Source organism: Phascolarctos cinereus, unplaced genomic scaffold (genome assembly GCF_003287225.1).
Source record: "Phascolarctos cinereus isolate Bilbo 61053 unplaced genomic scaffold, phaCin_HiC Scaffold_4;HRSCAF=312, whole genome shotgun sequence".
NCBI lineage: Eukaryota > Metazoa > Chordata > Mammalia > Diprotodontia > Phascolarctidae > Phascolarctos > Phascolarctos cinereus.
The window spans coordinates 57094039-57382396 of record NW_027555847.1 but is presented as its reverse complement, the minus strand read 5'-3'; the positions used below and the strand labels follow the sequence as shown (position 1 = coordinate 57382396).

The 288358-nt window shown below is 43.2% G+C and overlaps 2 protein-coding genes across 3 annotated transcripts; one reads left to right on the top strand and one right to left on the bottom strand.

Annotated features, from left to right (window-relative positions):
- The first annotated feature begins 92308 nt into the window (after positions 1-92308).
- Positions 92309-281177, top strand: FGD5 (FYVE, RhoGEF and PH domain containing 5). 2 transcript variants are annotated; one of them, XM_020981127.2, is made up of 21 exons: positions 92309-92760; positions 117711-120609; positions 192007-192136; positions 213310-213368; positions 213483-213513; positions 237420-237580; positions 239214-239370; positions 240577-240664; positions 243876-243926; positions 245325-245383; positions 254492-254563; positions 257152-257220; positions 265350-265433; positions 267439-267518; positions 269666-269765; positions 271025-271162; positions 271988-272117; positions 272308-272438; positions 274295-274423; positions 278782-278930; positions 279458-281177. In XM_020981127.2, the coding sequence occupies exons 1-21, from the start codon at positions 92748-92750 to the stop codon at positions 279492-279494; spliced, it is 4767 nt and encodes a 1588-aa protein (XP_020836786.1). In that variant the 5' UTR covers positions 92309-92747; the 3' UTR covers positions 279495-281177. The 2 variants fall into 2 exon arrangements, with proteins under 2 accessions (XP_020836786.1, XP_020836787.1); XM_020981128.2 differs by having other exon boundaries at positions 92310-92760; positions 240580-240664.
- Positions 137719-142369, bottom strand: LOC144456752 (tripartite motif-containing protein 64B-like). The gene is given in 3 exon segments (XM_078152220.1): positions 137719-139501; positions 139504-139802; positions 139805-142369. Coding segments are annotated over 3 exon segments (1335 nt in total). The 5' UTR covers positions 140012-142369; the 3' UTR covers positions 137719-138672.
- Positions 281178-288358: the final 7181 nt, after the last annotated feature.

The following is a 288358-nucleotide window of genomic DNA, read 5'->3' as shown; positions in this document are numbered from 1 at the left end:
GTCAACAAGCATTTATTAAGCCCCTACTATGTGCCAGGAACTGTGCTGGAGATACACAGAAAAACAAAAAACAAAACAAAAAACAGTCCCTGAAAGAATTTGAAGTCTAGTGGGAGAGACAACATGAAGATAATTATATACAAACATGCCATATAGAGGAGAACTTGGAGTTAATCAACAGAAGGAAGGCATCAGCATTAAAGGGGGATTGGGAAAGGCTTCCTGTAGAAGGTGGGATTTTTAACTGGGATTCAGGGAAGCCCTGGAGGGCAGGAGATGAAGAAGAAGATGGATCAGACTTAAACCCTCCTAGCTGCCAGCCACTCAAAGAGATGAGAGCATACTTCCCTCAGTCCCACCACAGAACTTATCCTTGCCATTCATACAGTATGCCTTTATTGAGCACCAATAGCACAAGAAGCAGGTGCAGTGGACAGAGCACCAGTCTGGGAACCAGAAAGATTCATCTTCCTGAGTTCGAATATGTCCTTAGACACATACTACCTGTGTGACCCTGGGTAAGTCACTTACCCCTGCTTGCCTTAATTTCCTCATCTGTAAAATGAGCTGGAGAAGGAAATGGCAAATCACTCTTATATCTTTGTCAAGAAAACCCTAAATAAGGTCATGAAGAGTCAGACACAACTGAATCAACTGAACAACAGCAAATAACACAATGAATTGAAAAAATAGTTCCTGCCCTTGAGGAACTTACATTCTTTTTTTTAAATTTGTTTATTTATTTTTGCTTTTTGGTGAGGCAATGAATGTTAAGTGACTTGCCCAAGGTCACACAGCTAGTAGGGGTCAAGTATCTGAGGTCAGATTTGAACTCAGGTCCTCCTAACTCCAAGGCTAGAGCTCTATCTACTGCACCACCTTGTTGCCCCAGAACTTACATTCTTAAGAGAAGGGAAAGACAGAGAGATAAAGAGAGAGACAAAGAGAAGGTCCAGTCTTTAAGGTGATAAGTAAATGTAAGATAATTTTGATCAGGAAAAGAAACTAACACCTCCAGGCAGCAGAATCAGGAAGGTTTTCTATGTAGGAGATGGTATCAAGGGAGATTGTTGAAGAAACCTAAGGATTTTAAGAGGCAGGGGTGAGGAGAAAGGTCATGCAAAGCATGTGGAATCACCTATGCAAAGGTACAGAGGTGGGAGATGGGGATGCCAAGTTTGGAGAATAGCATGGCAGCCAATTTAGCTGGAACACAGAATGCATGAAAGGAGCCTCATGTGAAATGAGCAGAAAAGTGGGCTGGAGCCATTCCATGAGGAACTTTAAATGCCAAGCTGAGGAGTCCGTATTTCATCCTATATAAAGACTCACTAATGCCCCCTCCAGCATTATTAGTTTATTAATTATTATTAGCACCAATAGCTGTCATTTCTCTAGTGTTCTAATGTTTACAAAGCACTTTAGATACATTACCCCCCTTAATTTGCTATGATCTATGATTCTATCCTGATAGTCTCCTTGCTGGGAACACAACTGGTTCATGATTTCTTTGGCCAATAAAACTAAAAAGTAAATGCCACTTTATCCACTTTTGAATTACCCTAACAGGTGTTGACTAGTCTTCCAGGATTTCCCTTATTAACTTTTAATAGCAGACCATGAAAACAACACGGCAACTAATATATGAATAACATAAACCAAGCCAAGATGGAGGAAAGTCTTGAAAAAAATGGAGGGATGAGAAGGAGGTGGATATGAAAATAAAAAATATCTGAAGAAAAAATTTAGCTTTCTTTAAAGATGATCCATTCCTCAAAATTGTTATTTCTTCCATGAGAGAAATGTCTTTCATGAGAAACAATATTAAAATTAATTGGAATGCTAAATTTCTTTTTAGGAAGGTATTCCCTAAGCAAGAATTCTTAACCTTTTGGGTATCATGAGCCCCTTGGGTGCTCTGGTGATACCCATGAAATACCTTTCAGGATAATGTGTTTAAATGGTTACATAAAAAAAAAAAACAGCATGAAATTATGAAGGAAACCGATTCTGTTGAAATGCATTTATTAAAATACTGAAAGAAAAAAAAAAGTTCACAGTCCCCGTGCCTGAAAAGCAGAGTTATGTGAGACAGGTGGTTCATTGACTCATTCTGAGCACAGAACTGGCCCCAGCCTCACAATGCACCTTTAAATACCTGGTGATTTTCTCCTGAAAATAAAGACCCTGATCACTTTCTCTTTCTGACTCACACAACGAATCACTTAGTGGTACAAAGAGAGGCACACCGTCTCTGGAGAATCAGAGAACCTGTGGTCAAATCTCTTTTCTGATGCTTACTTACCTCAGGCAAGCCACAGCCTCAGTTTCCTCACCTGCAAAAGGGGGGGATTGGATCACATAACATCTGAGGTTTCTTCCAGCTCTAGGTCTATGATTCCCATAATCACTCTGTCCATTTGTACCGTCACATCACTGACTTGTCACCTTCAGATTCCACACAGTCACTCACACCAAATGCTAACTCTATACTCTTGCACACTCAAACTTGGCTCCATGTTCCATCACCAGCCCACAAGGGCTACTTCCTAATGCACACACTTCACTGATTCATAGTATGAGAAGACCATCCTTCTAATCCAGGGAGGGCAACTAAGAATTCCAACAGCCTGGAGTCTTCTTCGCCTCCATGCCCAGATGTCGTCTCTTCAAGATCTATCCAAGTGTAGTCTGTACATCTGTCCAAACCACTCATTTTACAGGTGAATAAAAAGAGAATCTAGAAGCATTTATTAAGTACCTACTATGTGTCAGACACCACACTAAGTGATACTTGCCCCAGATGACTGACCTGCCCCAAGTAATAACAGAGACAAGATTTGAACCAGTCTTTGAACTCTAGATCCAAGGCTTTTTTCCATGATACCAGATTCCGGAGGGTCTAAATTAGGCAGTGTAGACAGCAGCCACACACACACACACACACACACACACACACATGTATTCAGACAAATTGTTTATGCACGTGCTTTCAGCTCTCTTTTCATATGAAGAGACTGGTCTCAGAATTATGCTAATCAGATATAGTCAAGACTTTTCATCACAGGCCCACATGCTTGAATTATCTGGGATTAGCCACAGGACCCATAGGGACATTATCTCTCTCATTGGGTGCAGATTGGGAGCTCTGTCCTCTTCATTTTCTCTGATGGGGAATTTCCCTAGGACCCTGAATCCCCTGTGAGTGGGATCTTGGTTGTAATCAAGAAAGCACAGTCCCTGGTGGATGGAGGCTGATCAATCACCCTGATGGGTACCAACATTACCTCTTCCCAGAGCTGTGAGCACTGGAGGTCCATCTGGGCCTGGGCAGTGCAAAGTGAGGTGACATCTGTGTTGCAAGTGGCTTGAGGCTTTTTCTTCCAGAGTTTCCCCAGCCCCTGGTAACCTCATCACTACTGGCCCCCTCCTCTTTGAGAAGCCCTTGAATGGCCTAAATCAGAACAGCATCTATTAATGGTGCAGGAGCTCATAAGTCCATTCAGAACACCCTTCTCTATCTTTTGGAGCAGATTTGCATGGAGATAGCATACACAGACAAAAATTACATAATCTCATTCAACTTATATATTGTCCTTGAACCAATGTTTCCATGGCTGGAGCAAGCCCCAGCTTCTCATGTCTTCTCCCCAGAGCAGTGGGTTACTCTGTTAGTTGCCTTCCATCTTAAAAGTTTCTCCCTTAGGTGAGCCTATGATTTTTTTCAGAAGGCTTTTTTGTTAAGGGAGTCCTTTGTTTAGGGATCTGTTTGGAAGGTTACACCCTTTAACCATAGTATCACTCAAATGACTTTCTCTTCATCTCTGTAACTGTGTATTGAGAGGCTAGGGCAGGGAATACCTTCCCCAAATCTTTTAGACAAGCCTGACCAGGTCACAACCCTGCCCAAGGTGCTTCTGGGGCTCCCTATCTCTTCTAAGATAAAATGCAATCTCCTGTTTGTCATTTACAGACCTTTGTAATCTGGTCCTAACATCTTCCTAGACTGATCCGCTAATTCTGCCCCCTTCCGCAGTCTACATTCTAGCCAAAATGACATCCTTCCTATTCCTCATACATGACATTCCATCTCCCACCTCTGCATAGGCTGTTGTGCCCCCTAACTGGAATGGGTCTCCCTCTTCATTTAAGCCTTTTGAATTGCTAGCTGCCTGTAAGGCTCAGTTCAAATGCCAGACTTCTCCTAGGGGAGGCTTCTCTGACCTACACCCCCTCCCTCCACTACTTTGGTGTTCTTCCCTTTCCATCCCCAGATCACTCCATATTTGCCTAGTATATATTTGGTATTTTAAATCATATATATTTTGCACTTACTTACCTATGCACATGTTGCTTCCCTTTGTAGATTGTAATCTCCTTCATGGCAGAGACTGTTTCTTTTTTTGGGGGGGGCATCCTGGCATAGTGCTTGACGTATAGTGGGTGCCTAAATAAGTGTTAATTAAATAAATGGAACCTCTAGGGATTTGCATTCACAGGCTGGAAAAACACCTTCACATCATCAGTCCAGAAATCCATACCTGAACACACCCTCTTGCTCAAGTATACACAACCTTTTCCCCTCAGTTTACCCAGTTTTGTCACTAACTAATCACTTACCATGTATCAATCCAATTCTTCCAGCCTTTCATCACAGCCAGTCATAAATACTAGGGGCTAACTTCCAGTCACACCTACTCCACTGATTTCCAGCCTGGGGAAAAAAGATCCGCAGCTCCCTTACAAGCTAGGGGGAGGTACTATTGATAACTCAAGATCCTTTTTCCTTGACTACACCTAAGTTTTAAGAGCCTTATCACAGGAAGTAGCAAGGAAACCAGGAGCTCGGTTAGGACTGAGTTACAGCTGGGACAAAGCTGCAGATTGGAAGCCAGGAAGGGAGTCAGAAATCAGGGCAAGTGCAGATACCAGAGACAGGATCAAGCAATAGGTCAGAAACCAAACAGGCTGACCGGAACCAGGAGGGTCTAGGTGTTAAAGGTCAAGGCAAGGCAGATGGTCTGGCAGTCGGTCAGGAACAAGAAGATTCACAGGAAGCAAAGGAGCAGGAAAACAAACTCAAGGCATCCTTCCAGGGATATCTGATTCTAAGGTAATGTCCTATGTCAATCAGAGGGTAAACCCAGTACTTACATGGGTCGGCAGGTGGAAGCAAGTCAAGACAAAAGGAAGGACAGCTTCTGATAATAACAAGCCCCATGTCACCTGCACTGAGTGCTATGTGGCAACACTGATGACCAGTTTCCTCTGTTGGGAAATCTTGCAGAATTACATGATTTTAAAGCTGGATAATGGAGGCAGCTAGGTGGCTTCGTGGATAGAGAGCTACACCCGGAATCAGGAAGACCTGAGTTCAAATATGGACTCAGACACTTATTAGCTGTGTGACCCTGGGCAAGTCACTTAACCTCTGTGTGCCTTAAAACTGGAGAAGGAAATGGCAAACCACTCCAGTATCTTTGCCAAGAAAACTCCATAGATAGTATGGTTTATGGGGCCATCAAGAGTCGAACATGACTGAATAACAACAATGGTGATAAACTAGAGTCCTTTTCCACAGTGTTAGATCTTGAAGTAATATGAGACCTCTTTGTTTTTCAGATGGGAAAACTAAGGCTTAGAGTGGCTGTGACTTACCCAAGGTCACACAGCTAGTTAGTGGCAGAGGTGAGTCTAGAAATGAGGCCCCCTAATTCCAGGACACTTTGCTTTCCCTCTCACCACATTGTACCCTCAACTTCATTTTCCAGATAGAGAAACTGAGATCCAGAAAGGTGTTGCAAATTGCCCGAAGCTATTTCCTGACAAAAAAAAAAAAAAAGACTAGAAACCCCATCTCCTTACTAAGAATCTACTGATTTCTCTGCTTCACAGCTGTTTGACTTCACTGGGAAATTCAGAAATCATTTAAAAAAAAAAAGTTTCCATTGAATATAGAAACTAATTACCGCAAGTGGGTAGTGTAGGGAAAAAAGGCAAAGAAAAAAAAAAGGGAGCCCAAGCAGATGCTCAATCTTTTGCTGTCTTTGTCTTAGTTCCCGTCTGGGAGGAAAATGAATCACCCCGATAAAGGGTTTAATTTCATGTTTACTGCGTGCAGCACTTTGCTGAGTTTACAGCCAATGGTCCAGCTCAGGGAAAGTGCTGCAGTATGTCAGGGCGGTGAGTGAAGAAGTGCTGAGTGCAGCGGGTTTGCCAGAGGTGATAATAGTCTCGTAAATTATGGACAAGGTAAAGACAAACTCAGTGCAGAAGACTTATGGCTCTTATTTATGCAGGAACAGTGGGCAGTAATAAGGTATCTGCTGCAGGAGGCTTCCCCAGCAATTAGCTGAGCTCTCCTAGGCCATATATCTGGGCGGAGAGATGGAGTGGCTGCGGAGGCGGCTTACTGGCCAGGCCAGGCTTGAGAGCCTAGACTTGAGCGCCCAGTGAGCCAACTATGGCGATGGGCTGGGGCCCTAGCGAGTTTATTCTTTGGACAAGGGAGTGAGGGAGGTGGGGCAGGCTGAGACAGCCCCTCGGGACAGCCATACGGAATAAAAACAGCAGCTGACAGAATTTACTTAGCACTTGAATATAAAGTGCTACCTAAATATTAACGATTTCATTAGAGTTCCACAACAGCTCTGTGGAAGAAGTGCTGAAGGTATGCTTGTGCCCATTTTATAGATGACGAAATGGAAGCTTGCCAAGAGTCAAAGAGTCTGTATCAGAGGCAGCTTTTGAACCCGGGTCCCTCCTGACTCCAAGTCCAGCACTGAACCAATTATGCCGCAGAGCTCTCAGCAGAGTCATTCACCAACAGAGCATTTGTTAGGGGCCTATTCTGTGCCAAGCACTGTGCTGGTCTCTGGGGTTATAATGACAGAAAAGAAAATAGCCGCTTCCTCAAGGAGATTACATTTGGGGGTAGAGAGGAACGTGTGTACACACATACACACACACACACACACAGAGTCATCACATGGCCCACATATTTATTTTGTCTCTCTGATGCACTTATTATTCAATATTGTGTCTCCAGTTAATATCCAATAATACTGTGTCTCCCTTCTAGACTCTAAGCTAAGGTTTTCTAGACTCTAAGACACTTTTGGTGTCTTCTCTAGACTTGGATCTCCTCTAGTGCTTTGCAAACAGTAAAGGCTTAATAAATATTTGTTGAACAGTGTGAAAGCCCTTTGAATAATGTAAAGGTCTGTACAAATGAAAGGAATTGTTTTTATGAACCCACACAGGGCCACTGTCTGTAGCCTCCAACTTGGCTTTGTAACTGTCACACCATGAGCTGACAATATGGAGCTCACCAGACCTTTAGTCTCCCAGATCTTATCAGTATTCACTTGTGGCCATTTTCTCGAGAGTGCTTCCCAGCAGCTAGGGCTAAGTAAAGCACAATGGAATAATTATCAGGATTCTTTCACCAAAGTGGCAGGAGTTGGTCATCTTCAAAGCAGGGTAGGAAGTCTGAGTTCCAGCCCTTCACCAGGTTCTCTCCTCTCAGGTTGGGGTACACGCAGCACTGTCATGAGATCATGAAACATTAATTACAGTCAGGATTGGCCCTATGCTATCAGTTAGCTATGATGCAAAGGGTTATGGGATGTCTGACTCAAATCTCAAATTCCTCCCCCACTGACCTGCCAGAGTGACTGAAATTCCACTGTTAATTTATCTCACTGTTCTTTGGTTTCCTAGACCCTCAATAAAATGAAATTTTGTATAGGGCAGTAAAATGTTAAGTCAACATCGGTCATTAACACCATGGCAGAGAACAAATGATCAGTTTCAGATAGATCTTCTGACAAGATAAAGGACAGATGGCAACTTTTTATGAAGACAATAATAAGAATAACTCATATTTTTGCTAAACTCTTTTCAAAGCATTTTAAATGTATTATCTCTTCTGATTGTCAAAATAACCATGTAAGATAGGTACTATTATCTCACTCATTTTACAGATGAGAATGATGAGACTTAGAGAGTTATGTCAATCAATCAATACGCATTTATTAAGTTACTACCATGTACCAGGAATATGAAATAATCTTTATGCAGAAGGAGTTTGCGTTATAATGGGAGGAAACAACAAAGATGTATAAAGAAAATAAAGATGATAAACACAAAGTATGTTAATTAACACAGCATGTTTTGAGAGGGGGCCCAGCTAGGTGATGCAATGGATACAGTGCAGGGCCTGGAATCAGGAAGACCTGAGTTCAGATCTGGCCACAGACACTTACTAGCTGTGTGACCCTGGGCAAGTCACTTAACCCTGTTTGCCTCAGGTTCCTCATCTGTAAAATGAACTGGAGAAGGAAATGGCAAACCATTCCAGTATCTTTGCCAAGAAAACCCCAAATGGGGTCACAAAGAGTTGGACAGGACTGAAATACCTGAATAACAACAATTTTGAGAGGGAGGGTACTGAGAGTACAGGGAACCAGGAAAGACTTTCCAAGGAAGGTGATGTTGGAATTTTGTCTTGAAGGAAGAAGGATTCTGTGAGGCAAAGATGAGAAGGGAGCGCCTTCCAGGCCTAGGGGATGGCCAATTTAAATGTGTAGAGACAGGAGACGGAGTGTTGTGGATGAGAAACAGAAAGCCAGTTGGAAAGGTAGGCTGGAACAAAGTATGAAGGGCTTTAGAAGCTGCACAGGAGAGTTTATATTTGATTCTAGAGACAACAGGAAGCCATTGGAATTGAGTGGGTGAGGAGAACAGAAGGGAAATCCCTTTGGCAGCAATGCGGAATGAGGAGAGATTGGAGGCAAGACAATTAGGTGGCAGTTGCAATAATTTGGGTGAGAGATGATGAGGGACTGAACCAAGGTGAATGGAAATGATGAGTTGGAAGTGAGAAATGTTATAGAAGTATAAACAGCAAGATTTGGAAATTTTTGGAAATATGAGAGCATAAGGAGTCAAGGACAAAACCAAAGTTACAAACCTCAGAGACTGGATTAATGGTGGTGCCTTCAATAGAAATAGGGAAGTTGGGAAGAAGAGTCAGTTTGGGGAGAAAAATGATGAGTTAAGTTTTGGACATAATTTGAGATATCTCTGGGACATCTGGTATGAAATGACTAAAAGGCAATTGGTGATGGAAGAAATGAAGTTCAGGGGAGAGAGTGAGGCTAGAGATGTACGTTTGGATTGAGTAAACATTTAAAGCAAGATTTGAACCAGGTCATCCTGAGTCCATGTCCAGTGCTTTATGCATTATGCAACACTGCCTCCTGTGTGATAAAATGGAAGAGAAATAGAGGAGGAGAAGGCCATGGGTGCTTCCTAGATTAGAGGAGAATATTTGGTGGGAAGCATGAGGATTCTGAACACCTGGAGGATGCAGAAAGTATTTAATCAAGGAAATCCCTTTGTAGTAAAAGAACACTGGACTTGTAGTCAAAAAATCTGAGTTCAAGGTCCAGTTCGTCCTTAGCAGCTGCATGAACTTGGGTAAGTTGCTCATATCCCTCTAGACCATTTTCTGCTCATCTACAGAATGAGGTAGTTGGATTATATGATCTCTTAAAGTCCCTTCTAATTTTGAAATTGTTTATTCTAATATCCCTCCAGGTTCTGATGGTCTATATTCTAGGTTCCCATGATCCAACCATTCTGGAGAGCAATTTGGAACTATACCCAAAGGGCAAACAAACTGTGTATACTTTTTGATCAAGCGATACCACCACAAAGTCTATATCCCAAAGAGATCATAAAAAGGGGGAAAAGACCTGCGCGTACAAGAATATTTTATAGCAGCTCTTTTGATGGTGGCAAAATATCAGAAATTGAGGGGATGCGCATCAGTTGAGGAATGAGGAACGAGTGATACATGAAAGTAATGGAATACTATTGTGCTATAAGAAATAATCAACAGGCAGATTTCAGAAAAACCTGGAAAGACTTGTATTAACTGATGCAAGGTGAAATGAGCAGAACCAGGGCAACATTGCACATAGTATCAACAACATTATATGATTATGAATTATGAATGACTCAGCTCTTCTCAGCAACACAATGATCAAAGACAGGTACAAAGGACCCATGATGGAAAAATATCTCCACATCCAGATGGATTGTAAATACAGATCAAAGCATACTTTTTCCACTTTATTTTTTTGTGTTTTTTTCCTTTTGATCTATTTTTTTCACAAGTATACGTAATATGGAAATATGTTTTACACAATTGTACATATATATAACCTATAAACATATGTGTGTATGTATGCATATATGTATGTGTACATATATATTTCTGAGTTCCCTTCCATTTTCTGATTTCACCTTTTTCATATTTCCCAATCCTACGTTCCTGCCAAACTAGCCTGTTTGCTATTTCTCCTACCTCCTACCTCCATGTTTTTGCATAGGTTCTCCTTCATGTTTCGAATGATGTCACTGGTCATTTCTGCCTTTTTGAACCCTGACCTCCCCTCAAGACTTAGTTCAAGGGCCCTATAGGCCCACTTGCTCCTAGATGGCCCCACATGCCAGTGTAGAGAAGTCAGTAATCTGTACCTGAGGCCAAGGGCAGTACTTTCCCCAGTGGACCATAATCACTAATATGGGCTAAGGCTTTGTTTTCTACCAGTTAAACACAAAGCCTTCTCTGGGAATTATTTTCTTCTAAATTAAGGTAGCCTTCAATTAACACTTCCACCTGACTGCTGTGACCCTGAATAGGTGAGGAGAAAGTGAGCATCCATGGCTAATGGAAATGACTTGAGAGAAACCACTTCTAGGTTTCTAGAGATAGGGCCCAGAGCAAAAAAGGAGGTGCTCTGTTGTCCCACATTGCAAGCTTTAGTTATTGCTAACAAAAAGACAGTATTGTAACATAGGGAGACTAGGGCTTTGTCTCAGGGCACAGACATTCAGGTGCATGCTTTCTTGTAGGGGCAAGCACTGTCCCTGAGCCTTGCCACCCCCAGGTTCCTGCTGATGGGGCATCCCTCTTCTCAAGGCCTGAATTCGCCCCAATCCCTGTGAAGATGAGAGCTAGGACTCTCTGGGGGTTCAGTTGCCTCCTCCAGGAGGAAATACAACCCTTGCTTTCCTAGAGCACGTCATAGTTTACCCAATGTCAGGCACTCGTCTTGTCCTTCAGTGGTTCTCTTGGCCAGAATGCCACAGCCATCATGCATAGTCACACCCATGCTCTAGAAATGACTTTCTACCCAACACCAACCAGGCATTCTCTTCCCCAAATAGACTACACAGCCCTAAGAAAACACTGGATTTGGCTAAGTTGGAGTCAAAGATCAAACCATACCCAATGAATGGTCTCTCCCCACTGCTTTCCATGCTGTGTATATGCTGTGTAGAGAAGGCACTTCCAGACAGAGACTCTCTCTAAGATCAGGGCTCAATGCCCAGTCAGGGCTTTCCAGTTCCACCCTTGCTCTGACACTCATGACTTACTCACCCAGTAACTCTTTCTTCCATTCACTGAAACTTTTCACTTATATATACTTTCCAAGCTCTGAGATCAAACCCTCTCTCCATGCAGTCTCTTTTAAACCAAACACTTCATCAGTCAAGATGCTGACTCAAGAGTAACAGTCTTTCCCACACTGTCTCCAAGTTCATCTACTCTGTGCTCCATGGTCAAATAGCCCCAAGATAACATCCTCATGCCCTTAGATAGGCCAGGGAAGCACAGGTAACTTTGACCCTGCAGCCTCCAACATATAACTGTTCTGTCCTTTCCCGAAGAACTCCACAGCATCTTCCCCGCAGGATGTAGTACTTTAGGTTTGAGTGGAGCCAATTTGGAGGCCTAAAGGCCTAAAACTCCAGGTCTCGAGGTGGAGAAAGATCAAGAATGGTTGGCCCCTCTCATCTAATTCCCACTCTGAGACCAGCTTTGGTGAGGCTACAGACAGGAAAAGTCAGCACATTGAGTCACGTCAAGAAGCATCTATTAAGTGTCTATATGCCCCAGGTACCCAGGTACTGTACTAAGTACTGGGGATACAAAGAAAGGCAAACATAGGCGCATGTGTGTATGCGCGCACACATATATTACTAAATGTTATATCATATATTCTATATAATGATAGCATTATATAATAGCCCCTACTCTCAGAGAACTCACAGTCTAATAGGCAAACAACTATGTACATACATGATACCTATAGGATACCTCAGGGGTAACCAGCAGACAGGAGGATCAGGCAAGGCTTCTTATAGAAGGCGAGATTTGAATTGAATGTTAAAGGAAGCTAAGAAAACCAAGAGGTAGAGATAGGGTTCTTCAGTCAAAAGGCTCCTCAGATATGATGTGGCCATCCCTGTACCCCACCTACATATGAGGAGAAGGCAGAAAGGGAATGTGGGGGTGGTTCTGTCAGTACCATAGGGGGCAGATGCATAAAGGCCATCCCTACAGAGCCAAGGCTGCAGGGAATAGTTGAGTCAAGTGGTGGCTGATTGCAGTGGCTCTTCCACCAAGGTACTATATCTAGAAGAGCCAGGTCATGGGGATCTGTATCTGTTGGGTGAAAATGACCTAACCCTTGTTTGTCGTCTGTCTTTCATTCTCAGAGAGGATTAATAACATAACATGTCTTGACTTTCGAGTAAATTGGATTTAAGTGAGGCAGAGCTGTGCAAAGTCATCAACCTCACTCTGTCCTCCTGAGTCACAGAGGATGTCTGGTGGAGACTGGGGAAAGCAGCGGGGATGCTGAGTCTCCTGCACCTGTGCTATTGTACCTGGGTGAAATGAAGTACTCACATGTATCTTCAGTGGTCCAGGATCATGGCTTGTTTTACTCCTGAGGCCATGCACTACCTGCTGCGGGTTTTGAGGTATAGGCAATGATATAAACTATGTTCAGATATAGTCTGGAGCTGCCATCTGAATAGTACCAACTCCAAATTTCCCTTTCCTAGGGAAGGAGGTACTTATTGGTTGACACGATAAATTCTCTCTCAAAGTCAGGAAAGCAAATTAATATCACCCAAAGGTGGCCTCTCTTTTCCCCCTTTTCCCCAATCCCCTCTCTTTTTCCCTCTTATTTTCATTGTAGGCAAGGAATGGAAAATTTATTGGACTACAGAATGTTGGGGCTGGAAAGGATCTCAGAATGTCTAGCATAACTCCTTCAGTTTATAGAGGAAAAAAACTGAGACCCATGGATTCAAAGTAACCTGTCAAAGATGATATGACATAGCGTTTTCACTGCAGAGTCTATAATTAAACTCCAAGTTATATCTGACTCTTAATCTGGTAACCTGTGTTATGATTTCTCAGCTGTTTATCATCAGTTATTTGCCATGGGTAAAGTTATTTTCCAAAGTCCCTGTTGGGGAGCAGGGAGAAAAAAGAGAGAGGGAAGAGTGAGGAGAACGAGGAATAGAGAGGGGAGAAAGAGAGTGGGGGAAAGACAGAGAAGAGAAAGAGAAAGGGGAGAGGGGAAAGAGAGAGGAGGGAGGAGACAGTAAAGGAGGATAATGAAAGAGGGGAGAGAGAAAGGAAGGAGGAGAGAAAGGAGAGGAGAGAGAGAAAGAGAGAGAAAGGGGGAAAGGAGAGAAGAGAGAAAGGAGAGGAGAGAAAAGGGAGAGAGTAAAGGAGAGAGATAAAGATAGAGACAGAGACAGATGGAGAAGGGGGAGGGAGAGGGAGAGAGAGAATTCTAAGGCTCCTTTCAGCAGGCATCATGGGAACAGACCAATTAGAATAATAAAATAATAGAAGAGATGGCCCTAGGGCAGAATTGGTATATAAAGTCCCTTCCCCGTAGCCCAGCTCTGAAAGGCGACAGGGAGAGCTAAGTGAATTATATACTCTTAACCAGATTCAGACGATTGATGAAACCACTCAAGACCTTACTCCTAAGATGGGGGGGTGGGGAGGTGGGAAGGGAGGAAAGGAGGAAAGGAGGGAGGCTAGGAAGGGGTGTTCTACCCTTCCAGCTACAGCCTAGGATCTGGCCCCTTTCTGATTCTATCCCCATATTTAGGGCACTGTTTGCCTTGCTGTTATTAATATTAGCATTACCATTGCAAATGCTGGTGGTTTATAGCCATTGTGGCTGGGCTCCAGCAGCATCTGCTGGTTCCTGCCTGCCTGCCTGCCTGCCTAAGGGGACGTTCTAGAGGGGAAGAAGGAGAGCCCACTGCCTGCCAACTTGTAGGGCATGCTTCAGGGTGTGCTAGGTGCCTTGTTATCTGATAGTATTACTATTTACACAGCTGGAAATGCCTCACAAAGCAGTTAGAGGCAAGCCCCAGTGCCTAGGGATTCAGAGCTAGACAATGGATCAGAAATCAGGAAGCACGGAGACGGTAACAGGTAGGAGCCTGGGGAATTGTTTCATTTCATTTTCTTTTCTCTTTGGCACCTTCTCTGTCTTTTATAATCAAAGCATGCCTGAGAAGAAAGGGTATAGGAATCACCTTATCAAATCTCTTCATTTTACAGAAGAGGAAACTGAGGCTCAGAGTAGTCCAAGGCTCCACAGTTGATTAATGACAAAACCAGAATCAATCTTTCATGTCTCTCTTGCCTGTTCCACCTACCCCATACTATTTCTCTTAGTTCTCTCTTCTCACTCTCTCTTTATCGATCCTTGAATAAGCATATTAGAGCTTCTCAGGACATTAAACGTCATCTAAAAGAAGTGGTATGGGTGGTGCTTACAGTGCTGGACCTGACTTTCATCTCACCTCTGGCATTTGCTAGCTATGTGAATATGAACAATATTACTATTGCTTCACCTCTCTTAGGCCAGCTTCCTCACCTGTAAAATAGAGATAATAATACTTGTAGCACCTATTTCACCAGGCTGTCATGAAGCTTGATATATAAAGTGTTTTGGAAATTTTCAAGAGCCGTGGCAATGTCAGTTCTTATGTAGTTCAAACCCATCGTTTTGTGGTGGCGAGAACCGAAGCTCAGAGAAATGTGGCTACTACCTATAGTAACAGAGCGAGTCAGTAGCAGAGGCAAAGCTAAAACTCGGGTCATAGGATGATGAAATGATAGGACAACTAAAGTAAATGCTGGAAGGAACCCTAGAGATCCTCTAGTCCCACCCCCTCCTATTATATGTGAGGAAGCAGATTCCTGGAGAATGAAAGTGATTTGTTCAAGGTCACACCACTTGTAAATAGCAGGATTGACATTCAAACCCAGGTCTCTTGATCCCAAATCAAGCCTTCTTTCAGTTTGGCTATGAGTTAAGAAAAAAAAATTAACTAAGTTTTAGAAAACATCTCAGGCCAGGACTCTTCCCCTCATATCCTGCTTTCCTTCTACGGTTTTCTTTCATTTCCTTTGCTTCTAGGATATTGCCCAAAGCAGCCATTCCTAATAACCTGAGCTGTCCAGCTAAGAAGCAGCTTGCTACAGCAGGAAGAACACTGAATTTAGGATTAAGGGGATTTTGGCTTGATTCTGGGCTCTCCCACCTAATAGACATGTGATCATGAGGCAGTCTCTTCATCTCTCTGAGCCTCAGTTTCCCCATCTGAAAGACGAGGGCTTTAGCCTGACCCAGAAGATCTAAGCAGCTTACTATGAAAGCCATCCATTCTCACCCCCACCATGTGCTGTCACCAACTCCCCCTTACAAGCATATAGGTTGTTGTTTGTCCTTCGTTCTCCAAGAGGACCAATGACATCAGGAGGGTGATGTCTTGACTTGCAAGTGAATTGGATTTAAGTGAGGCAGAGCTGTGCAAAGTCATCAGCCTCACTCTCTCCTCCAGGGCTCAAAGGAGGAAGTTCTGTTGACAATTTGAAGAATTCATAATAGCTTTCAAGGAAAATAAAGACTCTTCCCAAAGAGTTGCTCTCTCCCCATAGTCACTCAGTCAATCAATATTTATTAAGTTCTTACTATGTGCTAGGCCCTGTGCTAAGCACTGGGGATACAAACACAAAAAAAAGAAAAATAGTCCTTGCCTTCAAGGAGCTCACTATATAATGGGGAAAGATATACAAAAGGAAGTGGAAAAATGGGTGGAGTTAAACCTGTGCATGGCTTCTGATCCAGGTGGTCACACACCAGAAAGAGACTAAATGCTCTTGTGGTTCCTCAGAAAACACAAATTCTAGAAGCTGGTATCAGCATCAGTCTCCATCACGTTTCCTCCAGCCATTCTGCAGCATAGCTGTTCAGCTATCACAAATCCTATGCCAGAGACTGCCTGTCATGGGCTCCATTCTGTCACTATAGAAAGGAATACTCCAGAGCTTCCCTATCTTGGTAAGATGGTCATCAGGGCTGCTCATCCACCTTTGGTGTCCATGGGTCACCCAGCTCTCACTTGTGGCTCTAAAAAGCTGCAGCATGCCTAGCAGCCACCCCGCAGTAAAACTGTCTTGGGTAACTGACAGACCTTAAACCCATAGGTGAGTTGGGGTGAAGCATGTGAAGCCTTTCCCTATCAGAATGGGCAGAACAACTTGTTCCAAAGGCCATGAAGGCAGCTGAAGCAGGTGCTGGGGAGTACTTAGAGTTTGGTCAGACATTGAAGATGTCAAGGTCCTCCACTGCATCCCTGGCCATCACCAGTCATCCTGACTCTTGTCTTGCCACTGGACTTCAGTGACTCTGGAAGAGAGAATAAGGTTGATGACTTTTGTAACTCTGCCTCACTTAAAACCAATTAACATGCAAGTCAAGACAATGCCGGTGATGTCACTGGTCGTCTTCAAAAACAAAAGATGAAGAGCAACATCTTGACAAGAAAAGCAGTCTCTCTGCATCTTGGCTCCAACATTTTGCCAGTCAGCAATCTCTGTTCTAGAATTTCTCCTTTGTGTTATAGTTCCTGTCAATCTCTGATCTCACAGAACTATTGTTTGGATAGGAGGGCTATTCTACCTATCTCATCTCCACAAGTTTATTATCCAACACCAGGTTCAGTCATAGTGACAACAAAGATTAACGTACTTTCCCATTCAGCCACCCAGATAGCCTACCTCTCTCTCACATGAGTAAACACTCCTCACAAATTTAAGAGTTTGAAAAGGTAGTGAAACTTCTCCCCAGTTGTCTCAAATCCCCATAAATCTTTCTGGGGCACCTGGCATAATTATTCATATAAGAGAAGGGGTTTCCATTCCCACCCCAATTAATGTAATTACTAAAAGCCCAGGCAGCTCAATTAAGACAATCAATCAAAGTGTAAACGAGATGTGATCAAGTCCTTAATTTGAGAGAAATAAAGTGCTTTGATCAATGGATAAAGACAGATGCTGCTACACAGGAAATATCTTGCTACTGGCTAAAAGAATCAGCCCCAATCTGAGACTATGTACAAAAAAGAAAGCAGTTCTGAATTGAAAATTCCAAGTAGTGGGCCAGTCTGGAGATGTAAGAGTTCCAGCCAAGCCCCTGAGCAGGAATCACTTAGGGAGAGGAGAGAATTTTCTTCTCATTCTCTGCCACTAGTCAGCCCTATGAGTTTGGCACAGCCATTAAAATCTTCATAAGTCCCACTGGTAACTGAGTCCCACTAGAAGCAGTGGCGGTAATTATCATAGTAGTAGTGGCTGACTATTGAGGAAGCATGCCTATAGACAGTGGAAAAATAGTCACCTGAGAATGGCAACAGCTTTGGGAAGAGAAAATACTAGCTATGACCTCTAGAAAAACACTGATCCTCAGAGCCCAGAAGACTAACCGTCCCTAGGAGGAACTTTATGAAGACCCCATAAACAGAGAAAAAGACTTCCTGGATTTTCAAGGTATTCCTATGACCACATGTGTTCTCTCCACATGCACCTCACCGTGATTGTACTTTAAGATTGAGCCTACTCTAACCTTGGACCTTGAATGTGCAAGGGAGAGTGTACCCTCAGTTTGGTAACTCAGTTGGTAAATATCCTTTCTAAAAGCTAATTTCTGAGCAGCTAGATAGGGTGCCAGGTTTGCAGTCAGAAAGGCTCATCTTCTTGAGTTCAAATCTGGCCTCAGTCACTTCCTAGCTGTGTGCCTCAGTTCCTCATCTATAAAATGAGCTGGAGAGGGAAATGGCAAACTTCTCCAGTATCTTTGCCAAGAAAACCCCAAATGGGGTCACAGAGAGTCGGGCATGACTCAACAACAACAACGAAAGTTAATTAAGTCTGGCTGATGATCAATGAAAAGCAAACAAATGAGGTCTCATGAACAATAATACTAGAAAAACACAGTCCCTGGTGGAGGGGAGGGGGGGAATCCTGTGTCATAAAAGAATCACAAATCCTGTATCATAAAAGCTATGCCATCGAGGGACCCTCAACCTTTGAGTGTGACTATAGGTTAGGGGAGTGGCTAGAAAGGGGTGCTATCCTCAAATTACCGTCAACTTACTCATGATACCTAAGAGAGCAACATGTGGAAATTGATTATGTCTCTAGTAACATCAAACAATGAAATAACTAAAGAGCAGGGAACAAAAATCTGTCCAGTTGCATATGTGCTTGTCATGCAAACCAGGTATAACAAAAGTGGGAAGCAGACTGTATTTCTAGAGTGCCTGGGTGCAGAGAGCAATGGATTACTTATTAAGAAAAGTTACCAGGACTCTATTTCCCTAGGTGGCATTATAAGGGGAAAATGACAGGAAGACTCTGAAAAGAAGAGGAAAAACTGGCATGTGGGGCCTGAGTGGGTGAGCATCCAGAACTAAAGGATTAATTTCTGGGAACCCAGGAGTCTCAGTACATTCCTGAAAGCCACAAAGCAAGAGATTGAGCCTGAGAATGAAGAGATGAGGCAGAGCACCATGTTACTGGCAGATCCCTTCTTCAAGCTGAGATGTCAAGGATGTCCATATGGAAGTCTCCTGGCTGCTTCCATTTCAGAGGCCTGAATCTTGGAGAATCTCTTTTTGCTGCCTTGCTGGTGGTAGTGAGGACTGAGATTGCATTCTTCCCATGAGTATTCATATATATTTTTCTATTTCTTCACTTTGCAATTCTCTTCCAATTTGCTATCTCAATGTATGGCTCTTGCCTGGTCTATTAATAGGCTACAAGTTGATAGCCTTTAAGAAGTTTCCAGGAGAATGTGGCTGGAGATGGCCAGATAAGGTAAAGTAAGTACTTGGCTAATGCAGGTTGGGAATTCCATAACTTATTGTCTTAGATGGGGTACTGAGACATCAAGTGACTTGGCCAGGGTCACACAGTATTTCAGAGCCAAGACATCAATCCAGGTCTTCGTGACTCCAAGACCAGACTCTATCTACTACACCACACTTGCTCTTGAGGTAAATTATAATTGTCTGAAAATATTGTCATACTCTGGGGAGAAGCCAATATAAGAGAAGTTGGCAGTCTCCATCACGTCCCTATCCCCCGGCTTGCTGTATTAGAGAGTCTAGGGGACTTCCCTTCAGGAGAGCTAGCTCGCTCTTGCTCTCTCTCTCTCTCTCTCTCTCTCTCTCTCTCTCTCTCTCTCTCTCTTTCTCCCTCTCCTCCCCCCTCCCCTACTCCCAATGGGACAATGGGAGAATTCCTTCATTCTGTATTGTCTGGTATAATAGTTTTCTATGTACACTTTATCTGTTTTGCTATCAACTTGAATAAATTGGTTTCATTGCTAAAAAAAAATTTAAAAAATAAAAATATCATCAGATTGAACTCTAATCTATGTGACTCCAGAGCTAAATAGGAAGCAGATTACACATAAGAAATTAGCGAAGAAGCTTCTCTTAGTTGGTGATTGTTTTGGTTAAGTCTTACCTAAAGGTTTTGGAAGAAAGCAGACTAATGTAGTGTTGGGAGGGCTGAGCATTGATGCAGGCATTCTAGAAAACAATTGGAAACTATGCTCAAAAAGTCATTAAACTATGCCTACCCTTTCACCCAGACATACCACTACCACCCCCAAAGAAGTCAAACAAAGAGGAAAAGGACCTCTATGTAGCAAAATGTTTATAGCAGCTCTTTTTTGCATGAGGCAAAATTTGGGAACTAAGGTGGGGCACTCTTATTAGGGGAATGGCCAAATAAATCATGATATTTGGATACAAGAGAATATTATTATGCCCTAAGGAATGTTGAAATGGACAGTTTCAAAGGCAGCCTAGGAAGACCTTCATAAACTGATGCATAGTGAAGTGGGTAGAATTAGGGGGATAACTTATAAAATTGTAGTAGCAATATAGAGAACACCTTTGAAAGACTTTAGAACTCTGATCAATGCAATGATAAGCCATGAGTCCAGAAGACTGATGACGAAACATCAGTCATCTCCTTCCAGAGAGATGATGATCTTAAAATGTAGAAAGAGACATACCATTTTGGATATAGCCAAGGAAGGAATTTTTTTTGCTAGCCTATGCATCTATGTTTTGAGATCTTTTTTTCTTTAGTTTTCTCACTAGGAGAGACAGATAATAGAGAATAGAGAAAAGAAAATAATTTGATTAAAATTGTAAAATTTAATTAAGAATTTTCCCCAGCCCAGTCAACTAATTTACAGACTATAATGAGCATGTGCAGAGACAATGAGATGCTAAAGTCTTAAAGTGTAAGTGAGTTTGCACTTTTTTGCCCTTCTTATGATGTGTGAAGAACTTCTCCATATCAGACTTGATTGAATTAGAAGGCAGCTAGCCAATAGCCGACCAAAGAATCAACCACTTCCCTTGGCCCTTTAAAAGGTGAGATTCTCATTCTCATTCATTCTCTCCCTCTCCCTCTCCCTCTCCTCCTCCCCCCCTCAACCCCGTTCCTCTTCCTTTCCTCCCCACCCTCTCTTTCATCAAGGAAGAAGATGGCTCTGAGGAGTATTACCCCTGGCAGCAAAGAAGAGAGCCATCTATAGACAAAGAACACAGCTCTTTTTTTATTAATTTATTTTGATTTATCAACATTCACTTCCATAAGCTTTTGAGTTTTAAATTTTTCTCCCCCTCCCTCCCCACCTCCCTTCCTAAGATGGTGCACAATCTGATATAGGCTCTACATATAGATTCCTATTAAATATATTTTCACATTAGTCATGTTGTAAGGAAGAATTAGAACCAATCGGAAGAACCACCAGAAAGAGAAAAACAGAAGAAAAAACAAAACAGAAGAAAAAAATAGCAAATAGTATGCTTCAATCTGCATTCAAATTACATAGTTCTTTCTTTGGATGTGGATAGCATTTTCCATCATGAGACCTTTGGAGATGTCTTAGATCCTTGCATTGATGAGAACAACAAAGTCTATCAAAGGTAGTCATCACACAACATGGCTGTTACTGGTTTTGCTCACTTCACTCAAGCATCAGTCCATACAAGTCTTTCCAGGTTTTTCTAAAGTCTGCCTGTTCATCATTTCTTCTAGCACAATAGTATTCCATTACATTCATATACCACAACTTGCTCAGCCATTCCCCATTTGATGGCCATCCTCTCAATTTCCAATTCTTTGCCACCACAGAAAGAGCTGCTATAAATTTTTTGTCCATATGGGTCCTTTTCCCATGTTTATGATCTCTTTGGGATACAGCCCTAGAAGTGCTATTGCTGGGTCAAAGGGTATGCACATTTTTATAGCACTTTGGGCATAATTCCAAATTGCTCTCCAAAATGGTTGGGTCATTTCACAACTCCACCAACAACATATTAGTGTTCCAATTTTCCCACATCTTCTCCAACACTTATCATTTTCCTGTTTTGTCATGTTGGCCAATCCGATAGGTGTGATGTGGTACCTCAGAGTTGTTTTGATTTGCATTTCTCTAATCCATAGTGATTTAGAGCATTTTTTCATATGACTATAGATGGCTTTAATTTCTTCATCTGAGAACTGCCTGTTCATATCTTTTAACCATTTATCAACTGGGGAATGACTTGTATTCTTATAAATTTTGACTTAGTTCTCTATATATTTTAGAAATGAGGCCCTTATCAGAGACACTAGTTTTAAAAATTCTTTCCCAGTTTTCTACTTCCCTCCTAATCTTAGTTGCATTGACATTGTTTGTGCAAAATCATTTCAATTTAACATAATCAAAGTTATCCATTTTGCATTTCGTAATGAAGAACCCAGCTCTTGAGAGGGGATTGCTCATTGGCTTTTCCTTTGTGTTACCAGAGGGCAGTAGAGAAGAGGGTCAAAATTTCTTTATCCTCTCTCCCACATCAGCCATGGCATCTTCTAGTAAAATTATCCGTGCAATAGGGGACTCCACACCTACCAGGGAGCGGGCCCAGATATCAAAGAGATAGCTTTGATGAGTAGGACCTCTGTGAGTCAAGAGTGCGGCCAGCACTCGCTGCCAGAATTTGAACTTCGGATATGGAAAGGAGTAGGGAGAAGAGCCAAGTGCAATGCCCTACAAAGATACTGTACCCGGGGGGTGTAACATAAGAATGTCACAAGAAGGACAGGACGTGGGAACCTTGCGCTACCTCCCAGAGGTGGGAGTTGTCTTGGCTTCATATATCCTTACATATGCTCCTTTCTGTTATGTGTTCTACACATGTGCTCACTCTTCCCATTGACTCTGTGCATAGTTATGGGAAAGCTTACCCCAGGCTTCTAGGGGAGATGTTTTGTTACAATTGTACTCACAATGCTCTCTCAGCAGATGCTTTGGTTTTGAGTTAATTGTGTCTACTGGATGACTATTAAAGGCAAGTGTATCAGTGGGGGCCTATGAGTCATGGTTTTAGGATCACAGACCCATAGACTACCTTGAACCTGGAGGTGATTCCCCCAAGAACCCAATCCACAAGCATGAATTGTGAGATAATTCATAGGATTGGGAGCGAGAGGTCATCGAGCCTAACACTAGTGTTTTAAAAATAAAAAAAAGCTCCAAAGAAGTCGTGACTTGCCCAAGGCATAAGTGGTAGTTAGTAGTAGACTGAACTTTCAAACCTAGATGCTTTGATTCTAGGTTCAGTATACCATACCCCTTTCCACCATGCTGTACTATGCTACCCACCACATATTTGCACTCTCCCTGTTGGGCAGAAAACAGTTAAGAGGCCAAGAGAAGTGAAACAGATGCCATGTTTTTCCCCAAAAGATCCTGGAAGTGGAAATGCCCCCAAAAGAAGAATTTGTGGGGAGGACAATCATAGCCTAGCTAATAGATATAAGAAATGTCATTATAGAGAGCAGCTTTTACCTGCAGTGATGGTTCTGGGAACGAGGAAGCCTGACGCGCTGATAGAGCTTCAAAGGGTAAAGCTAAGAAGCTAAGAAGAACACCAGTATTTAAGTATAAAGTATAAGTTAAGGGACTAAGAAGTAGAGGTGGCATACATTAAGTACCAGATACACAAAGATTTTTGTTCTTTTGTTATCCAAAGGATTATTTTCCTCCTAAATTTAAACATAATTTTGAATTGAATTAGCATCTGTTGATAATAGGATATTTTTTAAAAACTCTTGAAAGGTTTTCTGAATACTGTGCTGATGTCTTTGGAGTGCCTCAAAAAAAACCACATAAGTGAATAGATAGACTAGAAGTCTGCAGAGCAAACAGCCTTTGCCTCCTGTTCTTATACAGTACAGGACTGACAGTGAGGATCCCTGGGATCTACTCCAGCTCTGCCACAAACTTGCTACAAAATCTTAAGCATGCACTTCACCTTTCTAGGTCTTGGCTCTCCCAGCTGTCAAATTGGGATGAGAGAACTGACCTTTCTATGTCACAGAGAAACTGTGAGCATCACATGGTGATAGACAGCCATCAGATTGTAGTGATAGAAGGGACCTTCAAATCAGCCATCTGTTCTTCAGATAGAATACAAGTTCCTTCAGGAAAGCATCTGTCTCACAGAGCCTTGGATGTAAAAGAACAAGTACTGAATAAACGCTTATTCAGGTGTCAGAGAAGAGATAGAAGGGAACTTCTAACTAATGTATTTGAGGTCATAGAATATAACTCCTTTATAAGGAAACAAGCAAAAAGAGATCCAATGTCCAGCCCAGAGTCTGAGACAGGATTTGAACCAAGGTCTTCCTGACTCCAAATTCAGTATCCTATTCACTACACCCTACTGCCTGTCAGGTTGAATTATTAAGTGATATAGCCTAACCCACACCCTCAGTTTAAATATAAGGAAACTGAGGCTCAGAAAAGGAAAACAATATGCCCCAATGTGCATATTCTCCTTCCTGAGTTCCAGTTTCCTTTTATGTAAGAGAAGGGAGTTATATTAGATGACCTCAAAAATCTTAGTTCTGGGGCAGCTAGGTGGCACAGTGGATAGAGCACCAGCCCTGGATTCAGGAGGACCTGAGTTCAAATCCAGTCTCAAACAAGACACTTGACACTTACTAGCTGTGTGACCCTGGGCAAGTCACTTAACCCCAACTGCCTCACCAAAAAAAAAAAGTCTTAGCTCTTAGGTCCCTTCCATTGCTAACATTCTATGTTCATAAGAGAATAGATCTGAAGTTGGAAATAACCTTGGAGGTTATCTAATGAATACCCTCAGTTTATAGATGTGGGAAATGAGATCTAGAACTGTTAAGTGGCATAATACAAGTACGGGGTAGACCTCAGTCCCATTAAAGACCAGCCCAGTGCTTTTCTATCAAGATCCCTTCCAAATTTGAATATTCTGGGTTCTACGGCCCCTTCCACTTCTAATATTCTATGTTCTCAGGGTCGTTCCAATTCTAAGATTGTCTTTTCTATGGTTCCTTTGGCTCTTACATTCCATGTATGTTTCAAGGTCCTTTCCAGGTCTATTCTTTTATGTTCTAAGGGCCTTTAAGCTCTAACAGTCTACCCTGATGCCACTAATTCAAGACATTCTCTGTATTATTTTGACCAGTTATAATTGCCTTGCCGTTTGATAGCAATTTCAGCTTGCAAATTAATTGGTTCTTCCTGCCAAGGCTGCAGGAATTCTCCCATAATAGGTTTCCCAGTGTAGGGCTTGCTGGCTGCTATGGTTCTGGCTGTCACCAAACTCAAGAGGAAGAGGTTCCATTATCTGCAGTCCTACATGAGTAGCTCTGTCACTCTTCCCAGGGCTTCATGAGAAGCTCAGAGAGCAGCTGGATTCCTTCCCTCATCTAGCTTCCCTCTCAGAGAGTTGATAATCTTCTAATTGACTCCCCATCCTGGGAAGTCAGGATACTATGCAGGTGTCCTGGAATAAGTGAAGATCGATGACTTAGTCCTGAAGTCTTTTTCTTTTTAAATTAGTTCTATGTGATTTATGCTCATTTCTATTGCAGCACATCCCGAAAATGCAAAGCAGATTCAAAAAGAGAGAGATGGAGAGATGGAAAAGCAGAAAGGAGAGAGGCAGGAGAGGACAATGGAAAAAAGGAGGGAGGAAGGAGGGTGCAGAGGAAGGGAAAAGAGAGAAGTGAGGAGAGTGACAGAGAGATGGGAAGGAGGTAAGAGAAGCAGAGAAGAGAGATGGAGAGAGGAGAGTAGGGGAGATAGAGGCAGAGAGATGGAGTGGGATGGGAAAAAAACAAAAAAGGAGACAAAGGGAGAGAAGAGAGGGGAGAATAAAAGGGGAAGAAGGCATGAGAAAAAAGAAAATAGAGAGGTGAGGCAGGGAAATGGTGGCACATGGAGGGGAGCAGAGGCAAAATAGAGGGGAGAGAATTAGATAGGAGAAAATGGAGGTGACAAGGATGGAAAAAGAGTGGGGTGGGAGAGAGAGACAGAGAGAGAGAGAGAAAAAGAGAGACAGAGAGAAAAGAAGAAAGAGAGAGGAGGAGGAGGAGAAGAAGGAGAAGAAGAAGAAGAAGAAGAAGAAGAAGAAGAAGAAGAAGAAGAAGAAGAAGAAGAAGAAGAAGAAGAAGAAGAAGAAGAAGAAGAAAGGGAGGGAGGGAGAGAGAGAAGAAAGAAGTGAGGAGACGGAAGAGAGCAGGGAAAGGAAAAAGAAGACACAGAGCTCCAAAAGGCCATTTTATACTTAGACTGGACATTGCATTGGGTTTAAAATGAGCAAAACTTTGATTTGGGAGACAGCAGTGCTATTTCCTCTTCTGTGATAATGGTGCCTTGAGAGTTGGTCCCTTGAACTTTGGGTAGGTCTCCTGAGCATCTGGAGGCCACTTTGGGAAGCAGATATTCCTGGGCTCTAAATTCAAAGAAGATGTATATAGAAACCAGCTCTATATAGGAAAAAAGGAGCAGTATTCCCATCCAATCCTCACCCCAATCCCCATTCCGTCATGGCATAATGTGTAAAAGGCTTCCTTCGGGAGGTTTGCCAATCCTGACCTCCAGCCTGAGGTCAGAGAATCCACTGCCATAGTAATATTTTATAACTCATAGATTTTAAAGTACATTCCCATGATCCCAATGGATCCTTCACAGCAGGTCCCTGAGGCATGGAGGGAAGTATTCCTACCCTAATTTTATAAATGAAGATACTGAAACAAAGAGAAAGTACATCCCAGATCACCCCACAGGTAAGAGGTAGCCCTGGGGTTAGAAGCCAGTTCTCAGTAACAGTCTCACTAAGCTCAGTCCTCGGGATTCCTCATCAGCTGACAGTGTGATGTTTCATGTTCCAATTAGAATCATTTCTTAATAATAATTAGGTCTTAAGACTAGGACACATCCTTTATGAAAGGAGAAACAAAACCATACTGCTAAATCCCAAACCCATGCAGAAAAAGACCTGGATTTAAAGTCAAAGAACTTAAGTCTAATTCCCAGCTTCCTATGTGTGACTTTAAGTAAATAGGATTCCTTGTCTGGGACTTGCTTTCCTTATCTAGGAAATAATAATAATGACAATAACAATAATAGTTATATATAATAACAATAATATAGTGCTTTAAGGTTCATGAAGTACTTTACAAATATATCATTTCATCCTAACAGCAGCCCTGAGACATAGAAGCAATTATTATCTCATTTTTACAGATGAGGAAACTGAGGCACAGAGAGGTTTCTCATAAGATCATATATCTGGAGCTGAAAATACTTCAACAGCCATTTAGTCAAATTCTCCCATTTTATACTTAAGGAAAATGAGACCCACTGAGATGAAATGTTCTATCCAAGATCACACAGGGAGTATGTGAAAGTGGGAGAATTCCTAGTCCTTCTGATCCCAATGCCAGGGCTCTTTTCACTACTTTGAGGATTTTCCCTAAGCCCAGTGACTGATGTCATCACCAGCATTCTTTTCACCACAGCTTCCATGATATGTGGAGATTGGGGCAAAATGAGTAAGGGGAGCATGAACAGAGAAAGATGGCATTCTAGGGCTCTGGCAAGGTTTTGAACAGCTATGTAGAAGTGAGAAAATTTGGGCATGCTCAGGGAAAGTAAATAGTTCATTATTCCTAGAATGCAAAAGAAGTGAAGGGGGAAGAAAATAGAAGGTAAAGCTGGAAAGGTAGATTGAAAGACAGCCTGGAATGCCAAACTTAGGAGTCTGAACTTTATCTGATAATCAGTGGGGAACCACTGATGAAAAGGAAGTAGGAAAGTGGGGGATGAAGGCAGTTGCAAACCAGTAATAATTTCCAGGAATCACATTTTTGTCCTGGGGTAAAGGGTTTCAGGACGCTAGGTTTTAAAACAGCTTCCTTGATTTTTACATAGCGAGGCTTTCTGCATGGGCTGCTAAAATCATACGCAATGAGTCTACCAAATGAGAGCATTATTTTCAATGAGAATTCCTCATTTCGCATTAACACTGGGTTACGATGTTTATAATGGGTTTGGAGTCTTCCCCAGTTTAACCACAGGTGATGAAGACGGCAGCAGTGCTGGGACGTGGCCCATAATGAACAGCAACCTGTATCCTCAGCCCCAGGTCAGGGCCCCGCTCTTGAGTCTTTCCATTTCCTTGGTCATTTCCTTTCCATTCCTTCATCCCCAAAAGGAGAAGGGAAGAGGAGAGGGGGGCAAGTTAGTCATCTTGACCAACTTGACTAATACTAATTAATTTCTTCATCTATAAAATATGGGGGGGGGGGTTAAGCCAGAGGACCTTTAAGGTTGCCTCTTTGCCCCGCCAGTTCCCCACTTGAAATCTGAAATCAGACTGGTTAGTGCTAAGAGAAAGAGAGAGAGTAAAGCCAAGGTGACGGGTAGAGCAGCTGGTTTCATCCAGGGTTGGAAGGCTCTGTCTCAGGGTTGGAAGGGTCTTCAAAGGTCATCTAGTCCAACACATACTTGAGTAAGAATCCCCTCTGGGGTGTGTGTGTGTGTGTGTGTATGTGTGTGTGTGTGTGAGACTATTAGACATCAAACCTTTCCTCAAAGATCTCCAAATGAAAAGCTCTCAAAGCGGCATATTTTATTTTTGGATATTTCTCAATATAAATAAAATTCTCAAAATAAAGTGTGCCTTTTTGCAGCTTTCACCCCTTATTGCTGGTTCTGTTTTCTGGAGCCATGAAGAATGAATATCCTCCCCCTTTCCACTTGACAGCCTGCAAATGTTTGAAGATAGCTATCATGCCCCTCCCCTCCTCCCTGAATCTTCTTTCTCCAGGTTAAAACACCCTTACTTTCTTTACCAATCTTCCAGTGGCATCCTCCAGAATCCCTTTGGCATCCTCTTCTCTCTCCTCTGGTATTCTTCAGATTAAAGACATTTTTCCTAAAACCTTTATGAACAGATGCATATTGACATGGGCAGAAACCGGGAGAGCAATTCATACAATGACAACATCATAAGGACAGACAGCTTTAAAAGACTTTAAAACTCTGGCCAATAACTTGAGTTCAAAGGACTGAAGATACAACATGGATCACCTCTTGCCAGCCAGGTGATGGACTTAAAATGCAGAATGAGACATGCATTTTTAGACATGGCTAATGTAGGAATTTGTTTTGCTTGACTATGCATTTTTTTTTATGAGGAGTTTCTTTTTCTTTCTTTTTTTTATAATGTGGAGACAGAGCATTAGGAGAAAGAGATTATACTCTTAAAGAACTACATAAATGCTATTTATTATTACTATAATTATTATTAAATGCTTATAAAAATCAAATCAACTTCTTAAACTGTAGCACCAAGAACTACACACAGTACTCCAGAATTGGTCTGAGCAGGGCAAAGAACAGTGAAACTGTCACCTCCCTAGTCCTGTAAATTATGTCCTCTCTCAATGCAGTCTAATTGCTGATAGCTAACATTTATATAGTTCTTCAAGGACTGAAAATGCTAGGAATGTTATCTCATCTGCATTGGCTTTTGGGACCACTTCATCACGCTATTGTCTCACACTGAGCTTAGAATTGACTCAAACCGCCAATGGTAGTACCAAGTTAAGAATCCAGGCCTCCTGACTCCTAGCCCAGTAATCTCTATCCCATCTTCCACAAGAAGCCTTTCCCATATGCTTAGATAGAACACTGGGCCTGGAGTCAGGAAGACTTGAGTTCAAATCCAGACTGTGACACTTACTAGCTGTGTGGCCTTGGGCAAGTCCCTTAACTCTGTTTGCCTCAGTTTCCTCATCTATAAAATGAGCTGGAAGAGGAAATAACAAACCACTTTACTATCTTTGCCAAGAAAACTCCAGTTGGGGTCACAAGGAGTTGGACACAACTGAAACAAATGAACAAGTAATTTTGATTTTTCCTAAAGTGATTTTTAAATTAATTTATTTATTTATTTTTAGTTTTTAACAATCATTTCCATAAGTTTTTGAGTTTTAAGTTTTCTCCCCCTCCCTCCCCAACAGGGCATGCAATCTGATATAGGCTCCACATATACATTCCTATTAAACATATTTTCACATTAGTAATGTTGTAAAGAAGAATTAGAACCAATAGGAGAAACCACAAGAAAGAAGAAACAAAACAAAACAGAAGAAAAAAAATAACTAATAGTATGCTTCAATCTGCATTCAGACTCCAAAGTTCTTTCTCTGGATGTGGATAGCATTTTCCATCATGAGACTTTTGGAGGTATCTTAGATCCTTGCATTGCTGAGAAGAGCAAAGTCTATCAACATTAGTCATCACACAACATGGCTATTACTGTGTACAAGATTCTCCTGATTCTGCTCATTTCACTCAGCATCAGACCATGTAAGTCTTTCCAGGTTTTTCTAAAGTCTGCCTGCTCATCATTTCTTATAGCACAATGGTATTCCATTACATTCATATACCACAACTTGTTCAGCCATTCCCCAATTGATAGGCATCGCCTCAGTTTCCAATTCTGTGCCACCACAGAAAGAGCTGCTATAAATATTGTACATGTGGGTCCTTTTCCCATGGTTATGATCTCTTTGGGATATAGCCCTAGAAGGGCTATTGCTGGGTCAAAGGGTATACACATTTTATAGCCCTTTGGGCATAGTTCCAAATTGCTCTCCAGTATGGTTGGATCAGTTCACAACCAACAATGCATTAGAGTTCCAATTTTCCCACATCTTCTCCAACATTTATCATTTTCCTGTTTTGTCATCTTGGACAATCTGATAGGTGTGATATGGTACCTTAGAGTTGTTTTGATTTGCATTTCTCTAATCAATAGTGATTTAGAGCACTTTTTCATATGACTATAGATAGTTTTAGTTTCTTCATCTGAAAACTGCCCGTTCATATCCTTTGACCATTTATCAATTGGGGAATGACTTGTAGTCTTATAAATTGCACTCAGTTCTCTATATGTTTTAGAAATGAGACCCTTATCAGAGACACTGGTTGTGAAAATTCTTTCCCAGTTTTCTGCTTCCCTCCTGATCTTGGTTGCATTGGCTTTGTTTTTGCAAAAACTTTTCAATTTAATGTAATCAAAGTTATCCATTTTGCATTTCATAATGTTCGCTTTCTCTTGTTTGGTCATAAATTCTTCTCCTAAAGTAATTTAATTGTCTCTTAATTATCCTGTATACATCTTGTTTGTATACATTTATTTGTTCCCTCCCCTCCCCCCCATTAGATTGTGAACTCATTGAGAGATGAGACCGTCTTTTGCTTCTTTTTGTATCCCTATCACTTAGCAAAATGCCTAACACATAGTAGGTGCTTAAAATGTTTATTGACTATTGACTTTCTACCATGCCACACTAAATATGTTCATATAGAGTACGTCACCATTTGGAGAGTTTTAGAAAGTTGAAAGTTATAAACTGTTTGGCACTTAAAGTTCTTCATAACCTGACCTTTTTCTACCTGTCCGGCCTTCTCAGATTTCACTCCCTTCCAAGCACTCTATAGTCCTTAGCATCAACTTACACGCTGCTTCATCCCACTCCAGCTCCCAGCTCGGTAGCTTTGCACTGCTTGTGCGCCATGCCTGGAATGCTCTTCCTCTTCCTCTCCTCTTCTTGACAAGCCTGGCTTCCTTCAAGACTCAGCTCTCAATCAACTTATTTTTCAGAAACTATTTCCCACTGCTACTAACACCTTCCCACTAAGGCTACCTTCTTTCTACTATGCATATGTCTTGTATATGCGTATTTTTTTCATGTTTTCTCTCCCATTAGTATGTGAGCTCTTTGAGGTCAGACACTGCGTTTTTGCCTATCTTCACATCCTTAGCTCTGGCATATAATAAGTACTGAATAAATAAATGCTTGTTGAATCACTGACTGATTGATTGGTGGGTTAACCTTTGATGGGTGATGCAAAGTGCGAATGAAGAGACAAAGAATGAGCTAGTATATGGATTTCAGGGATAAGCCTCTGGGGCACCAGTCTTAAGAAATAACTCAAATATGAGGTCGGTTGCTATCCCAGCTTGCTACCTTTATTCTCCTCTCACTGTGATGAAAAACAATTCTCACCAATCAAGTGAGCCTGGATGGTCCAAGCATGGCCTGAAATCTGTTAAGGACTTGATCATGTGCTCCTATGTTGGGGGTAGAGGAGTGCGTTGAGAGTGGGATGTCATTGAACCTGTAGGTTAGAGTAAGAGTTATGACTACTTCTTACTACCTGGTGACCATTCGCAAGGGACTTCATCTCTCCAAAGTTCTGTTTCCTCATCTGGAAAATAATACCTACCATTACTGTTTCTTAAGGATGGGGCCATCTACAGGCCAGCTTTGGGCTAGATCTGACTCATCATGCCAGTGCGCAAGAGCCTTTTAGTTTCCTCACTTGTGAAAAGATAGAGATGGGCACTGGACCTGCGATATAATCAATATAGAGAACTCCCAAATGAGGAAATTCTTTCTGCCAATGCATGTTGCTACCTTCTCTGCAATTCATAGTCTTACAGAATTGTCTTGTAATGGATAGAGCTCTGGTTCTAGAGTAAGGAAGACTTGGGTTTGAATTCTGTCTCAGACATTTACTAGCTGTGTGACTCTGGACAAGTCACACACTCTGTCTGCCTCAGTTTTCTTAGCTATAAAAATGGAGATAATAATAGTATTGTTATAAGGATACAATGAAATAATATTTGTAAAGGGCTTTACAAGACTTAAAGTATTACGTAAATACCAGGGATTATTATTAGCTATTATTGTCTTGAATGCCAAGAAGTTAAATGGCTCACCCAGGGTGACATAATCAGTTTGTGTCAGAGGCAGGATTTGAATCCAGGTCTTCCTGGCTCTGAGACCAGTTCTCCACCCACTATGCCACACTGCTTCTCATCACGAATGGATAATAATAATAATAGATGCAAATGCTGTTGATGATGATGAGAAGTGCTATAGTACAATAGACAGAGACGTAGCCTTGGAGTCAGAAAAATCTGGGTACAATTCTTTCCTCTAATGCATTCTGGCTATGAGTCAGTCACTTAACCTCTCAGAGACCCAGACAACTTTCTAAGACAATAAGCTGTGGGACAGTTTCCAATCTGCAATGGTAAAGGGCCTTTCTTCGCAGGGAGTTCCCCTACAACAATGAGATCACAGGTCCTGATATAACAATAGTATCACAACCAAAGATGCCTTCAGTGAAGCTGCAGAGGCTAAGCTCACATCCCAACACTTTTATTGAATTAGAAAAAGCAATGATTTTGTCTCCCTATAACCGTCCACAGATCATTAAACATCAAAGACCAATAACAGGTAAACGCTTTGTGCCAGGACCATTTCTACCTTGACGGACTAAAAGATGAGAATGAGAGTCACAGAAACAACAAATATTCTTTACATGTATACAGTGTTTTACAGTTACAAAACACAGCCCTCACATCTTTCCTGGGAGGGCCTCAGAACAGGGTATAATCTCCATTTTACAGATGAGGAAACTGAGGCTTAGATAGGAAAAGTGACTTAATCTTATGTCACAAGGCTAGAGAGTAGAGGGTACTCTTCTACCCAGGACCCTGGGGCTGCCTCAATAGCTACCCCCCCACCTCGGCCCCCCACTAAGCCTGCCATTCACAGGGGCCCACTGTGGGGTCAGGTCCTGACAGCTTCCAACCCTCTAGGGCACAGTGAGCCATGATCCCTGTGCACACAGGAAGCCTCACTAAATCCTTCATGATTGACTGAGTGATTGGAGCATCCCAAGAGCAGGTCAAACCTGCTCCGGGTCCAGAGGGAAGAAGAGGGTTATAAAAAGTCATCTTTCACCCAACTCAGGACTGAGGGAGCTTTGAGGAAACACACAGAGAACAAGGTGGGCATTTGCCTGTCACAAAGATACACCCCATTCATTCATGCAAACAGTTCCTGCCTGCCTATTATGAGTAATTCTCACACTGGGGGGGGGGGATAAAAAGGTGACACCCTCATAGTGTTATAGTGCAAAGAATACTGACATGGGAGTCAAGAGACTTGAATTCAAATCCTGGCTCTGTTCCTTGCAAAGTCTCTCAGTTTCTTCCTGTGAAAAATGAAGGGTGGGCATCAATTGCCAACAATGATTGAATTGATTGTGCTACATGGATGTACTAGAATATGACTGCACTGTTAGAAATGCTAACTATGCAGAATGCAGAGAAGCATGGGAAGACTTATATGAGCCAGTTCAAAAGGAAGCAAGAAGAATCAGGGACATCATATACAAAGACAGAAACAACATAAACAGAAAGAAAAATGAAATAAAATTGAATACTGCGAATTTGTAATGACCAAGTCTGGCCCCTCGCAAAAAGGTGAGAAAAAGTCTCCTTTGCAGAGACTGGAGAACATGGGCATGAAATGTTGCGTTCACTATCAAATATAATTGATGTATTAGTTGATTTCACTGATCTGCCTTTTTGTTCTACAACCTGTTTATAAGAGTTGTTCTACAAGGCAGGAGAGGACATATTTGGAAAACATAGTAAAAAAATCAAAGGCGTACATAAAACCGAAGGCCGCTAGGTGGAGTAGCCAATGGAGCACTGGGCCTAGAGTATGGAAGACCAGAATTCAAATCCAGCCTCAAAAACTTACTAGCTATATGACCTTGGGCAAGTCATTTAACCCTGTTTGCCTCACTTTCCTCATCTGTAAAAGGAGCTAGAGAAGGAAATGGCAAATCACTTCAGGATCTTTTCCAAGAAAACCCTAAATGGGGTCACAAAGAGTCGGACATAACTGAAAAACAACACATAAAACTAAGATAAAAATTGTATTTTATATGAGGGGGTTGGACTAGGTGGTCTCTATGGTCCCATCCTGCTCTAAATCTTATAGAGTCCTTTCCTCTCCTTTCATTTGTAGAGCATTTGGTGGGTTACAAAAGGTATCCATACACATCTTTTCACTTGATTCTTACAATAGCCTGTGACTGGAAGCTTCATAAAGGCAGGTACAATAACTTTCTCTCTCTCTCTCTCTCTCTCTCTCTCTCTCTCTCTCTCTCTCTCTCTGTCTGTCTCTCTCTCTGTCCCTCTCTGTCTCTGTCTCTGTCTGTCTCTCTCTCTGTGTCTCTCTCTGTGTGTCTGTCTGTCTCTCTGTCTCTCTCTCTGTCTCTCTGTCTCTCTCTGTCTTGCTCTCACTCTTGCTCTCTCTCGCTCTCTCTGTGTCTGTCTCTCTCTCTGTCTCTGTGTCTCTGCCTCTCTATCTCTGTGTCTCTGTCTCTGTGTCTCTGTCTGTCCTTTCTGTCTCTGTCTTCTGTCTCTGTCTGTCTCTCTGTCTCTCTCTTTCTCTGTCTCTCTCTTGCTCTCTCTCACTCTCCACTCAGCACAGTCTTCAGGCTGCAGCAAGCACTAAGTAAATGTTTGTTGAACAGATTCCTTGACTAGGGATTTTTTCACTCTATTATACAAATGACTGTCAGAACCTTGAGAACAAGGCCTGTAGGTATCCCTCTTCGTTTTCCTTGTGCTTAGCACAATGTGTTGTACATAATAGTTGTTTGATGAAAGTTATTTGAATTTAGTTGCTGAAGCCAGCTCTCTGGTCACAGATTACTAAAACAGAGAGCACAAAATAATTGTCTTAAAGTATTTGAAGGGCTGGGAATACAAATAGAATACAAATTGAAGGGGAGGAAAATGGGCAGAGATAGGAGATGAAAAAAAAAATAGAGACAAATGTGGCCTGCTTCACTATTTTGCTAAAATATAGGCCCTGTGTCTCCATCCCATTGACTGCTTGGCCTGGGAACTCCTGAAGCCAAGGAGATGTTAGTGGCTGGCATGAATTTAATGAGCTTCCAGGAGCCAGCCCTCAATGACAAGGAGCCTGAGCTGCTTTCCAGACCAGGTATAACCTTCCTCTGTAAAAATGGCTCTGGCCCTGGTAGGGGGGAAAGAGCCAAAGCATTCCCAGAAGCATGGTCTTTACTACTGTTGGCAAACAAGGTCTGGCCGCCCACTCCTGTTCCCCCACCCTCTGAGCTGCCACCCCCACCCATACCAGACAGTGGTTGGCCAAACCCTGTGTTCCTCTGGCTAGAACTCTCAGGAGCACTCAGCCTTGGCTTTGGTGGAGCAAAAGGCCAAGCTCCAGACAGATTTACCGGCCCATTCTGAAGGTCTATGGGGCCTAAGTGGGCTCCCATCCCAAGCTGACAGCCAGGAGCCAGCAGCTGGCTCCCTGTCCACTCCAAAGGGCTTGCACAATGTCTTATTGGCAGCAATCAGGCTGGAAAGTAATTTCCGGTTAATGGGAACTAATTGCTTATGAGGCAAACCAATTCCAATGATGGTTGGGGTTTTATGTGGAGTTTTTTCCCCTTCAATGGTGAAGGGTTTCCAGCTCTTGCATGCAAATGTTGCTAATGCTGGTTGGATTCAGTTCAATCCCACAAACATTTTAGTTCCTACTGTGTGCTAGATGCTATCCTAGGTGCTAAGAATACAAAGACAAAAAAAAGCATCTGTCCTCAAGAACTTATACTCTTTTGGAAGAATATGTGTTCACACATATGTATGAACTGAATATATAAAGTAATTCTAAGAGACCCAGAACACTGACACCTGGGAGGGACTGGTCTTGGTAAGTGTGACTCCTAAACTGGACTTTCAAGGAAGCTAGAAATCCAGTGCCTGGGAAGTGAGGAAACAGTGCACTCGACTTGGAAAACCACCTGGTCAGGGGTATGGAGGTGGAAACCCTTCTCAGGGGCTCTGGCTTTGTCCCATGCTGCCAGCACCCCTGAGTCACCAAAGCAGAGCTGAGAACTAGAGTGGAGATGCTATGGTCTGCATGGGTGAAAGCATGCTTCCCCAAAGTAGACTCACCATTCCAACTCTCTCAAGAGTCCCACGAGCCCACATTGGGGCCGTGCCCCTGAAGCCTTGTTTTGCTGCAGGGATCCTGAGATGACCTATAGCAGATATTCACAGATCTTTTGCTGTATCAAATTCCAGAACCCCAATGTGTGTGGTAGGGGTGAGGGAGGAGAGAGAGAGAGAGAGAGAGAGAGAGAGAGAGAGAGAGAGAGAGAGAGAGCGCACAAAAAAAGATAGAGAAGGGGTGAGAAAGTAAGAAACGGGAGAGGAGAGAAAAAAGAGAGTGAGAGGGAGGGAGGGAGAGAAAGAAAAGAGAAGAGAGGAGAGGAGAAAGAGGAGAGGAAGAAGGGAGAGAAAGAAGGAAGAAAGAGAACAGAGAGGGAGGAGACAGACAGATGGACAGACAGATGGAGGAGGAAGAGAGAGAACAAAGGAGGGGGAGAGAGATGAACAGACAGACAGAGAAAGAGGAGAGAGAGAGAGAGAGAGAGAGAGAGAGAGAGAGAGAGAGAGAGAGAGAGAGAGAGAGGGAGAGGGAGATGTAGTTCCTGTTAGCCCTCAGGCATACCCATAGGTTCTCAAGAGTTTGGATTAGAAGGACCTTAAAATTTACTTAATCTGAGGGTTCTTAATCCATGTTCTTAGTCCATGCTGTAGATAGACAGACAGACAGATAGATAGATAGATAGATAGATAGATAGATAGATAGACAGACAGACAGACAGACAGACAGACAGATAGATAGATAGATAGATAGATAGATGGATGGATAGATTTCAATGTACTTGGCTTCCTTTGCAAGTCTATATATTTTATTTTATGCATTTAAAACCATTATTCTGAGAAAAGATCCATAGGTTTGAACAGACTTCTAAAGGGGTCCATGACTCACAAAAAGCTAAGAGCCACTGATCTAGTCCAACCCCCTTCATTTAACAGAAGAGGAAACTGAGCTCCAGAGAAGAGAACTGGACCAAGGTCACAAAGGTAGCAAGTAGCAGGTCCCCTGACTTCAAATATGGGGCGCTTTCCACTACACTGTACTGGGGGCCTCCAACCCTAAGCCCCAGACTAATGTTGAGGTGCAGGAAGGAGCTTCACCTGTGCCTACAAGGGGTAAGCTGAGAATCTCTTCTCTAAGGCACTCACCACTGTACCTGATCTAATCTAATTACAGATCCACTTGGTCATTTCTCCACTGGGCAAGCATATATGCACTGGTTTATATGCAACTGAGTGAATATACTACAGCTTTTTATTCTGTGCTACTAATAGTTCCAGGTTTCCTTCAGAGTAGAGATTGGGGGGGGGAAGCATCTCTTTCAGGCACTTCTATGAGGGCTTAAAACAATTCTTGCCATTTGTAGACACTTTCTCTCAAAGTAGTGATTCAGGCTGTCAGGAAATAAAAAGTCTCCATCTTCTTTACAGATAGCTACAAAGCTCTAGGGCCATTCTGTCCTCTCAATTCAGCTCAGTTTAATAGCCATTTATTGGGTGCCTACTTACATGCCAGGCACTAGAGATGCAAGATCCAGAAAGAATCTATTTCTTGCTTTCAGGGTGCTTGCTTGACAGAGCGGAGTAGTGGGGCGAGGGAGAATATGTGCACAGTACATACAGAGTAAATAGAAAGTAATCTGGTAGAGGAGAAGCCTGGTAGCTTGGGGAATCAAGAGAGGCATACTATAGGAAAAGGGATCTGAGCTATAATTGGAGGGGAGCTAGGGATTTTGGTAGGTAAAGGTAAGGACAGAGGGCAATCCAGGCATGGGAATTCTGTGAGTATGGGAACTGGTCTCAAGTTCATGTTGTATTCTCTGTGCTAGGCATATGATAAGCACTTAGCAAATGTTTTTCCATTCCATTCTATTCCATGGGGTTGGGTTGGGGGTGGGGGGAGGACAGCCTGTGCAAAGAGAGGAGGCAGATGATGGAATGTCTTGTATAGGAATGTTATGTTCTGGGTCCAGCTCTCTCCTTAAATCTCAGAAAGTCTAAAGAGGGGCACCAGGATGGGCATGGTGGTATATGCCTGTAATCGCTGCTACCCAGGAGGCTGAGGCTAGTGGTTTGCTCAAACTCTGGGGTTCTGTGCTGTGATTAAAATTGGGTGGGACAAGTAACTCACTGGATTTTCAAAGACTTCAACAGATTATACTACTTGGCTTCATCAAACCAAATGAAATATAGTAGTCACAAGTGAAAAGTCTTGCAACTGGGCTCAAAAAGTCAATTTTGCAAATGTAAGATGGGCAAGAAATTGCTAGCTAGCAGTTTGCCTAAAAAGGATTAAGGGTTTTTTAGTTGACTAAAAGCTCAAAATTAGTCTAGAGTACAATCAGACATGATAGCTGAGGTAAATTTAGGCTGCACTGAAAGAGGCATAGGCTCCAAGAATAAGAAGTGATAGCTCCACTTAATAAAGATTATCTCATTCAATCTTCACAACAACTCTGAGAAATGGGTGCTATTATTATCATCCACATTTTACAGTTGAGGAAACTGAGGCAGATAGAGATTAAGTGACTTGACTACAGTCACAGTAACTAAGTGTTTGAGGAGGGATTTGAACTCAGGTCTTCCTGACTCTTACAACCAGCACTCTATCCACTGCACCACATAGCCGGTAAAGATTTAGAAAAGAAGATTTAGAAGGGATATAATTATCTCCTGGTATTTGGAAGGATGTCCTATTGAAGAGGAGTTACACTTGGTCTTCGTCCCAAGGGGCAAGACCAGGAACAGTGGAGAAAAATTACAAAGAGGTAAATTAAGACTTGATACAAGGGAAAACTCCCAACAAATAGAGCTATTCAAAAGTGGAATGAGCTGCCTCAGGAGGCAGAGGATTTCCCTTCCTTGGAGGTCTTCAAACAAAGGTGAAATAAGGAACCACTTGGAGGGAATGTTGGATTTCAGGTGCATGTTGGATATGATAACCTTTGTAACTATGCAATTCTATGATGCTATAATTCCACAGTTTATCAGGGGTGGAGGCCCATTGTCTGTCCCCACCCTGGAAAAAAAGTACTGGTTTATGCATTAGCTGCTAGGAAAATGTCTGGCTGCCCTTAAGGATAATCTGAGCTGGGTCTTGTCTCCTACCAGATGGAGAGCCATCCAAGACATTGACATCAGCTGGCTGATACTCACTTACTCGTTCAACAAAGACTTTATTTTGCCTCTTCTATGTGCAGAGAACTGTAGCAGGCACTAGAGGGATACATAAAGACACATTAACATGGAATCCTGGTCCTCTAAGAGCTCACAGTCTTGTAGAGGAGGTAAGACACACAAAAATGACACCATAAAGGAAAATGGGATAAGTGTCATAGGCAAAATACAAGTTTAAAGGAGTTCAGGGTGGCAGGGGGAGGGGGAGGAAGATAGAGACAGAAACAGAGACAGACAGAAAGATAGAGACAGAAGCAGAAAGACAGAGACAGAGAGATTGAGCCAGGAGTTATGCCTAGTTCTCCTGAGAGATCAAAAAACATAGCTCAGGAGCCCGAAGATCTACCTGTGGACTGTAGAATCAGGGTTAGAAAGAGACAGAGCAGTCCTGTGGGTCCTGAAGGAATTGGACTAAGATTTGAGAATTAGATGAGAAAGGTGGAGGAGGAGGAGGAGAGAAGGGATGGAGGGAGATAGGGAGATATAAATATGGAGTGAGGAGAAGAAAAAGAAAAGAAACAAGATAGATCTAATCAAATGCAGACCCCAAAAAAGTCCTCATTACAACATGGCCAACAAATGGCCAGTCTTTGCTTGAAGGCCTCTCACCAGAAGGAGGCTCCTGAGGCAGTTGGTCCATTCTGCTTTAAGGGAGCTCTAATTGTTAGGAAGTATTTCCTGACGTTACTTCTCAATCTGCCTCTTTGAATCCTCCACTCGTTGCTCCTAGCTCCACCCAACTTGACCAAACAGAACCAGTCTGTTACTTGTTTGACATGCCAGTCCTTCAAACACTTGATGACAATTTTCTTGTTATGTCTCTCTGGTACTCAGTTTCCCATCTAGAAAGTAAGAAATTGGCTTAGATCAGAAGTTCTTAACATGGAGCCTATGAACTTGCTTTGAAATATTTTAATAACTTTTAATGCAATTAAGGTTTTTTAATCTTACATATTTAATTTTATGCATCCAAAAACGTTATTATGAGAATAGGCTTCCCCAGACTGCCCAAGGGGGTCAGGACACACAAAAAACTTGAAAACCCCTAGTTCAAGGATCCCAAAGGTCTCTCCCAACTGTGAAGTTTTGGAGGGCACTTTGGTGTAGTGGAAAGAAAACTTGTCTGGGATTCAGTTGCCCTGGGTTCACATTCTGGTTTAAAGCAATATGATTGGGTAAATCCCTTAATCTCCCTGAGGCCTCGCTTCCTCATCTATTAAAATGGAAGGAGAGGGAAGAGGTTGGATTAAATGGATAAATGACTATAAATTTCTGTGTATGAGTCAGTCAGGGTCAGCAAGAGAGCCCTCAATCCAGCTGCTGGGGGAAAAAAAAACAACAGATAAACTGTTCGTTAAAAGGCCTTCACAGCTGGATTATACTGCTGACCAGGTCAGCTCATGTGCAGCCAGGGATAGAAAGGAGGAAGAGAAAAGGAGGGGATCGTAAGAGAGCCCAAGCTCTTACTCTGCCCCCAGAACGTCTCTACACCATATTCCCCTAGTATTAAGCCTGTTTTGTCACCTTCCCTGGTGGTGGGTAGAGGAAGTTGTTAGGGACAGTTGCCAGCTGTGATCATTTGGGACAGCAGGTCAGCCCATTGGAGGCTGCCCTGTTTTCTGGCCCACAAGAAACAGATCAGCTGCATTCTTACATGACACACGGCCCAAACATCCAAACGTGCAGCAACTTCTCTGCCAGTAAGAAATTATTTTTTTTCCTTTCCCTCTCCCAAAACTGCTTTCAAATTAAGTTTAAGAACCCAGAAGGAATTTCAAGACCACATAGTTACTTCTTTTGGCAAAAACAAGTCTTGCCTCTCTGTTGGGCCTGATCCCCGCAGGCCCTGCCTTTATACTACTTGGGTCAAGGTGGTTCACAGAACATGAGAACAGGAAGGAGCCTTGGAGCTCACCCAATCCAAGACCTTCCTTTTACAGAGAAGGAAACTGAGGCCCAGAGAGAGGAAGTAACATTACACAGTCAATTTATGGCAGGACCAGGACTAGAGACAGAGCTTTTCCCAAGGATGTGTCTGTCCTACACTAGAGAGACAATTTGGTAAAAGGGGGAACAATATTGGATTCAGATTCAGAAGATCTAGGTTTGAATCCTGGCTTTGCTATTTATTAGCTATGTAACTATAGGCATGTCAATTAATCCTACTGTGCCTCAGTTTCCCCCTTTATAAAATGAAGGAGTTGGACAAAACCATCTTTAGGGTCCATTCCAGCTCTAAATCATCTCTACGTCTATCTATCTATCTATCTATCTATCTATCTATCTATCTATCTATCTATCTATTTCTATCTATCTATCTATCTACCCATCTACCTTTCTATGTATCTATATTGATCTATTTATTTACCTTTCCATCTACCTTTCCATTTATCCATCCATCTGTCCAGCCATTCATCTATCTGTCTGTCTATCTGTCTCTCTGTCTATAAACTTCCACATTGTCCTTTAGTTGGGAAGGATCTCTAATCTTGAAGTACAGAAAGGACATTCATACTTCTTAAAGTAATGTAGTACGTTAGGAAAAAGCCTGGACCTGGATTCTAATCCTGACTGCCATTAACTCTATTCATGATGTGTCATGGATTCATAGAATGTCAGTTAGGAGGGGCCTTGGAACATAGATGGGAAAGGTGGAAAGGACTTTAGAATATTGAATGTCACAAAATAGAATGTTAGAGCTAGGAGGGACGTAAGAGCTCACACAACCCTCTGATTTTTATAGATGAGAAAAGAAAGCCTAGACATTTCCAATACTGCAGCCCTGAAGAAAACTCTAGTGTGGTTTTTCTATGGCATTGTTTCTACAAGTCAGATAACCCAGAGAATGCTAAATTGGCTCCATTTCCAATGGTCTTTTTTCAGTCCTCATTCTCCTTGATCGTTGTACCTTTTCACATCCAACCACGTGCTCCTTCTGAATGTTCTCTTTTCCTTTGACTTCTATATTAATGTTCTCTCATTTCACCTTTATCTGTCTTCCTCAATTTTCTTTGCTGAATCATCATTTATCTCTAGTCCCTTGAGTGTGGGAGTCCTTCAAGCTCTGTCCTGAGCCCTCCTTTCTCTAGGCACTATCTCTTGTTGGTTTCATCCACTCCTACCATCTATCCTCTCTTTGTAGATTATGAACCAATCTAGCTAGCCAGTCTATTTTCTCTCCTGAGAACGTCCCCTACAAAACATTTCCTGATCCCTGACATTGTTATTGCTCTTTCATGCTTCAATTTCCCCTTTATTATAGCTATGTATGTATATGTTATGTCCCTCCCTCTTCGGGTATATAATACAGTATATGCAATCTATAATAATATGATATAAGCTCCTTAAGAGCAGCAGTGTTTCAATCTTATGTTTGTATACCCAGCACCTAGTGCATGTGTGATGTGTGATGTGTGATGAATTGAATTGAATTGAATTGAATTGGCTTCACAGTAGAGCTCATTAAGAATCTCTCTAGACACCTTTCAAATCAAGAAAGGTTTCCTTCTCTCTGGGCACTGCCTGGAGACTGTGAAATGACCTTTCAATGTCTGTTTTAGCTCTAAATGTCTGTAATTAATTGGCATATGGCAAATATCAAAGCACCATCTCCCAATAATCCTTGTACCCTGTTGCCCAATTATTCTTCCTAAAATGCCATTTTCATCCTGTCCTGCTCAACTCTCACCTTCTAATAATGATAATAATAATAACAATAACATAACTATAATAGAATTAGTATTATCTTCCCAGCCATTTCTAAACCATGCTGCCTATACTCTAGCTATCCTCTTCATTCTCCCCATCCCTCACTTTCCAGAATTTGGGACTTTCACTCTAGGATCATGGGTTCTGATAGGTGACTTTATCTTGCCAGAACCAGGCCTCCACCTCACAGCCCAGCAATTACCAAACCATGCCACTGTTTGAATACCTGACCTCTCTTCTAGCTCCCCTTTATACATATAGTCTTTCTCCATTAGAATGTAAGCTCATTGCAGGTAAGAGCTCTCTTGCTTGTATTGATATCCCCAGTGGGTAGCACAGTGCCTGGCACATAGTTAAATGTTTAATAAATTGCTTTATCATCTATTCATAATAATAATTATGGATATTTATATAGCCTTTCAAAGTACTTTGCTTACGTTATTCAACAACTAAGAAAATGTATTAACAGTAGAAAGAACAGACTTAAAGAATATCATGAAGGACCATGCTGTGTCAATTAACACAGTGCATTTTTTTAATCCATAAGGCAAAGAAAATAAAAATGGGATGAAATTGTTAGTTTATAAAATTAAAGTAAAATTATGTTAAAAATGTTTATCATTGATAAAAATAGGGAAAGTTAGAAGGGGAGTTGGTTTGAGGAGAAAGGGAAGATAAGTAGTTTAATTGAGTTTGGACTGCTGGAATATTCCAGGCCTCTACACAAGGTAGCAGTTCAGGAAATATCATTGACTGAACAACAGCATATTACAGCTCAGAAAGGTAATGACCACATTACTTTGGCACAGTGAGAAAGGCAGATAAGCTGTTTCCAGGGTAAAAAGGCAACAATTGCAGGCAATGTATGTTGAAGTATTATCTCATTTTGAGCCTCACAACTACTCTGCAGTAAGTTCTACAGGTATTATTATCCCCATTTTATGATGAGAAACCTGAGGCTCAGAGGGTAAAGTGACTTGTCCAGGGTTACACAACTATTATTGGGGCCCAAACTCTATCTACTATGCCCCAGTGCCTCACAAAGCCTTCCTTGATTTTTCCAACCCAGATATGTCTCTCTCTTCTCTGAACTTTTTACATATTGCCTCATGCTATTACTTGTCATTTCTCAAATACTGTGAACTCCTTGGATCCAAGGATGGCTTTTTCACCTTCCTTTATACCTCATATATGTGTCCCAGGGCTGGGCACATGATAGATGCTCAATAAATGGTATGAATGAGTATCCAACAGATCCCAAACCCATTTTCAAATCCCTTGGAGGTCAGTGTTGTCATCCTCAAATGAGAATTCTCTTCCTCTTTGCAACCTCTCCTAATGATGGGTAGAGCTGGATGAGACTGCTGGCAGAATTCCCAAACCCCTAAATTTTGCAATGAATTGTTCACTGCCAAAACACTTGGGAATTCTGGATTCCCCGACAGTTTTCAATTCCTTGTCCTGTTTTCCCTCTGACATTAAAAAAAAAGAAAATGGAGGACTGCCAAAAAAAGGTGACAAGGATGTGGAGGGGTCTGGAAATTGTGTCATATGATGATTGGTTAAAAGAACCAGGAACATCAAGCCAGGAGAAGAGCAGATTTGGGGATGGAGTTTATGGTTGACTTCCAATATCTGAAGTACTGCCATGTGGAAGAGGTAGACAACTTGTTTTGTGCAACTGAAGAGTGCAGGCCTAGGATTAATGGTCGAGGGGGGGAGAGGGTGGCTGGATTACAGTAAGGCAGATTCTTTTTCAATATAATTTAGGGCTTTCTAACAATCAGAGTTATTATGAGCACTAGATCTGAAGTCAGAGAAGACTTGGTTCAGATCCCAACTCTGCCGCTAACTTACTTGTGTGAGCTTGGGCTAATGATTTTAATCTTCCTAAGCCTCTGCACAATGAGGAAATTAGACAAGACAATTTCTAAGGCCCCTTCAACTCTATATCCTGTGATCCCATGACTGAGCTGTCCCAGAACATTGTGATCTCTCCTTTTATGAAGGTGTCTGAGCAGAGAAGCTGGACAGCGACATGTCAGGGAGGCTAACAGGGAGTTTCAAGCATTGGCTTTTGGAGACTTTGCTATATGTCTTGCAACCCTTGGCTTATATAATTCTTTGAACCACCCCTCCCCCTCCCAGCCACCCCCATCTTCCTAATGGAATCTGTTTCTATTCCCTTTGAGCACAGAATTAGTGCTTTCAGAGCACTAATTTTGGAATTGTTGTTTGAAGGGGAGGGGGAGGAATATTTTCAATACACACAATTCATCACAAGGCAGTTTTAGGAATGTAGGATTTTAGAACTGAAAGGGGCCTTAGAGACAAGCTATTTCAAACCTCCCATTTTACAGACAAGGAAAATGGAGGCTCAAAGAATCTAAATGTCTTGCCCAAGGTCACATAGGTGTTAAGAAGCAAGAGCTGGGATCCAAATCCCAGATCCCCTGGCTCCAAAATCAAAGCCTTTGCATGTCACCAGCTGCATCAGTCTGGTGCATAGTGGAGGGGGGCGGGGTAGGGAGACCAGAGAATGCCAAAGCTGCGACTTCAAGCTGCAGCCCAGCCAGAGATAGTTTCCCTTCTCAGGAGAGGCTGAATTAAACCAGATGGCTTCTACCACGTCAAAATGGAAACTGAGCTAAACCTGATTTGTTCTTGGGGGGGGGGGTGGCAACTGAAATTCAGATAGTGCTTTCTGGGCTCTGTTTACACTTGGCATTTCCATTGAGCCCAGCCTGTAGGGGAGATTAGTGCCCTGTTTTCAGGCCCTGGGCCATTTAAATATAGCAGCAGGAAAAAGAAGGTTTGTCCAGAGGTGGAACCCACCCCTACAAGCCCGAAACAATCAGCAACAGGAAAAGGTCATCAAAAGGGAGTTTTCAATGAATTATAGAGCCATTGTTTACTAAAGGGGGCCCAGGCAGCCCAAGCCCACATTTCCAGACCTCCCTGACCCTGCTGCTCCCTTTTGGTGGCAAAATATTTGCCTGAAGCTACGTCAAGACAACACAATATGTGTGTCCCAAGGCCAAAAAAAAAAAAAGCAGAGGAAGAAAAATACTGGAAACTCCCTGGGTCTGAAGGGTGGAAAAGGCTTTTCTTGAAAAACAAGAAGGTGAAATAGCAGTGAGATGTTTTGAACCTCCCCCTCTCCCAAATATTTAGCATGTCACTGTAAGCTGAGCCAAGGTGGTGGGGCCAATGGGACTGGGGGAAGAGGACTAGAGAGGAAACCACCAACATATTTTTAATCTTTTGTTTGACTCTTCCATTTTCCAAAACACAAACCCGCCTCCTCATCGTGGAAAGGTTGTAGTTAATCTGGGCCTAAGTGTGGGCTGGCTTGGGGTGGGGGGATGGAGGAGGGGCACCATCCACTCTGCACTGACCCAGTTGGAGTCACTCAACCAACTATGCTTGGTTGGAGAGCTGCCAGATGCTTCCAGGACTATAAAAGTCCCAGGTGTTCTTTGCTGGAAGATCTGGAAGGATCTTCCGAGCCCAGCTTTGGGTGGGAGAAGAGTCCAGTGTCCAAACACAGTGAGCATAGGCAAAGTGAAAGCTTTTCTATGAACAACTGAAAGCCCCCTTCTATTCTGGCCTAGACTGAGCATCTTCTGGGGGTCCAGTCTTGAGCTAAGCACCCTTGGGGAAGATGGAGAAAACAAGGAAATGAACAAAGAGCAAGCTCCCAAATTGGACATGGAGGACCTGAATTCAAAACCCAGCTCTGCCACCTACAACCTGTATCACCTTGGGCAAATCATCTTACCTCTATGGGTATCAGTCTTCTCACCTATAAAAGCAGAGGACTTGAATTGGATGGCACCTAAGGCGCCTGTCAAGTCCATGCAGATGGAACATGGACTTAAATTCACATCTTCTGACTCCTTATCAAGATCTCTTTCTATGAGAGAGAGAGAAAGAGAGAGAGAGAGAGAGAGAGAGAGAGAGAGAGAGAGAGAGAGAGAGAGAGAGAGAGAGAGAGAGAGAGAGAGAGAGAGAGAGAGAGAGAGAGAGAGAGAGAGAGAGAGAGAGACAGAGAGAGAGAGAGAGAGAGACAGAGAGAGACAGAGGGAGACAGAGAGAGACAGGCAGAAACAGAGACATATATACACACATAAATACATACATAGATATATGGTTGGTTGGATGGATGGATAGATAGATAATGGATAAAGACCAGTGGGTATAGATAGATAATAGATAAATAAAGATAAATGAATAGAGATAGATAATGGATAGATAGATGATAGAGAAATGGATAATGGATAAGGAGAGATGGAGATAGATAGATAGATAGATAGATAGATAGATAGATAGATAGATAGATATGTACATACACACATACATGAATAGATATAGATAGTTGGATGGATAGATAGATGCATAATGGAGAGATAGACAAACATTCTTTCTAGAACATTTATTAAGTATGGCAGGCATTTTATCCGGAGATGGGAGTAGAAATATAAGCAAGTAAGGCAGTTCCTACCATTAATGAACTTACATTTTAAATGAGGACAACACCTAAAGGGGAGCTGAAAAGATGGGAAACGTATACCTCAAGGGGGAAAGAGGACTGACCCGGAGAACATGGAAAAATATAGACATGGGTAAACTGGAACATGGCTGAAGCCTCCCCTGAAATAGTCATCCTGGCAAGCAACAGTTAATCAGCAGAGTGGAGTTTTAGGGTGGAGGTTTTTCCAGGGGCACAGAGAATGAATTCGTCTTCCAAGTCCTACTGAGTCAGCTAGCAGTTGATGGTAAGCAACGGGAAATGAGTTCTTAAATGAATTTTTAAGAACAAGTTCAATTTGGGGATTGGGAGTGGAGAAAGAAATGCTGGGACACTAGCCCACGAAGGGAGACAGAGGCACTGAGATGCCCAACACTGCTGCTAAAGAAGCCATCCACGATAGCTTCCTATTTTAACTCATTATTCTTGCTAATGAGATAATAAGCTAAGTGGTTTCTACAGTGCTGAAGGGCTATGCATTCTATCACCAGCCAAAATGTTGACATCCTAGAGCAAAGCTTGGTAGCCCTTGTCCTCAGTACAGCTCAGATGGACTCCCACCTACAATGTTTGGGCCCCTCCATAGCCCTTTCCACTATCCCCAGGGGCAGGGTTAAAGGGGCTGCAAGGTCAGGCCCAACATTTTGAAAGTGCCCTCCTTCCTACTTTAGCACCCTTCAGCATCCTCCCCCTGAAGTACTTCAGACTTCAAAACCTGTTCAAAAAAGAACAAAGTCTCATCAATGATGATTTCCATGTTAAAAGAGGAATTTGCTGACCCAAATAAATCTCTAATTTCTAACATGGGGGCGGGTTTCCAGTAGAATCTTTCTTAGGACTCTTATGCCACCCTACTGGGCCCCCAAAGAATAGGGGTCAGCAACTTACTTAGCTCCCAGATCTTCAGAATGGCCAACCGCTAGGTTAGATTTATTTAGCATTCACAGACAAATCAACAAAAGTTGCATTTCTGGAGAGTGTCAGGCCAACAGACACTTGTCTGCCATTGCCAGGAAGATCAGACAGTGCTCCTGGGCCCAAGTGTGAAAGATTTTTTCACCCCACCAGCTTAGACCAGCATCCACACCATCAAAATCCAAAGTGATGAAAGCTACCCCTTTGGGTGTAGATGTCTCCTGCAGAGCTGAACGTTCTCTGGCAAAAAAGCAGACTCTTCTCTAAAATGACTTAATCCTTCTGGAGTCCTCTTGTCCCTGCTTGAGTGGCTGTAAGTCTCTGAGCAGTTTTAGTAAAATTTGGTGAGAGTAGAAAAGAAAAAATGTAAGCATTTGTGTATGTGTAGGGTAGGACATAGGGTGGCCAAGAGTTGCAATCTTCACAGAAGAGGATCTGGGAGGCTCCTAAAGACAGACAGACAGAAACATTTTGTTGTTATTTGATCATTTCAGTTGTGTCTGCCTCTTCATGACCCCATTTGGGGTTTTCTTGACAAAGATACTGGAATGGTTTTGCCATTTCCTTCTCCAACTTATTTTTACAGATGAGGAAACTGAGGCAAATGGGGTTAAGTGACTTTCCCAAGGTCACACAGATAGTAAGTGTCTAAAGCTGGATTTGAACTCAGGAAGATGAGCCATCCTGATTCCAGGCCTACCACTCTGTCCATTGAGCCACTTAGCTGCCCTCACAGAAACATGATAATTTTCTCTATTTTGACTTCCTAACTCATGGAAACCCATGAGGCCCAGGAAATTTTCAGAATTGATGAATTTGGGGATGTCTGAGTTTCTCAAATCAAAACCCTTTCTGATCTTTCATGTTAATCAATGAGGAAGACACAGAGACGAAGGGTATCCAAGGACTTGAGGACCTTGTCTTTTCTACCTGCCTGCTCACATTCCTGGCCTTTGCTGTATTGATATAGACAGCCAGGACTTAACAGGGATTTGAGTTCACGTATACATGCACAAGCTTAGAGTGCACAATGCTCAGAATGCACCTTCTCCTGAAATGTTCCTCAAAATTTCCCAGAATCCTTTGATTCTTTGAGGCTCAGCTCAGATGCTGTACTTTCATGAAGCCTTTGATTCAATTGTTAATGCTTGTCCTCATTTTTTCAAGTACTATGCTTATTTGAATACATTTGTATATGAGTCCAAAATAATGAAAGCCCCCATGGTAAGAACTTTATAAATGTTTGTTGAGTTGAACAATAATAGCTAAAAGTTATATGCATTTTAAGGTTTGCAAAGCACTTTACAAATATCTTATTGCATTCTCACCACACCCCTCGGAGTGAAGTGCTGTTATGGATCATCATTTTACGGATGGGGGGGGCGGTGGGGAGGATAAGAGACTTGCCCAGATTCACACAGTATTTGAGTTGGATTTGAATTCAGGTCTTCCTTGCTCCAAATCCAGCCTTCAATCCATTAAGCCATATAGTTCCTGTCTGTAAGGAGCTGACTTGATCCACCTCCACCCCACCCCCATGAGCTTTCTACCCAGATACTTCATTATTTGGAATCTTTGTTCAAGATCTCACCTGTAAAAGTGCTAAGTGGTTTTTATAAATATCTCATTTTATCCTCACAACAAGCCTGTGAGGTAGGTGCTATTATTATTCCTACTTTACAGTTGAGGAAACTGAGGCAGACAGCGGTTAAGTGACATGCCCAGGGTTACATAGCTAGTAAGTGTCTGAGGCCAAATTTGAACTCATGAAGATTGGTCTTCCTTACTCCAGGCCCAGTACTCTATCCACTATGCCCCCTGGTTACCTCATAGAATTTGTAGACTTTACAATCATAGTCTAGAACTGGAAAGGGTCTGAAATATTATCTAGTTCAGTCTTCTCATTTTAGAAATAAGGAAACAGAGGGCCAGAGATTCGTTCACAGAGCAAGTGAGAAAGATTGAGAGAGAGGGAGCAGGGAAGGGACAGAGTCGCTTGCTCCCCTTCATCCCCAGCCCTTGTGACTATCACATAGGCAACTGCCCATTCAGCCTCTGGTTTGACTGCCTTGGTTCAAACACGCCTGTTTAGAAAGATGGGGTTGCCCACTGCCTCCTCTCCAGCCCATGTGCTGACCCAGGAGCTGGCTTCATGGCTAGCTGGACTGTAACACTCTCTCAGCATTATTTCTGAGTCTCAGCTTGTAAAACACAAACGTCATCTTTGCAATTTTTATGATTTGGATCTTGACTATTTATCACCACCCCAGCTCACCTCTCCCCTCTCATCAGCACCAGTCCTTCTGGTTATCCATCAAATACAAGGACCCACCAGGGGAAAAGGATAAAGGCTGGGCATGCATGGCCCTGAAGGGTGCCTACTCTGGGTCTTGTTTCTAAAGAGAAGCAAAGGGCCACTGGCTATCAATCAAGCTACTATGGGAAGGGCTGAAGAGAGGCCCCTTGCTGAAAACCTTCCATCCAGGATTCTTTGTGCTCCCTCTGCTCTGTGCCATCCTTTGAATTCCCGCAGTTTTCAAGTATTCCACTTGCTGTCCTAATAACAAAGCTGGCAGGGGAGCTATATAAAATCCAACATTGATGCCTCTCCCCCTCCTCCCCACTCTACTCCCAGTCACTGCCTTAATCAGTCTCCCTTGAAATTCAAAAAGAAAAAAATAGAGAAAGAAAAAGAAAGAGAAAGATGGAAGGAAGGAAGGAAGGAAGGAAGGAAGGAAGGAAGGAAGGAAGGAAGGAAGGAAGGAAGGAAGGAAGGAAGGAAGGAAGGAAGGAAGGAAGGAAGGAAGGAAGGAAGGAAGGAAGGAAGGAAGGAAGGGAGGGAGGAAGGGAGGAAGGAGGGAAGGAAGGAAGGGGGAGGAAGGGAGGGAGGGAGGGAGGGAGAGGAAGGAAGGGACACAGTGTGAGAGGGGAAAGGAGAGGAAAAGAGGAGAAGGGAGGAGGGAAGGGGAGGGGAGGGAAGGAGAGGGGAAGGTAGGAAAAAAGAAAGAAAGAATGATTTTTCCGAATGCAAAGTTATAAAGAAATGAGAGCCTGTGCTCTCAGTACTAAGGAAATAAAATCATATATTTTTCTTTCTTTATAAAACATATTGTCCCATGTATCAATAAATCAGCAATCATTCATTAAGTACCAGGTGCCAGGCAATGTGCCAAGCCCTGGGGATTTTGTCGTTGTCGCTGTTCAGTCACTTCAGTCGTGTACGACAGTTTGTGGCCCCATTTGGGGTTTTCTTGGCAAAAACACTGGAGTAGTTGGCCCTGGAGACGCAAATCCAGTCAATGCAACAATCTCTAGTCACATGGAGCTTACATCCTATGGGAGAGACAGCAAGGACTTATCCAAGTAGTACAGAATAAGGATAAACAAATACAAAGTAGTTCCATGCGAGGCAATTGTGGGGGGAAGGGAGGCATGAACAGGAAAGGCTTCAAGTAGAAGGTAGTGCTTAAGTTCTGTCTTGAAAGAAGAGGGATTCCGTGAGGCAGAGGTGAGAAAGGAATGGTTTCCTGGCCTGGAGGTGGGGAATTGCCAGTGCAAGAGTATGGATATTAGTAATGAAGCACCATGTGTGAGGAACAGAGGGGACAGATGAGTTGAATCAAAGAGTACAGGAAGAATGGTGCCTGATGAGGCTGAAAAGAAAGGGTGGCATCAGGTGGTGAAGGGCTTTAAAAGCTAACTAGAGGAGTTTATTTTTGACCGCAGAGGCAAATAGGAAGCCACTGCAGTTAATTGAATCAAAGAATCCCCTTCAGATTTGCACTGAAGGAGAATCACTTTGGCAACAGTTTGGAGACTTGAGGCAGGGAGGCTGATTAGGAGGCTATTATCATCTAGATGAGAGGTTAAAAGCATTTGAACTAAGGTGGGAAATGTCCACGCAGAGAGAAGGGGTCAGAGAAGAAAGATTCAGAGGTAGAAAGGGCAAGATTTAGTAACGTTAAGTATATGGGGTGTAGGATAAAATATAAACTCCTGTTTGGACATTGAAAGCCCCTCTCTACCTGGCCCAAGACCCCTGTTTCCAAGTTTATTGCATAGTACTCCCCTTCAGGCACTCTCTTTTCCAATTCCCCCAAGTCAGTAGTGATGCCCCCCTACTATACACACACAAACATACACATGTACAAATATACACACATGCACAAAATACACACATATATAGCACATACACCTAACATACATACACATATACACAAAGATGTGTATGCACACAAATATACATGCGTATACATACACAGATACACATGCGGTCATAGAAATACATATATACACACAAAATACATGCATGCACATATACATATACATACACATATACACGCGCAATTCCTTTGTACTTATGCTGTATTTATTTTGAATTTACTTAACCCTGTACCATTGTCAATTCCCTCTAATAAGAACGTAAGTTCCTTAAGGAAAGAAATAGTTGCATTTTGTCTTTGTGTCTTAGTGCTTAGCACAGTGCCTAGAACATAGTAGGTGTTCAATAAATACTGGTTGGATTGAATTCCAGTCAAGCTGGTCGAGCTGCTCTTCCCCTGGACATCCCTCATCTCTGTGCCTCTGCACAAGCTTCTCCCCACCCCTGAAACATGCCTTCTCCTCTTAGATTCTTGGGCTTCCTTCCAGGCTGAGGTCAGGTGCCTTCTCTTCCATGCGGCCCAGCCTGATTCACCCTACACTCCCATCCCCAGGTGGCAGTGCCCTCCCCTGATAAAATTATTTTGTTATCTCCTTCATGTGTATTTTGTACTCATCCATGAACGTGTTGCTTCCCTCAAATAGAATATAAACACCTGGAGGTCAGGGACTATTTTTACCTTTGTAATCCTAATGCTTAGCAGAATGTCTGATACATAGGAAACAATAAATGCTTTTTAAATGAATATTGGTTTTTAATAATGATAGCTGACATTCACAGAATGCTTTGCAAACATGATCTCATTTGATCCTCATAACAACTCTGGGAGGTAGGTACAATTATTATCCTGATTTTACAGATGAAGAAACCGAGGCAGACAGGTTAAATGGTTCACTTGGGGTCACACAGCTAGTAACTGTCTGAGGCCAGGTTTAAACCCAGGTCTATTCCAACTCCAGGTCCAGCACTCTATCCACGGCACCACCTAGCTTCCTCTGCTAACATACAGGCTTTTCTTTTGGGAAGCACCCTTAGCGTGTTTGCAAATGCTTCAGTTTCCCAAATACAGCCCACCCTTTTCCTCTTACTTAACTGAGCATTCAGTTTGCCATCTATCTGATGGACCAGATCTATGGACTATACAATTCACTTCACATCAGAATAGTCTGGCCAATAACAGCTAGTGTTTTCATATCAAAAGTTGCCTTAGTCAGACTCTTACTATCTGGCCCTCTCGCACAAGAGATACAAATGCTTAAATTGCTTAAGCATCTGGCCAATATGGTGGACTCTTTAAATCTCACCCACCCCCAATCAATGTTCTAATAAACCTTGTCTTTGGGGGGGGAAAGTTGCCTTAGTTATCTCGTATGTACCTAATTGTTGCTGTTCAGTCGTGTCTGACTCTTCTTGACCCTGTGGACCTTTGCATTGCCAGGCTGTTCCATTGACCTGAAGGCTTACCTTCTGGTGTCATCTCCTTAAGCAGTTGAATTCTGGCCATGGGGTTTTCTTGGCAAAGAGGCTGGAGTGGTTTACCATTTCCTTCTCCAGCAGATCATCTTTTGTCTGAACTCTCCACTATAACCCATCCCCTTGGATAACTCTGCACAGCAGAGCTCATAGTTTCCCTGAGCCATGCAGCCCCCTCTGCCAGGACAAGGCAGTGATCCAGGGTGGGTTGTATAACCTACATATGTATATATTATTTCCCCAATAAAACATAAACTCCTTGAGAGAAGATTCCATTTCTCTTTTACCTTCGCCTCAAATATCATAAGTCCTTAATAAATGCTTGTTGATTTAGTTTTTTTTCATCCACTTCATTTTTTCTGGTAGTCCTTCCACAATTTGGTTCCAATACTAATGTTCTGAATCTACATTACTCCCTTACACAGACTTTATGCATCAGTAAAGTTAGACTACTCACCATTTTCCAAATATCCCTTAAGCTTTCCAACCCCATGCCTTTGCTCACACCATTTCCTTTTCCTGGAATGCTTTTTTCCTGCCCCCCCCATTCCCTCCCTACCAACTTCTACCTATTGAAATCCTATCATCCTTCCTTCTAGATCCAGCTCAAATCTCACCTCCTCTATGATAAATTCCATGATTCCCTCCAGACAGAAGTGAATTATTTCTCTGGGCTCCCTTAGCTTTTTGTTTACTTTTTTTCCTGGAACTCATCCCATTCTACCTTGTAGTAGTTATCTCTGCAGGCCTTTTTAATCTCCTACTATGCCCTAGCTCAGAAGTAGGTGACCAATAAGTGTTTAATGAAATTCCAAGTCCATCATGGCAGCCCAGAGTTGAGTCTATCTCCCAGCCAACAGAAAGGGTGGCATAGGGTTGGCATCATTTCCCAGCAAAGTGGGCAGCTGCCTGTATTGTGGCAGGTGTTGTGGCAGGAATTGTAAGAGGACTTTGTTGCATTATTTGAATTTAGCTCCTTGTGGATGGGAAGCTGGACCACCTCTCCCTACTGCTCAGAGACCCTTAACTAAGGACCTAGGTTATGCTGACCAGAAGCCCAGACAGATCTGAAGACTGATGCAAAGAGTTTTCTCACAATCATACATTTCAAGCAATCCATATATCTTATCTGAAAACTGGCTCTGTGCTGATCAGTCATTGTTCCCATGTCCTTTTGATTGTTTACAAATACTTGCGGGGAGTAGGACACCTTTTTTTTCTAATTTCAAGGAATTGTACCCATTCACTCTCCCCCCTCCCAATTTGGAGAGTCCTTAATCTTTCCTCCAATTAGAAATCAAATTGCCCAATGTTGTACTCTGGTTAATTGTTTCCTTTTAATTAGTCTGTCTTATTTGATTAATTATTTTTAATGCATAAAAGTCCATCTCCCCCTGTATTTAGGGTCCAGTGCCAAAGCAGAGGAAGGAGACCGGTCCCAATTTGTTATGCAACTGGCATGCATTGCTTAATAAATCAATATGCTCAGGAGCTCGAATCATTGTTTCCTCAGTCATTTCATATTTCATCTGCCACAGTGTGATGGCACTTGAGGAGTGCCACAGACTCTGACCCTAAAATCTCTTCCTTCCTCCTTACAGCAGTACTCAAAACACAACCATTCACTCGGTTCTTTATGCCATTTCTGGTTTTCCAGAGATGCCCAGAAAAATGCAAATCCCTTCCCAGAAGAAAATCTCTGATCTCAAAAAAAGAATTATCCACTTAATAGTCAACACACCTTGGGCCCATAACTGAGATTGAGTGATTAGTGGAGAGACTGGGCCATAAGAAGGGGAGGCAGGGAGACAACAGGTCTGACAGGGAAGGCGGGAAATGAAAGACAAAGTTCACTGTTTTGACAATTTTGTAAGGGAAAGGTCTAAACCCAGGGAAGAGAATAGAATGTCTAAGTCTTTAGACACCTTAAACCCCTTCACACCAGAAAGGAGGAAGCTGCAGTACAGAGACAATTAATAACTAATCCAACGTCACATAAGAAAGTTAGTGACTAACCCAATAGCACATAAGAAAGCCAGGACTAGAATCCAGGTCCCCTGATTCTGCCCTGTATTACTTCCATTGTACCACCCTGGCTTTTGAAAGGTCAACTTTCACTATTTAGGCCCCTTCCTTTCCTACCAAAGAAGTAGAATGGCATTGATTAGGGATAGAGTTCTGGACCTGGAACCAGAAAGATGAGTTCAAATCTCACCACCACCACTCACGGTTTATGTAACTTGGGGAAAGTCACTTAAATTCTCTGGGCTTCTGTTTCCTCATCAGCAAAATTAGGGGGTTGGATTACATGACTGTCTGAATGCTCTTCCAGCTCTAATTCCATGAACATAAATGAAAATAAAGCACTTTCCAAACATTAAAATATACTATACATGTCTGTTTGTTGCCACCTCCCAGCATGTATATGTATAGACCAAAAAGACATTATTTCCCAAAGGAAATCCCAGCTTATCTCCTTGGGCTAACAAGTTCTTAGTAGTCTATTTGCTGCCCCCAGCTATGATCCAGGCGTTATCCTAACCATCTCAAATAAGGGCAGCAAAGTTGAAAGGTATGGTCTCCCATAGGCAGCTTGAGAAAGAGAGCAGGGTGGATCTCTGTGGCCTATGTGGATTATGGTGATAGAGAAAGAATCTCATTTGTCACTTAGATGGGGAAAGTTAACTCCAGCTTATTAATTCAGAATGTTTATTATTCACATTGATCATTGCTGTCTGACTGGCCTCCTGACCACCATGTGCATTTCTGCTGTGCTGGGTGGCTATCACACACCTGACAGACTCATTCATTTCAGACCAGCCACCTCAAAGTGTGTGACTCAGTGAATCAGCCCTGCAAATGCTCAGCCCTGGCTCCTTCAGGGTGGATGCTTCCTAGGCCTACACGTAAATGCTATAACCTTATTATAGAAGGATGCCGTCACTCAACAGATACATCACTGTCGAGAAGATACTTCTCATTAGCATTAGAGCTAATGAGACCAGAAAGAGCTTATGAAAGGGGAGGGAAGGTGGCATATTAGTAAAAGCAATGAATTTGGAGTCAAGGGATCTAGGTTTGAATCCTGGCTCTGTTATTTGTAAGCTATAGACATTGAAGAAGTCATTTTCCTGAAGGAGTATATCACAAACTACACTCATAATTAAGAAGATCTGAGCTTGAATCCTGCCTCAGACATTTACTAGCTGTGCAACCCTGGGCAATTAATGATTAAATGCTGATTGTTTGATTCTTCATCCTCTTCACTTTTCCTGTGTGAACTCTCCACATTCTGGATACCACCATAACAGATGAGGAAACTAAGACACAGATTATTAAATGACTTGGTCAAACAGCCAGTAAGTGCCTTATGCAAAATTTGAATCTGACTCCAATTCCACTGCCATCTCAACCATACCCTGGTGATGGCTGTATTTTAGTCACTCTTATCCCTGACCTAGCCTAAACTCTACATTAAAAAGAGCCCTGAAATGGAGATCATGGAACATGGGTCAAAATCCCAGCTTTGCTACTTACCTCTGTGACTTCAGCTCTGTTTCTCCATCTGTAAAATGAGAGGTATGGTCTCCCATAGACTAGACACATTCCCTTCTAGCACTAAATCCTACCATCCTACCATCCCTTCCATCTTGATTTAGACCCCATTATTCCTTCCCTCAGGAGAGGGGCTTTCTCTTAGCCTTAGTGGGCATTTGTGCCTTATCACTGACACATGCCAGCACCAATTTCTTGAAAGGAAGGTAGTCTTTAACATCCCTCAAATTCCTCCAAAGAGAGAGCTGCTGATTTTGTGTATACATAGAACTAGCCCTGGAATCTATCTATATGCCTCAGCAAAATAGAGGCAAAAGTGTCTTGGAAAGAGCTCTGGGTGGAATTCAGAGAGCCTAGATTTGAGTCCACACACACACACACACACACACACACACACACACATACATTCATATATGTATGTATACATATATGTATATATATACAATCTATACACATGCATATATACATATACATACTATATATACACATACACATACACATATACATACACATACACATACACATACACATACACATACACATACACATACACATACATACACATACACATACACATACATATACATATACATATACATATACATATACATATACATATACATATACATATACATTCCTTTGTAAAATGATGAGGTTGGACTGGATGACCTTCCCATCATTAAATCCTATAATCTGGCCTGGTCTGCACAGCATTTTCAGTTCCTACTTGGAGAAGCATGGCAGACCAACATTCTCACCTAGAAGCACTAGAAGCAGATATGACGCATTCATCCCACCAATATTCCGGGATTCATCCAGAACTTGGGTAATCTAGGGGGAGGGGCAGGAGGGTGATTTTTCAGGCAACCAAACAGTAAATAAGAAGGTTCCAGTTTCCTTTCAAGATGAAGGAAAACATGTTTTGCCATGTCCCAACAGCACAGTCTAAGGGAGTGGGGAAAAAAAAGAGAATGGAGGGAAAAGTCACCCCACGCTTTCCTCACTGCGCTGGGCCATCAACCATTGTGATGCCCAGTAAGGAAGTCAAAGGCTGAGAGAGCAAAACATGTTTTCCTTTTGCAGGACATCTGTAGGAACTGTTGGAATCAATTATTAGAAAATATAAAAATAAAATAAACTTTAGTCCATGGTAAACACATCTGAAAAAAAAAACAGGACCAGGTCAAAGGCAACATGTTATGATGGAAAGAACACTGGCTTTGGAGTCAAGGGGCCTTGGGTTTGAATCATGATTGCAACTCTTACTTAGCTGTGAGATCCTTAACCCCTTCTGAGCCTAATCTGTGAAATGAAGACAAGGATCGAGGTAGACTCGCACTACATAGTTCAAAGGGTTATTGAGAGAACGGTGTTTTAAACTGTAAAGGTTTCTATCATGGAAGCTGGTATTAGTATTTTTATTACTTTCTAGGGTCCCTTCCAGCTCTAACATTCTTGGTTCTAAAGTCCTTTCCTGCTCCGACATTCTATGTTTTCTATTCTAACATTCTATCTTGTAAGGTCACTGCCAACTCTGACATGTCATGCTCTAATGTCCCTTCTGATTCTGCCATTCTATGATTTTTATTTTAACATTCTGCATTTTGAGGTTGCACCCAACTCTGACATTCTATATTCTAAGGTTGCTCTCAGCTCTAACATTCTATGGTCTAAAGGTCCCTTCCATCTCTAATATTCCACAATCTGTATTCTAACACTTTTTCCTCTAAGGTCCCTTCTCCAGTTCTAACATTCTAGGTTCTATATTCTATGTTCTAAGGTCATTGCCAGTTCTGACATTTCATGTCTTAAAGTCACTTCTACCTCTGACATTCTGTCTTGTGAGATCCTTCCAGCTTTGACATTCCATGCTCCAAATTTTTCCTCTATGTTCCTGTGAAATGTTCTGATAGATCTCTTTGTTTCCAGTTCTTAATCTGTCACGTGGAGGCATTACCCTTCTTCCATAAACTCTAAGCACTTAACAGGCCTTTTCCCGCTAATTCTCCCAGCATCCCTGCCAGCCAGGTAAGAGGCAAGTTGTATTCTTTTTAATTTATTTCCACTTAAGCTTAAAGAGATTGGGTTGCTTAAGGCAACTCAACTAGTCAGTGGCACAGAATACTAATTGGTTCTTCTCAGGTAACTCCAGATTCATCCTTTGCTTCTGCCTAGAGAATGAAGGTTCCAACCAAAACAAGAGTCTGGTTCACAAGAAATTACTAAGCTCAATATGAAGTGGAAGCTAGGGAGGTGATTAACTTTATCCATAGACAGAGAGGAAGGGTATGATTTGAGGAGTACTACAAAGATCCCCTTCCCATGAAGCACCTCTGACTCTGAAGCATCCAGACCCTGAAATTCCTACTCTTTGCTGTTTGAGATCTGTCTCTGTTGATATGCAAGTGCTATTGGTTATTAAATGGGTGAAAATTATTAACCTATTTTCAGCCATTAATATCTTAATTAGGATTAAGATTATAAAAACCAATCCCTCTTCTATTGAAGAATCCATTCCTCCTCCATTCTTTGTCTTGGCAGAGGTCTTCAAGAGCAAAAACCTGAATCTTTTCCATCTTCTGTTTCCCAAATGTGGCCCCAGTTGCCAGTGGTAGCCTCAGCCCCTAGGATAGGTGTCATATAACGGGAGAATCGTATCACATCAGAAACTTTTAGTTGGCAGCAGCCTTTGTGATCATCTAGCCCAAGCCCCTCATTTTGAGGAAACTGAGGCACAGAAAGGGGAAATTCTACTTACTCCCTGATTCCTTCCTAAAGGCTATGCTGTGTTGTGTCCTCCATTAGAATGTGAGCTATTGAGAGCAGGGACTATCTTGCTTTTCTATTCATATCCCCAGCACTTTGCATGTATTAAGTATTTAATAAACGCTTCAACCAATCATTCATTCACGTCATGGTAAGGCAACCTATTTCATCATTGCATTACTTTTTGCCTCCTGGTAGAATGGAGAGAGTCTGAAAGCAAAAAGACCTGGGTTTGAGTCCTGGCTCTGATACTCAATTAGCATTTGACCTCAGACAAATTACTTCTCCTGGGGCCTCATTTTTTTTTTATCTATTAAAGAAAAGAGCTCGGATTAGATCTCTAAGACCCTTTCCAGTTCTTATACTCTGTGGTTCTGATCAATCCTACTCTTGACCATGGGGGCAGAGAAACATTAGGATTCATCAATGACTGGCTTCTACAATATCTGCAATTGCTCCCAGGAATTACTACTTTGAGCCTCACTTTGATGGCTGAGCTGAGACACAACACTGGCCAACTTCTCATCTGAGTAACTCTTCCTTGGGACCTCTTCTGCTGGAAAATGGGATCTTGCTTATCATTTGGTGTGCCCTTGATTGACCTTCCTAATACCTCCCCCTGCCCTACATATGCAATAAAGGGAGTCAATGTGATGGGTTAGAGAAATTACAGATTTACAGGAATGAAAGGGACCTCAGATAACCACTTAGTCCAATCCCTTCATTTTGCATGAGAATTTAAATGATACTGGACTATAAGCCAGTAAATGAACATGTATTAAGCACCTACTATGTGCCAGGCACTCTGCTAAACATTAGGGGTACAAAGAAAGGGAAAAGGCAACCCCTGTTCTCAGGAGCTCACAGTCTAATGGAGGAGACAACATGCAAATAACTATGTACACACTAGCCATATACACAACAAATCAGAGACAATCAATGAAGGGGAAGCAGTAGACTTAAGAGGGATCGGGAAAGGCTACCTGTGGAAGGTGGGATTTTAATTGGGACTTCATGCCAGCTAAAACTGGATTAGAGTACTTCTAATTCTTTGTATAAGCTTAGGCAAATCACTTCACTTTCCCTCTATGGTCCTCAGTTTCTTCATCTATAAAATGGGGACAATAATCCCTGATCTGGGTACTCCACTGAGGGGTTATGAAGATCAAGTGAGATGATGGATACAAGAGATTTGGGGGGAAGTCTAAAAGTGTTACATCTAGAATCACAGGACTTCAGAGGTGAAAGGGGCCTCAGAAGCCATCAAGGCCAACCCTTACCTAAACAGGAATCCCTTTTAAAATATCCTCAATGTGTGCTCATCTAGCCTTCACTTGAAGATATCCAGGGAAAGGGAATAATCAATGATCTAAGGAAGCCCATTCCTAATGGTTTGAGTAGCTATAGTTGTTGAGAAGCTACTTCCATTTGCTGCACACCCCCCCCACAATCTTCATGCCATCCATTCCCACCAAACTTCTTTCCTCCAAGCTGCACATCCCTAGTTCCCTCAAAAGATCCTCAGATGACCTAGTCCCTGGTCCTTTCAACGTCCTGGTCACCCTCCTCAACATGTCCAGCTGTCCTTCCTCAAATTTGCTGTTCAGAAATGAACACAGCCTTCCAGATGTGGTCCAACCAGGGCAGAGTACCACTGTGACATCACTATCACTTCCTTCTTTCTAAATTTGGTGTCTCCGTTAATACAACCAGTGACTGTGTTAGCTATTTTGGCTTCTATGTCTAATATTGAGTTTGCTATCCATTAAAACACCAAGATTTTTTTCATACCAAGTCTTGTCTAGTCACACCTCCTCTAGTGTTTCTGTAGTTGACTTTTTAACCCATTGTAGTACTTTGTATTTGTCCCAATTGAATGTCATCTTAATAAATGTGGCCGTTATAGCCTGCCAAGACCTTTTAAATCCTGACTGTCTCATCCACTATTTTAGCTTTCACTTTTATCTCGGTAATGACTGAATTTGACAAGTATGCCTTCATTGAAGTCTGAAAAAATCACAGGGCTAAGGACAAATCCCTGAAGCACCCCCATTAGGGACATCCCTCAACTGATCTATTAATAATCAATCTTTGATTCTGGTCATTCATCCAGTCCTGAATTTATCTAACTGTATATTCATGCAGCTCATCCATTTCCATCTTTCCACCTTGTCCACAAAGGCAGCCCCAGAGATTTCATCAAAAGCTTTACTGAAATACAGGTTTATTATTTTTAACTGAATTCCCTTGATCCATCAGTGTAGTAAGAGATAAATATTGGTCCTGTGATTTAATTATTATAGGGAACTCCCATGTGAAAACATTCCCTCTATCAATGCACGTTGGTACCTTCCCTGAAACTTATACTCTAAAAGTGTGGATTCTTTATCTTTTTTGTGCCATGGACCCTTTCTCAGAATAATGTTTTTAACACATGATTGCAAAGAAAACCAATTATATTGAATTGCAATTACTGATTTTTTAAAAATAAGCTCACAGACATCAGGTTAAGAGCCCCATTTGGAAGCTGCCCAAATAACTGAAGTTTAAGCGACTTGCCCAGTGTCAAACAGTTAGTGTGTTTCAGAAGCAGGATTTGAACACAGGTCTTGCTGGCTTCCAGCCTGGCTCTACATCCATTTTGCCACCCTGTCTCTCATAACCCCACAAAAAAAGGAAATTTAGATTAGAATGGCAAGACAATAAAGGTCTTGAAACTTTACTGGATCTCAGTAATCAGCCCTTTCCTGTGTAAACCTCTCAAGCCAGCTCTCTAAAAAAGCAGCTCCAAATCTAAGATTCTAGGATCCTATGAGTTGTCAATATACCTTCCAGAATTTCACCAGGAAGCAAAGTCAAGGTCACTGCCCTATAGTTTAAAGAGTCCACCCTTTTCCTTTAAAAAAAAGAAAGAAAAATGTGAGAACATTTGTTTATCTCCCTATTGTTCTCAATGCCTAAGTGTCTGGTTAGGATCATAGAGATATAAGGAACCTTGGAAATCAATGAGGTCACTCCTCATCTTTGCAGTGGAAGAAACTGACTCAAAGAGGGACTCATTCAAATGCATCAGTAGAAGAGGTCCAACTGGAAGCCAAGCTTCCTAACTGGTACTCTTAGCTCCTGCAAGGGCTCTCTGCTCTGGAATGCCAGGCAGAGGACGCCGAGTTTACATCCTAAAAGGGCTCTGTGCCCTGAATGCCAGTCACTTCTGCTCAAGATGGGTGAAATGGTAAGTGCTTGCCACTGGGCATCAGAATCACACAGGCAGAATGAGAGGTTGTTGTCTAAGCAGAGTCGTGAGCAGCAATTCAACCTCTGACTCTCATTGGTAATGCAGAGGGAAGTGCCACCATCCAGACTGCTTGGGAATTATGCTATCGCTGCTCCAATGGGGCTGACTGACTGATTCTCTGACTTCCACGTCTCCTGCACCTCTGCTCTTCCATCGTTATCTTGGGATCTTGAGTAGGAAATGACCTTAAAGGTCATCTAGCCCAGCTGCCTCATTTTATAGAGGAGAAAATAGAGACTTAGGTAAGGGAAAGGTCTCGCCAGAGGTCACACAGGGAGTTAAATTGCAAACCAACTCCAGGTTATCTGACTCCAAATTCAGAGAACACTGCCTGGAAAAAACTCTTGGGTTCCCACCTTTCCATGGGGCCAGTCCTTTCACCTACCAGAGCTTCTCTTTCCTTATCTGTCAAATGGGGACAGTAGCCCTTACTCAATTTATCTCATGGGTTTGTAGTGAGAATTAAATCAGATAATGGGTATGAAATTGCTTTGGGGAAAAAAAAATTAAGGACTCTCTAAGTACATAGGACTGTTATCATCATCATCATCCTTATTATTAGAATGAATAAACCCAGGCAGTTAGTTCTCTCCTGCAGGTTTCACAGCAGAGGACAAAAGGTACAAATTTCTCATGCACCCCCCAATTAATTAGCTTAATAAGTCACATGTGCTTGGATCTAGCTGAAGAGGGAAGAAAAAGAGGGGAATAGTGCAACCCTTGTTTCTTGGTTATATCAATAATTTGGGGTTAAGCCTGTCAGCCTCACGCCTGTAAATGCAAACACTTAAATAAATGAAATGGGCCCTAATAAGGGAATTTAATTAAACAGCTTGGCCTCACACAGCCTGCACCAGTGATTGGTAAGGGCATCAGACCTTCTGCCCTCATACAGCACTCACCATAAATATGAAACCACAGTACCAGGCATAATGACCCCCTTTCGGGGCACTTGCAGAAACTGACTTCTTTCTGATTTCTGGGCAGCCAGGATACTGACTCCTCCTTTGGTCTAGGGAAGCAGGTTACATAGGAAGAAGATGGTCCTTCAGTGGCTTCAAACTAGCCTTCTTGGGACCTAGAGTTGGGATCAGAAACTATCATCTAATGCAGACCCTGACTTCTCTACCATCCTGTTCCACTTTTTTAAAATTTTCTTTTATTGACTGCTCCATTTTCTACCCCCAAGTCAAACTCCCATTCCAAGTGACCACCTTCTAAGTGTCATAGTAGACCAAGTGCAGGACATGAAGGCAGGAGGATAGCAGTTCAAACCCTCCCTCATATACCAGTCAGCTGTGTTAGCAAGTTATTTAACCTCTCTCTGCCTCAGTTTCCTCATCTATAAATAAAATCAGGATAATAATAACACCTCCCTCCCAGGGTTGTTGTGAAGATCCAATGAGATAATGTATATGAACTGCTTTGAAGACTTAAAGTGTTATAGAAATGTTAGCTATTTGATAATGATAATGATAATCATGTGTTGTCTTTTCCTATTAGAATCTAAGCTCTCTGAGGGCAGGACCTATATATTTTTTTAAATTTGTATCCTCAGTACTCAGCACAATGATTGGCACATAGTAAGCATCTAATGAATACTTTTTCATTCATTCATTGATTTTACAAGGTGAGAAACTGAGGGTCAGAGAGATAAAGTCACAGACAAAGGTCGCACAGGTAGGAAGTAACAGAACCAGGGTTCAAACTTAGCCCCACCATTTCCAAATTCAGCATTCTTTCCAGTCCACTACACCGCTTCCCCTCTCTGCCTGCTCTCCTGTGGTTAGGTGAAACATGGCTCAGGATCCCCCTTCATTTGCCTGCTTGCCAAGATTCAATTGTGTTGACCTTTAAAAATATTCACTGTGTGATGCATTGTGCTTGTGTGATAAGATTTGGGAGACCTTAAGGGACAAAAGAAAAAAAATTAGTCATGTCCTCTGTAAGAGGTGACTATTAAAATGTGTTTTGGTTTTATGAGTGGCAGGAGGGAGCAGGTATTCTGCTGATTCTGAGTCTGTCTGTAGGACAAAGGGATGAGGGGAGCCAGAGAGCCCCTACTGCTATCTCTTCTTGTGCATCTCATACTACCTGCTGATTTACATATTGTCCCCCCTATTAGAAAGTAAGCTCCCTGAGGGCAGGGACTGGTTTTGTCCTTCTTTGTATTCCCAGAATCGCAGAGTAAGCATTTAATATATGCCTGTTGACTGACTAGCTCTGAACTAGTCAGAGGAGCCTTTATATGAAGGTACAGAGTGCCCACAAGGAGAGCCAACAGAATATTGACAGGCAGCCAATGTGTATCATTTGTAGCCATAGATGTGACAGCAGATAAAGAAGACTTGGAGCTTCCAGGTCAGGTCACTGAGCCAAAAAGATTAGCCTAAAGAGACAAATGTTTTATTTAGCAACCAGTCAACAAGCATTTATTAAGCACCTGCTGTGTGCAGTGGCAAAAATGAAATAATCCCTGCGGAAATAGCACTAGCTATGGAGCACTGCGTTCAAATTCTGACTCTGCTGTGTGTTACCTGAGTGACCTTGGGCAAGTCACTTAACTACCTGGGCCTCAGTTTCCTCATCAGTAAAAAAAAAAAAAAGGAGGGGTTGTATGAGATAGTGTCTAAGGTCCCTTCCAGCTGTAGATCTGTGATCCCAAGTTCCGTGGGAGCAACAAGAAGCCTTCAGGTCATTTTGTAAATAGAATTTGCCCAGAATTTCACATCGATTTCATAATGTGGTTTATTTCTTTGTGTGTAATTCTTCACAAAGAAATCTTCCTACCTGCAGCTGGTAAATAATGATCATAGCTGACATTTACATAGAGCACTTTGGGGTTTGGAAAGCACATTATCTCATTTAATAAAGTCGTGACCTAATTATCAGAATTTCTTCCTCATCTTTCTTTCTCCCCTCCCTCCCTTCCCTGTCCATCCCCAACTAACTTAACCTTGCTAATATCTATCGATGTTTCTCACCTGGTGTCAGAGACTGGGACTGAGGAAGAACTAAAAAGTGGAGTTTCTTTACATACCTCAGAGAGGCAGTGTGGTACAGTGGGAAGGCTGCTGGATTCAGAGTCAGAGGAAACGGGTTCAAATCCCGACCCAGGTTTATGTTAGGGCAAGCTATTCAATACCTCACTCGTAAAATGAGAGGTTAGGATTAAATGGCCCATCGGGTCCCTTTCATCTTTAAATCTATGATCCTATGACCCGGAACCTCAGAAGCACCAAAAATAACCACTTATTAAGTTGCTATGTGCAGATCATATGCTGAGGGAAATGCTAAGTTTGACTAAGGCATTGTCCCTGTCCTCAAGAAGCTTACAGACGAAGATGGCAGTTAAACTCCAAATCACTAACAGCTGATTAGCTATGGCTAGTGCCGGAACTGCCCCCACGAAGGGGATGTTCCAAGAGAAACCTTTGTTCAGCTTGGTTAGCTGTTTGCAGTCACCTCATACATAGCAAGTGTCTTAACACTGGACCCCCCACACACACACACCAAAACAGAGTGTCTTTCTTTAAGGAATTATGATAATTCTCTCCTAAAAGGGAGAACAATAGAGCAGCTAGGATGTTTTCATCAGCTCCAGGATGTTAATTCTCCAGCACAGATCGAAGCTAATCTGATTTCATTATTGATAGCCTGCAGCAATTTGAAAATGACTAAGCACAGGGTGGCTTACCATTCAGGTTTCCTTCCACAAACACTTAAAGGCACCATCTCCACCCCCACCATCTCTTGAGTGCTTGCCTGTCAATTATACCAGACACGGAAAGCCAAATAAAACTACTCTGCATTCTCCAGAGCCACCAAGGCCTCTACTCTGGAACTGCTGGGACCTCTGTGCTTCCCCATCTCAAGGGTTATTTACTCCTGACCATGGGAGACCCCCTTCCAAGACGACATAAAACCATTCTCAACTGCTTTCTAAATCTAGTTACTCAACTGTGTGTAGCTGGCACTATCATCAGACTCACCTCTTCCTATCATTTCCATATGAAAAGCAGGAGAGATTTTGGTACCAAAAAATCTAGGTAAATTTCATCTTGGTCTTTGCCCTGATCTACCAGTCCAATAACCCTGTCAAGAGAAGAAAATGAAGCTAGTCTGGCTTGACTTGATCTTGATTTAAGGCCAACACTGTCCAAGTAACTTAGAAGGAAGAAGCAGAATTTATGTTCAGACTCCTGGAGAACTAAAGTGAGGTTCAGAAGACCTGGGTTCTGGCTATATAACCTTGAGAAAATAATTTACCCTTGCTGAGTCTCAATTTCCTCCTCTGTAAAATGAAAGAGGTTCAACTCTCTGGTTTGTTTTTCCTAAAACTAGTCTGACCACAGGACACTTTGGGCATTTCAGCAATATCTTGATAGAACCTACATAATGCACATGGGGCTTAGAGGCATGGAATACCACTAATAATAAAGGAATATTGATAAAAGGAAGAGAAAATCTTGTAGCAAAGATAGAGGAAATTAAGCCTATTCTTATAACCAAAAAAAGCCACCCATAACAGGTATTTTGGCAGATAATATTTAGAGGTAATATTTTCTATTTTACAACGATAATGTAAAATTTTTCTCATGCATCTCCCAAATTTCATTGCACAAAACACGGCTTGGGAAACGTCAGGCAAGATGACCTTGTCTACTTGTTGGGTATGCCATAGAGAAGGTGTTCATTGAAGTTGGAAATGAACTCAATGTCCTGTGAGGTCCCATCCACCTCTGGGATGTTATGATTCTTTGCCCTCTAAGATCCCCCTCACACCTAACATCCTTCAATTCTATTATTCTTTTTCTAACCTGCAGTTCAACTCTTTCTCTTTTGTTGTTGTTCTTCAGGCACTTCAGTCATGTCTGACTCTTCTTGACCCCCTTTGGAGTTTTCTTGACAAAGGTACTGGAGTGGTTTGCCATTTCCTTCTCTAGCTCATTTTTTCAGAAGAGAAAACGGAGGCAAACAAGGTTAGGTGACTTGCCCAGGGTCACACAGCTAGCCAGTATATGAGGCCAAATTTATACTCAGGTCCTCCTGACTCCAGGCCTGGCACTCTATCCACTGCACCACCTAGCTGCCCTCAACATTTTTGCTACTTAATTGCCAATCTTCCTTTCTTAAAAAAGATGAAAAGCCAAATGGGTAAAAGATCAAAGCTTTTCAGTGGGTATTTGGGGGTAGAGAGATGTCACAGTGGATAGAGGGCTGGGCTTGGATTGAGAAAAACCTATTCAAATTTGGCCTCAAACATTTCTAGTTGGGTGACCATGGGCAAGTCATTTAAATTCTCTCGGCGTCAATCACTGAATGGGTGCTGCCTAAGTCAAACTTAGACCTGTTAAAGACCTTATCTTGAAAAGGCCGAGATCCCCCACCATATCCTGGGTCATCTCCAGTAGTCCTGATCTATATCTTGCCATTGGACTCAGATAGCTCCAGAGGAGAAAGTGAGGCTGGTGACTTTGCACAACGCTCCCTCATTTAAATCCAATTCACTTGCATGTCATGGCATCATCTTCTGATGTTATGGTCCTCTCCAAGAATGAAGGACAAACTGCAGTAGAGAGAAGAGAGGGAAGAGAGAAGGATATTATTTTTATTATGAAGATACATACTTATTACATTTGGTCACTTCATTCCTTATACCCAGGGACATGTGGATTGTGGGATGGCACAAAAAAAGTTGGTTGTTTTTGTTTGTTTGTTTTGTGAGAGAGGAGAAGGAGGATAAAGAGTCTTGAAGAATTGTTCAGGGCCATCAAGCAGGAGCTCAAAAGAAATAGGGCGAGTTTTCATTCAGGACTTCTTGCTGGTCTATGAAAAGGGGGAAGGGCAGGGTGGGATGGCACCGGACCCAACTCTAAGCACCCGGTATATTTTCAGTGTGAACATTTACCTCTCAGAAATGGCTACCAACCAGGGCTTGACTTATTGCTTTGTTGATTGTCTAGACTCACGAAAGTGATGGGGAAAATGTTAAATCATGCTGATTAAACTTGGAAATGTGATGTGCCTACGCTTTCTTTGTCAGAGAACTAGTTGTTAGACATTTACGGTATACCCCTGCAGGTGTGTATTAAAAAAAAGAAGTGCTATCCCGACAAAGTGTGGCATGTTTGTTGAATTGAATTAAAGTTGATGGAACGAGGCCGAGCAGAAGAACAAAAGTAGGGGGTGGGGGAGAATGAGTAATAATAATAACTCACTTCTAAACTTTGCAGAGCATTTTCCACATATTATCTCATTTGATGCTGACAATAAGCCTGTGAGGTAAGCCCTATTATTATCCTCATTTTACAGATGAGGAAACTGAGGCAAATAGGGTTAAATGACTTGCCCTGGATCACACAGAGAAGATGAGTCTTCCTGACTCCAGGACCAGAACGTTATCCACTGCAACACCCAACTTCTTTACTGATATTACATCATTTTAATTGACAGAAGTTTTAGACCTGGAGTCAAGAAGACCTGGGTTTGAATCCTGCCTCATATACTTACTAGCTGTACTTACTAGTGTTGTCAAACATAAATAAAAATGGGGACCACTAAACCACACACTGACTTAGCCACATGCTAACATTATCTATGTTCTATTATATTTTTATTTGTTTTGTTAAATATTTCCTAGTTACATTTTTATCTGAGTACCGTGAGCTGCAATGATATCAGATTATGTGTTTGATACTTCTGAGCTAGATGACCTTGGGAAAGTCTTTTAACTTCAGAACCTCAGTTTCCACATCTGAAAAATGAAGATGACCACCTTTTGCCACTCTGCCTCAAGAAGTGTGCCCAGTCTCCATTGAATAGAAGCTCCTTCATGAAGGAAAATATTTTTTGCTTTTCTTTGCATTCCCAGGGCTTAGCACAGTGCCTGGCAGGCAATGAGTGCTTAGTAGATGTTTGTTGATTGATTGATACTTCAAGGAGTTACCCATCTTGAACAATTATTAAGTACCTACTGTGTGCCAGTCACTGTACTAGACATGGAGGAAGTATTTGTAAACCTTCAGGTGCTTTATAGATGTGAGTTGTTCATCAAAATTTTCAGGATAAATTTTCCTAATGGAACTGAGCCTACAAATTATGTCCCCCAGAAAAACCATGTGATCACCATCCATCATATTCAAATTAATCAGAGGCAAAAAAAACCAATTAGTGACAAGGTGAATTATTTGAATCCATCTGGTAACTCCTCGGCTTGGAATTGAAAGCTTTCTGTAGTATGGTTTCAGCCAATGGTTCCAGTCTTATTTGACATGACTCCCATTACTGTCATGTCTTCATTTGGCCATTCCATATCCCACCTTTGCATAGGCTAGGTCCCCCTACCTGGAATGCACTGCCTCATCACCTCAGCCTCTTAGAATTCTCAGCTTCTCTCCAGACTCAGCTCAGATGGCTGGTCATCCACCCCTTGGGGTCATCTATGGATGCCTTGACATCATGCCATGTATGGCCTCCAGGGTTTGCAGCTTCCATTTTGGAGATCACTGGTCTATTCAAAGAGTGTATAGGCCCTGGCTTCAAGAGACACTGGGTAGGAGTCACTAAGTGTACCTGCCACTGACCTGCTGTATGGTCTTAAGCAAGTCACTGGCTCACAAGCAACAGTTGGGTTCAACCTGATTTTTATGTGTTAACTCTAAAATTAGGGCTGGCCCTATGTCTGGGCAGTCATCATAATGTAATTTTAAAAGTGATTTATTTCAAGTCAGAGGACTTGGGTTCAAATATTATCTAATTTCTTTACCCTCTGGTTGACCTTGGGGAAGTGACCTAACCTCTGTGGCCTCTTCACTTTCTTCTCCTGAAAAATGAAGAGACTGGAAGAAAGGTCCTTTCCAGATCTAACATTCTATGTTTTTAAAGAGAATAATAGAGCAAGGAATGTTAGCCTTAGTTTTTGTATGCGTAAAATAGGGCAAGTAATCCACTTCTATTTATTTCATGGGGAGGTTGTGAGGATCAGATGATGTAACTGGGCATGACAGCAGAAGGTGGTCTATAGCAGGCGTCAAAAAAATCCCTCCCAGTTGGAGCCTGAGTCAGATTAAAATGTAATTGGGAAATATTTAATAAAATAAATAAAATACAACAAAACAAATAACATTGTAAACAATATTTTTTCCTTTAATTACATGTAAAAAAAAACCTTAATGTTCTTTTTTTTAATTTTGAGTTCCAAATTTTCTCCCTTCTTTCTCCCCTCCATGAGACAATAAGCAATCTGATATAGGGATAACATTACTTTTTAAGTTGAGTGACTATATGGCCAGCAAGGATTCTTATATACAGATGATTAGCCCAGTTTCTATTTGTTTGACATCCACTGGTCTATAGTATTGCCAGTATAAGAAATTCAAATCCCTGCCTCTTAGAATCCCTGGTTTGCCTCATAGCTCACTTCAAATACTTGTATCTACTTGAGACCCTCAAAGGTATGCTGATAAATATTTAACAACTGGATCTCCAGGGGAAAAAAAGTTATTAACATATCTCCATCACTTTCTTAAGTCTAAACAATAAAAAAAAACCACTAAATCAAGCCCTGATGTTTACTGAATTCAGAGGAGTAAATGATCACACTGAATATTTAACACTCTGCTCCTCAGAGCCATTTGGAACCAGTCTGAGCTGACCCCAGCACACCCTTGCCTTTCACCTAGCTATTAGTACCTCCTCTTGATACCGTGGATATGTTTTGTCTTTATTTTCCTTTATATATGATATTTCTCTTCAAATAGAGTGTAAGCTCTTTGAGGGCAGGAACTGGTTTGATTTTTGTCTCCATATCCCTAGTATCTGGCATAGTGCCTGGTACGTCACATATATTCATTGAATGCTTGTTTATTGATTGAGTGATTAATGCTGCAGTTTCAAGCTAGGTCCCAAGACTGGGCTTACAATGCTTCATATCTAAGGGTTAATGGAGGCCTCTTTGTTCCATGGTTGCCTGGGGGACAACAGTTCCTGTACTTCAGGAAGCAGGGAGAGCAGTTTCCTGTTTTGAAGAAGGCTTAAGGACTGTTTTCTTCCAATCAGCCCAAAGATGTAGGATCAGGAAATGTTGGGCCTGGCTGCTCAGCCTCTGTCCCTTGTTACTATTGTCATGGGGAGGAGGGGGAGCAGATCCCCTCATCAATGTCCCCAAACCAGCTGACTGTGGAAAAGGGGCCAGGAGAAAGAGTTAGATTGTACTACAGGGAAAATAAAGGGAATGGGGCTTGGGAGAGGGGCGGGAGACAGAAGGAAGTGGGTGGTCAGCTTCCTTCACTTATAAACCTAGGGGAGATAAAAAAAAAACTCCTCCAGCACTTTCAGAATCCCCTCCCAAGCCCCTCCCCCACCCCACAACAAAACCTCAACTCCACAGCAGCCACCAAAGGCTCCCCACTATCTATAGGATAAATTCCAGACCCCTTGGTCTGCCCGCAACAGTCTTGGGCCAGCCTGTTCCTCTGACCTGCTTGTCCACTCCTCCCCTCCACATACGACCACCTCCCTCCCTCCCATGCCTTCATAGACACGTGGACTTTTTCATTGTTCCCAAAATACACCTTATGCTTTCCAGACTACATGCCTTTGCTTCAATCTATACATGGAATATAGATACTCCATAAAGATTTGATTAATTAGTTACATCTGGTTACTTCTCCTATGGGTACAGGGAAGGGGAAATGGATAATTAAATCAAAGATCCTGAGTCGGTGTCAGAAGGGACCTCAGTAACTACCTAATTCAACTTGTACCTGGCAAATAATCCCCTTTACAGTATTTCTAACAAGTGGTCACCTAGTCTCTGCTTGAGGGACCGTCCGTCCCCCACCTCCACCCTCCTCCGTGAATGGGAGCCCACTACCCCCCTGCCCTCACTCATTCCACTTTTGGATGACCCTGCATGAGGGTTCCTTAACCTTTTCTATGTCATGGACCCTGTGGTAGTCTGGGGAAGCCCCATGGACTCCCTTCTCAGAATAATGTTGTCAAATGCAAAAAATAAAGCATTGCAAAGGAAAACCACTAAATTGAAATAATGATCAAAATATTAAAAGCTCCAAGTTCAAGAAACCTCTAGAATTTAACCACAGGTCGCGGATGCCAGATCAGGAACTCCTGCTCTAAATGATAGGAAGCTGGAAATTTTCTTTCCATGAAGCTTAAATCTACTTGCCTATAATTTTCATCTACTGTTCCTACTTCGGCCCTCTAGGACCTAGCAGAGTAAGTCTGACACTCTTTCCACATGACAACCTTTCAAAAACTTGACAATTACTACGTCACTGCCAAGTCTTTCTATTAGGTTAAATACCCCTACTTCAACTCTTCCTTGAATGGTCTGTTCAGTGTTCTCACCACCAGTCAGTCACCCTCTTCTGGACAAGCTCCAGCCTGTCTATGAAATCTACGCAACCCCAAAAAAAGTCTATTTCAGGCAGCAATGCCATTCAGTCAATAGATCTGGTTATTGTGAGCATTTCCATGAACGAAATAATGGAAGGAGTCACATCTCCCTGATGTGCACTTTCCTCTACACGTCCACAGCTTCATCATCCCCTCGCTATGGTTAGCTTTGGATCTTGGAGGGACCTCAGACGTCATTTAATTCAATCTCTCATTTTATAGAAGGGGAAATTGAGGCAAGAGCCAAAGTGACTTGCCCAAGGTCACCCAGGTAGCTGGTGGCAGAGCACAGATTTGAACTTGAATCTTCTCACCCCAAAACCAACATCACTCTTTCCATTGCACCAGATGGCTTATTGCAATAGATTTCTACCTGGTCTCCCTGCTTATAGATTCTGGCCCTCCAAGAGCAATCACAATAAAAACAGACGACACTAACATAGTGCTTGCAAAGTTTGCAATGTTCTTCACCTGCATGATCTCATTTAAGACTCATAACGGCCCTGGGAGGTAGATACTACCTTATTTTCCTGCTAAGGAAGATAAGCTAAGGCTCAGAAAGTCAAATGATTTGCTCAAAGTCTGGCAGCTCATGTCAATCAGTAACCGTCAAACCTACCTCTCTGCTGTTTCCGAGTTCAGCCTTATTACTCTGTCCTACTCTGGACGTGTTCTCAGATTAGTCATCCAAAAATATACGTAAGATATCACCCTCATCGCTAGTCTAGGCCTGCAATGTTTTCCCTCCCCCTTTTAATCTGTTGCAGTCATAAGCATTGTTTATGACCCAATTCCAAGACCACCTGCTCCATGAAATCTGTCCTGATGCCATCCAATCGGCAATGCTGTCACTCAGGCCTTGTACATCTTTATTCTTTGCACCAACCTAATACATTAATCATATGATGTCATGGTCCTGTGTTGGCTGGCCTAGTCCCTCCCCAAAATGGAAGCCCTGGGAGGGACACACCAATGAGAAAAAGGGTCTGGCACAGCGGAGGGATGCTCCCTGATGAGAAGACCAGGGGTGCAGAGGGAAAGGATATGTCAGTCTACTCCCCTATGGCTCTAGTGGCCATCCTTGTAATTCTCCAAACCAAAATATCCTTTCCAGGATCTGATCCCCAAGTGTGATGTCTCTTCCTACTAAAATGTAAGCTCCTGGAGGGTAAGGACTGTGTTCTCTTTTGTATTTGTATCCCCAGTGACTTTCAATGATATTTGGAAAGATTTAATAAGTGCTTTTTCATTCATTCATTCATTCATTCATTTGTCATTTATGCGTTCCTTTGACATTGCCCATAGGAGTCCAAAGTCATCAAGCTGGGATTTCCATAACCTCGCCCCACTCTACTTTTCCAGCCTTAGTTCTTCTCTTTTACAAAAAACCCATCGTTCCCCAAACACACCCTCCATTCCTTCAATCACATGATTGCTCCTGCCTGGACTATCCCCCTTCACTTCTACACACTATTAATTCCCAGTCTTTTTTTTTTTCTCCACCAAAATCCAACTCTAGTCTCACCTCTCTGAAGTCTTCCCCAATCATCCCAGTACAAAGGGATGTCTCTTCTGAGACTTTACTCCTATACCATTCATCGGGCTTGAATTGTACATAGCTGTAAATCGTTACAGGAACAGAGACGCGAACTGAGAAGATCCTCAGAAATGATCCAGTCCCATCCCCCTCCTTTTTTAGTGGAGGAAACTAGGAAGTTAAGTGACTTAGAGATGGGGTTTACCTTTTCCGTTTATTTGTCCTTTCACTCTAGCTAGATTATAAGCTCCCTGAGGGGACGATTCAAGCCTTATATCTTTCTAACCCTCATAAAGCCTGGAACCATTGGCCTGCACCACAGTCATTGTTCGATAATTGCTTGCAAATTATACTGATTATAAACAGGGAAAGGAAGGGGAAAGTGAATAAGTATCTATTAAGTACTTATTTTGTTCTGGACAATGTGCTAAGTGCTTTACAGATCCTCACAACAACCTTGTGAGATAGGGGTTATTATGATCCCCATTTTACAGTTGAAAAACTGAGACAGAGACTGATTAAGTATACCAGGCTGCTTCCCCGTGGTCTCAAAGAAAAGTCAATTATTAACTCCCTAGATCTGTCATTAATACACTATTTGACATTGGGCAAATCAGTTTCATCTCTCAGAGCCTGTGTGTCTTCCCCTCATGTTAGATTCAACATGGGCCAGGTTTAAGGTCTCTTCACGTTCAGCATTCCATGACACGGAGAGTTTACATGGTCAGAGGACCTTGGTTCAAATCCTGGTTCTAGGGGCAGCTAGGTGGCACAATGAATAGTGCACCAGCCCTGGATTCAGGAGGACCTGAGTTCAAATCCGGCCTCAGACACATAACACTTACTAGCTGTGTGACCCTGGGCAAGTCACTTAACCCCATTGCTTAGCCAAAATTAAATAAATAAATAAAGTAAAATCCTGGTTCTGCTCATTCCTCCTTGTATAACCGTCCTCCCCTCCAATCTGGGCCTCAGTTTCTTCATCTATGAAATTAGGTATGAGACTCCATCATCTCCGAGGTCCCTTCTAGCTCTAGACCATATGACCTTACCTTATGACCTTCACTTCCTTAGCTCTTTAGCATGTAAGGCAGCTCTCCATTCCTATCTGAATAGAGCTTCTTTTGTACTTATGCATTCCCAGACATGGTAAAGGACCCATTGAGGACTCAAGGATGTTGAAAAGGTTGACTTTGCTGGATGATGCAATTCGTAGCCCAGAGGACACTGGGCTGATTCTACTTAGGGGGTGGCACTGAGCCAAGAGGCAAACTCTATTATTTTCCTGGGAAAGATAAGCCCCCGATCACGGATAAGACCGATGCAATAACTCAGGCGACGTCCCGTGTTAAATAAGCCCAAGTTTGATGGACCAAAGATCAGACCCTGAGCTGGGGAGCTGATGGACTGAGTTATCTTAGGAGGAAGAAATTTCCAGTTTGGGGTAAAAACACTGAATCCTCAATGGTAGATAGGACAGGCTGCAGTTTGTGCCTTCTAGCTTCTTCTAGAACAGCCCAGAACTTGAGGAAAGAGAAATGAGATTAATACTTCAGATCCTGGAGGGGAAATGAAGAAATAAATGTGCTTTCCTTCATCACTGGAAAGTTGAGGTATTAAGGGTTTTAAATTTTGCATATGCTTTTAGATATGGTGGATGTGTTCCTTGATTTTACACAATTGTTCTTTTAATGTGTTCAAAGGGAAGGCTCGCTGAAAGGTAGGGCTCACTTAGAGAGAAGTATATCTAGAAATGACCGAATTTTAGAAAACTTTTTTAAGACTTCAGAATTCAATTTCAAATGGAAACTAGAGGAATCCAAGATATCATCCAAGAGGACCTGGGTTCAAATCCTTTCCCCCCCCCCCACTAATTTTCTTCTTCTTGATGCTTTTTATTTGTTATTGGTGTTTACATGTTATTTATGCTCACAACAATCCTGTACGGTAGGTGCTATTATTATCCCCATTTTATAGATAAGGAAAATGAGGCTGAGCTGAGAGCAGTTACCATGACTTGTTTACACTGCTAGAATGTATCTGAAGTAGGATTTGACTACAGGTCTCCCTGACTCCAGGTCTAGTGCTCTATCAATTATACCACCTAGCCGCCATCTTTTTGAGGGAGGCAGTCTGGCATAATGGATAGCGATCCATCCTTGAAGCCTGAAAGTCTTTGCTTCAAGTCCTGCCTCTGACGTATATCGGTTATGGAACCATAGATAGTCATATCACTTTTCTGGATCTGTTTCCTCATCTTTAAAATGGGGAGAAGGGGGTAGATCCAACCATCTCCAAGATCCCTTTTATCTCCAAATCTATGATCCTAAATTGCAGGGAAAGCGTCAACCTGCATTGATAGTAAGAGTTCCCACACCCAGGAATTCTCTACACCTATGAAATTATAGATGCATTCCCTATTCCTTTTGGTTTTTACATCCCATTTCCTGACACACTCCAACTCCCACTGAACTGTCATTTGTTACAGTATAAAAATAGTTAAACCAAAGTGACCAACAACATGGCCATTTCGGACAGCATACACAACATGTTGTAGCCCTAGTCTCTCACCTTTCTGCCAAGAGGAGATCACAGTGTATTTCATCATTTGCTGTCCAGCACCGAGATTGGTCATTGCAACTAATCTGAACTGGTTGCCTTTTAAAGCTCTTTCATTTGCATGATTGTCAGTATTGCTTACATTGTTCTCCTGCTTATTCACTCTACATCAGTCAGTATAAACTAGTCTTCTCATGTTTCTCTGAACTCCCCCATTTACCATTTCTTACGGTGAAATAATCTTCAATTACATTCATAAACCACAATTTGTTCAACCATTCCTTGGTTAATGAGCACATGCTTTGTTTCCAGCTTTTTGCTATGATAAAAAGAGCTGTTGTTAGTATTTTGGTATAGATGAGGTCCTTTTTTTCTGTTTTTGACTTCTTTAAAGTATATCCCTAGTATTGCAATCACTGGGTCACTATATAATTCCAAATTGCTTTCCAGAATGATTGGACCAATTCATAGAGTGCCTTTCTTCCCATGGAATGAGTGTTCATGCCTTATTATGCTATACATCCACTCCAACACCAACTATTTCTGTAACTTATCATCTTTGCCAATTTGACGGATAGGATGGGAGACTTCAAAGTAATTCAAATTAACACCTAGCTCGTAATCTGGAGCATTTTTCGTATGATTATTGAGAAGCTACCTTTCTTCTTTTTCAAAGCGTTTGTTCATATTCTATGACCACTAACTCATTGAAGTAGTCATATTTTGGTGTATGTATATATACATACATACATACATATTATAATCCTATGTGTATGTATATGCATATATGTATATCTATATGTATCTATATTAACCATCCGACTTTTATCAGAGATATTTTGGTATAAAGATTTTTTCCCACTTAACAGTTTCTCTTTTTATTTAAGCTGCATTAATTTTGTTAGGGGCAAAGCTTTTTAATTTTATGCAATTAAAATCATCTATTTTAACTTTTGTGATCAATTCTATCCCTTGTTCGGTTCAGAATTCTCTCCTGACAGTAGTTCTGAAAGGCACCTCCTCTTCCCCTCTGATTCTTAAAATGATGTTGACCTTTTACATTTAAGCCAAATGTCCCTGTCTTTATGGCTTACTGTGGTACAGTAGGTGATATAAAATGCTGATTTTTCTGCCACATGCTTTCTAGTTTTCACAGAACCACTAGTCTGTGTTCTTGGTTTTGCGAAACACCAGGCACCTGGGTCATGTTTTTTTCCTGTTGTTGTTCAGTCATTTTCAGTTCCATCTGACTCTTCATGACCTCATTTGGGGTTTTCTTGGCAAAAATACTGGAGAGGTTTGCCATTTCCTTCTCCAGCTCATTTTACTGATGAGAAAACTGAGGCAAACAGGGTTAAGTGACTTGCCCAAGATCAGCTGGTAAGTACCTGAGCAAGATTTGAATTCAGGTCTTCCTGATTCCAGGCCCCCGCCCTCTTATCCACTATGCCACCTAACTGAGTCATGCATACAACTTTCTACCTGATCCAGGTCAAATTATTTCATGTTTCTAAGCCTCAGTTTCTTCACATGTTAAAAAAAAAAAAAGGATGTTGGACTAGATACTCTCAAAGGTACCTTCCGGCTCTAATGTGCTGTGATTAAAAAGCAAAGGAAGAAAGCAGTCAGAGTGAACATTACGGAGACTCCTGGCCCGGGAGTACTTTAGAGTTCCTAAGGCATCAGACTTTTTGAAATGCTCACATAGACAGGATTTTTTTTTAAAGGACATGGCCAAATACATTCCTTTTCTACTCTGGCACTTGCTCAACAATTCATTTGTGCCTAGAGGGCAAGCGGGAAGAAAAATAGACAAATTTCAGCAGTTTTTATAGGCTACTTATTTGCATTTTGCTGCAAAGCTCTTGAAGCTGCTCATTGTTTTGTGTAGAGGTAATTATACCCCAGATTGTCTTTCAGAATGACAATAAAAAAAATTGTAAGTCATTTGCTTACTGTGAGCATTCAGAGCTCTGAAGACAGAGGAGGGGAAAGGAAGGGGAATTCCAGGGGGGATTCTGAGAATGGTACCTAATAGCCCAATTAAGGGGAACCTCCAATTTCAGAACTCAACCAGCAAAGAATAGAGTCAAGGATAAACTTTGCATATCATCAGGATCTCTATGTGTCGAGTTGGGAGGCAGTGTGGTGGGAAATTTCCTGAAGAAATTTAAGGCATTAAGGAGACCTGAATCTTAGCCCCAAGCTCGGCCATTCACTCACTTTGTAACCTTCAACAAGGGCTCTGGGCCTCAGTTTCCTCATCTGTAAAATGGGGGGGCATAGGACTAAATACCTTCTAAATCACCTCCATCTCTAATATTCTATGTTCCAAAGTGCCTTTCAGTTTTAGCAGTCTGTGTTCTAAGGTCCCTTCCAACTCTGACATTCTGGGAATCTATGAAAAAAAATTGATTTGTTGATTTCCAACAGACCTGAGTCCCTCCGGTAAGGGCTTTCCAATCATTCATAGAAATGGTAATGTACACCATGGTTTCTTCCAAAGTTCATGACTTTGAACAGTTTTAAAGATGTATTCTTGAAACGAGGCCAAGAACCAAGGAAGGGCTTAGGGAAGAAGCAGAGCATTGTCAGTGGCAAAGTCTAGGGTTCCCCCAAAATCAAAACTTTGAAGATGTTATAGAGAAATTGAGTCCACCCGCCTGGATCATCATGGCTTCCGACAGCCTCTATTACATCTCCATATGGGTTGAAAACAGAGCAGAAAGTATTATTTGCAGCTTTAGCAGCCCTCCAGTCGATATCCAAGTGCGCTATCACTCTAAAGTGGAGCTTATGGGTACTTGGCCTGAGCTTTTTGTTGGAAACTTAACTATACAGGTAGTAGTGCCCCTTCCCTATTCCCATTCCCTTGCACTTACTTACCCATGGCCATCCAGTAACTACTCCTGACCTCTAACTCCATCTATAAACTGAACTTTGATCCAAGCCATCCGCCGATGACTATCTCCAGCTACAAAACTAGCCCATTTCCCTGCTATGGACCAGCCACTAATCCTAACCACTGATGGTTTGGTACAATGGAAAGCAGATCGGATTTGAAGTCAGAGTTTCTTGATTTGAATCCTAGTTCTGCCACTTGCCAGCAGAACTTAACCTTGGGTAAATCACTTTAGGTTTCTGAGCCTCAGTTTCCCCATCTGTCCAATTAAAGGATTGGACTAGAAAACTTCCAAGGTTCCTTCCAGTTCTAAATCTATATTCCTTAACCCCAGCAATGGATTGACCCTTACCCAACAACCAGTATTCTCATGGCTTTGCTTTTTACCGCTATGCCTACAACGAAGACTCTTTAAATGATAGTTCTGAGATTTAATGTTAACTTCTGTTGCTCATGATTGTCACATCTACATTTCTAGTACCAGCATTTTACCTGCACCCCAGTCGGAAGCCTCGTGGTCACTTCAAGCCCGACAGATCTAAAACCAAACTCTCCCTCTTTCTTCCCTTTGAAATTAGCTGCCTTTCCCATTTTTCCATTTCTGCTGGTGCCATCACCAGTCTCCCATGCCTTCAGGTCCCAAATCTCCAGTGTGGACCCTGTGACCAAGCCCTGCCCATTCTGGTTGCTCTCCCTACCTCATATGGAGCCCTGCTCAAGTCCATCCTCCATATTGCTGTCAAATTGGTCTTTCTAACATGCAAGTCTGACCATGTCACTTCCTCACTCAACTCCAACAGCTCCTTATTTCCTCAGCGTTCAAATATAAGATCCTGTTTTCTTCTAAAGTCCTTCATAACCTGGCCCTTTCCTACCTTTCCAGCTTTCTTATGCCTAACTCACCTGTATTCCATCTTCTGCAATGCAGTGACACTTCAGACCTCTTCGTATTTCTCAAACACAACACTCCATTCCCCAATTCCAGATATTTTTCATGGCTCCCTCCTCAACACCTCCTGACTTCTCTGGCTTCCTTCAAGTCTCACCTTATTCAAGAAGCCTTCCCCTATCTCCCTTAATGCTAATGCCTTCCTTCTGAAATGATCTCTCATTTACTCTTTACATATCTTGTTGTACCTAGTTGCTTGCATGTTGATTCCCCGATGTGAGGGACAATTTTTTTTTGCCATTTTCTGTATCCCAGTGTTTAGCACATAGTAGATACTTAGTAAGTGCTTCTTGACCTGACCTGACTTGAACTATCTCCAGTCTATAACTCTATACCTCAGTTCTCTCCTTGACCATTAGAATGAGTCACCTTTCACCCTCCTGAACTACAGTAACCAGCTCCCAACTGGCTTTCCTCCTTCTTTTCCTTCTTTCCTTTCTCTTTTTTTTCCTTCTTCTTCTCTTCCTCCTCTAATTCATCCTGAGCTCAGACTTCAGATAATTTATCCCTACATCAGCAGTTCATCTTTTTTTCTTTTTTCACTTTCTTGCTCAAAATTTTACAGGTCTTTTCCCTTTAGTACCATGTCTAAAATCTTCTACCTTGCCTGTAAGTAATCCAAGCTCATTCATTCTGGGTTTTAGTGAGGCCCAGATAAGATAAAACATTTAGAGGTACTTTGTTACTATTACAGTCACCATCATCCCCATCCACATTTACAGCTACTCCACAATAGGTAACTTTCATCCTCCATGGGCTGCTACATTCCCAGTCTCATGGACCGGCCGTGCTTATTCTGCTAGATAGGCATAAATACAATCACTGGACCTTAAATGAGGAACTCCTAGGCTTTGATCCCACTTCTGATATATGTTAGCTGTGTGATCATGGCCAAGTCATGTCACCTAGATGGTGACCTATTTATACCTATCTATAGATGGTTGTAAAGTGTTGTCTGAGACCCAAAGAGGTTAATGACTTGGCCATCGTCATTGAGCCAGTAATGATGCCAAGGGCATCATGTGAACTTGGGTCTTTGTGATTCCAAGTCTGTCACTATATTCATTATACTATGATGTCACTGGAACCTTGAGGGAAACAGGAAGAGTCATAGACACCATTCCTAATCTTGAGAAGCTTATAGTCTCATTAAGGAGATAAGACTACCACACATGAAACCCCTACAGGACCACACAGGATTGCCCGGGATTGAGTGGGAGATTGCTTCACAAAGAAAATGTAAGTGCTCCCCCAAGAAGAGAGAGGCTAGAGGCTATTAAGAGTAAAAGATGTCATTTTAAGGTGACCCTAGGCAGAACTGTAACTAGGATAGGGTGACTAAAGCTTTGCCACAATATGGAGAAATTTAGAAGGTGCTGACAGCCCCAACCTAGGGCGTGATCCTTGTCATAATTGGCCCTGCCCCTATGGCAGGGGTGACAGCTTCATCCTGCAGATATTCTTTCCCCTTCATCAGCTTAGAAACCTAATGGTGTCCCAGAGTGTGCTCAATCCCCATAGAGGCCACATGCCTTGTAAGCCTAGCCTCCTTCCACCATGCTTACTATCACTTCCAGCTACTTATGGCTCTGGTTGAAGGCATACTAAGGCAATGTGTTTTCTGTGGTTCAGTCATTCAATTGTGTCTTGGCCTAATTTGAGGTTTTCTTGGCAAAGATACTGGAGTGGTTTGCCATTTCCTTCTCCAGCTCATTTTACAGATGAGGAAACTGAGGCAAATAGGGTTAAGTGACTTGCCCAGAGCCACACAGCTAGTAAGAGTTTGAGACTAGATTTGAACTCAGGTGCTCGTGACTCCAGCTGGGCACTCTTCCACTGTGCCACCTAGCTAGCCTTAAGGTAATATACTTCTGGGCAAACAGATGAAGGCTGGCCACTGCACCAGTACCATAGACCCTAAGGATGTATACTCACAGCTGGATGATCAGTGAGGCATATATATTTTACAATTAATTACACATGGGTCCTGAGCTTCAGGAAAGACTTCAACAGCCTGATGGCAAGCTCTGTGACATCCCTCTCTCTTGACAATTATTTTCATCCCCAGTTTTGAAGGCATTGCAGACTCTTTTGGAAGAAGGGAAGGGAAAGGAAGGGAAGGGAAGGGAAGGGAAGGGAAGGGAAGGGAAGGGAAGGGAAGGGAAGGGAAGGGAAGGAAGGGAAGGAAGGGAAGGGAAGGGAAGGGAAGGGAAGGGAATGGAAGGGGAGGGGAGGGGAGGGGAGGGGAGAGGAGGGGAAGATGCCGAATAGAAAGAATATGGGGCTGGTAATTCTAGGCTTGGGTTCTTTCTTCGGTCCTGCCACTTTTTCACTGTAGGATCTCAGACAAGTGGATTAACTTCTCTGGGCCTCACTTTTCTCATTTTTAAAAAAGAGGTATTGGCCTAGGTAGTGTCCAGGTCCCTTCCTGCTTCGTGGTTTTGTAGTATATCAGGAGATGACAGTAGACTAGTGCTGGCTGGTGGAGAACTTTAAAGGGAAAGGTCAAAAGCTTATATTTTGTAACATTCTAATGCATTAATAGGTAATATTGAGTATGAGAATTATCTTTGTTAGTGTTACTCAACCTTCATTGGACTATAGGCTCCATGAAGGCAGGAACTATATACAAACGTTATATCTCTACAAGTGTCAGTGCTCTGCATATAGTAGGTACGCATTAAATTTTTGTTGACTCCTAAATGAAAGTACCCACAAAATCCAATAATTTGATACCATTTTAATAATAGTGATGATGATGAGGATGAAGGTAGCCATAATAATGATAGCTCACATTTCTATAGTGCTTTAAAGTATATAAAACACTTGATAGAGCCCTGCTAAATGCAAAGCACTGTGCTTTGAAGACACGAAAGAGCTGCATAGATTTCCATAGCGGTACAATGAAGAGGCCTCTGGATTTGGATATAAAGATTGTTCAGTCATTTTCAGTTGTGTCTGACTCTTCTTGACCCCATTTGAGGTTTTCTTGGCAGAGATACTAGAGTGACTTGCCATTTCCTTCCCCAGCTCATTTTATAGACGAGGAAACTAAGGCAAACAGGGTTAAGTGACTTGCCCAGGGTCACATAGCTAAGAAGTGTCTGAGATCAGATCTGAACTCAGGAATATGAGTCTTCCCAACTCCAGGCCCAGCACTCTATCCACTGTGCCAAATCCTAACCCTGCAACTAACCACCTATGTAATTTTGGGCAAATCACTTCACTTCATGGACAATATGACTTCTAAAGTTCCTTCCAGATCTAAATCTATGTTCCTTTGATCCTAAAAAAAGACTTAGAGGAAAGCTTACAGCATGTTGGATAGATTATCTGGGTGGGGGGGAGGTTCTGGGAGGACATGGGCAAGAATAGCAGAAAATGAGAGGCATGGCAGGCTTTCAACCTGAGTTTCAATGGAGAGGGTGTACCGATATTGAGGCTATTATCTGAAGGGATCAATCTTCTCAAATACAAGAAATTGAATTAATTAAATCATGGTCATGATAGAAAATCACCAGAGGACATTCTGGGGCAGTGACATAGTTAAATCAGAGGGACCATGTGTTACATATTTAATGGAAATCAATATGGGAAAAGCCTTTGAAAATAGAGGAGGTGCACTGGTGGATGAAGTAATAGGTTAGATCGTAGGAGAACAGCTTCCTAGATTTGACTCAGTTGCTAATTCAATGGGTTTTAACTAATAATCCAGTTTCTCCATTAAAGATCAAGAAATGAACCAGAAATTGGAACTTTCAAATCCAGTGGCTCGACCCTCAAGGTTGTAGCCAGAATAAACTCCACTGATTTGCTGAACACTAATCAAATCAATTTTTTTTCTCCAAAAAAACCCTCAAAACTGCTTGACTCAAAATTGAACCTGTATAGTTGTGAGTCGTCGCTGTTGTTCAATATTCAACCTGAAAAGAGCTCAAACATCACATGTCTCCAAAATGAGTCTGTTTGGAACCAGCAGGTTTAAATCCCCAAGTAGAATGTTTTCTATGCACCCCAGAAGTGTTACTTGCTCCTACCCACCCCCAACAAACCAGACTTCCATGGATGCCTAATGTATCCTGAGGTCCTCTTTACAGAAGTTTGGGTCCAGCCCTGAATTTGCTATAAAACTAACAAGTATATTCTTAACTACAGCTCATCTTGATCTCTCTTTTTTTTTTAAAGGAGAAAATTAAACTCTTTTCTTGTAAAGCCAAAAGAGCTACTGCATCAAATTTTAGGAAAGACTTTCAGATTTTACAAGACACAACATGGTATGGTGGAAAGAACAGGAGAATGGAAGCCAGGAAACATGGGTACCAGGCCTAGGTGAGCCATTGACAAGTTTTATGACTCTGGAAAACTCATTTCCCCTCTCTTGGCCTCAGTTTCTTTAATTGTCAAATGGGAACAATAGGCCCTATCCTGTCTGCCTTACAGAATGGCTGTAAGAGTCAATCAACCCATCAACAAACATTTATCAAGCACCTACTATGTGCCAGTCACTGTTCTAGGCATTGAATGAGTCTTTCCCTAAAAACTCTCAACATGTTCACATTCTAAAGGGAGAAACAATAAACACATGTAAAATAAATATAGCACAGTTATAAAGCAAATCAATATATAAACACAAAGCAGTTCTATACCAGGTAGTTTGGGAAGGAGGATGCTGGCATTAGAGGGGATCAAGAAAGATTTCATGCAGAAGGTGGGATCTGACCTGCATCTTAAAGAAAAAGAGGTAGGGGCAGCTAGGTGGTGCAGTGGATAGAGCACCGGCCCTGAAGTCAGGAGGACCTGAGTTCAAATGTGGCCTCAGACCAAACACTCGACACTTACTAGCTGTGTGACCCTGGGCAAGTCACTTAACCCCAATTGCCTTAAAAAAAAAAGAGGTGACCCAATGAGGTGGCAGTAGGAAGGAGTGTGTTACAGGTATGTGGGACAGCTAGTGTGAGAACAGAGAGACCGGAGATGGAGTCTTGTGTGAGAAGTAGGGAGAAGGCCAGTTTGGCTGGATCACTGAGTGTGGGAGGGGAAGGATGTCCAACAAAACTGGAAACATAGACTGGAGCCAGGTTGTAAAGAGCTTGAAAAATTAAATGGTGGAATTTCTATTTTAGTCAAATGACATCTATACAGATGTAATTGATGACAAATCAACTCAACATTTAAGCAACTATGAAGTACAGGATGCCATGCTAAGTGCTGGATAATAACTGACTCTTTGCCAGTGCTTTGAGGCTTAAATACTTCCAACACACCAACCCTGTGAGGTAGGTAATACAAGTATCTCATTTTGCAGAGGAGGACACTGAGGCTTCACAACTGGTTCATCGTCATATAGCTAGTAGAGAATGGAGCCAGTATTCAAGCATCTTCCAGGTTATTGTGACACCTGATATTATTAGGCAAATATTGTCACATCAGCTTCAGATGTTAACAGTTTGCCCTCTCCCCTTCTCCTCCTCCCTCTCAATTCACCAAAGGGTGGTTTCCCAGTAGAGTGAGCCAAGGAACTGGAATTTTGCCTTCACAACTAATCACTTTGCTCATTAATTTGGCTGCTCTTCAATGATTTGGATTTTACTTTTTGTCCCACCCTCCCCCACCACCCTCACCATCATTGGTTTATGGGCTGATTTCAAATAGAATCTATCTAGCATCAAAGACTCCACCTTATATCAGCTAGGATGACTCTGGAATACATTTCCAGAGGAGTGAGTTTTTCCCTCCCCCTGCATCTCTCCTGGACCATCTCACAGGGAGTGGTGATGACATTGGTTATTAATGAAATAAAACTGACCCCAGCCTCTGTCATGACCTCTCCATGCTGAGTTAGCTTTTATTTTTTGGGTCCTCAGAAATCACCTGAAGAAAATAGAGCCTTGGTAAGAATCTTAGAATAGTAAACTTGTGGTTACATTGTAAGGAGGATGCACAACATATCGGATAGCATGCTGGACTTGTTAGGTGCCATGATATAAGAGCAAGAGGACTCTATCTGGGATCAGAGGATTTAAAACCAAATCCTGACTGTGCTATTTAGCACCTATGCAACCTTATTTGCATCACCTTGCCTGCTTTTGACTCAGTTTCCCTATCTATAAAAGGAGGGGGCTGGATGAAGTCCTTTCTAATTCTAAATAACAACAACGACAACAATTTGAAAATAAAATGCAGTGCGGCTATCAGCAATTCCCCTAAGACATGGAGGAAAAAGAAGAAACATTTAACATTTATGTTATTTAATCCATACAAACAGGTCCAGCAATTATTCCGCAATATCTTCGGCTATGAATAAAATCCTGACTGCACAAGCTAAAGGCTGGACACTGGATGGTTCCCACCTTTGAATCTGCCTGAGGATGCCCTTCCTTAGATTAACAGAAGGCCATATAAATAATGTGCTTTGAGGCACTCTGAGGCCCTGCCAAAAAATATCTCCCCACCCAGGTTCCCTCAGGCTACCAAATTCTAATAGGATTCATTTTAAGGTGGGACAAGCAAAATCTTTTCCTCGTCTCCTTTTTTCAAGGACACATTAGTTCCTCTACACTTTAACACAGATATCTTTATCAGATCACGTTCTCCCCTGCCAGAAGAGAACTGGAGATGTGCTTAATAAATGCTTGTTTGTTAACTTGAAGAAAATGATCTGAAAAGGAAGACAGACCAGCTGATTTCATGATTTGATGACTAGCTAGCCCTGGGACTACAGGCCTATTCCTTGGAAAGACTAATATTTTCCACCCTTTTATCCCTTCACATCCTAGCTATGAGATGTTCCTATAAAAAGAACATTTGAGTATGGGGAATGTTTCTTTTCCTGATTCCGTTTTCATTACTTCTTCTCTTGGGTGGCACATTCAATTATGCTTCCCAATAGTCAAAATCAGAAGCAAGCAAGGGAGCCATGGCAGAGAGATGACTTTGCCTCTGATTTACTCAGTGATCTTGGCCTTGTCATTTTTACTGGATGAATTGAGAAAATCTTAGACCTGGAAGGAACCTTAGAGATTATCATATCTGCTACCACTACCACTATTCCTTCACTTAACATTTGGGGAAACTGAGACCAGCAAAGGTAAACTCTGTTGTGATTCATGTAATTCTGCTCAGAAAGGAGTCATCGATGTGTAGTGGAGAGAATTCTGGACTTGGAACCTCAAGATTTGGTTTGAATATCAGCTATGCCATTTATTGCCTGTATGACCTTGACAAATCATTTATTCTCTCTAGGGCTCATTTTCCTCATCTGTAAAATAAGAGAGTTGGACTACATGGTCTCTGAGGCCCCTTCCAGCTCTAAATCTATGGTCCTATGAAATTGGAGAAACACTGTCTCCTTTCTCTGACTTGACGGGAGGAAGAGGGAGAAGGGAGGAGCAAGATTAAAGCCAGGTCTCCCACACGGCAGCACATCTGGTAGGAAGTGGAGAAACTCAGCTAAGTCATCTGGATTCTTCATCTGAGAGATGCTGAACACCTGAACATATGGGAACAGCTGGGAAGTGGGCTACATTTTTCAGTTTTGATCCAGACGTCTGGCATGGAGTAGACACAGTTAAAAGTCTGGGAAATGCTTTAGGCTGCTTGAAATATACCCATTTGGGATGTAGCCTTCATTTCACCATCCAGGTAAGGGGAGGGGGACCACCATGCATAAATGGATTCACAGATAAGGCCAAATCCAAAAATTTCCATAATTGTCCCTCTCTCTCTCTCTCTCTCTCTCTCTCTCTCACACACACACACACACACACACACACACACACACACACACTCCAAATGAGTGATTTAGGAATCACCTCCTCCCTGGTACCCCTGCCTTTGCCCTCCCTCTGCTGGTAGTGCTAAAACTCTTTCCTGAAAGCAGAACAAAGAAACAAAAACTGGCTGATCTACAAACTAAATAGAGTCATACCTGTATTAATGAAGAGAGTGAGTTCTAGGCACATTTGCTATCAAGTACTTCTTTATCAGAGGTAATAATAAGCTTAATAATAAAATAACAATAATTCCAAAGTAGAATAATAATTCATTGAGTACATTAAACAAATATTTATTATTCCCATTTTAAAACCAAACTGATGAGCAGAGGAATAAAGTGACTTATCCAAGGTCACATAGCTAATAAATAATGAGTCCATACATAAGTCCAATCTACCAGAACCAAATCCAAAACCCTTTCCACTAAGCTATGTTGCCTCTTTTAATAGGAGAGACAGCAATGTATGGAAGATATGAATTTCCTCCCCCTACACTACCCCAGTTAGAGTCCTGATTATGTCCCCTGCGGGTGAGATCGGATGTTTTCAGTGTCCCAAGTGGCCAAAATGGCAGCCACTTACACAATTTGGGCAAGTCATTTTCTTTTTCTGAGCCTCAGTTTCCTCCTCTGTAAAATGAGAAGTAAGGTCCCTTACTTCTCTGACATTTTATGACTAGGTTTATGAACTCTGCCAGAGAGTGCAAGTCTTAGGGGACAGCAGGGACAGCCTGTCAAGAAACAAGAGGCCGGAACTTGAAGTACCACTTCTGTCTCCTCCTCCTTCGCCATCGACCAGACCCAGTACCAAGGAGAGAGACAGGTTGGTACGGTGGATGAGATTTGGGTACTGGACCTGAAGTCTTAGCTCGAATCCCATTTCATCTGCTTATTAACTATGTGACCTTGGGCAAGTTACTGACCTCGCTGCCTCAGTTTCCTGATTTGTACAATGGGGGGTGGGGTGGATTCGATAGCCTTTAAGGTTCTTGACAGCTCTAAATCTACGATCCTATGAGATGAGATAGGACCTTCCCCAAACCCCTCTGGCCTGAACAACTCTGTTAAAAGGAGTTCTATTCCCAGAGGATTTATTGAGGGACTTGATTCTGTCTCGCCTCCCTACTACAGCTTCCCTTTTTTTTTCTACACGGAAACAACCCCTCCCCCCCACACTTTCATTTCACTTCCATTCTTCACAGGTGGAGTTCCCCCTAATTAAGTCTAATACACAAAAATCCACACTCATAAAGTGGATACATTAGAGAGTGGTGATTTGCATTACAAAAGGAGCCTCTGACTGGTTCCTTTAAGTACTTGGCTCCTCTGGTGTGTTAAGGGGGGCAGAGGGGGAGGGATTTGATTTATTTTTTTTAATCGATTTATTCCAAACTTTTCCACAACCCTATCTGTTAAGTAAAACAAGGTGCACCTATACATGGCAGGGGTCCCAAAGAAACGACGCTCCCTGTGCCAGACGAGATGAGCTCCAATCTCATTCCACGTCCGAAGGCTTGCGCCCAGACGGACCAGGTACACTTTGTACCCACCTAGCAAATAAGCTTCTGTGTGGCTTCACATTGTCCCTGCCTGAGCTTTCACCGCCTCCTGCTGCTAGACCCTGAGTTTCTTGGAAAGCAGAGGCTGCTGTCAGCCGGTACACTAACTTAGCCTTTCATCTCCCTCCCCAACCCAGCCCAAACTGCCCCCACACCCTTCGGCCAGGAGGTAAATGACATAAATCCAGGACTATCTCTTTAAATCTCCCATAGCCTGGAGGGCCCCAGGCTGTTCTGAGGGGAGCTTCCCAGGGATGAAGGATGGGGCCAGAGGGTCGGGGGTGGCTTAGAGAGAGGCCACTGTCCCTTTAAATCTCCGCTTGTTTGGCTGCTGTTCGCCCCCCTCGGTTTTCTTCACTGCCTTCAATCCCTGACTGAGCAAAAAAGGGCTTCCTCTTCAGGAAAGGAAAGGAAATGTCTAGGAGGGGGAGGAGAAGGAGGAGGTATTGGTGGAGGAGGAGGAGGGAAGCTCGGGCCACCAGAGCGCAGCGAGCACAGGGGAACCAGGAGACCTGACCGCGAGTCTGCGCTCGCCCTGCTCTGGGCTCTGGGAGGGTGGGAGGGAGGGAGGGGGGCAGAGCTAGGGGCCGGGCAGCAGCAGCAGCGGCGGCAGCAGCGGCAGTAGTAGCAGTAGCAGCAGCAGCCGGGTCCGAGCCGCGCCCCCCGCAGCCACTCAGCCCCAGCTGCAGCTGAGCCCCAGCCGACCTCCTCCAGGCCGAACTGTTCCCTTGCCCAGCTTGGCCGCCGCAGGCGCTCCTTCGGCCCCGCCCCCGAAGCCCCTACTCAACTTCTCCGAACCCTCTTCCCCAGCCAGCGGCTTCGGGGGCTTCCTCCTTTGCCTTGCCCAGGCGGGGTTCGGAGAGGGTGGGGGTGAGTGCACGCGCGAGAAAGACCGAGAGGGGAGGAAGAGCGCTTTTGAGAGGAGCCGAACCTTGGACTGCCAGGGCAGTGGGACCATGATCTGAGGCGGGGGACTGCAGCGAGCGCGGCGGAGAGTTGGCTCCGCTCTTTGGAAGATGAACAACGCAGGTAGGTGTGTCCGCGGGGCCCGGGAGAGGCGGCAGCGGGGGCGGGCGGGCGGAGGAGCGCAGCTGCCTAGCCTCAGACTCCGGGGGCTGCAACACCCTCAGACCCCGACCTTCCTGGAAATGGTTCAGGGTACGGGAGTGCCCAGCCTCGAGATGTCTGTCCTTGCCAGCTGCGGCCTCTGGGGGCTAGGGGTTGGGGGGCTGGGAGCTTGACCGGCAGGGCCCTGCCCCTCCTGCGAGTGGGACCAGCGGGGCAGGGCCCCTGCTGAGAGCAGGCTCTCTCCATCGCACCCAACCGCGAGGCAGGGCAGAGAGAGAAGGGGACGCGCTGGACCTGGGGAACTTTTGTTTTCCCTGAGCCCCAGGGGCGAGACGGGAAGGTTGCAACTGACAGGCAGAGTGAGACATTTCTAGCCGTCGCGTCCCCCGTAATAGTAATAAAGAAAGAAACCAATGCTTCCCCACCCATCCTGGGCAGGGGCTCTCCGCGCTGAGCAACTGGTGTGCGCCCGGGGAACCAGCAGGGAAGTTAAAGAGCTTGGGCCGTGCACGCCGATGGAAGCGATGGGGTTAGGGCTGGCAGAGTTGCAAATCTCGTGGGAAGGGTCCTCTAGAAGCGGGTGTCTCGGGGCCCCTTCCCTCAGTTAGGAGTCCCCTTCAGGCACTGAAGAGCTGCGACTACTCAGTCGGGCTGGTCCACAATTCATTCTGAGATTTGAGCTGGTGGTTTCCCTATCTTTTCTCTTGGAGGGACTAAATTAGAGAGGAAATGGGAGACGGCTTATAAAAGAGCCTATGAACAGGGAGGTAGGGAACGCAACTCCCCTCCCCAATATTAATCAATCCAAGCCTTTATGGCTTCGTTTGTTGATTTCCCCTAGCTATATCTAGAAACGAGGCGCGCGCACCCTAGATGCCATTTCGACCCGTGGTGGGAGAGGGGAGCTGCTCCTACCTCTTCGCAACCCACTGTCTCTCGGTTTCCGGAACCTGAGAGCCCGGACCCCCAGAGCCTCTCCCCTTCCGACCCTTTGAGAAGCGGATGACCAGAGAGCAAGCTGGCAGGCAGGCTCCGCCAGAAGTGCGGCGGCCGGACCTGCTCCACTCACTGGCTCTCTCCGACTCTGGTGCCAGGGTCTCGCCCAGGGAGGCTAATTTGCATGTGCTTCTGCTGTTCACCGGGCTCCCTCCCCGAGGTCGGGGTGGGAAACGAGGTCTCTTTCTCCCCAAGTTGGTGCCAGTTTTTGGGAGCCCTTCCCTCAGCAATACTGTACTTCCTTGTGAGTTTACCCCAGAGTTCTGAGTTTACAACCACGAAGAATGCGATTAAAAAACAAACAGAAACAAAACAGTTTTCCACATCTCTCTGAACGGTCTATACACACCTCCCATATCTGGGGGCACCTCTGGCTTGGGGCGCTTTGTCTACTCCTCTCTTTCCTGTCTTCATGCTGGAAAGAAACATCCCTTTTAGGTTCCAGACAGCACCTTATGGGCTCTCCTCCCTCACATCCTCTATGCCTGCCCAGGGCTTCAGAACCAAAGGAGAACCCACTGAAACCTACTTCAAGGGTTTTGGTGGGTCTGAGAGATGTTCCCTTCTCGTGCATCTTTTCGCCTCATTTCTTTCAACAAATAGATTAGGAAATAAATCCTCGAAGATATTAGGAATAAAATCCCCAAAGGGCCAGGCCCCAATGTGGTGGCAAACAGCCTCCATCAACTTCATTGTGCTTAAATGTGCTTAATGTGCTTAAAACACCTCTTCCCCCATTTAAAAATTTTGCAAGATGCATTTTGCATGTACAAAAAAAAAAAGTGACCCCACTTGCACATTACTAAAGAAACAGGAAGCCACCATTTTGCCTGTCTTGGAACCCATATCCTGCTGCTTACCTTTTTTTTTTTTACCCTTTTAATGCAAAAAAAAATCACATTGTCTGCTTTAGGAGCTAAGTGCAGGCTGGTGGCAAGGAGCGGGATTGAGTATGACAAAGGGAAAAAAAACTCCCTTGATTTAGGATTGAGAGTCAAAGGAAATGGGGGTCTCTTCAGCAAAGACACATATAGGCATAGGCATTTGGGGGTTTCAGAGGGACATTTTTTGGGTATGTTGTATTTATAATGAGTGTGTGGATCCAGCCAACATTTCCTGGAAGGGAGGGAGGAGGGTGGGAGGGAGGTGTAACTGTAATAGCATGCACTGTATATAGGTAGTGAAGGCAGAAAGGATTTTGAACCCCAAGTCTGCCAACTTGGACTAAGGTCCCCACTACCACCTCACCTCCTCCTTCTGAGCAACCCTACTGCAGCTTTAGTCATTTTTTTTCCTATGCCCTAACTCTCTTTAAAACAATAGTGAGAAAAAAAATAAAACAATAGTGAGAGTTTTCGGCTTTCCAGAACTGCAGGGATAATGGGCCAGATGACATCTGCCTCTGTGAGGCCTTTCCTCCCTGTTCTGTGGCCAACAGCAGCTTGTGCCTAAGCTACTGCCACGTTTAGGTTAGAGTCTAGCAGATATCACTTTATTGACTGGGCAGGGGCTGGAAGAAGGCAGCTGTCATGGAGGAGTGTTTTTATATGCCAAGTGATTAGCCATTGATTGGATAGCAGAAATATACACTCTTTAGAGCTCAGTCAAGAACAATGGACTGGGTGCATGGCAGCTTAATTATAGACCATTAGGTCATGGCCTAGGCATTTTAGGGGTGCTCAGTACTAAAAGTTAAATTAAAATTCAATTGAATGCTGATATCTGACCATCTGGGTGTGGTGGTTCAATGGGAACTGGGATACATCACAATTAATATGAACTCCGAGCCATAAAACTGGAACTTCACTGGAACTATTCGGGAGCTCACACTTGGGACTTCAGTTTCTGAGAATCATAGTCCTCAAATTGACAGACACCTTCCAAATGATCTAGTCCACATTTTTCATTTTACATGTGGGCAAAGGGAGGCCCAGAGAAAAGAAGTGATTTGCTGAAGGACACCTCCTAATTGGAGGCAATGGGGAGATTAGAGCCCAGTTTGAATCTCAGCTCAGTGCTCTTCTTGTACTGTTGATGGTTACTTGTACCTTCAAAAAGTTTGTCCTCCATCCGTACTTATATAACCATAAGCATAATAGAAGAAGAAGAGCCATAGATTGTCTCTGTTTTCTCAAGAACCAGACAAGCAAGGTACAGGCTAATTCATCACCAGTAGATTGGCCACTAGGTGATAAATTCCTTGACCATGGGAATCCATGAAACAGACAAATACAAAATGGACTTTAGTGCCGTGTGGCTGGCCACCTGCTGCTTCTGCAGTAATGGTGACAAAGTGGTTGAGGAGAAGGCAGAGGGTCCTAAGGATCATGTGGTTTTTAGACCATCTATAAACATTAACTATGGATACCTGAGTTAGAACTAGCCATTCTTTTACTTGGAATTCTGCCAAGATAAGAGAGTTGGAGTAGGGCTAGTGGGACAGAAAGCTGTGTCAGGGGAAAAAATGTTGACCAACTGTAGTTATGACTCTGATTGACAGTCTTTGTGTGATCGTCTCGTCCATTGGCCAATAAGTGAACATAATCCTGGAGACATAATGCCTGGCACATAGTAAGCACTTAATAAATGCTCGTTTCCTTCTTTCCTGCCACAGAGTTAAGTGAAATCTGAAGAGATAATTGGGGAAAGTAGTTAAGAAAATTTCTCTCATCAGAAGCCAATCAACAGAATTGATTGCCATTTCCATCATTTTCATATAGGGAAGCATCACTTGGCATCTCTCTAAGTACTGATCTCTCCCCTGCCCACACTTAAATTGGCAAATTGGATAGAGATAAACTTCAGAGCAAGAGCCAAGGTCATCTGCCTACTCCAACTGCCTCATTTTACAAAGGTAGAAACTGAGAGCCTAGGAAAGCTCAAAGGCTCACAGATATAGACCTGTAAAGGACCTTAGAGACTATTCAGCCCAGCCCCTTCTTTTTGAAAGATTAATAAAGGAGATCCAGAGAGGTTTATCAGCATTCTCTGGGGGCATATCCCAATTGGTAGTTGATCTGGGATTAGAAACCAGATCATTTGATTCCCAGACCAAGGAATCCACCCTACTTTCCACCCTACTGCACAATACTGACTTTTCCAGTGCGCTAATAGTGGCAGCTCAAGGGAGCACAGTAGGTCAAAGGAATGATTTCTCTGGCTGTCAGAGAATGGATATAAACAATATAGTGAGAAGCAAGGGGTGACCCAGGATTTTTATAGCAAGGTCATGTTTTATGATGAGAGATTTAGCCTTCTACCCATTTCTCCTCAGTTCAGTGGCCAAGGGCAAGAGGAGAAAGGATCAACTCATGCCTAGAAAAAGGAAAACCCAGGCTGGCTGTTGGATTAGATCCATTTTGTCTGGAGCTTGCAAGTGTGGAGATGATATTGCTATCAGAATCAAATTCAGTCAGGTGGTTAGAGATCATGGATGTGATACTCAATGAATATTTTTTGATTCTATCCATACCTAAGATATCAGCTTAAATAAAGAAAAGGAGAAGGTACCCAAGAGAAAGATGCTAAATGATGCTTATCTGAATGAAAGGCATGGGAATGGCAATTCTATCGATGCTTTCTGATGAAGGCAGTCTTCCTAACAAGGTCTCCTCAGTACCTCTTCAAATTTGTTTACCTCTGTGTCTCCAGTACTATGCCGAAGAATCTCACCTATAGAATGTCAACCAGAGCCATAACTAGGATGAGGCAATCAGGGCTTTGTCCCAGAGGGCCAACATCCAAAGGTTACACTTTGTTAGATTTCCTTCCATTTTGTGGTCCACAGACTGAACGTTGCCATAGACTTAGTCAAGCTTTGGTTGCAGATTAAACTCAGATTCCAACCAGAGACTGAGCCCTAAACCCATCCACAGAATAATGCCAAATTTTGGCTACAGACTGACCTTTCATTCTACTTGTAGCCATTGCCATAAATCTTGACTAGAGCTCTACCTTTTAACTGCAGCTACAGCCTTGACCCCTAACCCCAACCACAAAAGACCCCCTAATCCTAGCCATATGATAACATGTACTAGAAAAAACGAGCAAGAAACCAGACCAAGCTTGTTGTCATTGCTCTTTGCCTCCTCAGATGTTATTTGTTATCGTTCAGTTCATGTCCAACTCTTTGTGACCCCATTCGAGGTTTTCTTGGTAAAGATACTGGAATATGTGGCCATTTCCTTCTCCAGCTCATTTTACAGCTGAGGAAACTGAGGCAAGCAGGATTAAGTGCCTTGCCCATGATCATACAGCTAGTAAGTGTCTGAGGCCATATTTGAACTCATGAAGAGGAGTCTTCCTGACTCCAGGTCAATCCACTGCTCTACCTAGCTGCCCCCCTCAAATGATAACACGATCAATTAATATGACCCTCTATCTCCCACCTCTCTGCCTTTACACTGTCAGTTCCCCTGATTAAAATGTTCTCCCTCCCCATCTCTACCTTTTAGAACCTCTGGCTTCCCTCTAGACTCAGCTAAAACATTGACTTCTGTAGAAGAAAAGCCCTTCCTCTGAGCTTCCCTTCCCTTACTCTGTATGTATCAGGTAAAATGCTATCTATATTTATGTCATCTCTCCCATTTGAATGTAAGCTTCTTCAGGCAGGGTCTGGTTTTGCTTTTTTTCTTTGTATCTTCAGTGCTTAGCACGGTATTGGGTCCATAGTAAGAGCTTACTACATTCTTGTTATGTATTGATGGATCTGGGCAGGTGCTTTATCCCCCTGAGGGCAGAGACTGGTTCTTGTTTTGGCTTTGTGGCCCCACAATGGGACACCATCCCTGTCTTCATCATGGTTTCTTATTCTAACACTCTACTGGATTTTTAAAAATCTAATCAGTATGGTCATTCCCCCCACCCCCAGCTGATGCAACTCACAAGGCTAGCCAACCTTTGTGACTCCACCCCTGCCCCTCCATAGAGGGCCCACAAGACATGTCCTCACCTTCATCTTATTATCTTTGACGCAGTGTGTCTGTTGCTCCTTGAAGGTGAGGTGCTATCTGGCTTTTGTCAGTGTATCTCCAGTGCCTAGCACATAATAGGCACTTAATAATTGATTGGTTGATTAATGCCAACGAGGACATAAGAGCCATTGTTTCTTCTTCTGGCAGCTTCAGGTACAGTGTATAGATAGGCTGCCAGGCCTGGAATCAGGAAGACTTGAGTTCAAATATGGCCTCAGACATTTACTAGCTTTGTGACCCTGGGCAAGTCACTTAACCCTGCCTGCCTCAGTTTCCTCATCTGTAAAATAGAGATAATAAAAGGACACATGAAATAATTTTTTTTGAAGATCAAATGAGATAATATTTGTAAGTCACTTAGCACAATGCCTAGCACATAGTAAGTCCTACATAAATGTTAGCTAGTTATTATTATTAATTCTCACTATGTGTGTGACTGGCCCATCTTTTTTTTTTCCTGGAAAATATTCATTTCCTGGTACTATCATTTACATCACATCTCCTGTGTAATTCACTCCATGTCTTTCCGTTGTTTGGCGGGGGCAATTCTGAACTTCAGTTGTTCTGAGAGTATGGTGACTGCAGCCATACATACACCATCACTGAAGGAATATATATTAGCGTTAAACTACGGCCCTTTGTCTCAGGGAGATTCTTGGGGTCGTCCAGAGAATTGGGCTCATTGTGAACATTTAATAAATGTTAAATCAAGCAGAATTTAACCAGTTTCAGGGAATATAGAAGGTAGGTTCCAGGAAGAACTTCCTGAAATGGATCGCCCAGGGACATTATGGGAAATGTTTGGGGGAAGGGAGGTAGGATATGTTTGGGCCAGGCTGGCTGTTGTCCAGTCCAAGATATAGGATCCTGCCATTGCCAATATCCTCACCCCACATTCCCAGAGTCACAAGAGCATCAACTTTGTATGTTTACTTGCTTATCCAGGAGGGAGGGCAGGCTTGAGAAAGAACCATGAACTAGACAGAGCAGCTGGTACTTTTCTGCACGTCTGGAGTACTGTGGGCGACACCTGCGTCCTCTAGCACGTCCTTCCTGAGTCTGACAGATGCCACAGTTCCCCTCAGGATGTTGAATAGAACATAGAATCCTGGAGCTGGAAGGGACTTTTGCGGTCAATAAGTTCATCCTCCACCTTTTAGGAAGGCTGTGGGAAGAGGTGAGGGAAAAAGTATGGGACTTGGAGTCAGGATTGACTCAGGTTTAAACCTGTCCTCCAAATCTTCCAGCTGGGTGAGCTCAAGCCTCAGTTTCCTCATCAATAAAAGGGGCATAATGATGCCTTGGGGTTCTGTAAGGGTCCAATAGATAGAAAGTGCTTTGCAAACCTTGAGGCGCCATAGAAATCTCAATTATTATTTCACTGGCACAGACTCCAAGGCCCACACAGGCTAAATGATTTGCTCAGCATCTCAGAGTGTGGCTGAGCCAAGGCTAGATCCCATGCCCTGCTGGCTCAGTGGATATTTTTCATGGTAGTAGAGCTGAGCATTCTGGGTTTCCACTGACACAGGATGATCTTGGGCAAGTCACTAGACCATTCCCAGGCCTAATTCAATCCAATAAGCATTTATTAAGCATCTGCTGCGTGCAAGGCGTTGTGCTTGCCTCGGCAGGGATATGAAGACAAAATTTATAACAGCCCCTGCCTTTAAAGGCCTTTCTGGCTTAAAAGGAGGATACAACTTGTAGAATATGCGTGATAATTTGAGAAGCAGGGAGTGAGCACCCCACAAATAAAGAGATCAGAGGATGCTGCCTGTGATACGGTGGATAGAGTGTTGAACTTAGCATCAGAAAGACCTCAATTCAAATCCAAGCCTGAGATATTCTTACTAGCTATGTGGCCCTGGGAAAGTCACTTAACCTGCTTGCCTCAGTTTCCACCTCTGTAAAATGGAGATCATTATGGTACCTTCTCCCAGGGTCACTGCATCAATAAAATAAGCCAACATTTGTAAAGCACTGTGCAAGCCTTAGAGCATTATGTAAATGCTAGCTATTACTATTACTGCAGGAGATGGCACATGAGCTAATCCATTAGGGATGTAGGGATTCAGACAGTTGAAGGTGATAAAGAAGGGCATTTCTGGCAAGAGAGACAGCCTGTGCAGTGACCCAGAGAGGGCAGATGGAATACTAAGTCTGGGGAAGCAACAGGTGGTCCACATGAGGCAGAAAGGAGAAGAAAATGAAGAAATGTGCATTCTTTAAAACAGCCAATTGAGAGAAAACCTCTGATGGAATTTGACCCAGAACATGCTATCATGGTGTATTGTCCCCATAAAATACATGGCAGAGATGTCAGGGGCATGGCAAGTGTAGATGAAAGGCTCCGTGTTTGAGGAAAAAAGCCTGCTAGCCAGGGATGGGGTCAGCCTGGGCCCAGGTTACAGGTCAGGTGAGGGAGGCAGCCTGGTGGTCTGAAAAGAGTAGTGGTCTGGAAATCAGGACCTAATCCTGGCTTTGAGCAAGTTACTTCTGCCCCTGGGGCCGGCAATAGATGTGATTTCAACCTATTCTAACCCAGAACTAGGCCACCATGCTATCTCCCAGCCATTACCAAACCATGCTAAATCTTGTCTCCCCTTTCCCCCCCTTTCCGTGTCTCTCCTTTATGAGTTGTAACCTCGAGGGCAGGGATTGCCTTGCTTAGCACAGAACCTGGCATATAGTAAGCACTTAATACTTATTTGTATTCATTCATTCATTCATTCATTCATTCTGAATCTCCATTTCCTCTTCTGTAAAGGGGGACAAGGGACATGGGGGGAGGCTGTGTTTGATGCCCAGTTACAAGATCCCTCCCAAATTTAACAGTTTGCAATCTCTGAGATCAAACAAATGAAAAGCAGCCTTCTAGGACACAGATGCAAACCTCATTATTCAAACTTATTAGCAGTTTGGTTTGGGAGGCCTTATCTGGAAAGATCACAGCTCTCTCACCTCCTGTAACCTTTCCTCAGGAGCGCCTCACCCACCGATCAATAGGATGCCTTTAATGAAGAATAGGTTGAAAGGGTTGGAGAGAGACGCTCTTGGGAGGACACCCATTTTTCATGGCCTGCATGCTCTTTCCCCCTTCCTTTGACATCCCTGCAAAATGCCACCTGTTAAGGCTGAAAAATGAGCTCTCCGCCCCTTGGGAGAATAATGTTACACAAACGGTTAATGTCTGACATGAGATACCTGAAACCAATATAAAGTAGTACATAATGTGTAGAGCTGGGTTGGCCCTAAGGGGAAAATGGAAAGCTGGCAAAATTTGTCTTTCAGGGCAGAGCCTTTGGTGCCTTGCCTCAGCCCCTCCAGCCTTGCCTAGCCCATGTCCCCTTCCCTAAAAAAAATTAGACTCATAGGATTTTAGTTGTAATAGATAGGAAGGAAGGCAAGAAGGCAGGAGGGATGCAGGGAGGAAGGGGGGAAAAATAAGGAAGGCAGCAAGGAAAGAAGGAAGGAAGGAAGGAAGGAAGGAAGGAAGGAAGGAAGGAAGGAAGGAAGGAAGGAGGAGAGGAAGGAAGGGGGGAGGAAGGGAGGGAGAGAGGGAGGAAGGGAAGGAAAGGAGAGAGGGAGGAAGAAAAGAAAGAAGGAAGGAAGGAAAGAAAGAAGGAAGGAAGGAAGGAAGGAAGGAAGGAAGGAAGGAAGGAAGGAAGGAAGGAAGAAGGAAGGAAGTGAGGGAGGGAGGGAAGGAGGAAGTGAAGGAAAGGAGAGAGGGAAGGAAAAAGGAAGCAAAAGAAGAATGAAAGGAAGGAAGGAAGAAGAAGAGAGCAAAGGAAGAAGAAAAGATTTATTAAATGCCTATCATGTGTCAGGCATTGTCCTAACTGCTTTACAATTATTATCTCATTTGATCTCACAACAAAACCTGAGAAATAGGTGCTATTATTATCCCCATTTTACAGTTGTGGAAAACTGAGGCAGACAGAAGTTAAGTGACTTGCCCAGGGTCACACAGCTAGGAAGTATCTGAAGCTGGATTTGAACTCAGGTCTTTCTGACTCCAGGCCTGGTGCTCTATCCACTTCACCACCTAACCGTTGTTAGGGGTCATCTCATCCAGTGGCATCAAACTTAAATAAAAATGAGGGATACAAATCTATACATGAGGATCCCAGAAGGCTGCATATTGACTTAGTTTTAAACTGTAATGTTAGCTGTGTTTTATTGTATTTTTATTTGTTTTGTTAACTGTTTCCCAGTTACATTTTAATCTGGTTCTGGCTGTATTTGACAGCTCTGCTCTAGTCTACCCAACCTTTTTATTTTATGGATAAGAATAGCAAGGTCCAGAGCAAAGAACTGACTTGCTCGAGATCACATAGGTAATGATACATCCAGGATTTGAACCCAGCTTCTGTGATGCTTTTTCTCCTTCATTGCCACAGCCTTGCTCTCAGGCCTTATCAGAATTCCCACTCAGGCAGTATCTGAAAAACCCAAAATATTTCCTCTTTCTCAGGGGGATTCACAAATTCATAGTGAGTTCAACTATGGAATGAATCAATTGGTCAATTAATCAACAAGAATTTATTAAGCACCCTCTATATACCAGGCATTTTGATAGACCCTGGAGATACAACACTGTTTTGTTCTTAAGGAATTTACATTCTATCCAGAGAGTCACAATGTACATGATTAAGTATATGCCAAATAAACAAAATAAATTGGGTGGTTGAGGAAGGCCTAGTAATTGAGAAGATCAGGCAAGGTTTAATGTAGGCAGTGGAGGGGGAGCTGAGTTAGACAAGAAGTGTGGGATTCTTTGAGGCAGAGGAAGGAAAGATGGGGTTCTAGGCATGGGAGATAGGCAGGGCAAAAGCATGGACACTGAAGATGAAGTTTCTTCTGAGATACAGCAGGAAGGTTACTTTGGTTAGACATGTAGAGTGTGGGAAAGAGGGCTTAATATAGAATGGAGGCTGGAAAGGTCACTTGGAACCAGATTCTGTTCCCCCCCCCAAAACCCCCAAACTGCTAGTGCCTCCCCCTTATATTTGATATTGTAGACCGGCAATAGGGATCCAACGTAGTCTAACTACGAGAGAAATGACATAGCCAGACCTGTGCTTTGTGACCCTATTTGGGGTTTTCTTGGCAGAGATATTGGAGCAGTTTGCCATTTCTTTCTCCAATTCATTTTACACATGAAGAAACTAAGGCAAACAGGGTGAAGCGACTTGCCCAGGGTCACACAGTTAGTAGGTATCTGAGGCTAGATTTGAGCTCATAAAGATGAGTCTGAATCATCAAAGGGCAAAGGAGTGATAGGACCAGGTTTGTGCATAAATAAGATTTTGGGGTGATGATGGGAACTATGGATTGCATGGAAGAGAGAGTAGAGGTGAGAAGATGTATCAATTAATCAACAAGTCAAGTTATCAAGCATTTATAAAGCACAGTGCTATATACCTGGCACCATAGTGAGTCTGGGAAACAAACACAAGGAGAAAGAAAAGCAGTTGCTGCCCTCAAGGGCCTTATGTTCTAATGACAATACATACAAACATATGGGGATGTAAGTCAAAAGGGAAGAGGCTGAATAGAGAATGAATAGGCTGTAAGAAAGTGGAAGCATTGAGTGTGGACTGCTTTTCCAAGAAGTTTGGCAGCAAGAGGGATAAGACAATACATAAAATGAGGCTGAAATGGGTTGGGTTGGGGAATGGTGGGGAGAGTCTAGAGGGTCAGGAGTGGAGCCTGGAGAGGAATGAAGACATGGCTGTCCCGCATGCTTTCCTTAAAATGGAGGTTCTGGGAAAGACCCATTAGAGGAAGTGGCCCCAGGGGAAGAGTATGTTTCCACTGAGAGAGGGCCAGGGGCAGAGTGAATTTCCAGTGTAGGAAGACTGCTGTGGCATGGTGGGAAAAGTCTGGAGAGAGACAAGAGTGGAGTCCAGAGAAAAATAAAGCCATGGTGGTCTGGGCAATTTCCTTAAAATGCAGGTTGTGAAAAAAAAAAAAGGCTGCAGGGGTAGAGCGTACTTACAATGGGAAAAAGCCAGAAACAGAGAAAACTTCCAGGGTGACAAAGGGGCCGTGACATTTATTAAGTGCCTAGTCTTAGATACTGTGCTGGGTATGGAGAATATAAGTACAAAGAATGAAACAAATACATACCAGGAGGCTACTGCAATGGCATAGATGAGTAATGAGGATCGGTACCAGGGTGGTGGTAGTGGGCAAAATTGCAAACATGGAGGACTAGATGGTACCACTGGCAAAAAAAAAATAGTGAATTCAGAAATAAGAGCAGGTTTTGAGGTGAAAGAGAGTAAATTCATTTTGGGATGTATTGTACTTGTAGTATAGGCCACCCAGGTAGACATCTTAAAGGCAATTACCTATGTGGAAAAAGAGATCCAGAACAGGTAAAGATTGGAGATACAGATTTGGAAGTTTTCTTCATAGAAAGAAGGTAGTTAAAGCTATTGTAAGGGATGAAGCAACAAGTAATCAAAAAGCATTTATGAAGTCCCCACTATGTGCCAGGTATTGTGCTAAGCATTGAAGGAAACACCAGAGAAAAGAATGCTGAGGACAGACTCCTGGGGAACATTGTCCTTAAAGGATTGGGAAGAGGCAGAGTAAAGGTAAAAAAAAAAAATGACCAGAGAAACAAGGAAATGAAATGATGGAAACCAAAGAAGGAAATGGTATTTAGAAAGAATACAGTGTTAAGTGATTCAGAGAAATGAAGGAGGATGAGAATCGAAAAGGGACCATTGAATTTGGAAATTCAGGGGTCACTAATGAAATCTCAGAGTGCAGTTTCAAGAGCGCTGGGAATGGAAGTCAAAAGGGAGGAGAGTGAATAGAGAATGAATGGGCTGTAAGAAAGTGGAAGCATTGAGTGTGGACTGCTTTTCCAAGCAGTTTGGCAGCAAAAGGGAAGAGAAAGATGGGGTGGCAGCTAGGTGTCTTAGAAGGACTGAAGGAAGTTTTTTTGTGGGATTAGAGTGACCTGAGAATGTTTGTAGGCAGGTGGGAAGAGTGGAAAGAGATTGAAGATGCATAAGAGAAAATTCTGAGTCCTATAGGTCAAGGAAAGAGATGGGCATAGATTGGAGGGATTAACCTTAGAAGGATCAAGGGTGCCTCTTTTTTGTGACAAGAGGAAAGGATGGGCAAATTTAATTTGATAAGACAATGGTGAGGCAGATAGAAACTCAACCATGCCCTCTGGTCCAAGTCCTCCCATAAATCTCTTTTAATGCCTCATCATTTCTGATTATATCCTGTGACCACATCAACTGAGCTGGGGATGGAGAGGAGAAGGAGAGCAAATTCCCTCTCCCTTTCACTCAGATCACATCCTTTCCACTGCTTCTCCTTCTGAATTCTCTCCTGGTAAAGGATTTGTGAAACTGCTAGGTGGCTCAGCAGATAGAGCGCCAAGGCTGGAGTCAGAAAGACCTGAGTTCAAATCCAGTCTCAGACACTTACTAGCCGGGAAGGACAGCTCAAGTTGCTGCAATTATAGGGAGTGAATGGATTACACCTTAAATGGAAGGAGCTAATACTCCCATAGATAACACCCAGTAAGAATTCATATTCTAATAGGGGAGATGGTATGTAAATAACTAGGTGCCAATGTCATTTAATCTCTGTTTGCCTTAATCTGCTGGAGAAGGAAGAGGCAAACCACTCCAGCATCTTTGCCAAGAGAGAAGTCATAAAGAGTTAGACAAGACTCAACAATACAGTGGGTTAGCACCTAATGGTGCTCACCAGGTACCTCTATTGCCCTTTGAGTGAATGAACTTCAGGTTTTCATCTTTCAGAAACAGTGGGCAAAATTCCCCCTAGTACAATTGCTGCTCTTTGCCCTGGGGCAAGGTATGGGTATTCCCTTGTAAAACAGGAAGATTGGACAATAATGATCTCCAGTATCCTTTCCAGCTATGGTTTCAGGATTTGGTGATTCAGGGTATCTTATGACGATGATCATTTCCAGAACGTCCCCATGAAAGAGATATTATTATTCCTTGTTTATACCAAGGAAAGCCACAAAGAAGCTGAGTGATATCAAGGCTGCCAGTAAATAAGTAAGTGGACTTGAGGTCCATGCGTTCTTTCTACTGAAAGGTTTATTCTCCAGGGAATGTAGTTACTTTATCTACCCTTCTTACACTTTTCTGGGCCTGTTCCAGGAAGAATTTCTTTAAACTGTCTTTATAAACTTAACTTGCCTTCCTGCTTTCTTAACTAGATTTGGTTTTTTAATCTCCCAATTAGAAGGTAGCAAGCAAGAGAATGCAGATTGTCAAGCTGTCTAACTGTAATGCCTCAGAAGCCTCTCCAGGAAAAGGACTTTTCAACACTGGTGAATTTTCCTGATAACTGAAGCTGACCCCTTTAGTAATCGCCCAAACAGCTCTATTTTAACTGTTTTGGGTGGAAATCTTTCTACAATGCATCATACGCTTCTCTGCCAAGTTAAGCAGACTTGTTGAACAGTATATTTATCCTCCTGGAAATGTTGCTACCACAGCTGCTATCCTGTTGATTTTTCTTGTTCACTCAGAGTTATTACAAACATCAGTTAATTGTACTGAACTGTTGGATAATGATGCCGGCAAAGGATATTTATTAATTCGTTTGAAAATAAATATTTTAAATCTGTACTGTGTATGCCCTATGGAAGATATTTAGCTGAGATATGGCTCCTGTCTTCATAGAGCTTATAGTCTAGTAAGGGGATGAGGCAAACAGCTAACATTTATTAGCTCTTTAAAGATCAAGAGGGCTCAAATCCCACCTTCTAGAGGAGGCCTTTCCAGGTATAACAACAACAACAACAACAACAACATTTACATAGTGCGTTAAAGATTTGCAAAGCAGTTTACAAATATCTCATTTTATCCTTACAACTCTGAGAGGTAGGTGCTATCATTATACCCATTTTACAGATAAGGAAACTGAGGCAGACAGAGGTTAAGTGACTCGTTCAGGGTTACACAGCTAGTAAGTGTCTAAGGGTGAATCTGAACACAAGTCTTCCTGACTTTAGGTTCAGCTTTCTATCCGCTAGCTGATAATGCCTTCTTCCCCTTTGAGATTATCTTCCTTCTATTCTGTATATGTCTTGTATGCACCTGGTTATTTGCATACCATCTCCCCTATTAGAATATGAACTTCTCCTAGATGTTATCTTTGGGAGTATTACCTCCTTCCATTCAAGGTGTAATCCTTCTACTCCCTATAATTGCAGCAACTTAGGCTATCCTTCCTGTTATCCTTGGCTCTTACTATGTAAAATCAGTCAGGAGGAACCTTAGAGATCATCTAGCTCAAACTAATTTTAATGGTGAGGAAACTGGGGTCCAAGAAGGTTACACAGTCAGTCATCTTTGGGGGGGTGAATTTGAACTTTTACTCCAGAGTCACTGCTGACATGGGGTTAGGACAAGGCAACTTGACTTGAAACCTCCCCCTAAGCTGATATCAGCTCATTGGGGACTACTGTCTGGATCTACCTAAATGTGTAATCACCTAAAAGTTATAATCCAGCCCAGAGGTAGCTAACTCAGCCCGAGTACTGCACGCTACATTAAATATAACTGGGAAATGCTAAATGAAATAAATAAAAATATAATGTAGAGAATGTCAATTTGTGACTTTCTAAGTCACTATGTAGCCATGAGAATCTGCTTCTGTTTGGGTTTGATGCCACTGATCCAGACCATACCACTCCATCCTGCTCACGAGGGTTGTATGAGAGGCTTTGTTAAATGTCTAAGTAGATTGTGGCCACAGTATTCCTCTGATTTATCAGTTTAGTTGCCTTGTTAGAAATAGGATAAGATTAGTCTGGCATGACCTGTTCTTGATGAAGCCTAGCTAACTGCACAAAACCATCAGTGAGTTAGGGAGTTGTCTACCTCATGCATGTGAAGACTTCCCCCGCTGGAATGAGTGGGTGAGAACAATTTGTTCCAACAGCCACGAAGCAGTCGCTGTGGAGTGCTTAGAGTTTGATCAGACATCAGACACCAAGGCCAAGCATTGCATCTGGGGCCATTACTGGTGGTCCTGACTTGTGTCTTGCCACTGAACTTAAATAACTCTGGAAGAGAGAATGAGGCTGACAAATTTGTACAACTCTGCGTCACTTAAATATAATTATGCACAAGTCAAGATATCACAAATGACATCATTAGTCGTCTTCGAAACAAAAGACGAGCAACATGAACTACAAAATAGTCTGGAACTATTGTAGCCTTTCTGTATATCTCCAACACTTACTAGAGTATCTGGCATACAGTAAGTGCTTAATAAATGCTTATTGGCTAACTAATTTTACATTTCTTATCTCATTTGATCCTCATAACAAGCTTCAAAGATAGGTGCTATTACTATTCCATTTTACAGATGAGGAAATGGAGACTGAGAAAGTGGCTTATCAGGGGTCATACACAGCTTGTAAGTGTTTGAGACAGGTTGGGCTTCATGACTCCAGCTCCCACTTCTATCCACTGGCTGTGTATACTGTCTCCCCCCACAACATTACAGGGTGAGTGTATCACTGGGAGAGAGAGAGACAGACAGACAGACAGAGACAGAGAGAGAGAGAGGGAGACCACTATATGGGATCTAAGAGAGAAATGTCATCACCAGCTGCCTGTTCATTTCTGCACTAAATGGGCTTAAATTCCTGTGCTTTTTAAAGTCTCATAAATGATTTTGGAGGGTTGTTTTTTTTTCCTGTCTCTTTCCCTACTGCCAGCTGTCCCTTCATGATGTACAGCTTCCTTTAGAAGACCTTTTCCCTTATTTCAACTTGCTGCTGTATGTGGACTGGGAAACCAGATCATGGAACTTATTAGAACTATGAATAAATGATATCTTGGGTGTACCTGGTTGTCTGCACGTTGAATCTTTAGATTAGAAACTCCTCAAGGGCAGGGACTATGCCTTTGCCTTTCTTTGCTCCCCTAGCCCTTAGCAGTATGTAGCACATAGTAAGTGGTTAATAAACACTTAATCATAGATCAATTAATGTCATTAGGCTCTGCACGAAGGCTCTTCTGTAAGCTAAAATTAAGCACTTAAATGCTTATACCTTAACTTCTCCCAGGCCTTTTTTTTAAAACTAATTTCTAAATTCCTGATTATAGCATAACAGAATGAATGAAAAGCATTTCTTAAACACTTATTATATGATAAGTTCTGGGGGTACAAAAGCTAGATGCCTCCTGCCTTCAAGGAGTTTACCCTCTAAAAGGGTGGGGGTGGGGGTGGGATAATAACTTCTGCAGAGTGCTGGCCAGAGAAGGGTGTTTTGTTTGTTTTGTTTTGTTTTGTTTTGTTTTCTGGGAAGTCACAGGGATGTTGAGTGGAACAATAGGGCAGTGGATTGACACACCCTTTCCAGAAGCAACAGTTTTGTGTTAGTTTGATTACAATTCCCAGATCAAGAACTGGGAAGTGAAAAATGTAGGAAGGCTAGACTGAGAAACATTTCACGAGTTAGGACTGCCCACCCCAAAGTGGGTATTTCAGAGTTCTTCCAAGGCTTGGTCTCAGAAGATCTTGGCTAGATAAATTAGATGTTAATATATTATGAATAAATTGTTATATAAAATATTATTTTTATTAAATATTAAACTATACACTATATTTTCTATATAAATATACTAGCTATCATTTGTTAAATATCAAATGATTATGTTATAATGATTTACTATATCAACATTTTTATTAAATATTGAAATATATTAATATAAAATAATGTATTATATTTTTATAACAATTTAGACCATTTCATGTGTTTTATCTCATGATTGCCCTACAAAGTAGACAGAGGAGGTATTATTATCCCCATTTTATAGAAGAGCAAACTGAGAAATTAAGTGAGTGGTCACACAGCAAGTCAACATGAGAGCCAAGATCAGAAACCAAGTCTCTGACTAAGACAGTTCAAGAGTCTTTTGACCACACCAGGCTGCCTTTCTTTTCAGTAATGCCTCCATCTCTGCGTCATACGACATGGTCTAACTGTGTTACCTGGGCTGCTTTTCTCTCTTTGCACATAGTTGTTTGCATGTTATTGCCCCATGAGATTGTGTGCTCCTTGAAAGCAGAATTTGGGAAGGGGGGCTTTCTTTGTATCCCCAGTGCTTACACTGCTTAGTCTTGTGCAAAGGGCTTTTCTTAATCCCGCCCTGCCAGCTGCTAGTGCCTTCCCCTCAGAGATTACTCTGTATCTTGTATATACCTGATTAGTTTCATGTTGTCTCTCTCATTAGAATGTGAGCTCCTTGAGGGCAGAATTATTAGCCAAGGGGAGGATAATTTGCCAACTAATGAAGACATAGTCAAGCCAGTTGTAGTATATCTCCTGGGACAGAGCCTCGCCAACTGTTTTTTCCTTTTCTTTTCATCTACAGTTATTTCACATTTCAATTCAATTAGTTGTTGTGTCCGACTGTTTGTGACCCCATTCGGGGTTTTCTTGGTGAAGATACTAGAATGGTTTGCCATTTCCTTCCCTAGCTCATTTTACAGAAGAGGAAACTGAGGCAAAACAGGTATAACTGATTTGCCTAGGATCACACAGCTAGTACATGTCTGAGTCCTAATTTGAACTCAGGAAGATGAGTCTTCCTGATTCCAAGCCCAGCTCTATCCACTGTACCACTTAGCTGCCCATTCAATTCAGTAAACATTTATTAAATGCCTGCTATGTGCCAGGCACTATGCTAAGTGCTGGGGATACAGAAAGATAGTCCCTGCCCTCAAGGAGCTTATAGTCTAATATAGTAAGTGCTTAATAAACATATATTGATTGATTGATTGCAGTGTCACAAAGTCAAGAAAGGAGAAGGTCTTCTAAAGCAGAATATTGGCAACAGTGTCAGAGGCCATCAAGAGACTAAGGAGGCTGAAGACAGAGAATCGGGCTACATTCAGTCCAGACTGTACTCTGTGCTACGGGGCGGTGTGTAGAGGGCACGCATTGGCTGGTGGAGATGCCAAGGCTCTTTCTCTTTCCATATTCCAATAGCCAAGGGCACATTTTCCAGGAGCCACTGCCCACAGGTCTTTGGCTATGCCAATGAAAGCTCAAAATGCCTTGGGCTGCTCATTCTCACAGGTCAAAAAATTCTCTGCTCCTGCATAAAGCACCTGGTCATTCTTTCCCTCCCTCCATGTTCCAAAGCAGGGAGATGGTGTAAAATCAGTTCACCTTTTACTTGAGGCAAGAATCCCTTACCTAATGCAACATCCCAACAGGTGACCACCCAGTACCTCAGTAACAGAGAACAACTTGCCTAGCCAAAAGCCATGACCGAGCTCCTTCCTGCTGAGGCGAGACTGGCTGAGGTGAGACCGGCTGAGGCTGACCAGGGTGGCAGTCAGCCCAACTCTCTGCAGCTGTCCTTTGTTCCTTTTCGGGGTATCCCAAGAGATTGCTCCTCATTAATCATTTGATGAAACTGTAGCAGGTGAAGGATAGATCTGCGGTCACTAAATTGATTATTTAATAATTTAATTTAATTTAATTTGGCAAATGTGTTGTCTAGCACCATTATGTATATACAGCAATGAGATTGTTGCCCAGGCTTTGTCCTAGAAGACACTAGACAAATGACCCGATTGTCTCTTCATTAATTGGCTCTCTCTCTCACTGTCCCTCACCAAACTGGCTGACTATTTGGGCACCGAGTACCAAGCATTATATCCACCCAACCCAGACAACCAGTCTGGGTAGTAGAGGTCAAAATAAGGTAAGATCATAAGATGATCGATTTAGGCCTGAAGGGATCTTGGAAGCCACCTCAGTCAGTCAGTAAGCATTTGTTAACTTACCATGTACCAGGCGCTTTGCTAAGTGCTGGGGATACAGAAAGAAGCAACAGACTGTCCCTGCCCTCAGGATGCTTACAGTCTAATGGGGGAGATAACAAGCAAACACATATGTATAAACAAACTATACACAGGATAAATAGGAAATAATTAACAGAGAATTAAGGGGGGTTGGGAAAGCCTTCCTGTAGAACGTGGGATTTTAATTGGGACTTGAAGGAAGCCAAGAAAACCAGGAAGCAGAGATGAGGATGGAGAACATTCCAAGCATGGGGGATGGCCAGAGAAAAGGCCTTGCAGCTAAGAGATGGAGTGTCTTTGTGGGACGTCTAGGGTCAGAAGAGGTCTAGAGTCTAGAGGAGACGCGAGCAAGTGAGACTAGGTCAATCCTGCCATTTTACAGATGAGGAAATCAGGGCTTTTGAACACAGGTTCTAACTCCAAATCTAACATCCTGGTGCCTCTTGTAAATAACCTCTTTTCTCTCAGTACCTGCTTAGGGTTTGTGTGCTTTCTTAGAAAACCCAAATAGGGGCAGCTAGGCAGCACAGTGGATAGAGCACTGGTCCTGGAGTCAGGGGGATCTGAGTGCAGATCCAGCCTCAGACACTTACTAGCTAGCTGTGTGACTGTAGGCAAGTCACTTAACCTTGATTGCCTCAAAAAAAAATATTCCTGCATCTCATTGAGCTCATTAATAACATTAGAATGACCGAATTTGTCAACTGACACCAAAATTTTCTTTTTTTTTTTGAGGTATTCTTCAGTTCTGCTCCTTCTTAATTGTATATTCCCTCTAGTGATGCATGTTGCAGCCCATCCCGTGGCTTCCCATGGACACATTCACCACTCAGGGTGGGAGGAATGAACAGTTGTGAGGGGAGAGGTCCTTAGCTATGGAAGGAACATAGAAGATGGGAGGGCAATGGGAGGAGCCTCCACCAGCTAATCTATTTTTTACCACTACCACCATGTCTACTCTTGGCACAGAGCACAAAAGGTAACCCTAGTTCTCCTCAATCTCCTCAGTGGTTCCAGGGGTGGGAAACCTGTGGCCTCAAGGTCACACGTGGCCCTCTGGGTCCTCAAGTGTGGCTTTTTGACTGAGTCCAAGCTTTACAGAACACATCCTTTTATTAAGGGGGTCTGTTCTGTGAAGTTTGGATTCAGTCAAAGGGCTGCACTTGAGGACCTAGAGGGCCACGTGTGTCCTTCTAGGTCCTTGGGTGTGGCTTTTTGACTGAGTCCAAGCTTTACAGAACACATCCTTTTATTAAGGGGGTCTGTTCTGTGAAGTTTGGATTCAGTCAAAGGGCCACACTTGAGGACCTAGAGGGCCACGTGTGGCCTCGAGACCACAGGTTCCCCACCCCTGCAACCTCTTGGTGTCCTCTGACATGTTGCTCACATCCTTCTTCACAAAACTTTCTCCTCTCTTGTCCTTTGTGACGCTGCAATCAACCAAGTAATCAATCAGCAAGGCAGCTGGGTGACCCAGTGAACTGAGTGCTGGATTAGGAGTCTGGGAGATCTGAGTTCAAATCTGACATCAGACCCTTACTAGCTGTCACTTAATGCCTGCCTGCCTCAGTTTCATCAATTGTAATATGGGCATAATATGAATACCTACTTCCCAGGGTTGTTGTGAGATAATATTTGTTAAGCATTTAGCATAGGGCCTGGCACATAGTAGGGGCTTAATAAATACTTTTTTCCTTCCTTCAACAAGCATTTACTAAGCCCTTATTATGTGCCAGGCAATATTAAAGTCCTGGAGATGCAAAGAAACAGTAAAACTCATCCCTGCTCTCAAGGAAAGAACTTTTTTTGTCTTCCAGTATTAAAAGGATGATGGTGGAGACCACAACCTGGCCATCAGACGGAAACTCTCTTGAATAATCACTCCACTTAGTGCTGGTAGAGTAGACAGTGTCTCAGGTTCTTGGCCCAAGGCTGGGCTGCCTTCTAGGACTGTTCCGGAGGAGACATCCACCATTCCCTGGAAGCATTTCTCCTTGGGCATTTCTCTATTCCTGTGAAGCCACTTTCTTCTCTGTGAGCTGCTCCCTGAGCCAGGTCTGGCTTCATGGAACCCTTGCCATCTTCTTTGCTAGGTCTGGTGTTTGCTTTTATGACATGGATGAAACTTTACCCCAGAACAGTTCATTCCTCCATCCTTTGATAGCCAAGGAAATCCCACACTTGGCGTGGGAGACCCTGACAGAGAGTGAGGTTCTACTGTTCTTTTCAAATTGAGTGGGAAGAGGGATAACATTAGCACAGAAAACATTTGCCTATTTGTTTCCAGATCGTTATCTGGTGAGTATAAAATAGTCAGGTTTTGCCAAGAGGGAGAGGCTTTTTGTCTAGAACATGCCAACCTCTTGGCATTGTCTTTTCTTAGGGGAACATGACTCCCAACAGGGCAGCCTTCTTCCAGAGGAATCTCCAAAGATTGAATTCATGCAGTGTCTAAGATTCATCTAGACGGGGGTGACCCAGGCCCATCCCACAGTCCTGGGCTGGGCATGGAGGGAGGCTCACCCTTGATATGTCCCAGAGCAAATTGCTATTTAGGTTCAGGTTGGACTCTGAGTCCCTTCCAACTCTGAGATTCTATGATATGGGTCCCTCACCTGGGTATGAGGCTTGGCTGGACAGAGAGTTTTAATTACAAATCGAACCTGAGCACATCTGTGTTTCCCATGAAAAGAATCCACCTCCAGCCGTTTTACCTTCAGATAATTCAAGTATTGAACACTGTGTTCAGAAGTTAAATAAACTCTATTCCTTCCTCATCTTGCCCAGCCTTCAAGGCCTGGTTCAAGCCTCAGTTTCTCTGGAAAGCTTTCCCTGATCAGAATCATGGAATATCAAAGCTGGAAGAGATCACAGCGGTTGCTGGGTCAGGGGTGTGCTGGAGCTAACTAGTACCAGCTTATATTTTGGAGCTGATGGTTAAATTTTTAGTGTGAGCTTTTACACCTCAGAAATCAGCAGATGCTACAAATGAGGACTTGATTTGCTGTTTTATTGATTGTGTAGACCAGAGGTGGGGAACCTGTGGCCTTGAAGCCACATGTGGCCCTCTAGGTCTTCAAGTGCAGCCCTTTGACTGAATCCAAACTTCACAGAATAAAATCCCTTGATAAAAGGATTTGTTCTGTAAAACCACTGCAGCCTGCAGGCTGTGATCTCTCCTCTTGACTGTCCCTTGGCACCCGACCAAGTGCTGTGTATGTGCCCAGGAGGGGGCTTAGGGAAGGAATCTCTGCTGGATATATGAATAAAGGAGCTGCTAGTTTTACAACTGCACTAAGACTTTTGGGACACCTTGCGTAGGCCCAAGCCCGATCTTTGGGTGTTGGGTTTCAGCCCCAGGATTCCATGTAGAAGGCCCCTTCGCTTGGTTTCCAGCATAAGTCTTGGGTAGTAACAGTGTTTGGCAGGCTACAGTACTTCCATCATCATGACTTGGGATAATATGTCTTATCTTTGGGTGTCTCTCACTGAATCACAGGATGTCAGAGCGGGAAAGGACCTTTGAGATCATCAAATCCAACTCTGGTTCTGTTTTGAACGGAAGAAGCACCTGAGACCCAAAAGTAAATGGCTCAAGGTCACATAGCAAGTTAGTAGCAGAATCAGGATGAGAATCCAAATCTCCTGTCTCCCATGTAGGACTCAGAGCCAGCGTTGTGTAATGACTAGGGCACTGGGTTCAGATCTTCCCTCAGATACCTGCTAAGTTGCCCTGGGCAAACCACGTAGCCTCTCTTTATCTGTAAAATAAGAGGGTGAGAATGGATGGCTTCCTTTTTTGTGAGGCAATTGGGGTGAAATGACTTGCCCAGAGCCACACAGCTAGTGAGTGTTATGTGTCTGAGGCTGGATTTGAACTCAGGTCCTACTGACTCCAGGGCCAGTGCCCCAAATGGATGGCTTCTAAAGCCCCTGCCAGCTCTAAATCCATGATGCTACGACCACAGAGTTGGGGCAAAGTCCCAAGTTCTTCATTTTGTAGATAATTGCTAGAGTAACTGAGAGGTGTTAGCTTAGGATCATGGAGTGTTGTAGCCGGAAGGGATACCCGGTCCAATCTCTTCATTTTGTAGAAAAGAAAACTAAGGCCCAAAGAAATAACTTGAATCTGGCCTCAGACACTTGACACTTACTAGCTGTATGACCCTGGGCGATTGCCTCACACACACACAAAAAGTTAAAGCCAAACTTCCTTTCTTAAGAAAAAAAAAGAAAAGAAAAGAAATAACTAGCCATGTCACCCCTCACTCAATAAACTCCAGTGGCTCCCTATTACCTCCAGGATCAAATATGGCATTCATAGCTTTTTTTTTTTTTACAACCTGCCCCCTCCTCCATTTCCTGAATTATTACATGTCACTACCTTCCACATACTCTTGGTCCAGCTAAACTGGCCTTCTGGCTTTTCCTCACACAAGACACTCTATCTCTCATTTTCATGTCTTTGCACTAGGCATCCCCCCTACCTGGAACATGCCTCTCTTCAACTTCTACCTCTGGGAATCTCTGGTTTCCATCAAGTCTATTCAAAAGCCATCTTCTGTTTGATGGCCTTCCTGATCCCTTCCCCCAAGTTCTAGTGCTATCCCCCCAAAAAAGTCACCTTGTATCTGTTTTGTATCTTATTTCCCTCTTTAAAGTGTAAATGTCTTGAGTATAGAGATTGCTTCATTATTGTTTTTGTATTTTTAGAGCCCTCACATATTATGTGCAAAATCAATGTTTGTTGACTGATTGATTGTCCATAGTGACACAGGTAGTAAGTGGTAAAGTTGGAATTTGAACCCAGGTCCTCAGATTTCCCAAATTCACCATTCTTCCCATTTGCCCAAACTGCTCCCACTAAGGCTAGCAGGTCAGAGCCAAGATATGAACCAAGTTCTTTTGACTCCAAATGTAGTGGTCTTTCCACTACAACATGATGTACCCAGTCTAGCATTCTTCCCACTAAACCAAGCTGCCTCATAGACAGTTCTAATGAGCTCTAATACCTCTAATGAGAGGTATTTTTTAGAATCTAAAAGGCAAGAAATTGTGTGTGTTTTAACTTCCTTTTTCTCTTTCTCTTTTTAGATTCCCCAAAGCCCCCATTAGCACCAAAGCCCAAGACTGCTGGTCACTTCACGCCAGTAGCGGTCTCCAAGTTTCCTCCATCCCCCCGTTCAGATATTCTTCACAGTCCGAACTCTATGTCTAGGGGACCCAAACCGCCCATTGCTCCAAAGCCCAAGTTGGCCACTACCACCAGGGGGAAAACTCGTGTGTACATGAAGAACGCCTTCAACAAATGCAGCAATGGGAAACTGGTCTGTTCGGATGGAGAGCTGTATGAAGGGAATCAGTCCAACCCTGAATGCTCAGAATCAGAAGCCGATGATGAATACATCTTAGTCACTGAAACTCGGCTGACGGAGGGCGACTACAAAGTGTTGGAGCAGGAGCCTTGCTGTGCAGAGAATGAGAAGTTGGCATCTTTGCCCACAACCAGGGAGGAGGAAACCGAGGCAGAGGACCCCTGTTCCAGCAACTGCTCCAGCAGCTTTGAGGCCAAGGTAGAAGAGACAGAAGAGGACTCTCTAAGCTCCACTGACCGAGTGGATGACTCAAATGAACTGACACTAGGTGGGGACTCTGAGAGGACTGACCAGTCTTTACAAGGATCCCCAGGAGGAACTGAGACCCAAGACCCCATGTATGAAAATACTGGTGAGGACACAGACTGTGAAAATGATCATGGTGAAAAGGATAAGCTTTTCATGAGCAAGGAAGGAGACAGCCTGATAGAGAACCAAAATGGTTACAGTTTAGAAAGGAAGAGGCTTTGTTCCAATAGCGAGGATTGCAACAATATTATTTTAACCCACATAGCTTCAGATGAGCCAGAGGCCAGTGGTGAGCAGCCAGGGGACCCTGAAGAATCATTGGATGTTGGGGATGCCAACAGTGAAGAGTGTGTTGATGCAGAACCAAGTTCATCAGACTGTTATGATGCTTCTGATAGTCCCCCTGCTGAAGGGGAAACTGAGGCAGGGGGAAATGAAGCTGAAAATGAGTGTAATGAAGGGTTAGAACCCTGCAGTGAGCTCAATGAGACTGACTTAGCCATAGAAGATCCTAAAATCATAGACTGGGAAAACGAAGACACTGTGGACAGTGGTGATCAAGATGCTGAGGTAAAAGATGGCCAAGAAGAAGAAGAAGCAGCCATCCAGGGTGTGGGAGAAGACACTCAAGACGCTGAAGACGTGTTGAAGGAGGAAGCTGCTGATGAGAGCTGCCAGATTATTCCTTTTGAAAGTGAAGGGAATGATGAGCTCTTGGATTCCCTTCCAGGACATTCATTTGCCTTTCTCCCAACTGAAAGCACATCTTTTTCCAGTGACAGCTATTATCCTCTCTCTGAATCAGTGAAAGAATCAGAATCTGGAGTTGAGGCAGACTCGGGGTCAACTTCAATGGGGTTTCTTGTTACAGGAAGTAGAATTGAAACCACTTTGAAGGAAAACCATGAAGGAAGAGGAGAAGCAGATGATGTTTCTGGAGATGGTATGATTCTCCCAGAACAGATGCAAGATGATAAGCAGGCCCCCGTGACTGGACTTGGAAATAACCAAGGTGGATCTCCAGAGGATGAGACTTTTGAGGTTCCTTCAGTAGTGATTGTGCCAGAGGAAACCCTGGATGATGAAACAGTAGATGACTCCCTCATTGACCCCTACGTGATGGGAGTTAGCCTGATCCACCGAGATGAGAACACTTTTCCAGGAGGAAGGGGATACTCTGAAACAAAAGGAGAAGAAGGCACTCAGAGCTGCATTAAAGAAGAAATTAATGCTGATGCTGATAATGGCCTGATTACTGTGGATAGGAAAAACATTGTCACAAGGGCCCGGTCTCACTCCGGGAAAGTACCGGGCTATGTCCCGGAAACTGTTCCTGAAGAAACAGGGCCAGAGACTGATTTGCTGACCGCGGACAGCAGGCATGCAGGGCAAGAAGGAAATAAGGCTCGGCTGCCAATGGAAGGGAAACCACTGGAAATCAACAGGGCCTTGCCAGCCAAGCCAAGAAGCTTTATCTTGTATCCTCGGTCTTTCTCTGTGGAAGGCCGAGATCTTCCCATTTCTTTGTACCGAGAGTTGGAAGAATCTGTGTTGGATGATGGCAGGATAAAAAGGAAAGAGGATAATCTTTCTTTGCCTTGTGTTATTGGGTCCTCGGGGAGCTTCTCCCAAAGAAGCCATCTTTCTTCCAGCGGCATGTCAACCCCATCTTCTGTTGTGGATATCCCACCTCCCTTTGACCTGGCCTGCATCACAAAAAAGCCAATCACAAAGAGTTCCCCCTCCCTTCTGATTGATAATGACTCTCCTGATAAATACGCAAAGAAGAAAAAATCATCCTTTAAGAGATTCCTAGCCCTGACATTCAAAAAAAGGACTGAGAACAAAGTCCACGTGGATGTCAACGTTTCCTCCTCCAGATCCTCTTCAGAATCCAGTTACCACGGGCCCTCGAGGGTCCTAGAAATTGACAGGAGGAGCCTCAGCAATTCTCCTCAGCTCAAGTCTAGATCCGGGAAGCTTCGAGCTTCGGAATCTCCCTCCTCCATCATCTTTTACAGAGACATGAAGAGGAAAGGGGCCGCCTTCAGCCGGAGTGTGTCCAGAGTGGAGTCATTTGAGGACCGCTCCCGGCCTCCGTTCCTCCCTCTTCCCCTGACGAAGCCAAGGTCCATTTCGTTTCCCAATGCAGACACTTCGGATTATGAGAACATCCCGGCAATGAACTCAGATTATGAAAACATCCAAATCCCTCCTCGGAGACCTACGAGGGCTGGAACGTTTACCAAGCTTTTTGAAGATCCCAGCAGGGCATTGTCAACAGCAAATGAGAATGATGGCTATGTGGACATGAGCAGTTTTAATGCATTTGAGACCAAGCAGCAGACCACAGATCAGGAAACAGAAAGGTACCGTAAAGTCTCATGTCCCTCTGGTTCGTTTTAACTTGGGAAACTGATCTGATTTCCATGGCAGATGAGTTTGACACTTGACTTTGAAAGATAGATTCTTGCAATTATTCTAAACTAGCAATCTTTCACCACCCACCAAAATAAACACCCTAAATTAAGACACATACATTTTCATTGCAGATATACACAGGAAAGTTTCACTTATTTAAAAGAATTTTTATATCACAGAAAACCCAAGGTGCTGTAAGCTAAATGTTTAATGAACCTGGGTGGTTAAGTGGTACATCTGGGCCTGATTCAGTATTAATTTGTTTCAAAGTGAGTCGGAGATGCTAGAATTATTGATAACAGTGGTCAAGGTTGTCAAACTGAATACTTCAGCCCTCCACCCCCCAATAAATATCTTTATCCATTCTCCTAACCAGCCAATTCAAATCTCCAGTTAATTTTGTGGCGGGTACGTAAGGCCTGGAGGAGGTGCAGTTAAGCCTCACTAAGTGTTTGAGTGAAGTCCAATTTGGATTAATAAAGAGCCTGAATTATTGAAGATTTTAAGAGAAATGCAGTCTGGTCACTTTCAGTTCTATCCAGTAACTCAAGTTAATGAAGTATTGCCAAGTGGATATTCTTAGGGGACCTGCAGTAATGAATAGATAAGAATGATTTGCAATTAGCAGTTAGGAATTGCTGGTTGGTAAAGGGAGCCTTGAGCGCTTTGAGAGAGTTTGTTCTCTTGAGTGTTTTAAATATCCCATTGCCCCTCTCAGAGCAACCCTTCATAGTTGCTCCTCCCAATCCCCTAATCTTAGAGACACTGTTAATTTGCCTCTTTGGTAACAAAAGGATTTATAGAACAAAAATAAGCTAGTTTAGAGAAGCTAGATTTTCGTTTGGAAGATATGGACATATATTACCCAGAGTAAAGGAGGCGGTGGAAGAAGACACTAGTGCTAACAATGATATATCATCATTGGTAATAGCTAAGAGGGCCGAAATGCAAAGGGCCTTTACGTTTCAATATAGTCCAAAAAAAAGGGAAAAAAACCAACATGCATATATATGTATATACACATACATATACACATACATATACATATACATACACATATACATACACATACACATACACATACACATACACATACACATACACATACACATACACATACACATACATATACATATATAGAGATGGAAGGACCCTGCAACTGGTCTAATCCATTAGCTAAAACAAGAATCTCTTTCATAACATCCTCCATCCCCTGCTTGGTCAACTTCAAACAACAAGAATAATGATAATAATAACAACAATAATGCTGGCTAGCATTCACATAGCAGAAAGTTCTGTACATGTACCATCTCATTTGATAGTCACAACAACCATGGCTAGTAACGAAGCTAATGATCATATCTCCTACCCTACCTTCTCTTCTCAAGTCCTTTAATCCTTTCAGCCACTCTCAATAATGAGAGATGATCCCATTGACCTGGGGTGTTTAACAATTCTAGTCTAATACTCATCAGAATCACCACACATGCCAAATGAATATCATTTGAATGAATGAATTATTATTGTAATGCCTTACTGACAATCTAACAAAGACCAGACAAAGTGAGGAAGATTCCCATGGGATCCTAGAATCAGATCTGGAACTAGAGGAGGCTTTAGTGGACATAAAATCCAACCCTTTGATTTTACCTACAAGGGAACTGAGGGTCATAGAGGTGAAATGACTTACCTAAAATAATACAGAAAGTAAGTGACAGAGATGGAATTTGAACTCGGGTCTTCTGACTCCAAATATAAAACTCTCCACTATAACAAATTATCCTCAAGGCTGAGATGTCCGTGACCAACAATCAGAAAGTAAGGGTTTCTTCTGTTTGCTAACAGGTCTATGGACCAGAAAGAAAGCAAAGGTACAGGGAAGGCTGGGTGGAGAATCTGTGTTGAGACAGAGCAGCCTGCAATGGATGATCCCCAAGGTGTTTTCCCACCCTAAAAAGTCCATGGCTAACTAGTTCTATTGGTTAGCACATGCACGGTGCTGATGAGGTCAAGGTCATGGGTCAGATGGCCAGGTGAGTTGGATGACTTTATCACAGACCTCTAGCCACAGATGGTGCCCTGAAATCACACCCAACTACCCAGAAAAATATGCACTGTTGGTTAGAGAGGAGAGACTGTAGATAGCTGAGATATAGACCATCCAATTGGAAAAGCAATGCAAAGCTTGGGCTCTGGTGTGGTGGCAAGAATGTTGCACCTGAAGTCACAGGAGCTAAGTTCGAATCTCAGCTCTTTTACTTACTACCTGTGTGACGGTAGGCAAGACACTCTGCCAATCTTGATCTTTAAATGTTCTCATTTGTAAAATGAATGGGTTGCTCCCCATTGCCTCTTCTAGATCTAGAACCATGACCCCTGTTGATGTACCATCATTTTCATCATCTTGTACAGAGGATGGTACTTTAGTATTTGGGATCTGAGAAGCATCCTACTCACAGACTGATAATTTGAAGGGACTTAATGAAGCCATCTTATGCAACCCCTACCCTAACCATGAATCCCTGATACAAAATCACCAAAAAGTGATCATCCAGCCTTTTCAGACTGGAACCCCAAATGATGGGGAAACTCACTAACTCCCCATACTGCCCTTTCCAGTTCTGGATATCTTGGGCTGTTAAGAGGCATTTTCTTATATCAAACTGATACCTCCCTCCCTTTCAGCCTCCATTTGTTTCCTCTGGGAATAAGCAGAATGAGTCTAACACTGTCCACATAATAGCCTTTAAGATTTGAATAAAATGACCAGTAGCTTTCTCTTTTCCAGGCTAAATATCCTTAGTTTCTGTAATTACTAAGCCCTATGGCATGGTTTCTAATGTCTTCAGTCCCCCTGGTCACCTTCCTTACTTCAGCTCGTCAGCATCCCTCCTAAAAAGATGGCACCCAAACCCAAGCACTACATGATGATGACTGCAGCAGGCATATTACATGCCTATTGTGCATGAGGTACTATGTGTTAGGCACTGATGATGTATAGGCAAAAAATGTCAGAATTCTTGGCCTCAAGAAGCTTATGTTCCTTTAAAGAATACAACATGTCCAGATATAAACACAAAATAATTTGAGGAAGGGAGAGCACCTGTAGCTGACAGGTTCAGCGAAGGCTTCTTGAAAATATAGGAAACTGAGCTGAGCCTTGAAAGAAGACAGTGATTCTGAGGAGTCATGAGGAGGGAGCATTTCAGACAAGGAGATAAGCTATGTGAATGTATGGAGATTCCATTTGACTTGAAGATCAGAGGGTGGAAAGGGGACTAATGGAAAATAAGACTGGAAAAATAGGCAGGAGCCAGACCGTAGTTCCAACCTCTATACTTGGTCTGGCTCAGGCAAATTATCGCTAGACTACCAATTCCATAGGCGGCAACTAGGTGGCACAGTGGGTAGAGTGGAGTCCAGGCCTGGAGTCAGGAAGACTCATCTTTCTGAGTTCAAATCTTGCTTCAGACACTGTGTAGCTGTGTGACCCCAGGCAAGTCACTTAACCCTGTTTGCCTCAGTTTCCTCATCTGCAAAATGAGTTGGAGAAGGAAATGGCAAACCACTCTAGTATCTTTGCCAAGAAAACCCCAAATGGGGTCATGAAGAATCAGACATGACTGAAACCACTGAGCAACAACACCAGTGCCCTCACTGTGGGTGCTCCGTGAAGGCAGCTAGGTGGCACAGTCAATAGAGTCCTCCACCTGCAGTCAGGGAGACCTGAGATCAAATCCAGACTCAGACGCTTATGAGCTGTGTGACCCTGGGCAAGTCACTTAACCGGTCTGCCTCAGTTTCCTTAACTGTAAAATGTGGATAATAATAATGCTTTCTCTCCCAGGGTTGTTGTCAGAATCAAATAAGATATTTGTAAAGTGTCGTTGATGTTAGTTGTGATAACTTCATTTTCTTAACATTTGCATTATGTCATTTCAAAACATTTATAACTGAAGAGGACCTTAGAGATTACTGGATTTTAGACTTAGAGCAGAGAAGGGTCTTCAGAGCTCAGTCTGTGGCACACAGAAGAATTTATTAAATGTTTGTTTCCTTCTCTTCCCAATTATTTAGAATAATTCTGTTATTTAGAATAGTTATTATAATAATTTCCAGAGGGATATAGTGCTAATAACTAGAGATGTCTCTCCTTGTGTGGGCAGTGGTATCTGAGCTGTGTTTTGACAGAAGCTCAGGATTCCACGAGGTGGAGGTGAGGAGGGAATGCATCCCAGGATTTGGATAGCTGCAGTGTAGAGGAATAGCCAGCAGGCCAGATTAGGAAGTGTTTTAAATGCCCAGTTTTGGTGTTTGTGCTTTATTCTTGAGGTCAGCAGAACAGAGAGCCCTTGCAACAATACTGCTGGAGAGAGACTTCCTCCAGGTTGACATGGGGCCATGGTAGGACCTTAGGACTTCCTTTAGCTAAAATTATCCAGTTCATTTCTTCATTTTGTAGGCGGTAAGACCGAGGACCAGAGAGGTTAGGTGACTTACCCCTTAGCCACAGGTAGTAGTAGCAGAGCTGATTTAAACCCAAACATTCTGGTTCAAGCTTCAGCACTCCTTCTGCTTCAGTCCAGACACCAGGCTTCAGCCATCCCACCATATTATTGTGCAATCTCCATTTCTCTGTCTTGTTTCCAAGGACATTATGAGAGGCTCTGTTCAGAGGCTTAACAGAAGGTAGGTATGCTTTGGTCCATGACGTTCCTCTGATCTGCTCATCAGACTAGTCTGTTGGAGTAAAGCACATTAGCAGCATTTTTGAGCCCTCCTGAAACATGCTAATGAGAGAATCCAATGATCCTTCATTGACAGAATGCTGCTGTCTGAAGCCAGTTCAGTGACCATGCCTTGAAAAGAGATGTGGTCCACAGGCTGCCATCTGTTAGAGGAACGTTTAGGGAATTTTAAGTCTATCACAACACCCGGAGGTTGTGACTTGGCCATGCTTGTGTGCTTCCATGGAACACCTGTCATTTCTTAGGGAAGGGGCTAAGTCTCAGCTTTCTCCCAAGGTCAGGTCTGATGTAGGCATTTCAGATCCCTATTGCCACTACAGTCAAATATAAATGACCCTGTTTGGTTTCCAAAACCTTTCACAAACCGAATGAAAGCATTTACTCTGCACAGATCACTATGCCAAGTCCTTGAAATGCAGAAAGCAAAGACAGTCCCTGCTCTCAAGAGGCTTACATGCTAATGGGGGAGAGAGCGCATGTGGAAGGATTCAGCATCAAGTCAAATGAAAAAGTCCTATGGTTCTTCTATGCTAATGCTAATCTTCCTTGATGTTATTTCCACTGATAAAACTGTATCAGTTCCTGTTGTTGAGTCATTTGGCAGGCCAAGAACTATTTAGTTCCTATGTCTAGAGTAGAGGCAGCTCTAGTATCTGGAGAAGTAGTTGCCAGCCAGTACCTCCGTGGGGGTTGCTCACAGGATGATGGCCATGGTCGCTGGCATGGAAGCATGACTGTCCCAAAGGCTGCTGGACTCAGGGTCCTAGGAAGATGGCAGTCAAGGTGTGGTGGTGATACTGGTCTGACCTGTCTAGCACATCCTGCCTTCTGCCTCTCTACTAGGTTTCCCCACTGTTGGCTAGGCTAGCCCACCTGCCCTGTGGATGCCAATTGACTGGCAGTTAGTTGGTGAGGATGGTTGCTTTGTTAGGTGATGGCTCTGAAGCTGGTCAAGGGGAGTTCTACCACTCCCAAGACTCTGGCATGCATCAGCCTATTAGTAGCAGTTGTTACTGGTGGTTACTCACTGGATATTCCCTGTTGCATTCCATGATCCTGCCCCACTGCATTTCTCTCCATTCCTTACCCATGATATTCCATCTCTCATCTCTGAGCCTTTGCTGTTCTCAGTGCCTGGAATGGACACCCTCCTCACCTCTGCCTCATAGAATATCTAGACTAGTTAGGGTAGGGGTGGGCTACATGTGGTCTCAAGGCCACATGTGGCCTTCTAGGGCCTTGGATGCAGCCTTAACCTGAGTCCAAACCTCACAGAACAAATCGCCTTAATGAAATGATTCATTCTGTAAAACTTGGACTCAGTCAAAAGACCACATTCAAGGACCTAAAAGGCCACGTGTGGCCTTGAGGCCATAGATTCACCACCCCTGAACCCAACCATTCATTTTGCACAGAAATAAAATGAGGCCCAGCTTTCTTTTTTTCCCCACAGTACCACAAAAGTGATTGAATCATGTTTAGTATAGTTTTCACGTCGTGTGTTTTATTGTATGTTTTGTTGTCCAGTCATTTTTCAGTGGTGTCTGACTCTTCATGACCCCATTTGGGGTTTTCTTGGCAGAGATGCTGGAGTGTTTTGCCATTTCCTTCTCCAGCTCATTTTACAGATGAGGAAACTGAGGCAGACAGGGTTAAGTGATTTGCCCAGGGTCACATAGCTAATAAGTGTCTGAGGTCAGATTTGAACTCAAGAAGTTGAGTATTCTCGATTCCAGGCCCACTGCACCACCCCTAGCTGCCCATTACTGTATTCTAAATGCATGCAAAATGCTAAACCATAGTCATTTTCAGTTAGCTAAATATATGGGACTCACCAGAGTGCCTCATTTGTCTGCAGTAGGATCTAGACCTGGAATGAAACCTATGGTGAACATAATATAATCATTTTGTGATGATTCAGAGGGTACTTCTACGTAGTTCAGGGCCACAGGATGTTTATTCTATGCCTAAGTTCTTAACTGGACAAGACCATAGTGAAGGAGATTGAGGAGAAGACTAGGTAGAAGAGGTAGTGACCCAAAGAGGAGAGAATCTAGACACTGTGTATATATGGGGAGCGGGAGACACAAAAGAGAAGAAGCAAGTTACCGTACCCCAAATCTAGATTACTTACTTGCCATAGGTCTTCTTCTCATAGGAATAGAGGGCTAAATTAGCGAAGCAGGAATTTTTACTAGTTGGTCTCCAGATAAATAGGAGTTAGCTCTGCTTTTGAATGATCGCCATCATCAGCCTAGGCATTCTGTCTCCAGAATAGACCCAGTGACCTTCTCTATACTGATATTCCGTTTGCCGCCCATTGAGAGGTTTTGTTTCTTAACTGATGGCTACTAAGTCTCACTGGAACTTAATGCATAGAAACAGTATTTGTTGTACCTGGCAAAATCATCAGCTTTGGTTGTGTTTGTGATTTTATTCCTGAAACCAATTTTATATTTATTTTCTCTATTTTGATGTTAACAAAAACTATCTCAAAAGAGCACTCTCAGATACACAGTAAGAAAGAAAAAGAGGATTGCCCATGAAACTGTGTATCTCTATTATATAATATTTACTTGCTTTTAAAGTATATGATAAATTTCACATTTAACTTTCAAAGCTGTCCTGCTTGTTCCAGTTTCCTTCTTACCTTCCTTCTGTTCTCTTATGTTCATTTCTTTAAAAAATACTGCAATTACCCTCTTTTCTTTTGTTTTCTTTTCTTTTTGGTGGGGCAAGCCTCTTGCCAACCACTTTTCCTTTCTACTCTCCCACCTTTGGGAAAAAAAAGCAAAACAAAACCTTTATAGCAAATACTCATAGTGAGGCAAAACACATTCTCGCGTTGGTTTTTCCCTTGCATTTTCCATCTTGGGTCCGTCACTTCTCTGGCAGAAAGTGAGTAGCGTGCTTCTTGGCAGGTCTTTGGGAATTGTGGTTGTCATTATATTGATCAGAGTTCTTGTGTATTTGAAAATTGCTTTTTTCTCTTCATGCAAAATATTCTTATGGCTATTGAACTTTGTTGTTTGCTGATAAGTGTTAGATCTGTGAAACCACAAAATGTCGGGGTTCAAATGCCCTTTAGATGGGCTGCCTCAGGAGTGGTGATCTGCACAACATCGTGCAAATAGTAAACAAGAAGTCTGGGATTCGAACCCAGAACTCTGATTCCAAGTCCAAAGCTCTCCCCATTGCCTTGTGCTGCCTCTCATTATGTGTGACCTCCTAAAATGAAGATGTCTTACAGTCTCGTTGATTAATGTGCCTATTTGTACATCCTATGTGTTTGTATGTCAAACTCCCTCTGACTAATTCTATCTGTCCCGGGGACTATGTGGCCTCAGTGAGGGTGCATTACAGCATCTCTGACCAGCCCTTTGGCATTGCTGTCTGCCCAGAGGCCAAAAGCCTGCTTACTGTTATAAATATATATTTATCCATATACATTTCTTTTGACAAATGAACCTACACAGAAGTTTCATTAAGTTTCAGCAAATGGAGCTAGAAAATGCAATAGAAATTATTACCATCTTGCCTCTATCACCTCCTAATGTGCATGATTACACTGCTCATTGAAATTGACTGATGAGAAGATTCACTTTTTAATTTTCTGACTAAAAAAAAAAGGACCATCTGCAGTAGTTTTATACCAATAATTTTTAATTAAATGTAATAAAATTTATAGGAAAGGAGCTAATAAGAAAAGCACATCAGGAGCACATTTATTGTACTGCTACCCTGGCGGGATGGAAGCCCTGCCTGTGCCCTCTCATAGAGCGATAATGTAGAGAACCTTCAAACAAAGCTTTCATTTGTCCTTAAAGAGGCAGCTTGGTCTAGGGGAAATCAGACCATGCTTCAGGTCCAAAGTCTTGGGTTCGAGTTATAACTCTGTCACAGGATATCAGCAGAAAAGTTGACATTGTGGTTCAGAGGAAAGGGTCAGTGTAGATTTAGAGTCAAACACTCTAGTTTCAACTACAAGCTCTTGCTAACTTAAGGCCTAAATGACTTGGGCAAGTCATTTGCCTATTCTGAGCCTCAGTTTCCTCATCTGTAAAATGAGAGGGTTGGACTTCTAGGGATGCCTTCTAGCTCTAAATCTGTCACCTAATCACTTATCCTTTCTGAGCCTTAGTTTCTTCATCTGCAAAATGGGAATACAGTAATAGTATCTGTGCTGCCTAATGCCCAGGACCATTCTGGAATTACCTAAAGAGAACCACAATTTCATTGGTATGAATGGACCACAGATGGTACAGTTTGGAATTCTTCAGATTCCATGACTTGATGTGGCAAAAAAAAAAAAATTCAGAGGTGACAAGGTGGTGCAGTGGTTAGAGTAGTAGACTTGGAATCAGGAAGACTTGAGTTTGAATTCTGTCTCAGGCACATCTAATTTTGTGACCCTGAACAAGGCATCTCCGTCTTCCTCAGTTTCCTCATCTATAAAATGGGGATATTAATAATAGCTATCTCCGAGGTAGTTGTGACGATCAAATGAGATAATATATGTAAAGTGATTTGTAAATCTTAACATACTATGTAAATGCCAGCTATTATCCTCCTCATCATTGAGAGACCTAGTGGTGAGATGAGTAGTTAGCTTGTAAGCTCCTGGAGACAAGGGGTTTTGGCTTTCTTTGCAGTCCCAGTGCTCAGCTTAGCACAGCGCTTGGCACACAGTGGGTGCCTAATAAATGCTTATTGTATTGACTGGCTGGTGATAATGATGAAAATAGACATGATGTGGTTTTATGTTCAGAAAAACAATTCTTATTGCCCCTGGGAGGTGTAAACCTCTCCAAATCTGAGACGGAAACACTACACGAGTTCTTTGGGGGAAAAGTTAGATGGAATCATTGTGAGATTGGGGGCACGTCACATGGTTGGACCTCAGTCTGGTCAATAAAATGGGGATAAATGTGACATATCTTTATAAATTAACCAACAAGTATTTATTAGGTGCACACTACGGGTCAGATACTGTGAACAATTCCTATTCTCAAAGAACTTATGTTCTAATGGGGATTAGAAAACGAGTACACATATAAGCACCAACATACTGTTTTAAAATATGTGTGTATATTATATAAAATATATATATATATATATATATATATATATATATATATATGGAGAGTGAGTGTGTGTGTGTGTGTGTGTGTGTGTGTGTGTGTGTGTGTGTGTGAGAGAGAGAGAGAGAGTGAGAGAGAGAAGAGAGAGAAGTATAAGGTAGTTTGGGAGGGAGGACACTAGCAATTGGGATCAGGAAACTCTTGTGTTAAAGATAAAACTGGGCTCTGTGAGGCATTGTAAAAAGAAAAGGCATACTGTGCATGTGGGACGGCCAGTGAAAAGGGATGGGAGATGGAACGCTCTGTGTGAGAAACAGAGAAAAGGCCAGTTTGGCCCAGAGTACAGGAAAGAGAATATCATTTAATGAGGCTGGAAAGATAGACTGGGTCAGGTAGTGAAACAATTTTTAAAGCTCAACAGAGGTGTTTATATTTCATTCTAGAAATGATAGGAAGCCAGCGAAGTTGAATAAGCAGGGAATCAACAGTCAGATCTGTGCTTGAGGAAAATAATTTTGACAGCAGTACATAGGATCAATTTAATTCATTTCAATTCAATAAACATTTATTAAACTCCTGCTATGTTCCAGTGCTAAGTACTGAGGATACAAGAAAGAAAGAAAGAAAGAAAGAAAGAAAGAAAGAAAGAAAGAAAGAAAGAAAGAAAGAAAGAAAGAAAGAAAGAAAGAAAGGAGGGAGGGAGGAGGGAAGAAAGAAGGGAGGGAGGAAGGAAGGGAGGAAGAAAGAAAAAAAGAGAAATTAGGAGGGAAGGAGGGAGGAAGGGAGAGAGAAAGGGACAAAGGGAGGAAAGAGGGAAGGAAAGAAGGAAGAAAGAAAGAAAGAAAGAAAGAAAGAAAGAAAGAAAGAAAGAAAGAAAGAAAGAAAGAAAGAAAGAAAGGAAGGAAGGAAGGAAGGAAGGAAGGAAGGAAGGAAGGAAGGAAGGAAGGAAGAAAGAAAGAAAGAAAGAAAGAAAGAAAGAAAGAAAGAAAGAAAGAAAGAAAGAAAGAAAGAAAGAAATGGAAGGAAGGAAGAGAGAAAGAAAGGAAGAAAGAAAGAAAGAATTAGGAGGGAAGGAGGGAGGAAGGAAGGGAGAGAGAAAGAGAAAAAGAGAGAAAGAAAGTGAGGAAGGGAGGAAAGAAGGAAGGAAGGAAGAAAGAAAGAGTCCCTGCCCTCAAGGAGATTACAAATCAATGGGGAAGCTGAAAAGGTGGGGCAGGAGGAGCAGCCACAAAGGGGTACCACACGAGGGCACGATGTTCCCCAGAGTGGAAGCCAAGCAGAGCTGCTGATAAGAAATCGAGCCACCTGGAAAATTCTGAGCCTTCTATACAGAAAGGTTTGGGGAAGAGCTCATTGCTCTGCTCTCCAGCCTTCCAATCACTGGGGAAAGACAACTGATCAACTTGAGAAGGTGCTGAGTACTGGAAGCTGAGTCAGTCTCCATGGTGATATCAAGCGATCAGCTTATCCTAGAGGAAGCAAAACGTTCCTTGGGGTCAAACCAAGCAGAACTGCCGATGGAGAACAGAGGGTGATAGACTGGAGTGGGAAGAATGCTGAGCCACTAAGATGAATTGGGAGGCTGTTGTAATGATCCAAGTGAGAAGTTATGAGGGCTCGATCCAAGGTGGCAGAGATCCACATGACTGGAGAGAAGGGGCTGGACGTTAGAGATGTTGTGGAATAGACAGACAAGTCAGGAGTTGATTGACTGTGTGGGGTGAGGAAGAGTGAGGAATCAGGATAATGCTTGGGTCTAATCTGGGAGACTAGAGAATGGTGATGTACACAACAGAAAGGGGAAAGCTTTGAAGAGGAGACAATTTGAGGAGAAAGATAATGAGTTCTGTTTTGGACACATTGAGTTTGGGATATCTCAAAGCCATTCAGTGTGAAGTGTCCACTGAATGATTGGTGATGTAGTACCGATTGGTGATGCAGGGCAGCTAGGTGGCCCTGTGGATAGAGTGCTAAGTCTAGAGTCAGGAAGACCTGAGTTCAAATCTGGCTTCAGATACCTCCTAGCTGTGTGACCCTGGACAAGTCATCTAACCCTGTTTGCCTCAGTTCCTCATCTGTGCAGCGAGCTAGAAAAGGAAATGGCAAACCACTGCAGTTCTCTGCCAGGAAAACTCTGGGGTCACAAAGAGTTGGACATGACTGAACTATAAGATTTAGTCACGCTGTTCCTCTACTCAGACACCTTCAGTGGGTCATTATTATCCACTGGGTAAAATTTAAGATCTTCCTCTTGGCATTCAAGTTGCTTTACAAGATGGCCTCATACTGCTTTTCAAACTTTATATTGTGTTACTCCGCTCCTCACACTCTCTGCTATAGCCCTCTATTCCACAAACATGCTCTTCACACTCCTTTCTCCATACTTTCATCTACATTTTTCCCTTTGCCTGGAATTTCCTCAATCCTTTGGGGAGGGGTGGGGATTGGAGGAGCTGGCCAATACCTACTCTTCTTTGAAAGCCTAATTCCAGTGTGTGCCACCTCCTCCAGGAAGCCTCTCTTGATTCTCCTCTCCCCCCAATCTATACCAACCTTCCTTCTCAGCCCTCACATAGCACTTTGTTTGCTATCTCTCTGATGCTCTCATTACGCCATACTGTGTATTACAGCTTTGTTTGCATCTGTGTCTTATCTCCCTCCTTAACTGTAAGTTACATGAGGACAGGAGCCTCCTTATTCCTCTCCTCCAACATTTAGCACAGTGCTTTGAACAAAGTAGGTAACTGATAATTGTTTTGTTGAATGAATGAACAAATTAATGTTTCCAAGTGTAGGGACACAACACATTCACAGAGAAGTAAATGTAGGCTGTATAAGGTAAATAGCGGGTTTTGGCGAGGTCTGGGGCACCAACAACTAAGTTGATCAGGGGCTTTTTGTTCTGGCATGGTTTTTTCTGTTTGTTTGTTTTTTTGCTAGGCAATGGGTTAAGTGACTTACCCAGGGTCATATAGCTAGTGAGTATTATGTGTCTGAGGCTGGATTTGAACTCAGGTCCTCCTGAATCCAGGGCCAGTGCTCTATCCACTGTGCCACCTAGATGCCCCAATTGGGGGCCTTTTGAAGAGCTCACTTGAGCTGAGCTTTGAAGAGAACAATAGATTTAAAGAGGCAGGGTGAGGAGAGAGAACATTCCAGGCATGGGAAATGTGGGGGCACAGAAGTGGGAAATGGAATACTGTATACAGGAGTAGCGAGCAGACCAGTGTGCTCAGACCCTAGAGTTCAGGAGGGTTAGTAATGTGTGATTAACCTGGAAAGACTGGCTGTGGCCCAGTTAGGAAGGGCTTTAAATGCCAAGCAGAGGGGGTTTGTTTGCAGGTAATCCTAGAGGCAATAGGGAACCACTGAAGCTTCCTGAGCAGGAGAGTGACATGGTCAGACCTGTGCTCTAGAACTATCAGTCTGGCATCTGGGTGGCAGATATAGAGAAAAGAGGAGAGAATAGAGGCAGGGAGACCAGGTTTGGAGGCTAATGGAACAGGTACTGAGAGGCTGAAGCCGGATGATGGCTTGTGGAGAGAAGCAAATGAATCCTAGATTGTATATACAGTGCCTGGCATACAGTAGGCACTTAATAAATGTTTGTTCATTGATTTATCGATTGAACTTGGGCTCCTGGAAGATTGGTGATGCACTTGACAGAAACAGGGAGGTTAGGAAGAGGCTTGGGTTTGAAGTAAAAAGGAGTCCAATTTTGAGCATGTTGAGTTTGAGATGCCAAGAGGATATTCAGGGAGAGATGTATTTTTTTGGGGGGGGGGCTTAGGCAATCAGGGCTAAGTGACTTGCCCAGGGTCACACAGCTAGTAATTGTCAAGTGTCTGAGGCCACATTTGAACTCAGGTCCTCCTGACTCTAAGGCCAGAGCTCTGTCCACTGCACCACCTAGCTGCCCCCAAGAGATGTATCTCGAAGTCAATAAGAGACACGGGATGAGAGCTCAGGAGAGAGATCAAGGTGGATTGCATGACTTTGGAATTGATGTACATTGAGATGACTCCTGAACCCATGGGAGTTGATATGGTCAATGAGCGAGAGGAGGAGAGAGAAGAGAAGGCTCCAGTCAGAGCCATGGGGTGTATTCACAACAGAGAGGACAACATCATTGTCTGATCAAAAAAAGTAGACTAATAAGGAGCAGTCAAGTAGGCATGTCCTTGTGTGGGAAGGGAGGAAAGGGAAGGGAACAAGCATTTATTAAGCACCTACTATATGCTTTACAAAAATTATCTAATTTGATCCTCACAACAACCCCAGGAGGTATGTGCTATGATTATTCCCATTTTGTAGTTGTCATTTCAGTTGTGTCCGACTCTTTGTGACCAGATTTGGGGTTTTCCTGGCAAAGACGCTGGAGTGGTCTACCATTTCCTTCTCTAGCTCATTTTATAGATGAGAAAATGGAGACAAACAGGGCTAAGTGACTTGCCCAGGGTCTCCCAGCTAGTGAATATCTGAGGCTGGATTTGAGCTTGGGCTTTACCTGACTCCAGGCCCAGTGCTCTAACCACTGAGCTACCCAGGACCCAGAGAGAAGAGAAGATCCAGATGGATCTGGTGATCCACATTGCCCAACACTCCAGAGAGGCCAAGAAGGAGAAAGAGTGGTAACATTGGACAGAGTTGTTTCAGTCACGTGGTGGGAATGGAAGGCAGATTATAAGGAAATGAAGGCATAAATGGAAGGTGAGGTCATGGAAGGAAGGAATGTTGTGACTTTTTTCTTTTTTTAAGGAATTTAGCTGTGCAGAGATGAAAGGCAACCATTTGCAAGGTTTTTGTTTTTTGTTTGTTTTTTTTAGGGATGGGTGGCATCTGGGAGTATCTGTAGATAGGAGGGAAGGAGCCCATTTGTATGGAGAGGTTTAAAGTTAGGGAGAGAAACATGGGACAACAATTACTACGAGTAGGAGGAAAAGTACTTTAGCTATCTGATCTTTTCATTTTGTACTAGATGCTTTGGGTCATTCCAGTTATGTGTGTGCGTGTGCATGTGTGTGTGAGTGTATACATGTACACACATGCATACTTGCTAATGTGCATGCCTGGGCTCAGAGGACAAGGTATTTTGAAGGTATGTCAAACTCATAGAATTTTGCTGTTCAACCTCATATTCTTACCTTGGTATAATGGAAATAGATTGTAAGGTCCCTGAAGACAGGACCATTTTTATGTCTTTTTGTTCCTCTCCCAATGCCTAGAATGGTGTATTGAATATAATAAGTGCTAAATAAATGCTTACTGAATGAATGAATCTGTACTGAATATAGTAAGTGCTAAATAAATGCTTACTAAATGAATAAATACAAGAAACCTAAGGTCATATAAGGTCATGGGCAGCTAGATGGCGAAGTGGATACAGTGCTGGACCTGGAGTCAGGGGCACCCATCTTACTGCGTTCAAATCTGACTTCAAACCCTTACCAGCTGTGTGACCCTGGGCAAGTCACATCACCCTGTTTGCCTCAGTTTCCTCATCTGTAAAATGAGCTGGAGAAGGACATGGCAGACCACTCCAGTATCTCTGCCAAGAGAGCTCCAAATGGGGTCCCAGAGTCAGACACAGCTGAAATAACTCAACAATAACAACAACAAAGGTCATGTAAAATAAATAAAAGAAACCCAAGATCAGGCCCTGTTTCTGCCTATAACTCATTTGTGTGACCTAGAACAAATCCCATCATCTTAGTTTCCTGATGAAGAAAATGGGATAATAATTATAGGATCACAGATTTAGACAACAGATGCTCAAAATCCATTGTCTTGTAAACGAAGTCAAGCTCTCAGAGAAATCAGGATGAAATCCTTAACAAATTCAGATTTTACTGAGTGCTGGAGATGGTTCTGAGTTGGCCCCCTTAGGGGGCCCAGTTCTGGACTCAATTCCCATGCAACGCATGTCAAGCCAGCTTGAAAGAAATTAAAATGGTCACACACACACACACACACACACACACACACACACACACACACACAAGATTTTATTGAGTTGCAGAGTCAAACAACCTAGTAATATTTCTTTTTGGACACCTAAATTCTCAAATCTGAAAAAAAGCGGGGGAGGGCATCTGGGCCTGTACATTTTATTACTGTAAATAGCTCAGACAGACTTGCCTGTCTGTTTGTAATTGTTGGGTAATTACCTTTTCCTTAGACTGCGTGGCAAGGTTTTAATGAACACAGCCTCCCTGGGGAGGTTTTGACCTATAGAATCTCAGCCCCAGGTCAACAGGACAAAACAGTCATAATCAAGGGACGGTGACTGAAGAAGACAGATCAGCTCCCTCCTGGAACAGGTCCCAAAGCTCATCTGGCCAACCCAAGTGGAGGAAGCTGCTTAGGAGAACTCCAAAGCATTCTCCCCATGGAAAAGCTAGGAGGCTCCCTCCTCACTCCAACTTAGAGGTCTTTGGATGTCTTCCTATGTTCCACAGATGCCTCTGGATCAAGGTTTCTTTTCATGATCATTTGGACGGTCTCTATGTAAACAGAGTGGTCGTCAACACTGTGTGGGGTTTCTTTAGGACCCCAGGCTTGGCTCAAGGGAAATGGCTTCCATTCAAGGTTACTATCAGCGAATTTAGAGCTGCAGACTTACTTAAGCTTAAGAAAACTTACTCTGAATTGTGTCAGCCATGGTCCCACATCTGATGGGGGCGAGGGGGTGTCCCTCATGGCCCGAGGGTAACAATATTCAATTTCTTTAATGAAAACATACATATTCTGTACAGCTCAGGTAAAAGCAATACACAAGACAGTCCAAGTAGCATACAAGGGAATAAACACATTTTCCCAAGGAAGTTTCTGGGGTCTCAGGAGCTCCTGGCCAGAGCCTGAGAGCCATCTTTTCCCAAAGGGTCCAGTCCGGGTCCCAGGTCAATCCACTTGGGGGAAGGAGGGGTACAAGGTTAACTCAGACTGCCCCAAGTCTGCCCAACAATGCCTTGGTTCTGTTACTAACTTTCTGTGTGTCCTTGGACAAACACTTCCTTTCTCTGGCACTCAGTTTCCCTGTAAAATTAAGAGTTTAAGCTGTATTGCCTCTTAGGTTCTTTCTAGCTCCAACATTTATGTGTCTATAGGTGGATAATGTTCTTTTTTTTTTAAACTGTGAAGAGTATGTATAACCCCTTTCTAATCAGTGAACAAGATTATACTACTCCCTTCCCCTCCACATACACACACATTGCTATATTGCCTTAGGTTTACAGAAACATCCTGTGAGTCAGGAGAAGAGCTGCTAGGTGGCCCAGGGGAGAGAGCCCAGGATTTGGAATCAGAAAGTGCCTCGGCCATTTGTTTTTGGTACCTCATTCTGGAAGAGGAACAGTTACATCTGAGGGTGATGTCATGATTTGATCATGAATTGGATTCAAGTGAGGCAGAGCTGGGCAAAGTCATCAGCCTCGCCAAAGTCCAGCCTGTGACTCTCACGAGTCGCTTAAGCCACCTGACCTCTTTGAATTTCAGTTTCCCCATCTGTAAAATGGGGGTAATATAATAGTACCCAGAGGATCATTGTGAGGATCACATGAGATAAGCCCTCTCTCTGGAGAGGTGGCTTAGAGCCAAATCACAGATGGCTTTAAAAACCAATCTTGCATTCCATTCTAGAAGGAAGAGGGACCCACTGGTTCTGAATTGTTTATATACATACATATGCTGTCACGTGTAATAAAAACAGCCATCTGTTAGAAATCCCTCCAAAATGCAGCAAATACAAAGTAGAATAATGCAATATGGTATGCAACAGTATAATACTATGGGGGTTTTTGAGCAGGGGAGAAATATGGTCAAACTAAGTCTTAGGACAATTGTTCTGGAAGCTGTATGAAGGACAGATTTTTTTAACTGCTGAAACAGGGTTAGTTTATTGTGAAAATTCATAAACAGACAGGATCCGGTGAGGATAAGAGTACACAGAATATTTGGGAACAATCCTCTTCAGCTCGCAGTGTGGAAGGCAGGTCTCCAGTTGCTCCGGGGAGCCTCTCCTCCATCATGAAGTAGGTGATGATCATCCCTGTGTGGGGGAAAGCTGGAAATCAGAGGCCCACAGTCAGGGAGACTGCTGGTGGGTTCACAGTTCTTCCCTGGAGAAACGTTCAGAGAGATGAATAGCAGCAAGCACAAAGATGAGAGTCCGCCGGACAGAGAGTCATGGCACCAGCCATTGTTCCTGGAAGCGGAGGGCCAGGAGAAAAGATTGGGATAACAGGTGCTGTGAAAGGAATGGAGTCAAATCTGTAAATGAGGAGTGCCAGAGAATGTTGTAAAAGACAAGGGTGCCAGGGGAATGTTCCAGGTACACCCCAATCCTCGGCCCTGGGCCTTTCGTTGGATGTTTCAATGGTCCAGGATAGGTTTGGAAACAGTAACTCTCTTCTTTCTTGACACATTGAAGCAGGAACACAGAGTCACAGGAGTCCACACTCCTCCCCCTTTTTCTCCTTAAATAAGGGGTATAGATCCCCAGCGCCCACTGAGGCAGCTGAGCCACGTCCACCTCCCAGTGCTGTCTGCCTGAGTGGAAGGCCTGCATAGCACGAGCAGCATAACACATAAAGTCTTCAGGATGCTTGGTCTCTCCCTGCCAGGCTTCTCCAGCTTTCACACTCTTCAGATCCTCAGAAACAGTTACGGAGGGACTTGCTGGTACAGGATCCATGGTGATGTCCACTCTGAATTGGCTGAGTAACTCGATCATGCCAGGGATGGGGTATTCTCTCAGCTCTGGGAGGACAGCCTTGGATCTTTGGGACAACATTGACTCACTCCTTCTCAGCAATTGCTTGACATCCTGTAGCAGAACCACATTGGGTTGGTGGTCTGCTTCCTGCAGCTCTGGCATGAGGTCCTGAAGGGTTTGCATGTGCTGAGATATTCTGTCCTGGCTTGCGCTTTGCTCTTCCCTTATCCTTTCAAGACATCGGGATTCCTCCTCCATCAGGAAGTGGTGCAGTTTGTTATATTCTGCTGCGATCACCCAGTGCCAGTCAATGGCCAGTTTCTCCTTAGATTTCTTAGATTCTTCAAAACACTCCCTAAGTGACTCTGAGTGTGCTGGAGCTTCTCCCTGCTACTGCGAGCAGCCTCCTCTACAGGAGAGAGCTTGTGAGCACCATGTTCTGGGCTTTGGGAACACCTCACACAGAATGGTGTCTGGTCATCTTCACAGAAGAGCTTGAAGACCTCCTTGTGCCTGGCACACTGGCTCTGTCCTTGAGTGCTCTGCAACAGTTGGGAGCCAAGCTGTTTGCCCAGGTCAGTCAACTGTGCTAGGCACCCATTGACTCTGGGAATTCTCTGACCTGGGACACTCGCCTGCATTCGGGACAAGACAAGGCTGGAGCTCCAATTCTCCAGCTCCAGGAGAGACATGCTCTGCAAAAGCTGTGCCCACACCCGATGGTGACTGGCTCAGAGAAGTAGCTCCTGCAGATGCTACAGGTGATTTCCCTCTGCAATTCCTGCAGCATTTCCACAGCAGCAGCCATTCTTCTCTCTCCTATTGCTTCTTTTCTGCAGCAGCTGAGATGAAGAAACTTCAGTTCCACTCAAGGCAGTGCTTCTGAGCAGGTTTTCCTTTTATAGGAGGTAGCCACGCCCCTTTAGGGTTCCCAGAGAAAATGCGAACTCTTCTGGCCTGGAATCCTACAGTTAACGGTTAACTCTTGATGGTTGCAGCCTTGAGGCCCCCAGAGTTCATACCTCTAGTTAATTCCTTGGGATGGACAAGTTTCACCCTGCTGAGAGTGCTCCTCTGTGTGTGTGTGTGTGCGTGCGCGTGCGCGCTTGTGTGTAGCAATGCTTTTTATGTGTGTATTTGAAAGTTTGAATTTTCTATTCAGTTCTGATCTTTTAATCAAGAATGCTTGAAAAGTCCATTCAATATCCATTTTTCCCCCTGAAAGATTCTACTCAGTTGTACGGGGTGAGGATAGATTATAGAGGGAAGATCTGATGTAGGAAGGCCAATTAGGAGGCTATTACAATAGTCAAGAGAAGAGGTGATAAGGACCTCATTGAGGGTGATGGTCATATAAGTGGAGAGGAGGGGTTCATTACCAAATGCATGCTATAGACTTGTATGGCTTAGGCTCTGGGCTTTTACATCAGACCCCCATTTGCAATGGCAGGCTAGGATTCCAGTGGGCAGTTGGCCACTTCTCACCTCAGGGTTCCAAGCTGGAAACCTAAGGAGTTGGTTTTTATCTAAGCCACTATTTTATTTTTATTTATTATTTTATCTTTTATCATAAGTATGTTTCCCCCAACATCAGCCAATGTCATTTAGACAGCCACAGTTCCTCAATTGGGTCAAAATATCTCCCCAGTCTGGAGACATTTATTGTTGCTACTGTTCAGTCATTTTAGTTGTGTCCAACTCTTCCTGACCCCATTTGACAATTGGCCCATATGACAACAACAGCTGAGGAAAAGTGGGCTCAGCTTAGAGAGCATATGGCAAAGGGGTAACTGACTCTCAGGTCCTGATTGCAGATGTCCTTTTCTCCTCTTGAAGGGATCCCTTAGGTATGACCTAGTTTTCTACTGGGCTCTTTGTAGATTCCTAAAGATGCCTTTTCTCAGCGTATCTAAGTTTGTCCTCAGTTCCCAATAAAGATGTTGCCATCAGCTACTGCTGTTCCAGGGACACTGCTAAGACACTTATGGGAAGTCCAAATCCTCTGACTTGTGAAAGGTCATCCTCTTGTCAAGATGGAAGGAGACTACAGGTTCTCTCCTCCTTCCCTCCCCCACCCCCCTTACTTCCAAGTGATTCATTTTCAGGGGCTTAGCTTCACAACTGTTATTGGAAGGCTAGCTGTTTTTCTCCAAGTCCCTTGGGGTGGGACCAACTCTTCAACTGATTCTAATACAGCTTCCATGTAGAGCCATCTCATTTCATCCAATGGCTTTCATTCCTTCCAAATTGATTTAATGTGGACTTCCTCCACCTAATTTATTGTCTTTGATTGATTGATTCACTAGGAGTGTTCCCACTTCATAAAGGAATCAGGGCATAGAACATCTTGTTAGTTATTTTAATGGGAGGGGGGATTGATTGATGCATTTGACCCTCCCTTTCACGTGAAGGCTGTATCATAGGGCTCACTGTCAAGCCAACCTCCAGACTTTCCAAGCATATACCAGTTCCATCCTTAATAATTGCTCCTTATTTTTCTTCCTCTTTTCCCTAGCATGTTTTGCCCTTCTGTATTTTTCCTGTCTCTTTTATACTCACCTGCTTCAGCATTCCTATTCAAGAGACTCTGTATGTCAACAATCACGTATCTTTGTTCTCCTGCTTTCCCCTTCCCTTGTTAATAAGGCCCTGTAAGCTCTTTCTCATCCCAAGACCCAATGTTACTAGACCAGTCTTCCTCCTGCACCTGCTTAGCCTTTGCTCCCATAGGCTGCCCCCGACCTCTCTGGTTTCTCACCCTTTCAAAGATCTTTTTGGAAGTTCTCCTCTGATCCGTCAGTCTTTCTTGTGTGCACATAATCTCAGTGATAACTCACATTTCTAGAGCACAATCAAGGTTTACAGAAAAATAGTTTAGAAATTTCCTTTGCTATTTCTTTGTCTATCACTGGCACATTTTCATAGTAACATTGTGAGCTTGGGTAGTTTTTAGGAAATTGAGTCTCAAAAAGAAGAGACAACTTTTCAAGTTCTCCCAGTTAGCTATGGCAGACCCAGAGCTTGACTTTTTCTTCCAGGGCTCTTTCTGTGACTTTCTTGCCAATGAATAAGGAATTTTGGTCACACCAGAGGACCAGGATTTTGAGCCTGGCTGGCTGGCACATTTTAGAGGGTAGCCAAGGGCACCAGGCTATATGCTTCCAAGTTAGGGCTGACTTTACACAAATACAAAAGAAGTCTCCTGTGGGGCATGACTTCAGTTGCTCTAGGAAGAATTTCTTACTTGAAAAAAACTAAAACAAGAACTTCCAACCATCTTCTGAAGGATGCCTGAAATTCCACCATCAGAGTTTTTGTCTCTAGGAGATTAGACATGCTAGTCCTGTTGGGAAAGTCCACGCTCTAAGATGGCCTAGAGGTATATTGCCTAGTGGAAAGAGCACTCCATTTGGAATCAGTGGACCTGAGTTTGAATCTGGTGTCTAATAGCCTTGTGACCTCGAGTAAGTCACTTGACCTCTGAGCCTCAGCAAAATGAAAGGGTTGAGTTTAACAATCTTAAAAGCACATCCCAGATCTAAATATAATAAATTGTGTGTGTGTATGTATGTATGTGTGTGTGTGTGTGTGTGTGTGTGTGTTACGATTTGGAAACATGCAGCAATGTCCAATACTACTAATGCTCATATCCCTTGTCTAGGCCTTGGTTTCATCATCTGTGATGTGAGGGGGCTTGACTAGATTATCTTTGGGATCTCTACTAGTTCTAAATCTATGATTACTTGATGACACATTTTGGAAAGGGGATAGGCTCTGGGTGGTAGGGAGAGAGAGAGAGAGAGAGAGAGAGAGAGAGAGAGAGAGAGAGAGAGAGAGAGAGAGAGAGAGAGAGAGACCATAAGGGCAGGAAATGATGCAGAATAGCCAGAGGCCCAGAAAGTACACATCACCGGCTCCACCATAGTTTATTTCTGAAAGGCCTTAGCCCGTCTGATCAGCTCGTTCCAAAATAAAGTCCCACAATACTCCAGCCCTTTGTTTTATTGATGAGGACACTAAAACCCAGAACGTGTTCATGACTGTCATGACCAGGACTAGAACCCAGTTCTTCTGACTCCTCGGGTCTCTTACCACATCACAGATTTAGAAGCCTGTGGGCACCACGTGGGATAATAATGGTGCTCCTGGGCTGGTCCCAGAAAAATCAGACTCAGGAGGCCAGGCAGGAGCAGGAGACAAAAACCCTGGAGGTGGCAGAGAGAGGTTAAACTGTGGTCAGGAGAAAGGCAGGGGCCAGAGGGAAGGAGAGGGGCCACACCTGGAGGCCTACTCTGAACACAAACAGAAGAAAAAAGGAGCAAATGATGTCATGGGACTTGGGATTGTTCTTGTGATCCATTTCCCCCCTGGGAAGCTCCTCTAAGATACAGCATCTGGTTTCTAGGGAGGTCCCTGGTCCATACCCAAGTTTCCCAACTGGGCCGGAGGCCAGGGGGCCAAGGCCAGGTTCAGAGCCACGCAGTGAGTCAGTGGCTTAGCCTGAATCAGAGAGTTCAAAGTGGACTATTCAGCTCTGAGACAGCAAAGATCTCGTTAGTTAATCCCCGAACCCAAACAGTCAACATTTCCAGGAGAATCTAAGCTAGTCCATCCCACTCACTTGACTCTTCTCTTTAACCCTGCCAATACTCAGGGCTCGTCCAGGGCAAAATTCAAAGATCTGCATTTCATTTTCAGTTTTCACATCTTTTAGTTCCTCACCTGACCCTCCCTCCTGAGCCTCAGGCTCTCAGTGTTCCCATCTGACCTCCCCCCACACACGCACACATGCACACTGAGGCCACCCCTTCTAAGGGCACTTGAATTTTAAAATAATCAAGCTCACATTTCTTCAGTGACTTAAGATTTACAGAGCACTTTCCTCATGACCTGATAGGGCAGTGTAAGATTATTGACCCATTTTACAGATGAGGAAACTGAGCCTCGGAAAAGTTAGGTGACTTGCAAGTGATCACTCAGAAAGTGTCAGCCAAAATTCAAATTCAAGTCTTCTGATTCTACCACCCTCCTCTGAAAAATAGAGGAGAAAAGCATTGTTGTTCAGTCATTCAGTTATGTCCAACTCTTCCTGTCCCCATGAACATACCCCATGTGGGGTTTTCTTGGCAAAGATAGTAGAGTGGTCTGCCATTTCCTTCTCCAGTGGATTGAGGTTGCATAGCTAGTGAGTGCCTGAAGCCAGATTTGAATTCAGGTCTTCCTGACTCCAGGGCCAGTGCTCCATCCACTGAGCAATGTAGCTGCCTCCAATACATAGATGATTGAAACATTGATGATAAAAATTTCAGGCAGCAGATACTCTCGGGTAGAAGCAACCTAATCACCATAGATTGCCACCAGACCCTCCTTAAAGACTTGGGAAGAGGAGAAGAAAGGGGTTTGCTGTGGACGTGGAGGGACACCCTCCACCATACGCATCATTCACTGGGCAAAGCAGGAAGTTCTGACCCAGAGTGACATTTCAGCATTCCAAGACCATTGCTTCCAGGTTCCTGAATCGCCTGGGAAGGTCAGACCTTGGCGACTCTCACCGCCCTTCCCCCACCCCCTGCCTGAAGTGCGATGCTGCCTGGGTTCCTAATCTAATTCAAGAAGCACCTATAAGCACCTTATGGGGAGCACTCTCTGTACTAATTGCTGGACATACAAAGAAAAAGTGAAAAATGCCCTTCCTTGAGAAGTTTCAATCCAGGGGTGCAGGGGAATGAAAAACGTTAACAGAAAAGTGAATGTCATTTAATATGAGGAGAGAGAGATTACGCTAACAACTGAGGGGACGAGGAAAGGCTTCCTGTAAAAGACAGGACCCAAGCTGAGCCTCTAAGGATGCCAAACACCTTAGGAGACAAAGGTGAGGGGGGTGATGCATTCTGGGGGTGTGGGGCAGTCTATGCAAAGGCATGGAGGGAGGAGGTCAAGTACAGAGCTGAGAAATCTGGAGGCTGGGGAACAGCAAAGAGACTGATTTGGCTGGAAGAGACAATGTGCCAAGAATTATAGAACAATGTGAAATAAGTCTGGCAGGCCAGAGCCAAAGAGGGAAGGGCTGTAAATGCCAAGGTGAGGAGTTAGGAGTTTCTCCTAAAGACAATCGTGAGGAAGTGAAGGTACTTGAAGGAAAGACAAGAAAAGAAATAAGCATTTATGAAGTACCTACTGTGTGCCAGGCATTAATTTACAAATATTAGTTCATCTGATCCTCACAACAACCCTTGTGGGGAAGGTGCCGTCACGATCCTCATTTAAGGTTTTCTTGGCAAGGATATTGGAGTGGTTTGCCATTTCCTTCTCCAGCTCATTTTACAGTTGAGGAAACTGAGGTAGATAGATGTTAAGTGACTTGCCCAGGGTCACACAGGTAGGAGATGTCTGAGGCTGGATTTGAACTCAGATTTCAGCTCCAGGCTCAGCACTCTCTCCACTGTACCATCTAGCTTCTTGACTTTGAGCAGGGGAATGATATCAATAAAACTCTATCATCATCATCATCATCCTCATTGTAATAAAGGCAGCTTTCATTTTTATCATGCTTTCATATTTCCCAAGAACTTGCCTCATGAGGTAGGGAGTGTATACATTGTGATCTGCATTTGACTGGTGAGTGCCTTACATGTAGAAAGCACTTTGTTACTATGTGTCAGCCTCTAGGTGGTGCAGTGGATAGAATACTAGGGCTGGAGTTAAGAAGACTCATCTTCCTGAGTTCAAATCTGGTCTCAGACACTTACTAGCTGTGTGACCCTGAGCAAGTCACTTAACCCTGTTTGCCTCAGTTTCCTCATCTGTAAAATGAGCTGGAGAAGGAAATGGTGAAACACTCCAGTATCTTTGCCAAGAAAACCCCAAAGGGGGTCAGGAAGAGTCTGAAACAACTGAACAACAAGAATTATGTCAGATTGAATTGAATATAAAGAAAATAAGGCTTCCCAGCTTTTTTTATTTTCCCATTTACCCTCAATTCCCAGACATTCCTACCAGAATCCATTGGAAGAAGAGTTTCTCCTTAGATGATAATGGTAATGATAATGAGGAGAAGATAGGAACCGGACCAGTGATTGGGGAACTCATGCATAAGAAAACTCTCTATGGATGCAGGTCAGCATCTTCTCTGCCCTTAAGAGATGTAAGCAATTACCCAGGACAGTGAGAGGGGAAGTGAGTGGTCTACACTCCTACCTCCTGTATGGAGCAAGATGGGGACTCAGGTCTTCCCTAGTCCAGGGCCAGCCCCACCGTCTCTCCATAGGAATAACAGCTAGCATTTACATGGGAATTTAATGTTACTTTAGTTGGGCCTCACATCTAAGACAGGTATTAATCTCCCTATTGTACAGCTGAGGAAACCGAGATATTCTCCCTGCTGTGACCCCATGGTCCTCCCTAACCTCAGCAACCACTCACTTGCTTCATGAATTGGAGGCAATAGCAATCAGGCCATCTAAGACTTGTAGAATGCCTTAAACTTGTCAGAAACTCTTGAGGTGATCATCCCAGCAAGGGGCAGGCATTACTATCTCCACTGGGCAAACTGCAGTCTAGAGAAATGGGCAAATTGAGATCACTACTAGCACCATTAGGACTGGCTCCAAGCCTCTGGCTCCCATTCTGAGGCTCTGGCCATCCCACCAGCCTCCCTCCTTCAGAACAAGTTCTGTTTATATTTGTTATTCAGTGAGACCATGGCTGGGCCCCAGAGTGTTGCTAACAGAGTTTTTTTTCTCTTCTTTGGAGAAGGGATAAGCCACAAGTCCAAATGTCTGCTTTATGCTTGAAGCCCAGCCTACTTTGATTATATCTGCCTTATAGTGAACTCCTAATTATACAGAGAGAGATGGCTATTCCTAGATGGGGAGAATGTCATACCAAAGCTTGTCTTAGTAGGATTTCTCCATGACAGGCACAGGATTAGTTTGCTTTCAATAGGTCAATTAGACTTTATGGATGGAGTATTTTTTTAAGTGTAGTCAAGAGATACTAAGAGCCAGGCTTCTCAAAGAACAGGTAGAAAGCAGACACATCCGTTGCCGAATGAATGAATGAATGAATGAATGAATGAATTTGAATTAGAGCACAGGTTCTTAACTTTTGGAGTATCATGGATGCCTTTGGCCATCTGGTGAAGCCTGTAGAAACCTTCTGAAAATAATGTTTTTAAGTGCATAAAAGAAAATACATAGGATTACAAAGGAAGCCAAAGGTTAGTGAAAATAAAGGTAATTTTTTCCCATTCAAGTTCATGGACTCCCTGAAATCTAACCATGGACCCATTGAGAGTCCATTGACCCTAGTTTGAGAACCCCCTAAATAGAGGTTATAGTCAGAGAACCACATCAACTTGTCAGTGGTGATAGGCCTGGCTGTTCTGTTGTTCACATCCTTTTGCGTTAAGCCTTGATGATTTGACATTCTGTCCTCCCCTCCATGGACCAGAAGCCTAGGAAATATTCCAAGGGTTATTTGTATCTCCAGTCCAGTTGAAGACAGACTGAAAAGTGGTCACAGTTGCTGTGTGAATGACTAGAAATTGATTCCTATGGGATAGCATATTGACTTAGAAAACTTAAAAATAAACATTATCTAAGTTGTATTTATATTTACTTTGTTAAACATTTCCCAGTTACTCTTCAATCTGGTTCAGGCTGCACTCCATGAATTGGATGCCTTTGGCTTCACTAAACTGGTGATTATGATAGCTCTCAAAGTGACAGAAAGCACTTGACAGTTTGGTTGTGGCATGGAACCAGGGATGTGCTTTGGGAAGTCAGAGCGGCCTAGGAGCAGATGTCCTCCAACCCTGGAGACTGAACTCCTTAGAGTTTCAGTCCCTCAGTGTTTCCTCTCTTGTCTTCTCCCATCTCCCAATGCGTCACCTTGGTCTCCTTGGATGGTTGGAAGTAGGATCCCTTTTATGGGGTCATATTCGGTTTGTTTCCCTGCCAGGCATCCAGTTAAGGCCCTGGGTTACTGGGGGGCTTGAGTTGGTCATTCTGGGGCTCTTGCTCCTTAATCAAGTGTCATTAATACATATCTTTACCTCTTTGTTCCAGTTAGTAACATTTATGCCATGCTGCATGTTTTACAAAGTTAGCATAAGAATTGTCATTACCATTTTACAGATGAAGAAACTGAGGCTCGGTTTAAGTGATTTGTTCAAGGCCTCTCAGCTAGGAGCTAGGGATTAAACCTCAAGTCCTCTACTCTTTCTGCGCTGCTGTTAATAAAAGGTAATGACTTCGAGGCAGCTAGGTGTCAAAAGTGGATAGAGTGGAAAAAAAATGGATAGAGTGCTAGACCTGGAGTCAGGAAGACCTGAGTTCAAATTCAGCCTCAGATACTTACTAGCTGTGTGACCCTGAACAAGTCATTTAGCTTCTGTTTGCCTTGATCCACTGGAGAAGGAAATAGCAAACCACTCCAGTATCTTTGCCAATGAAACCCCATGGACCCCAGTATTGGCATGGGGTCACAAAGAGTTGGACACAACTCAATGTCTCAACAACAACAATGACTTTGAAAGAGATTTATGTAAGCAATGTAGCAGGCAGCACGTAGAGACACCACGCTCTGGCCTTTGCCACTCGTTAGCTGGGTGACCCCAGACAAGACCACCAGTGTTCAGAGTGTTAGGAGGATCTCAGGAGAGAAGGTATTTAAAGTGTCAAATACTCTACAGGATGAATAGGTTTGTTTGTTATCTATGAGATAAACGGGTTGGACTAAATGATTTCTCTAGTCTCATCCCCCTAAATGTAACATTCTGTGTTCTACAGTCACTTCCATCTGTAACTTTTCATGTTCTAAGGATATTTCCAACTCTGAAATTTTTTATTCTATGTCCCTTCCAGATCTAACGTTCTATCTTCTAAGGATCCCTTTTATCACTAACATTTTATATAGTAAGGGGCCCTTCTAGTGCTGACATTCTGTGTTCTAAGGACCCTCCCAGCTCTGACATTCTAAGTTTAAAGGCCGTTTCTTGGTCTGATATTCTATGTTCTAACACTTAAAATACTCTGTGATACTGTGCTTCAGTCAGGATAAAATGAATTTATTCCCCTCAAGAAAGGATAAGTGTGTGCTTCCCATCCATACCCACCCAACCATATGTGTCTTATCCACTCAGGCCTAGAATCTCTCTGTTGCCCCTCGGACCCCATGACTGGTTGTTGGTTGTCCCCATTTTACAGATGAGGAAACTGAGGATAGGAAAGGTTCAGTGACTTGTCCAGATCACACTGCTAGTAAGTGTCTGAGATGAGATTTGAACTCAGGACCAGCACCCTATTCACTGTGGCATCTCAATGAAAGAGAGGGGTACTATGAGAGTCTAGATGTTACTGGGAGAATTTTAATATTGGGAAGAACTCAAAGACCACAGTGACACTTCATCATACCACTTCCCTATGTGAGAAGTGTGATTGCAGCTTGTGGTATACAGTTTAGATTGACACATTTTCCACAATAGAATGTAAGTTCTTTAAGGGCAGGGGCTGTTTTTGTTTTTGCCTTTGTATTCCCAGTACCTGGCATAGTTCCTGGCATCTAGTGGGTGCTCTACAAGTGTTTGTTGAATGAATGAATGAATGAATGGTGTTAGAGTACTGATCATTTTCCCATGAGATAACCCCCTTTCCCTAGCCCACTATGAGCTAATGGAAAAAATAACTTGTAATAAGCTATTAGTACCAGTCCTCATTTGTCTAGGAGCTGACTGTAGGGTCTCAGACAAAGGAGCTAATTTTCCCTGTCTGTAGAAATGGACATTTTTATAGTAGGAAGAGAGCACTAAAGATTCTTGTCAAAAGAATGGTTGTGATAAACAAAGGTTAATGGTTATATAAATACTAAGTAGCCTTGAAGTTGTAAACATGTGCCTGTGTGTGCCTGGCTTTATCAGAGCTAAATTTTACACAGCAGGGCCCTGTTTCTGACTGAGGAATACATTCAAAGAGGCAGAAAAGTTAGAGTGAAAAATTCAGGGTCCTGAGCCGCTGGGAAGGGGTGGTGAATAAGTCATTCTAGGAGGAGAGGTTTTTAATTAGGTAAGATTTCAGATAAGATAATGGAAAGATAATTGGACATAGAACACACTGGACTGTCTGGGCTTGATGTCTTTTCCAAATTAACCAAAGAAATGGCTGTGGGGATGGGTTTGAGGGACCCACTCTGTGATCTTAAGAGATATAGGGATGTGCTGTCACTGGGTACAGGCCTGACCTTCCCCATAGACAGAGTAGATAAGCATCTGCCTAATATAAAGGAATCTGAATAGGGATCCCAGTCCATCCAAATATCTTCTGATAATTCTACCAATAGCTGCTAGAGAACATCGATCAGTCATTTATTTACCAACAGTAGACAGGCAGCTACTATGGGCCAGGCACTGTACTAGTGTCCTGCCTACAAAGAAAAAAATGAAAACAGCCCCTGCCCTCAAGGAACTTACATTCTCTTGGAGGAAACAATGCAAACACATAAGAAATGCATAATACAGCAAAGTAAATTCAGTATGAAGTTCTGAGGGCTTTTTGTGAAGGACTGACTAGCAGCTGGGTGGGTAGATAAGGAAAGGGCTTCTGGAGGAGATGGACTGTGAGCAGCATTTGAAGGGAGCTAGGGGAGGCAGAGATAAGGAGGGAGCGCACCCCAGGCTTGGGGAACAGGTTGTGCAAAGCAGGAAAACATGAGCTGGAAGGTTACTGGGGGCAAGGAGCGTCAAATAGACCAGTCTGATTGGAATACAGACTGCATGAAAGGAAATAATGTAGCCTGTAAATGGTCAGTTGGAGCCAGACTGTGAAGGGCTTGGAAGGCCAAATAGAAGAGACTGTGTTTTATCGACCTAGCCCCAATGGGGAGCCCCTTGGGCTCCTTTGATCAGGAGACTGACATGATTCTAACCATGCTTCAGAAATATCCCTTTGGCCTCTGTGTGGTGAATGGATTGAGGCAGGAAACCAACTTCCTTTGGGGGCTATTGCAGTGGTCCAGATGAGAGCCAAGGGGGGCCCTGAACTAGGGCGGTGAATGGAGAGGAGGATGGGAAAGGTATTGTGGAGGTAGAACTGAAAAGTCTTAGAAGCTGATTGGACCTTGGGTGAGGGAGAGGAAACAGTAGAGGATTAGGTTTTTGAGCCACAGTGATTGGAAGAATGGCAATGTCGTAGATAGAAGTAGGGGAAGTTCGGAAGAAGGCTTTGGAGAAAAGAGAGTAAGTTCTGTTTTACATGTGTCAAATTTGATGTCAATGGGACATCTGGTTCAAAATGTCTGGTAGGCATTTGATGATGGAGATCTGGAGCTAGGGAGAGAAACTAGAGCTGGATATAGAAGCTTGGGAGTCGTCAGTGTCCTAGTCCATTACTGTTTGCATCACATCTCCCTGACCCTTTAATGCAAGATGCTAAGGAGCCTGTCCCATAACTAGTGGGTCCAGTTGCTTTACACCACAAGCAATGGGAGTTAGGACTATTCCCCTGGAATGTACTGTACTACCTGGCATAGTGTGGTAGGAAGACCTATGAGTCAAAAGACCTGGATTTTAGACCCAGCTCTGCCCTTAGCTTTCTCTGTGACCTTAGGCAAATCACTTTATTTCTCAGGGCCTCAGTTTTCCTCACTTGGTGGAGGGGGTGGATAATAATATAGTTCCTTTATGCCTTTCAAGGCTAATATGAGGATCAAAGGAGATAAATGTGGGAGGAAATTGTATCACATAAGTTTATATATAATATTTAATATGATACTTTAAGAATCTTAAATATGAAAATACAATTATGTAGTAGCATGAGCACACTCTAAAATTATTACAGCCTTTTCAAGATTAATTTTTTCCTAAACCACCTGTTTTTACTGTTTTTTTCCCTTGTATTTGAGTAATCTTGGTTCCTCCCTCTCTCTCTCTCTCTCTCTCTCTCTGTTAAGTAAAATAAATAAATAAATAAAGTTTACATTCGATTGTTGCCATAGCAACCATCTCATATCCATGTCGTCTCTCGGACACAGACTGCCTTCTTTTAAACAGACTCTCACCCATTTCCAGTCATTCCTGTTTAAAGCAGTAAAGCACTGTCCTTGCTGTTTATTTAAATTACTGTACCTCATGTCTGATTTAAGAGATTTTCATAGATAATTTTGGCCGGTTAGCTAACATTTATATGGCACTTTTTAAGGCTCGCAAAGCATTTTGCAAACATTCTCTATCAGATCCAAATCCTGAGAAGTAGGTGCTACTATTATCCCTATTTTACTGGGGAGGAAACTGAGGCAGACAGAGGCTAAGTGACTTGCCCAGGGTCACATAGCGATTAAGTGTCCTAGGACAGTTTTGAACTCAGGTCTTCCTGACTCCAGGTACAGTGCTGTATTGATTGAATGACCTTAAACAAAGGCTTAAGAATGTAACAACCAGGGGCAGCTAGGTAGTTCAATGGGTAGAACACCAGCCCTAGAGTCAGGAGGACCTGAGCTCAAATCAGGCCTCAGACACTTGACACTTACCAGCTGTGTGACCCTGGGCAAGTCACTTAACCCCGATTGCCTCACCAAAAAGCAAAAAAAACAAAAAACAAAAAACAAAAACAAAACTGCATCCTTATTTGAAAAATGCAAGGAGATTTATAGTGAAAAGCAAGTTCCCTACAGAAACCAAAATATCCTTGCTATTTCTGGCCTGGCACAGTGGGCACCCGGAGAGGATACTGAGGAGGACAGTGATAAATGAGGTTCCTTAAATTCCCTTCTTGAGGGAATAATAGGACGTTCTCATCAGAAGAAACAAGCTTGTCATCTCTTTGAGTGCGTAGGCCCAGCACTGAGACCAGATCATGTCCCCATTTCTTTTCAGTCTTCAGTTGGGTACAAGTCAGCCACTCAATAGTTTCTTACCAAAGGCAGTGACAGTCCAGGGAATAGTGTGTTTTCATCCAGCATCCAGAGGAGCCCTACAAGATGGAGTAGAGCGGACTGGAAATCATAGAATTTGAGAATGCTAGATCTGAAAGGAACTTTAGGAACCATCTAATCCAGCCTTTCTCGCTTTTCAGGGGAGGAAACCAAGGCCCAGAGAGGCAAAGGCACATAGCTAAATGATTTCAGGAGTGGGACCAAACCCCACACCTTCAGACTCCTTATCTCCTGTTCTCCATATGGTGCCTTCTCTCTTCTGGGACAGGGATTCTTAACCTGCAGCAAACTGTTTTTAAAGATTTTGAAAACCATGTAATATTACATAATAATTACAATTGTATATTTTTATATTTTTGTTGTTAGTCGGTTGTTTCAGTCATGTCCAACTCTTTGGGGTTTTCTTGACAAAGATACTAGACTTGTTTGCCATTTCCTTCTCCAGCTTATTTTACAGATGAGGAAACTGAGGTAAACAAGGTTAAGTGACTTGCCCAGGGTCACATAGCTAGTAAGTGTCTGAGGCAGGATTTGAACTCAGGTCATCTTGACTCTAGACCTAGCATTCTATTCACTGTGCCACCTAGCTGCTTTGAATTATTAAATAATATAAATATTACCTTTGTAATCTTCTGTATTTTATTTCATGCAATTAAAAATTTAACTCTGAGAAGGAGTACATAGGCTTCACCAAACTGCTGAAAGGGTCCATAAATACAAGCCATTCATTATCTAGTTATCACGCACTTACAAAGAGTTTAGGACTTTATATTTCTCTCTGTTAAATTTCATCTTAGAATCATAGATTTGGACAAGAACTTTGGAAATCATCAAGTTTAGGGATTCTGAACCATTTTCTGTATCATGGAGCCATGGAGTCTGGTGGAGTCTATGACCATAGGAATTATGGAATTATGGAAATGGAATTAGGGTTCGTGGTAGGGTTTAAAACAGAAAGAAATGGAAATCTAATTAGAAATGGAAACAGAAACAGAATTAGCAATGGATTTAGAATTAGAAATGGAATTATGGTTAGAAAGAGAATTCTTTTAAAAATTCATAAATGAAGAAAATGCTCAATTTCAGTTATAGTTTAGTGAAAAATAAAAGCATAATTTTTCCCCATCCAAGTTTATGGATCCTCTTGAAATCTATCCACAGATCTCTTGGAGTTTTATGGACCCTAAATTAAAAACCCCCTGATTCTAGCCCAACCCCTTCCCTTCACAGAGGAGCAAAATGAAGCCCAGGGAAGTTGTCATTTGCCCAAGATCACACAGACACTAAGAGGCTTTTAGGATTTGCATTCAGGTCCTTTGAATCCGCATCCAGTGCTTTTTACATGAGACATGGCTGCCTTGTGTATAGACCAGCCTGCCATTCTAGCCTGCCACAATCTTTCTGAATCATGGTTCTGACCTCCAGGGATAGTAGAGCTGTGTTGGCCCAATCCAAGTGCTCTCAGTGGGGACACTCATTTCCTTTAGTACAGCTTCCAGACCCTCCCCCAGCTTCCCTTTCGGTCTCTGGACCTGAGGAGGAACAAGGCGTCTGAGCAACCATCAGCATTCCAGAGGGCTTGTTGTTTGATGCCGAGAAATATAAGATGATTTGTAGGTAGTACATCATCTGGGTGATGCTCACGCCTTCCTACTGCCTGTCAAACCCTAAGTGCTGGATTCTCTGGGACATGCCTTCTTCTCGTGCCCCCCCTCCCCATTCCCTATTACCACCACCGCCATGATTGAGATCATAACCTGCTGTGCCCCCTTAGTGCAGGAGATCCGAGAATGTGGAGTTTCAAGTCCCAAAAAAGAGTAGTGGAGAGAGCACTGAACTGGAATTCAGGAGCCCTAGTCTCTAAGCCACACTGTACCACTGACTAGCTGTGTAGCCTTATTGTCGTTCACCCTTCATTCTCTAAGAGCACCAATGATATCACGAAGGGGATGCCTTGACTTGCAAGTGAATTAGATTCAAGAGAGGCAGAGCTGTGCAAAAGTGGGTTGTTTACCCATTCCAAGTGTCGATTCCTTATGTGTAAAATGAGAGATTCGACTAGAACATACATTCATAAACTTTTTTTCTGTGTCATGGACCCCTTTGGCAATCAAGTGAAGCTTGACTATAGACCCCTTCTCAGAATCGTGGTTTTGGATACATAAAACAGCAACCAAAGGTTAGTAGAATAAATAAACAAACAAAAATAAAGATGTTATTTTTCCCCATCCAAGTTCATTAACCTCCTGAAATTTATACATAGACCCCTCAGACTCCAGGTAAGGGACTCCCTCTATAAAATGTTTTCCAAGGTTCCTTCTAGTGCCAAAATTTTGAATCCCAGACTAACATTTTATCAATCTATGATTGTAACTTCCCACAAAGCTCTAAGAGGCAGGTAGGTGCACCAGTGAATAGAGCGCTGGTCCTGAATTCAGGAAGACCTGAGTTCAAATCCAGCCTCAGACACTTACTAGCTATGTGAACCTGGGCAAGTCACTTAACCTCTGTTTGTCTCAGTGTCCCCATCTGTAAAATGGAAGTCATAAATAGTAGCACCTGCCTCCCAGATAGCTGTTGTGAAGATCAAATAAGATAATAAAGTACTTAGCAGAGTGCCTGGTGTATAGTATGTGGCATATAAATGTTAGTTATTATTATTATTATTCTATGTTCTAAAGACTCTTCACCTCTGACATTCTATCTTCAAAAGCTCTTTCCAACTCTAATATTCTGTGTTCTAAGGTTTTTTCAAGTTCTAACATTCTATGCTCTGAGGTTCCCCCATAGTTCTAACATTCACGTTCTAAGGTCCCTCCCTTCTAGAATTCTAGAATTCAGCTCCTGTGTTCTAAAGTCTTTTCCAGATCTGGCATTGTGCAAGACTTTGATTCTGTGGGTATAATTGGACCCTGGGAGATGAGTTAGGGGATGATGCTGAGCTCCATGGTTTTGATTTCAGAAGTCTTCAGTTTATTGGGGATATTCCATTTGTCATGCTAGAACTACAAGCAAACATGCTTTCCTTTCTTCAATTATAGTTGTTTAAAAAAGAACTAACCAAGTTTAAAGCTTTGGAAGCAAAAATAAAAATGTTTCATGTGTTGCTTCAGGTTTTTTTTTTTGTAGCAACCCATGCTATTTTCTTTTTAAATTCTTATAAATATAAGGAAGATGCCAGGTCTTCCAGGGAAACATTGCTATTAACTAGAACAAAGCAGGGCCCTGAGGGGTACAATTAGATATTTTTGTGGCCAGGATCATGTCTGATCTACCTTTGAATCTCAGAGCCTTGCATATGGAGGGAATGAAAATTTAGAGCTGGAAGAGACGTTAGCTATCATCTTGTCCAACATTACCGAGGAGAAAATTGAGGCCCAGAGAAGTTAAATAAAAGAATGAATAAAAATGCCTTTATCATATGCTTACTATATGCAAAATTTTATACTGAGACCCAGATACAAATGGAAAAAGAAGACAGCCTCTGCTCTCAAAGAACTTATATTCCAACTGGGAGAGACAAAACACATAGGAAAATTTAGCTATCGGGCAGATAGAAGGGCTGTGGAGTTCTTCAGGAAGGGGCCTAAGGGTGGCCCAATTATATTGAAATAAGGATGTCATTTTTTTTTTCCATCCAAGTTCACTCCTGAAATCTATCCATGGACCTGTGGACTCCAGGTTAAGGACAAATGGACTAGATGATCTTTAAAGTTTCTCATAATGCTAACCTTCCATGATTTATTTATTTGCAGACTGTTTACATCTGCATCTAATATGGCTCCCACGGGTGAGTGGGGAGGAGCGTCCTAGGATTTAGAATTGTAAGACACTATCGTCCAGATAGGTAAGATTTCAACAGGCAAGAATGGAGAAAGGACATTCTAGGCATGGCAAATGAGTGGTGTGAGCTACAAGGCAAGAGAGAAATGAGACATGAAGGGTGGAGTTGGGGAAAGAATGATTAGGTAGATGGTAAAGTGCTTGGAGGTGAGCAATGTGAGATAAGGAAGACAGTTTTGTCACACTCTAGAGACCCTGAATCCCACATTAAGGAGTTTGGAATTTATTTGGTTAGAGAACTATTGAAGGCTTTTGAGCAGAGAACTAGCAGATCTTTGCAAAAGGAAGTTTATTCTGTTGTTGATGCATGGATTGGACTGGAGTAGCAAGAAAAAGGAGGCTATTGTGATAACCCAGGTTAGTACTGAGGGTCTTTGGTAGGGTGGGGACAGCAGGAATAGAGAGGAGGCAAGGAATTTGAGACAGGACCATCGGAGTGCCATGATACCTCTCTCTCTCTCTCTCTCTCTCTCTCTCTCTCTCTCTCTCTCTCTCTCTCTCTCTCTCTCTCTCTCTCTCCCTTTCATAGGTGCTTGTGCACACGTGCACACACACAAAACAAGGTGTAGGAGGAAAGTAGTTTAGAAGCACCAAACTTGTGTTTTCTCTCTGCTTTTGCCTGGTCTAGTCTAAAGGCAGTCTCAGAATGAGAATGAGGCTAGTGCCCTCTTTAGCTGCCTTCCTGCCTCCATAGATCAATGAAATCCTCCCAGGTTATGGTGAAAATCGTAGAGCAAGCTCTGGCAGGATTTGGAAAATGAGTAGATACAGCAAGGACAGATAGGGAGAGCCAAAGATGATGCCAAGGTTTTTAGCAAGGGACTCAAGGTATTATATCACTGACTCACCTTGGAGAAGGAGCTGGTTTAAGTAAAGTTAGGTTTCAGATATGTTGATAAACAAACTTCAGATTGTCATGGAGGGGCAGCAAGGTGGCACGGTGGATAGGGCACTGACCCTGAAGTCGAGAGGACCTGAGTTCATCCAGCCTCAGACACTTACTAGCTATGTGACCCTGGACAAGTCACAACCCTGATTGCCTCCCAAAAAATTGTCATTGAGCTTGACTTAGTGGATGCCTTCATGGGCAGGTATCAGAGTGGCCAGCTAGTGGAACCCTGTGTATCCCCAGCTGCTGACCGCAATGGATTAATGATAGCTCCATCTGATTACTCTTTGGTCAAGGACACTTCCTGCTCATAGAATGTCTGGGACACCAATAATTTTTTTTCTGTCATTTATACATTAAAGAAAATTCTCTGGCACCTCCTTATCACTGAGGTCATCTCCATGACAGCATTGTTAATGGAAAACGGGGGAACCTCTAATACACTACATTTCTTGACTCTTCTTTTCTTAGCTGGCAGAGGAGCCACAGGCTGGTGGCAGTTTTGAGGGCTTTCTGTCCAACTGGCCTCTGAAGTCATCCTTCACTTGTTGACAGAGCCAACTTGTAAACTGCTTTTCCTGGAAATTAGAGCTAACACATGAATCTGTTTTCCAACCAGGCTGACTTGGGATCAAGATGGTGTGACCCAATTTGATGCCTCATAGACTGAATGTGAAAGCTGGATTTTAGAGGTCGTAGAGCCTGCCCCCTCATTGTACAGGAAACTAGGGCACAGGCAAGGGAAATGACTTATCAAAGGTGACACTGTGGGCCAGTGAGACAGCCTAGAGGAGAAACCTCGTCTCCTGACCTCAAGTTCACTACATCGCAGCTCCTCCACATTCCCTATGACTTGGTGATTTCAGCTCCTTTTATAGGATCATGGACAAGGGCTGGAAGGGACCTGAGAGGTAAGCTAGTGCAACCCCATCATCTTCCAGATGAAGTAATTAGGACCCAGGAAGAGTCAGTAAACCAAGAAATTCACTGAGATTTCTGAAGACTCTCACCCAGCCCCCTGGTGCCAGGTGAGGTCCCTTCCCCCTCTAGATCTATGGTAAGAGATCTCTTCCAGCTCCGAATCTAGGGCCTATGATCACTTTCCCTTTGGCTTCTCACAATCACCCTGAAAGTGAGATAATATATCTTATTATTCCCATGTTATAGATAGGGAAACTTTAGCTAGAATACTGAATTTGCCACTTACTATGTGACCTTGGATAAGTCACTTTACCACTCTAAGGTTCAATTTCATTGTCTTTAAAATGGGCATAAGGAGACTTGGATTTCTGATTTGCTATCCGTGCTCTTTCCACCAGACACCTTTGCTTCTTTACAGATGCCTAGGTCACCTGGGGCTCTCTGGGTAGAAACCAAAAGCTTACATGGAGACTCCAGGTGGATTTTTCTAACCCATCTCTGCCCCAGCATCACGTAATTTTCCCCCATGTCTCAAATCTCCCACTCTCCCTCTGCTCCTCACTTGACTAACTTAAAATTAGAATTATCTGTGCTGTTGGAGCTCTTTAAATCCACCATTGTTCTGGCCATCATCCTGGGCATGTGTGTGTGGGGAATGACATGCCAGCTGGCCATCAGAAGGAATTCTCAGATTCTCCCATAATTCAAAGCAATCCTTGACAAGAAAGAACAGGGCTGGCAAGACAGCTTTTAAATACTTCCAGATACCCAGCCACAGGCCTGAGAACCAAATCACACCATGCCCTGCATCCTCAGAGGAGTCCCCTAAGATATTTTAGTGTTGAGGTAGGAAAGGGCAGTGTTATATGAAAGGAAGATCAATGAGTAGGTATGGACTCAGGAGATCTGAGTTCAAGTCCTGATGGTTATACTAGCCGTGTGACTGACTAGCAAATCACCTCTCTACTTTGAGACCCAGTTACTTCCTTTGTTATATATCTTGCATGGAATAGACATTTACTAAATGTTTGTTGAATGAATGACTCTATCGGATGGGAAGAACAGCATTTGCACTTTCTGTCTCTTTGTTTCAAGGATCAGATGACTTAATGTATATAAAGCCTCTCTAGGAATGTGAGTTATTGTTATTGTAAACCCTGAGTAATCTTTCCATAGCTTGCTCTTGTCTGTGTCTCATTCTACAAAGACTTCCGAGGAGTGCTGTGGATAGAGCAGCAAGCCAGCCAACTTAACCATAGCTCCCATTCATGTAGCGCTGGGAAGCTCACAAAGTGCTTTTTCCTACCCTCTCTCATTGTATCCTCATAGCACCTCCCCTGTGGGGTAGATGCTATCCCCATTGTACAGATGAACAAAGCAGGGCCCAGAAAGGTTGCGACTTGCCTGGGATCCCATAGCTAATAAGCACTTAAGAATGACAAACCTAGGTTTCCCTGACTAAACACCCAATGTTCTACCCATTACCCTATACTCCCTTCTCTTAAAAGAGAAACAGTATGACATGATGAAAAGAACACTGAAGTAGGAACCATTTCTGGTCCTGGCTCTGTGGAACACTTAGGTGTTGGAGAATAGTGTGGCTTTTAGTTACATGAATAGATCGATAAATGTGTGTGTGTGTGTGTGTGTGTGTGTGTATGTATATATATATCTTTTTTCTTTTTTTATATTTTTAGACATTTATATTTTAAATTCTTTTTTTACATTTTTAACATGTTTACATTTTATACATTTACATTTCTGTACATTTTACATTTACATTTATTTTTTACATTTGTATAAATACACATATATGTATGTATATATACACATACACACGTGTATATTGTAATAATCTACTAACATCTTGCCAAAGAAGAAATGAAGGAGCAATATTTCTAAATTAGTAAGGAAAACTTGAGAGAGACCAAGTAGGGCTCTTTATGAGGAAGACACACCTTGGGGACTCCCTAGTCTTGCTGAGTTCCAGGCCTGGATCACCCTGCATTAGTGAAGGGGAAGAAAATACACTTTCTTGGGGGAGTAAGTTTTTTTTTGTTTTGTTTTGGCTTTTAAGGGGGAAAAAAGGAAAGTAACAAGTGCCAGACTGTGAGCTGGCTGTACATGGTCCCCACAGGCCCGTCCCTAGCACCTACTTGTTCCAGGATACTAGCTCAGCCTAGATCACAGGATTTAGCTGGCTAGGACATCAGCCATCATCTGGATCTCGCAGTTTTGCCAAGGGCCAACCCTACCTTCAGCTCCTGTTTTAGAAACCTTCCTGCCATGAATCAGGTGTCCTGGTCCAGGAGATCTGAGGAGAGAGAGAGCAGAGGAGAAAGCTGTAGCCATCCTCCCTGTCATTTAAATAAAACCCCCAATTTCATCTCCCTTCATTCTATAGTCTCCTTCCCCCTAACAAACCCATACATGGAGAGTGAGACTGTTAAACTTAGAACAAATCAAAAGTCAGCCTCTTTTGCCAGCCTGAAATAAATTTAGGGAATTTGTGGATGGAGACAACTTTAAGGAACGCCTGAGCTAGAGAGGTCCTCAGAACACAAGATTTTCAAGATGAAAAGCATCTTAAAAATACAGAATATTAGAACAGGAAGGAACCTTCAAACTTAGACTAGGAGAGCGATAAGGAATCATACAGCACAGAATGCCTGGGCTGGAAGAAACCTTAGGGATGATCTTGTCCAATTTCCTCATTTTTACAGAAGAGGAAACTGAGTCAGCGAAGGAAAATGACTTGCCATGCAGATAATGACAGAGCTATCCCCCAAAGCTCTGGTCCATTCATGCAGTACAGATCATTTCAGTAAGAATCTATGTGAATTTTTGGAATACAGACTAAGTATTAGCTCCTTATATGCCTATATTGTTTTGAACTTATTCAAATACTTTTCAGGTCCATTTATCCTATTGGATCCTCAGAGCATTTCTGTGAAGTAAGAATCCTTCTACCATGTGTTAATAATAACAGTGACAGCTAGCACTGATACACTGATTGAAGGATTGCAAAGCACTTTGCAAATATTATCTCATTTAATCCTCACAGCAACCCTGGGAGGCAGGCTCAGTATTGCTTCCATTTTACAGATGAGAAGAAACTGAGGCAGACAGGTGAAGTGACTTGCCCAAGGTCACAAAACTAGTAAGTGTCTGAGGCTGGATTTGAACTCAGGTCTCCCTGACTCAATGTTCAGGGCTCCATCCATTGTGCCCTCTATTTTTAATATATTTCATTTAACGCTGATGAAACCAAGTCCCAGAAACATTAGGTGATTTGTTCAAACAAGTTACTAGCAGAATCAAACCTAGATTTCTAGAATTCTAGTCCCAGTTCTTTGCAGCAGACCATATGAAGCTTGTCCTGGTCTCTGTCCATGCTCACTCTGCTGTCCTTGCTTCACTCTTCTCTCCAGACTTTCCTGCCTTTTAGGTATCCTTCCCCCTGCCCATCCCCTCAACCTCAGACTTTTATATGTCATCTCCCCTAATTAGGATGTAAGCCCCTTGAGGGCAAGGACTGTCTTTATATTCCCTGGACACAAATGCTTTATCCATCTCTCTCTCTCTCTCTCTCTCTCTCTCTCTCTCTCTCTCTCTCTCTCTCTCTCTCTCTCTCTCTCTCTCTCTCTCTCTCTCTCTCTCTCTCTCTCTCTTTCTCTCTCCCTCCCTTTCTCCCTCCGTGTCTCTGCCATGAGTGCTGCATGCCTGGAAGCTAAGACTACGTTGTCTCCTACTGGTCATGGAATCAGCAACCCTGGTTTCTAGCTCTGCCTGTGACCTTGAGCAAGCTCCTTCCCTCTCTGAGACTCAGTTTCCTCATCTGTTAAAATGAGGGGCCCGGAGCTGCCGATCGCCCAGCTCTCTTCTTGCTCTGACATTCCACTGCTCAATAAAAGCACTTCCCAAGGGTTTTGCGAAGGGCTCCTCAGAGCCTTTAGTGACTGAGCCTGCACCATGGGCCAGCCATTGTGCCTCTTGGCTTGGAGGGGGCCTGGGTGTGGTTAGTTCATGGCCAGGTCATCTCCAGGGAGGAAGTGTCCCATGTTTACAGGAAATGCAGGACAAGGGCCTGGGAGGCTGGGGGATGTAGGCCCTCGTGGACGTGTTGTAGCTTTGGTGGAGCTGAGGGCGGGTACCCTTCCATAGGCTCCCAAGGACACTACCTTTTTGTTGTTTAAAGGGGAAAAAAAGGCCCATATCACCACTGGCCCTTTCCCTTTCCCTGCCTGCAACTCCGGAGCTCTCCCCACCCTGTCTGGCTGGGGAGACCTTTGGGCCCCCAAGCATGGGATCTGCTAGAGCTGCCAACCCACTGCCAGCATTGAGACCAGTCAACAGACCCACTGCCCCTTTTGCATGTGCAAGGCACTGAATTGTGTAGGAGACAGAGAGACCCAAGTGAAGCTAGAAGGGTGCTGGACTAGGGTGAGGAGGCTTGGGTTCCAGTGCCTAACTCAACCACCCCCAAGTCCTCTCCCTCTCTGGGCTTCTGTTTCATTGTCTGCAAAATGAAAGGACTGCTCTCTACCATCACCTTCCCCCTCTAAGATCGTATGCTCTTAGGACTCTTGTAGCTCTAAAAGTAGATGTTCTAATGTCCCTTCCAGCTCGGACACTGTACATTTTAAGGTCCCTTTACATGTGTGTATATGACCCGTGTGCATACGTAACAATCTCCATTTTTCTAAGGTTTGGAATCCAGGATTCCTGTGGGAACATTTCCTCCTGATTTAGGAGAAAGTGGCACGCAGCCATGTCATAGACAGAAGGCACTTCCTGGAGTTCAGTGAATGGTATGATCAAACTGCCCAGGTCTGCATGTATACCTCAAGGATCTGTGTGTTCTTGTTTTCTTGTGCGTATATGTGTGCCTCATCTGTGTGGCGGAAAGGGCTAGATTTGGGTTCAGGGAACATGGGTTCAAATCCTGACATAACAACTATGTGACATTGGGCAAATCCCTTAACTCCTCTGGGCCTCTGTGAAGTTAGGCAGAGGAACCCAGTGGTCTGTGAGAGCCTGTCCAATTCTAGATGAACAGTCCTGTCTATGATGATGCTATGTGAAAGGAAGCTTGGGATAGTGGAGAGGAGGCTGGCCTGGGAGGCAGAAGACCTTGGTTCCAGTCCCACAAACTGCCATAGACTCATATCACAACCTTAGGCAAGTGGTCAGCCTTTACTCTCTGGGCCTCACTTCTCTCCTGGACACAATTAGAATGTTGGCTCCCCAAATCGCTTTCCAGTCCTAACATTCTGTGGATCAGTATTCACAGCCCACATCTGTTTTCATGCAGGCTCTTGATGGGTTTTTGCCGTTGTCTGGGACAAACTTATGTCTTGGTGTAGACTTGTATGATTCATGTCTAATTCTCCCTAAGTGTCCAGGTCTATCTGTGTGTATTTGTATGTGTTTGGGTATGTAGTTATGTCCACAAGCCCAGGCCATAGCTAGGTCAACAAACACTCATTGAGTGTTTATTGTGTGCAAAGCATTTTGTTAGAGGCAGAGGGTATCAAAGGGGAAAAAAAAAGACAAGTCTTGCCCTCAAGTAGCTTACATTCTACTTGGGAGACATTAAGGGCACATCGGTGAGTACTGTACAAAGGCATTGATGAGCACCCTCTACCAGTTGGAAATATCAATGAAGGCCTTCTGTAGGAGGTGGTACTTGTCCTGAGCTTTGAAGAAAGAAAAACATTAGAAAAAGCAGAGATGAGTAAGAAAAGGATTCCACTGATGGGAGGTGATGCATGATAATATATTGAGATGGAAGGCACCATGTGGATAGATGGGTAGAGAGATAGATAAATAGATGGATAGATAGAGAGATAGATGAATAGACAGATAATCTATTAAGCATTTGCTATGTGCCAGGCACTGTGCACTGTCTGCCTCAGTTTCCTCAACTGTAAAATGGCAACAATAGCACCTTCCTCTCAGAGTCGTTGTAAGCACCCAGTGATCTGCTTGTAAAGTCCCTGTGTTGTTGTCCTTCATTTTCAAAGAGGACCAAAATAACAGCACTATGCTAGAGTCAAGTTTTAGTGTGTCTGACTGTGGCTGATTAGATCAATATGAGCTTGAAATGTTCTACCACAGGTCGGGCACAAATAGTCCCTGTGAACCTTTGGGGTGGATTCTCTAAGTCTGCATATCTTGTGTTTCTCTTGAGCTATTTCAGTTCTGCTTTGCTCATAGAGGACAGCACTTTTTCTAACGTGGGCATGCCACGCTGGGCAGTCCTATGCCAGGGTCTCCCATGTCGCATGATCAATTCCAAAGCTCTTAAGAGAGACCTTGAGAGTGTCCTCGTGTGGCTTCTTCTGTAAAGCGCCTAGCACAGAGGAGGCGCTTAATACATATTTCCTTCCTCAGACTGGAAGAATGAGATTGTAATAGAAGCCAAACCTGAACTTGGAGCTTTTATGATTTTCCTGACTTTGCAGTTGTGAAATTATGTGAAATTTTCATGACTGTAAACTCATAGGACCCGTCTCACCCGCCACGGCAGCAAAGAAGGCATGACCATTGGTTTTTCATCTTGGTTTTGAAAGGTCTAATTATAGATTTGTAGATTTTACAGTGGAAGCAGTAAAGATGAATGTACAGATTGTCCAGTCCAACCACCCCATTTTACAGATAAAAAAAAACCAGAGGTTGTGTGACTCGCCCAGGGTCATACTGGTAGTAACTTGCAAGTCCCCTGACTCTCAGTCCAGTGCTTTTCCCACAACACTGTGCATTTTGGTCTATCAAGTGACCAAGTGACCACCCTTCCCCCTCCCATGTTACATATGATTCATGCTATCACAGAAGAGAAAACATCTGAGGAAATTCATGCTTCTATTTCCTGACCCCTTTGTCCGAGGGACCTAGGCACTTCCCAGTTTTGTCCTGAGGGTCAAGCCCATGACCTCGATAAGAAAAAGGAGGAGCTGTCATTTCTACCTTACAGATGGGAAAACTGAGGGAAGGGGGCATCATTTACCTCAACCCCAGACCCATACCATAGTGACTGGTTCACACTGCCTGGTATTCAAGGAAAGCACTCAGGCCATTTATTTCTCCTCCCGCTGCCTTCCTTTGAGGTTCTCCATCATGCCCCATTTCTGGGTTCCTTCCCCCTCCCCCCATTCCCAGCTTCCTTTTCTGTGCTGTCTTCCCCAGTTAGATTGTAAGCTCCTCGAGGGCAGGGACTGCCTTTCTTTCTTTGTATTTGTATCTTCAGAGCTTAGCACGGTGCCTGGCACATAGCAGATGCTTAATAAATATTTATTGATTCACTGACTGCTAATAATTTGCATAGTAGAAAGATCCCTGATTTGAAGTCAGGAAGCATACGGAATCAAGCTCCAGTGTTTACAGTGAACTCAGGCAAGTCACTCAATCTCTGAGCCTCAGTTGCCTGATCTGTGGAATGGGGATGATAAATACACTCTCTGCTGTACTTCACAGGGTTAAGCCAAGGCCTTTTTTTTTTGTCTCACATACTAATCCTGAGGACAATTAAAATTAGTTATGTAAAGCACTTCTTGAATTGTAAAGCTCTTTATAAATGACAACATTCCCTATCTTTAGAATTGGGTTATTTATTAGGCGTCTACCCAGTGCTGTGGCCTTATAACTAAAGCAACCATTCTGCCTTTATGCACCTTCTTAAAAATACAACAAGGGCCTAAGTGAAGTCTCCGTTGGTTGGCTTTAATGAACTGCTTTTCCCCCTCTTTCTTTCCTTTTAAGTCTTTGTTATAAGGGGAGGCTTTCTGCATAGGGGAGGGAGTAGAATATATATTCAAAAATATGTGATGTAAAAACAAAAGCCATCCTTTTTTATAACAGAAGAACACAGGGGGATCTGCTGAGCAAATTAATGGCATATAGACTGTCTTGCACAAACGTTGAAACACTTCAGAGAACAATAGTTCAGGCACGTACAACTGATAGGCTGAATAGAATGGGTTCTTATCTGGTCATTCCAGCAGCCTTCCAGGCTCACTGCTTATTAATACATATTTATAGTGGAGTTCCAGTCACTCTATATAAATGAGTCATTAAATTGGTATTTTTCATTCTAATTAGTCTGATCTGACCAGACTGGTAGACACTCGGATGGGTCAGTTATTTTCTCTTTCACTTTGAGAAATAGATGGTATTGTAAGTTCTTTGTACAAAAAGCAGAAGGGATCTGGGATATTGGAGCCCTCACTAGCCAAAGCTAGTTCTGACTTTCTCCATCGCTATGGACCCTAAACGCAGGCAGTGAAGAGTGTTTATGCTTCTGAAGTTATTAAAACTTAAAAGTGCACTGAGACGTGTGTGTGTGTGTGTGTGTGTGTGTGTGTGTGTGTGTGTGCACGTGCGCGTGTGTACTGAGCCTGGCAATGTAACATAACGTCTCATTAGCTCTGAACTAGGTGATAGAGATTTGACCTGTGATTTCATTGGTGTTAGGAGGGAAACTCCCTCTGCCATGTTGTCAGGTCAGCCCCTTCTCTGCAGGACACATATAGCCTTAGAGATTTGCCTAGAGGTGAAATGATACCATGAAGGCCACAGAGGAGTCCCAGGTGACACGGTTGTGGATAAAGGCTGGCCAGCAGCAAGCGTGGCTGTCAAATGCCATAAGGACTACAAGGGACCTTGGAAGCCATCTAGCTGAGACCCCTCATTCCACTGAGGAAAAGGCAAAGCAGGGCCTTGCCTGGGTAAGCAGCAGAAAAGAGATGTGAAACCAGGACTCCTGGTTCTAAATACTGGGGTCTTTCCACTCTACCACCCTGCCTTTTTATATTGTACCTGAAAATACCTCTACTAGAACCACTCCTTTGGTTTTGTTTCTGTTAGGATGGTGCCTCTAGAAGGCCTGTGTAAAATGTATGAAGAAAGACAGGAAGAGATAATAAAGAGAAAGAGAGAAGAAGGAAGGAACAAAGAAAGGAAGAGAGAGGGGGAAGGAGAGTGTGAGAGAAAGAGAGAAAGAGAAAGGAAGGAAAAAAGAAAGGAAGGAAGGAAGAAAAAGAAAGAGAAAGAGAGAAAGAGAGAAAGAGAGAAAGAGAGAAAGAGAGAAAGAAAGAAAGAAAGAAAGAAAGAAAGAAAGAAAGAAAGAAAGAAAGAAAGAAAGAAAGAAAGAAAGAAAGGAAGGAAGAAAGAAAGGAAGAAAGAAAGAAAGGAGCTAAGGAGGGAAGAGAGGAGGGAAGGAAGGAAGAAAGAAAGAAAGATCATCTGATCTTTCTCCATTAGATTTTTTTCTTGTGGGGTCACATCAAAACCTTGTTTTAGATGATCTTATGGCTAGGATTCCAAATGCAATCCTTTCAGGCACTGAACAGCAGCTGATAAAAGTTTTTTAACAAATCTGAAAATTGACCAGAGAGATGTATAACGCAAGAGGTTGGTTATGTTGAATTTTTAATGAGAAAAATATCAATATTTTAAAATGTTAAATAATTAACCTTCCAAATGTTTTATTTTTCTAAGTTTGTTGCATTTACGCTTCTGAAGTTATTAAAACTTAAAAGTGCACTGAGATGTGTGTGTGTGTGTGTGTGTGTGTGTGTGTGTGTGTGTGCGCTGAGCCTGTCAGGGTAACATAACATCTCATTAGCTCTGAACTAGGTGATAGAGATTTGATCTGGAGGGGCAGCTAAGTGGTGCAGTGGATAAAGCATTGTCCCTGGATTCAGGAGGACCTGAGTTCAAATACGGCCTCAGACACATAACACTTATTAGCTGTGTGACCCTGGGCAAGTCACTTAACCCCATTACCTAGCCAAAAAAAAAAAAAAGAGAGAGATTTGATCTGTGATTTCATTGGTGTTAAGAGGGAAACTACCTCCCCCATGTGTCAGGTCAGCCCCTTCTCCGCAGGATACATATAGCCTTAGAGATTTGCCTAGGGCTGAAGTGATTTGCCTCGGGTCACCCAGACTGTGTGGATGACCATGCCTTCTTGGCTTCAAGACTGGGCCTACACCCTCTCTGCACATTGCCACAGCTCTACAGGAGCAGGTGAACACAAATTGGTTTATTCCATTCCTAGATCAATCACCTTGCCAAGAAAATATTGCAGAGAGGAAGGGACAGGGCATAACACAATTGTGACAAGGGGAGGAAATCCTAAGAGGTCTGGGACACAGGGCACTGACACGCAATGGGATCTGCAGAGATAGACTGGGAGAGCTGCATTTCCATCTGTATTCATCCAGAGTTTAGCACAATGCCTGGCACATATAGGCATTTAATAAGTGTTTGTCGATTGGTTGTGAGGACACTGAGTATATGAAGATGAAGACTGAAGTAAGCAGAATGTCTAGAGTGAGAAGAAGGTTGAATGGGGATGAAGGAGGTGTCAGAAACTCATGTTACTAGCTTCAAGTCATTTCTGAAGAATATTAATTATATTAACAACAATGATAATCCTTATATTTGATTCATGATTTATAGGTTAGAAAACATTTTAAGATGCATTCTATTCAATCCTTAGTAACTCTTCAAGATAAGAGGTCAGAAGTGATAACCCCATTTTATACCTGAGAAAACTGAGGCTCATAAACTAAATGATTTGCCCAAGTTCACACAGCTAGTAAGTGGTCAACCAAGGATTTCAGTGGAGGGAATACCAACTTGAGTTAAGACCTAGTTGTAAGACCATTGATTTAGAGCTGAAAGGGACCTCAAAGACCATTTAATCCAAGCCCCCATTTTATAGATGAGGAAATTGAGGCTCAGAGAAGTTAACTTCCCAAGGTCATCCAGGTAGTAAGTAACAGAAGCAGGTCCTCTGACTCAAAAAGAGTAAGACTTTTGAGAGTCTCTTGGACAGCAAATGGATCAACTTAATCAATACTTAAAGAAATTAATTCAGACTATTTGCTGGAAGATCATATACTGAAGCTGAAGTTTAAATACTTTGGCCACATAATGAGAAGATGGGAGTCATTGGAAAAGACCCTCATGTTGGGAAAGATTGAAGGCAAGAGGAGAAGGGGACGGCAGAGGATGAGATTATTAAGTAGTGTCACGGATACAATGAACATGAATTTGGACAGACTCTAAGAGATAGTGGAGGACAGAAGGGCCTGGCATGCTGTGGTCCATGGGGCCACGAAGAGTTGGACATGACTGAACAACTGAAAAACAACCACTCTGACTCAGTTCAGAACTCCTTCCGCAGTGCTGTGATTAGGTCAATTATCTGTTCCAAAGGCCAGCCGTGGAAACAGGCTTACATATGGAGGCCAGCACCAGGACAGGGGTGGAAAGTCAGCCTGGGCTTCTAGAACACATATCCAACTCCAAGTTAGCGTCCAAACTCCATTTTGCCCTTTTATTAAAACATTGATTTTACTATCATCAGCCTCACTAATGTTGTCAGTGTGGGCTTTTCCTCTGGTGATGCAATTCACAACCTTCAGCTGGGTATCTTTGTGGGTTCCCATGGAGCCCCCTCAAAGTCTCTTTTACCCAGTGGCCAATGCCATGGTGATGAGGAAGCCTCTCTTAGTTCAGGCAAAGGAAGATTTTAAGGAAGGTAAAACCAAACTAAAGACAGAGTTGCTGTTTTTCAAAGCCTGAACCTGATGGGCTGTGCATGACAGCTTTAGAGAGCTTCTAATTTGCCTGTTTTCTTTATATTTGGATATTACTCAGCTATTTAAAATGTTTTAGTAATTTACACAGTGCTTTTAAAGGCAGTGGTTAGTTTTGTCTTTGTCTTTGTTTTTGTGGACTCACAGATGGTTTTGAAAAGGTGCTGTGTGTGCAGTTGGAGGCCCTGAGTTCAGGTGATGACTTGGTCACTTACTTGTGAGTGCCCTTGACCTAGTCCTCTCTTGGCCTGTTGCCCCTCTATAAAATGTTTGATTTAGATGACCTCAGAAGTCCTTTCCTGCTCTAAATTCTGTGATTCTATGAAAATAAGCTCTTTCCCACAGGAACCGTGTTTTGCTTTGGTTGGGAAAATACCCGTTTGTTTGTTTAAAAAAGAGGAGGACAGCAAGAGAGGACCCTCCAGGAATTTAGCAAAATAGAATTCCTCAAAATTCTTGGTGAATTATTAACTCAGGGCCTGTATATTGTGGGTGTTTTAGGAGGGATAGCTAAAGGAGGCTGACTTTTGTTTTTCCTTAGTGAAAAATGGAAACTGTATGAAAAAAAAACCCCAAACCAAGTATTCCTTTCTATCATGTTTCTGGGAATCATTACAAACAGTATCCTTTGGCTGACCCTGAATAAATGATGGGTGCCTTCCAAGTGTGAAAGAGGCTGAGAATCCCCCAACCTTAGGCTGCTCCTCTTCCCACCTCTCCCTGAGTCTTAAGAAGGCATCAGGCTGGAAGGCTCCATCTGATCCCTTCTTCAATCTGACACCCATCCGTCTGACCCCTCGGGGGCTGAGAGGAAGCACTGGCAACAGTGGAGGGCACAAAGTGGAGGAGCTGAGGATTCTCCCATCTGAGCCTTGTGTGACTTGGAACAAGTGGATCTGCATCTCTGGCCCTCTCTTTTCTTATGCTATTAAGCAAAGAAGACTTCTCATTCTCTGTTCCAGAGAGTGCTGGTGAGAAGAGGGACTGTCTGGCCCAGAGAATCTCTGAGGATCTTTATTCCAGCTCTCATTCTTACGGATGAGTGTCAAGTCCTGGAACAGGGATACATTTTTCCCCCTTGGGTCTCTTGGGGTACACCTCGAGAGTCTGGGGTGATTCTCTAATGCCATTGGCTCAAAGCCAAATGGTATGCTTCCCCTCGAGATTGTCAGGTGAGAAGCTATTTAATTAGGCACTTTGAAGTGATTATATAGGGGCAGCCAGGTGGTGCAATGGTTAGTTAGAGCACCAGGTCTAGAGTCAGAAAGACTCTTCTTCCTGAGTTCAAATCTGGCCTTAGATACTTACCAGCTGTGTGATCCTGGGCAAGTCACTTAATCCTATTTGCCTCAGTTTCCTCATCTGGAAAATGAGCTGGAGAAGGAAATGGCAAACCATTCCAATATCTCTGCCAAGAAAACCCCAAATGGGGTCACGAAGAGTCAGACAGGACTGAAACCATTGAACAACAATAACAAATAAGTGACTTGTGGAAAGAGATATTTGCAAAAGTGGTTATAGCAAAAATCATTAGCATAGAACATCCCCTAAAAGTCTGTAACAAACTCTCCCACAAGTACATACTGAGTCCAGGGCAGTCGGGCTCAAACACAGACATGCGGTGACACAACTCTTGGCGGCTAAAAGTCCTTGTCTTTGGTTTTCAAGGTGCTCCTTATGAAGTCGTGTATCTATGTTCAGTTTGTTCCTGGTTCTCAATGTCGGGTGATCTAGAGGTGCTATTAGGTCACCCATGGGAAGATGAGAAGGGTTCTAGACCCTTTGAGGCCAGACCCATCCTCTGGCCCAAAGTAGGTGGGGAAGGGGAAGGGGGAAAAATGGAAAGTGCATGGAAAGACCAAGATCTCTCTACTCCTTCCCCTAGGTGGTTCCTCCTTAGGGTTTTACTGGGATGCTTTCTCTCTTGGACCATTCACTGGAACCTCTCACTTTTAGTCATCTCAATGCTTTTATTAAGAACCCAGAGAGCATACCTCTCAGCTAAGCGGAACAGACTTCCTATCTGGTATCATTTCACTTCATCCAATGGCCTGCAAAAACATTTCATACTTGGTCTAAGGCCTATGATTGACATTGATAGACTGACCATCTTACCTCTTACTTTAAGTAGAGAGTTGTTCATTCATTTCAATTGTATTTGACTCTGTGACCCCATTTGGGGTTTTCTTGGCGGAAATACTGGAATGGCTTGCCATTTCCTTCCCCAGCTCATTTTACAAATGAGGAAACTGAGACAAACAAGGTTAAGCAACTTGCCCGTGATCACACAGAATGTGAGTGTCTCAGGCCAGATCTGAACATGTGGGAGAAGAATCTTCCTGACTCCAGAGCTGGGGTTCTATCCACTGTATCACCAAGCTGCCCCACCCAGTCTGCCACTTTACTGTGTGTGTGATCTCAGGTGGATCTCAGATTTCAACTTCTTCATCTATAAAATTGAAGGGTTGGGCCATATGACCTTTAAGGTCACTTCCACCTCTAAAACTATGATCTCATGATCCATCCTAAGTCATTAGTACCAATTAACATCCAAGGTACAGGCAGCATGGACTAGGGCTAGGGTTCCCAATCTATGGTGCATGTACTGTCAAGGGATAGAGGAAGCTCGTCAAGGGAGAATATTTGGTGAACAATTACATTATCCTATTGGAATTCATCTTTTTATTTTCTTTCTACATGTATAATAAATTATGCAATTTATTTCCTTTCATATTGAATAGAGGATTCAATTCAGTTCAGTGAGGCTTACTGTGGTAAAGTCAAATTAATTTCCTTTTATATTGAATAGGGAGTGGTGGGGAAGAGAGCCAAGGGGCACAGGGATGGAAAAAGTTGGGAATACCTGGTATAGAGGATGAGGGGCAGCTTTGGAGGCTGTCAGGAAGAGCTGGGTTTGAGTCCTGACCCCAACACAGGCTGTGTGACTGTGGGCATGTCACCAAGTCTTCCAGTGTTCCAGGCAACTCTTGAAATACCTTAGTAGAGGGAATTCCCTAAAACAGACCACAACAAAAAACAAAGGACAAAAAACAAACAAAAAACCCACAGTCAGAATTAATTTTTCAAATTAATCCTAAAAAAATCAAGATGTTGAGGGAAAGGAACATAGGACAGTTGAAAATTAAAAAAATAACCTTGTTATCTTTCTTTTTTCATAAAGTTCCTTTTCTTTTTCCATAATATTCACTTCTAAATATAACCCTCCTCTCCTCTGCAGCCAACTTTTCCTTTTAACAAATTTTTTTTAAAAAACTCAGTGAAATCAACCCACCCATCATGTCTGATAGCGCATGCCACCACATCTTCAATGAAAGCAGAGAGGCACACTTTTCATATTGTAAGCCAAACTTGGACATCACAATTACACAATGTTCCATTTTATTTTGATGTTCTCTCTATTCATATTGTAACCATCGCATAGGGCAGCTCGTGGTGCAGTAGATAAAGCACTGGGCTTGGAATCAGGAAGACTAATCTTCATGAATTCAAATCTGGCCTGACACTTAGTAGCTTTGTAACCCTGTTTGCCTCAGTTCATCTGTAAAATGAACTAGAGGAGGAAATGGCAAACTACTCTAGTACTTTGCCAAGAAAACTCCAAATGTGGTCACGAAGAGTCAGATATGACTGAAAAATGACTCAGTGACAACAAAGAGTGACTGCATACACTGTTCTCTTGGTTCTACTGACTTTACTCTGCATCAGTCCATATAACTCTTCCTATGTTTCTTTGAGTTCCTCATAGTCATCATTTTTTATGTGAAATGTTTATTCCATTACATTCAAGGACCACTATTTGTTTAGCCATTCTTTCATCATTGGGTGACCACTTTGTTTTCCAGGTCTTCATTACCACAAAAAAGTACTGCTATGAATATTTTAGTGTCTATGGCAATTTTCTTTCAGTCTTTGAGCTCCTTAGGATATCTGCCCAGCATCTCTGGGACAAAACAGATGGGCCTTTTCATTTTTTTAAATTAATTTTATTCATTAATTTCCAGAATGGTTAGAAAAACTCAGCTTCACCAACAATGTATCTGTATGCCTGTCTACACATGGCCCTACCAACATTTTAATCCTTAGATAGTTTTGCCAATTTACTGAGTAGGAAATCTCAGAGTTTTTGATTTACATGACTCTTTTTTTATTTGGGACACATTTTCAATTTGGTTGCTAATAGTTTTCAAATCTTCTTTCAAGAGCCATGTCAGAGGTAGCATGGTGTAGGAGAGAGAGAGAGAAAGAGAGAGAGAGAGAGAGAGAGAGAGAGAGAGAGAGAGAGAGAGAGAGAGAGAGAGAGAGAGAGAGAGAGACTGGCCTCAAAACCATAAAGACTTGGGTTCCAATTCCACCACTGACCTAAATTAGTATTGTGGTCCCAAACAAGTTATATAACCCCTTGTTCTCTAGGAAAATCTCTAAGATTATAAGTTCCAGAGAAGGTACTGACCTGCTTTTGTGAAAGGAGTTTCTTTACCCAGGAGTTCCCAATACAGGTGAAATCACAGGTCCAATCCTCAATTCCATAACCATTTATCTGATGGGGAATGGCTTCTGGTGTTCTGTATTTGAGGGAGCCTGCTATGTATCTCAGATATCAGGCTTTATTAGATATTTGCTGCCAACATGTTTTCCCTTATACTAACAGCATTGTTCTTGTTTGCCCAGAAGCTTTTCAATTTCATGTAGTTTAAATTAGCAAGTCAAGGTTTTGGAGACTGGATTGAGGGAGGAGAGGGGAGAAAGGGAAAATATCATAGAGAATCATAGAATTTTAAAACTGAAAGGCCCCTTAGACATCACTGAGTCCAACCCCCACCTTTACAGAGGAAGACAGTGAAGGAGAGCGATGATGGCACTGGTTCAAGGTCACACAGAGAGTAGAATCAGAGAAGACCTTGATTTCTTAATTCCCATTCAAGTATGTTATCTAACATACTACACATGGGCTGTTCTACACACCTCCAAACACATATCATCGTTTAATCTGGAGTGCCAGCCTTGTCGTGTGTCCAGAAGAGAAGGCAGCCCAGAGCCATGCATATTTGGTTGGGGATGGGAAGCCAGTGGGCACGACAAGGACGTTAGGTCTCACAGAGCAGCAAGACCTCCAATAAGGTCTTACTTAGCATCACCTCCGTGGTCAGCCCACCGCTGCTCTGACCAGAATCAGCTGCTATAGATAATATATAATCAGCCCAACACACTTTGCCTGGGGCTGCTTTGCTAATGAGGCTGCAAATTCTCCCACCACCTCTGGCTTTCCCAGATTCCCCTCAGTTCAGGTAGCACCATCCCTGAAGGCCCATCACCTCCTCCTCTCAGAATGATGACAGGCAGGCCCTAGGGGAGTCCACAGATAATGGGTCTGCAATCTGGCCTTGCTCATCCATATCATTGCTACAAACAAGAGAATTAGTTTGAGAATACAGCATCAACCTAGAGCCTGCTAGCTGGGGGCTGTTTATTCTTCCTTCCTATCTTTAAAAAAAAAAAAGGCATCTTTGTCTGTGTTTAGGTTCATGGCTCACAGTAAGTTTTCCAAAGGATGGGCTTTAATGACCAAAAGTGTAATATCATTTAGTGGAATTATGGATGCTGAGCTCCCCTAATGTGAGCTCTTGTTCTTTTCCAACTCCGGGCTGCTGGAAAATATCGAGCCCAGTGGGAAAGATGCTTAAAGGTAACAAGCTTAGGGCCATGCTGCCTCATGCCCCCTTAACGCATGTGGCAGAACTGATTCTGGGGATTTGATATCAGCTTGGGCCCAGCGGGAGAACTTTAGGATTTTAGTGTTGCATATAGCCTTAGAGATCAGTCCATTAATAACCTCTCCCACCCCCTTCAGTTTACAAATGGGGAAACTGAGGCCCAGAGAGAAGTAACTTGCCTGAGGTCATATAAATAGCATCACAGGATCATGGATTTACAACCAGAAATGGGTTTAGAAGCCCCTTATTTCAGATGAGGAAACTGAGGCTTAGAAAAGTTAATAATGATTAGCATTTTTTATAGAGTTTTAAGGTTTGCAAAGTGTTTTATATATCTTATTTGATCTCACAACAACCCTGTGGGGTAAAATATTCTCTCCATTTTACAGCTCAAATAGGCCGAGGTTAAGTAATAACAATAAATTATATAGCACTTATGATAAGCCAGGCTCTGTGCTAAGTGCTTTACAATTATCTCATTTGATCTTCACAACAGCTACCTGGGAGGCAGGTGCCACTATTACTCCCACTTTACAGATGAGGAAACTGAGGCAAACAAAGGTTAAGTGACTTGCCCAGGGTCATGCAGCTAGTAAGTGTCTAAAGCAGGATTTGAACTCAGGTCTACTCCAGGCCCAGCACTCTGCCCACTCCACCACCTGGTTGACACTTTCAACTGTGAAAGAACATCGTGTTCTTTCTACTATCCCTGAAGACAGCAAGTTTCATCAAGGCACAACTCAATGAGCCTGTCCCCTGGGAGGGCTGTGAATTCTATAGAAGTTGCTTTTGGGGTCTGCTTACTCTTATGCCCTTCCCTAGGTTCCCCCATCATTTGAGCCCTGACTTCCCTGCCCTGAAGCCCTCATTTATGAATGCCTTCAGTATACCTAGGCCTGGAAGCTTACTTGTCCTGTATCTCATTCCCAGATCTATTCATCCTTCAAAACCCAAGCCCTCCAGGGTTCCAGTGTGATGTGGGGAAGAGACCACTAGATCTGGAGGGGATTAAGCCATGGCTCTGCTTGTCACTAGCTAAGTGACCCTGGGCAAGTCTCTTGATATAATAAGAACTCATACTTTGTATTTCTAGCCAGTAGAACATACCCTGCCACATAGTAAGTGCTTAATAAATGCTTACTGATTGATCAATTGGGCCCTAACTTCTTTATCTCCATTAGAAAGGCGGCACAATTAGTAAGAGTATTGCCTTAGTATCAAGAAGACCTGAGTTCAAATTCCACCCCAGACACTGGCTCCATCACCCTGTTTCCTCAGGCGTAAGATGTGGATAATAGCACCTACCTATAGGCTGTTGTGAAGATTAAATGAGATTACATATGTCAAGTGCTTTGTAAACCTTAAATCACTTTATAAATGTTAGTAATTACTATTATCCTTAAGGGTACAGTGGATTTGCTACCTCTTCCTCTATCCTGTTTGCCTTTGCTGCTTTTCCAAATCTGGGCCATTCATTAGGATTTAAATGTAAATGGCACAGTGGGATAAAGGCCAGAACGGGATTCAGAAGACCTAAGGTGTGAATCCTGGCTCTCCCACCTATTACCTGTGTGACTCTGAACAGGTGACTATGCTTCTTAAGACTCTGTTTCCTCCTCTGTAAGGTGAGAGGATTGGACTAGAAGAAAAAGGAACTTCCAAGATTGCACAGCTCCAAATCTGTGATCCGGAGATCTTTCAAGTTCCCCTTTATGTCTATGGAACTATCCTAAGACACTTTTGTCTCTTCTCTAGGCCTACAGGGCTCACATTCTGCATTGCAAAGTATGGCCCTTGACCTTCATAACGACAGCTGAAGTCGATAAAGTCCTGGCAAGATTTACCGTACCCTGGGAAGCAGGCACTGCAAGGGTTATTTTCCTGATTTGACAGAAAAAGAAACTGAAACTCAACAAGATTAAGTGATTTGTCCATAGTCACCCAGCCAGGAAGAGTTAAAGGGGAAATTCGAACCTAGGCTTTTTCTGACCCGTTGGTCACCGATCTTTAAATGACGCCACCCTATCTCCGCTGCTTTATGTGGAGTGTTGTCCACCTCAAACCACAAATTCCTGAACCAAAAAAAATGGAGTTTTCTCCTTTTTGTGTTCCCTTTAATACCTAACCCAAGGCGGGGTACTAAGTAGGTAGGTGTCCAATAAAGAAAAACCTGGTTCTCTGTGCTTATGCTATGCCTCGAGTTGTATAATGAATGCATAATGAATCCCTGAACAAAAGCCACTCCCAGAGAACACATGTATGAATTAGCCATGGACTTGAGAGTAATTCACCCACCTTTGTTCTCTAAGTCATTAGTGATTAATGGTGAGAATGTCAGGCCAGGTGGGAGGCAACCATTTAGGTTTAGGGGTGCCCTTCAACTTGAACTCTGTAGGCAGCTACCTGTTCAGTCTATGTATAGGGCTGACCATGACAGCTTCTTGAATAAAGTACTTTGATCTGCAAACAAATTGTGAGATTAGGATTTGTGAGGGCTGTCAGTAGAAGTTAAAATTAATTATTTCTCTGCGTATGTAGTACACACACACAAACACACACACACACATACACACATATATATGAATATATATGTGTGTGTGTGTATAGTATATCAACTAGTTAGAAGTAAGGTATATATGGCTAATATGGAAATATGTTTTGCATGCTTTAACATGTATAATTGATATATTGCCTGCCGTCTTGATGGGAGGAGGATAGGCTGGAGGGAGGGAATTTGAAACTCAATTTTTTAAAATCAATGTTAAATATAAATAAATAATATTAAAAAAAATTTTAAAAACCAATGTGTATAAAGGATAGAGTATTAGTGTTGGATCAGGAAGATCTGAGTTCAAATTACACCTCTGACTTAGCTGAGTAGCTAAGTGGCCCTGGTCAAACTTTCTTAGACCTTGGGCAAGTTCCTGGGACTATCTTCTAAGTCAGACATGAGTTTGTGTCCAGTAAACAGGGTTCTCACAAGGGAGGTCATCACACTGGAGAAATCACTGATCTTTTCTACTTGCCTAAAAACAATAATAGCATGAATAATAATAATAATAATAATAATAATAACAGTTAGCATTTTTAAGCACTTTAAGGTTTTGCAAAGAGCTTTCTGTATATTGTTATATTTGATCTTCACAACCCGGAGAGGTAGGTGCTATTATTATCCCCATTTTACAGATAAGGAAACTGAGGCACAGAGTATGAAGTCATTTGCCCAGGGTCACACAACTCTTAAATGTTTGAGGCAGGATTCAAACTCAAGTCCTCCTGACTCCAAATCCAGCAGCATTGCTGACACCTAACTGTCTAAATTGTTGAAGCAACCAGTGTAACTTCCGCTGTTGCTTCTTCTCTTCCTAAAAATGTGTTTATTTAACTGATGGCTGCTTTTCCTCTTAGCAGGAGTCTGGCAACAACAAAAAAATATGCTTCTATTTACCTCTTGGCTATAATTAACTCCTGAACTCTAACTATACTTAACCAGCCTCAGTTTCTTCAGCTGTAAAATGGCACAATAATAGCTACTTCATGGAATTGTTGTGAGAATCTCACACACACACACACACATACATACATACATATATATATACACACACACACATATATATATATAAGCTCTATAAATGTTAGCTATTAATTAATTTCAGGGCTAATTGTTGAAGATTGTTTATATCATTTTTGATGCGCTAATAGCCCTTAAAAGGATGATATTATGAATTAACCTTAGATTGAGAAGAGAAATATGACCTTGTATGTTAATTAATTATCTATGGGCTTTATGGAGATGTCTGGAGCACTTTTCTAGACAGAGGAGGGAATTTGTTTGGGTAGAGACTGGACCAGGAGTTGCCCTGACTGGTCACAGCGTGGAATGTCCTTTGCCTTTCCCCCCTCCATGGCTGCCTAAAGAAATCCAACTCATCCTTCAAGGCTCAGCTCCAATGTCATCTTTCCATGAAGCCTTCTGCTATCACTCCCCCACCTGAAAGGCATCTCTCCCTCCCTCTCTCACCTGAGCACCTAGGACACTGTCATCATGCATATCACCCTCTACCTCCTACCCTAGTTACCCATGGACACGTCTTATCTCCTCTTATGGATTGTAAGTTCCTTGGGGGAAAGAAAAGTGTTTTATTGCGCGCACACACACACATACACACATACAGAGAGAGAGAGAGAGAGAGAGAGAGAGAGAGAGAGAGAGAGAAAGAGAGAGAGAGAGAGAGAGAGAGGAGGTACTCTGTAATAGATTGAATGAATGAAATGGAAAAACAGAATGGGCTACCTCAGATGGTAATTGCTTCCTCCTCTCTAAAGAGGACCCCATTTAGGCCAACATTGGTTCTACATTGTAGAGCAATGACAGTCCCTGAGGTCCCTTCAGGCTCTGAGATTCTGTAGATGGATAGATGGATGGATGGATGGAAGGATGGAAGGATGGATGGATGGATGAATGAATAAATGAATAAGAAAACTGGAAGAATGGCAAGGGGTCACAATGAGGCCACACTCCTAATCCACAGGAAGAGTCAGTTGTGTGTGAGAGAATTTCCTTCTCTACCACTGGTCCTGGTCTGGAGTTCCCTACTGCACATAGCTTGGTTTTCTAAACTCCCTAAGATAATCTTTCAAAGCTGTCCTGTTGTCTGGCCTTCTTTCCAGTCTTGCTGCGATTGACCATGACTTTGAAAATTGGCAGGTTAAGTATTGCTCTGTGTGTCCTTCCCTGCCACAAGCCTCCTGAGAATTAGGAGATCCAGAGGAAGTACTTGGCGTGACTGCCAAACTCTTATGGGTGGATGTTTCCCCTCCTCAGGGTCTGCTCCTGCTTTCCCTGGCTTTTGAATCATCGCTTCAACTGGGAGGCTCATTTGTTTCATATACCACCGAGGCCCTGATGCTACAGAGCCATTGGAGAAGATTAAAAATGCATGGAACAGATGAGAGGGATGCTCAAAGGCCCTAGCAACTCTCAGCACGGTTCTCCTGATAGGGAATCTAGATCAGAGATGAGGAAGTCACTGCTCCAAGGAGGCAGTATAGTATGCTAGAAAGAACCCTGGAGGGGCAGCTAGGTGGTGCAGTGGATAGAGCCCCGACCCTGGAGTCAGGAGGACCTGAGTTCAAATCTGGCCTCAAACACATAAAACCAGCTATGTGACCCTGGGTAAGTCACTTAACCCCATTGCCTAGCCCCCCCACCAAAAAAAAAGAACCCTGGATTTGGAGCCAGAAGCCCTGAGTTTGAATGCTGCCTGTTTAACCTAATAAGTATATGTTAAAGAAAGTCACTTTCCTTTTTTAAGCCTCGATTGTAAAATGAAGGGATTACATAATGTAGAGATGGAAGTGGCCCTTTATTTTTTCAGGCTACAGAGATGAGGCCTAGAAAGATCAAGTGAATTACCATAGTCTGGATTTGAACCCAGGCATTTTGACTCTGGGAAACTAGGTGGTACAGTAGACAGAGTGCAGGGCCTGGAGTCTGGAAGACCTGAGTTCAAATCCAGACTTAGAAACTTACTAACTGTGTGACCTCGGGCAAGTCACTTCACCCTGTTTGCCTCAGTTTCCTCATCTGTAAAATGAACTGGAGGAGGAAATGGCTCCAGTATCTTTGCCAAGAAAGCCCCGAACGGGGTCACGAAGAGTTGGACCCAACTGAAAAACGATTGAGCGACATCACATTTTGACTCTGAATCCAGTGGGTTTTCTTTTCTACTACAGAACACTTTCTGAAGAGTGTGGGAAATATTTATATCAATCTCCTCCTGTCTATATGCTCTGGTAAAGGCACCTTCTCTAGAAAGACCAAGAACCCTGGAGGGGTTTCCAGCACCTTGAGGTCTTGGGATTTGGGGCCCCCAGCTTTTTCTTAGTTATTAAAGTCACTCTCTGGGAGTCAGACAAGGGTTTTAGGCTTGACAACTCTGGTCCCAAGAATTGCAATGAGAATGCTGAATCCAAAGTACTCCATAAGTGAGGGGCGGAGGGGATTGAACAGCCTCCCAGAATGAAGACATCAAGTCCACAGCGCACCAATGCCCATTGAAGGTTTGCTGGTCTTCTTCAAGGTGTGACTGTTGGGTCACATTCATAAGCCCTCATCAAAACGGTGTCCTTTATTATTTGTATTTGTATGCATCATGATTTAAAATAGTCCAACAGAACCCAAGAAAAGAACACAAGGTTTGAATACCAACTCTGCTACTCTCAGTGCGCTTTGAGGCAAGGTCCTGAATTTTCCTGGGATTCAGTTTCTTCATTTGGAGTAGGTGATTGCTAAGGTTATTTCCAACTTTTAATCTTCTAAAGATCTAAAGATGGAGGATTTGTTCAGAGCTGGTTTTCTAAGTAGATGGTGAAGAACCACAGGATTTCACAGTTGGAAAGACCCTTAGATGTTATTTAGTCAAGGCTTGACCTCTAAGGGTCTTTCCAGTTCTGAATTCTCTATATTTCGACTCATAATACATACAAATAAAATACTAAAGGACTCTGTTTTGATGAGGGTTTATGGATGTGACCCAACATCCTGAACAAAACCTTAACAAGCCTTCACTGGACAATCTGGTAAAGCCCATGTACCCTTCTCAGATCATATTGTTAAATAATTGAAGGAAATGACAAATTTCAATTAGAGGTTAGTGAAAATTAAGCTGTTAGTAAAGAATCATAAGTATTATGATGTTCAGTCATTCCAGTCATGTCTGACTCTTCATGACCCCTTTTGGGATTTTCTTGGCAAACATACTGGAGTGGTTTGCCATTTCCTTCTCCAGCTCATTTTACAGATGAGGAAACTGAGGCAAACAGTGTCTGAGGCCAGATATGGATTCAGGAAAAGGAGTCTTCCTGACTTCAGGTCCAGCGCTCTATCCACTGCGCTATCTAGCTGCCTCTATTAAATATTCAAAATAAAGAGGTTAGTGAAAATAATCCAAGTTAATGAACCTCCCCCTGAAATCTATTCAAGTGAATCCCAGGTTAAGAACTCCTGATCTAGTCCAATTCTCTAATCTTACAGGGAAGGAAAGGTCTCTGGGCTTGAGACCAGGGAACTTTCTACTATATCACGACAGATTGTCATTTACCAGTATGGCTTAAGAGATGCCAATAAGATTTCCCCAAAATCCCTTCCACCCCCCAGGTCATTTGTACCTGAAGTAAAATTTCACAGAGGACAAAGCTTTTCATTCCAAATTAGGGAAGATTCTAGAAATACCAATAGCTTTGGGAGAGGGAAATCAGCTTCTTGTTTATACTATGGTGTAAATGACTGAGCACAGCAGAGCCTTTCCATAGAGCAAGTTTGAAGTGAATGAAGTACCTTAGAAGGGGAAATGAGAAAAGAAAGGGGAGCTGGGAGAGTACCAGGGACCAACTCTACAGTTTTGTCAAGGACTGATGTGGACCACAGTGGTGCTTCCATGAATGGCCAGGTATGTTCGGGGCCTCCAAACCCCTCAAAGGGTTGGCATGTCCTGATGCCTCTTGGCCAGGTGGGACTTAGAGAGCCAACGGAAGCAGGAAGATGGATATGGGAGACCCGAGCCACGTTAGCATCTTTTTACCACTTATCTATCACAATTACCACAGTAACACGCTGGGGCACTCTCACCAAGTTTTAATGTGTTTCTACATGAACTTAATGCTGCCATTTATCTTTAGGGGAGGGAATGGAGCTGAATTCCCTCTCTTCTGGGACAAACAGTTACAAATTGCAGCCAGGCTGGTCCAGGAGGAAAAGGGAGAGACTGGCTAAGCCAGTTAATGAGGCTGCAGAGCCAGCAGTTAACCTGATGAGAGTTTGAAGTTTTGCTGAGCAAGCAGCTCTGTCCTGACTATCCCAGTCATGGTCACTGCTCCTTAGCTAGGGCATCTCCTCTGGGGAAAGATCCCCAGGTTCTTGATTTAATCACAGGAATCAGGGAGCATGATGACATACCATCCTGGGATCACAGACTTAGAGCTGGTCACTGAGTCCTCATTTTACTGAGGCAGAACTGACCCCTAGAAAAGATAGAACTTCTCCAAGGTCAAAGAGGTGGCAGAATCTAATTCCTCTGATACCAAATCCAGCATTCTTTCTCCTTTACCTTGTTACCCAGGAAGACTGGGATCTATCTGTGATCAGGGTTGAGCTCAGTCTGCCACCAGGGTAAGACTCAATTTGTGGCCAGGATTAAAGGATTAATTTGTGTCCAGCATTAGTGGGTCAATCTGTAGCCATGCTTCAGGGCTATGAGAGTTAGGTTGTCAATCTGTGGCCAAGGTTAAGACTCAATCTGTGGCCAGGGATAGGAGTCAGTCTGTGATCAGGATTAGGAGTCAGTCTATGATAAGGATAAGGGGTCAGTCTGTGATAAGTGTTAGGAGTCAGTCTGATAAGGGTTAGTGTCAGTCTATGATCATAGCTAGGAGTCAGCCTGTAATCAGGGTTAGGGGTCAGTTTGTGATAAGGGTTGGGGGTCAGTCTGTGATAAAGATCAGGGGTCAGTTTGTAATAAGGATTAGGGATCATTCTGTGTTTGGGATTAGAAGTCAGTCTGTAATCAGGGTTAGGGGTCAGTCTATGATAAGGGTTGGGGTTCAGTCTGTGGTCAGGCTTAGGGGTCAGTCCACGTTCAGGGTTAAGGCTTATCCTATGGCCAGGGTCAAGCTGTGGCCAGGGTTAGGAATCAGTCTGAGATCAGCATTAGGGGTAAGAATGTTCGTGGGATTTGCGGGTGGGTGTTTGCCTCATCAAGAAACGTTTCTACTTTTCCCCTCTGAGCTAAAATCCTGCCAGTACCTGTTCCCTTGACACTTCATTCCATCTGCCCTCAAACAAGGTTGAGTTCATTCTCCCAAGTGGTCATCATATCTGTCCTTGACGTAGCCAAAGCATTCCCCAAGAGGACACTTTGAGCTTTCTCTGATGACACCAGGTTGAATTTGGGGGTCCATCTTTCTGGAACGGACAGTTTTAGCTTTGCCCTCAGCAGAGGTCAGGAACATTGCCCTCATTCGTTCCATGCCACCACATTCTGCTGGTTCAGAAGCAGTGTTGCCTCCAGATGCTCATTCTATCCTCCTCTGCCCTCTACCCTAACCCGGCCACCTGCCTGGGACTGAGGGCACCCAAGGGAACTAGCTTTCCAGCCCAGGAGGGTGATCAAAGCAGAGAAGGCAGGGGCACCTGGTGAAGATTGAGCTTCCCGGTCAAGGTTGAAGGAAGGACAGCTTGTCCTAGGATAATCCACATAGTATATAGGGGCCCAGGGACACAAGCAGTACATGCAGCTTCTAAATGTAACATCCTGCCTTAAACCTTCATAGAATATTAGACTTGGAAGGGCCACTAGAGGTCACGAGGGGTCCTTAACCTAGGGTCTGTGAAATTATTTGTTTGGGGTTTTAAAATATGTATTTTGATAACTGTATTTAAGTGTAATTGTCTTTGTGATGTGTATTTTATTGTATGCATTTAAATCCTTATCTAAGAAAAGGTCCATAGGTTTCACCATTCTTCCAAAAAGGGTCCATGATACAAACAAGGTTAGGAACTCTTGATCGTCTCCAACCCCTTAATTTTACAGACAAGGACCCTGAGATCTAGAAATTGGAACTGCCTTGTCCAAGGTCGCCTAGGTTATTGGCAAAACTAAGACCAGACTCCAGGTGTGTTATCTCCCAGGGCATTGTTACCATCCACAGTTTCTCTTCAAGTCACTAGGCAAAATTTTCAACTAGATGGAGCTTGTCTTTGGTAGCTGCCCATTCCTCCTGCTGGCATCATACCTCCCTCTTTGACATCTCACTAAGCACCTTAGGATGCTCCTCATTGCATGGTTTTCTCCAATTATGCTTTGTGCTCCAGACCTTTTCTTCTCCCCTTTTCCCCATCAAAACAATCCCATTGAGTATCTCATCTCCTCACCACCTCCTCTGCCCACCAGAATCACAGGCTCATTTTCTTAGAATAAGAATGGGCCTGAGGGGTCATCTAGTCCAGCTCCTTCATTTTACAGATGAAGAAACTGAGACCCGAAAAGGTTAAGTGACTTGCCCATAGTCACACACGTACTTGAGATTTGAACTCAGTTCTTCTGATGCCAATTCCAGCTCTCTGTCCCTCACACTATATTCTCCGACTAAGGTTTGGGGACCAGTTTGTGGCTAAAGAAAAGAAAAGAAAGGGCAGCTAGGTGGCGCAGTGGATAGAGCACAGGCCCTGAGTTCAGATCTGGCCTCAGACCACTTGACACTTACTAGCTGTGTGACACTGGGCAAGTCACTTTACCCCTAATTGCCTAAAAATAAAAAAAATTAAAAAAAGAAAAGAAAAGAAAAGGTAACCCAACCAGCCATGGTCCTGACTTGACTAAGACTGTACACTAATACTGAGATTTCAAGTCTAAAAAAAGTAGTTCTGGGAAGAGAAGAAGAAGAGATGCTTGGGGCCATCACTGAATGAAGAGTAGAAACAAGCAGATCCTCTCCCACTTATATTGGCAAGGGCCTTGGACATCATGTAAGGAAACCACTTTGTTTTACAGATGAGAAAACTGAGGCCCGAGGGAGTAACATAATGCAATCATTGTTTAAGGAACATTCATTTGTACATAGGATGACTTGGTAAGGAAGAGACCAGAAGCAGACAGATCAGTTAGGAGACCCTTATAATAGTCTAGGTGGGAGTGCTGAGGGCCTAGAAAAGGGAAGTAGCAATGGGAGAGGAGAGGGAGAAAGGACAAATAGAGGAGACATTATGAAGAGTTTGATTAGCTTAGAAGTGATTTGAAAACCTATTCCCTGAAACCAGGAATCTGGGCTGGCCCATGTCCTTGAGCGAATCAACTCTGTTTAAATTAATATTAATTAATAAATAATCTGGAGCCAGAAGGGACCTTAGATGCCATTCTTGTCCAAGTCCCTCTTTTTATTGTTGTTGTTCAATCCTGTCCGACTCTGTGTAACCCCTTTGGGGTTTTCTCATTAGAGATACTGGAGTGGTTTGCCATTTCCTTCTCCAGCTCATTTACAGATGAGGAAACTAAGGCAAACAGGGTTAAGGGATTTTCCCAGGGTCACACAGCTAGTGTCTGAGCCTGTATTTGAACTCAAGAAGATGAGTCTTCCTGACTACAGGCCTGGAACTCTATCCACTGCACCACCTAGCTGCCTATTCCCTCATTTTACATATAGAGAAACTGAGGCCCAGAGAGGTTACATGATTTGCTCAACATCATACAGGCAGAGCTGGGATTTGAAGCCAGGTCCTCTGACTCCAGATTTATCTCTCTTTCCACCACTCCGCACTGATTTGTAATTTTGTCAATGTTAGTTCTCAGTCTACTGTTGCAGATCCATAACTTGGACAGTCTTGGTAAGTTGCTATTTCCAAAAATATTTGTACCTTAGTGACAAACCCTTTTTCCAAATTTTCTTGGAATTTAGACAATTCAATTCAATAAACATTTATTAAGCACTTACTGTGTGCCAGGCACTGTGTTAAGTGCTGGTCCTTAGACAGCAGCCACATACATAGCTCCCAAACTTGTACTCAAAGCTCTTCCATCTTGGTTGCATTCACCAGGACATTTATAAATTCAAGGACACCCCCATACCTTCATGAAGGGGGGAAACAATGGTGGACTTGCTGAAAAGCAAATTTAGGTTTGACGTACAGAAAAACTCCCTAACAATTAGAGCTGGCCAAAAAATGGGGTGCTTTGCCTCAGTCATTTCCTCCTTATTAAGAAGATCTTGAATGAGATTAGAAATCTAATTGTTGAGGAGGCTATCATTTGGATATGGCCTCCTCATGTGTAAATGAGGATATTGGCTTAGATGGCCCCCAAGGTCCCCACATTAATCATCCTGGATCATCTGTCCCCTAGGACCATCACTTGTGTTCTCCAAAGCTATGCCCCTGGAGCAAAAGCTCTGACCAGTGGGAAATGAGTGAGTTGGACTTTTTCAGCTCTAAATCTATGAGTCCGTGATTCTACAGAGTTAGAAGGGCTTTGGATATAGCCCCAGCTGTCCTTGTTCAAGGACCAACGTAGGTTAGAAAGGCTCAGCTTCACTAGGTGATGAAATTTTTGACCCCGAAAAACTCCAACAGGTTGGTGGAAGAGTTGAGACTGATACCCAGGTCTCCTGGCTGATATCTGGTTATCTTTTCTGCTTTATCCATAGCATCTTTGTATACCCATACTCCCTGTTTAACATGCTGGTCCTTAGTAAGGTGTAGTCATCCCTGGGGAATAAGAGGAGATCCGGCCCATCATAAATAATCCATGCTGAAGGAGAACAGCTCCTGACAGGATATACATGTCCTTGAACTGATTTCTTTGTGAGCTTAATGCCTATGACCCCAAATCATAGCTCATTCAACTCCTCTTAGGAACATACACTTGTTGACCTAAAAACACATGGAACACATGCAATTCATCCTTTATTTAAAATGATTCTTCAGGAAGCTCCCTTCCTGCTTGGTGTCCCATTATTCCAAGCCCCTTCCAGAAACCTGTCTATCCCCTCTAAAGGAGAAGGAAAGATCCCACAGGAAATGAAGATCAGGGGCCCCCTGAGAAGAGAAGATAAATTTTCCCAGGAAGTTTTGAAGATGCACCCTGAGCAAAATCATGACACAGGGTCCCATCTTAAAAAGTCAAAGCTGGAAGGGACCTTAGAGGTCATCTGCCCCAACTTCCTCATTTTACAAATGAAGAAACTGAGGCCCAGGAAGAGGAAAGGAAATCACACAAAGTCACTGAGTGAATTGAGAAGAGCACAATTCTTAACTTAAGGCAGCTTAAGGCTCACAAAGTCCTTTCTTCACAATGATGAAAACAGCATAAGTATGAGGGATGTTTTTGGAAGATTTTTGTTTTTACCTCCACTAAGGTCCTAGGACTGGTTTGAGGGAAAGACCTCACTGAGGTCAGATTTTCACTCTACCCCAGAGTGGATGACGGGCTTGAGTGCGCAGGCCGTTGGCCAAGTAACCAGGGTCCACCCCTGAGCTCCACCTGGTCTGGTGGGTTTGTCAGTTTCTTTACCAAGCCAGGGATTTCATCAGCACAGGCAACTCCCAAGGAGGAAAATTACTCCACAGATTCAGACAGACAAGTGTTTTCCAATTTATAATCTTAGAGGGTGGTCTGGGGCATGAATCTGGGATCATGGGTTTAGAGCTGAAAGGGACCATAGAAGTCATCTGGTCCAATGCCTTCTTGTTTCAGTTGAGGAAACTGAGGCCTAGCAAGATTAAGTGATTTGCCCGAGGTGTTTCAGAGGCGTGACTTGAACCCAGGTCTCCCTGCCTCTGAAGTCAGCTCTCTATACAAAACTCTATCTCTATACTCTAAAGTATTAGCATCACGCCCATTATACTGAAGAAGAAACCCAGGTTCAACAAATGAAGTAACTTCCCTACATTCTCAAAGCTAGTGTCAGGGTTGAGACTTGAACTAATCCTTCTGACTTTAAATCATTATCTTCTCTACTAGACCACATGAGTCATTGTGAAGATCAGGACTATATCCTAGATCTCCCAAGACCCAGTCCAGTAATAGCAAGCATTGTAGACTGAAGTCTACAAAGTGCTTTCTTTATATAATGAAACGCTGTATTTGTGCCCTGGATGCTAGGTGAAGTCAGGAAGACCTGAATTCAAATGCAGCCTCAGACACTTCTTAGCTGTATGACCCTGGACAAGTCACTTAACCTTGTTTGACTCAGTTTCCTCATCTGTAAAATGAGCTGGAGAAGGAAATGGCAAACCAGTCTGGCATCTTTGCCAAGATGGGCTCATAGAGTTGGACATGACCGAAACAACAATTGTGAGCAAGCCAGTGTATTTCTTGTAATTATGGCAAATGAGCTCCAAACTTCCTTCCAGTTCTACGTCCTATGATCACATGGAATGCCAGAGCCATGATTAGAACTCAGACCTCCCAATTCTAAGTATCACTCTTTCCCTCACAATATCACGCTATCTCTCTTCACTGACTAATCAAATACATGAATCCTTGCTAAGATATTAGGTGCCAAGGTCAGGGCCTATGAGTGGGGAACATGTCATATATATCATCAGATTTTTTTCAACATGTTGATTTGTTTTACTGTTTTTATTCTCTTCTTAGCTTCCTGTGGTTTGCCTTCAGTCAATCAATAAGCATTTATTAAGCACCTACTGCCTTCTAGGCATTTGAATATAAATACACAATACAGTCTCTGCCTTGAGGTGGGGAGGGAACTGACTACAACAAATTTGTGGTGAAGTGAATAAAAAATAAATTCATAGGGGAGTAGGGAGGGAGAAGAGAAGACTAACAACTTGGACAATCAGGTAAGGCTTCTTGGAGGAGGTGGTTCTTAAGCTGAGCTTTGAAAGGAGCCAGGACTTCTAAGAGGCAGAGGTGCAGAGGAAAGCCATTTCTGATAGGGAAGGACAGCCTGTGCAAAGGCGTGAAAACAAGAGATGGTGGAATGTTGTGCACAGCAATCGGAAGGCCAGTCCATTATACTGTGGGCTCCTGAAAGGACTTCTTCGTACCCCCGGGGCTTAGCATAGTGCCGGGCACATGGTGGGTGCTATTCAGTCCATCAGTCATGTCCACCTCTAAATGACCCTGTGGACCACACCCTCCAAAGGTACTAGTGTGGTTTGCCATCTCCTTCTCCAGTACATTAAGGCAAGCAGAGGTTGAGTAACTTGCCCAGTGTCTGAGGCTGGTTTTGAACTCAGGTCTGTGGATAGGGCACCAGACCTGAAGTCAGGAAGACTCATCTTCCTGAGTTCAAATCCAGCCTCAGACACTTACAAGCTGGGTGAGCCATTTAACCCCCTTTACTTCAGTTTGCTCATCTGTACGATGAGCTGGAGAAGGAAATGGCAAACCACTGCAGCATCTTCGCCAAGGAGACCCCAAAGAGGTCACACAGGGTCAAACACAGCTGAAACGACTGAACAGCAACGACTTCTGACTCCAGGCCCGCTGCTCCATCCACTGAGCCACTCAGCCGCCTCCTGGCACATCCGTATGTGCTTAATGCACGTTCACTGAGTGACTTCAGCTGGATCATAGGGTTGATGGGGGAGGTAGTCTGTGACCATCGTGGAATAGTACACAGAGCTGTGGAGGGATCTGAATTCTCCTAAAATAGGTTTAGAAGGGAAAATACCTGGCTCAGCTTAGACGTGTCGAGTTTGAGACGCCAACAGAACATCCAGGTGTAGAGATTTAACAGGGAGTTAGAGATGTTGGTTGTTGATTTGGGAGTCATCTACAAAGAGATGTTGGTTGAATCCATAAGAGCTAATGAGACCACAAAGAGAGAACATATGATTTTGAGCCAGAAGATACCTTCAAGATTTCTTCGTCCAACCCTGCTGACCTCCAATAAACTCATGTTTAGAAAAGTTAAGTGCCTGACTGCCAAACTCACACAGTAATCAAGCAGCAGAGCTGAGATTGGAACCCAGGTTTTCTGACTTGAAATCCCTTGTTCTGTCCACTTCTCTACTCTGCTTCTCTCAAAGGAAATAAGTCAAGACCTTAGTGTGAGTCTAGTGCAAATTCTGTATGCTGGTGACAGGCGTCTCTCCACTCCACCCCCCCAAGGCTTTCCTGGCCCCACATCTGTCCAAGCCAGCCCATTTAATTTTCCTACAGTTGAAAAGGAGCTGGTGAACACCCCTCCTGCCTCCCTTTCCATTGCCTCCTCCAGCTTCCAAGAGCCCAGATTGCTAGCAGTGTTCTAAAGGGATAGTCTTGGTCCTCTTGAACAAGCAGCAGGTCCACCATTGTCCTGACGGAACTTCAGACACCTCGTGATTCTAATCCCTCTCTGCCCTTCTCCCTCTGTCTGGCTGCAGCGCCTACACGGAGCCGTACAAGGTCTGCTCAGTCTCAGCAGCACCCACAGAGGATGTCACGTCCGATGAGGAGCAGAAATCCTCCGAAGAAGAGGAGAACGGTCACAGGGAGCCAGGCCTCACCCACAAGGTAAGGAAGATCCTCCGAGTGAGGGAAGGCTCTGGTCATCCTGTTTCTGAAGTAAAGGGGGGAGGGGTTGGTTCCAAGGAGAGACCATAGGATTTAGACCCAGATGGAAGTTTAGAGATTATCCATCCCACCTCGCTCACTCTGCTGAGAAGTCAACTCTAGAGTTTACTCTAGAGTTCTAGAGTGGTAAAGTGACTCATCCAAAGTCACACGGCTAGTAAACAGCAAGTGGGGCTTCAGACTTCACTATTGACTCTAAATCCACATTCCCCTGAGGAAACGGAGATTCAGATTCAGCTGAGAAGTGGTAGCTGGGCTGAAAAACAAATCTGACTCCAAAACCAGTGCTCTTTCCATTAGAATGAGTCAAAAAGCATAATTAAGCACCTAATATATTTGAGGCCATGTGTGCCAGGGATACAAAGAGTGAACAAACCAGTCCCTACTCATAAGGTCAAATGGGAAGATAGAGATTATTTCTCTCTCTCTCTCTCTCTCTCTCTGTCTCTCTCTCTCTCTCTCTCTCTCTCTCTCTCTCTCTGTCTCTCTCTCTCTCTCTCCCTCCCTCCCTCCTTTCTTTTTTCTTCCTTCTCTCTCACTCTCTCCCCCTCCCACCTTCTTTCTTTCCTTCCTTTTTTTCTTTCCTTCTTTTTTTCTTTCTTTCCTTCTCTTTCCTTCCATTCTTCCCCCCCCTTCTTTCCAATCTCTCTCCTCCCCCATGGGTTTTTGCTATTTTTGCATTTAAAATGTCAGTAGACCTGATTGCAATGGAAATTGCCTTAGCTAGATATCAACATATCAGCAATTTGAGCTGGTTGTGACAAAAGCTGGGAGTAAGAGCGGGGAGATGATGTGTGAAAAAGGGCAGTATTACCATCTAAATGAAAGCTCTCCCATCTAAGCACTTCCATATATGCTCCTACATTCTCTTAACATAACCACTCTGTAAAACAATCAAGGTAGGTAGTATTAGCCTCATTGACAGAGGGGGCAACGGAGGCAAGGTCTCATGGCAAGTCAGCAATACAGCTGAACTAGAGCCAGTACCTCTGGGCTCTCTCAGTCCAATACACTTACTTCCTTGTCCTTGGTCAGGTCCCTGACAAAGAGAAAGAAAGTAGGGAAAACCTAGAGAGAATATGAGGTTTGAGAGGAGAGAAATGATGAAAAGGTGACTGTGAAAGCTCTGGTGTGAACCTCTAGTAGGTTTCCCCAGCCCCTTAGGAATCCTGCCAGTCCAGCTGAGTGGTGCTGAGGTTATGGCTCTCAGCCAGGACCATGGAGAGGGCACAGGGGACTGCAGCTGTGTGGGCAGGTAGGAGGAGGGTGCTGGAGTGTTGGCCCCAAGTTACCCTGCCCTTCAGGCCTCTGCTTCCCTCCTATCCCAGAAGAGAAAACTTGTAGGCCCCACAGGGTTCTGTCTCCCTTCACCAGGAAGGAATCTGGAAGAAGGACAAAAGCCAGGAAGAATTGTCAGAGAATGATGCATTCTCTTTGTCCTGGTCTCTACTTCCTGTTCTGGTTATTTCTTCTCTCCCTTTTCCTTTCTCTGTCCTTTCTTCTTCCTCCATTCCTCTCAAACAGCTTCACTTCCTTCATCTGTTCTGCATCCTCTCCCTCCACATGGCATCACCGTGCTCTGCCTCCTCTCCTCATGTCATTCCCTGCTCCCACCTCTCCTCCTCCTCCTCTTTTCCCTTCCTCCTCCTCCTCCTCCTCCTCCTCCTCCTCCTCTTCCTCCATATGGTCTCCCTGTCCTTGTTCTGCTTTTCCTTCTTCGGTCCTCCTCTTCATCTTCCCCCTTCCCTTTTCCTTTTTCTCTTTCTTATTATTCATCTCCTTCTTGCTTGTTCCTCCTCTCTCTCCTTTCCCTTTCCTCCTCATTATCCTCCCCTTTTCATAATCTTTCTTTTTTCATTTACTTTCCCCTGATCTCCTCTCTCATCATCTTCCTTTCCCTTCTTCCTCCCTTCCCTCCTCTCTTCAATCCCCTTCTCCACACCACAGGAGTTACAGGCATTGCCACTTGAAGGGGGGGCGTGTTGAGAGGAAGGCAGGGGTTGCCTGAATTAGCTGTATACATTTGGAAATGAGCTCATCACTGCTTCCCCTGGCTGCCCCCAAGGCACAGAATCTGGGACCAGAAACAAATGGGATAGCTTGCTTGGGGTTTGGCTTATTCCCTTGGTTTTGCTTGAAGGAGGGTTTATTGGAAAGATCTGATCTGCTCTTTCCAGACCTCCTCCAGCTCCAGTTGAGAATGGGGCTTGGGAAGTGGCCCAGAGTTAAAGATCCTCACCTGGGAGATGGAAAGTGCTGCACTCAAGATACACAGGGATACAGGGTCACCTGGTTGCACCACTATCCAGAAAGTCATCAGGGTCTTCTGATTGGCATTAAATTTCCAATTTGGCCACCCTTGTATGTCCTCCCATAGAGAGATAATTGACAAATTAAAGATGTCCTTAAGAAAGCACCTGTGGCTTCAATCTCCAAAAACAGGGGAGTCCCCAACTTCTTCTCACTGTTGTCCATGCTTAGATCTTCCCACCTGCAGCTGAGATAGTTAGACCTGGTTCTGAAGTAGCCTCTCAGACATCCCTACACTTGAGTCATCCAGGCTTGTCTCATCTTATTCTCAAGGACTAGAAACAGAGTTTGCAGCAAAAAGTACTCCATTCCAGGACTTAACCTTCCCCCCACCCCAAACTCTAAGTTCTTTTTTTTTTTTGGTTACTTTTGTTTTTTAATTTTTAGGCAGTTGGGGTTAAGTGACTTGCCCAGGGTCATACAGCTAGTAAGTGTCAAGTGTATGGTCTGAGGTCGGATTTGAACTCAGGTCCTCCTGACTTCAGGGCCGATGCTCTATCCACTGCGACACCTAGCTGCTCCCCCAAACTCTAAGTTCTTGCTGCTGTTGGAGATCCCACCAGAAATAACCAGAAAGCATCTCAGCGCAGTCCCAAATTTGAACTGAGTTCAGATTTACAAAGTCCCAGAGCATTCAGAGGGACTCATGTAATTCAGTGATTTGTCAGTTACTCCAAACCCCTGCCTACAGGACATCTCCACATGGGTTTCCCATTCACGCTTCAAACCCAATACGTCCCAAACTCAGCCATTCCCCACGCGTGAAAGGCACCCCTTCCTCATCCCCACCTCCCAAAATCCTTTTCCTTCAAGGCTCACCTCAGGCCCCACCTCCTTCAGGAAGCTTTCTCTGATCTCTACCTCCCCTTCAAATGGCTCTTTCCTGCTTCAGTTTTCCTTGTAGTATACTAGTGTTCCTGTTGTGCAAGTTCCTTAAAAACAAAGAAAGTCAGTCCCTTTGTTTTTGTCTCTTTGTCCGTACCATCCTACACAATGCCTAGAACATAGTAGGTACTTGAATGTCTGTTCAACTGGATTAGATTTTCTACAAAACCTTCTCCCCCTGACTTCGCTACTGCTATCTGGGATGCCATCATTCACCCCAACCTCCATCAATCAACCAGTCAATTCATAGGCTCTCACCACGTGCCAGGCACTGTGCTAAGAAGTGCTGGGGATACAAAGAAAGGCGAAAACATGGTTCTTGTGCTCAAGAAGCTTACAGTCTAATAGAAGAGATAATATGTAAATAACGAGGTCCATACGAGATCTGTATAAATAGACTTATAGCATTTATCTATATCTATTTATAAATATACAATATATTTGCATGTATGTACATTATATGTATAATATATAACATATTTATAAGATATATTATTGAATATATTATATAGAATATATTTTATAATACAATACATTTATCTATAGTATACTTATAAATATTTAGATATTAATAAATATAGTATGTTATATATATTATAAATAGATATAGATATATGGTAGCTAAGAAGCAGTCCTAGGGGGAAGGTGCTAGCAGCAGTGGACAGACATGGGAAAGACCTCTTGGGATTTGAATTGAGTCTTGAAAGCAGCCAGGGAAGCCCAGGCAGAAGTAAGGAGGGAATGTTTGAAACCTTGGTGTTTCTTTGACTCTTCCCTGTCTCTCTCATATCCAGTCTGTTGCCAAGTTTTGTCGATTCTGTTTCCACCATACCTGTCACCTCCGTGCCCTCCTTTCTCCTCCTACTGCTATCATCTTGGTATCCTCAGTCTTTCCCCCTAAACCCTCCTCGCTCTTAACTCCCCTATTACTGCTAAGGGCAGCACTATTCTCTGCCTTGCAATCTAGGAGTCATCCTCAACTCCTCACTCTTCCTTACCTCCCATATCCAATCTGTTGGCAAGGAAAGTTGATTTTTGCCTTTGTAACATCTCTCAAATCTATCCCCTTCTCTTCTCTGATACTGCTGTCACCCTGGTACTGGCCCTCATCACCTCATACTTGTTCTATTACAATAATAATAATAATAATATGTAATACTTATATAATGCTTACTCTGTGTCAGGTACTATACTAATTATTTTATGATTATTATCTTATTTAATCTTCGCAACAACCCTGGGAGGTAAATTCTATTATTAATCCCATTTAACAGATGAGGAAATCAAGGCAGATAGAGGTTGTGACTTGCCCAAGGTCGCACAGCTAGGAAGTATCTAAGATTTGAACTCAGCCCTTCCTGACTACAGACCTGGTAGCCTGCTGGTGGGTCTGCCTGCTTGGAGTCTCTCTCTACTCTAATCCATCCTCCATTTAGCTACCAATGTGATTTTCCTAAAGCATAGGTCTGACCATGTCATCCCCATACTCAATAAACTTCAGTGGCTCCCTATCACCTCCAGGGTCAAATATGAAATTCTCTGTTTGACTTTCAAATACCTTCATAACCTAGCTCCCTCCTATCTTTCCAGCCTTATCTCATGCCTATATATCCATTTATTATACAATCTGGCAAAACTAGACAAGTGCCTGCCTTCCATACACACCTTGTGCTACCTTGGATCTGGAATGCCCTCCCCTAACCATTTCTATCTCTTAAATTTCTATTCATCTTTAAAACCCTTCCCAAATGTCATCTCCTTTGAGAAATCTTTCCTCATCTCCCCCATTCCCAATCACTTCTGACCTTTCTCCACCCCAGACTTCCCATGCCACTTTGTTTAAACTATTCTTATGCACTTACCATGCATTATTTCCTATGATAACTCTCCATGTACATGTCAGACAGATTATAGGCTAGATTATAAATTATGTAATGATAGGCATCATTGCTTATCTTAATTTTGTCTCTCTCCTAGCAAGTGCTCCTAGCCCTGGGGCTCTGTACAGACTAAATGCTTATATATTTATGAAATGTGTTATGTATCAAAAGGATATACATTTATCAAATCTAATGTGTTCAAATCAAGTGTTTTTTGACCACGTACTGTGTGATAAGCCTGTCTCAAGTATTGTTGAAGATACAAAAAATGGCTCAGACACAGCTCTTGCCTTCAGAAAGCTTCTGTCCTAGCTGGAGAGACAAAACCATTTCAAATGAAATGGTTAATTCAGCTTGACAAAAGTCCAGTAAATGCACAACACTGTGCTGGGGAATGAAGGTAGAAATCTAGACCCTGACTGTCCCTGTTCTCTGAGAAATTTACAATATAATGGAAGGGAGGACATGTATGCAGAAAGGGGATGGGTAGAGGAAAACAGGGACAAAGGAGAGTGAAGGGAAAGCCTATAAGAAATGTGGGATGGGGAGCAGCTAGCTGGTGCAGTGGATAGAGCACAGGCGCTGGAGTCAGGAGGACCTGAGTTCAAATTAGGCATCAAACACTTACTAGCCATGTAACCCTGGGTAAGTCACTTTACCCTGATTGCCTCCAAAAGAGAAATGTGGGATGGAAACTTCATTTTTCCCTAGGAGAAGTCAGGACAGGCTTCCTGGAGAAGGAACAGATAGAGATGGGGAATGAAAAAGTTCATTCTACTCATGGAATATGCATTGAGAAAAATCATGGAAATGGGAGAGATCAGGATGAGAACGGAGGGAACAATCCTACCTAGTCCAGTTTGGTTGGAATGTAAGACATGTATGTGAAGGGTAAGGTCAGACAGGCAGGTTGGAACCAAATTGTGAAGGGCTTTGAATGTCAGGTTCAGTAGCCTTTGCTTCTTTCAGTAGGCAATGGGGAGCCATTGAACATTCCTGATTAGAGGAACAGCATAATCATACTGGGATGTTTGGAAGACTATTCCAGCAGAGAAGTGGAAGATGGATTGCAGAGGGGCTAGACTGGAAACAGAGGGACCAGGGAGGGGGCTATTGCAATAGTGTAGATGAGGAACGAATGGGCAAATGAAAATGAAGAAGCATCTGTGCGTCAGGTAGAAATAAAGACTGAAGTAGGATGATCATGATGAAAGTGGAAAGAGGCCAGAGGTAACACAGATGGAGAAATGACAAGACCTGAGTAATGACTAAATGGTAAACTGTATGTTAGCCTGAAACCATGGGTAGCCAGGAAATTCAGAAACAGGCCAGGAAACAGGGACTTGCGAAGAACCATGGTCAGGGCAAAGATCAAAGATCAGGCAAGCAAAACACAAGGCACCAGAAACAAAAAGACCTGGAAACTGAGGCAACTTCTGACTCAAAACATCTCTTAGATGTTTCCCAATAGGACAGGAACCAATTCCAGAACGTGGCTGCAGAAGGTAATGGGTGAATCATGTTAGGGAGATGAAGAGAAGGTTGACTGGGTTGGAGTGGGGAGTGTGGTGTCCAAGACAGATTCTGACTCACTGGCTATAAGTACAGCAGGATTTCATAGGAGGGAGAGATCAGTGTGCACTGCAGGAACCAGGGAGTGGTTTCTTCCTCCCAGGTAGCCCCTTACTCTAGAATTCAGAGACCCCTACTGATTTAGTCCATTGGACTTTTCTTCCAGTTGTGTCTGAATCCCAGATTTCAACAAAATCAAGGATAGTCTCACCTGTCCCTGTGGCTACCTGCCTCCAGAAAGAAGGATCCCACCAAATTCCCCTTCCAAACAGCCACTTCTCACGTCTCAGTCTTCCCAGGTGGGAAGTAGAGACAAGAGAGTTTACCTCCAGCAACCTCTACTGAGCTGAGAGGAGTCATGGGGTCATAGCTGAGCTGCTTCTGAGAAGAGAATTAGTCACTCACTTTTAGGAGAGGGACTGAGGCAGAGAAAAGTGACCTGCCCTCTTCAGACAGCAAGGGGCAAAGTGGGTCAGGGGGACATTGTGGCTGCTGTGAGACAGGGACCTGAGCCGAGCCCCAGAAACACACACACACACACACACACACACACCACTTAGATTGAAGGAATAGAAAGCTAAAGACAGAGAAAGATGCACAGAATGAAGGGGAGAAAAAGAGAGGGGAGAGAGACAAATAGAAAGAGAGGGGGAGAGAGACAGAGAGAGAGAGAAGTGGAGAGAGGAGAATAGAAAGAGGAGATAAAGAGAGAGGAGAGAGAGGGAGGGAAGAGAGACACAAAGAGAGACAGAGAGAGAGAGACAGAGAGAGAGAGAGAAAGAGAGAGAGAGAGAGAGAGAGAGAGAGAGAGAGAGAGAGAGAGAGAGAGAGAAAGAGAGAGAGAGAAGGAGGGAGGGAGAAGGAAAGAGGAGACAGAGAGAGGCAGGGGATAGAGAAAAAGAGAGACAGAAAGAGAGAGACAGAGAAGTAGAGAAAGAGGGGAATAGAAAGAGGAGAGAAAGAGAGAGGGAGGGGAGAAAGACACAAACAGAAATAGAAAGATACAGAGAGAGAAACAGAGAGAGAGAGAGAGAGAGAGAGAGAGAGAGAGAGAGAGAGAGAGAGAGAGAGAGAGAGCGCCAGAGAAGTAGAGAGAGAGGGGAATAGAAAGAGGAGAGAGAGGGAGGGGAGAGAGACACAAAGAGAGACAGAGAGAGAAAGAGAGAGAGAAACCGAGAGAGAGAGAGAAGGAGGGAGGGAGAAGGAAAGAGAGGAGACAGAGAGAGGCAGGGGATAGAGAAAAAGAGAGACAGAGAGAGAAAGAGAGATTGAAATCAAAAGGTTTAAAAATAGAGCCAGTTGTAAATGGAAGCATTCAGAGTCTGGCTGACACATTGGCCTGGACTGACAATGAGTCTGGCTTTCCAGCCTTCTGGGGGCTTTTCAAGGCTGCAGCTGCAGTCGGGGAAAATATCAGCCCTCAGGGGAGACCCTAGCTAGAGCCATGGTCACTGAGGCCAGAGCAGCTCTCCTGGAGACCATGCACCCCTCCTCTTTGCTTAGCTGCCACTTCTTTGGGTCTAGGACACTTTCCATGTGCAGAGAGGCCAGGTTCTCCCTGGCTCCCGCCCTCCCTTACTTTTTTCCTTCCTTTTCTTGTATATTGTCTTTCCTAGCTTGATTGTAAACTCCTTGAGAGCAGGTAACATCTTTCTCTTTCTTAATTGTATACCCAGAGCTTAGCTCAGTGCCTGGTACATAGTAAGCATTTAATAAATGTTTGTTGAATTGAATTGTAATGGTAGTAGAATATTTAGGAAGGAGTAAGATTCACTTGGGTTAGGTTGGAATGAGCTTCAGCCTGGGTCACAGGTCAGTCTGTGCCCTCTGCATTTGAAAAAGTTCTGTCCTTCTTCCTCCCCTGTTATTTGAGGACGTCAGGCTCTATCTGACCATTGGGGCAGACAGGCTAGTTCCCAGGTAATCTCTGAATATAGTATATGGAGCATTTCCCATAATGCTGCACTCTTTCATTTGTAGAATCCTTTATTAAATAGAGTTTGGAAGGTGCTTTCCACACACACACACATCACCTCCTCTCAGCCCCATAATCTTGAGAGGTGGCTGAGGTAGAGCAGGGATAGAGGTCATTTATTTCTTTACAAAGAGAGAAGCTAAAGCTCACAGGCCCATCTCAGTTTCCATAGGTGGTAAGTGGGAAGACTCGAATCCAGTTCTTTGGGCCTATTTCAATACTCTCTCCACTGTACCATGCTGCCTGTCTCTTATGAGAAGGCCACTATACTAGGGTTTGGGGTGAGGGAGAGAAAATAGCAAGGCATAGGAAAGCAGGAGAAAAAGGATACAAATATGGTCCTTGCCCTCAAAGAGCTTTCTGTCTGCTTAGGGGATCTTAATGATAGATTGTATATTTATAGAATATATATCTATACTTGTAGACATATAGATAAAATCTATCTATATTTATAGAATATAATTATAGAATATATATCTATACTTATAGATGTATAGATAAAATATATCTACATTTATAGAATCTATAATTTTAGATAAGAGGCACAGAGAAGAGGGAGGCAGACAAGGTTTGGAGTCAAAGGACACAAACACCAAAATTATCTCTGCTAACAAGCTGTGTGACCTTGGTCAGTCACTGGACCCGTCCAGATCTCTGTCATGTTATCTATAAAATAAGGGGAGAATACTAGCTGATCTTAAGGTTTCTTTCAGTTTGAGAGCTTTGAAATAGGAATACTCTTAACTCTTAAGTCAGCAGCAATCCTAGCTAGCATTTATATAGTATTGGAAGGTTTGCATAGCACCTTATAAATGTCAACTCATTCTCACAACAACCCTGGGAGATGGGTACTTTTATTATCCCCATTTTTACAATTGAGGAAACTGAGGTTAAGTGACTTGTCCAGGCTCACACAGCTAAAAAGTGTCTGGGGTTAGATTTGAACTCAAGTCTTCCCAACTTGAGACCCAGAATGCTATCCGTTGTACCACCTAACTTCCAGCATGAAGTAAAAACCTAATGAGGGGCACAAATGGGAAATTCTCTAGGCGGTTAGGTGAGGGGAAAATACCTATGAGCTGGGATGGTCAGGGAAAGCTTTTAAGAGGAAGTGAGACTGAAGTTAGGCCTCAAAAGATGGGCAAGATTTCAACAAGTAGAAAGAAAAAAGCTTTGGATTTGGAGTCAGGGACCCCCAAGTTTGAATCCTCAGTTTCCCATCTGTGAACCAAAGTGGCTGGACCAGCCAATCCTAAAGCCCCCTCCAACTATAAATGGGGGATCCTGGGAGATAGGAGGACAGGACATTCTGGACAAGACGAATGATGTAAGCAAAGGTCTGAGAGGTAGAGTGGGTATGGCTAGTTCAGAGGATGATAAAAGCAGTCTGACTGGAGCAGACGGTTAGACAATGGTGTGAGATAAGTTAATGCCAAATTAGAGAGGTCCATGAATGCTGGCCAAAGGAATTCAGACTCCCTGTCCATTGTTCTTTTCACTGTGCCATGCTAGAGGCCATGAAGGACTATGAAAAGAGGGCTAAATTTGGAGTCAAAAGATTTGGGTTCAAATTTGCATTCTGTTACTTAGCACCTGTGTGATCTTGGGCAAGACACAACTTCCCTAGGCCTCCTGTTTCCTCACCTGTAAGTTAAGGGGCTTAGATTAGATGACCTCTAAGGGTTTTTCCAACTCATAGGTCTATAATTCTATAATTCCTCAGCTCAGGAAGACACCTGGCAAGCTAAGTCAGGGTGCTAGAGCCCAGGACCTTGGACATGGACAGTAAGCAGGTAATAGGACTGGGACAGAGCACAATCTAGGCAGGGGCCCCCTTGAAATGGGCTCATAAAGCTAAAAGATTCTGGCCTAGTCTTATCTCTTTGCTGGGTGGGATTGGTTTCCAGGTCCCATTAATCATTCTCCCTAGCCAGAATCTTTAACCCCCAAATATCTGAAGAGAAGCAGAAAATGAAGGTCAATTTCAAGAGACAAGGGGACACTCCTATCCTTTTAAGAAGCCATAGATTTCACTAGAAGTTTTGGTTTTTGGTTTTTCCCTCTAGATGCAGTGAGACCCATGGTAAAGCCCACCTTGGATCTCGACCTTGGGCAGTCCTGGTCTGCTGAAGAGAGTAGACCTGGAAGACTTAACCTTTTTTGGCTTCCTTTTGTTGACCAACAAAAGGGAAACATAAGCACTGAGGCCACTGGAAACTGACCTGAAATGGTATGGGCCCCTTTTTGCTTCCAGAAGAAAGAAGGACTATTCTTTACTCACAAAGACAATATGGCACTTGTGAACACAGTGTCAGGTTATATTGGAAAAAGCACTGGCCTTGGGGTCCAAAGGCACGAATCCAAGCCCTGGTTCCAATATATTAGCTGCATGTCCCTGTGCAAGTCACCTCTCCTTTCTGAGTTTCTTTTTTTTAATCTGTAAAATGAGGATATTGGGTTGGTCTCTAAGGATCATTCCAACTCTAGCTAGAGATTATGCCACTCAGTGGACATTGGGCAGTGATTGAGATCACATGTTCACTGATTTAGAGCTAGATTTGGTCTAATCCCTTCTTTTTACAGATGAGGGCACTGAAGCCCTGAGAGATTAATCTCTAAGTGACCCCAGGTCCCACAAGTAGTAAGTGGCAGAGCTGGGATTTGAACCCAGATCCCATGATTCCAAGTCATCACTCTCTACTGTACTCATTGGGGATGTAAAGACAAGATGGAAAATAATCTTTGCTTCAGGGAGCTGGCATTCTACTAGTGAGTTAAAACACATAAACAGACATGTTTATACATGATTATTTGGCAGGAAGAGTGGAGTACTGCTTCCTAGGAGGGCCAGGAAAGGCTTCCTGTAGGAGGCGGCATGTGAGCTGAGCCTCTAAAGGAAGCCAAATATGCTAAGAGTCAGAGGTGAGGAGGAAGTGCATTCCAGGGATAGTGGGGGTAGGGGAAGACTGTGAGAAGGAAGGCATGGAACTGGAAGAGAGATTGATGGGTTTGAGAAACCAGCTTGGCAATCCCATAGACCAGTTTGGATAAAATGTATAACACATGAAAGGTAGGCTGGAACTAGACTCTTAAAGGCTTTCAATGTCACCTTGAGGAGTTTACGTCTTATCCTAGAGCCAATAGGAAGCCATTGAAGGTTCTTGAGCAGGGGAGGTGATACAGTTAAATGTGTGCTTTAGGAAGGTGATTTTTGGGTGGCTTTGTGGAGGCATGGGGTAGAGAGGAGAGAGACTAGAACCTGAGAGTAGTTAGGAAGCTTTTTCAATAGTCCTTGAGAGAAGTGATAAGAACCTAAACCAGAAAGGTGGCTATGGGAGTGGGGAGAAGGGATGAGACACAAGAGACATCAAAGTAGAATCAAGCAGCTTTGGCAACTAATTGGATGGGGGTGGGGAGGATGATGAGTTGAGGATTGCTTCAAGGTTGGGTAACCGAGATAATATATGTAAAGTCTTTTGCAAACCTGTAAGGTACTATACAGATGCTATCATCATTATCACCATCATCATCACCATCATTATCGTTATTGTTATTAGTGGTGGTGGTGGTTTTCTAGACAGAAATAGATGTTAAAAGGAAGTGCAGATTGACAAGACATGCTTGTGAGTTCTTTTTTGGACATGTAGAATTTGAGATACTTTACATCCAGGTAAAGAGGTCCAATGGGATGCTTGTGATAAGGAACGGGAGCTCAAGAGAGAAAGGGGGGAACTAGATATGTTTGCCTCTGTTAACTTGTTACTGGCCTGAAAACCAAATTACTTTCCTCCTCCCATGCACCCCCAACCTACCCCCCTGGCCTTGGGGTAAATAAATCATAGTCAAAACAAAACCATAAACATATATTTCCTAGGACTCGAGTATAGGAATAAAGCTGAAAGATCAAAGTAAAACTTGGCCTAAGTCCACGTGACCTTGGACAAATCCTTTTCTCTCTCTGGGCCTCAGTTTCCTACTCTGTAAAATTTAGGTTTGATCTCATGACTAGGTGATCCTCCCGGTTCCATCCTGCTCCAGGTTCTGTGATGTTATGAATAGTTTAGCTGAGGCTCAGAAGAGGAAGCCCTAGCTGGAACATGGGGTGGGGGTGGGGGGTTGTGAGGATCTCCACCTCCTCCCTTCCAGGAGGTGACTTCTGCTGCTATCATGGGAAGGTGATGGGTACTAGGATGAAAAATTAGGTCTCTCCACTGTGACTTCCATCACTGAAATACCAAATAGTCGCTGAGCCTGTCCTGAATACCAAGAAGGAAAGGATGTGTTGTGGTAGCCTTACTGCAAAGAAGTGGGGGCATGGGGATTCTGCGATTGACTACTGACTTGGCTTTTCATGCGGTGTTGGAGCCTAAGCTTGACAACACCATCCCCAATCCCCTCCCCCCACACCCTTGGTCCTAGGATCAAAGACATAAAGCTAGAAGAGACCTCAAAAGCCAGAGTCTATCCCCCTCATTTTATCAGACCCAGAAAGTGAGACCCAGAAAGGTCAAGTGTCACAAGGTCAAATTTGAACCCAGGTCTTATGCCTCCAAATTCACTGCTCTTTTCTAGCGTATTAATGCTACAACTCTCTGAAATGTGCCTTATGTATATTCCTACTTCCTCCATGATGGTTTCATTGCCTGAGATTTCTTTTCCCCTCCCGTCTACCCAATCAAACCCTAAAGATTCTTGACTCTCACATATTATGATGTAATAGTAATAGCAATAATAATAGTGTGTAAGAGTTGAAAGGAACCTTGGAAATCATCCAGTGTAACCCCCTTGTCTTACACCTGTGGAAACTGAGGCCCATAAAAAGAAAGTAACTTGTGGGCAGCTAAGTGGTATAGTGGACAGAGCTTTAGGCTTGGGGTCATGAAGACCTGAAGTTCAAATCAGGCTCAGACATTCACTAGCTGAGTGACTCTGGGCAAGTCACTTAACACCAGTCTGCCTCAGTTTCCTCCTCTAACTCCAAATCCAGCCCTTTTCTCACAGCACACTACTCTAACTCCCTGAATCATCTTCTAATTAAGCATCAAGGTACCATAGTAGATTGAGCACTGATCTGGAGCCAGAAAAAGCTGAGTTCAAATCCTGCCTCAGACACTTACTAGCTGTGTGACTACTTAGCCTCTATCTGCCTCAGTTTCCTCATCTGTAAAATGGGGAATAATAAGAGCAACTACCTCCTGGGGTTGTTGGGAGAATCAAATAAGATAACACAAATAAGTAAGGCTCTGCAAGCCTTGAAGTCTATGTCAGTGCTGGCTATGATTATTATTTTGTCTCATGATGACTTGTGTACGTGTCTCATGCCCTCTAGAGGTTCATTCCTGGAGGCCACACGTACTTCAAGGATGTGTCATTTTGTCCAAGTGGATACTCCTTCCAGTAATGTTGTTTGTGGCCAGTCCTCTGGATAAACTAGGTTGATCCTTGGAAGATAGATCCATGGAACATTACTGGGGCCATCTTTGAATGCTGGCCCTTCCAAAGCCTGAACTCCACTGGTGTGGTTCTCAGGAACCCAGGGTAACCTCCACGCCAGGACAAAGAGCCAGAGGAGGACTGTAATGGAAGCCCAGTACACAGTAGACTGTTTATTGGATTAATCCATAATAGTTTATACCTAGAAGGAAGCATAGGGATCAGTGGTCAAACTCTTTCATTTTACAGATGGGAGGCCCAGAAATGACTGCTCAAGGCCTCAAAGGAACAATAGTCTCAGAATCACAGAATATAAGGGCTGGAAGGGACCTCAGAAACCATCTAGTCTCACACATCCATACCCAACCAAGAGATCCCTCAACATCACTGACAAATAAGGCTTTCCAGCCTCTGCTTTTTAAAAACTAAACTAAGTTTTTCAATGAACAAAAAAAGATTTTCTCATCACCCCATTTCTCTTCCCCCATAAAAAAAGAAAACCTTTAGAATAAATACACATAGTCAATGAAAACAAATGGTCCCATTGATCATATCTAATAATATTCCGTTATGATCACATACCACAATTTGTTTAGCCATTCTCCAGTTGGCAGGTGCTCCCGAAGTTTCCAGGTCTTCACTACTACAAAAAGCTGCGGATATCTCTGTGCACATGGTTCCTTTTCCTCTTTCTTTGGTCTCTTTGGAGTATAAGCCTGGAGATGGTATTGCTGGGTCAAAGGGTATGCAGTCTTTAGTAGCTTTGGGGGTATAGTTCCAAATTGCTTTCTAGAGTGCCAGCCTTTGCTTAAAGACCTGAAGTGAGAAGAAGTTATGGGTATGCTGGGGGGGAAATGGATGCTAGGCACACTTTTAAATTTAATTTGCATTCATATTTTCTCCACCACTTTCTTAAGTCTAAACAATCAACAAAATAATAAATCAAGTTCTCATTTGTCACATTTTCTGATTTCTGAGGCATAAATGCACTGGACATTTAATACTCAGTTCTCTGCCAGTAGAAGGTGGCTCCAGGGTGCCCCTGAAGACACACCCACAGACCCAGACACTTCATTCCACATTCGGAGTCAGAAGGCTTGCGTTAGATCCTAGTTCAGTTACGACCTTTATGACTATGGGCAGTCACTTAACCTCTTTGATCCTATTCTTCTCATCTATAAAATAAGGGGCAGCTAGGTGGCTCAGTGGATAGAGTGAGTGCCGGGCCTGAAGTCAGGAAGGACTCATCATCCCAAGTTCCAGTCTGACCTCAGACACTTCCTAGCTGTGTGACCCTGGGAAAGTCACTTAGCCCTGTTTGCCTCAGTTTCCTCATCTATAAAATGAGCTGGAGAAGGAGATGGCAAGCCACTCCAATATCTTTGCCAAGAAAACCCCAAAATGGCATCACAAAGAGACAGAAACAACTGAACAACAACAACATCCCTTTTAATTCTAAATGCTCCCATCCCATGCCACTGATTTCTGGAGGATTCTGGGAGGCAGCCAGGGTACTACTGAGTGAAGATGACCCTTTTGGGAGACTAGCCTGGAGAAGACGGGTGGGGTGACATGAGAGCTGCCTTCAAATACCCCAAGACTGTACCGAGAAAGAGGGTTTATCTTGATCTTGTTTGTCCCAAAGGGGCAGACCTGGGAGGAATATAGAGAACTTGAAGAGAGATGGATTTCAGTCCCATGTCTGGAAAAGATTGTTAACAATTAGAGCTATTATCAATACTATCTGGTTCTCATTTTGTCCCCTCTTAAAGGGGAAATAATAGCCCCTTCCCTCCCTTCCTTGCAGGCTTGCTGTAAAGCCCAAATGAGGTCATTCTTATTATCAGCATGGTACTTTATGCTCTGAGCATCACTTTCAACATCCACTTTGTTATTGGGTCTTCAGTTTAGAACCTATCAGTTAGGTGAGGCAGGAATCATTACCCTCATTTGACAGATGAGGAAACTGAGGCTCAGACAGAGGTAGAGTGGCAGCATCATTTTTGGGAGGATGAACTATATGTAGAAAAGGGCAAACAATGTTAGAAAACATCATTATCATCTTCACTACCAAAATAACCACCATTTATATAGCACATTAAGGTTTGCGAAGTACTTTACAACTATCATCTCATCCAGTCCTCACAACAACCCTGGGAGGTAGGTGCTATTATTATTATCATCCCCATTTTACAGATGAGGAAACTGAGGCAGATAGTGGTTAAATGACTTGCCCAGGGCCACACAACTAGTCTCAGACAGGATTTAAATGCTGGACTTTTTGACTCCAGGCCTGGTGCTCTATCCACTGAACCACCTAGATTGAATAAAGGAGTTAGAAATGTTGAATGTTTTGGAGGAGGGGGTGGGGGAGAGGAAATGATAGCTGTTTTCAAGTATTTGAAGGGCTATTGTTTAGACAAGGGATTTGATTTATTTTCATTTGACCAGAGAGTCCAGAATTAGGAGCAGTGGAGGGAAGTCACATAGAGGCAGATTTCTACTTAACATATGGAAAAACTACCCAGCATTCAGACGTGTACAGAGGTGAAATGGTCTGTCTCAGGAGGTAGTGGGTCAGTGGAGGTCTCCAAATGAAGACTAGATGATCCTTCTTGGGGGATGTCATAGAGGGAGTTTCTGTTCGGGTATGGGTGAGACTAAATGACCTATCACTATTTTAATTCTGTAATCCTGTGACTTACCCAAGGTCACACATCACACATCCTTAATGGAACGAAGAATACAAAAGTCCACTCTCTTGATTTCTGCCCAGTCCCCTTCTCCCTCTATCATGGATTTTCAGGGTCCATGAACATCTCCCTGAGAAAGACTTAAGCTCTTCTAGCAGGCTCCCTGCTGTCCCATCTGATAACTCGGGGGGGGGGGTCAGAGGAGCAGCGGCCTTGGCCCTGACCTGGACCAGCCACCTCTCCAGGGCCGGCCTGGTGCACATGGCCCAAGCCGGAACGCACTAGGCGCCGGAGGACAAAGAGGAGATAATGAGGTCGGGCACACACAAAGGGGGTGGCTGCCGACCTGATTGAAATACACGGCTTGGCCTTTGTTTGAGAAACCTGATAGCAAGAGACCCCCCTCCAGACCAGCCCACGCCCTCCTGGGGGAGGAGGCCCCTCCGTTCCCAGAAGTCTGTCTCTGGACACTGTCGTCAGTCTTGGAGTTCATTTCCTGGTTAAACAAACAGCAATAAAATAACTCAGGGAGGGCAACGCCTAGACACCGTCTCGAAGCTAGCCCTACACGGCTCACGTGACCTCCCACTCGGGTCTTTCACTGTGGGTCTAGGGAAAGACACATTAATCACGGATGGAGTCACAAAAGCAAGATCCTCTGTATACAGAATCGAGGGAGGGACTGGGGCGTGCCGGGAGGACCACCCAGAGCCAGCCCCCTTTGGCACTAGCAGGCTTGGCAACAGATGGCCCCCTTTCACTGAGGACGTGCAAAGTGACCTGTGCCAGGGTGGGAAAATAAAGCTCAGGGTCATAGCCACTCGTGATGGGCCAGCAGGGAAAAAAGATGGAGCCACTGAGCCTCCTGACATTCTCTATTAACTTCTCTGGCAGGCACCAGCCTGACTTCACATAGGTGCACTCCCACTTTGAGAAAACCTAGCACACGAACCTGCCGACTGCAGAGAAGGATCCTAGTAATGTCAGACGCAGAAGATATCTTAGAGAGAGCAGGGAAGGAGGGATACAAGACCTACACGGGGGGGGAGGGGGGGCCCTCAACCAGGAACACACTGGGCAAGCCACTTAAATACTCTACTTAGGTTTCCTTATTGGTAACATAAGAGGTTTGGACTAGATAATTTCTAAGGTCCCTTGCTAGCTCTAGCATGTGCTATGGTTCTGGTGTTCTTCTGGATAAGATAGGGTGGTCTGTGCCCTCCCATCTTACAGAGTAGAAAACTGAGGTTCAGAGAGACAGAGAGGGAGAGAGCACATTCATGAAGGATTTACTTTGTGCAGTCACTGTGCTAAGTGCTAAGATACAAAATATAAGCAAGTAAGACAGAAAAGAAAGTGAATGACGAGAATTTAGATCTCCTGACACCTAGACCTGTCATTCTTGCGCTACACCATTGTGTAGTGCATCTCAGTCTCTATTACATACTTATCCACATATATGGGATTCAACCTCTATATTAATAGCTAATGTATACTGATAGCAGCCAGCTATAATAAAAGCTAGACATAAATATGTATGTATCTGTCTATCTCTGTAACTAGCATTCATTCACACATGGATGATTGCAAAGCATTTATTAAGCACTTACTGTGTGCTAGGCATTTGGCTAAGTGATGGTTCCTGCCCTCAGAGATTTTAATAGGTGAAGGGTGGCCAGGTTAGGGTTTGGGTACAGTTGAGTTGATGACTGCTTTCAGAGCCTGAGTCAGAAAGCTAGGGCAAAAGGATGATAACATGCACAGCAATCTGCCACGAGGATACCCAGGGAATGGTGTGGTGGGTCTCTGTCCAGGCTAGATCCGGTGACTACTCATCACGAAGAAGCCCAGGGTTCAGGGCAGGTTCTAGGGGTGCCAAGGAGGAGGTGGAGGCTGGAATGCAGGAATTTGGATGGAACGATCTATAGTGTCTAGAAGTTCGAGGGGCTGTCTTGCCCAAGATGGGGTGGAGGTGGGTTTTTGTCCTCGAGTTGAGGAACTAGGAGCGGTAGGTGAAATTTGCAAGGTAACAAAAAGCCTCCTAACAATTGAAATGGATAGGGACACCACAAAAATTAGAGCTTCGCTGGAGTTCCTAAGACAGAGCTCTTCAGACAAAGATCAGAGGGCCATCTAATTGTTGGAAAAATCATTCTTTTTCCACTTGGACGAGATGGTTCTTAGATCCTCTGATCAGAATGTCAGTGATTTCCATTTACACATAATAAGATTCCTTCAAGCATCTGCCCTGCCCCCTATCTTGGTGCATTTAACATAGGACTCAATTTACAAAGATTTTATTTGTGTACTGATTTGGGGGGAGCCTGTCTGTGGCACAAAGTCCATTCATAAAGCATACACAGTTTAAAGTTCCAGAAAGACTTCCAGTGAGTGTTGCAAATACAGTAGCTAGACAGTGAGCAGATAACTGCTGAATCATATTACATTTCAGTAGGGATGGAGGCAGGAAAGTGCCATTACCCTCAGAAGCCAGAGAAGAAAGTCCCCTCCCTTTCATTGGGCTGTTTAGGATGCTAAGATTTAGAGGCAGAAGAGATCTTAGACATCCTTAAATCCAAAACCCTCATTTTACAGATAAGGAAACTGAGTCCCAGAGAGAATAAGAGATTTGTCCCCAAGGAGCAGAACTAAATTACTGATGAAGATTGTTGATGATATTGCTACTTACAGCTCCCTTATTGGAAAAAGAGAGAAAAGATTCAGGACGTGGGAGATGTCATGGAAACCAGAGACCCGGTCATAACAGGGAATAAAGGCTTTGGGGCATCTGGATGGCACAGTGGATACAGCACTGGGCCTGGAGTCAGGACGACCCGAGTTCAAATCCAGACTCAGACATTTACTATATAACCTTGGGCAAGTCATTTAACCTCAATTTCCTCATTTGTAAAATGGGGATTGTAATAGCTCCTACCTCTCAGAGTTGTTCTGAGGAACAAATAACATAATAATTGTAAAGTACTTAGCACAGTGTCTGGCACATCGTAAGCACTACATAAATATTAGTTGTTATCATTATTTTACCAATCTGCTTTGCTGGAGTAATGAAAAGAGCCCTAGATTTGGAGTCAGGAGCTCTGGGTTCTGGTCCCACTAAGTATGGGTCCTTAGGCAAATTCTCTAACCCTTCTTGGCCTGGGTTTCATCCTCTATGAAATGAGGGACTAGAGACAAAGAGTCATGACCCCATGGACCATAGCTATCCATGGAGTTTTCTTGTGCGAAGATACTGGAGTAGTGTGTTATTTCCTTTCTCTAGTGGATCCTTTTGTCAGACAATCAGATGTTAAGTGACTTGCCCAGGGTCACACAGCTAGGAAGTGTCTGAGGCCAGATGTGAACTCACGTCTTCCTGACTCCAGCCCCAGTGCTCTATCCACTAAGCCACCAGCTGCCTGGACCTCCCATTTACACTGTACAGTTTTTCACTGGTGGTCTTCCTCATGAGAATGGGAGCTCTTTGAAAGCAGGGACTATGGCATGCTGGATAAATGTTTGTTGACTGACTCTAAGGTTCCTTTTAGAGCTAAACCTCTGATTCTTCTGTAGTCTACCTTGGTCAGACCAACTCTCCTGTATTGTGCCTAGTTAGGGCACCAATTTTTACTAACAGTCATTGAGAAGCTGGAACACAACCCAAGGATGGTGAAGAGGTGGGAGATTTTTGTCAAGTAAAGATTGATGGCATGAACTGGAGATGATTTACTGAGAGAGGGCTTGCTTGCTTGGTCTGGGGGTACATGAAGTCTCTCCTCAGATATGAAGAGCCATAGAGGAATCTATCCTGACTTGTTCCACTTGGTCTCAGAGAATAAAAGTAGGAACCATTAGGGAGTAGGATGAGGAAGGGGGAGGAAGCTACTTTCAGCTCAATGTAAGGAAAATTCCTAACTACTAGAGCAATCTCAGTGTGGAATGCAATGCCTAGGAAAGTAGTGGACTCCTCCTCACTGGAGGATTTCAAGTGAATCTTGGAGACCGTTTGTCAAAGACATTGTTGAAAGGATCATTGATCAGGAACCATCTGCAACTGATGGACATCGAGGTCCCTAGGTCTGAGATTCTGTGAATTCCCAATGATAACCTCCCTCAGTGGTCCTTTCCAACTCAGATGAACATGCTGGCCTCTGTAATGATTGGTATTCATCCTCTAGAAAGAATTTGGGTTGGTAATCCTTTGGGAGAAAGAGAGAGATCAAGGAGTCCTCTTCTGCTGAAAACATGTCAGCTTGCCTTGGTTCTATTCTGTAGACATGTAAACTCAGTGATGGCATCCCCCTACCCTACCTGCCATCCCTCATTAACATCAGCTGTTTCTGCTTGTCCTCTTTTTTTCTCCAACAGAAGGAAGGACAATCCCGAGCTTATGTCATCGCTCAGGAGCTGCTGTCTTCGGAGAAAGCGTGAGTGTCCCAGCAGCCGAGTGGCCTTGAACTTGTAAATAAAACATCACCTCAGCCTCAGTCCAGCCCTGGCTGACTGGATGGGAATTAATGCAACTCTCTCTCCTTCCACAGATACGGGCAGGTGCTGCAACACTTAATGCTGGTGAGTAAATCACTTTAATTACCCAAACCTAATTGCCCTTTCACTAGGCTGTCTTATAAGAAGTAGAAAAGAGGTAAGGAGACAGAGGTGAATTCTATTAGTACAGGGATGATGGTGGCCAAATGTTCACTGAGGCATCTCAAGAAATCCTGTCTCCTAGTAAACTGAGGTTATGTTAGGAAGAAAAGTAACTTGGAACTCTTCATAGGAGGAGAAAGCTTTCCTGGTTTTGAGCCTTGTCAGCAGGATTGTTGTAAAAATCAAATGAGATAACATTTGTAAAGTACTTTGCAAACCTGTGCTTTATTATATTATCATTATTGTCATTATCATTATTTGCAATTGAAGAGAGAAAATAGTTGAATACCAGTGGGCCATTTCTACATATGAGCTAGGTCATATACAATGGCCTTGGCACTGGTCATTCTCCATTCTAGGAATAAATGCCCCTCTACCTCATGTAATTCTTTGCTTCCTCTAAGACTCAAGTCAAGTACCACCTCATATGAAAATCCTTTCTTGACTCCCCCTCCAATGCAACTAATATTTATTTACTTGGTATTTATTCTGCATGTACATATATATAGTATGTGTTTTATATGTGTGTGTTTATAGATATCTATATCTATAGATATCCATGTGTCTATATCTATCTATACGTATCTATAGATATAAACACACACACACATATGTATATCACACACATATATTGAGAGAGAGAGGGAGAAGAGGAAAGAGGAAGAGAGAGAGAGATTGAGAGAGATATTGAAGGGACAGCTAGGTGGCACAGTGGACAGAGCACCAGCCCTGGGGTGAGGAGGACCTGATTTCAAATCTGGCTTCAGACACTTGACACTAGGTGTGTGACCCTGGGCAAGTCACTTAACCCTGACTGCCTCACCAAAAAAAAGAGAGAGAGAGACATGTCTTCCTTGATAGAGGCTAAGCTCTTTGAAGGCAGGGACTATTTCCTTTTTGTCTTTGTATCTCCAGTGCCAGGCACAATGCCCAGCACACAATAGGCACTTAATAAAATGTTTATTGATTAACTGATTGATAGATTTATCACATTAGATGGACCACGGGATCACAGGATTTAGAGTTAAGAGTACTCTTACAGTGTTATCTGGTCCCTACTGCAGATTTTACTGATGAAGAGGTTTTTAGCTTTGTTCTCTGGTCCACGAACATGGTTTTCCATAAATATTTTGAGAACAATTTCAATATACTTGGTTTCCTTCTAATCCTGTGTTTTGCTTTATGCATTTAAAAACCTTATTCTGAGAAGGAGTCCATCAGCTTCAGCAGATTGCCAAGGAGATCCAGGACACAGAAGAGGTTAAGGGTCCCTACCATTTCTCAAGGTTACATAGATAAATCACACAGCCATGACTAAAACCAAGATCTTTTGACTCTCAATTCAATTCCTGTCACATAGTTGGGAGTGTGAAGTTTGGAAAAATGTCAGTAGCCAAATATGGTGTTGGGAGGAAACCCACTCCCCAGTGTGTCCCAATAAATTTGCAGGGACCTCACAGGAAACTCAGTTATAAAGTTGGCTTCAGAAACAAAGCAGAACTGGCCCAGGGTGCCAGAGGAGAGTCTGAACACATTTGTTAACTTGATGGGAAGGAGGTGCCAAGGGCTGGAGCAGGAGTTCTCAGAAGAGGGTTTGCCCAGGGGTCATAGTCATAAGATAACAACTTCATATTTCTGTTTCTGGCTTGAGTTAATAATTTACTAAGAATCAAGCAGTCCTTAGCAAACATCTAGTTCCCCTGCACTTAACAGATAAAGAAGCTGGGGTGCTGAAATTTGTACCAGAGAATTAAAATAATAATAAAGAATAATAACAACAATTAGCATTTCTAAAGTACTTTAAGGTTTGCACAGTGCTTTACAGATGTTATCACATATAGAATAATAACCGTGAGGGGTAGTTGCTATTATTATATACATTTTACAGATGAGGAAACTGAAGCTGAGAAGTGACTTGCTTAAGATCACAGAGGTAGTAAGTGAAGGAGCCAGGACTCAAACCCAGGTCTTTGGATTCCAAGTGTCCTTCTATGATACCCCACCTTATCTCAGGCTAGTATGTCGTAATGGCCACCTGTCCATTTGTGCTGGCATGTTTTTTGTTGTTGTTGTTCTTCTTCTTCTTAAAAAAACAAATTGAAAGCTGTCTAGGAGAGCTTTGGCTACACCCTAGTGGTGCATCAATTGACCAGTCAAAAAGAATATATTTAATGGATTTGTCCAGGGTAGTTTCCAAGGGGTCTCCCAAGCTGGGTCATACAGGGATCTGTTGAAGGAACTGGATAAGGGAAGACTTGGCAGATGCATGACAGATGAGTTCAAGTCTTTGAAGGGCCATGATGTGGAAGAGGTTTTGGGTTGGCTCTGTTTGTCCCAGGACAGGAGAAATGGACAGAAGTTATGAGGAGGCAGACAGGATTACTATCAGGAAATACTTCCCAACAATCCAAAAGTGGCATGGGCTGCCTCAGAAGAGAGACACTAGCTGTATGACCCTGGGCAAGTCACTTAACCCTGACTGCCCCCCCACACACACACACACGAGAGTGGGCTCTCCCTTCCTAGACATCTTCAAGCAGGGACCAGATGACCCCTTGTTATGATGGCAGAGGGCCACCTGTGTGCCCAACCCCTGTGCCCCGGGTCTGGGTAGGGAGCCATCTGGGCAGGTATTTGAGACTCCAAGATCCTGTTGTGGTCTGAGCACCTTATAACCACCCAGGCCTGTGCTTGCTACAAGAGTGACAAAAAGAAAGATATCATCCAAGCCTTTGAGTGAGGGACTCACTTTCTGGACAAAGAGATAAGACCTGTATGCTGGCATGTGGCTTCCAGGGGAAATTAAGGGACAAGTGGTGTAGGATGGACTGCATAGTTCAAAAAAGGAAGCTCTGCCTATGGCCTGGAGTATCTGGAGAAGACTTCACAGAGCAGGGTCCATGAACTTGAGCTATTTATTTGTTTGTTTGTTTATCATTTTGATCATTGTATTTCAATGTAACTGGTCTCCTTTGTAATCATATGCATTTTATTTTGTGTTTTGAAAAACATGGTTCTGAGAAGGGGTCCAGAGGCTTCACCAGGCTGACTGCCACAGGGGTCACAACACACACACACACACACACACACACAAATATAAGAATCCCTATATAGAGTAATTACAGAATTTCTGGGTTAAAAGGAACCTCAGCCACACTGTAGTCCAAACCACATCTGAAAAGAATCCCCTTTATAACATATCTACCAAGTGGTCATTCTGCTTAAAGACCTTCCTTAAAGGGGAACCCAGAGCAGACCGTTCTACTTTTGCATCATTTCAATTGTTAGAAAGTTTCTTCTGACATCGAACCTCAATTTGCCTTTTTTGTAATTTTCCCCATATGCTCCTAGTTCAGTGAGATCACTGAAGCCAAGCCCTTCAAATACTTGAAGACAGGTAGCTCTCATGTTTCCTTTTCCTCTCCATCTCCTCTAAGTTCAACATTCCCAGTTCCTTCAGCCCCACACCATGGGCCCAAGGTCCTTCATCACCTTAGCTGCCCAACTTCTCAAAATGTGGTGTCCAGAACTGGTCCTGGGATTTGTTCAGAGATGTGCTCTGGTCAGGGCAGAGCAGGGTGAGACTAGTCCCTGATTATTGCTGGAGGCTCTGCTTCCCTAAATGAAGCCCATGGTCCCACGGCGGCCATTTCACTCTGTTGACTCCTCTTGAGGTTTTGAGTCCTTTGAAGGCATTGTCCATGTCTTACACTTCTGTATCACATGCCCCACAGCACCTTGCACAGGACTAGGCACACAGACACATCCGCTAGTAGAACTGCTATCCTCCAAAGCACTGAAGCTCATGAACTTGGAGTCGTAGAATCATAGATTTGAAGCTGGAAGGGACTTTGGAGGCCAATGAGTGCAACCCTTCATTTTATAGATGAGGAAACTGAGGCTGCGTCAAGTGACTTATTCGGGACCACACAGTTGGTAATTGTCTGAGACAGGATTGGAACTCGGGTCTTCCTAACTCCATGTGTAGCAACCTGACATCTGGCTCTTCCTCTCTCTTCCTGCTGCCTCATATCTTCTTGGCTTTGTTGTTGTTTAGTTATGTCCTGACTCTTCATGATTCCATTGGGGATTTCTTGACAAACACACTGGAGTGCTTTGCCATTTCCTTCTCCAGCTCATTTTATAGATGAGGAAACGGAGGCAAATAGAGGTTAAGTGACTTGCCCAGGGTCACACAGCTGGTAAGTGTCTAAGGCTGGATTTGAACTCGGGTCAGGCTCTCTATCCACTAAACCACCTAGCTGCCCTCTTCTTGCCTCATATTGTTCTAATAGTCTCCTAACTGGTCTTGCTTCCTCCAGCTAACCTCTTCTCTAATCCATCCTTCATGTCTCATTAGATTGCAAGCTCCTTGAGTACAGGGACTGTCTTTTGCTTCCTTTTGTATTCCCAGTGCTTAGCAGCATGCCTGATACATAGTAGGTACTTAATAAATGTTTATGGACTGAATGATGTTGCTAAGTAATCTTCCTAATATACCACAATGATCACATCAAATACCTTCAAAGTCTCCCCACTTTCTCCCAAATAAAGTTAAAGCTCCTGACCTCCACACTTAGGAGACAGACTACACTCTCATGCAATTCCCCTTCACATATCCTTTGTTCCTGCCAAATTGGGCCTCTCAACATTCTGTACTCACATCTTGCCCTCTCCCATAGGTGAGCCATCACTCCCATCCTCATACTTAGAATAGACTCCCCTTCCTTCCAATTCTGTTTGAAAAAGCCACTCTCTTTCTTCAAGGTCTAATTCCACATTATCTCCTTGAAGCCTTCCCTAAAATTCCCCCCCCCATCCCTTAGGTGAAAAAGATCTCTCCTTGATAAATTCCTCCTAGCATTTCCCCTGGCTCTCCTTTGTCCCTGTTCCATTTTACCTTGCACAGTAACTCACTGGGTACTTGTAGTATCCCTACCCCCTTCTCTTTTGGACTGTCACCTCCTTGAAGGTAGAGATGGTGCCATTTTTTCATGTTTTCATTCCTAGCTCCTACAGGGACCATACTGCAGAAAGAGCCTCAGAATCAGGAAGACCTGGGTTTAGGTCTTTGTCCGATGCCTCCTGGCTCTGGGCCCCAAGGCAGGACGTTTAATCCCTCAGTGCCCCATGAAATGCTCTGACTCTAAATTTTAGAACAATCACTAGCCTCCATTGGTGGGGGGCTTCTTCACCAGAAATTTTCTAAACCAATGAAAGCACATATCTAAAAAAAATGCCCAGTATGATGTCTTATACACAGTAGGTCTTTAAATATTTACTGAACTGAATAATAGTTGTTCAGTAAGTTCTCATTGAATTGAGTCAGGTTAGTTTGGATTGTATTAAATTGAATTGCATTGTGGCTACAGTCAGCGCCTTCACCTTGGAATAATTCTAAAATCTGAGAAGTCAGTATCCATAAGAACAGTCATCAGAAATGAGATTATGTGTCCACTCAAGGAGGGCACTGCTCAGTGAGAAGGGAACATGGCAGATGACAGCCAGCCAAAGGTCCTAAGTCTGCTCTTTAGAAAGAGAGCCTTAAACAAATTAAAAATTATAAAAAAGAAAGAGAGCCTAGCATGGAGGGAGTGTTGGACATGGAAGCTGGCAAGGCAGCAAGTCCACAGGCAACTTCCAGCTCCCTCCTGGAAGATCTGTTTAAGAAGGCTGGGAAATGTCATTCTCTCTTTCCCTCTCCCCTAACCCACCTACCTCCCTTTGCTTCTGAGCTGGCAGCTGCATCCAGGGGCCAAGTCTTTTGTTTTACAAGTTTGCTAAAAGGGTTTTAACTTAGAAACATTCATATGTGTTTGCATTGCTTCCTTCCACTTGGAAAGACTCTCTGAAACTGCTGGTAACCCATAACAAAAAAAAATAAATAAATAAAAAAGAGAGAAATCTATAAAGTCCACAACTCATAAGCTAGTTATGGGAAATTTTCTATCAAGCTCTATTTGCCTATTTTGGTGCTTAAGGGGAAAAAGGGTAGGGACCTCCTGAAGGGACTGTTCACAGTCCCTCTGAAAAGGAGATACTTTAACAACAGGGGAAACACCTGGATTTCAACTTAGACTACTGATATTCAGGGACATACTCTCTCTCCTCTCTCTGTCTCAGTGTCTCTGTGTGTGTGTGTATGTCTGTCTCTGTGTGTGTCTCTCTCTCCCTCCCTCCCTCCTCTCTCTCTGTCTTTCTGTCTCTCTTTATTATCTCTCTCTTCTCTCTGTGTGTGTCTCTCTTCTGCCTCTCTCTGTCTCTCTGTCTCTACATCTCACAAAGAAGAAATTATTCTAATTGTGATGGCATTAAAAAACCTACGTCTTGACAGCATGGGAAGATCAGCCCCAGGGTGGACACCAATGTGTAGGCACTGTGTTTCAAAAATGGAATCCCCTGAGGTGCTACATGAGCAGGCATGAACAGGAGAGGGGCTGATGCATATATGACTGAATCAGAACAGCTGTGCATTGTCCTGCTAAGTGACTGATCAAACATCCAGTAACTACTGAGCACCTCTTGTGTGTGAAGGCCAGTGCTAGGCACAGAGGCAGATAAAAGTGCATTTTAAAGGATCACAGACTTGGAACTGGAAGCACACTTACAAGTCATTCAGTGAAACATCTTCCCAACCCCACCCCCACCCTCCACCCTACCACCACCACTCTACCCTTACAGAAAAGGGAAGAGAAGCCCAGAGATTAGGTGATTTGTCCAGTGTTTTACAAGCAATAAGTATCGTGTGTGTGTGTGTGTGTGTGTGTGTGTGTGTGTGTGTGTGTGTGTGTGTGTGTATGCATGGATATCCAATTTCATTTGATCTTTATAACAATTCTGTGGGTTGAATACTGTTTTTATTCTCATGGGTTACTTGGCCCAAGGAGTGATGAAGTCCTGCAGCCAGCGTGGGTTTCTGAGTTGATTTCGTCTTGCGGAATGATGAATTTCTGGAGTCGAGGAAGTTGTGGAAAACAGCTGGGTGGGGAATGATGATCTGAGAAATGGAAGTAGAGAGAGGCTAGGTGACTTGCCCAGGGTCATCTAGTAAGTGTCTGAGGCAGGATTCAAGCTCTCTTCTTGATTCTAAATCAGGTACTCTGTCCACTATACCGAGTAGCTAGGTCAAAGTCAGCTAAGTAGAGGGGTTGGGCGTTCGGGGTGGGCTAGGGAAAGGAATGGCTGGAGCAAAAATTCAGAGGTTACTTGTGAAAAGGGATGTTTTGTTCTTGCCATTGTATCCCCAGCACCTAGCACAATGCCTAGCACACAGGAGGCCCTCAATAAGTACTTGTTGAACTGATCTGAATGTGCTCAGATGTCTGGGAGAGCGTGACTCTGAGCTGAGTTGTGGGAGGTCAGTTTGGAAGGGTAGTTTGGGCCATATTTGGGAGGACCCCTGGTGAGGAGATCCTACTTTATCCTGACCCAAAGGTCTTTTCTTTCTGGCCTACTCCCTGGATTAGGAGAGACCCCTCAATAAAGGGTTAGAGGCTCCTTGCTGACTGCCTCTCTTCGAGCCCTTCACGTGAGTGACTTCAGACTCCACTCCCTAGAATCCATTACCCTGGAAGTCATACACCTAGAAGCTCTGATGCATGACTTAGCTTTACCCAGTTGGCCAGAGGAGTTGTTCAAGCCTCCCATGCAAAGCCCCTTATTACTCTCAACCTGTCCAATTCACTCTCACGACTTAGAAATAGGCAATATAAATATGCTTTGATGAAATCTGTGATTGAATAGGAAGTCCCTAAGCTTTGTGCGGATGAGGTACACTGGTCTTTCTAAAAGGTAGCTACAAGAGGACCTTAAAGACCTTCTTAGAGGACTTCTAAGCCCCTCGTTTATAGAGGAGAGAATGGAGCCCCAGAAAGTGGAAGTGACTAGCGCAAAGTCACACGGTGATAAGGAGCAGAGCCCAGCTTTGAAGCCAGGACCTCCAGCCTTCAAATCCAGCTCGCATTCCATAGAGGCACCACTTTGCCCATAGCAGCCAAACCCAGGCACAGGTGGAGGGGAAGTCACAAGCCTCGATGTGGCCTGGGTTTGAGGGGTAACAAAATGTATTTCTCACTCAGAAACCTCTCTCCAACCAGCTGTCTAAAGTCTCCCACCTTTAATCACTCCTTTTGGTGAAGGCACTAAAGCAATTATGCTATTTAGGACAGGTAGCCCATGAGGATTTAGCACCAATGAACACCTCCTGGAGAGACAGTCCATCACCCGTTAGAGCCCTGGAGGGATGGGAAACAGGATGGAGAGAAAGAATAGGTCATACCTAGGGAGGACACAAATTGGCCTAGTAAACAGAGTGTTGGGCTCCAGTCAGGAAGACCTGAGTTCAAATTCTGTCTCTGATGCCTTCTACCTGTGTGACCATCCACAAGTTTTTTTTAATATCTTTCTTTCTTTTGTTTTGTTTGTTTTTATATCTTTCAAGGCTTTAGTTTCCTCATTTGTAAAATGAGAGGGTTTCGATATATCATAGGATCATAGACTTAGAGGTGTATGGAACCTCAAAGGTCCCCTAGTCTAGCCCTCCTATTTTACAGATGAGGAAACTGAGGCTGAGTCAGGGTCACACACAATCAATCTCTAAGCTCCCTTACCACTCTAAATCTTGGAGTTGGAGTCAGGAAGACCTGAGTTCCAATCCTGCCTCGTCTACTTCCTAAATCATTTAACCTCTCTCAGCCTCAGTTTTCTCATCTGTAAAGTGAGAATAATAACAGCACCTATTTCACAGGGTTGTTGTGAGGATGAAATGAGATAAGGCCACAGCTTTGCAAACAAATAAATGCTAGGTATTGTTATTATAATTTTAATCATTAAATCTGTATTCCTCTGATCTTATGAGGACAGTGCTGGGTGAGGTACCATGAAGGAAGCCTGAAAAGTCATGGGAACCTCAGAGTGGGAATTTAGAAAGGTAGACAGAAAGCCCTGGGAAAAGCTTCCAGTTTCACTATTTTACCCAAGACCAGGCCTACTAATAATGGCTTTTCATCCCTCTTGGGCTTTTTTCTTAAAGCATTTTACAAGAAAGGTTTGGAGTGGCATGGGGGGAGGGGAGAGGGGGGAGGAGGGAGGGAGGAGGGAGAGGGTTGGAGAAGAGAAACAAAGCCAGGTTTCAAAGACTGCAGGGAGAGAGGGAGGCCTTGAGTCCAAGATCTGTTTATCGCAACGCAGGAGTTTGACTTGGCTGTGGAAGTGGTGCTAATTCGATTGAAGAGGATGTGAGAGTTGGAAGGCCTTTGTTATTAGTGCATTCTAAGATGCTGATGGATTTACACATTTATTTATCTCAATTGGTGTGTAATCTTCATCCTCCTGCACATTCTTCCCTTCCTCCTCCAGCCAGTCAGCTGGGAGCTGAGAAACAGATTCCAACACCACCCCTCCACTCTCCCCAAGATAAAATCAGTCCATCAACAAGTAATTACAGGAGGGCCTCCTGTGTATCCCAGGCCAGCCCTGGGGCTCCTGCTGGGGGGGGGGGGCAGGAGAAGAGAGGAAGAGAGGGATTCTAGAAAGAATACACAGCCCTCAGCCAGAGGAGTGCAGGAGAACAATAATAATAACTCGCAATAATCATTCATACTTCTGTAATGCTTTTAGGGTTACAAAGAGCTTTCCTCCCAAGGACCCCAGGAGGGAGTGCATGTACTCATTATCTGTATTTTATAGAAAAGGGACATGAGGATCAAAGGCATTAAGTGACTTACCTAAGGTCACACAGCTAGTAAGTGTGGAGCTCACATACCAGAGGTGTGCTGGTAAATATTTAACAACACAGCTGGTTTTTCCAAAAGAATTGAACTTTTCAGTTTAGTCTGAATTATTAACATTTTCTTCGATTGCTTTCTTAAGTCTAGACAATCAATAAAACAATATGCCAATCCCTGATGTGTAGTTTTCAAGGAGTAAATTCTCATGCTGAAAATTGAACAATCAGCTCTCTTGAGCCTATGTGAGCAGGCTCAGACACATCCTTGTTACTTAGAGTAGAGCAGGGACGGAAGTGATATGGAAAGAAGATTGGTCCATTGGTCCATGGGCTGACTTGCAGAGAGAGAAGCCTAAAGATAAAGAAACCACAGAATCACAGACCTGCAGTTGTAATCCAACCTTTTCATTTTACAAATGAGGAAACCGAGGTTAAATGAATGGATGGATGAGCATCCAAAAAAAAAAGCATTTACTATGTGCCAACTACACATATGAGTGAGTTCACCTACAAGGCACATAGAAAGGCCCAAGAGTCTGGAGGGCATAGCAGCAGGGCCAATGGCAAGGCCTTTGGCAGATAGTAAGGCCTAGTGGATTTCCATCTTTCTTGAAGGCTAGTGGTTTGTGACTCTCAGTTCATCAAAGCAACGTGAGCAAACATGGCCTTCTTCTTGTTCTACTACCCCCATGAGGTGTGGGGCATCCACAGTCATACAGGTAGTAAGTAGAAGAGCTAGGATTCCAACCCAGGTCCTCCAACTTCAAAGCCAACATTTTTCTCCAACACCAGATGGCCTCTAGATCCAAGGGACATCTGCTAATTCTCAGCATTAGGATCACTGCCAAACAGATGCCTCGCCTTTTTCTAAGATAGAACTCTAGCATCCAGGCCTAGGAGCTTGTGTAGGTAGGAAGAGTGGTCTGGATTGGGTATCGTTCATCTGTCTTCACATGACTCAGCTTTGGCATACACCACAAAAGCTACAGAGCCTCGTCCACAAAGTCCATCAGCCCAGTCAGCATCAGAGTGCTGGGTTTCTGCCAGCCCTGGCCTACACCTCTGTTCTCATAAAGTCTTGCTCGTTGCCATTCTCGCTGTGTGACCAGGAAAGGGTGACCACTTAAACCTCTCTGAATCTGTTCTTCCTTCTAAAATGAGGAAAATATAGATTACCATTCATTTGGGATGTTATAAAGGGGCTTGTAATTCAAGTATCACTTGGGCTTAGTGGTCTTCCATCTTGGAGAAGCTGTGATTCTATGGTTGTTTTTTAGGATACCTGGATGGAGGAATGAAAGATTATGTTTCCTCCAGCCCTTCCTATATCAAAGGAGAAGCTTCGAGCTATATCTCTGTGTTTCTTGGGTTGGTGAGCAGTCTATAAACTATGGATTTGCTACCATATTCCTGGGTCCCCTCCTGGATTTGGGAAGATGTTGGAGATGATTAGAGCTTTTAAGAGTATTCAACTTAATTCAGCAAATAGGTACAAGGTATTGGGAATTAGGTATTGGATAATTAGGTGGCACAATATATAGACTGCCAGGTGTGGAGTCAGGAAGACTCATCTTCCTGAGTTCAAATCTGGCCTCGGACAATCACTAGGTGTGGCACCCTAGGCAAGTCACTTAATCCTGTTTGCCTCAGTTTTCTCATCTGTAAAATGAGCTGGAGAAGGAAATGGTGAACCACTCCAGTATCTTTTCCAAGAAAACCCCAAATGGGGTCACAAGGAGTCAGACACAACTGAAATGAATGAAGAACACAACAAATTGGAAATGGAGGTGGGAGCAGTGGACTGTTGTTATTTCAGCAAAACCAGATTTGAACTCAATGGCCAAGAGGATATTTATTTTTTGGTACCTCCCACTTCCTTTTATAGCTCCGTTTTCCCCTACCTTCAAGCAGGTAATTACCCTATGCCCAATTCCCATAAAGCCTTGTTCTTTCTTTTATAATTTCTCTATGAAAATGTCAGCTAATAAATTAAAGGCTTAAGTTGCGATCCCTCTCATGTGCATTTATTTGTATTTTCCTAGGGGACTGGAGATCAGGAAGTTGTAGGAGTGAGTATATTAGACCCAAAGGAATGAATCTTTAATGGTGGAATTTAAGGTGTTCTGATATGGTAGTAGTAGGAAATGTACATTTATTTAATGTCCATTGTGTGCTGGGCACTATGTTAAGTGCTTTACAAATATTATCTCATCTGATCTTAGCAAAACCCTCAGAGGTAGCTATTATTATCCCCATTTTATAGTTGAGGAAACTGAGGCAGACAGAAATTAAGTGACTTGCCCAGAATCATACCGCTAGTACACGTCTGAGGCTAGATTTGAAGCGAGGTCTTCCTACCTTCAGGCCCAACACTCTATCCACTGGGCCACCTAACTGCCTCATAGGGGCAGAAATGCTTGAGTATCTTATCGGGTGCCCCTCAAATTAAACCACTAAGTCAGACATTTGTAACGAAGGCTATCTCTGTATCCCTTCCCCATGTCTTAAACCCAGATTAGGTCGGGGGTGAGAAACGTGCAGCCTTGAGGCCACATGTGGCCTTCTAGGTCCTCGGGTGGGGCCTTTTGACTGAGTCCAGATTGTACAGAACAAATCCTTTTATTAAAGGGATTTGTTCTCTGAAGTTTGGATTCAGTCAAAGGGCTGCACTTGAGGACCTAGAGGGCCGCATGTGGCCTCAAGGCCACAGGTTTCCCACCCCTGAATCACCTACATCTATGAGAACAGAGAAGGAAGATCCAAGCACAGCAATATCTCAGCTTGTCACAGGCCCCGCATTGCCCACCCCAAGGGGCACCAAACCTTAAACTACATGTGGTTGGTAACCACGTTGACCCCAGAGGGCTACCTTGGCTGGAATTCCTCCTGGCACCCAGAAGGAATATTTTCTGCATTGGTTCTGCTTCTCCGCCAGGCCCTCCTCCCCTTTCTTCAGACTCTTAATTGATAGGGTTCTACATCCTTGCACATGAGAGGGGCTTCTGAGAAGGGAGAGCAGAAGGAATAGATCACAGGTTCATGGATTTAACCTGGAAGGGACCTCAAAGGCCATTCAGTCCAACCTCCTCATTTGACAGATGAGGAAACTGAGGCCCAGAGAGGTTAAGTGACTTGCCCAGAGTAGGCTAGTAAAGTTTCCAGTGTGGAATGTGAACCCAGCATTCTATTCACTGTGTCTTAAAAGGTGTGATTCGGGGATTGGGAGCAAATGGGTCTATCTGAAGTTCTAGGGAAGGGTAGGAAATGAGGCAGGATAGTTAGGTAAGGCAGGGCCTGACTGTGAAGGGCCTTGGGTGCCAATTTAAGGAGTTTGGACTTGATTCTCCAATCCCCGAGGCGCCTCCCCTCCTAGCCCCCTCCTTCTCTGGCTTGCCTTGTCTTTCCAGAGCTTTGAAAAGTTATTTTTAAAGTTGGTGTTTTGTGTTTTTCCTCCCAAAGTTCTTCTCTGTGACAAGGCTGGAGGTGAGGTGACAGCCCCTCCCCACCCAGCTTAGGGAAGGCCCCTTTCTCCAGCCAAGGCCCCGAAGGGATTGGAGTTTTCCCTGAGTGAGGCCACCTCAAGTTCATCCTAACGGATTCTGTCTGGTCTTTTCTTAGGGAGACATTAATGGATTGATTAATGACCAAGATGATGACATTTTTGTCCACCCACTCTCTTCCGAGAGAAAAGAATAGAAACATTGTGCTAGCCTGTGGAGCCATATCAATGAGGAGTTTGAAGAAAGGGGAGGAGGGCCTGGTGGAGAAGAAGAACCAATGCAGGAAATATCTGAGGCTGGAGTAGGGTGTGAGAGGTAACTTGAAGGTCAGCCTGGGTCATTTGGAGCCAGTGAAGCAGGAAGAGATAAGAGGACCCTGGAAAGTGCTGGAAAGGACTTTGAATACATCTAGGCCAGCACGCTTATTTCACAGATGAAGAAACTGAGGTTCAGAGAAGATAGGGTATTTGCTCATGGTCAAAGGAATCAGAGGCAGGGTTTGAGCCAATGTTCTTTCCATTGCATTATTCGGCCTTCTCTTGAGAAGGCTGATGAGGACGGTCCTGACTAACTAGGGTTACTGGGGACAGCTTCGTGCATGAGGTGGCATTGGAGTTAGGTGTTTAGAGGATGCTTAAAATCAATCAATCAATAAGAAATCCATCAACCAATAAGCATTTCATTAGCATCTATGTGCAAGCACAGTGCTGGATGATACAAATATGAAGAATGAAACAATCCCTAGGATGCTAAGTATACATGAACCTTTGGGAATCACATGTAATACAAACCCTGCCTATTTCCACCTCAAAACTAGGGGAGAAGGGGCAGCTAGGTGGTGCAGTGAATACAGCACTGGCCCTGGATTCAGGAGGACCTGAGTTCAAATCCGGCCTCAGACACATAACACTTACTAGCTGTGTGACCCTGGGCAAGTCGCTTAACCCCACTGCCTAGCCAAAAATAAAAAAATTAAAACTAGGGGAGAGAAGGGTCCTTGAATAAGATGTGTCTTACCACACTTGGTGTCCAAGGCCCGTGGCCCAGCAGATGGATCTCCCATATAAAATAGATTGTAAGCTCCCTGAGGGCAGGGACTGTCTTTCCCTTCTTTCTGTATCCTCAGGACGTAGCACAGTGCCCAGCGAATAGTAGGTGCTTAATAAATGTTTGTTTTATTGACCGAGTGGATTTGTCTAAAAGATCTGATTATCTAGATTTCCCCTGAGTACTTGATTCTCGAACCCTTCTTCTGCAATGGGAACAATTTGGAAGTTCCTCATTTCACTGGCAGAGTCCCTGTCAGAGGCCTCCAGCCAGGTCCCATGCAGGTGGTCTGCCATTAACCAGCAGCCTGCCCACTGACGTAACATAGAAAGAATGCTGAATTGGGAGTTAGAAGACCTGGGTTCGAATCCCAGTGTTGCTAGTTATTACCCTTGTGACTCTAGCAAATCACTGAACCTCACCAGGCCTGGACTCTATGAACTCTGAGGTCCCTTCCAGGTCTGTCATTCTATAGTCTAAGGCCCCTTCCAACTCTGAAACTTTATATATTAAGGTCCCTTCCAGCTTTAACAGAGGTGTCTTCCAGCTCTGACAGTCTATGATCCTACGACCCCCTTAATTCAGGACCTAGAATAATAGATCCTACTTATTATGTGAGGGAGAGAGAGAGAGAAAGAAGAAAGAAAGAGAGAGAGAGAGAACTATACACTATATAAAAACCCATTAACTTGATGGATTTCTTTGAGAAACAAACATTTAATGGAAGGAATCTGGAATCCATCAATCAGTGGATATTTAACTGAGCATTTACAATCATTCATTCAACAACCACTAAATGCTACTGTGTGCTATGAGCATTAGGAGATAAAAAGATATTGTCCACAGGTTTCTGTACTGGGAATTCATATGAGTTAGAGGCCAAGGTGACCTATAATGGCCCTTCCATGTGTCCTAAGGGCTGTGTGGGTGCAGAAGAAATACTAGACAAGGTGTCGACCCTTAAATATAGGTGCCAAGACAATACAACCCGAAACAGAGAGCAAAGAGCATTTGGCTGTGAGGGCTGTAGCAGCCTGAGCTCTGGCCCATACAGTAAGTCAGGGAGCCTGGCTGGAGACGTGTGTGCGAGCTGAAAGGAGGGAGAGATGAAGCTGCAGAGAGAACATAGACCTAACTAGAAAGGGCATCGAATGCCATGCTGGGTGGTTTGGATTTGACTGCAGTAGGCAGTGAAGAGGCAGTAAGCAGTCTATCCTGGCTCGGTCTGGTCTGGTCCCTCAGGACGAGGTGACTCAAGGGTCTGGACTGTCCCCCATCCCCAGATGACAGACTCAAAGTCTGCCACGGGGGACCAGGATTCCAGAGCCAACAAGAGCCCTTCCTCCAGCAGGTATGACACATGAACTTCCCAGGGCTCTTGACTTCCAGCCGCAGTGTGACTTGTGAAAACCATTGCTATGGTGATTACTATCATGCTTCAATTTTTGGAAATTAATCAAGATGATAACAGTTCTCCAGACCATTGGGATTAAGTCAATTCAGTAGGAATTAATTACAAGCAAGAAATAAGCTTACAGAGCAATTCATAATGAAGTTCCCTGGGGTGTAGAAAAAAATAATGGTCTGTCTCTCTTCCTTCCTCAGATCATAGATTTAGAGTTGAAAGCCCTGGAAGAGTTAGAGGTCACATACTCCAACCTCCTCATCTTACAAATGAGAAACTGAGGTCCAGAAAGGGAGGTGAGGGACTTGCCCAAGGTCATACAGACAAGTAAATAGCAGTCAGAATTTGGACCCAGCTCCTCAAACTATAGATCCACCATGCTTTCCAATGTATCCCACTTCTTGCTTTCTCTTCCCACCTGAGTTCTCCCTTCTCTTTCTCACTTCTTCCCTCCCAGTGTTCCTCTTCCCTTCTCCCTCCCCTCCTGAATTTCTTATTTCTTCTTATCCTTCTCATAGAGAATTTAAGAGTTGAAAGAGATATTTAGAGATCATATAACCCATCCTTCTTCTGCTGAATCTCCTCTGGGACATCCCTGACAGGTATCATCCACTCTCTGCTTGGGCCACCTCTGATGACAAGGGATTCATTACCTCCAAAGGCATGGCGTGCCACCGATGGACAACTTTTCCCCTTTGGTCCTAATTCTGCCCTCCAAAGCCAGACAAAATAAATCTGCTCCCTCCTCCCACATCTGAGCTCCCCCAATAGAATGCAAGCTTCTTGAAGGCAGGGATTGTTTCATTTTATGCCCTTGTATCCCCAGCACAGCACCTGGCACATTGGAGATGCTTAATGAATGCTTGTTTATTTATTAATCGATCCCTTTAAGATATTCTAATTCAAGAATTCAATCCAAGAAATATTTCCTGAATATCTACTAAGTACAAGGTGACCACGAGGGCCTACATAAGCAGAGGACCATTAATTGTAGAGGAGAAAGGTATCTTGGGGGCCACCTAACCTAACCTCAACTTTCTGCAGATGAGGAAACTGAGACCCAGAGATGGGAACCTATGTCCAAGGTGACATAGGTAGTAAGCAACAGACTCGTGCATCCTCTGACGCTAGACTCAATGTTCTAGGTCATAAGTAAGGTCCCTTCCTGAACTATGTCCCTGATCCTATGAACCCAAGTCTGACACTCTACCCACTGAGCCGCACTTCCAGCCAAGGCCAAGAGTTCCCATTTGGCGTGAGGAAAGAACAGGTGTATTCTATATGGCTCCAGAGGGAAGAACAAAGTCAAGATGAGTAAGAGACTGATGGGGTTTGGCTTAATATAAGGACGAAATCAGATGGAATTGTTCTTTAATGTTCTTCCTAAAGAGGTGGTGAGCCCCCTCTCGTTGAAAGTGGTCAAATGGAGGCTAGATGGCTGCCTGTCCTGGGAACATGGTTAGATTGTATATTATTTAACATAAAATAGAGATAATTACGCTTTCATTACCTCCCTCACGAGGTTGTTATGAAGAGACTTTACACGCCTAGAGGAATGAGAGCTATCTTCTGCCTTATCATTACTAATGGGCACAGAAAAAGTCTGGGCCACTTCCAGACACCAGGCTGTGTGCATCCTCCTAGAACAGGCAATGGGGCCGAGCGTCCAGGGGCTGAGGCCCCTGCCCCAACAGGACAGGTGATGGCACGTGGCCTTGCCTCCAGGGGAGGCAAGAGAAGAGTTGGGAAACGAGTTCAAAGGAAGTTGGGGGCCTAAATTCAGTGATTCTTATTAGACAAGTCCCTAAGAAGGAAATGAGGAGATCTGCCAGCTGGCAACATACTATGTTGTGACAGAGAGAGGAAACTGCCCCCAGGCAGCTGGGAAAGGAGCCTGGGTTTGAAGAAGGAAGGAATGGCCCAGAGTTAGGGCCTCCGTCATCTTTTGCGCCTATCCTTGTGATTGGCATGGGTAGTATGTGTGTATGTGCGTGAAAGAGAGAGAACAGAAGGGAGAGAGAGAGAGAGAGAGAAAGAGAGAGAGAGAAAGAAAGAAGGAAGGAAGGAAGAAAGAAAAAAGAGGGAGGGAAAGAAAAAAGAGAGAAGGGAGGGAAAGAGAGAGAGAGAATAAGAATAGATGTGCATCATATAAGCATTTATATAGTACCTACGGTGTGCCAGACACTGTGCTAGGTGCTGGACAACTATTATATCATTTGATCCTCACCATAACCCTGAGAGGTAGATACTATGATTATTCTCATTTTATAGATGAAGAAACTGAGGTTAACAGAGGTTAAGTAACCTGCCCATGGTCATACAGCTAGCAAATGACTAAGGCTTCACTTGAACTCAGGTCTTCCTGACTCCAATTCCAGCGCTTTATCTACTGTGCCACCTAACTATCTATGATATTAAGAATTTATTCAAGATCCGTCACCAGAAAGGCTGCTTGGGGCTGATTTGAATTGGTAGAACGGCTTAATTTAAAAAATTAAATATTTATTAAAGATTTAATGTTGGACATCAGCACAGTTAATTAAACTTGCTTAATGACTATTTACATTTAAATCAGAGAAAGAATAAGCATTATATTACACTAATACACCATAATAATAACTAACATTCATACAGCACTTACTGTATGCCAGGTGCTATACCAGCTGCTTTGCAAATATTATCTCATTTGATCCTCACAACAGCTCTTCAAGGTAGGTGCTGTTCTATTATTATCCTCATTTTACAGTTGAGGAAACTGAGACAAACAGAGGTTAAGTGACTTGCCCAGGGTCATAGGGCTAGTAAATGCCTGAGGCTGAATTTGAACTCAGATCTTCCTGACTCGAGGCCCATCGTTCTGTCCACTGGGCTACCTAGCTGCCTCTGAAATTAATTAATTTCAATGCATAAAATATAACAATTTCTCAGCCTCTCCCGGTCTCCTTCAAGATTCCTTTGCCCATTCATTCTCATTCACTTTTCCTCTAATACAGTGAAAGTTAATGTGTATTCTTCTCTTGTTCTGCTTTCCTCACCTTGCATTACTTCATACAGGTCTTTTCAGATGTCTTTGTACTCTGTTTTCAAACCTACTGGTGGTCTTAATTGCATCATAGCATTCCATTACATGCATATGCCACAATTTATTTAACCATTCCCCCTCCACTGTTGGAGGTTAAATTACTTCCAGCCTTTTGTGTAATTGCAAATAATGCTTTTAACATCTTTGGATATGAAGCTCTTTTTTTCCCTTTACTTAACACTTCCAGTTGTATATTCCCAAGGAATTATTGGATAAAAGGGTTAATTTTGGTAACTTTTACTTTATGCTGCCCAATTTCACTCCTGAAAGATTCCACAAGTGTACAATTCCATCACTAATGGATGAGTATGCCTGTTCCTGCCCCATTTCACCACCATTGAGTTTTGGTGCTTTTAATTCCTTTTTTGCCAATTGGATGGGGTGTGGTGGAACTTGAGTCGTTTTAATTTGCATCTCTTCAAGTATGAACATTTTTTCAAGTCATTAACAATTTGTGTCTTCTCTTTTGAAAAATGCCTGTTTATAACCTTTGACGATTTGTCCATAGCTCATTCATTTTTCTGGGACTGGGAGCCAATACTGCTCCCCACTTTTTTCACCCATCCCCTCCTCCACCCCTCCCTGCCTCCCTTTAGAGAACCTCAGCCCCACAAGGAGAGGTCAGACAGGGACAGAACTGTCTGTTTTCAAAGCAGGAAACGTCGTAACCTCCACATCTGCTTGTCCCTTACATGACATCATCTGCTTTCATTTCAAATGCTGCAGGAGGGTTCTCTGTCTTTGTCTCTCTCTCTTCCTCTCTCCTTCCTACTCCCTTTTTTTTCTTATCTAATGACCTCTAACGTCCCTTCCAGCTCTGAAATACAATGATCCTCTCTTCAGTTTTTTCCCTCTGCTTTCTCCCCTCCAATCTCCTCTCTCCTCTCTTTCTTTCTCTCTTTCTCCTCTCTCTCTCTCTCTGTCTCTCTCTCTCTGTCTGTGTCTGTCTTTCTTTCTCTCACACATGCCCCTCTACTCTGTATCTCTCTCTTCTTCTCCTCAATCCTCCTATCTCTTCTTCTCTTTTCTACCTCACCCCCCTCCAGCTATCCCAACCCCTTGTCTACCTTTTCCCTTCCTTATTGATCTCTGCCCTCAAGAGCTTTCAATCCGGTAGAGAAGATGAGATACAAGGACAAATGAGTGAAGCACATTATAGAATACAATAATTGCCAGATAGGGAGTACAAATAATAATAACAGAAACTGACATTTCTATATTGCTTTAAGGTCTGCCAGGTGTTCTCCATAATTATCTCATTTGAGCCTCACAAAGACCTTGCAAAGCAGGTCCTCTGTAGTTATTGTTAACCCCATGGTACAGGTGAGGAAACAGGATCAGTGAAATCAAGTGACTTGTCCACCATCACACAGAGTCAGGTTTTTCCAGACTCCTAGTCCAGTTTGCACTATAGCATGGGTGCGTCTAGTACTAAATGATGAGGAGCTTTTAGGGAAGGAAGATCTGGCTTCAGGAGATCAGAGATAATTTTTGAAGAGATAGCATTTGGGTTGTGTCTTCATGAAAGGCATGAGAAAAAGCATGGAGGAGGGAAAGCCCAGGACACATATGGAGAATGAAGGATAGTCCAGTTTGTCCAGTTTGGAAGAAATAGAGCAATGCCTTGCATACTGTAGGAACCCGACTCATGTTTGTTGAACTGGATTCTGTCACAGAAAAGTAGGAGATGAATGGAAGAAGAGAGTAAGATCAGATTGTGGAGAATCTTGAAAGCCAGAGAGGAGTTTGTACTTTATCTGTGAGCAGTGAGAAGCCATTGAAATTTTTTGAGCAGGAGAATAATTTTTAATTCACATTCCACTTTTGGAAAATGAGTGGCAGCATGTGGAAGATGGATAAGAAAGCATGAAAATCAGTCAGGAAGCTACTGGGTATAAATAAAGAGGGCCGGAAGTAGGGTAGCATCTATTCTAGGTTCATTAGTTATTATCATGCAGTTGGAAAACCAAAGGGTCTGCCCTCACCCCCTTCCACTTCCCTCCTCACCAACGAAATGCTGGTAGCAAGACTGGGAGCCTGGGGTCTTACTTTCCTTAAACTGATGATTTTCTTGACTGGGCTGATCCTGGAGCAGAAAAGGAGACTCAAAGGCTTCTGCATCCAAAAATAGCTTCTCCCCAGGCCTGATCTTGTCTGGAATTCTTAAATAGGTCTTACAGCTGAAAGGAAACTTACAGATAAAGAAACTGAGGCCTAGAGAATTGAAGTGACCCATATTTCTTTATGCTGAATCAAGACCAAACTAGGCTTTGGGATTTTGGGGAAGGGCCTGAGATGAACTGCCTCTGCCTTATTCCTTTATTCCTTTATCTCTGCCTGTCCCACCTCCCTCTGCCACCCGCCTCCACCACCCTCCACCCCATGACCTGAGAATCTCCAGCACTGCCCAAGAAGACCTTGAAGGAAGGGATGTTTCTCTAGACTAATTTGCCTGAGCCTGGGGCCTTCTGCCAACCAGCTAAGTGTGAGAACCTCCCTGGGGCCTGGGGCAGGCAGGGCTGACTGGGTCTGGCCCCTCTTGCTTAGAGGTGGGGGTGGGAGGGAGGAAATCAGGGAGGGCCCCAGGCTCACAAAGTGGCTTTTGGAAAGAGAACACTCAAACAGAACACAGCAGTTTCCACTTCCTTCCCTGGCTGTCAGGTGCTGCTGACCTTTCCCCACTGTGGCCTTGGCCAATCTGGAGGGCGGTCTCCTCTCTTCCACTGGAGTAGGGATAAATCCTTGACCTCCAGAGATCTTATCCCAAGCAATCCTCAAGAACATTGAAGGGCTCAATGAATATCAGCAGATTTGCCTGTGGTTATCAGAACCAAAAGCATGTTTCTTATTCCAGGGCCTCTGCAAATGTTACCCAAAATTTTGTTTTTCATCAGTAATGACCCCTTCTCATCAGCAGCATAATTCCCATTTTACAGATGGGGACCAAGAGGCACAGAAAGGGGAAAAGTGTTGCCTGAGGTTGCAGAGAAAGTCAGGGAAACATTTATCTCTAGTAAATGTCATTTTTAAAATTTTTATTTCAGCTCTTTAATCTGTCAGATCTCTGAGACTTTTCATTCTGCGTCATCTGCACATATGATGAAGAAATTTTCTATATGTTCATCTAAATCATTGACATTGCATGTATGGCACTCCTTCATACATGGGAGCCCCCCAAAAAAGCTTCCCAAGGGTTAAGATACTCCAGAGGTCCACATCCACCCCAAACCATAGCCCTGGAGCACCCACTGATGCGTTTGCTTTTCCTAGTCATCCAGAGAATAGTTCAAAGCAAAGGCATTTAGTGAAATCATATAATAAGAAAAGTAGCCATAGAGCACCTCCTCCCGTATAAACTTAGGGCACACCCTCTCGTAAATTTATCCACCGTCAGTGGGAAGAGTGCACGTATATGAGGTGCTATTGGAGGCACACACGTAGGCAGCAGATGTAGCCAGGGCCCCCTCACTGTAGGGTGACGGATCCTGCAGGACTGCCAGGCACTTCTGCCCCTCCTCCACTGGCCCTGGTCCCCAAAGGGCTCCAAGCCTCTGCTGCTTCTAAACTCTTTGCTGGGCTGTTCTCAATGCTGCTACTTGGTTAGCCTCAGTGGTCATCCGCTGCTGAGGAGACACCCCTGGCCCAATAGGGAGGTTGACTTCTCTGTCTTTTTTTAAAAAGCTTATTAAGGCTAAGCTTTAGCTCCTTTACAGAAATAGGCCATATTCCACAGGGTGCATTTGAAGACTGAGTCTATTCATTATGAGATTTGGGATCAATATCAGGTTATAAATATAAGATTTTACTTAGGAAGGTCATATTGCCCAAAGTCACAAAGCTAAGAAGTGACAGAGCTAAAACCTGAGTTTAATTCTCTTGTCATTATTACACCACACTGTATCTTACATACTTTAAAAAAAATTATAGTGTAGATTTTTTTTGTCTTTACATCACCTACATTTCCCAACATATCCCTTCCCCTCCTCCCACAGAGCAATTCCTTGCCACAAAGAATTAAAAAGAGTTCGGCAAAACTAAGCCACACAATCTATACAACATTCCACACCAATGGTTGCCCACTTTTGCAGAGAAATTCATAGGGCAGAGGAGGGGGGAGAATGCCTTTTCATATCTCTTCTTTTGGGATCATTATAATTTCATAGCATTCGAATTCTATTCTTTTCTTGTTATTCTTTCCATTTCCATTGTTGAAGTCATTGTGTACTGTTTTCCTGGTTCTGAAGACTTCACTTTACATCCACTCATATAAGTCCTCCCATACTTCTCATATTCACCATATTTAATTTTTTATAGCATTATAATATTTGATTATATTCATGTGCCAGAATTTGCTTGGTCATTCCCCAACCAATGGGAATCTACTTTGTTCCCAGTTCTTTGCTCTACCAAAAGTATTGCTATAAATATTTTTGTATATGTGACATTTCTTTTTTTCTAATGACATTGTTGGGATTATATGCTCTGAGTGAAATCTCTGGGTCAAAGGGAATGGACATTTTGGTAACTTCCATAGTATAATTCCTAATGGCTTTCCAGAATGGTCAGACCAATTCATATCTCCACCAATAGTATATTGGTGTTCTGTCTTTCTTCATAAGCCCTCCAACATTGGCTAGTCTCATCTTTTGTCATCTTTGCCAATTTGCTGAATATGAGTTAAAACTTTATTCTTATTTTGATTTACATTTTTGTTGCTATAGTGATCTGGAGTAATCTTTCATATGGTTGGTAATAGTTGCAATTCTTCTTTTGAAAACTATGCATCATATTCATTCAATGTTTGTCCAATGAGCTCTTACCTATTTTACCCCTTTGAGAGAGAAAGGGGATTCATCCAAATTCCTATAGCTGGAGAAATTCAGATGCAGAAAAGTTAAGTGATTCACCCAAGGTCACACAGCAGGGCACATCCTTAAATTCATTCTGCTGACTCTCAGGACCCTTATTACTTCAGCTGCCCCATCCAGGAACCCCAAAAGTCCAACACAGAGGCGACCTTGGCTCTGTTAGCTTGGCATGTTGTTAACAGGCTTTCTTGGGTTTCAGGATTTCCATGAGGCAATACTAAAAGCCCTAAGTGAGGAAACAGAGGACAATGAAGAGTCATTAGCCAGAAGCGAACTGAGACAAGGCTTGAGTGAGCTTCCAGCCATCTATGAACTCCACCAAGAGATCCTGAGTGAACTAGAAGAGAGAATACTGAACTGGTGAGTGGCCTCTCTTGGCCCCAATCTTCTTTTCTGATGGTTATGCTTTATAATGATCTCTCTCTCTCTCTCTCTCTCTCTCTCTCTCTCTCTCTCTCTCTCTCTCTCTCTCTCTCTCACTCTCTCACACACACACACACACACACACACACACACACACACACACTCCTCTACAGATAGCTTCCCTCAGACAAACCTTGGAATAAAAGTAATACAAGTGTCATTATCTCCATTTTCTAGAGGAGGAAACTGAGATTCAAGGAAAAATGAAGTGACTTGCACAGTCACATGGCCACAAATTGGCACAGCCTGGATTTAAACCTAGGTCTTCCAACTTCCAGCCTCTGATCTTTCCGATATACCATATACCATACACCATATATCCTAGGATAGGATGGTGCATGGAGTGACAGAGTTCTGCTAAGCTAGGACACACAGCAGAACTAGTAGAGCAAGACCCTATGGGTTTCAAAGGATTCAGAGCTAGAAGATATCTTGGGCTTATCTACTACTGAAGCAAAGATTTTCTTGTCTAACCCCTGCTTTTTACAGTTGAGGAAACAGTTGAGTCCATCCCTGGAGTGGGGAGAGGAAGACAAAAAAGCCACAGCTTTTTCCAGAAGTTCAAGCCACCACTGGCAACAGTAATAATAAATTACAGGAGGGTAACTATGGCAGGCTGCAAAAATTTACTACCTACTGCATACCTAGCAAAACATATCCTAATGGCTAGAATTATACATCAGAAGCTCATTATCTTTTGTGGAGTGACAGATTACAAATTCCCATACTACAAATGCCAGTTATTTTACTGTGTTATGGAAATGCTTGTCTTGTTCCTTGAATTGAAAACAAAATAAATTTTTAAAAATATCCTTTAGAACTCAATCAATACCTGCTACTGGAAGTGGACCATTATCACAGACCAAACTTTTTCCTGCATTGCCCAGATATAACATTGACCCATGAAAACTCAAGAACACTGTTTTTATGTCACCCTACCAAATACTCATATTTCCAGGGTACAAAAAAACCCAGCTTTTTAAAAATTGAGAACTAGCAGAAGAAATAAAAAGCATGTGGGAATAGGGCAAGATACTTATTCACACCATTTTATTTGCTACTGGAGTGGTACTAAAGATGTTTGTAGTGAGTCGACAGAAGATGAATTACATTTTAATACTTTTCTACACCTACCAAAAAAAAGCCATTATTTTAATACGTGTGTAATAGTCTACATATTAAATATAAAAGAATAAATATAAATAAATATATTTTATATGTTATATATAAATAAATGTAAAAGAATAATAGTAGGAGAGTGAAACTGTGGGACTGTATCTATCTGATACCATCCCCCAAAATGAGAAGAATGAGATGAAGATAATAATATTTGCTAACATCTACATGATGCTTTAAAATGTACAAAATGCTTTACATACATTATTTTGTCTGAACCTCACTAATGCCAGTAGATTAAAGCTTACTTTCCCCATGAAAGTCAGGAAACCTTCCACAGGACAAAGGTGGGGTGACTGGAAATCAAATGGCATGCTACAGAGGGGTTTGCTGGTAATTCTTAAACCATTTACTCAAAGTATCCCCTACTTCTATTTTTCTCACATGGCTTCAGGGAAGAGCAGCCAAAGGTGGCTGACATTTTCCTCACCCGGGCACCAAAATTCGACCACCATGTGGCTTACATCATGAGATTTGATAAGAATTTGGTCCTACTCAATGGAAACTGCATCAAGTCTTCCCAACTAGCCACCACCATCCGGGAATTTGAGGTAAAGTTCCCCCCCTTCTCTCTCCCTACCTCCCCAGCTTACTTCTCTGTGTACCCTCATCATTACTGTCGTCACTAGTCATAACTCACATTTCTGTTGCGTTGTAAGGTCAACAAAGCACTTGCCTTACAAATAACCCTACAAAGTGGCTCATACAAGTATTGATACCTCCATTTTACAGATTAGCAAACTGAGGCTTAGAAGTGACTTACCCATGCTCAGAAAACTAATAAATGTTAGAGCTAGGATTTGAACTCCTATCTCCTGATTTCAAGGCTTGTGCTCTTTCCACTAAACCCTGCACACTGTCTAGGGTCTTCTGACCTTTTCTTTTTGGATGTTCCACTTGAACTCAGAAGGGGAAGAACTACTGATTTAGGAATGGCGAAGGATGAGCTACTGAGTTCTTTTCTCCTCATCCTTCCTGTGCCCTCTGCCCTCTCCAGTGTGATGGGGCTGATAGATCATGGATTATCATCATGGCATCACAGATTTAGAGCTGGAACAAACCATAGACATCACTTAGTCCAATCTTCTCATTTTTCAGATGAAGGAAACTTGGGCCCAGCACCACACAATTAGTAAATGTCAAAGAAGTGGGATTTGAACCCAGGATGTCTTGACTTCAAATCTAATGCTGTAGCCACTACATCACAAAAGAGACATGAGGCCACAAGACAGAAAATAGATATTAATAAACACTGTGCCAATTGTGTGTATAAAGTAGTGAACTTTGCAGGGTTCATCAGGGCAGGTTTCCTAAAGGGACTGAGCTTAGAGCCATATATTAAAAGAGGCTGAAGGCTCTGATGAAAGCTCTCAGGCATACCTCACCATGTCGCGAATACCTCTGGGTTCTCAGAACCTGTACCAGAAGGGCCCAAGCTCCCATAAATCCTGATGAGTTGGAAAGATTCTGAGGCTTATCACTAGGTCACCTGTAGGAAAAGGGGGGATTGTTTAGCTACAGAAACTCTCTTAGACCATCGACTCAGCTTTAGAAGGGCTGGGACCTGCTTCTCTAATGAAATCACAGCTACTCAGAGCAGGGGAGAATTGGGAGGGATGTGGACGTGGAGGGAGGAGGCACATGCAGGAGCCTCAGCATGGAATCCGTGGGGTCCGGAGAGCACTGGGGCGAACCCTGCATTCAGAAGTCACCAGAGACTGACCAGAATGTTTCTCCTCTCTTCTCCTTGTGACCAGCAGAGTCCTCAAAGTGGTGGCCAAGGTGTGAAGCATCAGCTCCTGAAGGTGGTAGAGCACATCTTCCAGTACCAAGTACTCCTCACAGGTGGGCCTGGGGAGGTCACCAGGGATGTGGGCATGGTGGGCCAGGATGGGCAGAAGACATAGTGGACCAGGAGGGGTAGAGGACATATCAGGGCAGCTGTGCAGGGTCGGAGGGGACATTGTGGGTGAGGGAAGGTAGACTTTGCCATTGGGAGTAGCTTTCTGCAAGCCCTGTGAAATAAAAAGTCCAGCAGTACAGCAGCAAACTGAATTGGTTTGTATCCAAGGGTGATGACAATGATAGCTAACATTTATGTCGTACTTTAAGATTTGCAAAGTGCAATGCTATCCACATCCACAGAAAGAACTATGGAGTTTGAATGCAGATCGAAGCATACTATTTGTTCTTTTTTTACTTCTCTTTCGTTTTGTTTCTTTTTTCTTGTGGTTCCTCCTATTGGTTTCAATTCTTCTTTACAACATGACTAATGTAAAAATATGTTTAATAAGAATGTATATGTAGAGCCTATATCAGATTGCACACCATCTTGGGGAAGGAAGAGGGAGGGGGAGAAAATTTAAAACTCAAAAGTTTATGGAAATGATTGTTGAAAACTAAAAATAAATTAATTTTTAAAAATTTTAAAAATAAAAAAGATTTGCAGAGTGTTTTAAATATATATAATATATACGTATATTTATATATGCACACATTATATATACATTTCATATATTATATGTGCACATATGCAATTTTACACATGCACATATATATTTCATATATTTTATACATGTACATATATTGCATATATTATATATTTCATATATTATAGTATATATTATATTGATATATTATACATATATTATTTTATTATCTATTATGTAATATTATTCATATATATTTATAAAATCTCACTTGATCCTCATAACAACCCTTTGAAGTGGTTCCTTGTATTATCCTTATTTTATCAAAGAGAAACTAAGGCTGAGAGAAGTTAAACAGATTGCTTAGTGAATAAATATTTTGGGCAGGATTAAACTCAGGTCTTCTCGATTCCAAGTCTAGCGTTCTGCATACCACATCAGAAGTTTTAAACTTACTCCTCTCTCCCCATCCTCATCCATGGAATTCTTGCATGCTGCATGTCTACCACATTAAAATGTAGCTGGGAAATGTTTAACAAATTAAAATACAATATAGATAATGTCCATTTGTGATTTTCTAAGACAACACGGGGCCATTTCGATTGGAGTTGGACACCACTGTACCACACCACCTAGCTGTAAAATGCTGCTTCTCTCCTGCCATAAGTTCAATGGAGCTCTTTGTCTGACCCTTCTCTAGGAATGGCTTCAGCAGGGAAGAAAGAGATTGTCCTGAAGCTGAGTAAGGGAATGGAGTTGGCTAATCCCATCTGGGGTCACTGAGAGGAGCTCAGGGAGCATGTGAAAGGGCGTATCCAGGATAGGAGCTATGCCCTTGTCTTTGCTCTGAGTCTACCAATAAGCTGCTAGGATGATAGCAGAACCTGGTTTAAGAATCCATTGCCAGTCCTCCATATTAGGTGAGAGGAAGAGGAGGAGGAGCTGAGAATATTGTGAGATTAGACTGTGCCCATGAACCCCAGAAAAAAGTCTATCACTCAACATCATGGCAGACTTGGCATTTTGGACTGTGTTACTGGGTACATGAAAATCACAATCAATTCCAGGTGAAATTTAATTTCTAGGTCTGCCCTGTCTCAGGCCAATATGTTCCATCGGAAGAAAAGAAATTACATTTCATACTTAACTATGAATATGAGCTATTATATAGCTCTTTATGATTTAAAAAGTCCTATCCCCACAACAACCTTGTGAGGTAGGTAGGATAAGTATTATTTTCTTCACATTACAGATGATAAAATTGAGGCCCAGCTCTCAGAGAGGCAAAATATCTTGTTCATGGTCACACAAGTAGTCAATGTCAGACCCTGGACCTGAGCTCTAGCATTTTCTCCTACATCACAAGCCAGAAACCAGAACTAATTCATGGCCAGAAGTAGCCCTAAAGAGCAAAACTAAAATCCAGATTCAAAGAAGCTGAGACATGCTTTGGGAAAGGTCAAAGCAAAGACCATTCTAAAAACATCAAGGGCAGAAAAATGTGTATCTTGACTCTTTTGTACACCCAGCAGCTACTCAATAAATGTTTTTAGATGATGACATCAGCAGAAGGAATGACCGGTGGTGATGGAGATGATGGTGAATGTGATGGGGATGTTGAAGAGTGTTATAATAGGGACGGTCAGGATAGTAATATGGATGATGGACAGCATGATAGAAATGGTGGTGATGGTACTGGGGATGATGGTGGGCAAGCAAAAATGATGAGGAAAGTCACGGTGATGATGGCTTTGATAGTTAGCATGATAGTGATGGTGGTAAGTATGATAATGGGGGGGTGATGGTGACAATGAAGATGGTGAGCATAATAGAAATTATGATAATAGTAATGGTGATGATGGTGATGTTGTTGAGGATAGTGATGAGAATGGTCACCATGAAAGTGACAGTGATAGTGAGAATGAACATGATGGTTATGACACGGACGGTCATGACATTGGTGGTTCTGGGGAAGACAATGGTAATAATAATGCCTCAGATATGTATCATGTTTAATGGCTCATAAAGCGTTTTTGCTGCTGCTGACCATGATGATAACAGCAATCATGATGATGAACATGGTCATGATGAAATAAAGGGCAGAGATGATGGGGTGAGGCGGGGTCAGGGAGGGGGGAGGAGGTCATACTCTAGTAATGACGATCAGGGTCATAATGCTGAGGGATTGAGAATAGAGTCAGTCACCTGATGGTGGTGATAGCAATGATGAGGGTGGTGATGATGGTGCTAGATGTCTACGCTGATTCTCTAGGCTAATAAAAATGGGAAGGTTGGATGCTCCATTCATCCTAAACTTTACTTACTGCCTTATCAATATACATATCTGTGACCTCTTGCCCTTCCCCCCAACCCCGCAGCAGAATACAGGATCCTTGAGGCAGAGGCTGCTTCATTTTTGTTTTGTATTGCTATCATGATTCTTTGCACAGAGTAGACACTTAGTACATTCTTCTTGAACTGAACTGAATTCCATCCTTAAGTTGGAAGAATTCAGTTGCCTCTGAGTCTCTGCTGTAAGTGAGAATGTGGGGTTGCCAACCCTGGGATTGGGGTACTGAGCTCCCCCAGGAAGTAAATTTGCCTTTTGGTTCTTATTTTTCCAACAGATTATTTGAATAACCTTTGTCCAGACTCAGCAGAGTATGAAAATACCCAAGGTAAGAGCAGGAGAGATGGAAAACTATACTGGAACTAGATCAAAGCTTCCTCTCCCCAAGTTGATTCAGTTAACCTGACATTCCCTTCTGGCATGGGCTAAGCTTTTGCCAACTGCAATGTATCCTCCTTGACAAAACAGCGGGAACCCATGAAATCACTAGGTTCTGGTCCCCAAATTACTCCTCACAAGCTTAGGGCTTTGCTATCCTGGGGAGTCTCAGATGATTTTAGGGAATTGTGGGAAATCTGGGAATACCCAAGTGTGGTGGGATTGAGATGATTTCCAAGCCCAAAGAAGAAAAAGTCATAGCCAAGGTTTGGGGAGGAGGCAGACTTGAATCTGGAAAACTCTATCACTGAAAAACAGACAATTTTCCTTTTATTCCATGGCAGCTTCTAGCTCATGTCTTTGGCATGATCCCATCATTTGGTGATCTCATCATCTTCTCCATCTGAGTTGCCCCAAACTCACAGGTTAAGGCAATATCAGAGACAAGTTGGACTCTGAAGTCTCCTTGAATAGACAGGGAGCATTCTGATGGCATGGGGCACTTCTCTGGCATTCTCCCTGCATGGGATGGACCTCCCTAGGGCCACACATCCCAAATTCTCTAAGCCAGAGAATTCTGCCATACTCATTCAAAAAGCACTAAGCACCTTCCATGCCCCAAGCACTGCGCATTGAGGGGATTACAAAAGGAGACATGTTTCCCTCTCCCAAGGAACATTTTAGTAGTGCAGACCAGGCATCCCTTTGGGAAGCATTAAAGAACTATCAAAGTAAGAGTGTACATAAGTGGAACATACAGAAAATTAGAAGGAAAGTGAGGTGAAAATGTTTGGAGTGGTCAGGGAAGGCTTCAGGGAGGAGGTAAGGCTTGAGAAAAGTTCCAAATGCTCTCCTTTACTGGTCCTCCAAAAGTGTTTTGTGTATGCCTCAGCTTCTTCTTGTTGAGTCTGTCAGACCAAGCCCAGAGCTTGATTTCTAGGAATGGCGTCAGGCACGCAGGCCCTCAATAAGGTCTGCTGCAGGTCCAATGGGGGGGCCCCAAGTAATAAGTGCAGAAGAATCACAGAGGAGCCCTAGGCAGGTTGGTCAACCAGCATTTATTAAGCACCTGATATGTTCCAGGCGCAGTGCTAAGAATACAAAGGATGCCGGGAATGCAAAGAGAAGCAAAAGATAGTCCCTGGCCTCAAGCTGCTTAGACTCTAACGGACTCAGCCGGAATGGTCCCCTTCTAAGGCAGAGACACTGAGAGCTATAGTCAGCTTCTGTGGACAGGAGAGAAGCAGAGCAATTACCCTGGGCTTGCTTGGTCAGTAACAGGTCACAAAATAGGAACTGCCCCTCCTCTACCCCAGATAACCCACTTTCTGCTCCATTTAATTCCCAGATGCCTTGGCCCTCATCTCCAAAGTCACAGATCGAGCTAACGACAGCATGGAGCAAGGGGTAAGTCCCGGACATCCCTGCCCATTCTCCTGGCAAAATCTCCCTTTCAAAACGAGGTGGAAAAATGGTGCCAGAAGCTTGGGGTTGTAGGTCAAGGGGCCAAGGACTCCTCTCTGAAGGACCTTCCGTAAGCATCTATCCCCTTCTCGCAGAGAAACAGAGGTTGAACACAAGACTGCTTCAGATCAACCAGCCAATCAACCATCAGGTTTTTATTGAGGACAGCTGTGGGCAAGGCACTGGCTTCTATGGCCAGGCTCATTAGAGAGGTATAAAATGTGGGCCCTCCCCTCAGGGGACTTTTACTAAATAACTAACATTTACATGGTGCTTTAATGTTTGCAAAATATTTTTACATATAGTATCTCATTTGATCCTTACAATAATCCCATGAGGTAAGGGCTGTTATTAACCCCCTTTTACAGATGAGCAAACTGTGGCTGAGACTGATTGAAGTGACTGACCCAGGGTCACACAGTTTATAAATGTCTGAGGAAGAATTAGAACTTAGCGTGACAACTGAGTTAGACTACACTGCATTTCATTCAAAAGAATCAATGTCCTAAAAGGTATGAATCTGAGAATAAAATCTGGTTTTCCTAAACCCTAGTTGTCTGGCCTAATGTGTCAACACACTCAGTTGCAGGAGGGAACCATGTCCTTGTTGAATGAGGGAAGCGGGGGAGAATGGTACTGGTGCCCTGGGTCCCATCACAGCCCTGGGTTAGCCGCCCCCCACCAACGTCATTCTCCTGCTCCCCTGGCCACGAAGCCATCAGGAGAGCACACAGTCTCACCGTGTGTCCCAAGGCTGGAGTTTCTGTTCCTGCTGAGTGATTAGCTGGGCCTTTGGCACCACAAGATTTCTCCAAGCTTAGCCCATGCTGTCTTGCCCCAAGCAGCAGCTGGAGGTGCCGGGTCCGGCCAAAGCCATAGCCCAAACTCCACTGGACGAAGGCACAAGGATCTGGATATTCTCAACCCTCCTCAAAGCGGTAAACTCCCAACAACTGCAAGCATTTGGAGAACAGATGGGATGCCTCTCGTCGTTCCCACTGAGCCTGAGGTTGGCACCACCTCTGAGATCCTTTTGGATTTTCCCCATTAAGAATCGAGGCCAAGGAGACCACCTCCCTCCCATGCGTGAGGGCAAGGATGCCAGGCAGCGCACCCAGGAGAGGTACCAGAGCAGCCCGCGGCTAAACGACTCTCCTGGCACTGACCCTGGCTGATATTTGAAGTTTCTCCAGGAAACAAAAGCCTCCCGTTGTCCTCCAAGCCAGCTGTGCACAGCTGGGAAGTCCCTCTTCCCCTCCCTGGCCGCAGCTCTTAAAGATGAACAGCTTCTCCACCCCAGCCCTCTCTTTGATCTGTCAGCAAATCTGCCTAGTGAGATGGGCCAAGTTTTGCAGATCCTGTTAAACCACTTGTCTCATTGGCTTACCCGGGCAGTTGATTTCAGAGGCTACATTCTGACGTGTCTGAAAGGGCCGCATGGGCAACACCACAGGTGGCTTCTGAGAGGCCACCCGGCCAGCTGGGAAGGCTGAGTTCTAAGACTTGGGGGTCCTCTTCTTCATTCTCTTCCTGACACTGAAACTGCAGCTCCCTCAAGCCACCTGTCAAATCACAGCCCTAGAATGCCTTAGCCAGCAAGGGCCTTTAAGGTCCATTTACTCTAACTCCCCCATTTCATAAAAATAATAACAAATAATAATAGCTAACATTTATATAGAACCCACAATGTGTTAAACTCCTTAAAAATATTATCTCATTTGATCTTTATAACAACCCTGGGAGGTAAATATTATTATCATCCCTATTTTACAGGTGAAGAAACTGAAGCAAAGTGACTTGCCTAGGGTCATAGAGCTAGTATCTGAGGCCATATTTGAACTCTGGTCTTCTTGACTCCAGGCCCAGAGTTCTATCCACTGAGCCACCCAGCTGCCTCTCAGATAAGGAAACTGAGTCTTAGACAAGGGGAAATGACTGGCCCAAGGTCACACAGCAAAGGCAGGATTTTGCCCTCTTGCCCTGAAGTGTTATGCATTTTAAACTACACTGCCTCTCATTTCCAGATCATTTTTCACTTTTCAAAGGGCTTCTGCAAATGCCTTCTTTCTTCTCACCATCCAATGATGCTGTTGATGCTCAGCCAGCCTTTTCCCTTTAGGCTTGAGCCAGATGTAACTACTCTTCTTCGAACCACCATTCCCCTCAGTCAATGTAGGTATGGGGCTGCTGAGCAGCCTGAAGGACAGGTACCAGCTCACCTTCAGCTTTGCTTCCCCCCACAGAACCTAGCCCAGGACTTGTCCAGCGTGCAGTTAATGTTTCTTGCGTTGTCTCTCCTAATAGAATGTAAACGCCTTGAAGACAGAACGTTTCATTCTTGTGTCTGTGTCCTCCAGTGCTAAGTACAGTGCCTGGTACATAATAAGCACTTAATAGATGCTTAATAAATGTTGATTAGATAGAGGCAGTTTGGCCTAAAGGGCAGAGCGCCAGACTCAGAGTCAGGAAAACCTGGGTTTGAATCCCATCTCATTCCGTTACTTGTAATGTGAAGCTGGGTGAGTCACAGTCTCTGGGCCTCAGTTTCTCAGACCTGATGATTTCTAAGATTCCTTCCATCTCTAAATCTATACCCCCATAATGGATTGTTGAATGGAATTGTTTGGAAAGAATGCCAGAAGAGTTCCAAGATTTGGATTCCAGTCCCAACTCTGGCACTAACACACCATGGACAAGCAAGTCACTTTTTTACCCAGAAGCTTGATTTTCCTTCTCTGTGAAATGGAAATACGTTGACAAATGTGATCATAGAATATAGAGCTAGATGAGATGTTAGGGTTTATTTTGTCCAGCCCTCAATTTTATAGTTGAGAAAATTGAGGCCTGAATCCAGGCCCTTTAATTCCAGAATATCTTTCTACTACCTCACATTGTCTTCCTAGGGTTCAAATGTCTGTTCTGCCATTTATATCCCTCATGACCTTCACCTCTCTGGGACCCAGTTTCTTCATCTGTTAAAACCAAGAGATTTCCCTAGGTGATTTCTAAGATTCCTTATAATTCTAAAGACATGATGCTATGATCCAATAAACCGTATGCCTGTGTGGCCTTGGAAAAGTCCAAAAGTTACTTTACCACCATTCTAGTTTCTTCATCTGTGAAAACTGTGCTACTTTCTCTCAATTGTGAGGCCACCAGGGTTAAGTGACTTGCTCAGGGTCACACAGCTATTAAATGTCTGATGCCAGATTTGAACTCAGGTCCTCCTGACTCCAGGGCCAGTGCTCTATCCACTGCACCACTTAGCTGTCCCACTACTTTCCTTGAAGGTTTATCATAAGGATTAAAACGATCATGTATATTAGAGCAATAAATACCACCTCTTATTATTCTACTGACAGGCCAGGACCAAGGTCGCTCAGCATAGCCACAGAGGGTCTGCTTCTGGTGCCCAGGTAGGGTATGAAGGCCCAGCTATAGTTCAGGGCTAGGGCAGAGGCAGAGGCCCACTGATGGTCTGGCCAGTGCTGATATCAGCCTTGAGTTACAACCGAAATTTTCCCAGCTGTCCTGGGGCCTCATTTATTAACCTTGAGTTATCATCCAGAGGGGACAGCTGGTTTTTCACCAGCGTATCCAACCTCCTTATGGCCTCATCCATCATGCTATATGAGTTCCTTCAGATGAAAAGACCTACATTGTCTCCCCCACTCTGCCTTCCTCTCTTGCACCCTTTCTCTCCCTCCCTCCCTTCTTCCACTCTGGTCTCTCTTTAACCTGGGGAAGCCCAGTATATTGGAGACATTAACACTGAATCAGTGTTAGAGGGAAGGATTCTGAACTAGGAGTTGGGAGACAGGTTCAAGCCCTAACCCTATCAGGGACTTCATTTTGGGAGTCTCTTCCTAGCTTGAGGCTCATATTTCTTCTCTGAGGAGGGGGAAGAAAAGGACGGCGTTGAACTAGATAAACCCCAAGACCTCATTCGGTACAACTCTGTTGATCTCTTTAAGCTTGCTGTATTTATTTGTATGTTCACACACACTTCACATATCTACCCATGCTCCTTATTTCTCCCTCCATCCACTCACATTTCTCAGCAGTAGGTGTTGCTCTGAAGACTTGCTCAGGTTCCTCCAATCAATCAGTCAATCCACAAACATCCACTAAATGCCACATACTTGTGTTAAACACTGGAGGTAAAAATACAAAGAATGAAATAATCCATACTCTGAAGGAGAAAACCTTCTAAATAATGTAATAAAGAGACTTGAAGGAGGTGGTAAACAGTGTTTAATCTGTGGGCTGCTCAGACTAAACCTTCAATAGTTTCTCCCAAGAGGAAATTTTATGCTCCTGACCACAGTGTCTAGGATGCAGGGTTTGCCTGCATGTAGATGAAGCAGGATGGCTTAGTGGGTAGAGCAGTGGAGTGGGTCAGGAGAGGCATCATGGTACAGTGAAGAGAGCAGTCGGTGGTCCTCGGTTCAAATACACCTCTGCTGCTTCATGCCTGTGTGATCTTTGACAAATGGATTCACCTCCCCAAGCCTCAGTTTCCTTATCTGTAAAATGGGCTAGATGGCCTCTGAGGTCCTTGATGGCGTTAGCTCCATGAGCCTAAGAACAGGGTTTGAATCCTACTTTAGAATACTTACTAGCTGACTGACCTTGGACAAGGCCTGTCTGAGCCTCATGCCCCTCACCTATAAAAGAGAAGTAACAACAGCACCCATCTCAGAGGCTTGCTCTGACAAATGAGGGTCACGCTATAAACCAGGGGTCCCAAAAGTCTTGGTGCAGTTTTAAGTATTAATAACTTCAGAAATATACATGCTACAAACTTACAAAAAAAATCTGAAAGGTTAATTATTTAAATTTCACATATTGGTATGTTCCTTATTAATACACAGTATAACTCTTTGTGCTATATACTGTGCTAGTCAATTTTCGAACTTGGCTAAAACTTTGATTGGTGGCTACTCATTGCCTAAAAAGATTGCATTCGGAATCTTAACATCAAGATCATACAAAGAGTGAGGTTTTTATTGTTGTGATATGACCCCACAAAAAAAGGTCTACAAGAGGACCTCTTCTCCCAAGCCACCAATCTGAAAAAGTGTCATCCAGAAGCTGTCTCACACACAACATGTAATGACACACAGCTGTGTCTTGTGAAAAATTAAAATTAAAAGTCTATTAGTCAAAATTCTCATAACCAAATAAATGTAAAGGAAATCAAATACTTAAACTTTCAAATCATAGGTTTTTTTGGTAAGTTCGTACCATTTATACTCCTACTTATTAAAGCTTATAACTGCACTAAAACTTCTGTGACACCCCATATATGTTATGTGTGAGAGAGGGAGAGAGACAGATGGACAGAGACAGAAAGAGTTGGGAAAGAGAAATAGAGACAGAGACCAGGGAAGGAAGAAAGAGAGAGGACAAGAAACACAGAGAGAGGTGGGGTTTTTTTTTGGGGGGGAGGGTATGTGTATGTATATGTGTGTAAAGATGCCACCAGGGGCAACTAAGTGGTACAGTGGATAAAGCACCGGCCCTAAAATAAGGAGGACCAGAGTTCAAATCTGGCCTGGGACCAAACACTTGACACTCACTAGCTGTGTGACCCTAGGCAAGTCACTTAACCCCAATTGCCTAAAAAAAAAAATGCCACTATAATGTGCAGGGCATTCCCCTGTCTCCAAACTATGCATCTGTCTACCTCCTCTGATGTTACCCTTTCCATTCATCTGCCCTGAAATGTCCCCCATTAATTACTCCCCTCAGTTAGGCTAAGTAGGCACAATGGTGTGGTAGAAAAAATCACTGAACTTGGAGTCAGGAAACCCAAGTTCAGGATCCAGTTTATGCCACAAATACAAGCCACCTCTGAGCCTCAGTTTCTTATCTGTAAAAGGCTATTGTGAGGATCAAACAAGAGAAAGGCCGAGAAGGGGCTTTGGAAAATATAGATTGCATTGCCAACATGGGGAGTCCATCGAATTCTGAGCAGTGCTGGCTGCTATCACCTGTCTTCAGCACAATGACACGACCATCTCGGTGCTTCCTGAAGACGCCAATCCAGCATTGCTCTGTGCTCATGTCACTGGCCCTGGGGCAACTGTGTCCTATTAACCAAGCTCTTAAGTTGCTTCTTGAGTTATGGAATCCCTCTTCCCTTTATGTCAGCTTCCCAAGCAGGGAATGGGAGGAGCAGAGCTGAGGGGAACAGAATGGAAGAGGGAAGGAAAGAAATAGAATCCACATGTGGAATGCTTAGTTGGCCAAGGGGGAGGAGGAGGAGGAGGAGGAGGAGGCAGCCCATGAGCTCACAGTTCTTGGGCTGTCCCTCCAGTCTCCTGTTTTCCTTAAGAAACTGACTTGGCAGCAAGCTTGCGGGGACCCGTACTCTGTGCCACCTGGCACCATGTTTTATCACGGGGGCAGCCTTAAGCCAGTGGACCTGCCAATACTGGTGTCACTTTCCTTCTGTTTTACATTATAATTCCTCACCCAACAATAATTCCATGGGCTTCTAAGGGTCTTTTCTTCCTTCTTTGCGCCATCCAAATCTTGTCACACCCGTTTGACTGCTTGCTGTCTCCAGACCCCCTCCTTCTTCCCTCAGAACTTCTCAAACATGGTCACCCGCCCTCTCTTCTCCCCTTCTTTCCTTTCACAGGGGCTAACGCTTTTACTTGTTCCCTTGGTCTCAATTCCTCCTGCCTCTTCTAGGCAATTTTTTGGATACCATGAACCCAGATAAGCAAACTCCCTCTACCAAGGCAAGTTGGCATCTTCTTTGCAATTTCTAGTCTTGGAGCTGCCTCAACATACAAATAAATTCAAGGTCATTTGAAGAAAGGGTGAGCACCAACAACTGAAAGCATCAATTACCAGGTTCTATCAATTTCCCCTTATTTCATCTCTCATATGGATCCACTTTTCTTTCTTCTCATTGCCACTACCCTCATTACCGCTCTCCTGGACTTTACAATAAGCAGGCATTACTGCATCCACTCTCTCTCTCTCCATTCCAAAACACACACCCTTGAGGCCACTTCTAAAACAACCTTTCTTTCTGCACTGATCTGGTTATTGTCATTCCTCTGCTCAAAAGTCTTCAGTGGCTCCTTACTGCCTACCTAATAAAGTTCATGCTTCTTTCTCTGACATCCAAAGTCCTCATTAACTTAGCAGCACCCTGCCTTTCCAGCTATGTCTCCTACTACTCTCCATATACCCTATACTCCATCTGAATTATACTGTCCCCTAAGTGTGCCCTATACTTTCCCATCTCTAGCCCTTTGCTCCAGATGTTTCTTACACATGGAATTTCCTTTCTCTCACATAGGGATAATATATAACATATAAGATAATATATTTAGAGGGGAAAGAGATTTTAGAAGTCAAGTTGGCCAACATTCACACTGCAGCGACAACACTGAGGCCCAGAGAGATTAAGTGATTGGCTAGAGTCACACAAGACCTGGGATTTGTGAACCCAGATTCTCTCACTCCAAACACGGTGTTCTTTCCACAAAACCTTGATTTCATTCTTTAAAACCCAAATCTGATGCTACATCCTCCAGGAAGCTTTCCTTGATCTCTCCTGTTATTAATGATATCCTTCCTTATACCTCAAATAATATTATTGTTTATACCACTTTAATGTCCTAACCACATAATATTGGGTTACCTGTATTTGTACCTTCTTCCTCTACTAGACCGTAAGCATCATGAGGGCAGAACTATGTTTAATCTAAACTTTGTATCTATCCTAGTGACTACCATGGTACTTTACCTGCAGTGGGATTTAGATTAACATGATTTAGAACTGGAAGATGTTGAGATAATTTAGTACAACTCTTTCATTTTACAGGTGAGAAAACTGAGGGCCAGACAGGCCAAGTGGCCTAGCTGAGGTCAAACAGGAAGCGAATAAGCAACTCCTTATTCTAGACATTAGTAAATATTTGATGAATAAAGGAGTACGTGTGTCTCTCTTTCCCTCTCTCTTATTCTTTCCCTTTCTGTCTGTCTGGCTCTCTTACTCTGTGTCTCTGTGTGTCTTTTTCTCTCTGTCTCTGTGTGTCTCTCTCTCTTTCTCTCTGTCTCTGTGTGCCTCTCTTTGTTTCTCTGCATATCTATAGAGATAGATAGCTATATCTTGATTTCCCTACACTTCTCTATGTTTCTACATCTGCTCCTTCCTAGCCTCTTTCTGTTTCTGTCTTCATCTCTGTACCTCTTGTCTTTGCCTCTCTGTGTCACTGTCTTTCTCTTTTTCTGTGTGTCTCCATCTTTAAATGGAAACTGATTCCCATGGCCTTTGGCCAGGATGTTGGGTTTGAGATTTTTGGAAGATTGCACCAGGTAGCCTAGAAGGTGCCAAGCTCTCCATCCTGTGCCTACCCATCTGTCAAGCTCATGCTACCATTGATGCCCCATATCTGAGTAGCCTCTCCATCCCACACAGTCTGTTTGGTTGGTTGGCAGTCCAACAGTCCAAGAAGGCTGGCAGACTAGCAGTCCAGGGCCCTACCTGGAGAGTGAGGCCAACTCACCATTATGCCCTCCCCCTTCCCCCACCACTTTCCACCTCTGCTGTTACTGTTATTTCTTCATGGAAAGCTCTCCCTGCTCCACCTCCATCTCTGCCTGTGAAAATCCTACCAATTCTACCATTCTAATTCTAATTCAAATAGCATCTCCTCAGAGAAACCTCAGATTTCTTCCAGCTGAAAGTAATCTCTCTCCTTCTGTGGACTCCTCCTCCCCCAGAACTGTGCTTACAGGTCCCTCGGGTCATTAGCTATCTCCTTAATTGTATTATGCTTAATTATGTACAAGCTTCATCCTCCCCTAGACTATGATCTCCACAAGGGCAGGGACCGTGTCTTAACCGTCTCTTTCTCCCCAGTTATGCCCAGAACACTTACTTGTGGGTTCTCAATAAGTGTTGGTTGGATGCATATATGAGTAAAAAAAAAAACTGAACAAATTAAAAAACTCAGGCTTCCCCCTCTCCTTCCCCTAATCTCTCTGACCCATTTTAATCCTCTACTTCTGTCTGGCCCGCAGGAAAACCTACAGAAGTTGGTCCACATTGAGCACAGCGTCAGAGGCCAGAACAACCTCCTCCAGCCTGGAAGGGTAAGCACAGTGGGTGAGGCCCCTGATAAGGCCATTGTTTGGGGGCCAGTTTTATTTTGGATCAGTGCAGGGTGAGACCTCAGCCCAGCCTGGCTACAGGTGGTGTTTACTGGTCCAGGCTGGGCTGGGCTCTGGGCCTGGGGAGGAGGAAGAGGCCAGGACCTCTTGTTCTACCTGGCCCAGGGCCAGAAGCTGAGGGCAAAGGGCCTGGGCTGGTGGCTTGCCTTATTCCCCAGGGTCAGGGCTGGTACCCATGGTCATGCGTCATGTTTCCATAGGAAGAAGCATCCATGCCCTGTGGGCAGTTCTCCGCTTTTAAAGGAGTAGATGTGTATTTTTGCCTCAGAGTTGACAAGAGGCACCCCTCCTCTTGAGGAAGAGAAAATCAGTGGGCTTTAGCAGGGAAACAAGGGGAACATTTCCCCACTTCCCACTCCCCATGGAAGGTCCCTGACCAAAAGAAAAAGAGGTCTCCTGAGAGCTGCACATAAGTTTAAAAAAAAAAAACTTTAGATCTATTTTTAAGAGAAAGAAATCCACCTGGTTTTAATATTATGAATAGTGAACCTAAAACTCTATTGACAAACAACCATAAACAATATCATTTCCATATTATTACCAATTAAGGAAAAGAAGCTGAGAGGAAAAAAATAGAAGATGATGCCGGCAGGGTTATATTTGGAACTAACATTTATTCTTTTTCTGAGCTTTTTTACCAAATCAAATCCAGCACTTTGGCTTAGTTAGGATCCAGCAGAGGTGAACAGAAGGAGCCCTAGATCTGAAGTCAGAGGACCTGGCTTTGTGAACCTGATTCTCTACTGTTCAACCACCTCTGGGACCTTGGACAGCTCATGTCATGTTCCTGGAGCCTCAGCTTCCCCATCCTTAAAAGGAGGGGGTTATGATACATTGCTTCTGAGTTCCTTCCAGTTGTCTATCTATGATCTTATGATCCAATGTACTCATCGCTGCCCTTTAAAAGGGACGAAGGAAGGAAGAAAGAAAGAAAGAAAGAAAGAAAGAAAGAAAGAAAGAAAGAAAGAAAGAAACAAAGAAAGAAAGAAACAAACAAACAAAGAAAGAAGGGAGGGAGGGAGAGAGGAACGAAGGAAGGAGAGAAAGAAAAAGAAAGAAGGGAGGGAGAAAGAAAGAAAAAAGGAAGGAGACAAAGAAAGGAAGGAAGAAGGGAAAGAAGGAACTTATTCCTTCCTATTTATTTTCTAAGCATTTATTAAGTGTCTACTATGTGTGCCAGGCACTGCTCTAAGCCCTTTACAAATTTTATCTCCGTACAACACTCCTGGGAGATACAGGCTATCATTATCCCAATTTTACAGCTGAGGAAAGTGAGACAGACAGTGACTTGCCCAGGGTCACATAGCTGGTATCTGAGGCTAGATTTGAACCCAGGTCTTCAGGCTCAGCACTCCATCCACTGCACCACCTAGTTGCCTTTACTTACTGTATCAAACATTCTGAGGCTCCATTCAGAGAAGGAGAGGAATTTATGATCTGGGCAGTGGTCCATAACCAGAACCATATGATTTTATGTCAATTGATACTTGCCAAGAGCAGGGAAAACAAATAAGCTTGTACCAAGTGCCAGGTTCAGCCTGTACGAAAGAAAGCCTTCACATCTGCTGATCCTTCCTGAGTGCCTGCTGGGTACCCAGCCTCCTTCTAGATACTACACATCAACAAGCATTTATTAAGCACCAACTACATGCCGGGTACTAGGCCAGACGCTGAAGATGAAAAGGCAAAAATTAAATGATCCCTGACCTCAAGGAGCTTACATGACATGAGAAGAGTCAACAGGGTTCCTGCCCTCGGGGAGCTCATAGTCTCATGGGAGAAAAATTCTGCTCCTACACTGGGTGACCCAGAGCAAATGTCTTCTCCTCTCTCAGCCTCAATTTTTCCATTTGTAAAATGGGGGTAAAATTATAACCGTGCTACTTACCTCTTAGCGTTCTTATGTGGAAAAGTGCTGTGTAAATTTTAAAGCCCTATATGATGAATTATTTTATTGTTAATGGTATGGACAATAATAGTCATATCATTAGTACCACTGAGAGACTCAAGTGCCATGTAAATAGCACATGTATTAAGTGCCATGGATCACTGAGGGCTGGGTGGCCAGTGAAGGCTCCATGGAGAAGGCAGGACTTAGAACCATAGATTTAGAGCCTAAAGAAACCTTAAAGGTCATCTGGTCCAACCCCCTTCTTTTACAGAGTAGGAAACTGAGGCCCACTGAGGTTCAGCAGCTTGCCTAAGGTAGTACAGGTAGTGAGCCTCAGAGCTAGTCCTTGGAGCCAGGCCGTGAAGGTTGGCCCTAGCATATGAACACAAGAATGGTGCTTTGAGGGTGAGGCACATGCAGCCATGTTTCAGACCCTTCCCAGGACCACTAATGCCATCCCTGCCCCATTCCTGTGTGCGGGGGGACATGGCTACTTTGAGATAGAGGTTTGCTCCCCTCCTCTTGCTTGACAAGTCTTCTGGCACATGATTGGGACAGAAGGGGGACTGAGTTGCTGACTACAAGGAACCAGGTACTAACACCAGATTATTCCTTGCAGGAATTCCTGAAAGAAGGGACTTTGATGAAAGTGACAGGAAAGTCCAGACACCCTCGGCATCTGTTCTTGGTAAGAATCTGAAATGGCTGGGGCCAGTCAGGCCACCAACTAGCATTTATTAAGTGCCTACTATGTGCGGAGCACGCGCTAAGTGCGGGGTACAAAGAAAGGCAAAGATGTGGCCCTTGCCCTCAGAGAGACCCCAGCACAATGGGAAAGATGGATTTGATAGACTTATCTAGCCAGAAAGGATTGTCTCTGGCATCCTCTCACCTCACTTTCCAGCCTACTTTCCTTTCTGCTACAGGAGGCAGTATGATATAGTAGTTGGAGATACTGCACTGGCATTCAGGTGGCCTGGGTTATATTTCCAACTCTGCCATTTAGTAGCTACGTGGCCTTAGGCTAGCTAGCCAATCCAGTAATTATCTCTTGTGTGAAGCATTTGTGTTGGGTACTAGGGACACAAAGATAAAATCAAACACAATCTCTGTTCTCTAAGGAGCTTCTATTCCAATGGTGGGGGGATGGAGAGGGGAGCAGAGATACAACATGTAAACACACATACATATACACGTGCTTATTTGAAGAGGGAGGACACATTGACCACTACAGGGGCATTAGGAAAGGCAAGAAGGAAGCTAGGGATTCCAGGAGTCCCTCCCAGGCATGGGGGACAGCTCGTCCAGAGTCACAGCAGAGGAGGATGGGTGTCAACCTGGTTGTAATGCACGTGGGCTGTTGTGGCTGGAATATAGAGAAGGAAGATAATGTCCAATAATCCTAAAAAGGCTGGAGCTGTATTGCAATGGACTTCTAATGCCTAGCTGAGAAGTTTATAGGTCTATGTACAGTCTATAACTAGATTTCCAAGGTTCCTCTTGGCTTTAATATTCTATGTACTAAGGTTCCTCCAAGCTCCTAATGTTGAATGCCTTCTTTTCTTCTTTCTCCAAGCATCTGTCCTGGGTTCTTGTAGGAACTTGCTTTTAGAAGCTATGCTGAGCCCCACTAAAGTGTCTTTTGAGGAGAGAGTCAAGGTTGCATCTTCTTCCTAGGATTATCCACATTTTCATAGGAATCATAGACTGTCAGAACTACAAGAGACAAGATGCCCCCCCCCAAGTTGTACTGTGGTGTGGCAGCACTGTGGTTTGGCGTTTGGGTAAGCAAGGTTGCCACTCCCTCTTACTTGGCCCTACCTTGGTATGGGTGGAACTCCTTCTGTCTTGGGTATGACTGTCTCTCCAGCCACTCTTGGAATGCCACACCTCTGGGAGGGTTTTCCTCTCAAACCAAGATTGGGAAAAGGAAAGAAAAACACCAAAGGCTCACCTAAAATACCAGCCCAACTAGTCACAATTCTCTGTCTTCTCCCCAATAGCCCCTGACTTATTCACTGCCTAGAAAAATCTTAGTTTTTTTTAATCTCCATACTAGAAATATTTTAAAATGGATCAATAATTCTTTTTTAGGTTTGAGCCCCCAGTCAGTAGTTTAATTGCCCAAAACAAAACAAAACAAACAAACAAAAAAACTCACAGTTTAAAATACATCTTTCTCTTTTTCCTGGTGCTCTTCTGTTGCATGTAAGCAATAGAACAATGTAATGGTTAAGGGATAAAGTCAACAGAAAAAGAAATAAACTTTTTTTTTTTGCTTTTGGGCAATTGGGGATAAGTGACTTGCCCAGGGTCACACAGCTAGTGAATGTCAAGTATTTGGTCTGAGGCTGGACTTGAACTCAGGTCCTCCTAACTTCAGGGCCGGTGCTCTATTCACTGAGCCACCTAGCTGCCCCTAAAAATAAATAAACTTTTAATAAGCTTAAGTAAGCCTCCATCCTAGGAAAAGATCAAGAAGAGAAATGAAGAATTACAACCCTGCAATCTGCATTGGGTGGAGGTGGGGAGAGAAGATAGAAAAAGGTTCAAGGCTGGGGATCTGAAGCAGGTTGACCCCCTGGAAGAATTAACTCTGGGGCAGAAGGACAGGTACCCATTAAAAGATACCAGAGTCAGAGAAATACAGTGGCAGCTACCTCTCTCCTCTCTGCTAAAGGCATGACCTGAATTAATTACGGCCCCTTGTCTAGTACAGACTAGACTGCGTTGTTTGTCTGAGAAGTCACAAGCCAATCCAATCTGGGCATCCTCTGAAAAACATCCCCCCATACCCACCAAAAAGAAAGGAGAAAAGCAGAGATGGAAGGATGGTCTGATGGGAAACCACAGATTTAGAACTAGAGGGGACCTCAGGTGTCATCCGGCCCTACTCCCTCCTTTTACAGATGAGGAAACTGAGGGCCAGAAAGAAGTGATTTGTCCAAAGTCACACAGAACTGGGATTTGAACACAAGTCCTCTGATTCCAAACCCAGTTTTCTTTTCATTGAATCCCTCTGGGATGGTAGGAATCACACAGGATAGAGAGTCAAAGGATTTGCATTAAATCCTAGGTCCTGCCACACTTGCTCTGTGACCTTGGGGAAGTCACTTTAACCATTCTGGGTCTACATTTTCTTATCTGTAAAATGAAGGTTGAACTGAAGGACTTCCAAGACCCCCTGAAGATCTACCCTTCCAGGGACAATTGTCAGCTGGCCATCCCAGAGGGAGAATGGGGGGCAATCTACATGGTATGATAAGAGGAAGTGCCAGGAAACCTGAGCCCCACCCACAAAATGAAACAAAACTGGCCCTCTTCATCTCTCCACATCTCCCTGGTTGAGCTTTCTTTTCCTTTAAAAGGTTGTCCTTGGATTTTATTTTAACCCGATGCCTTTGTACAAGGAGGGATTTGCCTTGGGACCTCCAGTGTCCTCAGGATGGCCTTTAGAAAGAGGAAGATCTTTGTCCAATGTCCACCTTCTTAAACTGAGGACACAAATCAGCATCTCCTCTCTCCTCACTTGCCATCAACGTGCCCACTATGTCCACCTTTCTTTTCTGCTTTTCATCTGCTCTGAGCTGAACCAAATACCCAGATTGTTGGATTCTCACAATAAAGTGAGTTTCAATAGGGGTTGATGGGATTCTCCTGAGAACCCAAAGGCATACTGGATAGGAAGCCAGATTTGGAGTCATGGGATCATAGATTTAGAGGCCATCCAGTCTAACACCTTTCATTTGACAGATAAGGAAACTGAGGCAAGAGAGATTAAGGGACTTGGCCAGGGTCAAACAGATAATAAGCATCTGAAACAGGATTCAAAACCAAATTTTCCTTGAACCCAAGTCTAGCCCTCTGTATAGACTATACCACCATCAGTGTTACTATGGGCATGTCGTTTAACCCCTCAGAGCCTCAGTTTCTTCATCTAGGAAATGGGAATAATAATATCTGTGGTACATACCTGGCAAGGTTGTTAATGAGCTCAAATGAGTTACTGTAGGCAAAGTAATATGCAAACTTGAAAGCACTATCAGGACATTTATTATTACTTCTAAGTAAGAATTTTACTGCCTATATTTTTGGCCCCCCTTCTTGGTTCCCAGGTGAGTTCCAGATAAATGAGGCTGCTGGATAGCTAAGGGGGAAAAGGGTGAGGCAGTACTTCAGATCTCAGTTAACTAAAGAAGAATCGAGGGCAGCTAGGTGGCTGCCCTAGTGCATGGAGCACTGGCCCTGGAATCAGGAGAACCTGAGTTCAAATCCAGCCTCAGAAACTTACTAGCTGCGTGACCCTGAGCAAGTCACTTAACCCTGATTGCCTCCCCCCCCAAAAAAAAAATTTTAAAATAGGAAGAATCTAAGTGTTTTTTGACCTACTTTAAGCTACTTTGGGGTGATAAAGGAGGATTTGGTGTGTGTGTCTGAGTTGTTACATGGGTGTGTGAGTGACCTTTGTCAAACCTTAGAGTCATCAGGCTTCCCTTGGCCAGTGATATTGTTGAATTTGGGGCTTCCTGCCAGGATGTTTCTGGTGTTTGGCTGGCCCACTTTCCCCTGAGGTCTTGGCTCCAGTGAAGGCTTTTGCACAGACTGGGCTAACTCAGCCGCACCCCCTCCCACTCACCATCCCTCTATCCCTACCCACCCATTGGAGGCCCCCAAGGAGGCATTCTCTCTGATATCAGCCTTCCAAGAATTCTTCTACAGAACCTGCTGTCATGCAGTGAGAAGAGAGGGGGACAGGCAGCCTTTGATGGGCAGCTGGGGGGTCCCTTTCCATCAAGCCTCTCCTGGGCTTGGGGGAAGCAGAAATGAGACAGCCCTGCAGCTCAGGCTTTAGTGTGGGTGTGTGTTGCAGACAGAGGAATCTCATTGTAAAACTGAGGAGATAAAATTCTAGGGAGAAGGGCTTGGAAGAGATCTGAACCAAAGAGAGAAGCAGGGCTTACTCTTAAAGGCTGTCTAAGAGTTCACATCAAATTTAGTCTTTCCCCATAAATTCTACTGCAAGTATTTCTGAGTGCCCACAGTGTTCCCCGAAATCCAAATTAGACACAATCCTTACCCTCAAGGCGGTTACAGTCCAGGTGGGAAAGTAAGACTCATACCCAAGACAGTCAGTCAACAAACCTAAGTGCCTACCATGTGCCAGGCACTGAGCTAGATGGTGGAGATACAAAAACAAAAATGAAACAATGCTTGCCCTCAAGGAACTTACATTCGAGTGCAGAAACAATATGTGTTTATAATTAGATAAAATATAATAAATATAAAAATCTTACTTTGGCTTTTGGTGCAAAGTAGCCAGGGGAGTTTCAGGAAAGACTCCATGGAAGAGGTATCATTTGAGCTGAGCTATGAAGGAGGCTAGGAACTCTAAGAGGCAGAGATGAGGAGTAAGTGCATTCCATGCATGGGAGAAATAGGAGATGGAATGTCCATTTGTGAGGAATAGCTATTGCTCTGTTTGTCTGGACCACAGCATTCACAAAGGGGAATGATGTGCAGTAAACCAGCTGTAGCACTCTGGAGCTGGGTCATGAAAGAAAATTAAATGAGATGACACCGTATAGGACAGTTGAGGGTGACAGAAAGGGGTGTAAGAGACTAGAGGAAAAGGAGATCGCTGAGATCTGGGGTGGTCAGAGAATGCTGAGGCTCTACTTTCACTGGATCTTAAAGGTTATGGCTAGGCAGAGAAGGGGAGGGGAAGTTATTCCAAGCAGGAGAAACAGTGGGCACAAAGATACAGGGGAATGTGATAGTGAGACAACCAGGCTGGTTTAAGCCTATGGCATGAGTTGAAGAAAAGAGGGAGAAGAGATTGGAAAGACAGTGTGAGATCAGATTATAAAGGGCCGGAAACACCAGGATGAAGAATTTGGACTTAATGTAATAGACAAGGGGGAGACATCCTCGTTCCTGTGAGAAAATGACAACAGCATCTTAAAATGAAGGAAATAAGCATTTATTAAGTGTCTACTCTGTGCCAGGCACTGTGCTATGTGATTTACAAATATCGGCTCCTTTGATCCTCACAATAACCATAGGAAATAAGGGCTATCATTATCCCTATTTCACAGTTAAGGAAGCTGAGGCAGACAGAGGATTTGCCCCAAGTTCATACAACTAGTGTCCAAGGCTAGATTTGAACTTGGGTCTTTCCTGACACCAGGACCAGTGTTTAATCTACTGCATCACTAGCTGCCCCCTCTTTGACTCCAAATCTAACCCTTCCTTTCTTAAAAAGCATGGGACAAAATAAATGTATGTTGAATTGAAGTGAATGGATCTGGACGCTGAGATCCAAATTTGAGTTTCTGAGAGGTCACTAACTAGCTTCATGACTTTTAGCAAATCACTTCATCTCCAATATTTAGGGGTGGATAGGGCCTTAGAGACCACCTATTCCAGCTCCTTCATTTTGACAAAGAAGGAGATGGACCCAGAGCCAGGAGATAATATGCCTGAGGTCATGCAACGGAGAGCAGTACCAGGACTGGAAGGCAAGTCCTTCTCTCTCCTATTCCACTGTGCCATGTCGTCACTCTCTGGAACTCGGTTTCCTCACCCCTCTAAAGTTGATCAGATTACACTAGCTAATTTCAAAGGTCTCAGCCAACTGTCATTTTCCCCCTCTTCTGTTTAATGCCCCAGTTGGAGAAATTATAAAACGCAAAACTCACAGATAGTCAGGAAGGGCCCAGGACCCTACAAAGGTCCCAGGTGAGTGGTGGCCCACGGTACACACTGGAGAAAAGGACCTCAGGCCCTTCATAAGAAACATGCCTGTGGACACAGTGCCAGCCGGGGCTCACCCACTGGTGTCTTGTTATTGTGGGAAACCACCAAATATTCCTCTTCTTTCCCTGATCACTAAGTCACAGGACAGACCCTCAGCTGCTGGAGATGAGAGGTTCATTTTCCCCTTTGTGTGCGGTTCAGAGAAAGGAGGAAAGTAAAAAGCACCTCTCAGTTGGCAATTAGCAAACAAAGCCACACTGAACATTTAATAAAATCCTGGGATGCTAATCACAGTTGCCATGGCAGCGCTGTGCGCTGGGGGCAGGTTAAAAAAAATGGGAGGGAGAGAGATGAAAATATGCCCATTCTTGATAAATTAAAAAATCAGCTTTGGAGGCCGAGAGCTCAGCAGGGCATTCTGGGAAGCAGCTGATGGCAGCCAGGATCTGTGCCTTTCCTCTCTCCCTTGATGGCTTAGAATAAGTCCCGAGTGCTGTCCATCATCCCAGGGCAGCTGGTTTTCCCATCGAATTGGGAACTCTAAAGAATTGAACACAGGCAAATACCCCACACTCATAGTCATGGGATAGTAGAGATGGAAGGAGCCTTAGAGATCACCTAGTGCAAACTCCTTGCATGACAGAAAAGGAAACTGAGTCTGAATGAAGGAAAGTGACTTGTCATGGAAAATTAAGGACACATACAGGTCTGGAATTTAGGTCTCTTACTTATTATTAGCCTGGCCATGGTGTAATAGGAAAGAGCACGAGGTTTGGAGTCAGAAAACCTTTGCTTAAATATTGACTCTATCCCTTATTACCTAGGTGACCCCTAGACAAACTCCTTTAACTCTTTGAGTCTCTGTTTTGTCCTCTGTGAAATGAAGAGATTGGAAACAGATGGTCTTAGAAAGCTTTCCCCAAGATCCTGAATCACTTCACTATAAAATGATAGCGTTTAACCAGATTAGTTAAGGTTTACGGTCCCTTCTAGCTCTATGTCCTATGGTCAATGCATGGGGTCATGGGAAGAAAAGTAGATTTAGAGTCAGAGAACCCGGGTTCAAATCCCAGCTCTTTTACTATTGTATGACCTTGGTCAAGTTACTTAACTCTCTGGGCCTCAGCTACCTCATCTGTAGAAGGAGAGGACAGGCCTAGATGACTCTTAGGTCCTTGAAGTTTCAAATATATGCAGTTATCCCTTCCATAGTCCCTCTGATGTAGAAAATCCACATAAACTTTTTTGCCCTCCTTTCATGCTAGAGAAGAAGTCTGAATTATTATGGTATTAAAAGATAAAGTGTGTTGATATTATACAATTCTATACATATATTTTATGCATTTCTGAACTTTTAAACTTTTATTCTGTCATCTACTGGCCTTCACGCATCGTCTGCTGTTTCGGCAAAACTCCCCCAGATTTCCCATTTAATTTCTTATGCTGACCTGCAATATATCGAAACTGCAGTGGGGAAAGTTGTGATATGGAACTGTACTCCCCTTAGCCTGTGAGCCTGTTTCTTCCACCATACTACTGCTTGCAGGATCAGTTTCCACTGGCATCTCTGGGGCACTGATTGAACTGGTAATCAAATTCCTTCACTTTCTGATGGAAGCAATGAACTGTCTTTAGAAGGAGATCCTTGGTATCTATCCTCTATCCTCTTGGTACCTCCCTCTCAGCAGAAGCATGGAAGAATAAATAGAGGACTGGACTTGGAGTCAGGAAGACCTAGGTTCAAATCCTTCCCAAGACTAAGACTAGTTGTGTAAATTTGGATAGTCATGTCACTTCTCTGCATCTGTTTCCTCATCTACAATACGAGGGCACTGGATCAGATGGACTCAGTGGAGCTCTGGATCTCTGCTCCTGTGGTCTATGTGGATGAGCTGTGGGCTGGTATCTTTCTGGACTCACTGTAGAGACTCCTAGGGAAGCAGTAAGACTCATTTTTCCCACACTTCCAGCTCCTTCCAGAAGCTTAGAATCTCCTTTCCCTTAGCAAACTGCAAATCTATGGCAGGAAAACCATTGATCTCCCTTTTTCTCTTTTTCTAGATGAATGATGTCCTTCTTTATACATTCCCCCAGAAGGATGGTAAATACCGACTAAAGAACACACTGGCTGTGTCCAGCATGAGGGTAAATTCAATTCAATTCAAGAGTATTCATTAAGAATCTGTCTTGTGCCTGGACAGGCACTGGGAAGAGACTACAGGAGTAGTGATGCATACTAGCTGTGTGACTCTGGGCAAGTCACTACTCTGTCTGTCTCAGTTTCTCCCGGGTTCATGGAGAGAATCAAATGAGATGTTTGTAAAGTATTTTGCAAACCTCAAAGTGCTATATAAATGCCATCATCATCATCATCATTATTAAGTGCAGAAAATGAAGAGATTAGTGTGGGCTGGGGTCATCAAGGAAGGCTTCCTGAATGACATGATCCTGACCTGGTCTTGAAAACAGGGAAATATTTACATACGTGGAGGAGAGAGCAGTGGGCATTCTGGGTGCAGGTAATGGTGTGAACAAACTCATGGAAGTAAAAATGAGTAGGGAGCGATGGAAAAAAGTGGAGGGAGACAGGTCTGGCTGGAACAGTATGAAATAGATCTGGAAAGGTAGATTGTGGAGAGCCTTGAATGCATACTGAGAACTGGACTTTATATTGCGTGTATCTGAAGTTCTTGAGCAGGGGAATGATATAGTGAAAACAGTGTTCTAGAGAGAGTAATCCAGAAGAGGCATGTAAGGATTGAAGAGGGACAGTCTGCTGGCAGGAAGATCTATTAGGAGACTTTCGTCTCTCCAGTATGAGGCGATGAAGGCCTGGTGGTGGTGTTGTGATAAGAACTTGGGAACTAAAAAACATTCACAGAAAGATAACACAGTCTTGATGGCAGATAGAATGGCTGGAGTGAGGAAAGAGGGCAGTGTTGGTTCAATTCAATTCAGCTAACCACTATCAAGTGCATATTATGTCCAAGGCATTGTGCTAAGAGCCTGAGATGCCAAAAAAAGGAAGGAATGAAGGAGAGAGAGAGAGAGAGAGAGAGAGAGAGAGAGAGAGAGAGAGAGAGAGAGAGAGAGAGAAGGGGAGGGGAGGAGAGAGGGGAGAGGAGGAGAGGAGAGGAGAGGAGAGGAGAAAGAGGGATGGAGGGGGAAGAGAGGGAGGGAAAGAGAAAGAAAAGAAAGGAAGGAAGGAAGGAAGGAAGGAAGGAAGGAAGGAAGGAAGGAAGGAAGGAAGGAAGGAAGGAAGGAAGGAAATGCCTGCCCTTATGGAGCTTATATTTTCTTGGGAGGATGGGGTCAGGATATACACAAAGAAACAAATACAAAGTCTACTCAGACTAATAAATACTAAGTAACTGAAATGAGAAAATGCTGGTAACTGGGTGATCAGGAAAGGCCTTATCTAGAAGGCAGCCACTGAGCTGTGCACTGAAGGAAGATCGTGGGTCTGAGTATGTGTGTGGCTGAGTATGGGTCACAGGCACAGGTCTCTCTTTTTGGGGAATTTCTAAGCCTGTGCTGGCGTAGGTGAGTGGGCTTAGGCAATTTCCTGAGGTGGGAGTTTGCCTCCCTCTACAGAATTTTCTGGGAGCTAAGGGTTAGTTTCAGTGTTAGACACTCCTTGGAAAAGCAGACTCAGTGAAGCTTGGACCAGAAAGCCCCTTAGTGGGTGGAGCCAGATGACTTTTGCCAAAGCCTTAGGGGAAGGGGGGCACCACAAATGACTTTTGGAAAGGGAGGGAGAGAAAGTTGTCACCATCAACACCATTTTCCTTTTTTCCCTACCAAATGGCCAACCTAAACACAGAACTTGCAAAATAAGGAGGCCAGACTAGATGACTTTGGAAGTCTTTTCCAGGGGACCCTGGAGGTCATCAAGGCCAACTCTTGTCTTTTACAGATGGGGAAATGTGCCCAAAAGAGGTTAGTGACTTATCCAATGTCATACAGGTTATTAATGCCAGAACCAGGACCAGGACCCTGAAACTAACTGTGTGATTGAGCTGAAAAGTCTTAAACCTCCTGGGGGTCCCCGGGGTTATGAACACCCAGCCAAGAGGGTGAGGACAGTGGGATATCCTCAAGGTGCCATCCCCGCCCTCCAGCCTTTACACTAGAGCTTTTGGTTTTCCAGGTCAGCCGCCCTGTGATGGAAAAAGTCCCATATGCACTGAAGATAGAGTCAGCTGAGTCCTGCTTGATGCTGTCTGCAAGGTATGGGAGAGTGAAAAGTTCCAGGCAATGTAAACATTTCCCAAAATTTTGAAGCCTTGGAAAAAAACATTCTTTATTAAGAAGTTTAAAAAAAAATAGTTCTAACCCAACTCCAAAATCTTCCAACTCTGTTAAGATTTTCTCAGCCAAGGTCTCACTGTGTAGACCCTCAAAGGCCCCTAGCTACTAAATAGATTAGGGTCAGGTAAGGGTCTTCTTAGGAGCCCACAGCTGTTAAGATCAGAGAAACAGTGTTCCCAGTCCTTGAAACAGGAAGAGACCGCCATCTAGTGGACAAGGAAAGACCTCCATCCCTTCAAGATGCTTCTCCGAGCCTAGCACCATTTTAAATGGGGCCACCTTCTCAGGGATGCTCACATGCAGGTAGAAATGGTGTCTAAACTTGTAATGATTGCTTCCAAAATGTTTAGTGATGTGAGCAGTATGACTCCACCAGAAGACAAGTTTTAGGGAGTCCAGATATTAAAATTGCAAAGTTAAAAGGGGGTTTGTTTATGCAATCTACCTCTCCTGTAAACAGTACTCTCTTCTTACCCTTCCTTCTCCTCCTTTTCTTCCTCCTCCTCCCCTTCCTCCTCTTCCCTGTGACCCTTTCCTGACAGCCAGTCAGTCAAAAAGCACTTATTAAGTGACTACTATATACCAGGCACTATACTAATCATTGAGCATCCAAAGAAAGGCAAAAGATAGTCCCTGATCTCCAGTATTCCCAGAACAAAGGGGGACACCAATATACCAACAACTATGTAAAAACAAAACATATAAAGGATAAATTGGCAAAAATGAATAGAGGAAAGGTACTCGCCTTAAGGGGGAAATCATAAAAGGCTATCAGAAAATAGAAGGTAGGATTTTAATTGGGTTTTGAAGGAAGCCAGGGGGGCCAGGTGGTAGAGATGAAGAGGGAGGGAATTCCAAGCACGGGAGACAGCCACTATGAAAATTCAAGGAATTGCAAGATGGAATATCTTGTGTGAGGAACAGTAAAGAGGGGAGTGTCACTGGATCACAGAGTAACGTATAAGAAGACTGGAAAGGCAGGAGGGCTTATTTTATATTTTATCCTAAAGATGACAGGGCCACTGAATTTGTAGAATGAGAATGATGTGGTCAGACTTGTGCTTTGGAAAGATGAATTTGATAACAAAGTGAAGGATGGACTGGAATGGAGAGAGACTTGAAGCAGAGAGGCCAGCCAAAAGGATATTGCAAGGGTCCAGAGCTGTAGTGATGAAGGTCTGCACTGATGTCAGAGGAGGAAAGGGGACATATATGAGAGATGTTTCAGAGTGGAATCAACAAGACGTGGTGACAGTTTGGATGGGGGGAGGGCTGAGGGAGAGAGCAGCTGAGGTTGACGTCTAGGTCTCAGACCTGAGTAACTGAGAAGATGGCATTCTCAACAGTATTCTGAAAGTTGAGAAGAGGGGAGACCTTAGGGGGAAAGAGTAATGATTTCAATTTTGGACATGCTGAGTGTAGCATATGTATGGGCCATCTTCGAGATGGCTAATAGGCAGTTAGAAATGTGATTATGGAGGTCAGGGCTGGATAAGGAGATCTGAGAATCATCAGCGTAGAGACGATAATTGAATCCATGGGAGCTGGTGCTCTCATGAGGCTCATCCCGATTAAGATGTTACCTCAGAATGGCTCGTGGTATTTTCCTTTGCAAAGTCAGAAACAGTAATTTCTTTGAATATCCTGGAACACTTATCCAGGACCCAAAAGAATCATGATAGACAATTACTCCCCTGGGCCTCAGTTTTCTCACCTGTAAAATGATGTTGCTGAACTAAATTATCTCTAAGGTCCCATCCAGGTATAAATACAATGACACCCTATGAATGAAGCTTTGACGATGAAATTTCAGGTACCATGACAGTCATGAGAATTGTTTTTAGAAATGGAGGCTGCCCAGTACCCCTCGGATCTCACAGTGGAAGTAGCCAAGCACTCTACCTTTGTTTAAAAAAAAAAAAGTCACTTCCTCAAGAGTGACTCACTCAGGATCACAGGGCAAGAGGAAGTCAGACTCAGCTAGGACCCCTGGCTGAGCCTCAGGAACACAGCTGTTGCCGCCGGAACTGACAGCTCCTCCTTTCCCTCTCCGTTTGTGTCCACAGCTCGTGCTCAGAGAGGGATGAATGGTACAGCTGCCTCAGCAGAGCTCTGCCAGAGGACTACAAAATGCACACGCTAGCAGCCTTCCATAACAGCGTTGAGGTGAGCAGGGAGCCGAAGGGCAGAGGAGAATCCTGGCACAGGAGAGCGGCGTCAGGCCGGAAGACTAGGATGCATGCCGTCTTCTTGCCAGGACCATCTCTAGAAAGGATCATGAGATAGCACTGGAGGGTACCAGACCCACCAGAATCCCCTACTCTGCCATGACCTAACCATGTGACCTTGATTGAATCACTGTCCCAATATGGACCTCAGTTTCTTCTGTGTAAAATGAATAAGGTGGATTAGAATGTTTCTAAAGTCTGTCATAGCTTCTAATTCTATGAGGTGTATGTCCCAGGACACATTTCAGCAGTATCCTGCCACACGCTCAAGGATAATTATTAGAGTTCACATAAATACGGTGGCAATGTTTACAAAGCATTGTTCTCACTGGAATGTATGTGCTTCACAAAAGTTTTGTGAGGAGAGAAGCCGGTCCACTTCTGCCCTGGTAGTGCCTGGGCCATAATGAGTGCTTGAATAAGCAAATGTTTGTTGAGGTGAATTTTGTTGTTTGATAGCCAGCCCTTGTCCCACCCTAGCTGGTGATGCTGATGCTATGATCATCTTTACTATTGTCCATTACTAGGATCTAGGCTAGGAGGAAGGACTTTTCTTTCCCTTCCACCCAATGGCAACCAAGGCACCCCGGCAATTCCAAGGTAGCTGGTCCCCATAGCAACATAAGCCACCCCACCTCTGCCCCCATATGGGACCTTGGGGAGACTACAACTATTTGTCTTAATCTTAGGTTAGGGTCAGAAGTTCTTAGGAAGAGAGACCTTAGAAGTCAAGTGATTCATCTCCTACACTGTACAGATGAGACAGGCCAGAGAAAGAAGTGCTTCGTCCAAGATCACCTAGCCGGTTGTGATCAGGACTAGACCAGGTCTTCTAACTCTCAGTACCACATTCATCCCCCTATTCCAGCTAGGGTTAGTTAGCAAAGAAGGTCAAGGCTTTACGGCACAGGGTTTAAGCTGTTTTAACTATCCTCCAGCAGGAAATGTTTGGCCCATGCTAGGGACCACAGGGCCATGGGAATCACAAGAAAGATCCAGGAAGCCTGATTTCTAGTTGGGAAAGATTTCCAGATGGGTCAGGAAGTCCTAGTTACCTGCTCAGAAGCAAGTAAAAGGCTAAGACTTCTTGAGATCCACGTGGTGGGAGGGAAGAAAGAAAGGGAATGAGGGGAATGGAGAACCCCGAGTCTGAAAATAGGACTTTTTTTTTTTTTACTCTCTATCCCCTACCTATAGATCAGAGAAAGGCTAGGCATCTGCCTGGGTGAGAGGCCTCCGACCTTGGTGCCTGTGTCCCATGTAATGATGTGTATGAATTGTGGCTGCGACTTCTCCCTCACCCTGAGACGCCACCACTGTCACGCTTGTGGAAAGGTAGGTTGGTCAGCTTCTAGGCCTGGCCCTGCCATCAGAATGGGAAGACAGGGGTCTATAACTTGTCTGAGAAGGGAGGAGCTAACTACACAGTATTTGCAGGAGCTATTCAGCCTGGGTCAGGGAAACCCTGAAGGAAGCCCTTGAGGTCAGAAAACTTCTACATGGCTGGAGGGGAAGGTTTCCTTAAGGGGGACTGAGGAAGAATAGTTTTGGAGGGAAAAGACATGGATTGACAGAAAGGGAGTAGGGCACTGTTCTTTTTAAAAACCGTAACCATGAGCCAACAAAATGAAGCCTCCGTGGTATAGGTTTGAGTATAGAAATGGAAAGAGAAAGATTTAGAGTCCCAGGGCCTGTTCTCTTTCCTTGGTCTGGAACCTTTAGTACTTATTTGACCATGGGAAAGTCACTTTCTTTCGTGTGTGTGTGTGTGTGTGTGTGTGTGTGTGTGTGTGTGCATGTGTGTATATATTATATACATGCATATGTGTATGTATGTATATTATGTATGTGTATATTTGCACTAGTTTCCTCATGTACAAAATGAGTTACTTATGCTATCCAGATAAAAGGTTCTAGACCCCTTTCGGTATCTGGTGAAGCCTATGGATCCCTTCTCAGAATAATGTTCTGAAATGCATAAAATAAAATACAGAGGGCTACAAAGGAAACCAAATGTGTTGAAATACAGTTGTTGAAATACTTTAAAAAATAAGTTGATGGGTGATTCCAGGTTAATAACCCCTGATCTAACTGATCTCTAAGGCTGTTCCTAGCTTTAAAGTCCTATGATGCCGAGTCTCCCATCTTCTGTTATTTCAGATCGTTTGTCGAAATTGTTCAAGAAATAAGTATCCTCTAAAGTACCTCAAGGACCGACTGGCCAAAGTCTGCGATGGCTGCTATGCAGAACTAAAGAAAAGAGGGGGGGATATACCAGTGCTGTTGAAAGGTAAAGAAGGTGATGAACATGCAACCTAGTCAGAAGCTAAAGGAAACATTGGGAAGAATTGTTTGGTAGCTGTTAGCCACCAAAAAGTGAAAGTCCTGCTCTCCCTGGCCAAGACGCCCTGTTCATTTCTATTGTCCGGACCACGTTTCTCAGTTAACTTGTTTCCCTTTTCCTCTCTTTTTTGTTACAGAGCGGCCAGTGAGCATGAGCTTCCCTATGTCGTCATCCAGGTTTTCCAGCGGTGCTTTCTCTTCTGTCTTCCACAGCATTAATCCCTCAGCCTTCAAGAAACAAAAGAAAATCCCTTCAGCTCTTACGGAGGTAGGACCAAGGCTATCTAGCAAAAGGCAATAAGAATCATTGTCAGGGAGGTCTGTATGTGTACAATGATTAAAAAAAAAAAGTGCCGTTGGTCTGTCGATGCTGGCATCTTTATCATTTGTTCTCACACCAACTTTCATGGGACAGCATTGAAGGAAATACCAGACAGAAAATAACTGTTGTGCTTCCTTAGACCTTTCCTCAACCCGTCCTGACTTTCCCTTGCAATCCCTTTTTTGACTGAAAGTGAAAAGACTTAATTCTGAAAGAGCAAAAAGACCTCCTGGCTGAAGAAGCCAGATGTGAAGCCTCCATATCTGTGATGCAAATGGATCTTGTGAAGTTGAGTTAAAGCTTACCTGGAGGTAGGGAAATGGGTGATATAAGGGAAAGGCAGCCTTCGCAAAAAAACCATTACCTCAAGTCCTGTGACTTTCAGTTTCTCCCACCTCCCTCTTCTACTCCTTCTTTCTCCCTCACCATCCAATAGCATCCATTGGTGTCCGTGGACATATAACTGAACTTCACTGGCAGTCTTTAGTGCAAGAGGAATTAGTAACCCTTGAATTGGTGCATTTGGGGGGGGATCCCTTTTTAGTATCACAATGCTCTAACCCAAAGAATCCTTAGGAATTCTTAGAAAGGGCTACTCTGAATCTAATCCAGGTCATAAGCTATGTTAGTTAGCTTGGTGTCCCCCATCAGATCATTGCTTATTATTCAAAGGCCATCACCTATCATCCAGTTACCATGTGTTTGATGGGATCAATGAAGGTCCAATGGTAACTATACAGTAGCTTCACTAGCAACCATTCACCCTCCCAACTCTTCCTGGCAAGTCCTTCTATATGAACATCAAGATAGATGTCTTATGAAGGACCTTGAAGAAATATCGCCCAAAATAGTAAAGGAAAATTGAGGAGTTGACTTTCCCAGGCAACCAGCATGGGCTATTTTGAGTCTCAAAAAGTCCCATTTGTTGTGACTTACTCCATGAAGAAAGCTTCAGAAAAAGCAGGCAAAGGAAAATTCAACTCACACCACTAGGAGATTTTGGTTGGGGCTGGAGAGGGGGCAAAGTTAGAGGAGAGGAAGTTGGCATCACAGTTTTTTTTTTATTGTTTATTTGTTTTATTTGTTTATTGCTTCTTTCTTTCCCAAAGAGAAGTTATCAGTTATGGGGAAAAGCACTGATCTAATTGGTGTAATGGAAAGAGACCTTGAGGCTGGAACTAGTTCTGCCATTAACTTGCTGCATAACCATGGACAAACCACTTTAACTTTCTGTGTTTCCACATCTGACAAATGAGAGGGTTAGACCACACGATTTCTGAACCCCTTTTCTAGCTAACATTTTGCTTTATAAGTAGCCCACTTAAACTTAACTGGATGAATGCCCCCAGGGAAGTCTCAGCTAAGATGCCATAAAACCTTTCATATTTAGACGGAAGAAATATGGTTTCTTTTAAAAGTATGGAAGATATGAGTATACAAATGCAAGTTACAGCATTAGTCAAGATTTGTCCTCTAAGTTGGAAGAAAATTTCTTTAACAGTAACACAAGGGGGCAGCACACTTATGAAAAGAGACCATAGTTGACTTGCTTGGATTTCCTGAATACAATTCTGTAATATTCTGTGTTTTGAGTTGTTTATCTCCTTATTTTGTAGAATCTGGTGTTCTTAATGAATCCTTAGGCTTTATTCAAAGTATCTGATTTCAAGCCATTCTTTTTTATTATTTTTCCTCCCTGAATCTGGGACCCATGTATTGTATCCTTTACATTGTTACATGCTAAATGGGAAATATATCCCCAGCCGGTGGGCACCATGACTTGTGTACTTTAACCCTGACAGGTGGCAGCCTCTGCAGAGGGTTCTGCGATCAGCGGCTATCTCAGCAGGCGTAAGAAAGGCAAGCGGCACTGGAAGACACTCTGGTTTGTCATCAAAGGCAAAGTCCTGTACACCTACATGGCCAGTGAGGTACTAAGACTCAGATTTAATATACCTTCTCTCCTCTCAGGTGGAGGCCCTCAGTTTAAGCTCACTCTCTGAAATACCAGTTGGAGATCAACACATTTAAAAATGTACAATCCATTGTCCAAAGGGAATTTGTTTGATGAATCAATCCAAAAGCACTTACTAATTGCCTATTACTTGCCAGGCACTAGACTGGGCTCTGTGGTTACAAATAGAAAAGGGAGAGTCTCTGCCCCAAAGAGCATCCATTCTACTGGATGAGTTGGGGCATATTAAAGTTAGTTTATGATGAAGTCCTTGATTTCACAAAGCTTGCAGTTTCTTTGGGGAGCTAAGATTTACACGTGTAAAACAGAAAATTGTGAAGTTGTATAAAATAAAATCCTCAACTGACCAAAGCCAAGAGTTATGGGCAATAAGGAAGGTGGTTCTTGTGTGGGCGGGAGCAAACAGGACATGTTTCCTGGCCCCAGTGTACATCATTATCACTATCGGTACTCTTGACATTGCAGCTGAATGGATCCAAATATTGGCTAAGAGACTGACAACTGATATTCCCTTTCATCAGAAAGGCAGCCCTTATTAGTAAGTTCAGTAAGAAGAGAAAGAGACTAGGAGGTTCATTACTATGTAATTTATTTTATTTATCAATGTGACCTTGAGCAAGTCAAGAGTTTTGTTGTTGTTTTTGTTAAAATAATGAGAGGCAGCCTCAAAGCCAGAAAGATCTAGGTTCAAGTCCTGGCTCTGACTGGATCAATAAAGGTACAGTGACAACTATATATTAGTATAGTTTGAAAAATACAGGCTGTGTGAATCTGGGTAAGTCAAGGCAAAATTCTGAGCCTATAAATTACAGAAAAGGAATTGATCTTCATTGGTTTTCTCATCCAGGACTTCCCTATCCCTGTGAAATCACTGAGCCAGGCCCTACTCTTTTGTTAAAACAGTTGCACCATTTAGGGTTAATAACAAAAATGACCACTACTGTTAACAATCACATCTCAAATAAGATGGTATCATTTCTTCTGAGGAAGCAAATAATGAATTATATTGCTTATATCCATTCAAATCTTTCCTACTGGCACCACAACCATCATCTTAAACTGGTGGAAAAAACTGATAGAAGAAGCAGGAGAAGGACCTCAGGTCCTTGCCTGCTCAGAATTGCAAAGAAGGAAGGCTGTTTACAATGTAACTCTGCAGGGGCATGAATTCATGTTCCCACAGGTCAGTTTCTTTAAGACAGACATCCTTTGCATAGAGTAGACTGACGATACCATTGTAAGTCTATACTCATACAATTATGAAATAACACATCAGCTTTAAGCCTGTTAAATTCTATACTGGCTTTAAAAGGCATTTTGTTAGAGAAAAGTTGTGAAAAGTAGCATCACAAAGGGTTTTCAAGGCCAGGGCAAAGACTCTGTTAATTCATTCCTATTCCTTATTATAGATCCAGATTCTAGCAATGTGGCTTTTGCTAATGCTGGCAATCACCTCACTCGCTTCAAATCAATTAAATGAGCTGAACATTAAGATATGGTCATTTAGGGACATACAGACAACCACATACAGGAAACAGGAGCACTGGCATCATCTTTCTCCTTCACTGTCCAACCCTTACCATAATATTGGTTGATTTGACAATAACAGAAAGAGTTAGGGGAGATGACCCATGCTTTCCTCACTCTGTGCTCTACAGAAGAGTGTTATCCTGAATTAGCTTTATGAGAGGCACTGGCCCAGTACTGGCCCGGACTGAACAAGTTGGATGGATGGAGGATTTCAGCCTCCAGGGCTACCATCTGGTACCTCTCAAAATCAATACATCTGCTTTGAAAAACACACTTGCCAACTGCATTCTGACACACTGCTGAGTACTGGGCAGTTAGACTGCTTTACACAGAATACAACTCTCAGGAGACTTTTTGGCTGCTCTTCCCACACTTAGTCTTTGAGCAAGGATTATGCTTAACGAGAGGAGCTTTCCATTCTGAAGTCAGTGGCACATGTAAGTCTACAATTCTTGCATTTCTCCTTTAAAACAATGTTAAAACACAAACAAACAAACAAACAAACAAACACTGGAGTAGAGGTACAGATAATCTGGGAGGTGCTTGGCCTATCTTTCCACTCCAAAATGTCTCAGGCCAAAGTGAAAGTGCACGACTTAAGGAAATGTGTTAGTAGACTTGCCACATATAAGGCCAAACACTGAAAAAAAAAATGGCCTTATGTGCTTAATAAAAGTAGTCATTTTTGTGTTTGGACTTTTTTTTTCCTCCAGAAAAAAATAATTAGTAATAGCCCCTTCACAGACAAGGAGAAAGCACACAATTTTATATATACAAGCTCTGGGCCCACCCAGCCATGGGAGGTCTGAATCTTCACCAATGATCAACCTTGATAGCATCTGAAAACTGAGATGAGGGCATCACAGACATTCTGAGGGTACTGGAAGCGGGATAGGGAACAGGCGCAGAGTCACTGGGAAAGGTATTCAAAAAAGGCAACTGCTGCATTGAGTAAGAAGCCCAATCCTATGTAGGCTTCCCAGGCTCCCAGTTACTTAGAATCAGGGATACAGCATATTTGGGACTTTGACCGTCCTTCTTACATAGGGTTCGAACATGTTCATTGCTCTATCACCTTGAGGATACCTACCAGGCTTGTTTAATCATCAGCCTGTTGCCTATTCAATTTTATTAAGGAGGGATTATTAAGTTCCAGCATTTGGGGGTGATTTTGATTTGGTCAGGTGCTTGAAGTACAAGAAGCTCTGAGGGAGCCAATAATAAAATAAAATAATTAATTAATTAAAGGGGAGCCAATAAATCTGCGATGGGCAGTGGAAATTATCCAGAGCTAAGACAGAGCAGAGGCCTTGTCTTATCCCTAGAGTGGGGAGTTAAGCCTAAACACTGTTATAGAGCAATGACCCCCACCTGCCCCTTACCCCTCTAGCCTCAGAAATGACAACCAAGGTACAAGATGCAAGGCCTCATGCCACCACAATGCGCCATAGGCCATGTGGTTAAGAGTTAGTGCTTCTGTCTCTTTCTCTCCAAGGTGCCATTAGGGTGCACATGGTTAAGTTTTCTCTTTAAATCTCTGAAGTCAATGCCTCTTTTTTTATAGGTCCAGTCCAAGAGGATGGGGTGGCAATGGTAACCTGAGATAATCAAATGATGCCTCACCCTCAAACTGAGACTTATTCACTCATCCTTAATGAGGCAGATACCCAGGTCCAGGAAATATCCCTATCCCCCTCACGATAGTGTTAATGAACATATCCACACTCTCCACAAGGAGATGTAACCCTAAACAAAGGCTTACCTCCTTATAATTTCATCAAGTTGACCAGGCTCCTCTGATCAATCCTCTACAAAAATAACTATAGAAGGAAAAATAATTTCATCTTGGCAACCAGAAAAATCGAGGCTGTAGGAAAAGCCTGAATGACATCAGCCAAAAAGATACTGGCACATGGATGAGCCCCCAAATTACGATGAATACATATATAGCTTTATTTATTCCAGAAACATTAATTTATTCTACTGACCAGAATCACTCTCAGTTTCCATTTTTAAAAAAAGGCTTTGGTAAGGAAAAAAGTGAAGGCACAATGATGTCCCCTCATTGTATGCTTGCAATCTGATTGTTTTTGCTTGGTTTTTGAGTTAAAACGAACAAACCAGAAATATACTTACTTTTCAATAGCGACAAAAACTGAAGCCAACTGCCCACAATACAATACTCCTACCCTTCTATCACAAGAATGATGAGTCTTCTGTAGTCAGATATGAAGTAATGAGGATATGTATTAGTGAGTACATCACAGGTACCAAACGTCTGTGAAAGATGGAAACTCATCTTAGTTATATCGCTTTATCCTCTGCTCCAAATATGTGTGTGTACATCTGTATTCTAAAGCTAATCCCATTTTCTACCTCTGTGCTTGTAACATACAAAGCACATGCCTAACAAGTCAATAAACATTTACTGATTTCCTACTACGTGTAAGAAGATCTGGGTTCAAATCCTGGATGTTTACTACTTTTATGACCTTGGGCCAAGTAACTCATAACCTCCCTGGGCCTCAGTTTCCTCATTTGTACAATGGATTACATGGCCTTTAAATTCCCTTCTAGCTCTAAATGTATAATCTGGTGTACAAAGCCATGTGAAGAACAAGGCCTGTGGGAGATACAAAAATGACTAAAACATGGTTGCCATCCTATTACATGATAGTACAATGACATACTCTGGGTCTTCACTAAAAATAAGTGGTGATTATAACACGTGCATAATACATATTTGAAGAAAGATATCTAACATTAATTTTCCTTTTACCTTAGGATAAAGTAGCTACAGAGAGCATACCTTTGTTGGGTTTCACCATTGCCCCAGAAGAGGGAAACCGAGAATTAGGACTTGTTTTTCATCTTTACCACAAGCAAACTCTGTTTTATAGCTTCAAAGCAGAGGATACCAATTCAGCACAGAGGTACTAAGAACTAACTGGTCTGTAATCATATACTCTTCTCCTCCCTCCTGAAGCCCCCCAAAGCCAAAGGACCCATTCATTGCTCCCCAAGTTTCTGTCCTTGTACTTCCTTAACTGGCAGTACAACTGACCATTGTCATCATGAGAGCTCCCATCTTTATAACCAATTGATGAGGATATTACAGAACAAGGAAAATGGCAACGTCCTTGGCTTTTTTTAGTATTCCTTTTATATTCAATACTGTACTTTTTTAGATGGAAGGAAAGCATTTTGAACTTTGGGTCAGAAAACCTGGGTTCAAGGCCTAACTTTAGCCAATAAATATCTATGTGATCTCAGGCAAATCATTTTACCTCTCTGAGACTCAGCCTCCTCAACTGTGAAATCCCTGCTCTGCCTACTTTGGCTCTGTACATACAGACCACCCTATACACATGAAGTGCTTTGTAACAGAAAATGTAAATGTGAAGGATTAAAATGTTATTATCCACCAAGTAAAACGTGCTCTTGCTTCTCTATTTTGCAGATGGGTTGAAGCTATGAAAGATGCGACTGTATTATAGCAGTTATCATTCAAGTGGACTTGGACTAGAGACTCTTAGATTTATACAGGTCCCCAAAAGACCCTTCTTCAAGAAGCTCTATATGGTGTATTTCAATTCATCTGGACATACACACTGGATTGGAAAAGCGGGTCTTCTCTCTTTTTTTTTTTTTTTGCTTCAACCCCCTTTGATACACAATTTCACAAGTGAAAAATTTAATATAAGTAATATTTATGGCCCCCCTCCTTTCCATCTTCACATGTCTGGCCTATGTTCTAATTTTTTTCCTTATCCATTAGGAAGCTGATTTAATGACACAAGGACATGGAAAACAACTTGATAAAGAGAATTGTTAAGTAAGTCAGATATATGAACAGTACTGGGTATGTAGTAGAAAGGAGGCTTTTAAAGTTTTACTTATTGTGAAATACTATCAACTCTTAATTTGGTGGATTTTGGTGCCTATGGTGAAGTAAAAAATGATGCAGAAACAGCCAATCTCATTTAAAGCACTTTATTGTTTTACTGAACTACAATCTATATCATTTTTTTCCAAGTTAATTTACTTAAGTAACAGATAGAGTCCTGTGGACTAATTTGCCACCAGTACTATTCCAAGTACTAGCATAAAATTGTATCCTGCATATGAGTAATCATTCTCCCTTACAATGAGGGAACAAATGCATGTAGCACCCCATGATACAATACAGTATCTATACTTCAGTGGCAAGGGTTGGAGTATTTTCTCTCTTCCCATTTATAAATGTTACATAAATAATGGAATAATTTATTGAGAGACTCCTTTCCTCCCACTGAAGCACACTTAAAACTGCACTAATCCTGAAAACTTAAATGTTAGCTAATGCCGCCTTCCCTGAAGATCACATTGGAGACCCCAAAAATCAAAGGGATATTTTAATTTATTGTATGCTTTCCTACAATTTAAATCTGATGCCACTCTCGTTGTTAGTATTGTATTTAATAGAACCTATACTTAATTTAGAAATGGTAATTCTACTTTATAAGGCCTACTTTGTTTAAAGAGAGAGAGAAAAGAGCAAATTCAATAGGTTAATTCATTTTCTTAGCAAATGGTTCTGTACCTTTGGAATGAGCCTAAAGTACTTGTTAGAAGGTGCTCTGTGGAAGATGCTTCTGAACTCCTGGGGCTAAAATCATCTTGTGCTGACTGCTGTGGGTTATTAGGCTTTCCCAGTTTTACACATACATATGTATGTATCAGATTGGGCTGGGGTGGGGGGCAGAGGGAGGGATTCATGTTATTCTCATTGCAATAAAAAACAATCTAGCATCACTTACTGATAATCTATCAAAAAAACCCAAAAGACATTTATGTATAAACCTTTCTATAAAGTACCACTTCAAAGAGTTAGCCACATTCAATGTTTTCAGGGGAAAGTTTCCTTTCGAATTTGCATTTCTTTCTTTAAATGTTTGCATTAAAAGTTGAATTATTGATTCAAAAGATAACTGATCAGACATGTTTATTATTTTCCCTTTGGAAACTGTTAGTCATCGAATTTGTTTAGAATATGTCTTCAATGAGGCCTTTGAACCAAACCACAATTTAAAAAAGAAATAGTTATCCTTTCTGCAGGTTACATTCTGTTAAGCTACTGAATGTGACAAAAAGTACCTGTCCAACCTGATACTACATAATAAACGTTCTATCTTCCTAAATTACTATCTTTGTTCTCTGTCATATACACTAGGTCAGAGTGGGGAACCTGTGCCCTCGAGGCCACATGTGGCCCTCTAGGTCCTTGGGTGCGGCCCTTTGACGGAATCCAAACTTCACAGAACACATTCACATCCACAGAACAAGTTCTATGAAGTTTAGATACCATCAAAGGGCCGCACCCGAGGACTCAGAAGGCCACATATGGCCTGGAGGGCGCAGGTTCCCCACCGCTGCACTAAGCCCTACTCCCCTCTAGAAGCAATGTGACATGCTGGACAGACATCTGGTCTCTGAGTAGAGATAATCTAGGGTCAAGTCCCATCTCTGACATCCTGGCTGAGGAACCCTGGGCAAGGCCTCTCTCTCTTAAGTGTCCAAGATAACTCTAAAGTTTTAAGTCACCATTTCCTGAAATCACAGGTCCAGACCAAAACAAATTATTTCTGGTCTTTTTCATACGTAACAGGTGCTTTATTTCTTATGTTCATACGATTGTCTTAAGAAAATAGCATCCAAGTTCTAACACTGAACAACTTTTCATTACCAACTAGGTGGCAAAATGCTAAATATTGTTATTATGATTACTGGCAGGGATCAGCCGAGACCCTTGTCCATTTGAGTGCCTGTCTGCCCTTTGGACCTATGTTTTTGATTTTGCTATTCTATTAGGTCTTCATATATTGCTTTAAACCCTCCTAGAGTACTTTTTTGCTGCCTGATCTAACTTCTTACACTTGCCCCAACACTTCGTCCATTAAACTTAATTAAGACTGTTATTCGTTGTAGTAGAAGTGAAACGTTAGTGGCATCTTGTCTGTCTTATAGAAGATCTTGAACGGCTACAAACTGAGTTGCAATTTTTTTTTTATTACTTATTTAATCTTAGAATCTGGGAGCTGGCAGAGGCCTCCATGGCCCTCTAGCCCAAGCCACCCACAAAAGGAATCCCCACTAGCACACAGCTGACAAGCGGCTATCCAGCCTCTAGTTGCAGACTTCAAAGAATGGGGAGCCCACCCCGTCAACGCAGCCTATTTCACTCTGTTGTTAGGAAGGTTCCCCTCCCTGACATCAAGACCAAATTAGTCTGTTTGAAACTTCTTTGCATCGTTCCTGGTTCGAGGCTGTGGTCCTTCAGATTCTCGTGCACTGCTTTCAGCCCCTCCTGACTGCCTAGAAGAAATGACCCCATTTCCTTCAGCCTCTTCTCCTGCAGCAGGGACTCATGGCCCTTCCCCATCCTGGATATGGCTCCTCTGGGTGCTCTACAGAGTGGAGCACGGCCAGACTGCAGAGCATGATGGAAAGAACATCAGGTTAGGGGATGGAAGCCCCGAGATCTGCTGCCAGCCCTACCACTCAACAGCCATATGCCCTTAAGTTAGATCAACACAACCAAAACAGCAACTCACATTTATGTAGTGTTTTATGGCTAAAAAATGTGCTTTCATGGGGGAAGTGAAGGGAAAGAAAGGAGACAAAGGAATAAGCATTTATATAACATATATGATTTATATAACCAACTACATGCCAGGCACTGTGCTAAGCGCTTTACAATTATGATCTCGTTTGATCACAGGATCCTAGATCTAGAAGTAGAAGGAAATCCAAAGGCCAGTTGGTCCAATTCCTTCATTTAACAGATGGGGAAAATTCTGAGGAAAGTCAGGGGACTTGTTCAAGGTCACATAGATAGTAAGCTTTAAAGGCAGAATTTGAACTGAGATCTCTGACTCCACGGTTGGCTAGTGTTTGTTCCATTTTACCAAGCTATCTCCCCTTATACTTAAGCAGCCTCCATTTCTTCTTCTATTAAATGGGGATAATGTCTGCCTTTCAGGTCTGTCTGAAAATCAAATGAAACAATTGATATGGAAACACCCAGAAATCTATCAAGTACTACACATAAAAGTAATGGATCACAAAATGACTGAATTTCAAGGTGTTTTCATATCCATTTTCTCATTTGAGCTTCAATAGAGAATGTAAAAAATATCTGTTTAGCCCTTTTACAACAAAGGAAAAGATAATATCCATAGATAAACATAACTGGCTAAAGAGGAAAACAGCAAGAAAAAAACAATTTAGGCTTAATTCCTCCCAAACGCTTGGATCTCTCTTTTCTCATACAAAGGCTGACCTGACATTGACCACATATTGGTCATTTGGAAAAGGTATAGATCAACATTACAGTGTAAAAATAATATATCCTAAGTAAAAGAACAAAATAAAAATTGGTTGGCTGTCTCTCCCTGCCACCATCTTTGTCACAAATGCTTATCTCGGAGTCAAGAGACCCTTGAGATCATAGGGTCCATAACTTTGCAGATTAACTGGTCTCAGTGGGCTAAATGACTGGTCTAATATGATTCACTTACCTAGCGAGGGGGCAGTCAGGGCAAGAAACAGGTCCCCTTGACTCCTGGTATAACATTCCTTCCAGTGCATCATGACCCTGTAACTTAAAATCTAGAATACTCAAAGTGTTGTCAGTTTTTCATTTTACCCTTGATTCAGAGCTACTATTCTGAACAAGTTATCTGGGTCTCAATCTACCCAGTTGTGTTACATGCTAATAATATTCATACTCAACCAATAATTCTGCATTTGTGAGTAATGACCAATAATGTGGTACAAAGCTGACTTTGCTGATGGGTTACTAAGGTAGATGAAGCCAGAATAGTGTGCACTCCAATAGACATTGAGCTCTGTTCCATAACGCTCTGCTGTTAAATTTTTAAGCATTCTTTCCATATTTTGCTTGCTTAACAGAGTATGTGGGAAAGGTAACTTGGATAAGCTGATCTTTAAAAACTTATCGTCGAACATGTTTGATCAATTATTCCCAAAGCAGTACTAACTCAACCATGTAATAGCTTCCTACTTGCTATGAGGTACGCAATAACCATTAGGGCCTGCTATGAAAAATTTTCCGACATCTGCCTTATGACTAATGAACATACCACAGCAGGAACCTTACTCCCACCAAAAAAAAAAGAAAGGAAAAAAAAAAGCACGTGACATAATCTTCTGTCAACAAAGGGCTGATTTTCCATTTCAACCAACATGGAGGATATGTTTTATCCTAAACTGGGGACGTACAAAATATGCTATAAGAAAATTTTGCATTTTATTTTCCAAAAGTCATTAAACTTTTCAATAAATGTCATGTAAGTTATCCAATATTCACAAAAGCAGTCCAATATTTACTTTGTGTAAATATAACTATCACACAGTTGCATCTTCCTCCTACCAGATAGTAGATGACACCTGCCTCAACCGTCCCTAGGAAGATGCTTGGATTTTTTTTAAAGTTATAAACAATATGCTTTTTATGCAAATTTTAAAGCTATGTAATATTTTGCTCAAAAACCCAACCACGAGGGCTTTTTGGCAAAATAGCTTCATTGCAAACAGTTTTTGTTCATCCCTTCATCCCATATATGTTCGGACTGAACAGATTTCAATTACCACAGCTATTTCATGAACAATGATTATGATTAAATGAAAAAAAATACATAAGGTTCCTGGTTATACTTGCTCCCTCTCAAACACTTTAATAATCTCAATTTCTTCAATGAAAAGGCAAGACAATTACTCAGGAGCCAAAGGCGATGCTTAACTTTTATTTCATTTTCTATGTCAGACCATAGGAGTCTATTTTCAGTGAAGTATAAATTGTAAATTCTTACTGCTAATGGACATTTTTTCAGAGATAAAGCAATGTGTTGGTCCTATGATTTACATTTTTTTAAAAAATGTCATTTTAAGTTCCCCTTAAAGTGGCAAGATGTGACAAAAGGGTGCTATTAAATAAAGGGTTTATGGGAAGGGAGATGGTATATTTTCAGGGTCATAACTGGCTGTGCATTTGCTAGAAATTGCTAAAAATACATCACCCATAGGAATCATGTTATTCTATAACTTGATTATTCACAGTTAGTTTGCGGGCGACTAGTACTAATAAAAGAAATTACAATAAAATGCTTTATTGTTTTTCTAAGTGAAATTTCCCCTATATTTAGCACCTTATTTCTAGCCACAAGATAATCAGTCATAAAATGGGTAGTGATATGTATTTTGTGGTAATTCATTCATTCATCAGACATCTAATAAGAACTACTTAATTAAATAACCTGATAGTGTTCCTTTAATAAAATGAAGAGGTTAGACTGGAGCAGGAAGAAGTTCTTCACTTTGTGTCAAGTCTCCTTGGGTAGCCAGTCTGGTGAAGCCTATGGACACCCCTTCTTAGAATAATGCTTTAAATGCATACAATAAAATGTAAAGGATGCCTATTATATTTAAATAATTATCAAAATATTTTTAAAAACAAGTTCCCAGACCCCAGGTTAAGAACCTCAGGACTAAGTGATCTCTAAGACTCCTACTGGCTCTAAATTCTATAATCCTACTTGAGATAAAAAACAAAACAAACAAAAAACACAAGCACACAACTATGGGATGGGGACACTTGGCTATAGACCCCTGTTCATGTGAAAAAGAATTGGTATTTTCAATAGTTCAATGAGTCATCAACTGTAGCCTAAAAGCTAATACAGATTAAAGCTGCACTCAAAGGACAGGCAGCCAGGTGGCAAAGCAGATAGAGCATCAGTCCTGGAGTTAGGAAAAGCTAGGTTTAACTCCAGTCTTACTCAGGAGATGAGTAACCCTGGCCAAGTCACTTAACTGCTGTATGCTTCAGTTTATTCAACTGTAAAAAAGGATAATAATAATGATAATAATAATAATACCCATGTCCCAGTGCTGTTGTGAGGATCCAAGGGGATATCTGTAAAGAGCTTGAGCATGATACCTGGCACATAGAAGGCACTTAATAGAATCTTGTTTCCTCCCTTCCCTGTCTCCTAGTAGCCAGAATAAGACAGATGGTAGTCTTCTTGTACACAACCCTAGTCAGATTGTATTCAGTTTGGGACATCTTATTTTTGGAAGAATATTAACAAGTGGTAGCACATCCAGGAGGGTGGCCGTGACAGCAAAGCGATTTAATCACAACCTAGAAGGACGAGTTGGAGGACCTGGGAAAGCCTAGGGGTTATGGATAGCTGTCACTTATATCCATGTGGATCAGACTTAATTGAGTCTGGCCTCAAAGGGCAGAAGCAAGACTGAAGAGTGGGGGGAGCCAAATAACCTCCTCAGTACTCAAAATGGATGCTGTCTCATCAATGCTCCCTCTAACAACCCATCTGCCCATCCTGTCCATGGCCTGCCCAAGGTCCACCACCAGCGGTTCACTCCCTATGCTGGAGGCCTTGCTCACTTTCTCTTCGAGGATTTGAGTAGAACACAGGAGTCGCTCCCCACCCTTGCCACATGACCAGCACATTTGTTCTACCTATTCACTTTTCTGAGGACATCTCTTACCCCTGTTCTCATTGGTTACATACCTACTTAAACCCACCATGCATTTTTTCCAATTCCACAGTCCTTTTCAGTTCACTGGGGACTGGGTGTGCTCCATGTCTTACAGCCACACAACACAATCTGTCAAACATTAGAATTAAAAAGATAAGCCACTGCTTCCAGAAATGGGGTCATTAAAGATTATAATTTCCTAAAGACATCCAAACTATTCTTGTCAACTATTCTAGGGTCAACTCATTGCCTCTTTGCACTGTCAGTCCCAAATATGCATATTCTGATGGACAAGTTCTGATGGCTGTCAGTCAGTCAATAAACATTTATTAAGTGCCTAATATGTGTCATGCACTATGCTAAGTGCTGGGGATACAAAAAAAAAAGGTAAAAGTCCCTACTCTCAAGGAGCTCACAGTCTAATGGGAGAGACAACATGAAAACAACTATGCACAATAAGACAGACCCAAGACAAACTGGAGAAAATCAAATGAAGGCAGGCACTAATAATAAGGAGGACCAAGAAGGGCTTGTCATAGAAGGCAGGGATTTTAGTTGGGACTTGAAGAAAGCCACGGAAGTCAAGAGACAGAGACTAGAAGGGAGAGAGCTCCAGTGTAATGGTTGGGGGGATGGGACAGCCACTCAAAATTCATGGAGAGGGAGATGGAATGACTTGTGCAAAGTACAGCAAGGACGCCAGTATTAATGAACCAGACGAACCTATAAGACTGGACAGGCAGGAGGGGTTGATGAGGTATGGGCCCAAGCTGAGACCTTTGCCCCTCATTCCAACAAGAATTTGGGTCCCATTTTTCTACTGGCCCTAGAAAACCCATAAACTTTCTTTGAACTCACTTATATGATCAAGGAAGTCTGTTTCCTGATTATTAACTGGCCTTATCGCCTAGGCCTTATCTCCCTTTGATACCCTAATGAAGCCTAGTATATTTCCCATCTTTGATCTTATCCAGATCCCATTCTACCTCTTCCTTCTCTATCTTCCAGTTTTCATTACCCTGGTGAAGCCTGGCCCTCCATTGTCTATTCCAGGATGACTCCATTTAACCTCCCAGATACTCCCATCAGGATTCTCCCTAAAACCCAAAATTACTTGGCTGTATATAAGATCCATTCTGGCCCCCATTTAAACGCTGAGATTCCCTCTTGCCTGCTTGTACTTACAGGTGTCCCAATGTTCAGATTCCTTAAGAGTGTGGCCTGTATGGTTCATCTCTAATAAAACCTCGTCTTTGGCTGAATGAAGACTTGGTTCAAATTCATTTGGGCAAGATCCGGGCGTTATGATTTTGGGGTCTCAGCACCCCTAGCATCTACACCTCAACAGGGGACAGGTTATGGAGGGCTCTGACTGTCAACAGGATTTTATATTTGATCCTGGAGGTGACAGGGAGCCACTGGAGTTTATCGAATGGGATAGTGACATGATCAAGCTGTCTAACCAATTGCATGTTCTAATCTGAGCAACAGGCATTCTTTATCCATTTGGCCAATTACAAATATTGAAACAAGGAGATGGTAATACAAAATGGGTAGCTGACAGTAGACATGGCATTGAAACCAGTTAGAACACTTTTATACAGGTATTTAACCAAAGTAAACTAGCTAATCTAACAAGGAGACCGAAAAAAGCCTACAAAGCACCTTAGTTGACAAACACTAGAATTACTTGCCAAGTAGAAACTGATGGCAGCCAAAGGCAACACTTGTTTAGAATATGAACTTATTTGTAAACATCCTATAAGGAAAGATGATGGATGATTAAGTAGCATCA

Excerpts from the sequence above, each read along its gene's own strand:
- FGD5 (XM_020981127.2), top strand. Across the intron at positions 120,610-192,006 it reads ACAGATCAGGAAACAGAAAG|CGCCTACACGGAGCCGTACA; the intron begins GTACCGTAAAGT and ends GTCTGGCTGCAG. Across the intron at positions 243,927-245,324 it reads AGAGTATGAAAATACCCAAG|ATGCCTTGGCCCTCATCTCC; the intron begins GTAAGAGCAGGA and ends TTTAATTCCCAG.